A 235,975-nucleotide genomic window follows, 5' to 3' on the forward strand; every position below is an offset into this window, starting at 1 on the left:
TTACTCAGAGCCAGCACACTTCTTCTCATTTGTTTGATTCAGTGTCCTTTAAAAATACTTGTTTGCTAGTGGTAAATCCATCTCTTTGTCCTTCCTTTTCTCTGTCTGGTTACCCCCATACAGCATGGACTAATTACTGCATCATTATGCTGTGGTTGTTTAAATGTTGTTTGGGGGGACTATTTTTTATTTGTTTGCGGCTGGTGTTACATTGTGGGCATGTGTTCAGCTTCCCTCGTATTTTATTGTTACACAACTGCTCCCGGGTGTCCTGCATGAGTAGTTAAACACATTGTTAGTCGCTCTGACTTTAAAACCAGGCTGATATTCCTGTTTCCCTCAAGTTAAGTAGGTGCATGCGCACTGAGAAGTCGTCATTTGTTTGCATTCGCACTCTTCAGCTGCTTACAGTGTTCTCTCCCTTGAGCAGATGAAGCCCAGTTACAGTCCTTGTTCACGTTTTACAAGGGGCAAGGGTGGCCATAATTCCTCGACCTGAATTGTAAGTCCACAGAAAAGAGCAGTTTCTTCAAAACGGGGCTGGAACTCCCGTTCTCCTCAGTTTCCTGCTGATTGGCTTTAAATCAAATCATCACTGAGAAGTCATTGTTTGCACTTGCGCTCTTCAGCTACTTCCCCAGGCCCCGTTCTCCATATTAAGCAGCCGGTGAGACACAGTCAGGGCTTTAAGTGGGCTGAGTCTGTCCGGGTCTGAGCACCGGCAGTTAATTTCAGGGGTCCTCGAAACGGGTCTCTATCGGGCTCTATTTTCGGGCCTCACATAGGTAGTCTGTTCTTTTTTTTTCTTGCACCAAACTTATTTTGCTCTAGCTGGTATTGCCAGGCTAGATCCTGAGGCCACTGACCTTTGTGCACGCTGTAGATCCTTTCATGCAGATTTTTATCATATGATGCAAGACTGTGGGGAAGTATCACAGTTTAGGACAGAAAGTCCTCTCTTTAATTAATGACTTTTCAGGCACCTATCTCCGAGTCATTCTGAGTAAAACTTGTAATTTCATAGATTTAGCGGCTTATTTTTGGTAAGCGTAAGATTGCGATCCTGCAACCAGCCTCCAAACACACACAGCCGCACCGAGCACCCCTTTGTAGAGCCCCTGCAGCTCCACTCTGCCTATTGCTGGGAGAATTACCCCGCCAAAATGTTTTTTTAGCCACCCCTCCCCTTGAAATTTGACTCTACTTGCGCCTCTGGGGAGGGTGTATGGTGTTATCCATACATATCTTTATTTAGACCATGCCCCTACTTGGATAAACTACACCCCTTTGAGAGGTTTGCCCCGCCCCTTTTAGAGCACCCCCAGTTTTTTTCCCACTTAAAGCCCTGGGCACAGTTACAGTCCCTGTGCAAGTTTTTCTCGGGGCGAGGGCAGGGATGTCTTAAGGATTTCAGGGGCCCTGGGCCAAACCTATTTTTGAGTGTTTTGGGGTGTTTTAAGAATATTGTTAACAATATATAAATATTTTAAAATTTATAAATGTAGTTTTGAAATTAAAATTTAGAATTTAGGCATATAATTTTAGGACTCTCAAACAAACAAGGAGATAGTGGGCTTATAAATAATACTAATTATTATTTATTAAAGTCCAGCATACATGCCCAACAGACAGTGAAACAGACTGGGTATGCAGTTCCTAGTGGCGTCGCAGGGTGTGGTAAAGAAACAAAGGGGTGTCAAGGTGAAGGATTTGAAGTACGCAGGAGAGATGATCACTCCTTTTGGAAAGGAGACCCTCACACACCCAACAAGCGGGTGTCTTGCTTCATCATCGGGTCTTGCTCCTTATCGGGCCGGCTGTGCAATGCCTGATCAGGCACCCAAATGGGGCCTTCTTAACGGAGATCTTTTTTTCCAATGCCGATGGGTGAGGTGTGTAAGGGGTTCCTGCTACTAACTAGTGTAGGTGCGTGTGAGGTGTGAGATGAGTGAAATAAAACAGGAATAGATGATCCACTCAGAACTATTTTAATAAAGCGTGGTCACTATCCTGATTAAAACCAAAGTGAACCGCACATTCTCACCTTTAAGTGTATGAGTTAATGTGCTAAAAGGGTCAACATGTTTCTTGCCTGGTAATTCATTAGTTGGCAATTCTTCAGGACCGAAATTTGAGCTACCTACACTTTTTTGGTGGTGGTCACAGCCTCAAGGAGGTATCAATGGTGACCACGCGTACAGCACCCTAAAAATGTGTGGTACCAATAGTTATATATCACAACCTGCAAAATAAAAGAATAGGATTAAAAGTATTGCAATGGGAGATAACAATACAGTGACGACAACACAAGATATCAGGATTGCTCTACACAGTGGATTCAATTTAATAATATCAAACGTCAAACGTGACATGCATCAACTGTGAGCAAAACGTATAACGGACACACTTCAAACAAGCAGCAGTGAGAAGTACTCTGGACAAACCCAATGTAGGGAGAGCTCACTGTTAAGGAGCAGTGTAAGATAACTCACCCTCAATAGGCTGTGTTGAAGTTGAGACCAAAGTGGGAGAGCACTAGTATTATAGTGTCCTAAAAAGTAAAAAACAGATAAAACACATGAAAAAATATATATAATTTTAGGAGCAGAATGTTGGGTTGATAGGGGATAAGGGTGGGTAGTGTTTTAAAAATATTTATTAAAATATTTTTATAATAAAAAATTTATAAATGTAATTTAAAAATTTTAAATTAGAATTTAGAAAACTAATTTTAGGAGCAGGATGTTGGGTTTATAGGGGATAAAGGTGGGAAGTGTTTTAATAATATTTTTAAAAATATAACATTGAGACTTTAGATATGTAATTTTAGGAGCGGGATGTTGGGTTTCCAGGAGATAAGGGTGGGGAGTGTTAAAAAAAATTATGTAATATTAATATTTTGCTTAATTATAAAAAGTGGTTTTTAATTAAAATTTGTATTTACATTTTTTTAAATGAAATGATTTTTTAGAGCAATTTGATATTTATAGGGAATAAGAGTGGGGATTGATTAAAAAAAATGAAATGAAAAGAAATACATTATAATGTATACATAAAATATTAAAGTTATATATATATAAAGCTTGAATAAAGATTAGTTAGGAGTGTATTTTATAGTTGTTTAATGAGAGAAGTAATTTAATAATAAGTAATTTTCAAAAAGATATGGGTATTTTTATGCAAGTTTATTAATGTAATAGCGCTTGTAGTGTTATTATTCCAATCATTAAGTTTATCATTTAGTATTTATATTAATTATATATTTATTGTTGTGTGAATAGTAAGTTATTTAAATTTAGTTTACCACACCTTCCTACTTTTATACTGCATGGAGTGGGAATAGTAAATTAATTAAGTTCAGTGTGAAGCACCTACTCCAATTTAAAATTTACTGGAGTGGGAATTGTGAATTAATTAAGTTTAGGGTCCAGCACCTATCCCAATTTAATCCAGACTGGAGTGGGAATAGTAAATTAATTAAGTTTAGTGTCCAGCACCAGCCCCAATTTAGTCCTGACTGGAGTGGGAATAGTAAATTAATTATGTTTTGTGTCCAGCACCTACCCCATATTAGAGGTCTATTAGGATGGCAGTCGGAAAACCACCCCGACCGCCATAGTAGCGGAAATCAACCGTCCGCCGGTACCGTGACAAAACCAGCGGTCCGATTAGGATCAACTGCCCCAAAAATTCGACCGTGGCAGAAAGAGGCAACGAAAAACCGCCCATAGCTGGCGGAGCAGGTGAAAAACCGTCTGCGATGGTCGGTTTCGTGGCGGAAACACACCAAACCGCCACCAGGCCTGCGGAGTAACCGCCCATGAATTTAGGACTCCCTATGTGACCAAGGGACGTTCTGCTGTTTCCGACCGCTGCGGTCGCAAACAGTGATGAATGGGAGATCCAGTGGAAGGGCTGTAGAATAGCCACCGCTGCGGACGCTCCGTGACATATATGGCGGTTGACAAAAAAAACTCACAACAAGGCCACCAAGTGCACACAGTAAACTAGCTCTGCCCACAAAATCAATTAACACACCCCAATGACACACCCCCATGGCAACTTTACAAATACAAATCGCAGGACAACCCACACAACACACCTGATAGCAATACCCCATTTTGACATACCCACATAGCTGAGTATAAAACCAGCCCCTTCCCTGGCCACAATCATTTGCAATACTCCAGAAGTGAAGGGCCAAACAGCACAGCTGAAAGGAGAGGCAAATCATCACAACACACATACACCACACACATCACCACCACCGCTTCATCACCTGCACCCCTAACCCCTTTGCACATCACACACCATGGCACCACAGAAAATGCCTAAATTCACAGAGAGTGAGTTGAAAATCATGGTAGATGAGATAATAAGAGTAGAGCCACAATTGTTTGGTGACCTGGTCCAACAGACACCATTAGCCACCAGAAATCAAATGTGGACAAGGATAGTTGACAAGGTCAATGCAGTAGGGACCACCCCGCGCAACAAGCAGGAAATCATGAAGCGGTGAAATGACCTGAAGAGTGTTGTGAAAAAGAAGAGGAACAAGAACCGTGAGCTGGCTCAGAGGACTGGCAGTGGCCCTCCCATTCCACCAAGAACATTCACTGCATGGTAGGAGAAGATGCTTGCCATACTGCATCCAGAGAGTCTCACAGGAATAGCCGGGGAAGTGCAGGCTGGTGAGTACCAACAAATGAATACCATTACACTGCTATGTACTGTCTTGCACAGCTACAAAGCTGCTTCTCCGATGCCAAAGTCCATTCATCTACACCACAATACCCAACACAGGTCTCACAGATGTAACATTCAGTCCATCAGACTCACCCTAAAGGTAGCAAATATTTACAGGGTTGAATGTGTCCAGGCAACCAGCACTACAACTCCCACCAGGCCCCCGTCCCACCCCTGAGCAGGATGTAGCACTCCACACCCACCCAGAAGCAGTTGGCAGCCATTGTATCACTACAAACAAACTAACATGTAGGTAGCCATCTTCCCAGGGAGGGCTGTATACCCCATGGGGCTATATATGTGTGGGAGAGAGCCTCACTTTTCCACTGCTTCCAGAGTCTGCTGCCTGCCACCCCTCACCACCAACTGCTGCTGCTCCTGTCTCCAGAGCCAGGACTTCTCACCACCAACTACTGCTGCTCCTGTCTCCTAAACTCAGTCATGGCGAGGACTGAGAAGATCAGGGCCAGTCCCTTCCCCACTGAGGAGCTGGAGGTCCTGGTGGACGAGGTGCTCACACAGTATGGGAGGCAATATGGTGCTCCAATTGTCATGGTAAGTGTTTCAGAGTAGAAGTGAGAGTGCAGGGAGTGCACACAACGTTGATCTGCTGCAGTATGTGCCTGAGAGTGGGGGGTTGTGCATGCACGGCCTAGCATGCTGTCCCCAGGGGAAAGAGGTGTGTAGCCAATTTCACATGTTTCCCTGCCTGCACATCAAAATTGGAGGGACAGTGTTAGAAATGAGGGGGCTCTGGTTGAGGCAGGTGTGAACCCACAACAAGCAGGGACCCTTTACTTCTTGTCAGGGCGAAGGATGACTCCCCAGAATAACCCCTGCTCACCCTCTAGGTGCGTGGCGCGAGCAGTCTAGGCTAAGTCTCAGGCGTACACGGTTAAGCAAATGCAATTACACATACAGTAAACCCCTTGCATGCACCACAAACGGACACCAATCAGGAAGTATATAAAAATAAGCTTTTATGTAGTTTCAGCAGAGTCAAATACAAGGCCCAGTAATGTTGAACTGATGGGGCCACAATTCTTGGAAATACGGTCAAGTTCTCTTGGTTTTACGGAAAGTTCTTTAGGCGGGCACAAGGTAACTGTAGGCCTCAGCGCACTTCGTGCTGAGGCAGCGCCCGGGGAGCACACAGCAGATGACAGGGAAATAAGAACGTTGCGGACCATGGATCCGATGCGAGCTCGCGGTCGAGTTCGTAAGTACAGTACCTTGTTTCTTGACGCAAAGGCGGGTGCGGGATTTCAGCGGCTCTTTGACAGAAGAGCGAGGCGGCGTCCGGGGCTCCCACACTCTACGAGGGTGTCTGATCTTCAGGCTCACGACAAGAGCGGGGTGTTGTAGGTGGCGGGTGAACAAAGCGGGGCAGCCGGGCACGCCGATGCGTCCGGACCGTCCGAGGCTTGGAGATGCTCACAAACGCCGATTCCGGCGGGAGGGTGAAGGTGCACAGCGAGCCTCCAACGAGCGAGGTGACGGGGCAGCACAGCACAGCGTAGGGGGAGCGGCTCCGATCGAGCGAGGCTCTTCCCAAGGCGGGGGCGGCTAAGCAGTCCTGGTCACGGCTCAAGGAGGGACTGGGGCACGAGGGTCACAGCTCCGGCGGGGGAAAGGACACCACAGTCCAGCAGCAGGCGAGTGAAGATCAGGTAGAGCCCAATGGTCCTGGGGCTCAGTTCAGGGGGCAAGCTCAGTTCCAAGCCCTTGGAGATCGTTTTGGAAAAGCACAAGTCTTGAAAGTAAAAGTAAAGTAAAAGTCTTCAGCAACAGTTTCTCTTCTCTCCTTTGGCAGCAAGGTCACCACTGCAGGCCAATCCCCCAGGATAGGGACAGTCTTCCTCCTACAGCTTTCCCGGTGCCTCCTCCTCAGGCAGAGATTCTTCTTGGTCAAAAGCGGATCTAGTTTCTTAGGAGCAGGGCTCCTCCATTTATACCACAAATCTTTTGTTCTCCCAGGCCAGGGGGGCCCTTGCCTAGTTCAGTCCGGTTTCTGAGCACTTTGTTTACGTGATGCAGGCTTCTCCTTTCAGAGTGCAGGGCAGAGTCATCAGACGCTCCACAGGGGGTGGAGCCGGCATCGAGGTAGCGGAGCACTGTCCTATTCAGAACCTAGGAGCACTCCTCCCACCCATCTACCTGTCGATCGTCCTATTCATACCAGGCTACCTAGCCCTGCCCATCTGGGTTCCCCCAGCCCTGTCACTCACACCAGCCAGACATCAGATACACAACACGCAGAGGCGGCTGAAAGGTTTAGGCAAGCAAAGGCCAACTTTCTAAAAGCGGCATTTGCAAACCCGGAATATTAAAATAAACCTTGCGAAAAGATGTACCTTATTATTCCGAGTTCAGGCATACTAAACTCGATCTCCTACCATGTTCCCTGGGTCGGTTAGGATCATAGGGTGTAATAATCCAGGCCGCCCATACTGGCCTATGAGAACAGGGTAGCCTTGCAGTAGTGAACAACAAGATGGCGGTAATTCACTACTAGGACATGCCACGCATCCAGGCTTGTCCTACCTTAGGCGTACAATGCACCCTGCCCGTGGGCCTACCAGAGGGGTGACTAACATGCAGCTAAGGGAAGGGTTTAGGGACTGGCAAGTGTGGTCACTTGCCGGTCAGCATGTCAGTACCAGACTGCACGCAGGTTCTGCGATGGCAGACCTCAGATATATTTTACCGGCCGCTTCTGTGGGTGGCACAACCCGTGCTGCAAGCCCACCAGCGGTGTTCGTATTTACATGCCCTGGCGCCCCCGGCGCACTTTACTGGGGTCTGACAGTAAATCAAACAATCCAATCATGGAATCCAACCAACATATACAATTTACATAGGGAGCACTCGCACCGCGACACTGGTTGGCAGTGGCACAGCGCGCTGAGCGGCCAACACCATAAAAACACATGAGGCACAGCGACAAAAAGAGGAAGGGAGACTCACGCCAAGGTGCCAGGTCTAACACGTGTCCCCTCCAGCTGAAAAGTGGGGAGAACTACCCTACCCCAGGGAGTTCCTCATCACTAAGGAGGAAAAATCTGGACAGACCGTCAGCATTGGCGTGATCTGTACCAGGGCGATGTTCCACCGTGAAATCCATACCCTGTAGGGAAATGGACCACCTCAACAGCTTTGGATTCTCACCCCTCATATGCATCAACCATCTGAGGGGCCTGTGGTCCGTCTGAACCCGGAAGTGAGACCCAAACAAGTAGGGTCTTAGCTTCTTCAGCGCCCAGACCACAGCAAATGCCTCACGCTCAATAGCACTCCACCTTTGTTCCCGTGGAAGTAACCTCCTGCTAAGAAAGGCTACGGGTTGATCTAGGCCCTCCTCATTAATCTGTGAAAGAACAGCCCCCACACCATGCTCTGAAGCGTCTGTCTGAACGATAAACTCTTTGGAGAAGTTGGGAGCCAAGAGCACGGGCGCCGTGCACATAGCAGTTTTCAAGGCCTCAAAAGCTTTCTGACAGGTGTCAGTCCAGATCACTTTCCTGGGCTGCTTCTTCGAAGTCAGCGCTGTCAAGGGGGCAACCATGTTGCCATACCCCTTGACAAACCTCCTGTAGTACCCGGTGAGACCTAGGAAGGCTCTCACCTCCGTCTGGGTTTTGGGCGCCTCCCAATTCAGGATGGTTTCTATCTTGGGCTGAAGGGGTGCCACCTGGCCACTCCCAACTTGGTGTCCCAAGTACACCACGGAACCCTGCCCGATCTGGCACTTACTCGCCTTGATCGTGAGGCCTGCCTTGCGCAGCGCCATCAACACTTCCCAGAGGTGACGCAAGTGTTCCTCCCAAGTGGAGCTGAACACTGCGATGTCATCCAGGTAGGCTGCACTGAACGAATCCAGCCCAGCCAGCACCTGGTTGACCAATCTCTGGAAGGTGGCAGGGGCATTCTTCATCCCAAATGGCATAACCCGGAACTGGTAGTGCCCATCTGGGGTGGAAAATGCTGACCTCTCTTTGGCCCCCTCGGTCAAGGCGATCTGCCAATACCCAGACGTTAAATCAAACGTGCTGAGGTAGTTGGCAGCCCCTAGCCGATCGATGAGCTCATCAGCTCTGGGGATGGGGTGTGCGTCGGTCCTAGTGACCGAATTGAGTCCTCTGTAGTCCACACAGAACCGGAGTTCGGGTGTGGCTCCCGGCGCTGCAGCCTTTGGGACCAAGACCACGGGGCTGGCCCAAGGACTGCTAGAAGACTCAATTACCCCGAGGGCAAACATCTTGGAGACCTCCTCCTTGATGCATGTCCTCACCCTGTCAGTCACCCTGTAGGCCTTGTGCCGCACAGGTGGACTATCCCCAGTGTCCACATCATGGACGCACCAATCAGTGACACCAGGGACCAGGGAAAACAGGTCAGAAAACTGTCCCAGCAACTGGCGACAATCATTCTGTTGCTCAGGGGTCAGGGTGGAAGAGAGGATGATACCATCCACTGACCCATCTTGCTCCTTGGCTGAAAGGAGGTCCGGAAGAGGTTCTGTCTCCTCCTCCATTCCAGCATCTGTTGCCAAGAGCATGCCCACTTGGGACCTCTCCAAGTGGGGCTTGAGGCGGTTGACGTGTAGGACCCTTAAGGGGTTCCTAGGAGACTTCAGGTCCACCACGTAGGTAACAGGACTCTTGCGCTCCACCACCTCAAAGGGACCGGTCCACTTATCCTGGAGCGCACACGGCTCCACGTGGGGCCAAGACCCATACTTTCTGTCCAGGCTGAAGCTCTACCAGAGTGGCATTCTGGTCGTACCACCGCTTCATCTCCTCCTGGCTGGCTTCCAGATTTGCCTCAGCAAGTTGCCTGAATCGCCTAGTCTGATTCCTGAAGGCCAGCATGTAACTATATACATTCTGGGGAGGTTTCCTGGGAGATTGCTCCCAGCCTTCTTTGACCAAACTTAGAGGTCCTCTGACCGGGTGACCATACAGAAGCTCGAAGGGACTGAACCCCAGAGACTTCTGTGGCACCTCACGGTAAGCGAAGAGAAGGCATGGTAAGAGGACGTCCCACTTACGCCTCATGGCTCCTTCTAGGCCCATTATCATGCCTTTGAGGGTTCGGTTGAATCTCTCAACCAACCCGTTTCCTTGGGGGTGGTAAGGGGTGGTGAACTTGTAGGTTACACCACACTCTTGCCAAAGAGATTTCATGTATTTGGACATGAAATTGGTACCTCGGTCAGACACCACTTCTAGAGGGAATCCCACTCGGGAGAAAATTCCCATCAGTGCCCGTCCCACCACGGGGGCCGTCACTGTCCTTAGAGGAATGGCTTCCGGGTACCGGGTGGCATGGTCCACCAGGACCAGGATGAACCTATTGCCCATCGCTGTCCTGGGGTCCAGTGGCCCTACAATGTCAATCCCCACTCGCTGGAATGGGGTACCGACCACAGGGAATGGCTGGAGTGGAGCCTTCTGCTTCCTTCCACTCTTTCCACTTGCCTGGCAAGTCTGGCATGTCCTTCAGTGAGTATCTGAACTCCTGCGCATTTGAGGCCAATAAAAGTGGGTGACAAGCCTTTCAAAGGTCTTGTCCTGCCCCAAATGCCCTGCCAATGGCACATCGTGAGCCAGCCCCAGTAGGAAGGCTCTGAAGTCCTGGGGTACCACCAGCGCACGGGCTGACCCAGGCTCAGCACCCTTAGGCTCTGTATATAGGAGGTCGTTCTCCCAGTAAACGAAATGTGATCCTGACTGATCACCTGCGGCCTGGTCTGCAGCCTGCTGCCGCATACCCACGAGAGAAGGGCACTCCTTCTGTGCCTTGCAAAAGTCCTCCCTGGTGGGACCCCCTTCCTGCTGCCAATGGGTCAGCTCCGGCAGGTCTCCCAGTTCAGCTATCTGCTCCCCTGTAGGCTCCAGGGCATCCCCCTCAAGGTCTGCTTCCTCCTGGACCGTGGGAACTTCAGGGGCCGGCTTCCCGCGCCCCTTGCTCCTTCTCTCTGAGGCCGGTTCCTGGGCCTCCCTCTCAGGCTCCAGGACCTCTTGAGTACCTCTACTGGCTGCCATGGACCGTGTGGTGACACACGCCCAATCCGGCATACCCAACATCTCCAGGTGAGCACTCCGCTCCACCTTAGCCCAAGGTGAGCTCTCCAAATCGTTCCCTAACAAACAGTCTACAGGCATGGCGGGCCTCACAGCTACCTGAAGAGTACCAGAGACCCCCCCACACTCAAAGGGAACCTGAGCCACCTTGCAGTGCCTCTCTGTGTTGTCAGCGGCAACAACGGGATAGAATGCATTGGGGACCACCTGCTCCTGAGACACCAGGTGACACCTGACAGCTGTCACACTGGCTCCTGTATCTCTAAGAGCTTCCACTCTATGGCCATTTATGGTCACCCACTGCCTGTACTTCTTAGTGTTCTCAGGCAGCTGGGTTGGAGGGACCACTTCACGGTCTCCTAGCGAGACCAGGGACATCTCTGCGGGACCCCACCCACCTTGTACATCCCTCTCCTCCCCCAAGGCTACACTAGTCACCTGCCGGGGTGGAGCACCAGTGGGTGCTGGTTTACCAAACAATGGACACTTTACATCAGAGGCAAAATGCCCCAAATTGTTACACCTGTAACATCTTATGGGCCCCTTTTGAACAGGAGGACCTGTCGGGGCCCCGGTCGGTTTCTGGGGTGGGGGAGGCTGAGAACCCTTCCCTTGGTTCCCTTGGGGGCTATTTTGGGGCCCTTTTTGGAACTGCTTCTGTTTACCCCTGTCCCCCCCACTCTTCTGCTGGGGACCCTGCCCACCTTTGGCGGAATCTCCCACGGTACCCTTGTGGACCCTGGTACTGACCCAGCGGTCCGCCTCCTCAGCAAGCTTCCTCGGGTTAGTCAGCTTACTATCTATCAGGTGCTGGCGTAGCTCAGGAAAACAATTACTGGACAAGTGCTCCCATGCCATCAGATCAAGAAGCCCTTGATAATCATTCACCTTACTACCCTTTACCCAACCATCCAGCGCTCTGCAAAAGAACGTCACATACTCCACATACGTACTATTGGGAATCTTAGTGCAACCCCTGAACCTCTGTCTATATAACTCAGGGGTCAACCCATACCTAGCCATCAATGCTTCCTTCATATGGGCATAAGAATTACGAACATCAACAGGTAAATCTAACAGTGTGTCCCGCCCCTCACTCGGGAACCTTCCCCACAACCCCGCTCCCCAATCTTTCTCAGGGACCCGGTGGGAAGACATGGCTACCTCGTAGGCTCTGAACCACTGCCCGATGTCGTCATTCCTGAAGAACTCCTTCACTACATCCTTGGGAATATAAACTCTTGGTTCCGCCGGTACTGGCGGTGTGCTGCCACCAGAGGGATTAAGCTCCAAACTTTTTGCTTTCAGCTCCAGCTCCCTCAGCTTCATGTCATGCTCTAATTGTAGTTTCTTTTCTTCCATGGCTAATCTTTGTTTTTCCATATCCATCTGCCCATGAAGTTTTGCCATTTCCACCTCGTGTGCCCGGGTTGCGGCCCTGTCTGCCAACTCTTCTGGCGACAGGCACCTGCCAAACTCATGGACACTTTCTGGTGGAACCACTTCCACCTGATTCTCTGGTGCCTTTGACTCATACCAGGCCCTCAGCGCCTTCACAAATTGGGTCTTGTTTTTCAATCCAGTTTGGGCAATCCTGAACTTGGAGCAAAGACCTTTCAAGTCTTCATTGGTACGATTCTGAAGTGCGTCTTCCTCCCAATCTACGTCTTCAAATCCAGAGATTATGGAAGCCGCCCTTCCGGCTGAAAGTGAACCAGGCATGGCTCTAGCAACGGAGTCTCTTGGCAAAACAAAAACAAATGCTAGCCTTGTGGCTGTGTTACTGGTCTGTTCTCACTACGTGGTGATCAGTGATTCACTATACGCAAACCACAAATGCAAATCCGTAAATCCTCACCGCTGCCACCAATGTTAGAAATGAGGGGGCTCTGGTTGAGGCAGGTGTGAACCCACAACAAGCAGGGACCCTTTACTTCTTGTCAGGGCGAAGGATGACTCCCCAGAATAACCCCTGCTCACCCTCTAGGTGCGTGGCGCGAGCAGTCTAGGCTAAGTCTCAGGCGTACACGGTTAAGCAAATGCAATTACACATACAGTAAACCCCTTGCATGCACCACAAACGGACACCAATCAGGAAGTATATAAAAATAAGCTTTTATGTAGTTTCAGCAGAGTCAAATACAAGGCCCAGTAATGTTGAACTGATGGGGCCACAATTCTTGGAAATACGGTCAAGTTCTCTTGGTTTTACGGAAAGTTCTTTAGGCGGGCACAAGGTAACTGTAGGCCTCAGCGCACTTCGTGCTGAGGCAGCGCCCGGGGAGCACACAGCAGATGACAGGGAAATAAGAACGTTGCGGACCCTGGATCCGATGCGAGCTCGCGGTCGAGTTCGTAAGTACAGTACCTTGTTTCTTGACGCAAAGGCGGGTGCGGGATTTCAGCGGCTCTTTGACAGAAGAGCGAGGCGGCGTCCGGGGCTCCCACACTCTACGAGGGTGTCTGATCTTCAGGCTCACGACAAGAGCGGGGTGTTGTAGGTGGCGGGTGAACAAAGCGGGGCAGCCGGGCACGCCGATGCGTCCGGACCGTCCGAGGCTTGGAGATGCTCACAAACGCCGATTCCGGCGGGAGGGTGAAGGTGCACAGCGAGCCTCCAACGAGCGAGGTGACGGGGCAGCACAGCACAGCGTAGGGGGAGCAGCTTCGATCGAGCGAGGCTCTTCCCAAGGCGGGGGCGGCTAAGCAGTCCTGGTCACGGCTCAACGAGGGACTGGGGCACGAGGGTCACAGCTCCGGCGGGGGAAAGGACACCACAGTCCAGCAGCAGGCGAGTGAAGATCAGGTAGAGCCCAATGGTCCTGGGGCTCAGTTCAGGGGGCAAGCTCAGTTCCAAGCCCTTGGAGATCGTTTTGGAAAAGCACAAGTCTTGAAAGTAAAAGTAAAGTAAAAGTCTTCAGCAACAGTTTCTCTTCTCTCCTTTGGCAGCAAGGTCACCACTGCAGGCCAATCCCCCAGGATAGGGACAGTCTTCCTCCTACAGCTTTCCCGGTGCCTCCTCCTCAGGCAGAGATTCTTCTTGGTCAAAAGCGGATCTAGTTTCTTAGGAGCAGGGCTCCTCCATTTATACCACAAATCTTTTGTTCTCCCAGGCCAGGGGGGCCCTTGCCTAGTTCAGTCCGGTTTCTGAGCACTTTGTTTACGTGATGCAGGCTTCTCCTTTCAGAGTGCAGGGCAGAGTCATCAGACGCTCCACAGGGGGTGGAGCCGGCATCGAGGTAGCGGAGCACTGTCCTATTCAGAACCTAGGAGCACTCCTCCCACCCATCTACCTGTCGATCGTCCTATTCATACCAGGCTACCTAGCCCTGCCCATCTGGGTTCCCCCAGCCCTGCCACTCACACCAGCCAGACATCAGATACACAACACGCAGAGGCGGCTGAAAGGTTTAGGCAAGCAAAGGCCAACTTTCTAAAAGCGGCATTTGCAAACCCGGAATATTAAAATAAACCTTGCGAAAAGATGTACCTTATTATTCCGAGTTCAGGCATACTAAACTCGATCTCCTACCATGTTCCCTGGGTCGGTTAGGATCATAGGGTGTAATAATCCAGGCCGCCCATACTGGCCGATGAGAACAGGGTAGCCTTGCAGTAGTGAACAACAAGATGGCGGTAATTCACTACTAGGACATGCCACGCATCCAGGCTTGTCCTACCTTAGGCGTACAATGCACCCTGCCCGTGGGCCTACCAGAGGGGTGACTAACATGCAGCTAAGGGAAGGGTTTAGGGACTGGCAAGTGTGGGCACTTGCCGGTCAGCATGTCAGTACCAGACTGCACGCAGGTTCTGCGATGGCAGACCTCAGATATATTTTACCGGCCGCTTCTGTGGGTGGCACAACCCGTGCTGCAAGCCCACCAGCGGTGTTCGTATTTACATGCCCTGGCGCCCCCGGCGCACTTTACTGGGGTCTGACAGTAAATCAAACAATCCAATCATGGAATCCAACCAACATATACAATTTACATAGGGAGCACTCGCACCGCGACACTGGTTGGCAGTGGCACAGCGCGCTGAGCGGCCAACACCATAAAAACACATGAGGCACAGCGACAAAAAGAGGAAGGGAGACTCACGCCAAGGTGCCAGGTCTAACAGACAGGTATTGTTTTGTCAGCCATACAGTGACTCACCAAGTTGGTTATGTAGGAGTCAGGACAGATATTGCCTGTGTGAATGGATGTGTGGGTCCCTGATGTTCTTCACAGGCTCATCTGTGGCCTTACCAAGGGTTTATGTCCAGAGGGTACTGATGGAAGTGTCAGTCTCAAAATTCACATCATGTATAGTTCAGCACTATGCTCAGGACTTAAATGCCAGAGGGTGACACTTTTGGTAGGAATTCACCTAGAACACAAGAGATTGTGGTACTTTTTTACAGAGCCCCTTCCATTTCCACCAGCATGTGTACTGACTCGCATGGGTAGGCACTGTATATGCTCTCAATTTGTCCCTTCATGTGAAATTTCTGATGCCCCACGTTGGACCTCAATGTGAGCCTACCTAGCCTGCACAGTCACTGCCCAATCTGACAGGGACACATCACTGTATGTACAGAGTAAAAAATATGGTTTGTCTGCTACACTATCCATCAAAGAGTCATCTCAGACCTGTATATTGCACACAACAGGCCTTGTGAGAAGGGTGTGAGATTGTGAGATCATGTCCCTAAATGTGAGTCCATGACACAGTGAGCCATTCACAGAGCAAGGACATTGGGGGCTGCGCTGTGTTGGACACAGTGAGCCTTCCCCAAAACATAATTACCAATGTGATGTATATCTTGCCCACCCACAAACTGGATAGTAGATGTGGGCACCCTACACATAGTTTTCTGTGCTGGCATCTTGCATGTGTATGAGATGGGCAGGTACTGGGTCCACACCCTTACCTGCATGCATTTTTGTCTGATTCTCCCATGCAAATGTACTATGTGAGATGCGGTATTGTCTCTGCTAGACATATCTGTAAAGTTGTGCTGAGTTAGTATCATGCTCCTGTACTGAGTGGTATTCGTACATAACCCTGTGTCACTGGTTTTTCCCCCTCTTGTTTCCCATGCCTGCAGCTCAAAGTCCACCCGCGTAAGGCTGTGTGGAGGGCCATTGCATACAAGGTACAAGCTCTGGGTGTCTCCAACCGACGGCGCACACACTGTCACGAGAGTTGGGATGACATCTGCCAGCTGATTAAAAACGTGGCAGAGATGACGCTGGGCTGCTCCCTCGGACTGGCAGGTTGGCACACAGGAGCATGACACCACTGATGGCCCGCATCTTGGCTGTGATACAGCCTGGGCTGGATGCACGTTTGAAGGACCATCAGCAGCAAGCTGGGGGTGAGTATTCTGAGAAGGGTGACTTTGGTTGTGAGTGGCTGCATTAGTTCCAAGCCTGGGCCAGTGCTGGGCTCTGTGATGTTGATAGTGTGGTGCAATGGCTTGTAAGTGGCCTTTGTGTTGGGTGCAGCTGTAATGCATTTTCCCTACCTGTACTTTCTCATGTCATTGGAGTAATGCCCCTTGACATTGCATTCTGAGTTGTGGCCTTCTGGCATCATCTGCATTGGGGTAGTCAGGGACATCCCATGGAAGGGAATGGATGTGTGCATCATCTGAGTGTGAGAGTTACTGCACAGGGTGGTGTGCGACATGGGGATATCATCATCTTGTTTTGTGCTTTGCTTGCATCTGATGGTTGTGTTAATGCCACCGAACTGACCCCACATCTCTATTTATTGCAGCCTCTTCCATAGCCACAGAAGGACAGGAGACTGACACCAGTGGTGATGCATCAAGCACGACTGCTACACACGAGCACACTGACGTGACCAGCGCCTCCGAGGGGGACAGGAGTCTGCTTGAGGAATCACAGCCAGAGACACCAACCTCTACGTCATTTGACACCATCGGTGACACATCTATGATGACGGGCACAGGGAGCGGGAACTCTGCCTCCTCTTCCACCACACAGTGTCCAGTGCCCACCCTCCCAGGTACTACCACTAGTGCTGTGCGTATTCGCACCAGTAAGAAGGGAAGAGTGTCTTTCACCCCAAGCATCACTGCCCCTGCCCCTGTCTCCCCTGCTGCCATCATTGTTGAAGCTGTGGACCTTTTGTGCCAGCTGTGTATGGGCCAGACAACTCTCATCAATGCCTACCTAGACCACAAGAAAAAATTAGCACAGGTAGTTGCTTTCATGGAGGGCATGCATTCAGACGTGACTGGGCTACACCGGACTGGCCAGTCTTTGTCGTCCACAGTGATGGCACCCATTCAGCTGACACAGGCTCAGAGTCCAGCTCCAGTCCCTTTGGCCACCCCCCTGCCAGTGGCTACACCGGACGATGGTGACCACACACCACAGGCTCACGATACAGCACACGCAGCACCCAACAGCAGCAGCCCAAGCGGGCCAGAGCGCAGACAACATCCCCCAAAAAAACCAAAGCCACCCCAGAGCGCAAAGGCAAAAGCCCTTCAGGCATAAACAACAGTTGATGGACAGAATGCAGAACAATGTCATACATTCACCCCAGTACAGAGATCAGGGCATAAATCAATTTGTTTTGCTCACCATGACATTCCAGTTTGAGCCCAGCCATATGCAAATCAGTCTTGACCCTCTGCCTCATGGGAACAGACCAGCCCGAACTGCCAAGCCAGGTCCTCCCTGGACTGGAAACAAGCATCCTAGGACCGGTTTCAGGGTTTCACTCTTCTTCAGCCAGGATAGCTTGATTCCAGTGGCATGGAGAGCACAGTACCCACATCTGGGCATACCCGTCCCACTCGGGGTGACAAATGCAAAACCAACAGTTGATGGACAGAATGCAGAGCAATGTCATACATTCACCCCAGTACAGAGATCTGGGTCTAAATCCATCGTTTTTTGCTCACCATGACATTCCAGTTTGAGCACAGCCATATGCAACTCAGTCTTGACCCTGTGCCTCATGGGAACAGTCCAGCCCAAACTGCCAAGCCAGGTCCTTTCTGGACTGGAAACAAGCATCCTAGGACCGGTTTCGGGGTTTCACTCTTCTTCAGCCAGGATAGCTTGATTCCAGTGGCATGGAGAGCACGGTACCCACATCTGGGCATTCCCGTCTCACTCGGGGTGACAAATGCAAAAACAACAGTTGATGGACAGAATGCACAACAATGTCATACATTTACCCCAGTACAGAGATCTGGACCTAAATCAGGCGACACTCAGGGGCATAAAGCCAAAAAGCAGGCCTCAGACTCACATGCCTCAGAGGCATCCCCAGCCAAGGACTCTCCTGTCCCCAAAGCGTCCCCCAAAGAAAAGCAGTCAGTTTCGCTTCCTGCTGTGAAGCTGGTGCAACCTAAGGGTCCACAGAAAAAGGCCACTAAGGCAGATTCACCCACAACCTCAACTCCCATCCAGAGCCCTGTGAAGCAGGTGAAGGTGATCAGTGTAGGAGGTTCAGTTGTTCAACAGGTTTGGGATGAGCTACTGTTATCCTAATCAATGTATGGTGATGTTAGCTAACGTGTACATATGGCATGTTTGGATGCACTCCCAGCACAGAGTGCATAGTATTGCAGGCAGGCTGGCCAGGGTCCATCATGTCTGTGTGATCTTTCTTGATGTGTGAGCAACAGTGTTGGTGTATGGTCATCTTGTGATAGCCTGTCTTCCTAGTCACATGGGTACATTTGGATGTGTGCACTTGAGTCATCATGAAGTGTGAAGGGGGGGGCTTGGTCAGTAGTGTTGATGTGTGTGTGCCCCTGCAATGCCAACTGCACACAAGTATCACCCAGGAGTGGAGTGCCTGTTTGTTTGATTTGTCAGCCCTGTATTGTGTGCACATGTAGGAGTAGTAGGTTGTGCACTGTGCAGTGTGTTGGTGTGTCCTTGCCCTCCTGGGAGCCACTTACTTGTTGATGCTGCCAGTTGTGAGTATGCAGAGTGTGTGACAGGCAAGTTTGTGTTGTGTTTTATTGAACAGCCATGTGTCTTTTTACTGTGTGTGATCACTGTGCAGACCTGCTCAGCCACACTGACATTGTGGGTGAGTTTTCTCATGCATTGCTGTGACTTGAGCCATTTTGGGCTCCAGTATTGTATGTGGGATGTGGAGTCATACCATCCCCTAGCTTTGCTTCTGATGCCTACCCATTGTGAGTGACTCCTCCATGTATTTGTGTATTGTACACTCATGACCTGTCCACTACTGACGTACACACCACTTCACTCTCATGTCACCCATCCCCTTGGGTTGTCAGTGTGTAAGCCTCCCCACCACTTCATTTGTTACACTATGCATTGTGGTGCTGATCTGTGCACAGGACCAATTTGCCACTCAGGACAGTTTCCCAATTAGTTATGTGTGATTTTCTTGTCCTGGTTTGCAGTCATGGTTGCTCATGTGCAGAGCAACTGTTTGTGCTGCACAGTTCTCTGTTCATGTTGTTTGCACCTGGGTGTCCTTGAGTTGTGCATCTGTGATTGTTGGGTTAGCTTTATGTGTGTTTGCTGAGGTACTGCTACCCTTCCTGAGTGTGTTGCTGTCGGAGTGCTGTGCTGATCTGTGTTGTGGGAGTACATGTTGTGGAACAGAGATGTGTGTCGCTAATTTAGTTTGTGTGCACACACTGCTTGGCCTGCATGCAGTGCTGCCAGTGTATGTTGCTTTGTAATTGCCTGGTGTGCATTCCCTGATGTCCAGCTGAGTTTGCAATGTGATGGACTGGCATGAGCATCTGTTGTGTTTATGTTGTGGATGTATGCAGTGTTTGTTCTTTCTCCTGACAGATGCTCTGCATGTGATGTTCTATTTGCATTACATTGTGTGTGAGTAGTTTTTGCATTGTGATACATTCAGATGTGTGTTGCAAGTGTAGTGTAAATTACTTGTGTGTGTGTTACATGCAGTTATATTCTGGTTGCTGGTCTTGTTTTGAGTGCACACTAGTGATATGTCCTCCTATCTTTGAGCTGTGACTTGTCAGGATTGTGCATGTGCATGCATGTGGTACACTGTGACACCATCTTGACTTGATGGGTGGTGTGGTATGTCTGTCTGTGTTAGCTTATTGTCCCTTTGATCCCCGTTTCTGTCCATGATTGTTTTGAGATTATGCACTTCTTGTTTGTGTTGGGGTATGATGGCTTTTTATTTGTCCAGAGTTAGATTGTTGTGTACTCCTGGTCTGTCTGGGGTCCCATTGCCTTTCCACAGTTTGGCTGGTCATATGTGGGCTTGTTGGACTTCTGTGTATGTTGTTTGAGAGGTTTGTGCTTGGCTATAGTTCTTGTGCCAGCATTGGTTCAGGCATCCCTGAGTGTGTGTGTGTGTGTGTGATGTTTTTGTATGCACCACCAGGGAGTGTGATTGGTTGTCAGTGTACTCACAGTACATTATTTGCACCATTCTGTGTGTTTAACACTGGTGTTGAGTGGTGCAGGTGTGATGTGGGTAGAGGAGGGGTATGTGTGAAGGTCCTACTTGTGGTTGACAGTCATGGAGTGTGACATTGATCCATGTGTGTTGTGCAGATGACATACAGTTATCAAGTAAGTTGAGACAGATGTGTGTCTGATCACTATTTGACTTCAGAGACTCCCTATAATTCCCGTGCCTATGCATGGCTTGCCTTGCTATCTCCCTGAGTTGTTGCACAGAGGTGGCTGTAATTTAATTTCACTCACTGTGCCAGCCATGTGAGATATGATGGGCTTAGGGTGTTGTTATATGTTCCTTCTCTTGCATGTGATGCACACATGCTTTGTGGCTGGCTCTTTGGCTTTCCATTAGTGTCCACCTCACTTTAGCTTTGCCCATTTCTTGTCCTCCATTGCTGATGACATCTAGTCTGTGTATGTGGCTGTGTCTCAGTGTGGGGTGTGTCTAGTTGAGTGATTGTTGATAATCATTGCGAGTGTTCATTTTGTGATTGGACTGAGGTTGCTTGACTTGAGTGTAGTGTGGGTGTGTTGTGAGGGTTGCCCTGGCCCTGAGCTTCTGTGCTGTGTGTTCCTTTGCAGCCCCACCTGCTGAGCATGTCTCCCTGGTTGTTTGGTGTGTGGTGCAGGGTGTGGGTTCACCTGGCTGGTTGTTGTGCAGGGGGAGCACAGGAGGGGCACATGGCATGGGGTGTGGGGAGCTGTTAGACTTGGCATCTTTTAGCGTGTTTCCCCTTAGTTTTTGTTTTCTGACCTTCCGGTTCTGATGCTGTTTTTGCTGGCTTAGCGTTTCTGTGCACTTTTCGCACTGCTGATCACTGGTAAAGTGCAGGTGCTCCTGAAGTAAAATGTGTATGGATTGGCGTTTCCATGATTGGACTGCTTGATTTGTGTGTTAGTCCCTAGTAGAGTGCACTGCATGTGCCAGGGCCTACGACTCAAGCGCCGTCGGTGGGCTGCAGCACTGGATTGTGCCACCCACCTGAATGGCCCATGAAAAGGTAACTCGGGCCTGCCATCGCAGAGCCTGTGTGCGGTCCGGGACCGCCATGACAACCTGGTCAGTGCACACACTGCAAGTTCCCCACCTTCCCTTTTCTTACACGTCAGGCACCCCTCAGGTTGGCCCAAGGTACCCCTGTGGGCAGGGTGCAGTGTATGTGAAAGGTGGGACATGCGGTTCCCCATAGGAGAGAATGGGAGGTTCGTTTATAACATCTTATAAACATAAATGACCCACGGAATTAGGTAAGAAAATTAAGTTTCATATGCCTGAACTCAGAATCTAAAGATGCATCTTTTAGTGAAGGTGATTTTTTCATTCTGTGTTTGAAAATACTACTTTTAGAAAGTTGGTATTTTCTTGCTCAGTCATCCTATGTGCCTCTGCTGGAATGTGGATTGCCTGTCTGGGTTTTGGACGACAGATGGCTAAGAAGTAGGAGTGGCTCCCGATAGTCTAGGTAGGTCAGGAAAGGGCTGAATAGACCTGGGCTGCAAAGAGGGAGGAGATTTCCTTGCACCTCAACGGGCCTGGTCTGCCTCTGACAAGGCCGTCTCCACCTCCTGCCAGGAATTCACACCAGAGAATGCAGAACTGGTTCTGGCCAGGCACATGCCCTCTCTGCCTAAGAGATCAAATGATTTTTGTACATAAATATTGGGTCCCAGACCCCTAAACTTTAGAACTCATCTGGATCAAGAAGACTGACAAGAAGAAGAGCCAGAGAAGCTGCAAAAAGGAACGACCGCTTTGCTGGGTGCTTTGTTGGGCTGCCCTGCAGTGGCTGCTTCTGTCTTGGGCGGTGAAAGGCCTGGACTGGATTTTCTGCAACCCGATTTGTGAGTCTCTCAGAGGGCTTGAGGTAGAGCCTGCCCCCTGTTCATGAAGTCTCAGGAACAGCAAAGACTTCAAGTTCTTCTGCCTGCAGCACGGGGGACTGTGTGTTTTGTGCTGTAACAAAAGAAAAGCAACTCAACGACATCTATGATGCCGCTGCCGACTCCGTGTCTGATGGCACTGCAGAGGGCACCGCCGCAACACCGCACCGCATCCTTGGTCTCACCGGCGACACCTGTTAATGCCGCCACCGAGCCGCTACTTGCACCGTGACCTGTGGGCACCGCACTCCGCACCGCCTCACTTCACGTCGAAGCTTTGGCCCTGCAGAGAGCACCTCCTCAATGCCGCACAGCGACCTTAGTCTCCGGGACGACGCCTGTTGATGCCGCTACCGAGCCGCTGCTCGTACCGCGACCTGTGGGTACCGCATTCCGTACCGCCGTGCTTCACGAGGATGCCTTGGCCTCCCTGACGCCGCCGCTCCACGCCGAAATTGACACTGCTGCTTGCACCATGGATCGAGGGCACCGTCCTCATCCTGCACCGCAGCCTTGGCTCACCGACGCAGCACCATCGACTCCCGCTCGTCAGCCGATGACAGCGCTTCAGCAACGACGATGCTGCTGCTTGCAACTTGACCTGCTAGCACCGTGACGAGCACCGGCTTCATCTCGCACCGTGACCCTGGTCTCACTGACGACACTATCTGATGCCGCCACCGAGCCACTGCTCGCACCGCGACCTGGGGGCACCGCACCGCTGCACTTCACACCGCAGCATCCGACGCCTACCAACGCCAGCGCTCCTGATTCCATCAGAGAGGAGCTCGACCTGCAACCCGAGTGACTTCAAGGGCCCCATCGCCCTGCACTTATCACAGGTACTGTTTGCGGGTATTCCCCACACTGTAGATTGCCCGCGACCCCGCGACTAACCAGAACTGTTGGATTTGTTGTTAACAACGCCGTGATAGCCCCGGACGGAGGTATCAACATCGAGGAACTTTGTGTGAAACTTATTTGGATAATTGCAGATTTTTAAATACAGTATTGTGGATTTTTGTCGTACTTGGTCTTGCCTTAACGTATATAAAAATATTAGCTATTTTTTTTTAAACTGGTGTGGTGTCCTTTTGTACTGCTTGCACTGTATTACAGTTGGTTATGTGCAAACGCTTTACACACTCCCTCTAAGATAAGCTTGGCTGCTCATGCCAAGCTACCCAGGGGGTGAGCAGGGGTTATTTTAGGAGTGTAACTCCCTTATCCTGACTAGGAAGATGGGTACCTACTTGGACGAAGGCGCAAGCCCTTGCCAACTAGAGACCCCCATTTCTAACATTGGTTGTCAGCGATGAGGATAGGACTTGCGTTTGCACTTGACTTATGGTGATTGGTGTGTACTACTACCATACCGCAGACCTTTACGTGCCACATACTAGTCCGTTTTCTTTTTGGCCAGTTTTTGTTGATCTCGCCAGTTGAACTTTCTACTTCATCATTGTGAGAAGTTGGCCTGATATATGCTGTCCACTAGTTAGAGTGGGCACCTTGTATCAGTCCAAACAACCCCTTATTGGTTATAGGTTAAAGACAACCTTTATTGAAAGCTATCCTAGTGGTAGCTATGGAGAGCAGCCTTCAGGGTAAGTCTTGAAGGAATGTAAAGCAGCTTGTTTTACCAGTCTATAATCTCGAGTCACTAAATGAAAGATATCGACACCAGGTATATATATAAAATATATGTATTTATTACTAAACACACCATCCTAGTCTCTTTATGAGACTAGAGGTCAAAACATATAAGTTACACTTCAATAATCACAGTAACATAGCACAAATACACGTCAGGCCCTAGGGGCGTGCCAACTCATACTAAAATAGTGGTATAAGAACCACGACTTAACTAGACACAAGGCCTAGAGCCTGTAGAATTGCTGGGACCCCAAGGAACCACCCAAGGTAGTGACACACGGGACCCACGGGGGCCGTGTGCAGTGTGTGAACACAGCCGTGAGCTCCCATTAGCTTCTATGGGGAAAGTCGCGGTTAGATTTTTAAAGGTTAAGGACACTTGGAAATGAGTCAGGACCAAACCCTTTTGGACTTAGGAAGTTCTGGGACTAGCACCCACAGGAGCACCGGAGTACTCGTGTTACCTCACCCAGGGAAGCCGGGTGCATAGGTGTCTTTTGGTGTCGGGTTGCGTTGTCAATTTCAATGGGAGCTGGCGAAGAAGTGCTGCTGCCGTGAAGATGCAAAGTGTCCGAATGAGATCCAAGCCTGGATTGAGGGTGAGAAGAACCTGAAATCAGAGGGGACAGAGCCTGGGTCACTAGCCAGTGACCAGGAAGGAGATGAACAGATGCCCACCGATGTCGGGTGATTTCAGGTGAAAGAGGTGAAGCTTGACTCTTCAACCACGAGGACCAGGAGGCGTTGAGGACAACCAGGAGCTGGATTCGAGCTGTCCCACAAAGGATGTCGAGCGCTGCAGTGTTGGTGCCCGGATTGGACACAACAAGCCTTGGCAACAGCAACCCACGCAGAAACGAGAAAGATGCTTCGGTGCAGACCAGCAAGGTCTGTGGGACTCACCACTTGGTTGGAAGTCAGGCCACGTCTGAAGCAACCAGGGAAGCCCAAGGAATACAAAGTTACACCCTCAGGGACCCACCAGTCCAAGACCAGGGATCGCGAAGGGACCTTGAGACGAAACACAAAATGGCGGCCCATGGGTCACTCGGAATGACCAGGCCAACAATCTTCAGTGGATTCAGTGCTCGAGGTGGGGGCTACAAGTCAGCCCATGCACAACTTCAAGAGACGTCGAGAAGTCAATGCACTTGCAGAAATGCATGGTGACCAGGAGTTCCGGTTCCACGCTACTCACGAGGGCTGCGGGTCTCAGCTTTGCTGGGGACTCGGGTCGGCCTCTGAGATGTCTGGAAATCCTCTTCCTGGGCTGCAAATACTTCGGAGTCCGGAGGAAGCTTCGATAATGTAGACCGGCAAATTGCTTCATTGGTGCCTGCCAAGCAAGGGAGTCACTCCTTGACCCCAAGGAGATTTCTTCAGTCCTCTGGTCTTGAGCAGAGCTACGAAGGTCCAGGAATCAGCTTCAGAGTTTTGTCCAGGGTAATCTAAAGTCCTCAGGACTGGGATCCCATACTTATACTTAGGTAGGGGATTGGACAAACTCTGGGGACCCACCTATGGGAGGGTTTGGAAAGAGGGGTGGCTACACCCATTTCCTTAGTCCACTTTCGCGCCCCTGAACCGGTTTGAGCTTGACTATGCACAGGGACACCAAATGGGCCCCCAGTGCAGGACTTCAAAGCACTCAGAGAGTGCTCCCCCCCAGCCCCAATACACATAAGCCTGTCTGGGATGTGGTTACACCTCCCTGTGACAGGAAACCTATTGTCCAGGCTTCCCGTGCCGGAGTTTCAGTCAGCAGCAGGATGCCAGACACGTGTCTTTGGCTGCAGCATCCATTTTGTGATGCCAGGGCTCTATTAAGTTTCTACCGGGTATACCAGTGCTGTCATGTCTCTCCCTCTAGAAGGGTGGGATAATACTCCAAGGTGTTTGACACCAAACACAACATGTTTCCGTGCAGCCAGTCCAAAGTTAGCATTTACTGTTTGGTTATAATGCACTTAAGAGTACATGGTCAGGCTGCACTACTGACAACCCCTGAGAAGAGATTCTGAAGGCTGCAGAGGGGATCAGCTCATGCCTGGGCACCCCCTCACATATAACCAAGCACCCTGCCTTCAGGATTGATAAGGCATGCCATAGGGGTGACTGTTTTTATGTGCAGTATATGGTGAGATATAGTGAACCTATATCTCAGTAAGGGGCGCATGCACCACCTTACCCAGGCTGCAGTAGCAAACCTGTGGTGTCATTTTGGGTGGCTTTCCAGGGGTGGCATAATACATGCTTCAGCCCCTGGTAGGCCTCTGGGGTACCTATGCCCTGGGTACATAGTATACCATATGTTAGGGACTTATAAGGGCACCTCTGATCCAATCTGAACTGTACCTAAAGTACATGGAATCATTTTAGAGAGGAAGCAGCTAGGCTGGGGCCCTGAATAGCAGGGTCCCATCTAGACTAAAGTCGAAAAACAGTGAAACACCAGCAAAAAGTGAGGGTAAACATGTGAAGCAGATCCTACTCTCCTACAATCATGGCGAAATCAATAGCATCACCCGTTGCATCCATGGAAATTGCCTTTGAGGAGGATAGGTTGGAGCTCTACACTGTTAGGGAATTGAAATCCATTTGCAAAAACTAAAAGTCCAAGTCAGAGGCCTCGCTCGGAAGGATGAGCTACAAAAGGCGCTGAGGGCCTGGGAAGCAGCTAGAGATGCCAGCGGGCAATCTGGAGATCTTAGTGGAGAAGTGAGGAGCTTAGTCCTAGGGTGGATGTGCTTTTGGGAGGGGGGTACCTCCCCGGCTAGGCAGCAGTAGCCTGTCCCCAGAAGAGCTGGAGGACAGGCGGGAAGCAAGGAAAGTAGCAGCAAAACTGGAGAAGCTTAAGTTGGAAGAAAAGAGAATGATGTTAGATTACAAAATCAGGATAAAGGAGCTGGATCAAAGGAGAAGAGCCAGCTCAGATGGTGGCAGCAACTTGTCAAGACATGCAGACAGAATCGTGCACATCCCCAAGTATGTAGGCAAGGAGTTCAGGAAGGGGGATGACATACAAAGGTGGTTTACGGGGTACCAGGCAGCAATCCACATGAATGGGGTCCCTGAGGAGAATTGGGGTGCAGGATTGTGGCCTCTCTTCTCAGAAGAAGCCAGGCATACTTTAGTAGCTTTTGGTAAGGGGTATCACCTCACCTATCCAGACATGAAGGACCCCCTTCTCACCAAATACGGTCTTACTCCGGAAAAGTACAGGGATCAGTTCAGGTCCCGTAAGGTGTTTGATGCCAACATGTGGATGGAATGTGTGGATGTGTTTTGCCGGTCACTGGGTGGCTGGGTGAAGGGCAGTAATGTGTCAGATTTCACGGGGCTACAATGTGATTGCATGGTAGCACCTGTTCAGTCTATGTTTTGCAGATCTGCGCCAGCACCTAATTGATGGTAAGCTGACTGACCCCAGGAAGCTTGCTATGGAGGCGGACCGCTGGGTGAGTACCAGGGTCCACAAGAAAGCGTTTGGGGGAGACTCAGCCAAAGGTGGGTAGGGTCCCCAGCAGAAAAGTGGGGGGACAAGGGTATGGCGCCGGAGTTTTTTAATGGGCCCCAAACTAACACCCAGGGTAAAGATTCCCAGCCCCCTGGAGATAAAAAGCAAGGGGTCTCATCAGTAAAGCCTGCTGAGACCGGCCCCACAAATGTTTTGCATGTGACCAGGTGGGACACATAAGAGGGGACCCCAGGTGCTCCAAGGGGGCACAGCCATCCACCGGTGGGCAGTCAAAGGTGTTGGCTAGTGTAGCGCTTGGAGAGGAGGAGGAGTACCCACCGGAGGGTGGGGACCATGCAGAAATGACCCTCGTCTCACTAGGGGACAGTGATGTGGTCCCAGGGACCCAGGAGCCCCCTAACACAAAGAAATATAGCACCTGGGTGACCATTAACGGGAGAAGGGAAGAGGCCCTCAGAGATACTGGAGCCAGTGTGACACCAGTCCGGTGCCACCTGGTCTCCGAGGAGCAGGTAGTCCCCAGGGCATTCCACCAAGTAATTGCAGTTGACAATTCAGAGCGCCAGTGTCCAGTGGCGCAGGTTCCCTTCGAGTGAGGGGGCAGTCTCAGGTCCCTTGAGGGTGGTTGTGAGCCCTTCCATGCCTGTAGATTGTTTGCTTGCTAATGACCTGGAGTAGTCCTTGTGGAAGGATGTTGAGCTCAGGTCTCACTTGGAGATGCTTGGGTTGCCAGAGTGGGCATGCGTGTCCACTCGGTCAATGGTGGCCTGAGAGGGTTATCAGAGGGACCCGGACCCTTAAACAGTGGCCCAGGTCCCTGCCAAGAGACAGGGCAAGGGGCCCAGGAAACCGGCCCCTAATGTTCCCATGGCCCGGGAGGAGGCGGACCTTGAGGGGAATATCCCGGTGCCTACCGGGGAACAAGTGGCTGAACTGGGGGACATCTCTGAGCTGACCCATTAGCAGCAAGAGGGGGTCCCACCAGGGAGGAGTTCTGCCGAGAGCAGAAAAAGTGCCCTTCTCTAGAGGGACTGCGGTGGCAGGCCACAACCTAGGCGACTGGTGATCAGTCCGGATCACATTGGATCTACTGGAAGAATGATCTCCTGGATAGCGAGCCTAGGGTCGCTGAGCCTGGGTCAGCCCGTGTGGGTACCCCTGTGTTTCAGGACCTTCCTACTGGGTCTGGCTCACGACGTGCCTTTGGCAGGACATCTGGAGCAGGACAAGACCTTGGACAGGCTTGTCACCCACTTCTTCTGGTCCCAGATGCGAAAACAGTCAGATGTACATTGCCAGTCATGCCAAACTTGCCAGGCAAGTGGTAAGAGTGGGAGGAAGCTCAAAGCTCCTCTCCAACCATTCCCCGTTGTTGGGACACCCTTTGAAAGGGTAGGGATGGACATTGTGGGGCCGCTGGATCCCAAGACAGCCATGGGCAACAGGTACATCCTGGTCTTGGTGGACCATGCCATCCGGTACCCGGAGGCAATCCCTCTCAGGACAACGACGGCGCCAGTGGTGGGCCAGGCGTTAATGGTGATCTTTTCACGCGTGGGGTTCCCCAGAGAGGTGGTTTCCGACAGGGGGACCAATTTTATATCGAAATATATGACACCCCTGTGGAAGGAGTGTGGTGTCACTTACAAGTTCACCACTCCTTACCACCCACAAGGTAACAATCTGGTAGAAAGATTCAACCAGATCTTGAAGGGCATGATCAAGGGTCTCACCGAACCCCTGAGGCGTAAGTGGGACGTCCTCTTACCGTGCCTTCTCTTTGCCTACAGGGAGGTACCCCAGAAGTCTCTCTGGTTCAGTCCTTTTGAGCTTCTGTATGGTCACCCAGTGCGAGGACCTCTAAGTTTGGTGAACGAAGGCTGGGAGGCAGCTCCCAGGAAGACACCCCAGGATGTGTTCAGTTACATGCTGGCCTTCCGGAACCAAACTACCCATGAGGCCAGCCAGGAAGAAATGAAGAAGTGGTATGACCAGAATGCCACTCTGGTTGAGTTTCAACCTGGACAAAAAGTGTGGGTCATGGCGCCAGTAGAACAAGTGCACTGGGCCATTTGAGGTGGTGGAGCGCAAATGTGAGGTCACCTACCTGGTGGATTTGCAGGCTCCGAGGAACCCTTTAAGGGTCCTCCACGTGAACCACCTCAAGCCCCACTTCGAGAGGTCCGAAGTGAGCATGCTTTTGGTGACGGATGATGGGGCAGAAGAGGAGAGTGAGCCTCTCTGGACCTCCTGTCGGCCCATTAAGGTGATGGACCGGTGGATGGTGAGATCCTCTCCCCGACACTGACCGCTGAGCAGCAAAGCAACTGTCACCAGCTGCTGGGGCAGTTTGCCCCGCTGTTCTCCCTGACCCCAGGTGTTACTCACTGGTGTATCCACGACGTAGACACTGGTGACAGCCCCCCTGTGAAACATAAGATTTACAGGTTGGCTGACTGGGTCAAGGCCAGCATCAAGGAGGAGGTCTCGAAGATGTTGGCATTAGGGGTGGTTGAGCCATCGAGCAGTCCTTGGGACAGGCCCGTGGTCTTGGTCTCGAAGGCTACTGCACCCGGTGCCATGCCAGAACTGCGGTTCTGTGTGGACTACCGGGGGCTCAGTGCCATCACTCGAACTGACGCACACCCCATCCCATGAGCTGATGAGCTCATCCAGCTGTTGGAGCCGCCAAGTTCCTTAGCACATTTGATTTAACGTCAGGGTACTGGCAGATTGCTCTAATCGAGAGGGCCAAGGAGAGTCCGCATTCTCGACCCCAGAACGACATTATCAGTTCTGTGTGATGCCCTTTGGGTTGAAGAATGCCCCGCCACCTTCCAGAGGTTGGTCAACCATGTGTTGGCTGGGCTGGAGGAATTCAGCACCGCCAAACTGGACGACATTGCGGTGTTTAGTTCCAGTTGGGGAGAACACCTGCAACACCTCGGAGAAGTGTTGAAGGCGCTGTTGAAAGCAGGCCTAGCGATTATGGCCAGTAAGTGCCAGATCGGGCAGGGGTCTGTGGTGTACTTGGGGAACCAGGTAGGAAGCGACCAGGTGGCACCCCTACAGCCCACGATCAACACCATCCTGGCTTGGGGCCCCCCAAGACCCAGACGGAGTTGAAGGCCTTCTTCGGCCTCACCGGGTACTACAGGAGATTCGTTAAGGGGTATGGCACCATTGTGGCCCTCTTAAAAAAGCTGACTTCCCAGAGGCAGCCCATGAAGGTGATCTGGACTGAGTCCTGACAGAAGGCTTTTGATGCCCTGAAGGCCGCCATGTGCATGGCGCCCGTGCTCAAGGCACCAGACTTCTCCAAGGAATTTGTTGTGCTGACCGACGCTTCAGAGCATGGAGTGGGAGTGGTGCTCTCACAACTGAATGAAGAGGGCCTAGACCAGCCGGTAGTCTTCATTAGCCGGAGACTACTCCCCAGGGAACAGAGTTGGAGTGCCATGGTAAGGGAAGCTTTCGCTGTGGTCTGGGCACTGAAGAAGCTGAGACCATACCTGCTTGAGACTCACTTCCGGGTTCAGAGCGACCAAAGGCCCCTCAGAGGGTTGATGCAAATGAGGGGAGAGAATCCAAAACTGCTGAGGTGGTCCATCTCTCTACAGGAAATGGGCTTTATGGTGGAACACCGTCCTAGCACAGAACACGGCATTGCAGATGGTCTGTCCAGGTTCTTCCGCCTTAGTGAAGAGAACTCCCAGGAGGGTGTGTAGTACTCCCTACTTTCAGTTGGAGGGGACATGTGTTAGACTTGGCATCTTTTAGCGTGTTCCACCTGAGTTTCTGCTTTCTGACCTCCCGGTTCTGACGCTGTTTTTGCTGGCTTAGCGTTTCTGCTCACTTTTCGCTCTGCTCATCAGTGGTAAAGTGCAAGTTCTCCTGTAGTAAAATGTGTATGGATTGGCGTTTCCATGATTGGCCTGCTTGATTCGTGTGTCAGTCCCTAGTAGAGTGCACTGCGTGTACCAGGGCCAACGATTCAAGCGCCGTCGATGGGCTGCAGCACTGGATTGTGCCACCCACCTGAACGGCCCATGAATAGGTAACTCGGGCCTGCCATCGTAGAGCCTGTGTGCGGTCCGGGACCGCCATGACAACCTGGTTAGTGCACACACTGCCAGTTCCCACCTTCCCTTGTCTTACATGTCAGGAACCCCTCAGGTTGGCCCAAGGTACCCCTGTGGGCAGGGTGCAGTGCTTGTGAAAGGTGGGACATGTCCGGATGTGTGTGGCTTGTGCCGATAGTGAATTTCAGCCAATTTTGTTTTTCACTATTGCAAGGCTACCAGTTTCCTATGGGAGAGAATGGGAGGTTTGTTTAGAACATCTTATAAACATAACTGGCCCAGGGAATTAGGTAAGAAAATAAATGAAGTTTCATATGCCTGAACTCAGAATCTGAAGATGCATCTTTTAGTGAAGGTGATTTTTACATTCTGTGTTTGAAAATACCACAGACATCCCGTGTGCCTCTGCTGGAATGTGGATTGCCTGTCTGGGTTTTGGACGACAGATTGCTAGGAAGCAGGAGTGGCTCCCGATAGTCTGGGTAGGTCAGGAAAGAGCTGAATAGACCTGGGCTGAGATGGGGGAAGAGGGAGGAGATTTCCTTGCATCTCAAAGGGCCTGGTCTGCCTCTGACAAGGCCGTCTCCACCTCCTACCAGGAATTCACACCAGAGAAGGCAGAGCTGGTTCTGGCCAGGCACAGGCCCTCTCTGCCTAATAGATCAAAGGATTTTTGTACATAAATATTGGGTCTTTAGAAACTTTAGAACTCATCTGGATCAAGAAGACTGCCAAGAAGAAGAGCCAGAGAAGCTGTGGAAAGGAACCACTGCTTTGCTGGGTGCTTTGCTGGGCTGACCTGCAGTGGCTGCTTCTGTCTTGGGCAGTGAAAGGCCTGGACTGGATTTTCTGCAACCTGATTTGTGAGTCTCTCCAAGGGCTTGAGGTAGAGCTTGCCCCCTGTTCACGAAGTCTCAGGAACAGCAAAGACGTCAAGCTCTTCTGCCCGCAGCACTGCGGACTGTGTGTTTTGTGCTGTAGCAGAGGAAAAGCAACTCGATGACGTCTACGACGCCGCTGCCGACTCCGTGTCCTGAAGGCACTGCAGAGGGCACCGCCGCACCGCAACCTTGCTCTCACAGTCGACGCCTGTTGATGCCACCACCGAGCTGCTGCTTGTACCGCGACCTGTGGGGACCGCACTCCACACCGCCTTGCTTCACGCCAAAGCTTTGGCACTGCAGAGAGCACCGCCGCAACGCTGCACCATGACCTTGGTCTCCCCGACGACGCCTGTTGACACCGTCACCGAGCCGCTGCTCGCACCGCGACCTGTGGGCACTGCACTCCACACCGCCGTGCTACACGAGGATGCCTTGGCCTCCATGACGCCGCCACTCCACGCCGAAATTGATGCCGCTGCTTGCACTGTGGTTCTAGGGCACAGCTCATAAGTCACACAAAGCACAGCCCTCATCCTACACCGCAGCCTTGGCCCACCGACACATCACCATCGACTCCCGCTCGTCAGCCGACGACAGCGCTTCAGCAATGACGACACCGCTGCTTGCACTGTGACCGGCTAGCACCGCAACGAGCACCGCCTTCATCTCGCACCGCGACCCTGGCCTTACCGACCACGCCATCTGATGCTGCCACTGAGCCGCTGCTCACACCGCGACCTGGGGGCACAGCACGACGCACCGCAGCACCCAATTCCTGCCGACACCAGCGCTCCTGATTCTATCAGAGAGGATCTCGACCTGCAATGCGAGTGACTTCAAGGGCCCCATCACCCTGTACTTCACACAGGTACTGTTTGCGGGTCTTCCTGACACCGTAGATTGCCCGCGACCAGCCAGAGCTGTAGGATTTGTTGTTCACGGCGCCGTGATAGCCCCGGACGGAGCTATCGACATCGAGGAACTTTGTGTGAAACTTAATTGGATAAAGGCAGATTTTTAAATATAGTATTGTGGATTTTTGTCGTATTTGGTCTTGCCTTAACGTATATAAAAATATTGGCTATTTTTCTAAACTGGTGTTGTGTCCTTTTGTACTGCTTACACTGTATTACTGTTGGTTATGTGCAAACGCTTTACACACTGCCTCTAAGATAAGCCTGGCTGCTTGTGCCAAGCTACCCAGGGGGTGAGCAGGGGTTATTTTAGGAGTGTAACTCCCTTATCCTGACTAGGAAGATGGGTACCTACGTGGACGAAGGCACAAGCCCTTGCCAACTAGAGACCCCCATTTCTAACAGGGGCATAGTGTGTGGAGGGAGGAGGTGTGGCCCTATGGTCTTTGTGGACTGCCCATGCCTGGCGCTGGCCCTGCCTTCGTCATTGTGTGCATGTTTTCCCGCGTCTGCACTGCTGCCGTGACATGACCAGGACATTGCATTGATGTCGTAGTCGATGGGTGACCTGGATGCGGAGGGGTGATTTAGTGAAAGGCAGGACATGTATGGGTGCACTTGTGGATCTGTTCCTCTCCCCACAAGGGATTCTGGTGTGGACAGCAACCTTAGATCAGCCCTGGAGTTGTGTTTGTGTGCAGAGTTGTGTGATTGCGTACCTGCGGCGGCGTCCGCGACGGTCCATAACTTGCTGGTAGTGTATCAGGTACAGCACCGGGAAGACATGTAGTGCCGGATCCATTGCGGTTGGGACAGGGTGGAGGGGGCCGGGAATCTGGTTTTGCGCTCCGCTGTGGTGCTTCCGCCATCTTTAGTTGGGTGTGAAGGGCTGTTTGGGGCATCCTGATGTGTACGGTGGGCGGGACGTCATTGCGCACGGTGGTAGGTCTCTATTGGCTCACACCGCTGCGCTGGCGGGTGCATTTTGATGGAGGTTCGCATCGCACCACGGTGGACGGAAAATGGGCTATGTTTGCCCATACTAATATGGCGGGCGTGAGGACCAATGCTTGCGTGCGGAAAATGGAATTTCCCGCCAATGCCCGCCATCCTAATAGACCCCTTAATTCTGACTGGAGTGGAAATAGCAAATTCATTAAGTTTAGTGTCCAGCATCTACCTCAATTTAGGGGTCTATTAGGAAGGCGGTCGGAAAATAAACCCGACCGCCATGGACGCAAGAAAAGACCGCCCGCAAGGACTGCGGCATAACCGCCGGTCCAATTAGTATGCTCTGCAGTCGAAATCCGACCATGGCGGTACGATCGTGGCCATTAACATTGCGGCGGTTGCTGCTGCCTGCAGCACCGCCGCGATGTCAAATGGAGCATGTCCTGCATTTCCCTGCACTGCGTCGCAGGCACTGCATAGTGCCCGCCACTTGGTACAGGGACATGTAAGGGGGTACTGGACCCACACACCCCGAAACATTGGGGGCCCACAATGGGCCCCCGGAACCTGCCTCCACCAGCCTTTCAATGGTGGTTCCAACGCAGCAGAAAGGCTGGCTTCCGCCGGCATGATAATCTTGCCTGCGGAGCCTGGCCCAGCACCGGCCCGCCAGGCAAGCGTGAGGACTGCTACCGGCGGAAAAGTGGCGGATGGGATTTCACACCGCTGCGGTCATCACTGCCATGCTAATGTGACTGGCAGTTTTACAGATTTCGATCGCGGACGGATGGCCGCCGCTGACACAGTGGTTTGCCACCGCCGGACCGGCAGCTGCCATCCGGCTGCCATCCTAATGAACCCCCTTAATTCGGACTGGAATGGGAATAGTAAATTAATTAAGTTTAGTGTCCAACACCTACCCTAATTTAATAATCCTGACTGCAGTGGAAATAGTAAATTAATTAAGTTTAGTATCCAGTACCTACCACAATATAAACCTGATTGGAGTGAGAATAGTAAATTATTTAAGTTTAGTGTCCAGCACCTACCCCAATTTAATCCTGACTGGAGTGGGAATAGAAAATGAATAAACATGGAGGTGCCGATTACGATCCTGTAAAAAAAATCCCTGTACGACTCGTATCCGGTCTTTTTACCGTACGAATCGTACAAGTGCCGTACAAACTGCCAAGTACGATACGCATGGGAAAAAGTCCATACGAATCGCATTGGGAATAAATCCCCACACGTCCTCGGGTCGGAAAATGTGTCCGACACGTCCCCGGACGATTTACTGCACAAATGTGAAAACTGAAGGCAGGAGTGTGGGCCCCAAAAATCACATAGTGCAACTCAGAAGCAGACAACAATGCCCTCTGCCCATATGGCCTAGGTCACAGCCAGACAAACAGTGTGTCCCCACACAGTAAAGACTTGCCAGCAAATGGCGGACGCCTTGCATCAAGACATGGGGGTGACGGCACGTTTGTGCACATGACAGCAGCTAATGAACAGCCAACACTGTGAAAGAGTGGCAGCACACACCACCACAGCAGCAGCGCAGACACAGACACTACACCCAATGGGTGCCTGGAGATCAGAAACAAACTCACACATCAACAAGCCAAGGGCCATTCAAAGATCTGCAAAAAGAGTGTGCCTAGGAAGCTGGGCTGAGGTGACAGAGGCTGACACACAGAGGGAGGGAGAGGGGGAGAGAGAGGGAGGGAGACACAGGGAGACGGACAGAGGGAGGAGGCTGACACAGGGAGGGAGGGAGAGGGGGAGAGAGAGGGAGTGAGATAGGGACACACAGGTGTGTGGGAATGTCTGCTCGTCAGCAGGTGGACTGCGTGCATGTAGACAAGGGTGGCCAGTGTGATGAGTACAGGCCCCAGCTAGGCCCGCAGAATACAAGGGTTCGCCCTTCTGTAACAAAAGCTAGAAGGAAGTTGGCACGGAAACTGCAAATACAAAGACAGAGTTTATTAACCCTTAAGGGTGGTCCTACAACCTACACAACACTCTTCAGCATTGCATAGAGTAGCACAAAGAACTTGCGTACGTGGTCCCCTTTTATACACAACAGAGGGGTTCATAAGTGGGTGGATACAACATAGAGCAGAACTCATTACCATTTATGGACATTTTCGATGCAGGATCAATATGTGGGCGGAGTTAACAAACTCCTGAGCCCGCGAAAACATGGTCAAACAAGGACTAACTGATAACAGATGTGGTCAAGCCTGGACATGCGCCAGATGGACAAAGGAGCTATTTATAGACTGTTACTAGGCAGATTACAAGAGCAACTAGCGAAAAGGTAGGACTCTTCTCGTGCAAAGCACGTGGAGACATGACAATACAAAATGGAGTCCGGACATTAGTCAACAAAAGACAGAAACACACTTTAACTAGAGAGAATTCATGTCTTTAGTGAATGCTTAATCATATCGCTGTTTCAGTTTTCAACATACGACCCTTTCAGCATTCACTGAAGACATTCGGTTTGTTGAGATAATCATCATATATGTCAATTTTCATCATCTCTTCCACCTCTTTGTTTAAATGTTTCTGATAGGTGACATTGGCAATAGCTTTCTTATCAGGAATACAGAATGACACACATAAGGAACAGAGTAAAGGACCACACTGAACACAGATGCAACAGGAAAACAGAACTGCTATAATAATACAGAGACCAGTTAAAACTTTCCATCCCCATGTAGTGATCAATGTCCAAAACCATCCAGAAAAGGTCCAACTGCCATTTTCTGTATGGATCCCAGCTGCGATTTTATGCAATTTATTAATAGCGTTATAGACTGATGGCGTGTGGTCAGGAATAAATACACAACAACTACTTCTGATATTTCTACATGCTCCACCTCTGTCTGCTAACATAACATCTAATACCATACGGTTCTGTAACGCAATAATTCCAGTGATTTGTAATTCTTCCGTAAGATTCCCAAGGGCCGCAGCAGCTTGATTCGTAACAGCCTCTACAACTCTTGTTAATCGTCGAACTTTCCTACTATTTAGGGCAGCTCCAACAAAGAAAAACAATCCTAAGTTAAAATCAACATACTGCTGTAAGCTAGTGTCAGTTTGGTCAACATCATCAATAGATAGAGTACGTTTATACCTATTTACAGTTACATTGTTCAATAACTTTAAGTCTTTATGATAGGATGCAGGCGCTAAGAATACAGGGGGTAATAAGAATGCTACATAACATACTCCGGACCAGCCGGCTGGTAAGCGATAATAACCCTTATTCCCACATACGAAATACGTATTATGGGAAGCTAAGAAAGTACTATTGTTTAATCCATCTATATTCAAAACAATAATACAGTCACTAACACCAACAGGAATATGACCCACACTCTGGACACACAGGTCCGCTTGAGCTTGTGCCACTTGAATCACAAATTGTTCATTCCCAGCAGTGTCTCTGGTGTTCGTGAAGATATAGGGAATTGATTCATTGTCTGGTCAATATTCTTCCCACTCCCATATTGTCCCATTCGCTTGTGGATAGCCTTCTTTATCTTGATGACATTCCCTATTAAGTCTAAAAAGTATTCGTCCCACTGTAGGTTTCCGTGTGGCAAAAAGCAAAGTGTACCATGCTCTACAAGAGCCATTATGAGAGAAAGGAAGAGGTATAAACGGCATTCCTCCTTTCTTTTGATGAGCTAGCATCATACCGCATATCCAACAGTTCGTAGCATTTGTAGCAACATGGGTATGATGCAACATCTGGATAAAAGTATTATTCAAATAAGACTGACGATGCTTCAGTTCTTGATACGGAAGGGTGTAAAAGTAGTGCTCCTCAGGCACTGGAGTAGTCAAAACAAGTAACTCACGGGCAGGAGTCACATCCTCAACAAACCACGTGGTTATACCAACAATAGCTACAATGATCATAAAGCTTGTCGCACAAAAAATCTTCTTCTTCTCCATTTTATGGTAAAAAGTCAATATCTTCCTGAAACTAAAAGGTTGTCAGAACTCTTCCCCTTAGGCAGCCGTTGATGCCAAGACGGGTGTCACTACACTAATGCAGGGCTGATCCCCCCCCTTGCCTCATTGGCTCTCCGTTTCACTAACCTAAGGGCCGTTCTGACAACGTGTCCTGACAGAAAAAGAAATCACTTCCTCGGTCTGAGATGGTATCTTCTACTTCCAGGAATCGCTTGGTCCGGGAAGAGCTCCTCAGTGTCGTTCGGTTCCACAGCACGGCCTTTCTCTGCAGTCAGGATTTCTCGATGGTCGGTCAATACAGCAGGCTCCACTAATCCAGGCGGCACTTTACGACAGTGCAAGGAGTGGATCCAGTTCTTCCGATTGGAGACTCGCACAGCTGTCCTCGTTGCGAGCAAGACTTGCTCAGGACCATCTCGGCTCCAAACTGTTCGTCCTTTCAAATACCTTAATCATAACATGATCTCCAGGCCGGAGGTTATGTCCTTCACCTGTGGACCGATCAGGGAGCGCTTCTCGAACCTGTTGATGAATAGAAACCAAGTTATCCGTTAGCTGTGCCAGATAATCATTCATCATCACACAAGGTACATCATACACTGACTTCGGTTTCGGTGGACCCCAAATATTCATTGGACGTCCAAACACGATCTCATATGGCGTGAGACCGGTCCGAGAATGCGGTATCGATCTACTTGACAATAATGCCAGCGGTAAAGCGTCTGGCCAAGTCAAAGAAGTCGAAGCTTGGATCTTAGCGATCTTAAACTTCAGAGTACCGTTATATTTCTCAACTAATCCCGCAGACTGAGGGTGAAACACTGCATGAAACTTCTGGGTAATTCCTAATCATTTCAGGACATACTTGATAACGTCTGCTACAAAATGAGGTCCGTTATCACTCCACAACAATCTACAAACACCATATCGAGGGAAAAACTCCTTCAATAGCATCTTGGCTGTAGTCATTGCAGTATTGTCTTTCGTAGGGTATGCCTCAACCCATTTGCTGAAGGCACAAACCACTACTAGAACATACTTCAGATTGTTACAGCGCTCAAGCTGAATGTAATCCATCTGCAAAACTTCAAAGGGTGCAGTAGGTGTTGCAAATCCTCCTGCTGGAGTTCGTGCACCCTTTCCTGGGTTATACCTCAGGCAAATCATGCAGGTCTGCACTACCCTCTTTGCCGTACTAGCGATCTCCGGATGCTCCCAAACTCGTGTGAGTAATTTTACAATTGCGGAAGCTCCGACATGCGCTAGTCCATGTGCCATTTGAACCATAGGTTGTAGGAAAGCTGTGGGTAACTTCCATTTATCCATCTGCTTACTTCTCCAACACCCTTCATCATTTAATTCTCCATCATTGGACCATTGCTCCCGTTCTTTATCAGAAGCGGTCCTCTGTATCTCCATTACTTCTCTCCTAGCATCGTGCCATCTTTCTGCCTGTGACTTCACAACATACATTGCAGTAGAGCCAGGCTGCATCGCAGTCTCTCGTGCCACCCGGTCTACAAAAGCATTCCCTTCTCCAATTTTATCAATCACCTTTTTATGGGCACTACATTTAACTATAGCAATCTTCTTTGGATATGTTAATGCAGTCAAAAGGTTGTGAACTAACTCTCCATACATTATCTGTGCTCCATGTGACGTTAGAAACCCTCTCTCCTTCCAGAGTAGACCAAAGTCGTGCGCTACTCCGAAGGCATAACGGCTATCTGTATAAACATTCACACACAATCCTGTACTGAGCTCACATGCTCGTGTCAATGCTATTAGTTCCGCTGCTTGAGCTGATTTCTGCGGTATGCGTGCTGTCTCCACTATTGTTTGTAATGTGGTAATTGCATACGCTGCTGAAGTCGTACCATCTGGTAGCTTCAGGCATGATCCGTCCACCCACAGTTCTACATCTACATCTGTAAAGGGCGTATCCTGGAGATCAATACGACCCTTTGTCTGTTCCTCAGTCACAAGAATACAGTCGTGTGCTTTTCGTGCTTCAGACTGAGTTTCCGGAAACGGCAACAATGTGGCTGGATTTAACGTTGCACACCTCTTTAACGTAATATGAGGAGCCAAAAGTGTCAACTCATATCCCGTTAAACGAGCACTGGTCAAATGCTGCGTCTTTGTCTGATTAAGCAGAGCATCAACAGCATGGGGGACTAATACCAACAGCTTATGAGATAACACAATTCCCTCGCTTTGGCGTATTGACACAGCTGTCGCCGCAACCGAGCGAAAACAACCAGGCAATGCTCGGGCAACAGGATCAAGTACAGCCGAAAAATATGCACAGGGGCGCTGCTTGTCGCCGTGCATCTGTACTAAAACTGATAATGCACATCCATCTCTCTCATGTACATACAATGTAAAGAGCTTCGTATAATCAGGGGTACCTAACACTGGTGCTGAACAAAGGGCTTGTCGCAATTTCTGAAAGCCAATTTCACACTCATTTGGCCAAGGAAGAGGAATTGGGGTATCTTTTGTCAAAGGTGCTAACAATGGCTTAGCTATGTATGAGAACCCCAATATCCATTGCCTACAGAAAGAAGCAAGACCCAAAAATGCACACACATCCTTCTGTGTGGAAGGTACTGGCGTGTCCAAAATTGCTTGAATACGATCTGGTGTGAGTGCACGCCCCTCCTTAGACAAAAGGTGACCCAAATAAGTCACCTTTGGTCTACAGAATTGCAATTTCTTCCTCGACACTTTGTGATTGTGAGACGCCAAAAAGGAAAGCAAGGATAAAGTACACTTCTCACACAACTCAGGAGTGTCGGCCGCCAACAAGATGTCGTCGACATATTGTATAAGGGCGACACCATCAGGCAGGACAAAAGAATCCAATTGTCTTTTCAATGCTTGGCTGTAAATACTAGGACTCTCTGTATAACCCTGAGGGACTCTACAAAATCTATAAGACCTATTATTCAAAGTAAAGCCGAAGAGGTATCGGCTATCAGGATGAATAGGAATCGAGAAGAAAGCATTTTTCAAATCGATAACCGAAAATGTGGTCGCCGTGGGCGGGACCAGAGTAAGTAACGTCGTGATATCATAAACCACTGGATCACTTCCCTTAAGTCAATGATAAAACGGTAAACCCTAGTATCGGTATCTTTCTTCAAAATGGGTAAAATAGGACTGTTGCAGACGTTGTAGGGAACTTCCTCCACTACTCCCACCTTAATCAAATCCTGCACAATCTGTATGAGTGCCTCCTCCCCCTCCTGGGAAATACGATACTGGGGGAGGCGCGGTAACACCGCACCCTCCTGGACACTAATGTGGACAGGCGGAATCACCATCTGTCCCACATCAGTATCCGAAGTGGCCCACAAAGTACGAGGGAGGGAAGCTAATACAGTATCCTCTGCAACCACACACATCCGGTCTGACATAGGGTGATTGTCATTCAATATCACACGTACTCCAGTAGGGGAGCAGCGGATCGTAGCTCTGAAGTGCTTAAGCATATCAAGACCCATAATATTGTCAGGAGTGTTCGGGGCAAGCAAAAATGGACAGTGTGCAGAAAGCTGGTCAACATGAAATACAAGGGGTTGGGATAGAGGGCTTCGAGAGAGTGTACCATCAAACCCTACCGATGTAACCATTAAGCCAGATGGGGGAGCCCTCGGAACCAATTGCACTGCGAGTAGCTCCTGTATCAACTAGGAACCGATCAGTAGAACCCAGAACATTTGCTGAAACATAAGGACCCCTCTGATCAACCGGCACTTCAACTGATTCCAACCCCCATCCAACGCAATCCTACGCATGCTGTGAATCATGGTACCCAGAACGGTCATTCCCAGACAATTGATACTGATTTTGCCGATCAAACACATTAGGTCTATCTCGTTGCTGCACGTTAGGCTCAAAGCGAGCACGATCATTAGAGTTCCCTCTAAAATTCGAAAAGCCCCCTCTACCTCTCGGCGGACCTTGACCACGTCCCTGACGGGGTGCATATAATACCGGACAATCCCTGGCCCAATGACCCAACTGTTTACAATATGCACATTGATTTCTATGAACATCAGACCGACCCGAAGGGGGACCATAGAATCCTCCTCTACCTCTTTCGACACCCCGACGAGGCGGACCATACACTTGTGCTAACATCACCTTAGTTTTCAAATCTTTCGATTTCTTCTCCTCATTCCCCTTCGCTTCTTGTTCCTGACGCTCATAATACTGAGCCATAGTCAGGAGGGATGCCGGAGACGAGGTAGACCAAGAACTTTCATTCGCTTTTAAATCGAGCTGCTATTCCCGGTAATAAATTCGCCACATATTTATCAACAAAAAGATGTCGACCCGTATCATCCGTAAGTGACTGACCACTAAAATCATGAAATGTTTCCTCAAAGCGCGTAAAGAAGTCAAACTGATTCATCAGCCTTCTGTTACAGGAGGCTAACATATTCCAGTCAATCTTTTTAGGGGGAATAATCGTTTTCAACTTAGTCAAGATAGCAGCAGGAAGATCTAAAATAAGCTGGGGCGGTTTTTGCGCGGGCTTTCTCTCCCTATCCTCATCCTCAATCTCAGACCACTTGGCCTTGAAAGCGGCTTGATCATCCACCTTCCGCACAGATCGCCACATATCCGGTGGTAAAATGAGCCCAAAGAACAAATCTATATCTGCTAAAGTCATAGTACAAGAATTCAAGGCTCCTTCGACCTCTTCATAAAAGGCCGCTGGATTCTTGCGGGGGTCAGGCAATGCATTCTTTAATGCCATAACATCAGTCCTATGCCAGGGAGTATAAACCCAATTATACACAAAATATCCTCTAGCATCGGGTGAAGACATGTGTGGACTAGTTCCTGCTCCTTTAGGAGGAACATACAAAGGTGCCGCCTCTCGCATCGGTTTAGCATGCACTAGTTCGCTCTTATCTGAATGGGAGGTAGACGATTGTTCCCGCCGGCGTGTGAGTCCGATTTCTCCTTCTCCCCTGTCTGTAGGCGCGCTTTCTCTTTGAGTTCAAACGCCACGTCCCGCAATGCAAACAGCCGGCGGACCGCATTGGATACCTTAGAGGGAGAAAAGACACCGTTACATAACGATGTAGAATCCAATACTACACCATCAGGCTCAAAAACATCAGAATATTTCCGAAAGGCAGTAATCACTTCCTCAGAAAAAGTTTCAACAAAATACAGCTTCTCTCTATCCCGCCAATTTTCCAAAAGTCCAATAATTCAGATAGCTTGCCCTTAAGCGCACGAAGAGAAATTTTCCGAAGCTCACCCATACGCTCAGTTGATAACATGGACCGCGTGTCTACCTTATCCGAAACCGATCCAGAATCCTGTGACCTCGGGGCAGACGCGCCAACATAGGGGGGCGGATAGCGATCTAATAAATGAAAATCATCTTCGAGATTAGTAAGGACAGGATAAAGTGGCTGGCGGACAGCATATTGACCCGAGACTTGCAACCTACGCTCTTTCTCTTGTCTCTCCGCCAGTTCTCTTTCCTCCTGACGCTTCGCTTCCTGCGCTCGCACAGGATCATTTTTCCGTTGCTCTTTATCAATCAGCGCTTTCTCACGTTTCTCCCGTTCACGCACTTCTTTCACCCATAACCGTACACATTCAAACATGTCTTGCCGAGCACGCCGTTTACACATACACTGTTCCACATACTCAATCTTACGCATATCAAACGATCCATACAAAGGCCATCGTAACTCAGGATCCTTTTTGGTGTATTTCCTCCATACTGTGCTGTACATTATAGAGGAAAGACCATGCTTCACATACATATCCCTGTTAGGAGTCCCCTCTGGGGGGGCTGGAGCAGATTCCTCAAGATTTAACCGGTTTCCAAAACAGCAGCACCACTTGCGGAGTGCGCTAAAAGCAGGCATGCTCAAAAATAATGCAAAATATGCAGTATTATCAAAAATGGCACTTAAACGTTGCGCCGTTCAGATTTAAACAACTCCGGAGAAATATCTCCACATTACCTGCCTATATGTGTTGCAACGCATATATTCTCCCAGTAGTCAATACAAAATATGACCGGTCATCACATATCAAACTCAAATAGCCAACCCAGGCTTCAAATACTCGGAGCAAGTACAGTACAACGGTTCTTACCAATCAAGAGTGTCCAGATTCCAACTGCCAAGTTCAAAAATTCGCCCAAACGGCTATCACGGGGCAAACCGACAGAAGAGATCTCAGTCGGGGACCGGCGCCACCCAGATGGTCAGCTCGGAAGGGAAGGAAGAAACCTCGGGATGCCAGGACTAAAAGACGCCGCTGGCAGTGATCACGTCCCTGGTCTAATTCCTCACCTTCGTCGCGACCAGTCCTTCGAGCATCCGAGTCGCCGATGAGCCCCACGTGACGGGCGCCAATTGATGAGTACATGCCCCAGCTAGGCCCGCAGAATACAAGGGTTCGCCCTTCTGTAACAAAAGCTAGAAGGAAGTTGGCACGGAAACTGCAAATACAAAGACAGAGTTTATTAACCCTTAAGGGTGGTCCTACAACCTACACAACACTCTTCAGCATTGCATAGAGTAGCACAAAGAACTTGCGTACGTGGTCCCCTTTTATACACAACAGAGGGGCTCATAAGTGGGTGGATACAACATAGAGCAGAACTCATTACCATTTATGGGCATTTTCGATGCAGGATCAATATGTGGGCGGAGTTAACAAACTCCTGAGCCCGCGAAAACATGGTCAAACAAGGACTAACTGATAACAGATGTGGTCAAGCCTGGACATGCGCCAGACGGACAAAGGAGCTATTTATAGACTGTTACTAGGCAGATTACAAGAGCAACTAGCGAAAAGGTAGGACTCTTCTCGTGCAAAGCATGTGGAGACATGACAATACAAAATGGAGTCCGGACATTAGTCAACAAAAGACAGAAACACACTTTAACTAGAGAGAATTCATGTCTTTAGTGAATGCTTAATCATATCGCTGTTTCAGTTTTCAACAAGTGCCTGAATCCCCCTCTCTTCTCCATGACAAAACACTGGGCCATGTCTCAACCTGTGCACGAGCACAACGACAGCTACCTGCATCATATAAGTGTGTGGAACAACTCCATGGCCTGCTTCTGAGGGTCCCCGCAGGAGGGCGGGTCGTCTACGGAAAAGACCGTGAGGGTCAGCGCAACAGCACCATCTCCCAGGACACCTGGCCTGGCACCTGGCCCACTGGACCAACAGCAGCACAGCAGCAAAAGACATACTCTGCCACATGGACTTGCTGGTCACTGTCTGACCAATGTTGACAAAGACTGTGGCATGGACTCTGAGGATTTCCAATGGCAAGGACACCAACTCCCCTAGTGAACTTTGGATTCTACACACCCGGAAAGCCCCTCATGTCATGTCATAACATGATCTCCAGGCCGGAGGTTATGTCCTTCACCTGTGGACCGATCAGGGAGCGCTTCTCGAACCTGTTGATGAATAGAAACCAAGTTATCCGTTAGCTGTGCCAGATAATCATTCATCATCACACAAGGTACATCATACACTGACTTCGGTTTCGGTGGACCCCAAATATTCATTGGACGTCCAAACACGATCTCATATGGCGTGAGACCGGTCCGAGAATGCGGTATCGATCTACTTGACAATAATGCCAGCGGTAAAGCGTCTGGCCAAGTCAAAGAAGTCGAAGCTTGGATCTTAGCGATCTTAAACTTCAGAGTACCGTTATATTTCTCAACTAATCCCGCAGACTGAGGGTGAAACACTGCATGAAACTTCTGGGTAATTCCTAATCCTTTCAGGACATACTTGATAACGTCTGCTACAAAATGAGGTCCGTTATCACTCCACAACAATCTACAAACACCATATCGAGGGAAAAACTCCTTCAATAGCATCTTGGCTGTAGTCATTGCAGTATTGTCTTTCGTAGGGTATGCCTCAACCCATTTGCTGAAGGCACAAACCACTACTAGAACATACTTCAGATTGTTACAGCGCTCAAGCTGAATGTAATCCATCTGCAAAACTTCAAAGGGTGCAGTAGGTGTTGCAAATCCTCCTGCTAGAGTTCGTGCACCCTTTCCTGGGTTATACCTCAGGCAAATCATGCAGGTCTGCACTACCCTCTTTGCCGTACTAGCGATCTCCGGATGCTCCCAAACTCGTGTGAGTAATTTTACAATTGCGGAAGCTCCGACATGCGCTAGTCCATGTGCCATTTGAACCATAGGTTGTAGGAAAGCTGTGGGTAACTTCCATTTATCCATCTGCTTACTTCTCCAACACCCTTCATCATCTAATTCTCCATCATTGGACCATTGCTCCCGTTCTTTATCAGAAGCGGTCCTCTGTATCTCCATTACTTCTCTCCTAGCATCGTGCCATCTTTCTGCCTGTGACTTCACAACATACATTGCAGTAGAGCCAGGCTGCATCGCAGTCTCTCGTGCCACCCGGTCTACAAAAGCATTCCCTTCTCCAATTTTATCAATCACCTTTTTATGGGCACTACATTTAACTATAGCAATCTTCTTTGGATATGTTAATGCAGTCAAAAGGTTGTGAACTAACTCTCCATACATTATCTGTGCTCCATGTGACGTTAGAAACCCTCTCTCCTTCCAGAGTAGACCAAAGTCGTGCGCTACTCCGAAGGCATAACGGCTATCTGTATAAACATTCACACACAATCCTGTACTGAGCTCACATGCTCGTGTCAATGCTATTAGTTCCGCTGCTTGAGCTGATTTCTGCGGTATGCGTGCTGTCTCCACTATTGTTTGTAATGTGGTAATTGCATACGCTGCTGAAGTCGTACCATCTGGTAGCTTCAGGCATGATCCGTCCACCCACAGTTCTACATCTACATCTGTAAAGGGCGTATCCTGGAGATCAATACGACCCTTTGTCTGTTCCTCAGTCACAAGAATACAGTCGTGTGCTTTTCGTGCTTCAGACTGAGTTTCCGGAAACGGCAACAATGTGGCTGGATTTAACGTTGCACACCTCTTTAACGTAATATGAGGAGCCAAAAGTGTCAACTCATATCCCGTTAAACGAGCACTGGTCAAATGCTGCGTCTTTGTCTGATTAAGCAGAGCATCAACAGCATGGGGGACTAATACCAACAGCTTATGAGATAACACAATTCCCTCGCTTTGGCGTATTGACACAGCTGTCGCCGCAACCGAGCGAAAACAACCAGGCAATGCTCGGGCAACAGGATCAAGTACAGCCGAAAAATATGCACAGGGGCGCTGCTTGTCACCGTGCATCTGTACTAAAACTGATAATGCACATCCATCTCTCTCATGTACATACAATGTAAAGAGCTTCGTATAATCAGGGGTACCTAACACTGGTGCTGAACAAAGGGCTTGTCGCAATTTCTGAAAGCCAATTTCACACTCATTTGGCCAAGGAAGAGGAATTGGGGTATCTTTTGTCAAAGGTGCTAACAATGGCTTAGCTATGTACGAGAACCCCAATATCCATTGCCTACAGAAAGAAGCAAGACCCAAAAATGCACACACATCCTTCTGTGTGGAAGGTACTGGCGTGTCCAAAATTGCTTGAATACGATCTGGTGTGAGTGCACGCCCCTCCTTAGACAAAAGGTGACCCAAATAAGTCACCTTTGGTCTACAGAATTGCAATTTCTTCCTCGACACTTTGTGATTGTGAGACGCCAAAAAGGAAAGCAAGGATAAAGTACACTTCTCACACAACTCAGGAGTGTCGGCCGCCAACAAGATGTCGTCGACATATTGTATAAGGGCGACACCATCAGGCAGGACAAAAGAATCCAATTGTCTTTTCAATGCTTGGCTGTAAATACTAGGACTCTCTGTATAACCCTGAGGGACTCTACAAAATCTATAAGACCTATTATTCAAAGTAAAGCCGAAGAGGTATCGGCTATCAGGATGAATAGGAATCGAGAAGAAAGCATTTTTCAAATCGATAACCGAAAATGTGGTCGCCGTGGGCGGGACCAGAGTAAGTAACGTCGTGATATCATAAACCACTGGATCACTTCCCTTAAGTCAATGATAAAACGGTAAACCCTAGTATCGGTATCTTTCTTCAAAATGGGTAAAATAGGACTGTTGCAGACGTTGTAGGGAACTTCCTCCACTACTCCCACCTTAATCAAATCCTGCACAATCTGTATGAGTGCCTCCTCCCCCTCCTGGGAAATACGATACTGGGGGAGGCGCGGTAACACCGCACCCTCCTGGACACTAATGTGGACAGGCGGAATCACCATCTGTCCCACATCAGTATCCGAAGTGGCCCACAAAGTACGAGGGAGGGAAGCTAATACAGTATCCTCTGCAACCACACACATCCGGTCTGACATAGGGTGATTGTCATTCAATATCACACGTACTCCAGTAGGGGAGCAGCGGATCGTAGCTCTGAAGTGCTTAAGCATATCAAGACCCATAATATTGTCAGGAGTGTTCGGGGCAAGCAAAAACGGACAGTGTGCAGAAAGCTGGTCAACATGAAATACAAGGGGTTGGGATAGAGGGCTTCGAGAGAGTGTACCATCAAACCCTACCGATGTAACCATTAAGCCAGATGGGGGAGCCCTCGGAACCAATTGCACTGCGAGTAGCTCCTGTATCAACTAGGAACCGATCAGTAGAACCCAGAACATTTGCTGAAACATAAGGACCCCTCTGATCAACCGGCACTTCAACTGATTCCAACCCCCATCCAACGCAATCCTACGCATGCTGTGAATCATGGTACCCAGAACGGTCATTCCCAGACAAATGATACTGATTTTGCCGATCAAACACATTAGGTCTATCTCGTTGCTGCACGTTAGGCTCAAAGCGAGCACGATCATTAGAGTTCCCTCTAAAATTCGAAAAGCCCCCTCTACCTCTCGGCGGACCTTGACCACGTCCCTGACGGGGTGCATATAATACCGGACAATCCCTGGCCCAATGACCCAACTGTTTACAATATGCACATTGATTTCTATGAACATCAGACCGACCCGAAGGGGGACCATAGAATCCTCCTCTACCTCTTTCGACACCCCGACGAGGCGGACCATACACTTGTGCTAACATCACCTTAGTTTTCAAATCTTTCGATTTCTTCTCCTCATTCCCCTTCGCTTCTTGTTCCTGACGCTCATAATACTGAGCCATAGTCAGGAGGGATGCCGGAGACGAGGTAGACCAAGAACTTTCATTCGCTTTTAAATCGAGCTGCTATTCCCGGTAATAAATTCGCCACATATTTATCAACAAAAAGATGTCGACCCGTATCATCCGTAAGTGACTGACCACTAAAATCATGAAATGTTTCCTCAAAGCGCGTAAAGAAGTCAAACTGATTCATCAGCCTTCTGTTTACAGGAGGCTAACATATTCCAGTCAATCTTTTTAGGGGGAATAATCGTTTTCAACTTAGTCAAGATAGCAGCAGGAAGATCTAAAATAAGCTGGGGCGGTTTTTGCGCGGGCTTTCTCTCCCTATCCTCATCCTCAATCTCAGACCACTTGGCCTTGAAAGCGGCTTGATCATCCACCTTCCGCACAGATCGCCACATATCCGGTGGTAAAATGAGCCCAAAGAACAAATCTATATCTGCTAAAGTCATAGTACAAGAATTCAAGGCTCCTTCGACCTCTTCATAAAAGGCCGCTGGATTCTTGCGGGGGTCAGGCAATGCATTCTTTAATGCCATAACATCAGTCCTATGCCAGGGAGTATAAACCCAATTATACACAAAATATCCTCTAGCATCGGGTGAAGACATGTGTGGACTAGTTCCTGCTCCTTTAGGAGGAACATACAAAGGTGCCGCCTCTCGCATCGGTTTAGCATGCACTAGTTCGCTCTTATCTGAATGGGAGGTAGACGATTGTTCCCGCCGGCGTGTGAGTCCGATTTCTCCTTCTCCCCTGTCTGTAGGCGCGCTTTCTCTTTGAGTTCAAACGCCACGTCCCGCAATGCAAACAGCCGGCGGACCGCATTGGATACCTTAGAGGGAGAAAAGACACCGTTACATAACGATGTAGAATCCAATACTACACCATCAGGCTCAAAAACATCAGAATATTTCCGAAAGGCAGTAATCACTTCCTCAGAAAAAGTTTCAACAAAATACAGCTTCTCTCTATCCCGCCAATTTTCCAAAAGTCCAATAATTCAGATAGCTTGCCCTTAAGCGCACGAAGAGAAATTTTCCGAAGCTCACCCATACGCTCAGTTGATAACATGGACCGCGTGTCTACCTTATCCGAAACCGATCCAGAATCCTGTGACCTCGGGGCAGACGCGCCAACATAGGGGGGCGGATAGCGATCTAATAAATGAAAATCATCTTCGAGATTAGTAAGGACAGGATAAAGTGGCTGGCGGACAGCATATTGACCCGAGACTTGCAACCTACGCTCTTTCTCTTGTCTCTCCGCCAGTTCTCTTTCCTCCTGACGCTTCGCTTCCTGCGCTCGCACATGATCATTTTTCCGTTGCTCTTTATCAATCAGCGCTTTCTCACGTTTCTCCCGTTCACGCACTTCTTTCACCCATAACCGTACACATTCAAACATGTCTTGCCGAGCACGCCGTTTACACATACACTGTTCCACATACTCAATCTTACGCATATCAAACGATCCATACAAAGGCCATCGTAACTCAGGATCCTTTTTGGTGTATTTTCTCCATACTGTGCTGTACATTATAGAGGAAAGACCATGCTTCACATACATATCCCTGTTAGGAGTCCCCTCTGGGGGGGCTGGAGCAGATTCCTCAAGATTTAACCGGTTTCCAAAACAGCAGCACCACTTGCGGAGTGCGCTAAAAGCAGGCATGCTCAAAAATAATGCAAAATATGCAGTATTATCAAAAATGGCACTTAAACGTTGCGCCGTTCAGATTTAAACAACTCCGGAGAAATATCTCCACATTACCTGCCTATATGTGTTGCAACGCATATATTCTCCCAGTAGTCAATACAAAATATGACCGGTCATCACATATCAAACTCAAATAGCCAACCCAGGCTTCAAATACTCGGAGCAAGTACAGTACAACGGTTCTTACCAATCAAGAGTGTCCAGATTCCAACTGCCAAGTTCAAAAATTCGCCCAAACGGCTATCACGGGGCAAACCGACAGAAGAGATCTCAGTCGGGGACCGGCGCCACCCAGATGGTCAGCTCGGAAGGGAAGGAAGAAACCTCGGGATGCCAGGACTAAAAGACGCCGCTGGCAGTGATCACGTCCCTGGTCTAATTCCTCACCTTCGTCGCGACCAGTCCTTCGAGCATCCGAGTCGCCGATGAGCCCCACGTGACGGGCGCCAATTGATGAGTACATGCCCCAGCTAGGCCCGCAGAATACAAGGGTTCGCCCTTCTGTAACAAAAGCTAGAAGGAAGTTGGCACGGAAACTGCAAATACAAAGACAGAGTTTATTAACCCTTAAGGGTGGTCCTACAACCTACACAACACTCTTCAGCATTGCATAGAGTAGCACAAAGAACTTGCGTACGTGGTCCCCTTTTATACACAACAGAGGGGCTCATAAGTGGGTGGATACAACATAGAGCAGAACTCATTACCATTTATGGGCATTTTCGATGCAGGATCAATATGTGGGCGGAGTGAACAAACTCCTGAGCCCGCGAAAACATGGTCAAACAAGGACTAACTGATAACAGATGTGGTCAAGCCTGGACATGCGCCAGACGGACAAAGGAGCTATTTATAGACTGTTACTAGGCAGATTACAAGAGCAACTAGCGAAAAGGTAGGACTCTTCTCGTGCAAAGCATGTGGAGACATGACAATACAAAATGGAGTCCGGACATTAGTCAACAAAAGACAGAAACACACTTTAACTAGAGAGAATTCATGTCTTTAGTGAATGCTTAATCATATCGCTGTTTCAGTTTTCAACAAGTGCCTGAATCCCCCTCTCTTCTCCATGACAAAACACTGGGCCATGTCTCAACCTGTGCACGAGCACAACGACAGCTACCTGCATCATATAAGTGTGTGGAACAACTCCATGTGCCCACGTACAGTGCAACACGGAAGGCGCCAATGCATGGCTCGCCACACCTGCCCACTCCACTGCTGACTGCAGTCACAATTGACGCAGCAAGTAAGACTGTGCCACACATAGGTGAAGTCGTAAAAGCTGTGGCCAATGGACATACCCATGCACAAGTGCACTGTGAGTGGAATGCAAGACATATCCAAATTCCCAGAGGAAATGTGCCAACTTAACAACGAATGAAACATGGATGTTGCATGGAACAAAATTAACATTGTCTCTCTCACACACAGGTCAACGTCGTGGATCACCCCCCAACACTAGGGGGGAAGACTCACAGGACCCGGCTCTGCAGGATGACGGAGCCACCGGCAGCGACGACTCACCACTCTGTGGACGACCCCGACCAACCTGGCCCCTCTGGTGTCCAACCACCTGCAGCACCTGCGTCAGGTACAACTGGGCCAACCACCACCCCCACTCCTGCCACATCCCAGGAGACACCCAGGATCCCTGCCCCACCACCACAATGCAGCCAGGCTGGCCAGTAGGGACACGGTGTACCGGGCACCCAGGAGGAGGCAGGCGACAACGCCAATGCCACCCCTCAGGGGTCCCGGAGACCCGATGTGCTCACAAGGGCAGGCCAGGTGCAAGTGGGCAGGGGTGGTGAGAGTGGAGGACAGCGGAGGCGCGAGCCTGACCAGTTGGCTGCGAAACCGGTATATACCCATGTCAGAAACATCCTGGACACATACCGGCAGGACACCACGGGCATGGCCCAGGTTGTGTCCATCCTCGAGGAGATCAAGGCCCAGCAGGCCCAGCAACATGCGGAGCAACATGCCTGTCTACTGCGACACCAAGGGCCGATGGAGGACAGACAGGCTGAGCTCGTGACGGTGTTCACGGGAATTCACAGTACACTCCGTCGGATGGCCGACAACATGGGCAACCCTCCCTGTGCCACCAGGCGTAGAACATCACCACCCACAGGGAGGGATCAGGAGGAGGAGGAGTCATCCGACGGAGCATCCCAAACATCGTCACGGCCTGCTTCTGAGGGTCCCCGCAGGAGGGCGGGTCGTCTACGGAAAAGACCGTGAGGGTCAGCGCAACAGCACCATCTCCCAGGACACCTGGCCTGGCACCTGGCCCACTGGACCAACAGCAGCACAGCAGCAAAAGACATACTCTGCCACATGGACTTGCTGGTCACTGTCTGACCAATGTTGACAAAGACTGTGGCATGGACTCTGAGGATTTCCAATGGCAAGGACACCAACTCCCCTAGTGAACTTTGGATTCTACACACCCGGAAAGCCCCTCATGTCATACGCCCCCCCCCACGTACCCCAACAAAAATAAAAAGTTACACGATTAAGAGATGATGCCTACATTTTGCATTATTACCTTACATGTGTCTTGTAAAGTCGAACCATGCCTGAGTTCTCATTTGACTTCAACCATCCACACCCTTGGGCCTGAGTCTGGCACAGGACACACATGGGTCACAATGTATTAGGCAACACAGACATGGAGCACCATACACACCCGTGATGGGCCCAACCAGCTGAGGGGGTGGCCGCACAACCGTGCCGACAGACATAATCAGTACAGCGACAGCCATGCGCAGAGGTCAGGGATCATGTGGAGTGTCCTGGGGGGCACCCAGGTATGTGTGGACAGGTGGCAGAACCATGTCCTGCAAGCTTGAGTCAGGTGGATGCAGAGAATGGCGGCCTGCCCAACGTTGGATGCATGGGGATGGCACATGTCACAATACCCACACAGTCATGGACATCATGCACAATACACAGTCTAATCCCACACAAACAGCTTGCATCTTGCTACTCGACACAGACACATAGCCACTATCAGGGAAAACCATGCCAGACATGCCGTATGCACCGTGGCAACACACCAGCATTGACTGAGAAGAGGCACCTAGGAGGCATAGGGACACCTTTATTAGTCATGTATTCGGGAATGCAGAGGCAACTCTGAGTACACATAAACAGGTCATGTGGAGTGACATGTGGGTCCAACACTGGAACCCCCCTTCTGCAGCACAAATGCGTGATAGCCATGGAACTGGCACACAAGTGTCGGATAACAGCTAAACACCCCCTGCTGCTCACGGAGAGGCTGCCATACACCATTGATCCTCTGATGTGGAAGTCCCACACCATGTCAAGCAAATGCAAACCGTATGTGTCCGAGGACAGTGTTACACACATTGATGCCATCATCACAATCCACTATCCCATCACAGATGACTGGCAACAAGTCTGACCATCTATTCAGGTGTACCCAGCTACATTTCATGTGTCCCATGGTGATGCGACCTGTCTGCAGAGGAACCAAACATTGACAGGGGCAGTGTGCACACATCGTAAACAACTGCCACACCCAATACACCCCTGATGCATCCCTTACCCTAAGGAGACTTCCAAACTTGTCCGTGCGTGTAACGCTGAGTCAGCACACGATGACGTGTCCATGAGGAATAGCAGTGCCACAACAATGCAACCAGCAGACGGCATGCGCAAGTACCTGGGGATGAGAGAGACACAAGAAGTCAGCCACAAAAAGCACAGCCACTTGCATGTGCATGTACTCGACACATGTAAGGATGACAACATGCTAGGTCACAATTATGACTGGGGTAATACACTCATTCCTGGCACCATCACTCCAGTGACACATCCACACACACCTCTGACTCACGTGGCATACATGCAGATGGACAAACACATCGCAACACATGCCACACGGGGACCAATGCGTGCACACACAGACACTGGTACTCACCACTAAGCAAAGAAGTCGCGTATGAGCCGACTCCGGATGTCCTCTTGCGGAACCACATCCTCCACATCACTAGCCCCATTGCCAAGCCCTTCGTCCTCCACGGGTGGATGGTCCTGATCATCTTGATCCAGGATGAGTGGCACAGCTTTCTCTACCATGTTGTGCAGCATGCAGCAGACCATGAAGATTTTTCAGACCTTCGCCGGGGCATATGGAAGGGCGCTGCCGGTCTTGTGGAGGCATCTGAATCGGCTCTTCAGGAGGCCAAATGTCCTCTCTATCACTCGCCTTGTCCGGCCATGGGCGGTGTTGTAGCGGAGCTGGGCCGGCGTGATGGGGTTGCGGAGAGGTGTGATCAGCCATGGCATGTTGGGATAGCCAGCGTCCCCTACATGGAAACCACATGGACATAAGTAGGACAGGAGAAGCGGTCGTGCTGGAAGTCTACGCAAAATACAGGACAGACAGAGTGTACCCACCAACAACACATGCTCGTTCGTTGCGCAGCTGCGTCATCATTTCAGGCACCCTGCTACGCCTCATGATGTAGGCATCGTGTGCTGATCCTGGAAAACGAGCACAGACATGTGAAATCACCATGTTGGACAGACACACCACAAGGGCATTGATGGAGTGGTAGTGCTTGCGATTCCTGTACGCTACCTCCTGTGCCTGTGGTGGTACCAAAGCCACATGTGTCCCATCTATGGACCCAATGACATGGGGCATCCCTCCCAGGGCATAGAATCCCCCAGTCAACAGTTCAGGAGTAGGGAAATGGATGAACTCATCCAGGTGAAGCAACATGGCCTCTAAGAAATCATGCAGCACACGGCTGAACATGCTCTGGGACATGCCACCAACATGAGCTATGGTATGTTGAAAGGTACCCGTGGCAAGAAAATGTAGGGCTGCCATTACCTTCAGCTTGGGTGTCAGTGCCGTAGGATACCTGTGCAGCGGTTGCAGGTGTGGTGCCAGCCTTGCTGTCAACTCCTCAATCAACGGTTGGGGGAAGCGGTAGAAGCGGATACAGTCATTCTCCCGCATGTCAGCCAAGTCCGGAATTGGTCGGGGAAGAGGCGGCGCTCTGCATTAATTTCGAAGTGACAAGGAAGAGTGAGTGCACTACAACAAGTATTTATTTGTACTGAGCACATGTTAATCTGACAATACACATATGCTACATACGGAGTCAGGTATGTGCCACATGCCCTGGACACGTATGGCTGCCAGGTGACACTCCTACCAAGACCCAGCTACACACGGAGATTGTGAACCTCCACATGCCATGGCATGGGATTAGCTGTGTCCCAGTGTAAGTGAACAGCCAGACGCAACACAGGAGTGACATACATCAACACATCAGCAGAAGTAGGATGTCGATTTCAGAGACAGGTAGTGGAACACTAGAGCCACAGGTCACATGACATTACACTAGGACAGCCCACACACCTTGCCAATAAGGTGTACATGTAATGACTTACCACACATTCATTGAGAGTATGCAGACATGTCCTTGTTACGCTACTCCGTATCCCATGCATACATACGCACCTCACATCCGATACCACATGTGGCCTGGTGTGCGTAACAGTGTGCCATGTCCATCTACACACAGACACATGTTGGTTGCTGCAACAGCTGATGCTCTTGAGGGAACACCAACATCAAGCTAATGGGAACACACCACACATACATGACAAAGACACATCGTGCACCGTGGGTAGTCACATGTCTGGTGTGGTAACCCCTGTAGCGGCCATCAGGGGACACTTGCGTGTGTTGTTGACTGTGCCATGCCAGTGACGCTCATCCCAAGTGTGCAGTACGACATGAACACATGTCAAAGGAGTTAAGGGAATGCCTGGCACACATTGCACCGTCACACATAACATCTGCACACATCTCATCATACATCTGGTGCCTTCTCGACTCAGGAGTAATGTGCCACATCACAGCCTTTCACACCTGTGCCCCACACATGTAGTACTGCCCAGACAATGCCTTGATGTCCATCCATGGACAAGTATGTCAGCTCTATTCCTTCCTGTGTGCTGCCTGTCACCACTGTGATGTGTGAAAGGCACCGTACATTCGCTCAGAGGGCCTGTGTACGTTCCCTATCACCATGGGAGTGCTGCCGTATGCGTACCCATAGTGATAGTGAGCGTACAGGCGTGAGTACGGTCCATACCACTATGGGTAGGCATACGCGAGAACACCCATAGTGATAGTGAGCATACAGGCGTGAGTACGGTCCGTATCACTATGGGTACGCATACGCGAGCACACCTGTTGGAAACCGGGCAACCGGGTTAGCAGTCACCAGGTTCCCAGCACAATGGTAGCTTGGCTCGAGCAGTTGGGGGTCAGGCACCGTGTTAAGCGTACGTCACACCCTCACAATAACCATGCGTTCATCCGTTCCAAAAACGACACTACACCGTAAAAATTATGAAAGAAAGTAGTTTGTCTTTATCTTATTTTCTCTTAGTTGCAGGGTTCATAAAATAAAACACAGTACCATAAGATTCTCCTTTAAAAGGGCAGGTCAAATAAATAATACCACAGTGGGGTTTCAATAAATAGGATCAGGTCATAAATAAGCAAGGAATAAATAGGGGTGCAATAAATACAAATGGCTAATAAATACTGTCAGACAATAAATACAATGCAGGAATACATACAGTCAGACAATAAATACAGTCAATGCTGCGTTTTTTTCAGTGAATTTCTAAGGTTTTCTAAATGTTAATTTCTAACTATAACGTCCCTAAAACCTATGGTCTTTTCAGTGAATATATATATATATATATATATATATATATATATATATATATATATATATTTTATCTACTGGCGGTCACCAGTAGATAGTTATAGTTAGGACCTATTTTCCATAGGAAATCCGCAACATTCTATTGGGAATATCTTTGGCGCCGGTTGACGAATCTTCGTGAAATTCTCCAAACTTTTGTCCAGCTCCGCTCCTACCCTGAAAGTTTTGTGGCGATTCGTCAAGCGGGGGCCGAGAAAAAAGGGGGGTCCCAAAACACGTTTTCCCCATGCAACTTCCCATAGGATCTGTTGTCGCAGCTACAGCCCGAACCGCTGAACAGAATGACACCAAATTTGGCGAAGAGGTAGTCCTCAGTTCAGACTCGTGCCTTTTGCACAAATGGTGTGAATCTGTTTAGTAGTTCCTGAGAAAATTAGAGTTAAAAGTACATATATATCTATGGTCGGGGAGGATCCGCGCACCCTACCCGCACCGTAAGCGCACCCTCCCCGAACAGAGCGCGGACCCTCCCGATTGCGCGCTGAATGCTAATTGGCTGTTGAGCGTCTCTCTACATTCGAAACCAGGAACTGTTGGCGGCCATTTTCTGCCTCGGTAGAAGCGAGGCTGAAGAAGCAAGGGGAATAAGTGTGTAAAACATATAAAGGGGGCAGAGTGGAAATACTCTGACCATCTAGAGGTGCTTAGGGGGTCCCAGAAGGACCCCCTGGGGCCCCTTTTAAAAAAAAATGGCGAAATGCGCACACGGTGTGCGCATCCTAACGCGTTGGATGCACGGATTCTCTCACGTTGGGTGCGCGGATCCACTGAAGTTTTTATTTGAAAAAAGACAAGTAATCATTGGTTGTATGACTACTTTCTACACTGAAAGGTAGGGTGTATATTTCTGTTTTTTAAAGGTATGATTCTTATTGGTTGTCAAAAATAGATTGTAAGGAACATTATATATGATAAGCTGATATGTTGAAAAGTCAAGCACACTTCCTGTCTTGTTTAGCAACATTGTGTGCTGAACTTGTGACCTGTGTGCTCAGTGCAGTGTTCCATGACCTGTTTCTATGGTAATACGTAGAAGGCAGATTGGGGGAAGGGTTGAATATATTTCAGTTGGAAAGGGTTGAAATGTTTAACCAATAGAAATGTGTGTTTGCTTTTGAGTTTATGTGTGAAGGATTGTGATTTGATGTTTACATGTATATGTGTGGAAAATGAAAGGGAAACTTACATTCATTGTTTTTGCTGAGAGGTGCACAGTGCAGAGATTCTGTAAAAGAAAATATGGTGAGTGACTGATATACATCTTAATCTATAAAACCAATGTGTTTTTTCAGTGAATATATATATATATATATATATATATATATTCTGCTCCAAGGTTGTCCACCTGTAAGTAGCACGTCCCTACCTACACATAAATCAAGCTGCTGGTCGAGTGCTACTTACAGGTGGACAACTTTGGAGCAGAATATAACACGCGGCCGTCCAGCCGCGGAGTATGCACCACCCCGGAAGTCTTGGGGGCCACGAAAGTGGAACAGCAGCCGTACATAGGATCGAGGACGGGCCCACTTGCAGGGTCTATACAGGACTTGATTATGTGCTTTCCGCACTACACTTCCCATAATGCACAGTCTCATTTGAGCCTCCCATTGGTGGGTGTGTCATATGTTAAATGGCGAAGTGGGTTAGCGGTTGTGCACACCGTTTCCGTTAAAGCCTCTGAAGAGAAGCATATGGAGCTTCGAAACGCGTCAGGCAAATCCACTACGGAGCGGCTCCTACAAGCGGATCCCCGTCCCTACCTACACATAAATCAAGCTGCTGGTCGAGTGCTACTTACAGGTGGACAACTTTGGAGCAGAATATATATATATATATATATATATATACACTGTGAGTCTGTGTGCATTTGGGAACCACTGTGAGAGAAGTATTTGGTAACATCGTGTATTTGGTGGCAGATAACGGTTTAAAAACCTGTCATGTTGTCAAGTTTTAGTAGCATTAGAAGCCAGTCTTTGTTTATGCATTGATAAAATGAGTTAGGCTTTGACACAAAAGTGCAGTCCTGAAATATGTAGATTGTGTGCAGTTCCCTTACCACTTCCACAGTAGTGAATGAGTTTTGGTAAACTTCTAGGGATAGTGGTTGTTGTCTAGAATCACACAGTGAGTCTGTGTGCATTTGGGAACCACTGTGAGAGAAGGATTGGGTAACATTGTGTATTTTGTGACAGATAACTTTTAAAACCTGTCATGTTGTCAAGTTTTAGTAGCACTAGAAGACAGTGTTTGCTTATGCGTTGAATAAATGAGTCATACTTTGACACTTATGTGCTGTACTTAAATATGTAGATTGTGTGCAGTACAATTACCTCTTCTAGACTAGGGAATGAGTTTTGTTAAACTGCTAGGGATAGTGTTGCTTGTCTAAAATCACACTGAGTCTGTGTACATTTGGGTGAGGATTGTGAGAGAAGCATTTGGTAACACTGTATTTGATGACAGATAACTGTTTTAAAATCGGTCATGTTGTCAAGTTTTAGAAGCTTTAGAAGCTATTCTTTGCATATGCATTGATAAAATGAGTCAGGGTTTGACACTAAAGTGCAGTACCATGTACTATTCTCTTCACTGTGCCAGATCTGAAAATTTAAAAGTTTTACCAAGGCACTAACCTAACAGTAGTCTGATGATTTAGTCAGTTTCCAATTACTCATGTTGTGAACCATACATTACCACATAGATTGTTTCAAATGTCTATGCAGTATGCATGCAGTCTTCTAACATACTATACACTTGTCTTTCACATTTTCAATTCGCTAGTCAGTATCCATACACTTCCAGGAAACCCCTTGTAACTCCCTTTGCAGTCCTCTAGTGACCCATTCAGCATCATGTACTAATTCATTCACTGTGCCAAAACTCAAACACTTCTAAATTCACCAAGATACTATCTTTGGAGTACTCTAATCATTCAGTCAGTACCTAAGTATTCATGCACTGAGCCAGGCCTTAGCACATGGACTGCTTCAAACCCCTATCCACTATGTATGTAGTCTTCTAACCACCTAGACACTTGTCTTTCACACTTTCAATTCCCTAGTCGGTATCCATACAGTCCAGCAAACATCCTGTCACTCTCTTTGCACTCCTCTAGTGACCCATTCAGTACCAAGTATTAATCCATTCCCTGTGCGAAAAGCCTACCACTTATAAATTCACCTAGGCACTCTCCTTGCTGTACTCTAATCATTCAGTCAGTACCCAAGTAGTCATGCAGTGAGCCAGGCCTTAGCACATGGACTGCTTTAAATGCCTATGCAGTATGGATGCAGTCCTCTAATCACCTACAGAGTTGTGTTTCACACCTTCAATTCCCTAGTTAGTATTCATACACTTCTAGCAAACACCCTGTGACTCACCCAGTGTGTCTCCTTATAGTACTGTAATTTTTCAGTCAGTTAGCAAGTAGTCTTTTAGTGAGGTCGGCTTTAGGGCATGAACTGCTTTAAAGTTGTATACACTAAGCATGTAGTGTTTTAACCATCGTCACACTTGTGGTTCAGGGTTATAGTTTCTTAGTCAGTTTTTATATAAAATGTGTTTGTACATTAATGAAATATTATAAATTTGAAAGTTATTAATATACATTTATTTGTGATTCTTTTTTACAGATACAGAACAGGAGTGTTTCTCATCTGTTTGCACTCTTCTCGTGGAAGATTGTTTGGATGAAGGGTCCTTAGGTGTTTCATCATTAGAGGCCACAAAACTCCTGAGGCGGAAAGCCGGGAGTACGCTCGTCTGTTTTAAAATAGTGTATTTTAGAACTCTTGTGTTCATCTGTTGGGCACTTCCCCCTGAGCACTCCCCCCACCTACCTGCATCAGAAATCCCCACGCAGCCGATCTAAGCTCTGCCGCGGGTCGGAGTTCTTTTGCTGCCATTTCGTCAAACCCACAGGCCACGCCCACGGCGGGAGGCCACGCCCTCTCCCCTTCATTCAAAAACAATGTGCCTTCCCCGGACGCGCAGCGGACGCGCGCAGCGGGCGCGCTGTCAGCGCGCCGAAGGCGCGCCAGGGGCAAGCCCGTCTGCGCCCGTCCGCGCCAGGCCGGGACCAGGGGCCAGCCTCGTCGGCCACCCCATCTCATATCCATCTAACGCCCTCAGAGAATTGCAACTCCCTTACCCACTGCCTTCCCCTGCCACCATCAGACGAATTTCCACATCCGGCCTCGCACGCACAGACCCACCCTTCCCTAGCAGGAGCACACCCCTCACTAAACCAGTTAGGAGCGACACTTCTATCCGGGTGCTGTACCTAAACACCCGCTCCCTGGTAAAACACCAATCTGCCATCTACATCCTCCTGTCCATCGAGAAACCAGATGTACTTCTGCTCACTGAAACCTGGCTAACCTCAGACTCTCTCCCTGACATCCTGGCGGCCCTCCCCCCTGACTACTACATTCTCCACGCTGACCGTACTGGACTCCGTCCAGGGGGTGGGGTGGCAGCCATAATATCTAAACATCTTAACTTCATCTCTACATCTTCCCTTACCCTCCCGGAAGTAGATAACCTAGTTATCAGTTTGAAAACTGACGTAGGAGCCGTGACACTCCTTCTCATATATCGGCCCCCACACTCTATGCCATACTTCGCCACTTCCCTGACCGAACAGCTGTCCGACTTATTGACACAGAACACTAGATTAGCTCTCTTCGGCGATTTCAATCACTGGTTTAATGACGCCAACGCCGGCCCCCGCGCCACAGAACTCTTTGAAGCCCTTAATAGCCTCAACCTGACCCAACTAATCTCTTCGCCCACCCACATCAAAGGCCACATCTTGGACCAGATTTGGACCCACAATCTAGCACTTACCCAGCCTTCCGTCTCCCCCTGCGTGTGGTCGGACCACCACCTAGTCGACACCATCCTCACCATCACCGGTAATATCCCCGCTCCTCTAATGGCCGGCGGCTTTTCACGGAAATGGAACTCCCATGACTCTCTAGGTTTCCTCTCGACCTTAGCCGACACCCGCCTAGCCATTCACACTCCAGTTAATATCGATGTGCTGGAAAGTGATATTGCCACCTGGCTAAAGTCAGCTAGCGACCAATTCGCACTAGACACCACAACTCTCACAGGTGGTTCTCCGGCGACCTTAAGCAACTTAAACTGAAGGTCCGCCAGCTGGAACGGACGTGGAGACGTAACTACTCCCAGCCAGACTCCAATTCACCATAGCACGCAGAGAATACAAAAATGCAATTTCCCTAGCAAAATCAGAACACTTCTCAAACAGAATATCGTCTGCATATAATAAATCTAAGGAGGTCTTTAAAATCATGAATGAACTCACCACAGACGATAGAACCCTCCCTACCCAGACCCCCACCCAAGAGACCTGCGATGCTCTCAATCTCTTCTTTATTGAGAAAATCAACAAAATCAAGGACTCAATCACCCCCCTCCCACAGGCATCTCCGCCAGACACCCCCCCCAATAATTCATCGACCTTCACTCACTTTCCCTCCCCCAATCCCCTCTCACTAGCTGAACTTGCGACTCGAGTAAAATCGGGCTCGCCGAACGACTGCTGCCCCCCCTCGGTCCTAAGGGACGTCTGCCTTAAATTACCCGACTGCATCTTACCTCTGCTGAATGGTTGCCTCGGCACCGGTATTGTCCCCAGCTCCTTCAAGGAGGCCATCTTAGTGCCTCTCCTGAAGAAACCTGGTGCGGACCCAGCGGAACCATCTAACTACCGCCCCATATCTCTCTTGCCCTACTTCTCCAAATTGATGGAGGCCTACGTCACCCGGCATCTCTTCAACTTTATTGAGTCTTCTGGCCACTTGGAGCCTAACCAGGCTGGCTTCAGGCCGGCTCACTCCACCGAGGCTGTTATCCTAGCAGTTTTGGACACACTTAGGAGGAACGCAGACACAGGGACTCCCCAGGCCCTTGTACTTCTGGACCTGTTGGCTGCGTTCGACATGGTGGACCACAACATCCTTCTTCACCGTGTCGAGCGAGCAGGCATCCAGGGACCTGCCCTCAAATGGATTCAGTCCTTCCTGACTGGCAGAACACAAGCTGTCCCCTATACAGCAGCCAAAACCCCCACGACTTGTGGAGTCCCTCAAGGTTCTTCCCTGTCGCCTCTACTATTCAACCTCTACCTCCAACCCTTGATTCATTTACTTCAGAGATGGGACATCACAATATACAACTACGCTGAGGACCTGCAGATCATTTTTCCACTCAATTCTCCGGATGCCGTCAACAGCTTCCAGTCCGTATTGTTACACATCCAGCAGTGGATGAACCACAACCAACTAAAACTGAATCCGGGAAAAACTAAGCTCCTCCTCCCCGGCTCCAGCCCTTCCTACTGGGGCCCGCGGTTCTGGCTTAACGAATTAGGCCCCCTCCCGGTTCCTGCGAAATCAGTAAAGAGTCTTGGGGTGACTATCGACGCTGAACTCTCCCTCAGATCGCAAGTGGGCGCGGTGATCTCCTCATGCACGTTCCAGCTTCGTAAAATCCGTAAAGTCAGTCAGCTTTTACCTCCAGCTGCCCTGGTTCAGGTTATCTCCCTGGTACTCTCCTGCCTGGACTTCTCCAACTCCCTGTACTACGGACTTCCACAGTCACTGTTGCGTCGCCTCAAGGTTATGCAGAACCAGGCAGCCCGTCTCATTTACAAAACTCCCATATGTCAGTCGGCCAAACCCTTGCTACACAAATTGCACTGGCTACCCATAGAACAAAGGGCGGCTTTCAAGTTGGGCTGCCTCACGTTCAAATCCCTCCATGGCACCAGCCCAGCGTTCTTGAAAACACTCATCACCCCACACCACCCCACCCGCAATCTCCGCTCAGCTCACCGACATCTGCTTGTTGCCCCTAAAACTAAAACCAACAAATTTGGCGGCCGCCGGTTTGCCCACCTAGCTCCCAAACTCTGGAACCCTCTCCCCCTGCCCATCAAATCCAGTAGTTCCCTCCTTCTCTTCAGAAAACTGTTAAAAACCTTCCTCTTTCCCCCCTTGGGCTAATCCCCGCCTCTTCATACTCCACACTCACCTCTGCCTCTAGCGCCAGGAAACCCATGGTGTCAGTGCGCTTTACAAATCTCTATTAACATAACATAACATCATACTTGCTGTGCCGCACAAGTATTTTTTGTTAGGATCCCCTCGTAACAGAACTCTTTTGCAAATCTTGTGCGGACGAAGGTGGCATTGGTCTTGGTTTGCCCCTCGAGAAAAGTTGAAAATTTCCACACCACTGAAGGAAAACGTTGTGGGCATGGTGCATCCTCCAAAAATTCATTCTTAGATTAGGTGAATATTTTAAAGCGACAACATTTACAGTTTTTGTAAGTTAAACTTATAAAATGTTGTTAGCTGTCTGCATTCTATATATCTGTGATTTGTATCTTGTTTTTTTTTTAGAATAGCATGTTGGGTTTTTTAAAAAATCTTTAAGATTGTTTTTTTTTTCCCGCTGTTAAGTGATGAGTACGATTGAAATCACCATTTTTAGTGAAATTTAATATATTCTGAGAACAGCAAAAAAGGCAGAAAAATTACTTTGTGGAAATTATGCTGTGTTGTAAAAAATGTATTACATGTTATAATTTATTTTTCCTTTTCTTTCACAGATCCAAATTTTAAAATAAACAATTTTTATGAATTTAGAGTGGAATGAAAATGTGAAAAAAATGTGAACCATTTTTTATTCCTATTACTGTGAAGGTAAGTTTAACTAAGTCTCAATATGCAGAATGAGGAGGTCTGCAAGAAGCTACAAAGTTGAAACATGTTTCTAAAAACACTCTGTTTATACTTATGCAGTTTTGAAATCTGACCATAATCAGATATCATGTGACCTGCAAAAAAAGAGATTTGAGGGGTTCATAATATTTCCTATTTTAGCTATTTAAGGACCGCAATTATTTCAATCATTCTTCTTTGAACATCTTTGCAGACAAAACTCTGTGCTTACCTTTTATCATTCGCAAGGAATTTTAAAAACGGAAATATGTCACTTTTTGTAACATAGTTATTGTGCAAGATACTCTTTCATATTTTCAAAGAGAGGAAAAGGCACTCATTGCACTTTTTATACTCCATGTAAATACAACCTCGTCATGCAGATCACTTTGTGATGAAAGGGTGTTCTATAAGTGTTGTTGTGCATGATTGAAATCCTAAATCTCGATGTGTGTAAATTGTGCACCATTCTAAAATTGGTGTAGGAAAGCACAACAAGGAGAATTGTTTTAATTTCTCCACATTTTTATATCTTCAATGCATGCTGAAATGTTCAGCATACATTGAAGGTGAAAAATGCGTTTTCTCATTGTTTTTGTGCAGGAAGGTGTGTCTTCCTGTAGAAAATCAAACAGCACATGACACAGATATCCTTGCACTATGGTGCAAGGGTGCCTGTGTCACCACATGACTGCAGTTTAAGCAGCCGTGCAGAGAGAAGCATAGATTTGCAACATATTTATGTACATATGTTGCATCCCTGTGCTTCGGAAGTACTACAGCACACTGCAGTTAAAGAGGTTACTGTGTGATGCTGCAGCACTTCCTCATAGTTCTGCACTTATACATTCACCATATGCTACCAATGCATTCATTCAGTCAATTACGTACTACACATACATTCTTCTAAACTTTCACACACTAACAAAGAAATGTAGCTCTTTTTTTAAACCAGGAAAGTTAGTTCTTACAAGAACTTTTGTTTTTTCTTCTCTTAAATTTTTTGGGGGGGTTTTCTAACAATTTTGTGATGTTTTTGGTTTTTCTGAAGAAGAAAAACCAAAAACATCACAAAAACCAGGAGAAACCAAACAATGAACTTCAGGGAACAATAAAAAACAAAACAAACAAAAAAAAAAGACTAGCAAATGTGACTTTCTTGCCGGCGGCAGATCAGATCGATCGACTGCTCACCATAGCACAAAGTCTTATTGCACTTAGTGCAGAGCACTTTTAAAAATTTAAATTGAGGACAGATGTCCAAGGTTTGGGCTGATGGATGCACTCTTGATGTGCTCGGCTGCGATGAGGTGGAAGGCGCAGGAGTGTTTCTCATCCGTTTGCACTCTTGTCGTGCAAGATTGTTTGGATGAAGGCTCCTCAGGTGCTTCATCATACTTGCCGTGCCGCACGAGTATTGCTTGTTAGGATCCCCTCTTGACAGCACTCTTTTGCAAATCTTGCACATGACCAAGGTGGCATTGGTCTTATTCTGCCCCTCGGGAAAAGTAAAACATTTCCACACCACTGAAGAAAAACGTTCTTTGGGTGGTGTCTCCTCCAAAAATTCATCCTCAGAAGTATGAGGCGATGCAGGTGATGCCTGCTGCCCTAAGCCATTTTTGGTTGAAAAAAGTTAGAGGCAAGTGTAAACTTTGTCTAAAAAACTTCTTCTCTCCAAAGAGATGGTGCTCTAACGAAGGTCAAAGAAGAATGATTGAAATGGGTGGGGTCTTTCAATAGTTAGAAGAGGAAGTGTAATGAACCAATCAAATCTCTTTTTTTGCAGGTCACATAGGCTCCGCGAACCGTGCGCTTACGCAGCACGCACCCAGCGCGCATCCTCGAAATTGAATTAAAAAACATTATAGGATTAGATGTAAAAATATATTAGTTTTAAGACTAGTTTAGAGTTTGTCTTCAATTAATGTTCACATGAAATACATATATATGTTTTTTTAAATGTTAAATATTTCGCGGGATCCGCGCACGTACCACGTCATAGACGCAGATGACGCATCGCGGAAGCGCGTAAACGTCATGTTAGGTACATCGAACGTGTCGCGTACCGGTCGCTTTGAGATCGCGCACTAAACACGTACCCAACGCATACCGTGAGCGGATGCTAACGCGTAGGGATCGAGAACGGTGCGCATAGAGTGAGCGGATCCAAAAACATGGAAAAAAAATATAAATAAAGTTTTGAACATATAGTTTAAAAAAGATTTTGAAAAATATAAAGAAATAGGTTTGAAAAACCTATTCAATTCAAATAATGTTTTTTAATTTTTAAAAGAATTAATTGAAAAAATAAGTTTAAAAAATGGTGATAAAAACATGATATCTTCAGAGAGAAGTTAAAGATAGGAATTAGCATTTAAAAAACCTTTGAAATTCACTGAAAAAACCATAGGTTTCATGCACGTTATAGTTAGGAATTGGCATTTAAAACACCTTTGAAATTCATTGAAAAAACCATAGGTTTCAGGGGCGTTATAGTTAGCTGGACATTTCCCTCATACAAAACCCTAGAAATTCCCTCGTTATAGATAGTTCAGCTAACTATAACTCGCGCCCCCGCAATGCACTGCTGATGACGTCACATATTACATCACTCATGACAAGGTCAGTGACATCACTGATGACATCTGAAATGACATCACTGATGACGTCATCCATGTGATAAATTAGTGCACCTTCTCAAACCCTTTGATATAAAATTTCAGACGTCCATTCTCAAAACCATAGATACTCCGATACCAATAACTACATACCCAGTCATTGACTCTTAGATCTACACACACATCTACTCACTCACCTGTACAGTCACTCATACTTACAGTCACTCAGCACAGGACTATCATATGCATTTATACACCTACACAGACACTCACACACCACCAATCATCCATAGAGGTACTCTCACACTTAGTCAGTCATGCAAATAATTAATCACACTCCCACTTACTTACCTATGCTGTTATACACACACAAGTTCACTTACTAATAAAAATAGTACCACATTCTTACGCTCTTATACAATCACTGATACAAGCACACGCTCATCCATACAGCCACTCTCACAATCACACACTCACATATACCCACTTATATACTCTTACACACATATATACTGCCTTTCACATATGTAGTTACTCACACATGTACCACTGACACACCCATACATACACTCACCCAACCATACAGTCCATCACAGATGCACTCTTAAAACCATGCACCCATAGAATCACCCAATTACACATGTATGCACAGAGTCACACACACCCCACCCACACAAAAACTCAGGAACCCAAACAGATACTAAGACAACCAATCAATAACCCATAGAGACACTCATATAGCTATTCACAAAACCGTGCAGCTGCTTATACACCAACAGACAGACAGATACAGACATTCACACAGTTTAGTCACTAGTCTGCAGTAAGATACGTTTAATGACTCACTTATAGAGTCAGTCACGCACCTACTAAATCATCCATTCACACACTTAGACACCCACTCATTCTTCTATAGGTTCTCCCCTATATATATATTAAACATAATTAAAATTTACAGAAACACACACTCACTGGATGATGTCATCAGTGATGTCATTTCAGATGTCATCAGTGATATCAGTGATGTCATTGACCATGTCATGAGTGATGTAATATGTGACGTCATCAGCAGTGCATTGCGGGGGCGCGAGTTATAGTTAGCTGAACTAACTATAACGAGGGAATTTCTAGGGTTTTGTATGAGGGAAATGTCCAGCTAACTATAACGCCCCTGAAACCTATGTTTTTTTCTGTGAATTTCTAAGGTTTTTTAAATGCCAATTCCTAACTATAACGCCCCTGAAACCTTTGGTTTTTTCAGTGAATATATATATTATCTACTGGCGGTCGCCAGTAGATAGTTCTAGTTAGGACCGAGCTCCCATAGGAAATCTGAAAATTCTATTTTGAATAACTTTGGCGCCGGTTGACTTATCTTTGTGAAATTTCAAAACTAATGGGGCGCTCCGCTCAGCTCCTACCCTGAAAGTCTCGGGGTGATTCATCAAGCGGGGGCTGAGAAAAAAGGGGGGTCCCAAAACACGTTTTCCCCATGCATTTTCCCATAGGACCTTTAGTCGAAGGTACAGCCCGAATGGCTGAACAGAATTACTTGAAATTTGGCAAAGAGGTAGTCCTCAGGTCAGGCATGTGCCTTTTGCATATATGGTGTAAATCCGTTCAGTAGTTCCTGAGAAAATCAAAAGTAAAATCACATATATATCTGGGCGGAGCCTAACCACACATCTCATCGTGAGATCTGATTGGCTGTCAGCACTTCATCCAAGAAGTGTTGGCAGCCATCTTGGGAACAATATACAGGATAGCACCTCATTAAAAAGCCTTGCAGTTAATAGAAGGTTTTAAGACTTTAGTTACATTATAAATCATTTGTTGATGGTACCATACTCATTTTAGGAATTGTGGTGTGTTCTAAGGTGATTTTACCATGTGAAAAAGCCTTCTGCTGTGATATCATGAATCACGTTTGAGAGAAAACTATTTTCTCATGCTTTTCCCACAGAGGTCTGGAAGGTGATCTATAAGCTAAACTGAGAGCATATTTTCTGTAAATTCACATTATCTTTCTCAGTCATGGGAGAATGAAGTCTGACATTCTCAGTAAAACATGTACATCCAACAAGGGCAGAGACTGTCAGTTGATTCCTTTGTGTTCTACTGCAGCTTCCCAGAATGGTCTAAAGAACAACTAGAGCGCTAACAGTCCTACTTATGACAAAAGTATGGCTCACCTGAAGCCATCTTGGTTGGAATAAAGTGGTAACTCTTAAAACATTTAATTTAAAAAGGAACAAAATGAGGGGGTTCATTTTGCCATAGAGAGTATGATTAGTGCTGCAGAAAGAAAAATGAGGGCACATTTTGAGTGCCTTCTCAAATCCTCTTCTATTTCATTAAAAAAAAGTCTGACATGCAGACTGAAACATGCACTTTCAATACCAGCAGCAGACTTCCCTGGTGAGCAGTAGCTTTACTACAGTGATCTAATAAGCAACTAGAGTGCTAACATTCTGAATTTATGGCAAATGTGTGACACATCTGAATGCCTTCTTGAGGGAATCAAAGTAAAAAACTGAAAGTTTTTCCTACTGAGGAGACTGTAGTAAATGAGGAAATTAGGAAACATCATAACAAATAAGTCTCCCAAAATGGCCACCAGAGACAAAAGAGCCCAAATGTAGCCCAAATATCACCCAGATGTAGCCCAAGTATAGCCCAATGACAGAATGTCCCAGAGTGTTCTAACGAACAACTAGAGCGCTAACAGTCTTACTTATGACAAAAGTATGGCACACCTGAAGCCATCTTGATTGGAATAAAGTGGTAACAATTCAAACATTTAATTTACAATGGAACACAATGAGGGGGTTCATTTTCCCATAGAAATTATGAATAGTTCTGCAGAAAGAAAAATTAGGGCACATTTTGACTTCTCAAATTCTCTTCTATTTCATAAAAATATTCTGACATGCAGACTGAAACATACACTTTTAATACCAGCAGCAGACTTCCGTGGTGAGCAGTAGCTGTACTATAGTGATCTAATGAGCAACTGGAGTGCTAACATTCAGAATTTATGGCAAATATGTGACATATCTGAATACCTTCTTGATGGAATCAAAGTAAAAAACTGAAAGCATTTCCTACTGAAGAGACTGCAGTAAATGAGGAAATTAGGAAACTTCATAACAAATAAATCTCCCAAGATGGCCACCAGAGACAAAAGAGCCCAAATGCAGCACAAATATCACCCAGATGTAGCCCACATGTAGCCCAATGACAGAAGTGTGCAAAAGACTTATTTTTTGTGTATTTGCAGTTTTATATAGTGCAGACTTGTCAGGTATTGGAGTGCTTTACATGAGCATTGGTTACATCACTCAGGATCAAATTCATTTTGGTTGTAGACATGGGGAGATTAAGTGATTTGACCAGAATCACAGAATGTTGAGCTGAAGCAGAAACTCCAACCTGGTTCCCCAGTTGAAAAGTCTGCAGCTCTGGAAGTAACACCACATCCTCTCCCCTAGGTGCAACATTTAATCAAGTGGTCAACTGGATAAAAAAACAAAGATTACAAATAATTTAAAAGATCTTTATCGCTATTTGAAAACTCAGAAAATATGTCCTCATTTTAGTTTTTTAGAGCACTAACCATAATTTTGATTCAAATAAGACCCTCTCATATATGTAATTTCTAAAGGAAATACTCTAGGTATTACAGTTTTGATTACATCAAGATGACGTCAGGCGTTCCACACTTTTATAATAAATATAGAATGTTAGCAATCTAGTTGTTCATTGGGATACTGTTGAGAGGCAGAGGCCAGGGGCACGGACTCTGAAAATTGAAGGCAGGTAGGAGAGTGCAGAGGCAACAATTTGACCACACTGGGCAGGCAGGAACGGTAGTGGCAGCACAACAGACTATGGAGGGCAGTGGAAAGGGGGGCAGGGGCAACAAACCAACAATACAGGACTGGCAAGAGAGGCTGTGGCAATATAATAGACCATTGTGGGCAGAAGGAAGAGGCAGTGGTAGTACAACCATACATGCCAACAGACCCGTTTCAGCCAGGAAACGTCCAATGTTTTTAAGCTCAAATGGGCTTTACTTGATCTGTCTCCTGTCTACAATCTCCTCTTTTTTAATATAACTCAAAGGGGAAAATCAATACCCCAGTTTTTTTTCAAAATCTCCCTCTTACCAAGTTCAAAATGTTTGCAAGTATGTTACATTGGATCACGGTAGGCAGGAGGAATTGGGGTAGGGACATGGACTCGGATAACAGAGGACAGGAGGGACATGGAGAGGTGCACCAAACTGACCCTACAGGGCAGGCATCAGGGAGTGCAGCACAACAATCCATGGAAAGCAATAGGGAGGGGACAGGACCATGCACATGGACAAAAGAGAACAGAGGGGAAAGAGGCAATGGTAGCTAGCTGACCATAATGGACAGACAGGAGAGAAAGCTGCAGCATAACAGACCATAAAGGGCAGGAGGGACGGATCAGGGGCATTACAATGGAACAGGCAAGCCAGGAGGGAGGGAATAGGGGTCTGCACATGGAAACAGAGGGCTGGGGCCAAGGGGGCAGGGCAGGAGCAGCAAGATGACCATGGAGGTCAGGCAGGATGAGCACTGGAAACAAGACACACCATGGAGTGCAACAATGAGACTATGATGTCATACACACAGACCATGGAGGGAAGGTGGGAGGGGTCAGGGGCAGCAAGCTGACCTCACAGGGAAGGTGGGAGGGGCCATGGCAGCACAGAAGACCATGCATGGCAAGCAGGAGGGTTAGTGGCAGCACAATGGCTATGATGGGCAAGAAGGAGGGTGCAGGGGCATGCACAAAGGACCATGGAGGATAGAAGGGATGGTCAGGACCTGGGCACAGTCAAGGGAGTTCAGGGGAAGGGGCCTCACAACAGCCCGCACGGGGCAGGCAGGAGGAGCAGTTGCAGCACAACAGACCAGGGAGGGCAGAAGAGTGTGGCAGTAAAATGGACCATGGAGGACAGGAGGAAGGGGATAGGGGCATGGCATGTGGACAGGCAGGGTGGAGGTGGCAGGGACAGGTTACAGTCATCTGACAATGCTAGGCAGGTGGGAGGGAAGTGGCAGCTCAACAGAACACTCAGAGTAGATAGGAGTGGCAGGTCCATGGAACATGGTGGGCAAAAAGGATGGAGCAGGGGCATGCACAAAGACATCGGAGGGCAGGGGGAAGGAGAATAGGGGCAGCAAGCTAAGCACAGAGGCTAAGCAGGAGGTCAATGATGGGCCATAGAATTGGGCAATGGAGGGCAGGAGGAGTGGACTGGTACATCATGCTAAATAGAGGGCAGTGGCAGCACATCAGACCATGCATGGCAGGAGGGAAGAGGCTAGTCCATGGATTCAGACAACAGAGGATAGGGAGGAGGTGGATGGGGCAGCAAGCTAACTGTTCAGAGAAGGTGGGTATTAGGAACTTTATTGTTTTTAAAATGTGTGTCTGTGCGAACTACTTAAAATATGAACAAGTATGCAGCATAATCTCACTTTTATTCAGGAAGAAGAGGACGTTTGTGACTGTGACTCCGGGCTCACTTGGCAGAAACACCCCCTGACCCTCCACCCCCCATCGCAAAATGTAATGTTCGTGAAAAGGGTAGGTGGACGCAGTTATATAGAACATAGTCCTGAGAGCACGATTGAAAATGAAAACTAGATATAGTATATGGTATAAACTATGCCCCAAAAAGTGTGATATAAGATGAACCGGCGTGTGAAATATAATATGCAATACATTGTGCGCAATGACAGATTCATTGGAGAGCGCGAGATAGCACAGGCACTAGCTCGTGCTATGCGATATGCGCCTTGGAGTGTAATATGCACAGGGCAGTATTGTGTAACCTAACTAGTCTCTAAAGTTGTAATATAAAATATGTGCTGGGGAGTGTAACGTTGCATATGCACTATGACAAAGATATGGATCCCAGATTGTAATATGTATGGCATAGCGCTGTGCGTTATAACATAGGCATCGAGGAAGGCACGTTAGATGGGGCAATATAAGCCGTGCGAAGGCAAGTGTGGCACGACATATTCACGGGGTGGTGTTAAAGTGCACATGGACTAGAGAGTGTCATAGCATACGCACTAGCTGGTGGAATACAACACAGAGGTGTGAGGCACTCGGCGGGCACTGGTGGGTGTAACACAGCATTGGGCTCAACCAGGAGCACGCTGTGACTCTCAAGTGAGGTTCGTCTCCTTTCCAGAGAGTAAAATAAAAAGTATTACACATCCGGCGGTGGATGTGTGTTTTATTAACCGTGAGGGGGGTTTCTTGCATAGTTTGGTCGAATTTTTGTTGAATCCCCTTTGAATGGCTTGGTGTGAGTGTATATTAAATGTGCCCGTCAATAGCTACCCATGTTTGTATAAATAAACGACAAGGGTGTCTACTTGGAGAGTACCCACCGGCGTGGGCGCCGTGATTAGGTACGGTAGGGCGTCAGACACGTCAGAGCTTCACTAGCGGTGTAAATACATTCCATGTGGATTCATTCTATGCATAGTTGCCTTTTAATGATTATCACGCAAATCGTCATGGTGATAGGTACATACGGTTTGTCCTAAGCGTTTCTATAAATATATATTTTTTTTAAATAATAAAAAGCAAAGGCCGGCCCCGGGGGATGGGGTCCCCGGGGCCATAAGTGGCCCGAGGAGGGGGGCAACGCAGCCCCCTCCTAAAGAATAAAAAAAAAAAAGGCCATGACCCGGGGGTTGGGGTCCCCGGGGCCGATTAAGGCCTTGGGAGGGCCACATTTTTTTTTTTTTAAACAAAAAAATTAGGGTGCAGGCCCTGGGGGATGGGGTCCCCAGGGCCAGTAAATTAGAAAAAGAAGGGGGCCACACAGCCCTCCTTCTTAAAAAAATAAAATAAATACAAAACCGGCATCGCGCCCGAGGCCACGCGCCCTCCTAGCAGCACTCTGCAAACGCACCCCCTGGCCAGTTGTTAGTTGGGGAATTAATTCCCCTTCAATACTGAGGCTCCTTGAGGGCCAACTAGCCCAACAGGTATCTCCAGTATGCGCCAGGGAGCTGCGTTGCAGACAGGTGTTCTGAGGTCACGCCCCTTTTTACACCTCTATGCAACGCAGCTCTGTGGTGCTTACTGGAGGTAGCTAGTGGGTTAGTTTGACCCTAGGGACCCTTAGGATTCAAGGGGACTTAATCTCTCAACTTAGAACGGCCACAGGGCGCGTTTACACAGTGGTGAAGGGAGGGGACGGGGCCTGAGGTGACATGTGCAAACACGCCCAGTGGCACGTTTTAAGTTGGGGAAATAATTCCCTTTCAATCCTGAGGGACCCTGGGGGCCAACTAGCCCACCAGGGGCTTCCAGTAAGTGCCACTGCTCTGCGTCGCAGAGAGGTGGTGCAGGCCGTGCCCCTTTTTACACCTCTCCGCAATGGCGCTTACTGGACATACCTAGTGGGCTATTTTGCCCCTAGGGATCCTCAGGATTCAAGGGGACTTAATCTCCCAACTTAAAACGGCCACAGGGTGTGTTTACACAGTGGGGAAGTGAGTGGACGGGGCCTGAGGTGACGTGTGCAAACACGCCCTGTGGCGCGTTTTAAGAGGTAGTTTTAATCACCTGCCCTATTATATACTAGGGGCTTACAGAGGAGGACATGCTGATCACAGGGGGACCCCAACGCATAGTGTTGCCTAGTGTATGTAGGTGTTTTCACTGTATTCTGAGTATCTTTTAACATAGCACTGGCTCTAGGACTGGTTAGTCAGACTCAGTTAACACCAGTATCTGTCTGAAAAAGTTGAGGGTACAGGATGATTTTGCAACAAGGCTAATTTCTGTTCTTCTGTTTGTTCTTTCTGCACGTTATCCTTCTTCCTGCACTTTTCTTCGTCTTTGAGGACTTCTGTTGCTTCTTTGTGCATTTCTTTTTTTTCTTTCTGTGCCTTTTTTCTTCTTTCTTCACATGTCCTATCTCTGTAGCCATAGTTAGAAATTAGCATTTAAAAAACCTTAGAAATTCACTGAAAAAATCAAAGGTTTCAGGCACATTATAGTTAGGAATTAGCATTTAAAAAACCTTAGAAATTCACTGAAAAAACCATAGGTTTCAGGGGCGTTATAGTTAGCTGGACTTTTCACTCGTACAAAACCATTGAAATTCCCCCGTTATAGTTAGTTCAGCTAACTATAACTTGCGCCCGCAATGCACTGCTGATGACATCACATATTACATCACACATGACATGGTCAGTGACATCACTCATGACATCACTGATGACCTCTCAAATGACATCACTGATGACATCATCCAGTGAATGTGTGTTTTTCTGAAAATTACATATGTTTTATATATGTATATCTCAAGGTTGATGGAAGAATAAATGGGTATTTGTTTTTGAAAAATTGATTGTATAACTGACTGATTAAGTGTATCTTAGTGAATACATGGCTTAGTGAGTAATGTTTAAATATGTAAATATCTGTATCAGTCTCTCACTTTGTGTATAAGTGGCTGCATGGGTTGGTGAGTAGCTACATGAGTGTCTATATAGGTTATTAGTTGTTTTTTTGAGTATCAGTAGGAGTGTCTGAGTGTCTGTATGGTTCGGTGGGGGGTATTACGTAGTGCATAAGTGCATGAATGAGTGACTCACTATTTGTATGTGTTGAAGACAGCATGTGTGCAGGACTGCATGGGTGGATGAGTGTGTGTATGGGTGTGTTAGTGAGTGAATGACTGTCTCAATAGTGTCTTTATGAGTAACTACATATGTTTTAAACTAGTATATGTGACTATTGGTGTATATAAGTGAGTATATGTGAGAGTGAGAGATTGAAAGAGTTCCTATATGAATAAGTATGTGTTTCTATAAGTGATTGTTTAAAAGACTAAGTATGTGTAAGTTTCTGTAGAAGTGTGGTGGTGTATGTATAACTGTATATGCAAGTAAATAGATGTTTGATTCTTTATTAGCATGAGTGACTGTGTGTGAGTAACTCTATGGATGAGTGGCGTTGTGTAACAGGATGTATAGGTGTATGAGTACATATGATGAGTGAGTACATGTATGAGTGACTGTATAGGACTGTTGGCGAATGAGTGGATGTGTATGTGGATCTTAGAATTACTGAATAGGTTGTTGTAACGGATATTGGTATGTCCATTGTTTTGAAAAGGTTAGTTTCTATTTTTGAATGTGTGTATCAAAGGTTATATTAGGGGGAGAGGAGGTCTGCCACTCTATCACAAAGATGATGTCATCAGTGATGTCATTTGAGATGTCATGAGTGATGTCATGAGTGATGTCATGAGTGATGTCACTGACCATGTCATGAGTGATGTAATATGTGACGTCATCAGCAGTGCATTGCGGGCGCGCGAGTTATAGTTAGCTGAACTAACTATAACGGGGGAATTTCAATGGTTTTGTACGAGTGAAAAGTCCAGCTAACTATAACGCCCCTGAAACCTATGGTTTTTTCAGTTAATTTCTAAGATTTTTTAAATGCTAATTCCTAACTATAACGTGCCTAAAACCTATGGTTTTTTCAGTGAATATACATATATATATATATATATATATATATATATATATATATGTATATATATGTTAAAAAAGGGGGTGCTGAGGGTTATCCCCAAAAATAAAAAAATATATACATATAATAATAACTCATAATGGATTGTAAAAACCTATGCTGTAATAAAATGCACTGTAACGATCAACATGTTGGTAAAGAAATGAGTGGCAGCGTCGTACATCTGGGGAATCTACTATTTTATACGCCAATTTATACAGCCTTCTCTGTTTATTTCTCAAACATTTTGCCCTTGCCGCTTTCCTTTGTGAGGTTTTCTGTATTCCACCCACAACACTGTATAAATTTAACAAACCACACAAGATCCTGAGGAGTGGCGAGGAGGCTACAGATGGGACGGAAAGCCTGAGGGGTGATTGAGCAGGGGATTGTGCAAATTACCTGGTAAAATATTTTGTGAGTTTTGTTCGAGACAATGTAACACAAACATAACAATACCTAGCCAAAGTTAAGGGCCACCGTCCCCTCCAGTAACCAAGACGAGCACTACCCTGCTCTGTCCTAAAGAATTGCAATCACTGGCAGCAAATGCAACTCGGGCCACAAAGAGAAAGAAGTACGTTGGCCAAGAGCTTGTCCGAAGATGGCTCCCAAAAGCCATCACACATGATGACTGCTTGATGACAGATGAAATGAAAAATGTGATGTACTTTGAAATCTAAAATCAAAAAAATCAAAAATCAAAGAAAATTAAAGCAACAATTATTGCAAAAATAAGAATACTTTATTTGCTATGTACATTTTTGTTAAGTCACCACAGTGGCTAGCTCAATGAGCATGGGAACTCAGCTTCTAGAACTGAAGATGATCTCTGTTGAGGAAACATCACTGTCCTGGGTGTCCTCAGCCAGTGCACCGCAGGCCTCATCCTCATCCACTGGGCTCATGGTATTAGCAGCGCAATAGACATACTCCAAGGTGTCATCAAGGTTCTCAGGTCCAAGTATCAAGTGCTTCGTCTTCACAGTAGAGACCTGTAGGTACAGATGGACAGTGAAATTTTAGGAGCAACAAAGAGATGGAATTTACTCCAAGTATGGCCCCTCCATTCTGGCCCCAAATAAATGTAAATGAGGATACCGGGTCAAATCAATATTTTGCATTTTGGTAGGTGGCGGTCGCCACAAGAAAAGGTTGGTGTCAGTGTCGAGAATGGATGCAAATCTTGGATTCACAAATCACTGAGATGTAGTGAAATCTTCTACCGTAAGTAAGGGGCGTGAAATGGGGATCCTAGTAGCATATCTCAGTGGTTTCAGTAGTTGAAGGACTATTGACTTTGGGTCATCATAAGAAGTCTCAAGTGTGGGATAGGGATAGAAGTTTCAAGCTGGTGCTTTGAAGGGCAAAGCCAGATGAGCTGGTGCCATACTCATGAACAATGAATGCTGAACACTTACTTCTTTGGTAGCCTCTCACAGCTCAACCCATGCACCTAAATTCTGTACTGCATAGAGTCATCCTCAGTACTGCAGTGTGGGGGCGCACATATTGATTTTTGTATGAAAGAGGACTAGAATAGCATCAGACCCTCTAGTTCCAGTACTGGGAGCGTCACAGAGCATTGGTGAATGCACCTCAATCCAGTCCTGCAGCACCCAACTACCCTATGCAATTTCACTACTGAGTCACACACAGCTATGCCAAGGTACATTAATTCTGGTCTGCTCTGGGACCTCTATAGTTAACTGGTGTACCCCCTCCTTTACAGTTACCGTATTGAGAGCAAGGACTACGATGGAAGTGAAGGTCATGGACGTACCTCAATAGTCGTCGAGTCAGTAAAATTAGCTTTAATGTTTCTAGAACATTACAGGTATTGGAAGCAGTGTGGGACCTTGAGCAAAAGGCGTACTATCAATATCTAAAGCAAAAAGCCAGTTCAAGAGAAATTACTTCCAATTCTAACTTTAGCACCTATCGGGTCCTCCATTTATTTATCTTTTATATTTTAACTGCCATGACCACAACGCCCTTTATAATAACAAATTGCCATCTTTGCAAGCATGCTTGGAGCTCCCGGTAACAACTAGGATTCACCAACAGGGAGAGTGATGAAAGAGACCAGATGCAGAAGCAGCATCTTGGGGCATTTTTTTAAGGCAACATGGAATTAAACATGGTCAAACTAGCTTGGCCTGACTAGTTCAGAAACCAAGGGGGTTGCTACTATCAAGACTCAGAACATTCTGTCTCAATCTTTGACACCAAACTTTCACTGATGAGGCGTGCCCACCCTGAGAAAGCCTTGAATCTACCTCACTCCAAGAAGAGTATATTCTGCAACTTCAAATCGCAGATCTGCCTAGATCTTCTATGCTGCTTTCTATTCAGATGACCTGTAGATCCAAGGTGAATCTTTACTAAGCAATTGGCCCTTCAAGATCATTTTTGAACAGTCTTACATTGATTATGCAGTTGCTAGTGAACTAAAAAAAAAAAAACTCCGACCACAAATTCCCCCCAAAGTATTGTCACCTAGGTAGGTTTGAAGAGGTCTTCTTAAAGTTTATTAACGCCAACGCTAAGACAGTTGGAGATCCTGCTATTGATATTTCCTCATCTGAGCAAGATTCCATTAATTATTTAGATATTTTAATAGTGGCATTCTTAAATGAAGGTAACAAGTGGAAATTCCAAGTGAGGAGAACACTATCTCCTTCAAATGGAATTAGTGCACATAAATAACATTTTTAAAAAAGGGGTAAACTTGACCAAGACTGCTAAAAAGCCAGAAAAGGAAAACCTTATTGGTGTGACTTGAAATAATATCCATCTAGCACATGGAAGAGCAAACAAAAGTTTCACCTCCGAGGGGTAAAAAGAATAAGATTTTGCCGAAAAAAAACTAAGGAAACTGTTTTCCTCACAGATTGAAGATCTCCCACCCTTAGTAACGGTGGTTGAGGACATTTTGAAACCAGCCAGCAGATTGACCCGGAGGCCATTTCTTTTTTCAACAATCCTATAGTAAAAACACAGTTGATTTGGATATTTTAAGTGAAGGCGATAATAATGTACCTTTGAGTCCTATCATACATTCCTGCAAACAACCATGCTTCAATTAAATAAAGTTGAAGTAATAGTGGAGTGGTTTATTGGTACAAGGCATTAGCCTTTCACTGTGGTGGGAGATTAAGCGTACATGAGGCAATTTGTTTTGCACTGGTATTTAAACCTAGTAGGGGAGGGGTTAACTGTCTATTGAAGCAGAAAACGTTGCCTACCAGGAGTAAAGTGCAGGTTCCAAGAGTTGAAAATAGGTGCAGGCCACATCTTTAAAAATGTTAATTCAAAAGGATTGACAGAATCTTGAGGCTAGAAGGTGGTTCTCAATTCAACAGTCAATCACGAAAAAGCCTTGCTGGCTTTTGATCTATTGTTGCTGCAACTAAAAAGGAAGTGATCAAGAAACATGTCCCAAATAATGACAGTCTGGTATACCCATTTTCATTTGTTACATGGTAGACAGAATAGTATTTCACAGGTGAGTGAAACAAATCAGAAGTAGAACAAGCAGTGTTAAATGTATTAGGTTTCGCCTATGTGATTAATAATATGCAGTTTGTGCCAACGAAACCTAAAAACAAAGATATCGGACTCGATATCCGAGTTGACTACCGGTACTGGTTCAGTACCAGAGCAACATTGACCCTGAAGAGAAAGTGTATGCAAGAGCAACTTTTATATTTAAATAAAAAATAATCAGTAGATGGCAGTGTTGTCCAGTTCTTGCACACTAATATAACTGCCCAAAACAAAGTCATAAAATAGTGCTCAAGACCTTAAGCCCACATAAAATGTAGAGTGAGATCAAACGAATACTCCTCGGTGGCGGCACGATGAAAAGATCAGGAATGTAACACAGTTGCTTCAATGCGTGCAGCTAGGGGAAAGTAAACAAACAAGCATTTGCAATGCAATTGGTCTCGGCTTTGGGATCTTGTAAGTATTTAGCCATGCAGCACATTATACTGGGCACTGCAACATCTACTGTTCTTTAACATGGAATTCTTGTGAAAGTTAGGGGTTGCCTAAAACAATATATTTAAGGGGAGAATAAACAATGAAAAAGGTATTATTTGCTTTCACCTGTTCAAAATGTCGAGGGTCACCATTGATGGAATGTATCAGATAGGGCAAGCTAAGAGTGAGCGTGAAAGAGCTTAAGGGAGAGAGTGTGTCTGTGAAACTGTGTGAGAGAAGGGAGATGTGTCTGAAAGCATGTGCAAGAGAAATGTGTGTGAGTATACATTGGGTGTGTGCATTTGAGAGAAAATGTGTGCATGAGAATGTGTTTGATAATCAACTCAAGAAGCATTTCTTATAAAGGTCTGTTTGGGCAAGTGTGGTGTCTGAGAAAGACAGACAGACAGAGAGAGAGAGATATGAAATTGATAGTAGTGCAGCAAAAAATGAGGCAAAAGTAGGAGAGAGTAATGCAGCAACATGGGAGAGCTGGGCAATCCGAAACTTGACAGCTAGTGCAGATTCTGCAACGTTGGAGAGCGCGCACTGCAGCCTATCAGTGTTTGTTGTGCAGACAGCATAGCCTGGCAGTCTTACTCATGTATCTGCTAGCGACGGAAGGAGAAAAGTGGGCTATGGCCCCTTGGACCAACACTGACATCTGAGCTGCAGTGGGGGCCCACCAGGGACGCATTACGTGATTGAACTGCCTCAGCAGAGCCGTGCACGATACTCCAAACCCTCAGCCGATACTCTCCAAATGGCAACATAGATAGGCCCCAACTCTCTCGATGTCCAGACCTACATGTTCCCAGGGGGCAATAGCTCTAATCCCTGAAGCAATGCACACATGCAAGAAGGAGGCCAGGTGCACATCTGCTTGATGTGTGACAGAGCTAGAGGGCAATAGCTCTAATCCCTGAAGCAATGCACACATGCAAGAAGGAGGCCAAGTGCACAACTGCTTGATGTGTGACAGAGCTAGAGGGCAATAGCTCTAATCCCTGAAGCAGTGCACACATGCAAGAAGGAGGCCAGGTGCACATCTGCTTGATGTGTGACAGAGCTAGAGGGCAATAGCTCTAATCCCTGAAGCAGTGCACACATGCAAGAAGGAGGTCAGGTGCACATCTGCTTGATGTGTGACAGAGCTAGAGGGCAATAGCTCTAATTCCTGAAGCAGTGCACACATGCAAGAAGGAGGCCAGGTGCACATCTGCTTGATGTGTGACAGAGCTAGAGGGCAATAGCTCTAATCCCTGAAGCAGTGCACACATGCAAGAAGGAGGCTACGGACTGTTCTTTTAATGGCGCTGGGTGGGTACTCCGCTGCAGCCTACTTCTGGTTACCTCTACAGTGCTGACTAAGGGCTGCTTGCTGCCTGACTGAGGTGGCTTGCACTCAGATTTCCAAGATGGCACATTAGCGACAGCTCTAGAGAGGATTCTTAGCTATACGAAACAGCCCCAGGGTAGCACCTGGCATAGGACCTTGAACCACTGGACATTTGTGCATAAACTGCGGCTGACATCGATTCAACATGAAGCAGCACTACACATGAGGTCGGAGAGTGGCAGAGGGGTGAAGGCACCTGCCTCGACATTGGAGGTGTGAATTCAAACGTGCTTCTAGCTAGGTCAGCCATCTGAGCAGTGCAGACAATGAAAAGGCTGAGAGCCGTGCCCTCTTATTCCTGCTACATTCCCTTTCATCAGAGCACGAATGGACAAGCTTAACAGACACAGTAAAGTGTGTCCCAACATGATAAGTTCGAACCTTGTCCTTACCTCGGGGACCCCCAATTAATGCCTCCTTTACGTATAATGTACTGTGTGTCTGTGAGGTAGACACGTTTTGTAAATGGGTGTGTCTGGAGATTGGGTTCTATAGGGCTCGTAGCTCATTGTGCTACTCCCGGTCATGAACACAATCTAGGTATAGCTGATAAGCGGTCCCTTTTCATGTGTGACACCTTCAGCAGTCCTGCTACTTTCTGATATGATATGATATGAGATTGTACTTATAGAGCGCTGCTATCACTCCGCGAGGAGTATCTTGGCGCTATTGTCAAACGTCGATGGGGGAAACCAGAATGGTGAACTGTTGAGAATGGTTTTAAATCAGAGAAAGACAGCAGACCTCCGAGATGCCATAGATCCAGGTTTTAAGTTCCTTCCTGAATGTAAGTTCCGAGTTGCTAAGTTTGATCTGAGCTGGGAGTTTATTCCAGGCTCTGGCATCCAAGAAGGCCAGGGTTTTTGCTCCTTTTGACTTGTATTTAAAGTGCGGTACTTTAAGAAGGTTAGCTGAGGATGATCTGAGCACTCTGGAAGTGGTATATGGAGTAAAACGTGCAGACAGGAATTTAGGGACAATATTCATCTTTGCCCTATATGTGACCAGAAGAATTTTAAAAAGGATTCTTTTCGGAATCGGGAGCCAATGGAGAGCATTCAAAGCAGCCGAGGCTGAGGACTTTCTAGGGAGCTTGAGCACCAGGCGGGCTGCAGCATGCTGCACCACCTGGAGCTTCTTTAGAACTGATTTGTTGACTCCAGCCAAGAGGCCGTTGCAGTAATCGATACGAGAGAGTATCAAGGCCACTGCTACGGACTTTCTTGCGGACAGGGGAAGAAACTTAAACATTTTTTTTAAAGATTTAATTAGAGTAAAACATGTGCCTGCAACTGTTTTGACATGGGGAAGGAAACAGAGGGAATTGTCAAATTGAACTCCTAGGTTCCTGACAACCTTTGCAACCTCAGGAGGGGGGGCTGCTCACTCAGGCCACCATCTAGACGGCTGAAAAGAGACATCCGACCCTATCGGGAGAATCTCAGTCTTATCCGTGTTACACTTCAAATGATTATTTTGCATCCATTGGAGGACAGCAGTCAAACATAGTTTGAAATTTATTTCCGCCTGCATAGAGTCATTCTCCAAGGAGACAATCATTTGGGTGTCATCTGCATATGACATAACCTCAATCCCAAAAGAATTGATCAAGGTGATGAGGGTAGCCATATACACATTGAAGAGTAACGGGCTAAGGGAAGATCCCTGAGGGACTCCTGCCGTGATGGCGCGCTCTGCAGAAAGGAACGAGCCCAAGGTAACCACCTGTCTCCGAGAAACCAGGAAGGATGTAATCCACTTCAGTACAGTACCAGTAATGCCGCTGCATTCGAGACGCCTCAAAAGAATGTCATGGGAGATCGTGTCGAATGCAGCCGACAAATCCAACAGAATCAGGACCACTCTCCTGCCTCTATCTGTGATCATTTTCAAAGAGTCAGAGACTTCAATGAGAGCGGACTCTGTCGAGTGTTTGGGCCGAAATCCGGATTGACACGGATGAAGAGTATGATGCTCTTCAAGAAATTTAGTTAGCTCCTTTAGGACGAAAGTTTCCGTGATTTTACCCAAAAAAGGGAGAAGAGAGATAGGGCGAAGATTAGAGAGTACCGTAGCGTCAATATATTGTTTTGTTTTTTGTGGTTTAACTAGGGCCAGCTTCCACTCCACTGGCACCACCCCTGTCTTGAGAGAAGAGTTGATGATCTGCTTGATCATAGGGTTTGCTACCACTAACAACTTCTGTAGGACTGACGGGGGGCAGGCATCCAGTGGTGAACCAGATTTGCATTTTTGAATGGCTGAAAGAGTCATGTCCAATGAGACAGGTTCAAATGTAGAGATGGAAGCTGAACCGTCCTTCCAAGGAGGATCGGAAATGAGATTTCCTGCTGGAAAATCTACCTGAATCTTGAGGATCTTTTCCTGAAAGAACAGGGAGATCTGGTCACACAGTGACTGGGAGGCAGGAAGCCCCGCTTGTTCTGCCATGGGTTTAAGAAAGGACCTCACAATTTGAGAGATGGTTTTCTGATTATCCTGTGCCATGTTAATTTTATTAGTAAAGAATTCCTTTTTTGCCAACTGCACCTGACAAAAATATATTTTCCTGCCCTCCCTATACAGCTGTTTTTTGTCCTCTCTATATCCATTTCTCCACTGCCGCTCCAGTTGCCTGCAGTGTAGGTGAGCTTGGGCCAGTTTGGATGTGAACCAGGGAGTATTTAAGTTTTTTCATTTTAACGGTTTAATCTTAGAGTTTGAGGGCGAAAGAACCCTACCTACGGTGGCCAGCCAAGACTGAAAGAGACGAGAGTCCGTCTCTGTCTGGCCAGTCAGCGTTGGAGCAAGGTCTATGGCCGTCATCAGAAAGTTGGAGTGTTTCATGATCTGTGGCCAACTCGGTCCCTGTTGAGGATTATTAAAAAGTTTTGCAATCTGTGTCTTCAGAGGCACAGTAAGTCTAAAGGGAATAAACGAGTGATCAGACCAGATTACAGGGGAGGGAGAGTCAACTGCAAGCCAGGATAGGTTGGAGCAGACCCCATCCAAGGTGTGACCTGCCTGATGGGTGGGACCCTTAACTATTTGTTGTAATGAAAATACATCTAGAACTTGAAGGAAACTAGATGTCCATCAGGTGGAGATTAAAATCACCAAGGAGTGTAAAATTTCTATATTTAAGCATTAAATGACTTAAAGAATCATTAAGTGCATCGATGAACTTGGCACTTTGGCCAGGGGGCCGATAGATCAGAGCACCAGAGAAGCATGCGGTGGCAGTCAAGGAAAGACAAAAGCCAAGACATTCAGCATCATTAATGGTGTCTAAATCAAAGAAGGTACAAACAAGGGATCACGCAAGATAATAGCGAGTCCGCCCCCCCTCCCTACCAGTCGATCTTTCCTATGTATACGAAAGCCTGGTGGGATGGAGTTCGCTACATCCGGGCTGCTCCAGTCTTTGAGCCAAGTCTCGGTAACAAATAGAATGTCTAATTGGGAGTCCAATAAAAGATCTCTGATGTCCTGACTGTGTTTATACATAGAATGTGCATTGATTAGTCCTCCAGTAAGTAGACCCCTGTTCTTAATCTTCCCCGACCTAGAGTGTGTCTCCTGATTAGAAACACCCACCGGTATTACAAAGGGGAGGTCTAGCAGACCCCGTGAATGGAGTCGGGAGAGATGCTGAGTTGACACGGTGGTTTCCTGTTTAGGCTTTTAAGGGCATCCGCTTGATAGATTTTTGCATTACGTTGGGCAGCATGTCCCGTCATTGTCCCGTCCTTGGCGCGGACGGGCGCAGACGGGCTTGCCTTCGGTGCGCCGCCGGCGTGCCCGCTGCGCGCGTCCGCCTTGGCCTGGACTTAAATAGCTGCCCTGCTCGTGCAAGTCCATCTCCCTGCCCCTCCAGGACAGTCGACCAACAGAGGCGCTGATTGGAAGAGCGTGGGAGAGTGCGTTCGCTTCCCTCCAATCAAACGGCTCTAAAGCCGGCGTCGGACCGAGGAAGCGAAGGCCAAGGTGCAAGTAGAGGTAACGATAACGGGATCAAGAGTTTCTTTAAAATCACAGCATTACATTACAAAGGTTAAAAAAGGGGTTTCTGGTGAAAAGGTACAAGGAATATACCAAGTGCAAATTAACAAAAATCATGCTCTAACATGTGCCAATGATGCGCGAGCTAAATTCCTCGAGAGATAGTGTCACAAAATAAAAAAAACTGAGTACAAAGCAGCATTCAGTTTCCTATAAACAGGATGAGGGGTTTCCTCACCTCGTAAGACGCTGCGCGTCCGCCTTGGCCTGGACTTAAATAGCTGCCCTGCTTGTGAAAGTCCGTCTCCCCGCCCCTCCAGGACAGTCGACCAACAAAGGCGCTGATTGGAAGAGCGTGGGAGAGTGCGTTCGCTTCCCTCCAATCAAACGGCTCTAAAGCCGGCGTCGGACCGAGGAAGCGAAGGCCAAGGTGCAAGTAGAGGTAACGATAAAGGGATCAAGAGTTTCTTTAAAATCACAGCATTACATAACAAAGGTTAAAAAAGGGGTTTCTGGTGAAAAGGTACAAGGAATATACCAAGTGCAAATTAACAAAAATCATGCTCTAACATGTGCAAATGATGCACGAGCTAAATTCCTCGAGAGATAGTGTCACAAAATAAAAAAAACAGAGTACAAAGCAGCATTCAGTTTCCTATAAACAACAGGATGAGGGGTTTCCTCACCTCGTAAGACGCTGCGCGTCCGCCTGGGCCTGGACTTAAATAGCTGCCCTGCTCGTGAAAGTCCGTCTCCCTGACCCTCCAGGACAGTCGACCAACAGAGGCGCTGATTGGAAGAGCGTGGGAGAGTGCGTTCGCTTCCCTCCAATCAAACGGCTCTAAAGCCGGCGTCGGACCGAGGAAGCGAAGGCCAAGGTGCAAGTAGAGGTAACGATAACGGGATCAAGAGTTTCTTTAAAATCACAGCATTACATTACAAAGGTTAAACAAGCATTTGCAATGCAATAGGTCTCGCATTTATAAGAGTTTGAGCTATTGGCATTGTAAAATTACATTGCCTTTTATTTAGGTTTTGGTTTTAAAACAAATAAAAGGCATTGTCATTTACAATGTCAGTAGCATAAACTCGCATAAAAGCAGTGTGTGGAGTGCAGCAGTGTGCGGCATGCAGCACTGTGACGTGCAGCGGCGTGCAGCAGTGTGCGGCGTGCAGCAGTGTGTGGCGTGCAGCAGTGTTTCGTGTAGCAGTGTGAGGCGTGCAGCACTGTGGCGTGCAGGGGCGTGCAGCAGTGTGTGGCATGCAGCAGTGTGCTGCGTGCAGCAGTGTCGTGCAGCATGCAGCAGTGAGTAATGCAGCAGTGTGCAGCAGTGTGTGGCGTGCAGCAGTGTGCCGGTTGCATCAGTGTGTGCCGTGCAGCAGTGTGTGGCGTGCAGCAATGTGGCATGCAGCAGTGTGCGGCGTGCGGCAGTGTGCGGCGTGTGGCAGTGTGCGGCATGCAGCAGTGTGAGGCGTGCAGCAGTGTGAGGCGTGCAGCGGCATGCAGCAGTGTGTGGCGTGCAGCAGTGTGAGGCGTGCAGCAGTGTGAGGCGTGCAGCAGTGTGAGGCGTGCAGCAGTGTGAGGCGTGCAGCAGTGTGAGGCGTGCAGCAGTGTGAGGCGTGGAGGGTGTGGAGAGACACGTGGAGGGTGAGGAGAGACACGTGTGGAGGGTGAGGAGACACATGTGGAGGGTGAGGAGGAGACACATGTGGAGGGTGAGGAGGAGACACATGTGGAGGGTGAGGAGGAGACACCTGTGGAGGGTGAGGAGGAGACACCTGTGGAGGGTGAGGAGGAGACACCTGTGGAGGGTGAGGAGGAGACACATGTGGAGGGTGAGGAGGAGACACATGTGGAGGGTGAGGAGGAGACATGTGGAGGGTGAGGAGGAGACATGTGGAGGGTGAGGAGGAGACATGTGGAGGGTCAGGAGAGACGTGGAGGGTGAGGAGAGACACGTGTGGAGGGTGAGGAGAGACACGTGTGGAGGGTGAGGAGAGACACGTGTGGAGGGTGAGGAGAGACACGTGTGGAGGGTGAGGAGAGACACGTGTGGAGGGTGAGGAGAGACACGTGTGGAGGGTGAGGAGAGACACGTGTGGAGGGTGAGGAGAGACACGTGTGGAGGGTGAGGTGGAGGGTGAGGAGAGACACGTGGAGGGTGAGGAGAGACGTGTGGAGGGTGAGGAGAGACGTGTGGAGGGTGAGGAGAGACGTGTGGAGGGTGAGGAGAGACGTGTGGAGGGTGAGGACACACGTGTGGAGGGTGAGGACACACGTGTGGAGGGTGAGGACACACGTGTGGAGGGTGAGGACACACGTGTGGAGGGTGAGGAGACACACGTGTGGAGGGTGAGGAGACACACGTGTGGAGGGTGAGGAGACACACGTGTGGAGGGTGAGGAGACACACGTGTGGAGGGTGAGGAGACACGTGTGGAGGGTGAGGAGAGACGTGTGGAGGGTGAGGAGAGACGTGTGGAGGGTGAGGAGAGACGTGTGGAGGGTGAGGAGAGACACGTGTGGAGGGTGAGGAGAGACACGTGTGGAGGGTGAGGAGAGATGTGGAGGGTGAGGAGAGATGTGGAGGGTGAGGAGAGACGTGGAGGGTGAGGAGAGACGTGGAGGGTAAGGAGAGACACGTGGAGGGTGAGGAGAGACACGTGGAGGGTGAGGAGAGACACGTGGAGGGTGAGGAGAGACACGTGGAGGGTGAGGAGAGACACGTGGAGGGTGAGGAGAGACACGTGGAGGGTGAGGAGAGACACGTGGAGGGTGAGGAGAGACACGTGGAGGGTGAGGAGGGTGAGGTGAGACACGTGGAGGGTGAGGTGGAGGGTGAGGAGAGAGGGAGGTGGAGGTGGAGGGTGAGGAGAGAGGGAGGTGGAAGGTGAGGAGAGACGGAGGTGGAGGGTGAGGAGAGAAGGAGGTGGAGGATGAGGAGAGACGGAGGTGGAGGGTGAGGAGAGACCGAGGTGGAGGGTGAGGAGAGACCGAGGTGGAGGGTGAGGAGAGACCGAGGTGGAGGGTGAGGAGAGACCGAGGTGGAGGGTGAGGAGAGACCGAGGTGGAGGGTGAGGAGAGACCGAGGTGGAGGGTGAGGAGAGACCGAGGTGGAGGGTGAGGAGAGACGGAGGTGGAGGGTGAGGAGAGACCGAGGTGGAGGGTGAGGAGAGACGGAGGTGGAGGGTGAGGAGAGGTGGAGGGTGAGGAGAGACGGAGGTGGAGGGTGAGGATAGACTGAGGTGGAGGGTAAGGAGAGACCAAGGTGGAGGGTAAGGAGAGACCGAGGTGGAGGGTAAGGAGAGACCGAGGTGGAGGGTAAGGAGAGACCGAGGTGGAGGGTAAGGAGAGACCGAGGTGGAGGGTAAGGAGAGACCGAGGTGGAAGGGAATCAGAAGTGGAGGAGAGAGAGAGGTGGAGGGTGAGGAGAGACCGTGGTGGAGTGGGGGGAGGGGAGTATATCACTTTTACTTCCTCTCCTAGTGTAAGGTAATGCCCCCACCCCACAGGCCCTGCCGGGGCCGAGAGCAGATCACTGTTCGCATCAGCCGTCACCCGAGACCGCTCCGTACTTGTTGGTAAATAGAGGTTCACTATCTGTTGATAATGGGATTCACTTGGGGGGCTGACTTACCTCCTCCACCCCCAGGGCCAACACTGAGAAGGCATCAGAGACCTGGTGCTGCCTATGCTGCAGTACTGCGAGAGAGAGGGATGGGGGGGCGGGCTGAGGAAGAGGAGTGGGGTTAGAGAAGGGACAGGTGGGGAGAGAAAGAGGAGAGACGGGACAGAGACAGAAAAGGAGCAAAAAAAGAGTTAGAGAGAGTAAAGAGGAGAGTTGGGGAAAATGAAAACATTACAAGAGAACATGTAGCAAAGAGGTGGAGAGAGAAGATGGGAGAGAGTAAGGACGCAGCCAAGAGATAGGGCAGAGACAAAAAGAACCGAAACAATACAAAAGTATTTTCCAAACTCGTAAATAACCACGGGCCAAACAACTGATATGCAATGAAGCATCCGAATCCGGTATATCATGACGTTAACCATGCAATAAAAAATAAATTAAAAAAAAATAAAAAAAACACCAAAAAACACGTATACACCATGTTGACCCTTTTCCATGCAAAGTATTCTAAAACGCCATTCTCATTCATACATTCACAGCAAACCTGTTCACAAGAGTGACAGAAAATGTGGTATTAGTGTTACATTTTTGTTTACATCCATACCCGCTCACTTATGCAATTAAAGGATTCATGACCACACGGTTAAACAAAACGTACTGATTGGCCTTGCCGTGAAGGAGAAACACGTGTTGACACACACTCCCGATCTGTGAAACGTTCACCCCACTTTCTCGAAATTGAAACCAGTGCATGTGTCCGACGAACTTCCTGCCGCTTATCTGAATGCACCAGTGGCAGAAGATAGTCACCATCTTGCAACAACACAATTAAAGGGAGGCAGGTCTGTCTCTCCCCACCGCCACATGTCTCTGAGTCTTACTGTCTCATGCGAGATCTCCCTCTAGGAGACCGCTGACACCGACTCTTCCCCTGAGACAGTACGGGAGATGCGTGTGTGTGCATAGTGTGTGTGTCTATATGTATATATCTGTGTGTGTATGCATGTGTGTGTGTTTGTATGTGTATATGTTTGTGTATGCATGTGTGTGTTGGTGTGCAAGTATGGGTGTGTCATTGTGTTCATTTGTCTTCATGGATGTGTACACATATGTTTGTGTGTATACCTATGTCTGTGTATGCATGTTTGTGTGTATGTATATGTGTTTGAGTATGTTGGTGTGCGTGCTTGTTTATATGTGTATGTGGGGTTGGTGTGCATGTATATGCATATGTTTATGCATGTCTGTGTGTGTTTGTATATGTTCATATGTGTGTGTAAATGCATGTGTGTGTTTGTATGTGTGCATAGTTGTGTATGCATGTGATCAGAGGGAAGAGTGCACTTGAGGGCAAAGAGGGAAACATACAGGGAAGAGTATGTGAGGGCAGAGAGAAAAATACAGAGGGAAAAGCATGTGAGGGCAGAGAGAAAAATACAGAGGGAAGAGTCCATGTGAGGGAGGAGAGAAAAATAGAGAGGGAAGAGCTCATGTGAGAGCAAAGCGAAAAATACAGAGGGTAGGGCGCATGTTAGACCGGAGATAAAAACAGAGGGAACAGAGCATGTGAGAGCAGAGAGAAAAATATAGAGAGAAGAACACATGCGAGGGCAGAGAAAAAAAAACAGATCGAAGAGCACATGCGAGAGCATAGAGAAAAAATGCAGAGGGAAGAGTACATGTGAGGGCAGAGTGAAAATACAGAGGTAATAGCACATGTGAGACCAGAGAGAAAAACATTGAGCGAAGTGAGGACAAAGAGAACAAGTACAGGCTATGCCAAGCGGAAGTGATCGCGTTTGCGATCAAACATCAAAGCGGCGAAAGTGAAAGTAATCGAGCAGAGCATCAAAGGGCTGGGTGAGAAGGGAGGGGGGAATGCAAGGGTCAAAGCGGCTAAAGTGAAAGTAATCGAGCAGAGCATCAAAGGGCTGGGTGAGAAGGGAGGGGGGAATGCAAGGAGCAGAGGAGCAGCTGTGCACGTGCACGCCATCGTGCACTCAAGCCCTAGGCCAGCAAAACCATGTGGGTAGCACTTTTGAAAGCCCACTTACAAAATGTCTCAAAGAGACAGCTTTCGCTGTCTCAGCGAGACCTAAAAAGGCGTTTCTGGTGAAAAGGTACAAGGAATATACCAAGTGCAAATTAACAAAAATCACGCTCTAACATGTGCAAAATGATGCGCGAGCTAAATTCCTCGAGAGATATTGTCACAAAATAAAAAACAGAGTACAAAGCAGCATTCAGTTTCCTATAAACAACAGGATGAGGGGTTTCCTCACCTCGTAAGACTTTCTGAGACTCATTCCTTATCCTGTAACACTGTAGGCCTGCACTAAACATCTCTGTGTGAATGTGCTGTTGTGTAAAAGCCGGGTCCTGCTAGCTGACGGTATCACATGTAAGAAGGGCTACTATTTTGGCAGTTATGACCGCAAAACCCGTTGTAGAGTCTCTCTCTGTAACTGAGGCAGGGATGCTGATGGGGATGTAACGAGGAAAATAGCGATTAACATCTTACGGGGTTCTCCTGATCCAGGGCGTACAGGTTTGTCTCACTGAAGGGTTTGTTTGCGAGCTGGGAACAGAGGGTGATGCTGGGAAGGGACGCACAGCTGTTTCACGATAACCTACCTCCTGGGGTGCTGGCAGATCGAGCCCTGTCGCTCTATGCCTGGATCGAGGACACGTCCGTACAGAATATGCATGTGTGCACAAAGTGACCATCTCTCAGCTACTTACAACGCCAAATCCGTGAATTCAACCTAAGTCCGTTGCCGGCGATTGATCTTAAAAAATCAGACACTAAGAAGCAATTGTAGTACTTCCGGGTCGCAGGACAGCCAGTAGCAGTGCTTCAACCGTAAATACGCTTTAAACGTTATATTCAGTGAATGGATTTGACAGCACCAGATATGCAGAGGTAGAGGTGCTGTTGGCTCACAATGTATGCCCATATAGTACTGGTATTACAAGAAAAACAAACGCGTTTACCAGTCTTGTGTGTCCCGACAAAGGCAAGTGCCGGATAAAAAGTTTACACCGCGCGCCACATCCACAGCTGTTTGAGCTCTTCCAAGTCAAGGCGAGCTGGGTCGGGTGGATATAGGATCCGGCGCTAAAGTCTGTCGTGTAAGGGCGCTGCACGCCGAGCTTGATGCCCGAAGATCTTTATGTAGAAGCACATGATAACATGTAACAAATGCAGCCTCATGCAGCTGAGGAAATGGGCAGCCCCTTCGTAGCGCTTGGTGCCTCGGTCATGGCTTTCTACACAGCTACTCGATGCGTGTGGCTGAACTCGCAACAGCCGGGTGCCCTTACCCCCATGCAGCATCCTGCGCTGCACTGTCACAATCAGAGCAGCATCTGGATCCCCTCTCCAGCCTTGGAGCAATTGGGGAAGCTCTGTTTTCCTCTGGCCGGTGTGCGGGGCTCTCCTTGGTGCACGGGAGCCCCGCAGACACTCAGGCATGAGACGTCTCACTTCCGGTGTTTGCGCTTACTATTCGAGAGATGGGCGTGCTTGTGACTGCGAACTATTTTCAAACAAGCATTTGCAATGCAATACGACTCGCATTTACACGAGACGTATTGCATTACAAATGGCAGCCTCCAGGTTTAAAAAAGCACGGACAGGAGTGGGGTTTGAGGGGGGGCAAAAAACTGCAGGATGGAGCGGGGGGGACACACAGGGGACCAAATAGTGTTTGAGTAAAGGGGCTGATAGCCTCAGAAGGAGCAAAATGACGACATAGGCGTCAGGAGGCGGGACTAACAAGCCAAACACCAATCACAATGCAGAATTTATTAATAAAGTCAATCAAAAAGATGGGCAGAAAGTGGGTGGAGCTTCCCCACTATAGTGTATACAGCATCTCTCCACAAGACAGCGCATGCGCTGCCTAGCCGAGACCTTAAAAGAAGTTCCACACAACACTGGATGGACACAGTAATTCAGCTACGGGAACTGATAAGAGCCACCTTTTAAGGTAGATTAAATACAGGAGATTTCACAAGAGCAGCGCAAGCTCTATGCAGGCAAAACCTAAAAATGGCAAACTCTTGTGAAACTTTAGCCCATACCGTGGAGCGGATGACGGTTGCCCAGATAGTTGACTCAATAGGGTGGCAGTACCAGGTTATAAGGCAAATGCTATTCTCTGGGTTTGTGTTTTTCATGGCTCGTTTAATTATTGCACTGTGAAGGATTGTATTTCTGACATCTGGAATATGAGCCATATTGTGCAACTGTCTAAGAAGGGAGACCAGTTTAACACATTTACATATCTTCCCATTGTGTTTAGTGGAAGCTGCAGGAAAAATCTGGGCATCTATACATTACCTCATTTAGAAATCTTGGTAGAAGATATTAATTTGTTGCCATTTGAGCAAGTAGGGTTGTGTCTGGGTTTTGCCTGCACTTATGAAAATGTAGATCGTGATATGGTATGGAGTAAATTGCAAAAAATGAGCGTCCCTGGCTTTTTACTTAAAGACCATAGCACAATTATACTCTGAAAACTAGATTACAATACCTTAAGGCTCAAGAATAGAATTGACGAGGGAGTGTGGCCAACTGCCGGGAGAAATGGCTGTACACTAGCGCGGCTCAGGCTTCGACCGACCTAGCCCACTAACTAACCCGACATTGATCCGACACAGGATATCTCTCCCTGATGTGAGAAGGTGAGCGGTACCGGGCAAGCAGGCTGCAAAGTCTCGGAATAATCTGGGGCAGGCGATCAAGACCGGAGATAAGCGCGGCTGAGGCTGCCCGGCGCCCGCACAGCAGCAGCCTCAAGTACCCTGGTTGCTCTGCCCCAAGAGCTTGAGTACGGACGAGCGGAGACGGCGAGCCCGGGAGTGCTGTGCTCCGTGAGCACTGATGGACGGAGACCCCGCTGAGATAAGTGTGGGCATGGATGACTCCCTGCTGGGACGCTGCGTCGAGGAAACAGTAAGGGCAGAGTTGGGCACCACCGTGAGAATGAACTAGGACCGCTGCTGGTGACGCACTACTAATCCTTAATGGCGGCGCTCTAACAGTCCTCACAGGACACAGGGGGACAGCCATGGTGCATCAGTGACTGAGACACTTAACAGATTCACCTCCGTGGGACGCAATAACAAACTGGGTGGTGCATCTGGTGCTGACGAATCATTGGCAACACTCAAGGCTCACGGAGTATAGAAAGTTGCCCCTAGGAGAAGTTAAAGTGGCAGCTGGGACATTAAGCAGCCGGGATTGAGGGAGCGGAGTGCGCCGAGCACTGCACCATTGAAGGTGCCAGTGGAAATATTGACGACGCAGTGTGAAGCGAGACCTCATAGAATAGTGCGGACCGTACAAGCCAGGCATCGCGCTGCTAATGAGGGGTCACGCTACTTCAGGGGGCTAGTCCGGACTGCGTCGCGGTCCTGTCAATTGCACCCAATTTATACATACAGGACACGAAGTCAGGAATACAACGCGCCACACAGGTACCTCCAGTGCGGAAGAGTGTCCCGCATCTGGGTCATTAAGCTAACGCCACGGCTTGCGAACTTAATGCTCTGTGACGGTAAGGGAACCAAAGGCAAGACAAATAGCACAACGATACAGAACTCTACAACGGTGAGATTACACGGTCCTAAACAGTGATTGGAGCCATCATCGTGGAAGTACATACTCTGCAGTGCCTCACTGGCTTTGGTGCGGGAGGGAAAACCGACAGGCCACATGACTTAGTCCACTGTCGGTGGCGGTGAGTACCTTATACATCGAGTCGGGGGCTGTACCTGAAAATGGCGACAGCTAGAGGGAGCCGTGGCTCACAGCAACCAAAAATAGACAAATACACTTGCCACAAGTCTAATGAAGCAGATTCAGTCAGCGCAAGTCTTGAACAGGACAACAGAGCGGGCCCTAGGGAGCAAGACTTCCCTACACTACAGGATGTTATGACTGCCATAAACGGAGTCCGCACCTCCGTAGAAGAACGTATAGACTCAGTCGCCACTGATATCTCCTAGCTAAGAGCAGAGCTCAGAAAAATGGATGCTAGAGTGCTGGTAGTTGAAGACTGTATTAAGGGCCTGGTGTTGGATACAACAGCATTGAAACAACAAGTCTCGGAACTGCACAGTCATACCAAACTACTCAAACGGCAACTCGACTATTATGAGTGGGGCTCAAGACGAAACAATGTTCGTATTTTAGGTGTACAGGAATGGGCGAAAGGTCCATCAACAGACCTATTCATCTAAGAGCTAGTACTGTACCACCCACAGCCTAAATTCCTCTCAAACCACTTCACCATTGAGCGTGCCCACCGCATTCCGGGAGGGGGGGGGAGGGGGGGGGGGAGACCCTAACCAGGGGCACCACCCAGTCCAATTCATGCAAGGATGTTATCCTTCAGACCGCTCGAAGTGGACAACCGCTCAAATTCGAAAACAGCGTTATATCCTTTTTCCCCAGATTTTACCACTAAAGTACAGAAGCAGAGACGCTCCTTTCTAGAGATAAAAAAAGCACTCAGAACACAAGGGATTCAATATGCTATGCTGTTTCCAGCTAAATTGGACGTGGAGGCGCCGGGGAAAAGCTGGCTCTTTGTGGAGCCGGAAGAGGCCAGAGACTGGTTGGAAGGATGGCGACAAGTTGGCCCTAAAGGAACTATAGACCGACGAGAGCGACGAGAGACCAAGCAGCAACAGCGACAAGATCCACAACAGGCCGATGGAGCACATAACGCCGCGGGAGGGTCCTGATCGTCCCCAAAACCAGTAACAAAATTAAAGATGAAATCACTAAAAGACAAACAGGTCAGAGAATTGGTTACTCAAAGTTAAACTGTGTCACACTTCTCAAGAACAGGGGGATGAAAGAGGCATAAGAGAACTCAGGGTGCTGACTTTGGCCTCTGTGCTGAGCCCTGTACTAACTAACGGAGAGACACTACAGTAAGAATTGAGTGGGACTCCCAATGCCGCAACTGTAGATGAGTAGAGTACTAAGTTGTGAGATGATTTCTGTGCATATAGTCCGATCGTTTATGGACAGGTGGGGGAAAGTTGAGCCACGGCTCTACAACTAGGGATGGGAGGGCGACGGGCACTCTGCAAAGTTGGGGAAGCGGGTAAACTCATTCCATTAAGCAGGGAGGCAGGGTGGGGGGGAGTTGGGTGGGGAAAGGGTGTTATAAGTTTGTTCATAGTTTTAGGAGCGCACAGGAAACACGTAGTTACCCACTACGTAAGTGGAACAAAACATATAGCGGCACATTTGCAGTGAGTCAGCGTCTATTGAAAGAAGATGACTGCATACATAACTCAGAGGCAAGGGGAGCAGCGGAAAGGAGGGTGGGCAGTGATGTCCCTGTCCGGAATGATGAGGAAAATCACAACCACAACAAATTTGGGACGACAACAATGATGGATACGCAACAGTATGTTATAACACAAGCTGAACTCAGACAAGACGGAGGTCCTCATCCTCGGATCATCCCCCTCAGCCTGGGACGACTCCTGGTGGCCAGCCACACTGGGAACACCACCGACACCCACCGACCACGCACGCAACCTTGGATTCATCCTCGACTCCTCCCTCTCCATGTCAAAGCAGGTCAACGCCGTCTTCTCCTCCTGCTACAACACCCTCCGCATGCTTCGCAGGATCTACAAGTGGATCCCCACCGAAACAAGACGGACGGTGACACAGGCCCTCGTCAGCAGTGGGCTGGACTACGGCAACGCTCTCTTCACAGGCATCCCAGCCAAGCACCTGCAATGCCTACAACGTATCCAAAACGCCTCCGCCCGACTGATCCTTGATGTCCCCTGCCACAGCCATATCACTCCACACCTGAGGAACCTACACTGGCTCCCCATCGACAAGAGGATCACTTTCAAGCTGCTCACCCATGCACACAAGGCACTACACAACATCGGACCAGCCTACCTCAACAGCAGACTCAGCTTCTACACCCCCACCTGCCAGCTCCGCTCCGTCAGCCTCGCACTTGCTGCCATCCCCTGCATCCAGCGCACAACCACCAGCGGAAGATCCTTCTCTTTCCTCGCCGCCAAGACCTGGAACTCACTCCCCACCCACCTGCGGCAGACTCAAGACCTGCTCCCCTTCAGAAAACTCCTCAAGACCTGGCTCTTCGACCGGTAGCGGCGCTGCCCTTCCCCCCCCAGCACCTTGAAACCCTCACGGGTATGTAGTGCACTTTATTAATACCGTGATTGATTGATTGTTCCACTCAGACGACCATGACGAGTAAGACAGGCAGGGATTTGAAGTTTCTCACGTGGAATGTGAACGGTATGGAGGACAAACTTAAAAGAGTAGTGTTGCTCCAATATCTAAAACGACAATCACCTGAGATTGCCCTCATACAAGAAACGCACCTGATGGGTAATACTTGCAAGGCATTTAACAGATGGGGCTACCTCCTTGTAACGCATGCAGGATTTACAACTAGCTCCCGCGGGACGGGTATACTTCTCCGCAAGAAGTGCCCCTGATGGAGGAAGGACTTGTAGAAAAGAGACTTGCTCGGAAGCGATCCGCTTCTTTAACTTACTAGCAAGTTACTAAAAGTGTTCTTGTATAAAAAAACGAATGCACTCCACACAAATACGCGGGTTAGTGAAGCTTGCTTATGTGTTTACTAACGTTAACAACACGAACGAAGGACTAAACCCGCTTTAAACGGGGAATCTTTATTTCGCATGCATCAACTGCATCTACGCTGTATGACGAGCTAATGCTGGGAGGGAAATTCTTGCGCATGAGCAGAAGACACTAAAATGGAGTCTTGAAGACTCGCGTGCATGACATCTGCTTGGCTGAAATGAAAACGAGCCATTTTACTAATGCTAATGCGGTGAAAGTATTAATAAGTAAAAGGGAATAGAGTAGAGATAGGTGGTATACAGTGAAACCATTTTATTTGTGAAAGTAACATCTGTCTTTTGACTATCACTAGTGCGTATTTGGGCCTCTCCTGCATAACTGGACTGAATGAAGTGACACGATGCTTGCGCATGCTCACTGAGTGAAGCCATGAAGGCCATGACTAAGACGTTGAATGGTATCCAAATTAAAGTGCTACAAGACTGGGAACGGATGGTGAAGAATCCAGCAATGAGATCTTCTATTCATCGTAGTGTCATTAATGTTGCAAAATGGATACATGTGGGTGGGAATACATTTTTTAATAAAAAGTAAGGGGATGGGTTTGCGAACAATGTTTTCACTGAATTAAATGACATGTAAGCATGGTGTGATGATCTTCCCCTTTGCCTGACCAATTAGATCTTGTATTTTTGCAATATTGAAACTTTAGTGGGTGGTACATGAAGAACGAAAGGTATATTTAAGATAGCTTTAGTTAGTTATGCAGAGCTCGGCATGCTGTCTGTGTAGCGGGAGATGCTGATGCTGGGAGAGACGCTGAGAGATGCTAATGAAGAGCTGAATGCAGAACTTTCTACCCTAATTTAATTGGGTTAGATAAGATCGTGGACGAATCTCGAGGAGGAAGAGAGTGTCAGAGAGGGGTGCAGCGCAATCGTTGGAATTCTAGAGAGGTCAACTACTCTGTCCTGAAGTCTTCGTCTCCTGACCTATCCCGGGGGACCTTTACCAGCCCTTTGGCCAGGGCTTGGTTTTCACACCATTCTTGGTAATTATAACTTCGTGTTTGTTTGTAGGTGCTCTTTTCTCTCTATCCACTATTTTCCTTAGACATCGTTCATTGAGTAAGTACGCGTTATATTTTTTTGATGATTTAATTGAATTTTCTCTCCTAAGAATGATGGTGAATGCACTGTGTATTTGAGATGGTTCACATGAGATTGAAATTTAAATAAAGATTTAAAACTTACAGAGTCTGTGGTTATTTACTTTAAATGAAAAGAGAGAGTTAGTGTTAATTTTCGTCATCAACTAGTTCAACTAATGGTCCATCCACGATAGGAAAGAACTTTTTGATCAGTGAAAGGTTAGTTAGGAATAAGATATAACTGATCCTAAAATTGTGGAAATCATAAAGTTTGACTCCAGCGGTTTACTCAATAGCGTGTGTTTATGGGTCCAGGTAGTGGAGTAACTGTTGTTGGTACACCGCTGGATCACCCCTATAAGATTAATAATAAGTGGGAAGATGATCAGGGCCGATTTGAAGCAGTGACTGGAACATGGGAGGGGAGACCTCGGAGTGTGTTATCAGTCTATGCTCCTCCTGCATTGCAACAAACCACCTTGCAAGACCTTGGCAAGCTCATACTCTATCTGCCCGTGGGCATTGTATTAATCGGTGGAGACTTTAATTTGGCGGTCAATGGGTTGAAGGACCGATTGCCCCGACGCCAAGATCCAATTAACGGGTCTAGACTGACTACCTTTCTCTCGTCTCTGGGCCTAGTAGATATCTGGCGACAACTCAATCCCATTGCTAGTCAATTCAAATTCCACTCTGGTGCACATAACACTCCGTCCCGCATAGACTATATGTTCACACAAGCAGCCGACTGTCATGAATTTTCAGAGGCCTGTTGTCTCGCGAGAGTCATCTCGGACCACTCGCCAGTGTTAATCAAGATGCACGGGGGGTTCCAACCGCCACGACTCACCCTCACAATCAAACCTTGGGCGCTGCGAATTCCACATATAAAGTCTAAATTACAGCAAAATACAGAGTTATATTTCAGGGAAAACTCAGTCTCCGTGGCATCATCCCAAATCCTTTGGGGCGCATTTGGGGCAGTCATAAAAGGACAGGCGTTGGCATTAATGATGGGGCACAAAAAGGAACTGACAAAGCGAATAACACAAATCGAGAAGGAAATTCTGCAAGACGAGACTAATCTCACTTAAGCCACTGACGAGGCGGTGCAACAAGCACTGGCAGCCAAAACATCAGATTATAAACTCTTACTCACAGCCAGGTCCAGACAAAAGGTGATTTACCAGAAAATTTATGAGCTGGGTGATAGAACCAGCAAATTACTTGCATGGTGGGAAAGGAAAGAACAAGCGAGCAGATTGTTTCACCAAATTAAGGGGTCATCAGGGGAGGACATAACATATCCACAGGACATAGAGGAGACATTTGCCACTCATTTCGAAACAATTTACACCTCGCGTACAGATACAACTCCTGCAGACAGTCGAACCCTACTAACTACTATACAGGTCCAGGGTATTGCATTGGGTGACCGAGACTCACTGGAATGTGACCCATCAGTAGAAGATTTACTGCTAGCAATTTGAGATACAAGTTTGGGTAAGGCAATGGGACCGAATGGTCTCCCGATCTAGTTTTTTTAAGATGTCTGGGACCAAGCTGGCACCACACCTGCAGCACATGTATTTGGAGAGTTATGAAAAAGGACTATTGCATGACGAGATTCGACTCGCGTCCATTGTTGTAATACATAAGCAAGGCAAACCTGCAAACGTCTGTGGGGCTTACAGGCCGATCTCTCTTTTGATGATCGGAGCCAAAATACTCGCAAATGTCTTGACAAATTGAATTATTCCCCTGATCATTAAATTGGTGCATCCAGACAAAGCGGGCTTTATGCCAGGCCATAACACGGCCTTGAACTTAAGGCGTTTACATTGCACCCTTGGTTGGAAAAACATGATACGAGAGGAAGCGGCCCTGCCATCATTGGATGCAAAGATGGCCTTTGATACCATCGAATGGTCTTATCTTTTTGCAGTCTTGGAAAAAGTGGGGCTTGGCCCAAAATTTATACGATGGAGCAAGCTCTTGTATACTGACCCAATCACACAGGTGGTTGTCAATGGGCACACATCGCAAAAGTTCCACTGGGTAGAGGAACCAGACAAGGGTGGCCTCTGTCTCTGCTGATTTTTGATTTAGTATGGGTCAGGGGAGACCCTTTGATACGGGGCTTGAAATGGACTGACCAACATGAGGACAGAATATCTCTGTATGCAGATGATGTATTATTATATATGGCATCCCCTACGTTCTCCTCTCATCGTATCTTGTACATCTTTCGTATATTTGGAAATCACTCCGGCTACACGATCAATTGGTCAAAATCTCAATTGTTCCTGACACAGGGTCCCAGACCAAAATTGCAGAAAGACTATGACATCCCCATGGCGGAAGATGGCTTCCGCTATCTAGGGATATACATAACCACGGATCCCACAAAATTTTATGAAGCTAACCTACAAGGCCCCTTAACAAGTCTCCGAACAGATGTCAAACATTGGCTTGGCCTCCCACTGACTTTGTTGCCACGAGCAGCGCTATTCAAAAATGTTAGCATTGCCCCGCTTCCTATATGCACTACAAAATACCCTGTTTGAGATTCCTGATTCTTATTTCTCAGAGATTGACTGTGCGGTTTCCACTTTATTATGGAATGGGCGGGCACCACGTATCGCAATGCAGAAGTTGATCGTGAGGTGGTATGATGGCGGGATTGCTCTTGCCGACCTCCGGCGTTACTATTAGGCTTCACAAGTATATGCACTGACCTATGGTTGATGGGACAGGGGGATACCATAGAGCCCTATATACAAACCCCCAAAAATTGAACCTATCTGGACCAACGGCCAGAACAATTAAAACCTGGCACACAGTCAACAAGAAATTGGGTTGGGACAAAAGAATCACGCTGGCGACCCCTCACTGGGAGCCAGAATGGTTGGGCCGCTAAGCGCCTGTCCAAGGTTTGACAAATGGGACCTTATTGGTATTTCGTCAGTGAAGGACATGTGGTCCAAAAAAAGACTTCACACGTTTGCCGACCTCCAGAAAGACTATCAATTGGCACAATCTGAAACCTTCAGATATCTGCAGATTAGCAATGCACTGAAAGCCGTGCTACCCAGGGACGGACAAATTCCAGAATCATCTCCACTTGAAGACAGATTACTTTTAGACCCAATGCCCAGGAAAGCCATCTCACTTACTTACAAAAAATTGATTAATAATCGACCAGATCCGCAGATAAAACTTAGACAGCAAGGGGCGGAAAATGTGAGGGAGGTAGACGACGATGACTGGCGTGACGCCCTGGCCTCCCCGATTGAGACTAGTCCAACTTAAAATTTTACATCGTACATATTTGGCCGCAAGCGTCATAGTAAAGATGGTGAAACGAACAGACTCCCAGTGCCATCGGCGATGCGGTTTGGAGGGGACCTTTTTTCATACTATATGGGAATTCCCTGCTATTCAGGGGTACTGGAGGGCGGTCACACGCCGGCTAGAGGAAGTTAGGGGGGGAGAGAGCTACACCTTTCACCGAAACTGTGCTTACTAAATATATGGGAGGCAACGGACTTTACCCACACTGAACGATCATGGGTTTCACTGGGTTGGGCCCTGGTGAAAAGCAATATTGCCCAAAAATGGGGAGTCGGGGAGTCACCACTACTGGAGGGATGGATGGGGAAATGGACAGGGCCATGGTGGCAGAGAGGAACGTATTCAAAAACAGAGGATGCCCTAAAAAGTGGGATCAGAAATGGACTAATTGAAACACGTATAGAGGTGGAATATGCCTGTCTCCCACAACTGAGCTTAGTCGAGGGGCAGACGGGTTTCCGGATCACTTACTTGCCGAAGGATAGAGTAATATTAGTTAACAATATATACATATGTAATGTGCTAAAATGTGCATTATTATGGGTAACTGGCGAACTATTGTACTGTACTATTGCCGTTTCGTAAAATAAAAAGATAAAGAATTTTCTTTTTTTTAAAGAATAGAATTGACAGCCACAGTTCCTGTTGTGAATGGTCTTATACATGGCTGTACTTTACCCCAAGTTTTTTCTTTATGTTTCACTTTTCAACTTATTTAAAAAAAAAAAAAATTCTTCTGAAAATAGGTTAAATTTATCTGTGCATTTTAATGTGTGGAAATTGTCCGGTTTTATCAAAACTTACTATTTGGCTGCAACAGTAGTTCAAAGCTTTAGCTAAATATGCCATTGATCATAGTGTTGAAGTATATGAAAGCAAATCTTTCTAAATCCATGATCTTGGGAGCAAGAGATTTGCATTCTCCTTGCCAATGGACAATACACAGTAAACTATTTGAGATTGTCAAAAGTTACCAGTATCTAGGAGTAAAACTGACCAATAACATTAGTCAAGTCAAAAATTAGGGGATATCACACTTTTGCACTCATTCAAAAGTTTGTAGAATTAAAAAGTCTGTGATACTTTTCAGTGATTGTGTTGAAGGGCTAATTCTTCTTCTCTTTCAGAAGTAAATATACAAACTCATTTAATTTCCATGAGAAATGTCTCATCAATTTTTCAGACAAGTGATCCTTAGGGTTTTACGGACCACCATTATGCTGGCCTAGAGTTCTACATAGTTTCAGAGCCAACTCGTATTTCATGGAGAAGATCACTTTATGATCTGAACATCAATCAATAGCATAATAAATCATTTTTTTCAATAACCAAAAACTGCTCATCTTAAAAACAAACTGATTTCTACTATATACATGGTCAATTCAATTGCACATTTCTAGCATATCCTGTCCAATTTGAAATGATTGAGGAGGCATGCATATCTTAACTCACAGCTAAAATGGCATGTTAGTGTTGAGAACTTTAGAAAGTGAACATTCCATGCATCAGGTCCCTTGAGAGGCCACTGGTCAGAGTGGCCTGTTGGTCTGACATCGAATGTCATGATCCCGGGACATCAGCCACCCCTGTAAGTCCAGTACTGAAGCTTGACTTTAGACAACACAGAGGTCTTTGCACCAGCACAGTGCAAGGAGCTTGGCTGGCCCACCTATTAGTGCAGGGACGATAAGCCAGAACCATGGATGAAATGCCTGCTGTTGCTACTAACCGAGAAGACAAGGATAGATTCCCTTGTGAGATCCCATCCGCACTCACTGGAAGAACCCTTGGCTCAGCTGCAGTAACGGCTTGCTGCCTTAAGAAGAGCCCCTGAGACTCAAGTGCTATTGCCCTACAGGACCACTGAAGGGCACATTAGAAATAAAAGTATAATCCAAGTTCGGCACATCGCTCGTCCAGTTTGCCAGGTACCCTTGCTACCAGTAACACCCAGTTAGCAACTTTGTAATGAGAATTGCTTCCTACCGCAACATCTTGATTTGCGAACTTTGCCAGCCTGCTATTAAAGAATACGTTGATCACATCACTACCAAGAAGCTATGGAATTCCCTCCTTGCTTCCCACCCTTTATGGTGGTACCCACAAGTCTATTCAGAGTTCCCTTCAGCACAAGTACCTCTCAAATCTGATGCACAGACTGCCTGGCTCCAACTTACACACCTTGGGCACTGCATGTGCCCAGGAACATCAGAAGTCCTATTCTTGTTCTAAAAGAAATACAAATGCCGGGACAAATTAATTTCCTGAGTTTGATGCGTTGACTCCGCTCTCAACCATGAGAGTCAGCCTGAACTATTTAGCCTTTCCACCTTGTGAAAGTCAAACCTAAAAAGAGGTAAATTGACAACTTCGTTGGTGGCTTGTCCTAATACCGGCTTCTTCTGCTTTTCAAGACAATGTGTGTGGACTCTACCTTTTGCTGGCAACTGTGTGGACACATTTGAGCATCTAAGAATAAATTATTAACAGGCCTGCCAAGTTACTATGAAACCCTGAACTTCTTATCACATGTTTAACTGTTCAAATGTGTACCGTTACCCATCAAAGCAATAAAATCTACATGTTTCAAGGCCTGCTCTGGTGAGACACACAAAAATGTTACATAAATAAAGAAAACAGCTCTCCCGGCTCAAAAACTGATCATCTCACCTACATGAGTGGGGGTGTCCTGAAGGTGACTTCTGATTGCAGCACAGCCTCGCACATCCACCCAGGTGTAGAAGCTGCTACAAGAAGTGCTGAATCTCAGACCCTTCTTGCGCGTGCTGTATGCTGAACATTCTGCTCTTTAGAAGAAGCCTGTGAACTAATGGACATTTGGCCAGAGACCACAGGAGCTCTTTCTCCACTATGACCTTTGGTTCATTGCTTCCTCATTGGAATAAAAAAAGCATACCCTAGCAACTGTGCATGGTCTGTACTATATAATGCTAAACGGCTCACCGACTCCTGCAAATTTGTTGCTGTGACACACCTACATTGTGCTGCTAAAGTGATGGATGGTGGCATCTGGATGTAGGCATCTTCAAGGCACTTCACAATCCCCCTCTATTTTCTTGACAACGACAGCATAGTGTGGAGAGGAAATGACCCTGAAAATCCTTGCCTTGGCATCCATATCATGTGCGACTAACTGCTAGATGGTTGGGGGGGGGGGGGGGGTGATGTCTAATGCCATGGAGGTACTGGCCTTCCTACCCCACTGTCAAATCACTGGATGGTGGGCAGCACTGAGCAGACTATAAGTGCTTGCCCCAGAATCCAAATGCGTTCAGGCTAAGTATTCGATGATGGGGGTAGGACAAGTGTTATATGGACACCAACAAGCACTTCCTTGCAGCACTATCAATTCACATCTGCAATAGTTAGGGGTAGGACATAGTTACCTCCGATACCACATTTATAAACAATACAAACCACCCACAGTGGCACACAATGGTGGACCAGAGCTTGGGTTTCCATAAAAACCCATTTCTAATGGGCATGGACTTGCCATAAAAAGTCAGATGCAGTCAATGACTACTCGCAGACTAATAGGTATGGCGAGTCTTCTCCAATATAGCATTAGGCCGCCCTCCAGAAGGGATGTACGCATCCACCCGAAGGGATATGATCACCTGTCAATATATCAGTGATATATCTGATGGAAGTATACATCACGCTTACTCCTCTTCTTTTGAATCACCAGTCATGTTAGTGACAAATTATGGTAACGAATTCAGAGTACTCAACAATGTGAATCAGTCATAACCATAAAAGCATGGCATGTGCTAAGAACATGGAGGTCAGGATAAAAGTCATAGAAAATGACCTTGTCCACATGAGAACCCTACAAGTGTGCCGATATGGAAGAATCACCCACCTCGTCATCAGAGGGATCCGAGTCAAGGCTTGCACCATCCAGTGGTCTTGTGACAGCGGAGGGGGTCTCCTACAAAGAGACAGAGCAGGTACACAACACAGCTGTCACTTCAGGTTGTGCGCTGCTGGGTAGTAGCACAGACTATGAATGAAATGAGACAATAGAAAAATCCGGGCATGTCCTTCACCCTGTGTGCTATGCAAGGAGGGGATAGAAATTTCTGGAGAGGTCCTTTATTCCAGACAGTGATACATTGAAATAGGAGAGACATTCCATGCAGTGATGTGTGAGATCTAGACATTCTGGGAAATATTAAACATTCCATGTAGTGAGACAGGATAGACGTTCCAGGGGATGTTCTGTATTTCAAGCAGTGACACAGTGAAAGAGGTTAGAAGTGCCATCAGATGTTCCAGATTTCTTATAGAGATTAATTAGATAGGATTGACATGCCAGGAGATGTTCCTTGTTCCATGCAGTAATACAGTGAGACAGAATAAACATGTCCATGAGATAGGACAGAAATGTCTGGAGTGCAACTTCTTCCATGCACAAATACAGCTTGACAAAAGGATAGAAATGTTATGTTTCATGCAGTCATTCCATGAGATTTCAGAAAGAAAATCATATGTTCTGCTGTCCGAGTATTATGAAACAAACTCACCTTGACACTGAACTCCATAGCATTGAAGCGCTCCACGTTGATGCAACTCTCGCTCCCAACCATCAGTACTTCTGACCTTCTCTTAGGCTCCTTATCAATGGAACTTCTTTTATTGGCTCTGGGCTTATCAATCAAGCCAAACGTGCATATTATCAGTTCATTATCAAGGCAGATGTTTGTGCCGATCACAGACTCTTTACTAAAAGAAGAACCTGTGCTGATCATGGGATCGTCATCAAGAGAGTCTTCTGTGCTAACCATAGGCTCCTTATCAATGGATCCTTCGCTGGATGTGATGATGTTCTTTTCAATGAGGACACTGGTACTTATCATGGATTCTTTGTCAATTAAGATGTCACGGAGTATAGCAGATTTCTTATCGATTGAACTGCCTGTGTAGATAACGGGTTCCCCTGCGACTGAGTCTTCCGTGCTAACTATGGGTCCGTTATCAATAGAACCTTCCCTGTCAATAGTAACGTTCTTTTCAATGGAGACCCCCATGCTCATTATAGGATTAATAGGGCCATTTGTGCAGACCACCGGCATGTTGCCTTTGCTGACTGTAGATTCATGATCAATGGAGACACCTGTGCTGATCACAGATTCTTTATCAATGATTATGTCTGTGCTAATCACACATTTTGTGTCAATAGAAGCACCTGTACTTGTCCTGTTTTCCTCATCAATAGAGTCTTCTGTACTGACCATGGCCTCCTCATCAATGGAACAGGTCCTGCTGGGGTCGTGATGAGCTGAGGGACTGGTGCTGATCACAGATTCCAAATGAATGCAGATATTTGTGCCAGCTGCAGAGTTATTTTCGATAGAACCATCTGTGCTGGATAAGGGCGTAAAATCGGAGACGTCCGTTCTGATGGTGTGCTCATTTTCAATGGAGCCATCTGTACGGACCATGGAATCCTTATCAATGAAGACCTCCGTGCTGGTGGCTGGTGCCTTATCAAAGTAAATGTCTTTGCTGGTGGCAGATTCTTTCTTGATCGAGACCTCTGCTTCGATTATGGGCTCATTATCAATTGAGTCCTCGTTACGAACCATGGAATTATGCTGGAGTAAAACATTGCTTCTGATCATACTCTCCTCATCAATAGAAACATCAGATAGGATGGTGGTCCCCTCATCAAGAGAATCTTCTGTGCTGACCACTAGTTCATTATCAATGGCAACATTGGTGCCAATAACATATTCCTTATCAATGCAGATGTCTGAGCTGATTGTAGATTTCTGATCAATAGTTGTATCTGTTCTGATATTGACCTCATTATCAATAAAGACATCCGTTTGGATTGTCAGCTCTTTATCACCTGATTGGCTTGTGCTGACCACAGATTCCATGTCAATATGGCCAGCTGTGATCATCTTTGTCTCCTCAGAGTCCTCTGTGGTGACTGCAGCTTCCTCATCGATGGAGCAGGCAGTGCTCGCCATGGGCCCCTCAGCAGCAAAGATACCTGTGCTGATCAGGGGTTCCTTATCAATGCCTAAGTCTATACTGGTGGAAGATTCTTTATCTAAATAGCCAGCTGTGCTGGGAGAGGGCTCCTCATCAATAGAGACATCAGTGCTGACCATGGGCTCCTCATCAATACAGACATCTGTGCTGACCCTGGGCTCCTCATCAATAGAGACATCTGTGCTGACCATGGGAGGCTCCTCAACAGAGCCAACTGTGCTAACCATAGAAGGCACCTCACTAGAGGAGATTGTGCTAACCATTGAAGGCTCCTCAAGAGACCCAACTGTGCTAACCATAGCAGGCTCCTCAATAGATCCAACAGTGCTAACCATAGAAGGCACCTCAATAGAACCAACTGCGCTAACCATGGGAAGCTCCTCAATAGACACATCTGTGACAACAATGGAAGGTTCCTCAATAGACCCAACTGTGCTAACCATAGAAGGCTCCTCAATAGATCCAACTCTGCTAACCATAGAAGGCACCTCAATTGATCCAACTGTGCTAACCATAGAAGGCTCCTCAATAGATCCAACTGTGCTAACCATGGGAGGCTCCTCAATAGACACATCTGTGCCAACAGTGGAAGGTTCCTCAATAGACCCAACTGTGCGAACCATAGAAGGCTCCTCAATAGATCCAACTCTGCTAACCATAGAAGGCACCTCAATAGATCCAACTGTGCTAACCATAGAAGGCACCTCAATAGATCCAACTGTGCTAACCATGGGAGGCTCCTCAATAGATCCAACTGTGCTAACCATGGGAGGCTCCTCAATAGACCCAACTGTGCTAACAATGGGAGGCTCCTCAACAGAGCAGACTGTGCTAACAATGGGAGGCTCCTCAACAGAGCAGACTGTGCTAACCATAGGAGACTCAACAGATCCAGCTGTGCTGACCATGGGTTCCTCATCAATAGAGCCAACTGTGGTAACCATTGAAGGCTCCTCAATAGACACATCTGTGCCAACCATGGAAGGGTCCTCAATAGACCCAACTGTGCTAACCATAGAAGGCACCTCAATAGCTCCAACTTTGCTAACCATGGGAGGCTCCTCAAAAGACACATCTGTGCCAACCATGGAAGGTTCCTCAATAGACCCAACTGTGCTAACCATAGAAGGCTCCTCAATAGACCCAACTGTGCTGACCATGGGAGGCTGCTTAACAGATCCAAGTATGCTAACCATAGGAGACTCCTCAACAGATCCAGCTGTGCGGACCATGGGTTCCTCATCAATAAAGCCAACTGTGGTAACCAGGGGAGGCTCCACAACAGATCCAAGAGTGCTTACCATGGGAGGTTCCTCAATAGATCCAGCTGTGCTAACCATGGGAGGTTCCTCAACAGAGTAGACTGTGCTAACAACGGGAGGCTCCTCAACAGAGCAGACTGTGCTAACAATGGGAGGCTCCTCAATAGATTCAAGTATGCTAACCATGGGAGACTCCTCAACAGATCCGACTGTGCTAACCATGGTAGGCTCCTCATCAGATCCATCTGAGCGAACCATGAGAAGCTCCTCAACAGATCCAAGTATGCTAACCATAGGAGACTCCTCAACAGAGCCAACTGTGCTGACTATGGGTTCCCCATCAATAGAGCCAACTGTGGCAACAATGGGAGGCTCCTCAACAGAACTAAGAGTGCTAACCATGGGAGGTTCCTCAATAGATCCAACTGTGCTAACCATGGGGGGCTCCTCAACATAGCAGACTGTGCTAACCATGGGAGGCTCCTCAACAGGGCAGACTGTGCTAACCATGGGAGGCTCCTCAACAGATCCAACTGTGCTAACTATGGGAGGCTCCCCAACCGATCCATCTGTGCTAACCATGGGAGGCTCCTCAATAGATCCAAGTGTACTAACCATGAAAGGCTCCTCAACAGATCCAACTGTGCTAACCATGGGAGGCTCCTCAACAGAGCAGACTGTGCTAACAATGGGAGGCTCCTCAACAGAGCAGACTGTGCTAACAATGGGAGGCTCCTCAACAGAGCAGACTGTGCTAACAATGGGAGGCTCCTCAACAGAGCAGACTGTGCTAACAATGGGAGGCTCCTCAACAGATCCAGGTATGCTAACCATAGGAGACTCAACAGATCCAGCTGCCATAGAGCCAACTGTGGTAACCATGAGAGGTTCCTCAATAGATCCAACTGTGCTAAGAATGTGAGGCTCCTCAATAGAGCCAACTATGCTAACCGTGGTAGGCTCCTCAACATAGCAGACTGTGCTAACAATGGGAGGATCCTCAACAGACCCAACTGTGCTAACTATGGGAAGTTCCTCAATAGATCCAACTGTGCTAACCATGGGAGGTTCCCCAACAGATCCAACTGTGCTAACCATGCGAGGCTCCCCAACAGATCCAACTGTGCTTACAATGGGAGGCTCCTCAACAGATCCAACTGTGCTTACCATGGGAGGCCCCTCAATAGATCCAACAGTACTAACCATGAGAGGCTCCTCAATAGATCCAAGTGTACTAACCATGAGAGGATCCTCAACAGACCCAACTGTGCTAACCATGAGAGTCTCCTCAATAGATCCAAGTGTACTAACCATGAGAGGATCCTCAAAAGACCCAACTGTGCTAACCGTGAGAGGCACCTCAATAGATCCAAGTGTACTAACCATGAGAGGCTCCCCAACATATCCAACCGTGCTAACCATGGGAGGCTCCTCAATAGGGCATACTGTGCTAACCATGGGAGGCTCCTCAACAGATCCAACTGTGCTAACTATGGGAGGCTCCCCAACCGATCCATCTGTGCATACCATAGGAGGCTCCTCAACAGATCCAACAGTACTAACCATGAGAGGCTCCTCAATAGATCCAAGTGTACTAACCATGAGAGGATCCTCAACAGATCCAACTGTGCTAACCATGAGAGGCTCCTCAATAGATCCAAGTGTAATAACCATGAAAGGCTCCTCAACAGATCCAACTGTGCTAACCATGGGAGGCTCCTCAAAAGAGCAGACTGTGCTAACAATGGGAGGCTCCTCAACAGATCCAGGTATGCTAACCATAGGAGACTCAACAGATCCAGATGCCATAGAGCCAACTGTGGTAACCATGAGAGGTTCCTCAATAGATCCAACTGTGCTAAGAATGTGAGGCTCCTCAATAGATCCAACTATGCTAACCGTGGTAGGCTCCTCAACATAGCAGACTATGCTAACAATGGGAGGATCCTCAACAGACCCAACTGTGCTAACTATGGGAAGTTCCTCAATAGATCCAACTGTGCTAACCATGGGAGGTTCCCCAACAGATCCAACTGTGCTAACCATGGGAGGCTCCCCAACAGATCCAACTGTGCTTACAATGGGAGGCTCCTCAACAGATCCAACTGTGCTTACCATGAGAGGTCCTTCAATAGATCCAACAGTACTAACCATGAGAGGCTCCTCAATAGACCCAAGTGTACTAACCATGAGAGGATCCTCAACAGACCCAACTGTGCTAACCATGAGAGGCTCCTCAATAGATCCAAGTGTACTAACCATGAGAGGATCCTCAACAGACCCAACTGTGCTAACCGCGAGAGGCTCCTCAATAGATCCAAGTGTACTAACCATGAGAGGCTCCCCAACAGATCCAACCGTGCTAACCATGGGAGGCTCCTCAACAGAGCAGACTGTGCTAACAATGGGAGGCTCCTCAACAGATCCAAGTATGCTAACCATAGGAGACTCAACAGATCCAGCTGTGCTGACCATGGGTTCCCCATCAATAGAGCCAACTGTGGTAACCATGGGAGGCTTGTCAATAGAACGAAGTGTGCTAACCATGAGAGGTTCCTCAATAGATCCAACTGTGCTAAGAATGGGAGGCTCCTCAATAGATCCGACTATGCTAACCGTGGTAGGCTCCTCAACAGATCCAACTGTGCTAACCATGGGAGGCTCCCCAACAGATCCAACTGTGCTTACCATGGGAGGCTCCTCAACCGATCCAACTGTGCTTACCATGGGAGGTCCCTCAATAGATCCAACAGTACTAACCATGAGAGGTTCTTCAATAGATCCAAATGTACTAACCATGAGAGGCTCCTCAATAGATCCAACTATGCTAACCATGGGAGGCTCCTCAACAGATCCAAGTATACTAACTATGAGAGGCTCCTCAACAGATCCAAGTGTACTAACCGTGAGAGGCTCCTCAACAGATCCAAGTGTACTAACCATGAGAGGCTCCTCAATAGATCCAACTGTGCTAACCATGGGAGGCTCCTCAAAAGATCCAACTTTGGTAACCATGGGCTTCTCAATAGCTCCAAGTGTACTAACCATGAAAGGCTCCTCAATAGATCCAAGTATACTAACCATGAGAGGCTCCTCAATAGATCCAAGTGTACTAACCATGGGAGACTCCTCAAAAGATCCAACTGTGGTAACCATGGGCTTCTCAATAGAGCCGATTGTGCTGACCACTACTTCCTTCCCAGTGGAGACATCTGTGTTGATCACAGATTCCTTATCAATAGAACAGACTGTGTGAATCTGTACTTCTTTAGTCCTAGAGCAGACCGAGGTAATCATGCATTCCTGTTCAGTGTTCCCGTCTGTGTGTGGCGCGGATTCTGCATCAATCAAATGCTCGGTGGTGCTTGTCAATGGTTTGCCAGCAGTGCCGTTGTTGAATGCGGTGATTTCATCCATGCTTAGCTCCACCTTAGAAAGCAAATAATTTATTAAATGAGACGTAAGATACAATTAAAGGGCAGCAAACACTGTATGATGTGTGCTCAGTGCAGTGACAGAAGAAGCACACACCTGGGGACACTATTTGATATATGGACCGCGAGAGAAGATTTATCAATATTGAAATAAATGTGCGTTGTAAACTTAGATGGTATAAAATAAATTCATCCTTTCCACAAAGCATGCTCACTTTTCACAAAGTTATGTGTATTAGTTTGAGAGTAATCCCCCACCCCTAAAAAAGAAGAAAGAATCAATGCGAGATGCCAACAAGGGGACTAGATCAAGGAGCAAAACGTCTATAAGGACAAAAATGTGCATATTATATAGCAATTCTTGGTTTCCAATAACAAATCATTTTGAGGACCTTCGAGAAAGACTCCAAAGAGTAAACCACCTAGATTGCAGCAGGGGTCGAGTTGGGCACTGACTTCCCCATGAAACCGATTGCACCAGTCTGCAGGTTTACTTACTCATGAGAAATCACCAGGAACAGAAGGCACCAGAGCCAGCACCTGCTCTTAATTCAATGCAGAGGTGGAGTTAAATAGAAGGATAGAGAAATGTCTGAGAGGTTCTTGGTATCATGCATGAGAGAAGTATTGAAATGAGTGTGAATATTTTATATTACAAGCAGTGTTACAGTGAGAAGGAAGAGTAGAGTGTGCTCTTTGAGCACACGAGTGGCCTAAAAAAAGCCACAACAGAAAAACATACGTCTGGTGTGTCCTTTTTACGAGTAGAGATACAGTGGGAAGGACAGAAAAGTAAGGTGGCATGCGCACTTTGGCCTGCCCCAATTGACATTTTGCTGCCTGTACTACATGGCTTACTCAAACAGTGCTGCATTTATAGGTGGTGAAATGCCTGTGGGCACAGTAGAGAGGGCAACAGGGGTATGTACTTGTAAAAACATAACAAAAAGGCAATTACCGCTGGGCAAACACAGAGTATGTCGGTGATGTATATATTCCAGGGGTTGGTTCCTCCTAAAGGGCAGAGGACCATTGCCCCGCCTGCCTTAAGCACAGCAGACAAACACAAATAATTAAAATGGCATAGTAAAGCCATTTTATTTTGCCTCCGGTCCAGATCACGCGTGTGAAGGCGGGGCTGAATCCTGTGATAGCAGAAGGACTGCTGCCCCTACCAGTGCGCACGTCAGATTGGCCAGCTGTCTTGTGACGGGCAGGCCAACATGTGCAATGTAGTCCCAGGCATCCCAGTGAGGAAATATGGATTTTGTGATCAGTTATGTCCCCTATCGTAGACCCCAACGGCTCCATGTACATGCTATAAGTACATGTATGTTCCCTCCTGCTCCAGTTTTGAAGACGCAAATATATGTGCGTCCACCGTCAACATGTCCTCTTTCAGATCCGCCATGAATGGGTCAGATATTCCTTTTCTAAGTATGAAAGGCCACCGACTTTATGTGGTTCACTTTCCACATTTTACAGATTCAGGCGAGTAGGCCCGAATTCTGTCATCAAGCCTTTTCCTGCCTTCTGCCTCTGAAAGCTCCAGTCTGAGCCTGCATCTGTGTCCATGAACTTTGTCCTACTCCCTGCGCGGCTAACGGTGCCTGATCCAGCCCGTCGCCTGCCAAAAACTGTATTTCACCTTCAAGATTATCTCCTCCGCCCCTCATCTGATGCATTCCTGTCTAGCAGTTTAGGTAAACATTCCTTCAGCTACCGTGCATAGGGCCAGGCCTCGCTGTCCTCATGCAAGTAATTCATAGACCCGTTACCATGGAATATTCCTACCCCCTCGCATCTAGTGTAGACACTTAGATGCTTGTACACGCACTAACAGTCAGTATAGAATAAGATTCTATCCTAAGAGACCTCTCTTTTTGGATAACACAGTTCTTTAAACATAGGATATTAGATATGATTTGGGATTAGGTTGACATAACCCCAGACTTCTGTCTCCACATATAGAGCTAAATGTCAAGTCCCCTTCACCCTCTAGTTGCACGTCAATCACACGTCATGCGGCTGCGCGCGCATCTCTGCCAAATATTTCTGCTGACATTGCAGGATTCTCTTATGGATCCACCCATTTGTGACATCATGTATAATGACGTTTTCTAGTTACGCCTATTCTAGTTACGCATGCATATTTTATTTTGTCTTATCAGTTGTTACGCCTACTGCATCTGTTTCACTGTAATGGCTTTTCTATAAAAATGATTACCTGTCAATAATGTATTGCCCTTCCTTCCTGAACTTTCGTGGTGATGGAATAGAATGCCTACAATTCGAATTGTATTCCTTTGTATAGGAATAAAGCCTTTTAAAACCTCTAATACCACGGATTCTGCCTCTTATATTTACTGAGTTATTCTTGATAGACTTTACCGCATAAAAATAGTACCGGTAATGAAATATTTACCACATAAATTGGCGCCCGAACAGGGACACTTTCTCATCTCACGCGCCGGCGGTGCGTTGCAGGCCCGGTCTCCTGCCACAGCTGAACGGACAAAAACGCGTATCTACAGGATTTCCTGTATCTCCTTCCGGCCAAGCGGGGACGACTGAGGCTGCGATCAACACCCAGACGAGGCGGTGAGAAGTGCGAAGTATCCCGACCAGAGCCTAGCTGAGAGAGCAAGATCCGAGGTATACAGAGACCCGCCAGGTTCCGAAGTTCCGAGTCGAGTCCAGTCCGGTCCAGTTTTAGTTCCGTTCCGAGGCCTTCCGTTCCGAGCTACCCGGTGAGTACCATTACCGGGGAGGCATTTTACGTGCACATAGTCTGTGCCGGTCAAGACGGGTTTGGGTACACAAATCCGGTCTGCACTGTTTTAGCAGTGTATCTGTACTGTTTAGCAGTATATATAGTATGTTTTGCATATAAATAAGTATTATCTAGTGTCAGTATAATGTCAGTAACTAGTTTTCTATTATTTATCATTGTTCGTAAAACTGTTAAGTGTTAAATGTTTTAAAATACGTTCTATATACTGTGGGGTGAATGACTGTTCATTATTGTGTTTTTTTTGTATAAAATGTGTTCTAGTAATAAGGTCTAAAAATGCCGCTCTTTTCGAAACTAAGACAGATCAAAACTAGAAAAGGGGTACTCGAAGAAGCTGTTCCCATCCCACCGAGGGACACTCCAGGGTACTTTATGTATCATAAGCATGACCTAGATGCCGTATTATTTCTTGATTTATGGGTGGACTACACCAAAGAATTACCAGAGAGTCAGAGATGGCCCGAAGCGGGGACCTGGGATGCAGATTGCATCATGAGAGTAGAAGAAGAATTATGGAAAAGGAAAGCCAGACAGTCACAGAAAGATGCCATTGAATTATGGCGTAAAGAATCGTATAGACGTACAGAAAAAGCACTCAGACAGGAAGATAAGGGTAAGGAGACTTCAAATAAAGTCCGAGAAAATCTGTTAATTGAGGAAGGTACCCGAGTAAAATCAGAACAAGTAGATAGACAAAGAAACGCCCTTATGAATGGTATGTATCCACTTCTGGCCGAAGGGTTACCTAAGGCTACTCCGGAAATACCAAAAGACTTGCCACCTCCATTGTTTCCGATAAAAGCACATCCCAAGGGGCATCCCAGAACCGCAGAAGATGTTTTCCTTTCCTGCTATTTAGATGACGCAGCTCCCGAGTATGCTAATACCGCACCACATAGACCGCTTGCCGATGATGCTCATCGCCAAGATCCTCCGTCTGTACCTCCGCAACAACAAGCTCTGACACACATTCCGACAAGCACATCTGTTTCTACCGCTTTTCCCGCAACGACGGTTGCTGTCTCACCTTCAACAAATACTTTCACGTCCAGCACCCCAGACGGTGCTACAGGAGGTACGACAGACATTTTTTCTACGCCACCCAGAGGAAATAAATTTTCCCTTAGAGAATTAGCACACCAACGTACGCCCAAACTAGCAACTCCCGACATGCTCAAGGAACTTCTAGTAGATTGTAGATATGATCCTGTGCCCGGTAAACGGGACGAAATGCTGCTGTCATCATTACGTATTCGGCGAGCTGCAATATATTTAACGAAGCTACCAGGAATGACTACACATTTAGAAAATATATATCACTTTGTCCAGTCGGGGCGAGGTCCTGAAAGTATTAGCAGAGCCATGGAGTACCAGAAAGCGGAGGTACAGGGACAACTGTTACGTTTCCTCATAAACTGTGTAATCAGAAATCAAGACCGGCCTGGGGTAAATCCGGAAGAAATGCAAAAACTTGTCACTTGGGGCCAGAATATATCAGAAGGGAGACATGATAAACAGTTATGTATAGTAGCTATGTACCGAAAGATCCGCAAAGAAGTAGAACGAATACACGAAGAAAGATTAGAGGTAGACGCCGCTGACCTAAACAGAGAGGAGGAGGAGCAAGAATCAGAGCAATTAGACACAATAGCTTATGTAGGTAAAGGAAGATCCCATAATAATACCAGAGGTTTTAACGACCCAATACGTCCGGAATATAATAGACATTTTCCAAACACTATGCTAAATACAAAATCCCCCGAACACTTATTCCAAGCCGCTGATAAATTACTCCGAGATCGAAGGGGGTACCACGTGCTCGATTCCACGGACGAACAAGAATTAGCCAGGTCAGCAGTACAATGGGCTGACAGTCCCGGCGAATACAATGACGATGTACTTGCACACACGTTTCTGAATCTAGACCCATATGAACAGCGTTTAGCTAGTATATACATGATTCAACACCTCCTTATATTATATAAAAGCCAACACTCCGATCCAGGACCCTTACCTGACATATTGACAGAACTGCTCACGAATATATGGAGAGGGTCAGGTACTGATTTGATTAAGGAAATTCTAGAATCCCGAAACCAATATTTAAATTTCGTATGCCCAGAACACGTTCCAGTTCCCATCATGGGAAGAAAAATGTATCACATAGATAGACCGAACCCGTTACGCGAAGTACACCCAATTAGAGGTGCCGGTGATAACTTTACACGCGTGTTTGTGTATACGCCTATAACTAAATTGGAATTATTAGAAATGAAGAAAGTAGTACCCAGCCATGACAAGGACCCAGCAGGTTTCCACCGTGAGATAAAAGACATGTTACTCATGGGAGAGTATACCTACCCCGATATTATGAAAATATTAAAAGTCCTATTACCCGCCGGTGTTTATGAGAAACTCAAAGAAAAAGAATGGGAGGTGGGAGACCAAAAGATAGATTGGACAGCATTAGAAAACGAAGAAAAGGCCCGAGCTGCAGGAGCAGGGCTTGGGGAAAAGACTACAGCACTAGCAGGATTACTAATACAGGTACTGCCACGTTTATTAACTACGAAAAAGGAAGATTGGGGTGCAATCTCAGCCTGTAAACAAAAACCAGATGAAGACACTAGTGATTTCTATTCCCGATTTGAAAAATGTTTTAGTATAAATAGTGGCATAAAAGCCAGTAGTGAGTCATATCCACATCTGTTTGTGACAAAATTAGTTGAAAATTCTCTGCTACAAGTGAAGAATAGAGTATTGAAATTCGAAAGTACCTGGCAAGGTAATACCCCATCACAGATGCTACAGATGTTACAATATCACCACAATAGAATTAGAGAAGAACAAGAACACGAACAAAGACGTATGAAAGATACGAAAATGAAAATGCTTGTTGCACAGTCAGTTCCAGCCGATAGTCATCAAAAGGGTGATTCCGCAAGTCCTGCAAAAGGGACATGCAACTATTGTAAACAACCAGGTCATTATATACACGATTGTCCAGTCCTGAAACATAATATAGCCACAGGTAGAACACATGAGAGACCACGTCCACCCAGACAGGATCAGAATCAACAACAAATGCCTCAGCAGGCACAACCTAGGTTAGTTCCGCAACAACTAGCTCCGCAACAGGCAGCTCCACAACAGATCGTAGTACCACCACAAGCGCAGCCTATTGCTGCAACTCAAGCAACAACACAACAAATGTATCAGTATGCACAAACAGATTATCCCGATTATCAGCGATACTCATGAGATAGCCTAGAGAGGGAAGTTGGCTTACCCCTTATAGAGGTTCCTGTAGACCAAGAGGGACCTTATGTACATAGTGAACTATTAGGGGAAGACAGAAAGTTTTTACTTGATACAGGGGCAAGCAGAACAACTATAAGACGCAGTGAAGTTCCAGGGGCACCCCTCTCAGGCTCACAAAATATTTCCCTTGGATTCTCAGGAAAACCGATAATAAATGACGCAACACAACCTCTTCCACTTACAGTCGGTCCATTAACACGTACTACAGATTTATTGCTTACTAAATCATGTCCAGAAAACTTGTTAGGTATAAAAACATTGAAAGCTCTAGGAGCCATAATATGTTGCTCTCCGGAAGGAGTACGACTATTTTTACGTGACTTTAAAGGTCACTACGTATCCAGAGACATAGATTACCGACTGCAGAATTTACCTACACATTTATGGGCACAAGGCCCCACTGATGTTGGTTGCATGAACATTACACCATATCGAGTCACACTAAAGACAGGAGTGGTACTACCACGAATGCGACAATACAAGTTACCTCCAGATGCTGTAGTGGCTTTACTGCAAATCATTGACGAGCTTATTGCTCAAGGAGTGGTTGTGGAAACTGACTCCAATGTATGTAATTCCCCGATAATTCCGATCCTTAAAAGAACGGATCCAAAAGCACCACCAGTATATCGATTAGTTATTGATCTGCGCGAATTAAATAAATGTATTGTACCACAATACCCTGTGGTCCCAGATATCTCTTCATTACTCACAGCTATTGACTCAGAAGCAACGTTCTTCACTGTAATTGATCTCAAGAATGCTGTCTTTAGTGTCCCAATAGATCCGGAAAGTCAATATTTGTTCGGTTTTAGTTTAAATGGACGAAGCTTTAAATTCACACGCGCACCTCAAGGATTTACAGAAAGCCCCAGCATCTATAGCCAAGCACTGAAACGAGAACTTGACAGTATCCACATGCCAGTTAACACTGCCTTGCTTCAATATGTCGATGATCTGCTGATCACCGCCCGAAGCGAACATGAATGTGAGATAGCGTCACTGACGGTTTTGAAATTTCTGGCTGACAAGGGGCACAAGGTGTCCCCTTCTAAGCTGCAATTCTGTGTCCAGCGAGTTGTTTACCTTGGGCACTCGCTGTCCAAGGAGGGAAGGCAGCTTACATCCGACCGCATCCAGTTAATTGCTAACATGTCAGCACCCAAGACACAAAAGGAGGTGCGGGCTTTTATAGGCCTCACTTCATACTGTAGGCAGTGGATCCCTCAATATGCATTTCTAGCAAAACCACTCATCCAGTTGACAACACAGGAGGCAGCCACATCGACTGTCCTCCCTTGGACTCCAGAACATACACACGCTTTTGAAAGCTTAAAGAAAGCTTTATGCCAAGCACCTGTCCTAGCAACACCATGTTACAGTAAACAGTTTACACTCTTCGTTACAGAACGCGAAGGTACTGCTTTGTCAGTACTCACTCAGGAACAAGCAGGATCACACAAACCATGTGCTTATTTCTCTAGTACATTAGATCCAGTAGCTCAGGCACTTCCAGCGTGCCTGAAATCAGTGGCAGCAACAGCTTTAGCAATCAGACAAAGCGATGCCATAGTGTTAGGACATCAATTGGCAGTACAAGTACCACACGCAGTAGAGGTTCTCTTGAACCGCACACAAACACAACACTTGACTATAGCAAGACTCACCGGTTACGAATTAACATTGTTTCAGCCACATATAGAAATCAGACGTTGTAATACGTTAAATCCTGCCACACTGTTACCAGTAGGCGGAACAGATCCATTGGCACATGATTGTGTCGAAGTCATTACTATCACGACGAAACCCAGACAAGACTTGACAGATATCCCTTTGTCAGATCCAGACTTGACATTGTATGTAGATGGGTCATGTATGAGAACAAGTACAGGAGAGTTAGTGGCCGCTTACGCAGTCACAACAGACACTGAAGTCATTGAAACAAATTGTATTAACACTTTGTCAGCTCAAGCAGCAGAGCTCACCGCTCTGACACAAGCCTGTATTCAAGCCACAAATAAAAAAGTCAACATATACACAGATTCACTTTATGCATTCGGAGTCGTCCATGACTTCGGCGTACTGTGGCGAGAGAGAGGTTATTTAACTTCTCACGGTGCCCACATCCAACACGGACCCCTCATTCAAGCCCTATTAGACGCGATTCATCTACCTACTGCAATATCGATTATGAAATGCAAAGCCCACACAAAAGTTACCGATATCATTTCTCAGGGTAATGACCTAGCTGACAGAACAGCTAAACAGACTGCTCAGAATCAGACTCACACAACTGACATGACAAAGACAATAGTTCCGACACCAACACATTGCATGACAGTTAAGGATCCCGCCCTTGATGTAATTGACATACAGACACATGCTACACCAGAAGAAATAAAGAAATGGACTGAATTAGGAGGGATCCAAACAGATCAAGGATGGATGACGAAGGAAAAATCTATATGGTTTCTTCCCGACTCAATGGTCCAAGTCATCATTAACACTATACATAGTCCAGCGCACCTAGGAGAAAAAGCTATGCTAGACAGCATTCAACACATTTGGTTCAACAAACATTTACGAGCCGCAGCTAAACAAAAAGTTCGTACCTGTATGATATGTTGTCAGTTTAATCCAGGTAAAAGCATCCCCGTAGAACAGGGTGGATTCCAAACTCCCGATCATGCTTTTGAAGTCCTCCAGATGGATTATATCCAGATGGAACGATGTCGAGGATTCAAATATGTTCTCGTAGTTGTCTGTGCTCTTTCCCGTTGGACAGAAGCATACCCGGTTTCAGATTACACTGCCCCGACTACTGCCAAACAGTTAGTTCGAGAATTCTTCCCACGGTACGGTTTACCACGTGTTGTCTACTCAGATAACGGCCAGCCGTTCTCATCCGAACTAATGAAACACGTTTCCCTTCTATTAGGCTACCAATGGAAATTCCATTGTGTCCGACATCCTGAGGCGGCAGGTCTCGTGGAACGTCATAATCAAACTCTGAAAATTAGATTGTCCAAAATATGTAGAGAAAAAGGAGTTGATTGGATAGTAGCCTTACCAGTTGCGCTCTTTTACATGAGAATGGTAGCACATTCTCGAACAGGGCTATCCCCGTATGAGGTGATCTTCGGTAGACCACCAAATATGTGGGGGACGCCTATACCTCGTAAAATCACTGATGTTGACTGTAATATGCTGACAGATTACCTGGCTTCCTTGATGTCTGCACTACAATCTTGTCGTTCACAGGTATCCGCAGCTTTTCCCGACAACACTGAGGTGAAGCCCCATGACGTGGTTCCTGGGGACCTGGTGCTGGTCAGGAATTTTGACCGGAAGACCCAACTGGATCCTAGGTGGAAGTCACCGAAGTTGGTTCTACTCACCACAAGGACAGCCGTGAAAATCGAGGGACGGAAAGGGTGGTTGCACTCGAGTCATATCAAGAAATTTTATGGACTACCATCCAGTGTAGATACTCAACCCTGTATTCCCTCACAGACAGACTCAAAGCTCCCCTTGGTTGAGCAATCGAACTCAGAAATTTATAAACTAAAATTGAGGTCTAGTAAGTCAGACAATTTGATTGTTTAAGTCCTCTCCAAGGTGAATCGGTTGAATTTGTCCCTGACATGTATCCTCTAGACCGGAATAGAGAAAGAAATCATCAGATGCAGCTCAAGAAGCATGCGTATTGTAAATCATTTCGTAGTCACTGCACAGTAACATTATTAATTTTGTTTTTTTTAAGTCTTCTGATCATCATTGTCAGTATACTATTACACATGTATTACCCTATTCCTAAGCGTACTTATAATATAACTGCAGAACATTCTTTTAGTGAATTACCTCCACATGAATTGTCTTATAGATTTGCGCTGCGCAATAACACTTTCATTAGTATGTTACATCATTCCCATCAAACCAGCAATGCCACAAATTGTTGGATATGTGGCCGACTCCCTCCCTATCAGAACTATAAGGGAGTTTTGCCCCTCTTTCCCTATCCGTTTACACACAATGGCTCCGGTGGAGCATGGTTTAGTTTGATTAATTCCCTAGATTCAAATTCCGCAGTTTATCAAGACAACTGGGTATGGGGAAACCTGAACTTAGTTTTGCTTAAAGTCTGCTACCCTAACAAGGAGGGACTTCCCAAAAGAACAGGAACTGATCTAGAAAACGAAGTATATGGATTAGGTAATTTTACACTTAACCTTATGATCCTGAACGTTGAATCTGAAGCTACACCAATCTTGCCCGCCATGTCAGTATTCCCAGTAAAGGGGGAATTATGTATAAGAAAGAATGGCTCCATACACATGGGCCATAGTAAATGCACCACTGTAATAAAATTCAGTGATCAAGGCAAGTCTACATTTAGAGCTTCTCGTCATTCCTACTTTATATGTGGCCAGAACGCATATATACGTCTACCTTTGGATTGGGATGGTACCTGTTACATAGCATTCCTTCTGCCACCTGTTTTCCTAGCCCCTCCTGATTATCATAGAAATACCCATTTAGTACACAATAGACAGCAGAGAGATCTCCCAATTGTCGATTACACTGAAACAGCATGGGAAAAATACACCGATTTCAATAAAGGTTTCTTTCCCTATATAGGTACAGTCACTAATAGTAAGCTGATACGTAGATTAACCCGAACCCTTGAAGCAGTAGTGAACGAAACTATTTCCGCCTTAGGCAATTTAACAGAAGAGCAGTCTGCTATGCGGATTGTTGTGCTTCAAAATCGTCTTGTCCTTGACGTCATCCTGGCCGATAGGGGCGGAGCTTGTAGGGTCATCGGATCAAGTTGCTGCATTTTCATACCAGAAAATTCGCCGTCAGTATATAAAGCCATAACTCGCCTTCATAAGATTGTAAGCCAGATACACCAGAGTCCAGGCACCTGGACTTGGTCCGGTTGGTTCTGGGGCGTGTTGTCAGCCTGGGGATGGAGAATGCTCTCCTTCCTAGGTATCGGCTTTCTCATACTATTCAGTTGCTGCTTATGTCTACAATGTGGGCCAGCGATTTGTGGTCTGTGTGCCACCTCGTGTATCCCACATCCAAGTTTTCGCTCAAGATCCCGGAAGAAGAAAGAAGAACAAATGATGCTATATGAACAGATCGATGGATTGATGAAGATCGATATCTCCTGAGGGTCCGTAGGGGACAAGGAGGGAATGAGGAAATATGGATTTTGTGATCAGTTATGTCCCCTATCGTAGACCCCAACGGCTCCATGTACATGCTATAAGTACATGTATGTTCCCTCCTGCTCCAGTTTTGAAGACGCAAATATATGTGCGTCCACCGTCAACATGTCCTCTTTCAGATCCGCCATGAATGGGTCAGATATTCCTTTTCTAAGTATGAAAGGCCACCGACTTTATGTGGTTCACTTTCCACATTTTACAGATTCAGGCGAGTAGGCCCGAATTCTGTCATCAAGCCTTTTCCTGCCTTCTGCCTCTGAAAGCTCCAGTCTGAGCCTGCATCTGTGTCCATGAACTTTGTCCTACTCCCTGCGCGGCTAACGGTGCCTGATCCAGCCCGTCGCCTGCCAAAAACTGTATTTCACCTTCAAGATTATCTCCTCCGCCCCTCATCTGATGCATTCCTGTCTAGCAGTTTAGGTAAACATTCCTTCAGCTACCGTGCATAGGGCCAGGCCTCGCTGTCCTCATGCAAGTAATTCATAGACCCGTTACCATGGAATATTCCTACCCCCTCGCATCTAGTGTAGACACTTAGATGCTTGTACACGCACTAACAGTCAGTATAGAATAAGATTCTATCCTAAGAGACCTCTCTTTTTGGATAACACAGTTCTTTAAACATAGGATATTAGATATGATTTGGGATTAGGTTGACATAACCCCAGACTTCTGTCTCCACATATAGAGCTAAATGTCAAGTCCCCTTCACCCTCTAGTTGCACGTCAATCACACGTCATGCGGCTGCGCGCGCATCTCTGCCAAATATTTCTGCTGACATTGCAGGATTCTCTTATGGATCCACCCATTTGTGACATCATGTATAATGACGTTTTCTAGTTACGCCTATTCTAGTTACGCATGCATATTTTATTTTGTCTTATCAGTTGTTACGCCTACTGCATCTGTTTCACTGTAATGGCTTTTCTATAAAAATGATTACCTGTCAATAATGTATTGCCCTTCCTTCCTGAACTTTCGTGGTGATGGAATAGAATGCCTACAATTCGAATTGTATTCCTTTGTATAGGAATAAAGCCTTTTAAAACCTCTAATACCACGGATTCTGCCTCTTATATTTACTGAGTTATTCTTGATAGACTTTACCGCATAAAAATAGTACCGGTAATGAAATATTTACCACAGCCGGGAGATTGCCGACACGCCCCCAGCCTCAAAATGAGCGCTGGGTTAGCCTACACCAACCAATCCTGGAGCTGCTTGCATGCTGAAAACAGCATGAGAGAAGCTCCAGGATTGGTTGGATTTGCGTTCCAGCAGGCAGGAAGGGAAGTCTCACCCTTTCCTGCTCATGGACACCACCATCGCTGGGAGAGAAGTGCTGCACCGGGCGGGAGCTGCATCTATGGCGAGTTGTGTGCCGTTGCTATCTACCATATTTATGCATTGCTAGCCGCAATTGATATATTCCATGCAGTGACAGAGAGAGAAATAAATGGATACGTTTGTTTTACATGCAGGTAGAAGGTCATGTCTCTAGTGTGCTTTATTTCATGCAGTGACGCAGAAGGACAGAAGTCTTTAGTGAAGTCTATAATGTATACACGGATATATTGAGATGGATAGACGTGTTTGAGGCGTACTTAAATCTGTGTGTGACACAGTGAGATAGAAAGATTAAGTGTACGGCGATGTTCATATTCCATGCAGTGACACAGTGAGATAGAAGCGTATGGTATTGGTCATATTCCATGCAGTAACAGTGAAATTGAAGGTTAGAAGTGTATGGCAATGTTCATATTCCATGCAGTGACAGCGAGATAGAAGGATAGAAGGGTTTGGTAATGTTAATATTCCATGCAGTGACACAGTGAGATAGAAGCGTATGCTATTGTTCATATTCCATGCAGTGACAGCGAGATAGAAGGGTAGAAGTGTATGGTATTGGTCATATTCCATGCAGTGACAGCGAGATAGAAGGATGGAAGTGTATGGTGATGTTCATATTCCATGCAGTGACAGTGAGATAGAAGGATGGAAGTGTATGGTGATGTTCATATTCCATGCAGTGACAGTGAGATAGAAGGATAGAAGTGTATGGTGATGTTCATATTCCATGCAGTGCCACAGTGAGATAGAAGGGTGGAAGTGTATGGTGATGTTCATATTTCATGCAGTGACGCAGCGAGATAGGACAGAAGTATATGGTATTGGTCATATTCAATGCAGTGACCGTGAGAAGGAATGATAAAAGGGCATGGTAATGTTCATATTCCATGCAGTGACACCGTGAGATAGAAGCGTATGGTATAGTTCATACTCCATGCAGTGACAGTGAGATAGAAGGATAGAAGGGCATGGTAATGTTCAAATTCCATGCAGTGACACCGTGAGATAGAAGCGTATGGTATTGTACATATTCCATGCAGTGACAGTGAGATAGAAGGGTAGAAGTGTATGGTATTGGTCATATTCCATGCAGTGACAGCGAGATAGAAGGATAGAAGTGTATGGTAATGTTCATATTCCATGCAGTGACACCGTGAGATAGAAGCATATGGTATTGGTCATATTCCATGCAGTGACAGCGAGATAGAAGGATAGAAGTGTATGTTGATGTTCATATTCCATGCAGTGACACAGTGAGATAGAAGCGTATGGTACTGGTCATATTCCATGCAGTGACAGGGAGATAGAAGGATGGCAGTGTATGGTGATGTTCATATTCCATGCAGTGACAGCGAGATAGAAGGATAGAAGTGTATGGCGATGTTCATATTCCATGCAGTGACAGTGAGATGGAAGGACAGAAGGGCATGGTAATGTTCATATTCCATGCAGAGACAGTAAGATAGAAGGATGGAAGTGCATGGTGATGTTCGTATTCCATGCAGTGACACAGTGAGATAGAAGGATGAAGTATATGGTATTGGTCATATTCCATGCAGTGACACAGTGAGCTAGAAGGATGAAGTGTATGGTGATGTTCATACTCCATGCAATGACAGCGAGATAGAAGGATAGAAGGGCATGGTAATGTTCATATTCCATGCAGTGGCACCGTGAGATAGAAGCGTATGGTATTGGTCATATTCCATGCAGTGACAGCGAGATAGAAGGGTAGAAGTGTATGGTATTGGTCATATTCCATGCAGTGACAGCGAGATAGAAGGATAGAAGTGTATGGTAATGTTCATATTCCATGCAGTGACACCGTGAGATAGAAGCATATGGTATTGGTCATATTCCATGCAGTGACAGCGAGATAGAAGGATAGAAGTGTATGTTGATGTTCATATTCCATGCAGTGACACAGTGAGATAGAAGCGTATGGTACTGGTCATATTCCATGCAGTGACAGGGAGATAGAAGGATGGCAGTGTATGGTGATGTTCATATTCCATGCAGTGACAGCGAGATAGAAGGATAGAAGTGTATGGCGATGTTCATATTCCATGCAGTGACAGTGAGATGGAAGGACAGAAGGGCATGGTAATGTTCATATTCCATGCAGAGACAGTAAGATAGAAGGATGGAAGTGCATGGTGATGTTCGTATTCCATGCAGTGACACAGTGAGATAGAAGGATGAAGTATATGGTATTGGTCATATTCCATGCAGTGACACAGTGAGCTAGAAGGATGAAGTGTATGGTGATGTTCATACTCCATGCAATGACAGCGAGATAGAAGGATAGAAGGGCATGGTAATGTTCATATTCCATGCAGTGGCACCGTGAGATAGAAGCGTATGGTATTGGTCATATTCCATGCAGTGACAGCGAGATTGAAGGATAGAAGTGTATGGTATTGTTCATATTCCATTCAGTGACAGCAAGATAGAAGGGGAGAAAGGGTATGGTGATGTTTATATTACCTATAGTGGGAAAAAAAGGACGGACACATCACAGGTGTTCTTATTCCATGCAGTGAGATGGAAGGGGAGAAAGTGTGTGGCGATGATTATATTCGCTGCAGTGATGCAGTGGGATTAAAGGATCGACATCGCACGGGCATTCTTATTTCATGCAATGAGACATTGAGATGAAAGTGTGGGGTAATGTATATATTTGTTGCAGAGATGCAGTGAGGTAAAAGGATGAACATGTCCCAGGTGTTCTGTATTACATGCAGTAATGCAGTGAGATCGAGGGTTGTGGTGAGGTTTACATTCCATGCAGTGATACAGTGAAATAGAATTGAAGTGCATGGTGATGGTTATATTCCATGAAGTGACACAGTGAGATAGGAGTGAGAAGTCTCAGTTGTTCTTTATTTCATGCAGTGAAATAGAAGTATATGGCGATGCTTATATTACATGCAGAGATATATTAAGGTAGATGGTCACGTTCGAGGTGTCTTATTTCATACAGGGAGATGTAAATGTATGGTGATGATTATATATTTGTTTGTCACCCAGCCGCCAATAGTTTGTCAACAAACCGCTAAGCTTTCTATGTCTAGCATCGATTACTGCAGATCTAAATATCAGAACGTATTATATTAAGATGTGATGTTTTCAAGTCATATCATGTGCATCAATTCAAATTCAATGTAATGAAAATATCAGATTTATGTATTCTGCTTTGGTCTATGGATGTGACCAATTGTGGTTATTAATTCTGTTTCATGTATTTTTGTATATTTTTTATATATTAAAAAATTCAATCATGTGTATTTAAAAAAAAAGAAATAGAAATAAAATTCTAAATTGTATCTTCAATTTAGATGAATTACTCTTTCCTTGAGTTGACGTGTTTTACAGATCATATACACTGTGCCCGGTGTCCTTTCATTTTTTCCAAATGTGGTGATGATTATATTCCATGCAACGATATGTAAGGATGGATATGTCCAAGGTGTTCTTTATCCCATGCAGTGAGATTGAGGTGTGTGTGATATTTATATTCCATGCAGTGATATATCGAGATGACTGGGAATGTTCGAGGTGTTGTGTGTTCCACGCAGTGATGTAGTGAGATAGGACAGAAGTAAATGGTGATGTTTATATGCTGTGCAATGACATAGCGAGATGCAAGGATTCACATGTATAATGTGCCCTGTAGTCCAGGAAGTGATGCAGTGAAACAGGGTAAAAATGGATGGCATGTTTAGGTGCCATGTGTGGATGCAGTGTGGTAAGATGGATAAATGAGGGGATATTTCACGCTTAAACATGACATCAAGAAAATAAATTAAACTCCTACCTTGTTATTCATGGCTTCAGGCCCAGTCGACTCCACACTGACGCAGCTGCTTGTGTTCATCAATGATTCTTGATCGATGGAGCCATCTGGGCTGATAGAGTCATTATCAATAAAACAATCTGTGGGTAATGGTAAGAGCTGAATAGTGGAGTCTGTGCTGAGAGGCACTGCTTCCCCGGAGGAGACATCTGTGCTGAGGGGCGCTGCTCCATCAACAGATCGTACTGAGCTAATCTCCAGTTCATCAATGCAGCTTTCTGTATCAATTTTAGCTTTCTCATCAATAAAACTATGCGTGTTTATAGGAGCGGGCTCATCAGTTGGGCCGTCTGTGCTGAGAGGTGCTGCCTCATCCATGGAACTGTCTGTGCCGAGTGACACTGCCTCTTTCGTGAAACCGTATGTGCCGAGAGGCGCTACCTCATCCGTGCGGCCGTCTGTGCTGAGAGGGACTGCTTCATCAATGGATCGTACGGAGCTAATCTCCAGTTCCTTAATGCAGCTTTCTGTATCAATTGTAGTCTTCTCTTCAATAGGACTGTGTGTGTTTATAGGTGCTGCCTCATCGGTGGGGCCATCGGTGCTGAGAGGCGCCGCCTCATCGGTGGGGCCATCGGTGCTGAGAGGCGCCGCCTCATCCGTGGGGCCATCGGTGCTGAGAGGCGCCGCCTCATCCGTGGGGCCATCGGTGCTGAGAGGCGCCGCCTCATCCGTGGGGCAGTCGGTGCTGAGAGGCGCCGCCTCATCCGTGGGGCAGTCGGAGCTGAGAGGCGCCGCCTCATCCGTGGGGCCGTCGGAGCTGAGAGGCGCCGCCTCATCCGTGGGGCCGTCGGAGCTGAGAGGCGCCGCCTCATCCGTGGGGCCGTCGGAGCTGAGAGGCGCCGCCTCATCCGTGGGGCCGTCGGAGCTGAGAGGCGCCGCCTCATCCGTGGGGCCGTCGGTGCTGAGAGGCGCCGCCTCATCCGTGGGGCCGTCGGTGCTGAGAGGCGCCGCCTCATCCGTGGGGCCGTCGGTGCTGAGAGGCGCCGCCTCATCCGTGGGGCCGTCGGTGCTGAGAGGCGCCGCCTCATCCGTGGGGCCGTCGGTGCTGAGAGGCGCCGCCTCATCCATGGGGACGTCGGTGCTGAGAGGCACCGCCTCATCCATGGGGCCGTCTGTGCTGAGAGGCGCCGCCTCATCCGCGGAGCCGTCTGTGCTGAGAGGCGCCGCCTCATCCGCGGGGCCGTCTGTGCTGAGAGGCGCCGCCTCAGCCGCGGGGCCGTCTGTGCTGAGAGGCACCGCCTCAGCCGCGGGGCCGTCTGGGCTGAGAGGCGCCGCCTCAGCCGTGGGGCCGTCTGGGCTGAGAGGCGCCGCCTCAGCCGTGGGGCCGTCTGGGCTGAGAGGCGCCGCCTCATCCGTGGGGCCATCGGTGCTGAGAGGCGCCGCCTCATCCGTGGGGCCGTCGGTGCGGAGAGGCGCCGCCTCATCCGTGGGGCCGTCGGTGCTGAGAGGCGCCGCCTCATCCGTGGGGCCGTCGGTGCTGAGAGGCGCCGCCTCATCCGTGGGGCCGTCGGTGCTGAGAGGCGCCGCCTCATCCGTGGGGCCGTCGGTGCTGAGAGGCGCCGCCTCATCCGTGGGGCCGTCGGTGCTGAGAGGCGCCGCCTCATCCGTGGGGCCGTCGGTGCTGAGAGGCGCCGCCTCATCCGTGGGGCCGTCGGTGCTGAGAGGCGCCGCCTCATCCGTGGGGCCGTCGGTGCTGAGAGGCGCCGCCTCATCCGTGGGGCCGTCGGTGCTGAGAGGCGCCGCCTCATCCGTGGGGCCGTCGGTGCTGAGAGGCGCCGCCTCATCCGTGGGGCCGTCGGTGCTGAGAGGCGCCGCCTCATCCGTGGGGCCGTCGGTGCTGAGGGGCGCCGCCTCATCCATGGGGCCGTCGGTGCTGAGGGGCGCCGCCTCATCCATGGGGCCGTCGGTGCTGAGGGGCGCCGCCTCATCCATGGGGCCGTCGGTGCTGAGAGGCGCCGCCTCATCCGTGGGGCCGTCGGTGCTGAGAGGCGCCGCCTCATCCGTGGGGCCGTCGGTGCTGAGAGGCGCTGCCTCATCCGTGGGGCCGTCGGTGCTGAGAGGCGCTGCCTCTTCCATGGGGCCGTCGGTGCTGAGAGGCGCCGCCTCTTCAGTGGGGCCGTCTGTGCCGAGAGGTGCTGCTTCCCCAGCGGAGACGTCTGTGCTGAGAGGCGCTGCTCCATCAACGGATCGTACTGAGCTAATCTCCAGTTCATCAATGAAGCTTTCTGTATCAATTTTAACCTTCTGATCAATAAGACTGGGTGTGTTCATAGGCGCTACCTCATCTGTGGGGACATCTGTGCTGAGACACACTGCCTTAATGGAGACATTTGTGCTGAGAGGCACTGCGTTATCTATGAAGTAGTCTGTGCAGAGAGTCATTGGGTTATCAATGGAGCAGTTTGTGTTGAGAGACACTGGCTCATCAAGAGAACCATCAGTGCTGAGAGGCACTGCGTCAACTGAGAAGTCTGTGCTGAGAGGCATTGCCACAACAGAGCCATCTGTGCTGAGAGATATTGCCTCAATGGAGCTGCCTGTGCTGAGGTGCATTGCTTCAATGGGACCATCTGTACTTAAAGGCATTGCCTCAACTGAGTCCTCTGTGCTGAGAGACACTGCCTCTGTGGAGCAGTCTGTGCTGAGAGACATTGCCTCACGAATGGGGTCGACTGTAGTCATAGTTACTGCTTCAATTTTGTCGTCTGTGATTATAGGTACTGCTTCAATGGGGCACTCTATGCTGAGAGGCACTGCTTCAATAGAGTCATCAACACAGTGCTCTGTGTTGATGGACATTGCCTTGATTAACCAATCAGTGCCAATAGGGACTGCCTCATTACTGGAGCCATCTGTACCATTCGGTACTACCATATGAGTGAAGTTGTCAGAGCGGGCGGGCACTGCTTGATTCGAGGACTGGTCTGTACTCCTAGGGACTGATTCAAAGGAACTATCTGTGTTTATATGTAGAGCTTCATCAGTGGCATCCTCTGTGTCCTCTGTGCTGACAGGCACTGCCTCAAAAGAGCTGTCTGTGCTGATAGGTACTGCCTCAAAAGAGCTGTCCGTGCTGATAGGTGTTGATCCATCAATGGCGCGATCAGGAACAATGCACACCGCTTCATCAATGGAGCCATCTGTGTTGATAAGGACTGTTTCAAGGGAGCCATCTGTGTTGATGGACAATGCCTCATAAGTAGCATTGCCTGGGCTAATAGTTACAGTCTCAACTGTGTTGTTTGTGTTGAGAGGCACTGCCTTGTCAATGGATATGTCTGTACTAATAAGCACTGCCTCAGTGGAGCAATCTGTCTTGACATGCATTGCCTTATCATTGAAGACTTCTGTGCTGATGGGCATGACCTCGTCAATTGTGCAGTCTGTGCTGAGAGGCCCTGCTTCAATGGCTCCATCTGTGCAAAGAGGCCCTGCTTCAATGGCTCCATCTGTGCAAAGAGGCCCTGCTTCAATGGCTCCATCTGTGCAGAGAGGCGCTGCCTCAATGGCGCCGTCTGTGCAGAGAGGCGCTGCCTCAATGGCGCCGTCTGTGCAGAGAGGCGCTGCCTCAATGGCGCCGTCTGTGCAGAGAGGCGCTGCCTCAATGGCGCCGTCTGTGCAGAGAGGCGCTGCCTCAATGGCGCCGTCTGTGCAGAGAGGCGCTGCCTCAATGGCGCCGTCTGTGCAGAGAGGCGCTGCCTCAATGGTGCCGTCTGTGCAGAGAGGCGCTGCCTCAATGGTGCCGTCTGTGCAGAGGCGCGCTGCCTCAATGGCGCCGTCTGTTCCGAGGGGCGCTGCCTCAATGGCGCCGTCTGTTCCGAGGGGAGCTGCCTCAATGGCGCCGTCTGTTCCGAGGGGAGCTGCCTCAATGGCGCCGTCTGTTCCGAGGGGAGCTGCCTCAATGGCGCCGTCTGTTCCGAGGGGAGCCGCCTCAATGGCGCCGTCTGTTCCGAGGGGAGCCGCCTCAATGGCGCCGTCTGTTCCGAGGGGAGCCGCCTCAATGGCGCCGTCTGTTCCGAGGGGAGCCGCCTCAATGGCGCCGTCTGTTCCGAGGGGAGCCGCCTCAATGGCGCCGTCTGTTCCGAGGGGAGCTGCCTTGTCAATGGCGCCGTCTGTGCTGACAGGCGCTGCCTCGTCAATGGAGCCGTCTGTGCTGACAGGCGCTGCCTCGTCAATGGAGCCGTCTGTGCTTACAGGCGCTGCCTCGTCAATGGAGCCGTCTGTGCTTACAGGCGCTGCCTCGTCAATGGAGCCGTCTGTGCTTACAGGCGCTGCCTCGTCAATGGAGCCGTCTGTGCTTACAGGCGCTGCCTCGTCAATGGAGCCGTCTGTGCTTACAGGCGCTGCCTCGTCATTGGAGCCATCTGTGCTGACAGGCGCTGCCTCGTCATTGGAGCCGTCTGTGCTGACAGGCGCTGCCTCGTCATTGGAGCCGTCTGTGCTGACAGGCGCTGCCTTGTCATTGGAGCCGTCTGTGCTGACAGGCGCTGCCTCGTCATTGGAGCCGTCTGTGCTGACAGGCGCTGCCTCGTCATTGGAGCCGTCTGCGCTGACAGGCGCTGCCTCGTCATTGGAGCCGTCTGCGCTGACAGGCGCTGCCTCGTCATTGGAGCCGTCTGCGCTGACAGGCGCTGCCTCGTCATTGGAGCCGTCTGCGCTGACAGGCGCTGCCTCGTCATTGGAGCCGTCTGCGCTGACCGGCGCTGCCTCGTCAATGGAGCCGTCTGCGCTGACAGGCACTGCCTCTTCAATGGAGCCGTCTGTGCTGACAGGAACTGCCCCGTCAATGTAGCCATCTGTGCTGAGAGGTATTGGCTCGATGGAGCCATCTGTGTTAAGAGGGTCTGCCTCAATGGAGTCATCTGTGCTGAGGCACTCGACTTCATTAGTTGAACTGTCTGTGGTGATATGCACTGCCTCGTTATTGGAGTGATCTGCTCCGATTAGAGACTCCTGGTCAGAGTCTGGCACCATCTAAGGAGAAAGGAAGAAACAACAGACATGTTACCAAGATGCAGTGAACATTAGAGTAGTTTGTTGAATGCATTAGTAAGACCGATACACAGGCTGAGGGGTTGTTTGCACGTGTATAGCACCATAGGAGAATATAAATGTCTGGAGAGGAGCTTCATCTTGTGCATTGAATTACAAGCATTACAGGATGGTTGTTATTCTACAAGATAAAACACTATTTGTTAGAAATTGGGTTTCTGGTTGGCTGAGGTATGCACCCTGTCCCAAGTAGGAACCACAATTCTATTCAGGTGAAGTCAGATACACACAGTAAATTAACCTGTGCTCACCCTTTGGTAGCTTGGCACAGAGCAGTGAGGCTTAGCTTAAGAGGCAATGTGTAAAGAATTTGTGCAACACTTCAAACGGTAACAGTGAAAACACCACAAAAAGACTACATGGTTTAGAAAAATAAAGGTATAATTTTATACATAAAAAAAGACTAACATGACAAAAAACCAATAAGTGAAAGTCGAGATATGAATTTTTAAAGATAAAATGAAAAAATAGCACTTAGAAGCAGAAAGCGGTTAATGAGTTCATTGCTCACTCTAGACCGGGCAATAGTCAAGAGTTCAGGTGATCTAGATAGAGCATGGGCCGGATCCAGGACCCATGCAGGGTCCGCTTAGCAAATTACCTTAATCCTCTTCTCAAACAATGAGATGCGGGGTGAAGCAGAGTGATGTATGTGCCAATCCCGCAGTGGAGGATGCATTGATTTTATGTCAAGACAAGAGGCTAGCATTATGCTTTAATCTTTTATTTCCCACTTCTGAGCAGCACCATTGAAAAGCTCATGGAATCCTTAAACATCACAATCAAAAAAAAATCTTCAAGTCCATAAATATCATGTGACCACCATCTTCCTCCTCTTTTGTTTGCTGCTTCTGAGCGGATAAGTATTGGCTATTAAGTTGGTTTATTAGAAGTGCTTTTTGGTTGGACTGTTTTTAAATGAAGTTATTTTGAGTTGATACCCAATTTATGGGTGTATGTTTGAGTGCTGATTGTGTTTGTTTTAGAATATATGATATAATTCAAAATAACTTAATCTTAATCTTAAAATATACACGTATGATTAGGTATCTAGTTGTTTAGAGATTTACTTTTTAGCTTTAAGTATCCCTTTTGGAGGCCAAGCGGTAAGTTTTTAGAGTAAAAAAAAATAAAAAAAATAAAAAAAAGATAAATGTCAAGCGTGCGCACTTGTTTAGGACTTTAACGATCAAATTTTGCTTTGAAATACTGCTCGCGCTTACCGTGTCTTTGATTTCATGTTGGAGAGACACACACGAACAGTCTCGAGGCTCCCTAGCATCTGAATGCCTTGGGAGAGCGAACTTGCTGACGCGCGTGCTCTCCCATTGACTAACGCTGGGGCAGTTTTCTAAAGGATTGGAGCTTGCTTTGAAGAAGGCAGTTTTATTTCTAGTGCTTCGTTTCATGGGGACAACAGTTAAACAGCTCAGAGGAGCAGTCTTGATCTTTTTAAGAGGAGAATTAGCATAGGCTTTAAAATGAGTGTTAAAATGATATAGGAAAGGTATTGTGGAGTACTTTGGAATATATAAATAAATATTTTGAAATAAAAATGGAAAGTAGGAACGAAGGGCAACAGAAAATAATAAGAGATATTATAAATAAGGAGCTAAAAGAGGCAATTCAGTAGTCTGTTAAGCAGGCTCTAGGGAAAAGAAGAATTAATGAGGAAGAAGAGTATTTCTCGGTTTCTGAGGAACAGAATGAAAGAGGACCAGGAGGGAAATGTTTAACAAAAAGAAACATTTAAATGAGAAACAGGGTCAGAGTGGAGTCCCAAGCGGCTCAAATGGGAAAGGTATCCGACGCGATACACAAGGAAGCCAGTTTAACACTGGGAAGCAAGGGAGAGCATCAGGTGATGCATTTAACTACAGAGATGATGAGTTGGATGAGTACGTATTAGATATAGAGTACAAGGATGGCTTGGGAGAAGAGATTGAGATAGTGGAAGAGAGAAAAATAAGGATTCAGTTGTGGATCCTTTCGGGGAGTCTTTGTTCAGTCCCGAGGACATTAGACACCCTAGGGGTAAGAATTGGTGGGCACTTGATCATGTGGCAGACTAAATCAAGGCTAGAATTAGGAATCCTTTAGAGAAAGAGGAAAGACACGTTATGTGGGCAAAATGTTCAAGGCCTGTCATTGAGGAGAAAGTTACTACGACCCCCGATATTGACCCGGAGCTCATTATTTACCTAGTTAAAATGGGGAAGGATCCAAAGAAGGGCTTGGACAGGTCATTAAAGCAATGTCAGGACAAGGTGGTTGACATTTTGCGGCCTTTGGCTAAGATTTTTGATGCCATTGAGGAGGTTTACCTTAAAAATTTGGATCTGGATCTTTCTCTATTCCGTGGTTAGTGCCAGAGGGCAATCTTCTTTTGCTAATGCTGGCATCCTTTCTGAGAGAAGGAAGACTATCCTAATGAGGATTAACCCAAAGTTGGGTGACTTTGCCAATAAGGAGTCCAGCGATGAGGCACGCGGACTATTATTTGGCGAAGGTATGGTTAAGTCTTTAACTAAGTATGTGTGTACATTCACCAGTATGGATAAGGCACATTAATATAATGCGCAGGGTCTTGAACAGCAGTGGTTGTTATGGTCGGGCCGGTAGAAGAGGGCAAGGCACCCGCTGGGCAAATTTCAGAGCCCAATACCATAACCAAGGAAGTGGTTATGGGAGAGGACAAGGAAGTTCTAATTTTTTCCCTCAAAGAGGTTGAAGTCAGGCTCTCAGCATCCAAGGAAGAGGACAAAGTCAGAACCAGGGTGAGAATGAGGACTGGTACTTTTTCTATCCTGAAAGTGTAGGAGGAAGATTGAAATATTTCATGGACAAATGGAAGGAGATTACCCAGGATGCATGGGTTCTAGAAACTATAGAAGGGTTTCGAATAGATTTTGATTCCATCTCAATTCAGGTAAAGGAACCCCATGAGCTGCTATTTCAAGAGGAATTATTAATAGTAGAAAACGAGTTCTGTATGATGTTAGAGAAGGATGCAATTTTGCGAGTGAGGGAGGAAGAAAAAGGTTTTGCAAGTACTCTGTTCCTTGTAGAAAAGAAGGACAAAGGACAGAGACCGGTAATAAATCTAAGGAATTTGAACCAGTTTGTAACTCGTCATTTCAAGATGGAGGGTATTGACCTTTTGAGAGAAGTTCTGCAAGAAGGAGATTGGATGGTGAAAATGGATCTGAAGGAAGCGTATTTCACCATTCCAATAGTGAAAGAAAGTCAAAAATACCTACAGTTCAGGTGGAAGGGTCAACTATTTCAGTTTCAGAGCCTTCCATTTGGTCTTTCCTTTGCCCCTGTTGCGGGGATTCTGCACATATACAGAACTATGCGCAAGAAAAAAGGACATCGGTGTATAAGGGTTGTACCAGCCTACCACCTAAGTGCCCAAATTCCCAAAAACGACTAGCTACAGGGTCTCTTTCGTTCTCCTACATAATCACGAAGCTACATATGATTAGACAACCCAGAACAAAACACTCCCGACTCTCTCAGGAATCGCGGTCACAAGACATTCCCTTTCGCTCACTCACTCGTACTTGTCCACAAAAAGGATCATCAGAGTCACTGTATAGTTCAAAATTTAATTTTAACTATTGTGCTCTATAATGCAGTATACGAGCTACTACCAGAAGCAAAATGCATAAACCTAAAACAGTTAGCATTGTTACAATACCATAGAATATAAAGGGGGATGTCATCATATGCAGACAGTGGAAAAGGACTATAAGGCCTAACCACCCTCCCATTGGTAGGTTGAGGTTTATTATATAAAGGAAGAATTCTGGGCTTTGTCAGCAGACACCATACCTTAGAGCCTAGATGGAAGGTTTACATCACAGAAACAGCATAGGTCTTCTCCAAGGAAAGGTCTCTGTCCAAGTGTGTGCGAACAACATGCATCCCCGTAATATCAAAGAACGAGCTTTCCAGCAGTGCAGCTGTGTTTAGCATGTTGTTTTATCTAGGTGCTAGGGACTGACCAGAACAGAATAACAAGGGGCATGTTTATCGACCTTACACATCGTATTTAGACTAAACTCTAGGAACAGCAGAACGCAGAAAGCAGACAGCTCTCATGTGAAAGGCACAAACAGAGACTTGCAAAATAAAGTCATGTAGTAACGAGCGCAAAAGCAGCATCATGGCAGCAGAGCTCATGCTAACTTAGCAATGTCGAGAATGACCCTAACAGCCATATAACACCCATTGGTGTTTCACCAAGGTTATGAGGTCTGTGGTAGGTTTTTTCAGAGAGAGAGGTATCAGGATGATAATTTACCTGGACGATATTTTGATTATGAATTGGGATATTGGGATTTTAAACGAACATTTGAATTTTGTTATGAGCATGTTGGAAAGTTTAGGCTTTGTGATAAATTTAGAGAAGTCAGTTTGGGAACCTGTAAGAAAGGTGGAATTTCTAGGTTTTGTGGTGGACACAGTTGCGTGTCAATTGGGTTTACCGGAAAAGAAGGTGAAGAAGATAAAACAAGAAATGCAGAAAGATTTAAACAGGGAGAGCGTATCTTTGAGAGATTTGGCATGAGTGATTGGTCTATTGCGTTGGTCAATTCAGGTGATTTTTCTGGGCCCACTACATTACAGCGTTTAAAAAAATCAGGGATGTCAAAAGGATTGTGGTATGGAGACTTGGTGGATGTGGAAGCCAAGGGAAGAATTGATTTGGTGGAGTTTCCCCAGAATTTGTTTTAGAGATGGATGCGAGCAGTCAGCGCATTAGGTCTGGGGGCGTGTGGTCACCGTGGGAAAAAGAGTCATATAAATTGTCTGGGGATGAGAGCAGGCTTGTTTGCTTTGAAGAGTTTCAAGAGAGGTTTGGTAGGCAAGACTGCTGCTCGGGATGGACAATGTGTCTGCAGTGGCTTGCATAAACAGACTGGGGGGAACTCAGTCAAAGGGTCTGACGGAGTTAGTGAAGGAAATTTGTGAGTTTTGTCTGGAGCACAAAATTGGACTGAAGGCAGAGTGTTTACCGGGTGTCAAGAATGTGCTGGCAGATTGAAACTCGAGGAATATGATAGATTACAACAATCGGAAGCAGAAAGAGGAGGTTTTCATGCGAGTGATGGAGAGTTTGGGTCCACTGGAAGTAGATCTCTTTGCATCAAGGTTAACCTACCAGTTGGAGAGACATGATTTGGAGGCCGGATCCAGGGGCCATGGCAGTGGATGCATTCCTGCAGGACTGAAGAGGGGTGAAGGGTTCTGCATTTCCCCCGTTTTCTATGATTCAGAGAGTTCTGGTTGAGGTGAGGAGGCAGGGATGCGAATAAGTTTTGGTAACTCCATTTTGGAAGAGTCAACCTTGATTCCCTTCTGTGACAGAGTGGGCAGTGACAGAGCCTCTTTTGATTTTGGCTTTCAGAGGACTTTTGAGGAATGTGGAAGGAGAGGAACACCCCTTGGAGTTAGGTTCTCTCAACCTTCTAGTTTTGAAGATATCAGGAGTTCAAGAGCTTTCAAGAAACTTTCTGGAACGGCTGCAGAGTTATTATTAGAGTCCTGGGCATCAGGGACACGGAAGAGATATAGAGGGGCCTAGAAGGTTAGGCTTCGGTGGTGCTTGGAAAGGGGTTTGGATACCTTGGAAGCAATTGATATACAAGAAGCAAATTCTCTGGCTGGTTTGTTTGAGAAGGGTTTGTAGTATAGAACGGTGAACTGTAATAGGTCGGCGGTTTCTGCTGGCCATTCTTTAAATTATGGTGTTCCTATTGGAAGGAGTCCTTTGGTTTGTAGAGGTATGAAAGGGATTCGGATTAAGAGGCCTGCGGAATCCAAGTGTAGGTCTTTATGGGATGTCGATTTAGTCCTAAAGAGGTTTGCAAGTTGGCCAAGTAATAAGTTCTTGGAGTCTTGGGAGTTGTCTTGGAAGTTAGTTACCTTATTGTGTTTTATTTCTTTCAGGAGGGTTTCGGATGACAAGGCTTTGGATATTTCTCATAGGTTTTATCATCCTAATGGTGTGCTTTTGAGTTATGTAGGAGGACTATGTCAAGTTCTCACCGTTCCCTTGGGTGTGGCATAATTCTAATAGGTTTAAGATTTATTTATTGAGTATTAGTTAAGTCTGGAGTTTTTGGTACAGGCATTGTGAGTTTTGTTTATGCTTGCTAAATGTTAATATGTTTTGTTGTAGAGAATTAAAAATGGTTATTTCAAAGTAATTGGTGTGACGAAGAGCTGGAAGAGGCAAACAAAAAGAGGAGGAAGATGGTGTTCACATGACATTTATGGACTTGAAGATTCTTTTTTGATTGTGATGCTTAAGGATTCAATGAGCTTTAAATGGTGCTGCTCAGAAGTGACAAAAAAAGTTTAAATCATAATGCCAGCCTCCTTGTCTTTAATGAAATCCTGATTCTATAATAAGTAAACCCATTAGAATCGCAATTTTTCTCCACGCAACGATGGCGATGGGCTGGTTTTGAGTACAAAGTGCTGGTTCCGAGATGCATTAGTTCCAGAGCTAATGCGCCAGTTTTCTCCAAGCAGGGAGGGGATGCGTTGATCGTCTCTCGATTTCGTGGTGACGATACAGCGGCTCGATAGCAATACAGGAGGTTTAGAGGGTGATGCACCAGTTCTGTTCACGCAACAGCAGCGATACCTCGATTCTGCTCTTGCAGCAGAGGAGGAGTCTGTTCCACTCGAGCAAGCACCTAGGAACACTTCCAATGAACCAGGCGCAGGGTGAAATACTTTGATGTCCTTGAGTTTTTGAAGAACAGGAGCCTAGGCAGCTATCACAATGGATATAGTGATTAAGGCCCTGTCAGAGAAAGCAGCAGGGAAGCATAGCAAGGCATTTGTCTTCCAGAGCAGCAGTCCAGCAGAGTGGTAGTCCTTAGCCCAGAAGTTCTTCTGGGCAATTTGGTTTCAGGTACAGAATGTAATGAGTTGGTAGAGTCAAAGGTCCAATACTTATACCCAGTTGTGTCTTTGAAGTGGAGGGGACTTCAAAGGGGGGTGGGGTCTTTGACATGCACAGAGGTTATTTCTTTCTGCCTTGGCTCCAGACTCACTACAGGGGTGTATGCAGCCATTTGTGTGTGGGCAAGGCCCAGCCTATTCAGGTGAAAGGGTGAGGCTGTGCCCAGCTCCTGCCTCTCTTCCTCCTAGGAATATGCGTGAAGTCATACCCGGACTTCCTTTGTGTGTGGCTGTCTGAAGAGAATACACAAAGTGAACTGTCACCCAGCCCAGTCAGTGGTAAAGAGACAGGCAGCATATACCAAAGGGCTAAGAGTACGAAAATGTCCAACTTTCTTAAAGTTGCATTTTCAGAATAGTAATGACAAATCTAACTTTACCATTAAAGAGGATTTGCTATGACCACTCCAGATGTTCTAGACATGACAACTTTTCCCTCTCTCGATTAGGAAGTACAGCTTATTAAATGTAATAAGGAATCCCCAATGTTAACCTATGAGAGGAGTAGGCTGCTCAGTAGCAAAAAACAAAGTTTGCGAGTTTTTCACTGCCAGGACGTATAAAATATAAAAGTACGTCCTTCCTTTTAGTTACTTAGCACCCCGCCCAGTGGGCTACCTAGGGCCTAACTTAGGGGTGACTGACATATAATTAAAGGAGCCTTTAAGGCTTGGCAATGAGTTTTAATGCCAAGTTGACATGGCTGTGTACACTGCACACACAGGCACTGCAGTGGCAGGCCCGAGCCATATTCAAGGGCTACGTGAGTGGGTAGCACAAGCAGTGCTTCAGTCCCACTAGTAGCATTTAATTTAGAGGCCCTGGGCACATGTAGTGCACTGTACTAGGGGCTTGCAGGTACATTAAATGTGCCAATTGTTGATAACTCAATCAAACCAAGTTTTAGGGGAGAAGCATATGTACTTTTGCACTGGTTAGCAATGGTAAAGTACTCAGAGTCCTACAGCCAACAAAAAGAATCACCAAAAATATGAGGCAAGAAGGCCAAAGGTTTGGGGAAGACCACCCTAAGGCTGTCCGGTTTAACACAAGTCTCTCGCAGCTGAAAGTGGGGAGAGATACACAACCTCTTGGGAGTTCTCATCACTAAGGTGAACAAACCTGGAAAGACCGTCAACATTGGCGCGGTCAGCCACAGGCCTGTGTTCCACTGTAGAAATCATTCCCTGTATGGAGATGGACCACCTCAAAAATTTGGGATTTTCACCCCTAAGTTGCATTAGCCACCTTAGGGTAACCCTGGGCGGACAACTGCGCTACGCTCGCAAAGTTTGCATAGTTTGTGCTACTTCGCTCTATGTGAATTGCATGTAGCACAGTGCAAAATCGCGTAGCGTAGTTGGCATTTTTGCTCGCGATCCTCAACGTCAACATGGGCGACCACGAGTGAGCAAAATGACATCCCGGCGAGACTTTTTCCTCGTTCGCGATCAGCAACATCAAGTTACCGATCGAGAGCGTGGTAATAAACCTCCCGGCGAGATTCTCAATGCCGGAAGGTCAGGTTTCTCATTGCGAGTGGTCACGTGCTTGCGACCACTCGCAATGAGAAACTATCAGTCCGTGTTGAGAAAGCTGCGTAAAACTCTACTCGAGCGGCAGAAAACGACAGCTCGCACTGTGCGCGATGCCATTTTCAATGATTGCACAGTGCGGACAAGCATCCGGCACTGTGCAATCATCGCGAACAGCACACTACGCAGTTCGCGTAGTGCTACGCGTATCTTGCGTAGTGCAAAGTGCACTTCGCGCAGCTACGCATAGCGCTACTAAGCGTACTACGCCCAGGGTTAAGAGGCCTGTGGTCTGTCTGAATAACGAAGTGGGTCCCAAACAGGTATGGTTTCAGCTTCTTCAGCTCACAGACCACAGCAAAGGCTTCCCTTTCAAAAGCACTCCACCTTTGTTTCCTCTGAAGTAACCTAGTAATGAAGCTACAGGTTGGTCTAGGCTTTCATCATTTAGCCAAGATAAAACTGCCCATATGCCATGTTCTGAGGCAGCTGTTTGTAAAATGAATTCCCTGGAAAAGTCAGGGGCCTTGAGCACAGGGGCTATGTACATGGCCTGCTTTAGGGAGTTAAATCCTTTTTGCCATGCCACTGTTTAAATCACATATCTGGGCTGCTTATTTGAAGTCAGCTCTGTCAAGGGGGCAACAATGGTGCCATGGCCCTTGACAAACCTCCTATAGAACCCTATTAGGATTAAGAAGGCCCTCACCTCAGTTTTTTTTTTTTTTTAGGGGCCCTCATGCCATGAAAGTCTCTAACTTGTCCTGGAGTAGTTGCACCTTACCCCTGCCCACCATGTATCCTAAGTAGGGGTGGGGGGACATCTCCGTTCTGCCCACGGAATGTGTGGAATTTTGCCTGTTCCGCGAAGTAGGCGGACCAGGCAAATCTCCACACACTCGCGGTGGAGTGGCATTGGCCTCCCACCCGCACTATTAAAAGGTTTAAAAAATCTATTTAAGACTCCTTACCTTATCGGCGGCGTCCCCGGGCTGCCTTCTTCCGCTATTGCGACTTCTTCATGAAAGCTCCGCACGCGCGGGTGCCCGCACAGTTTTCATGAAGAAGGCGCGATGGAGGAAGAGGGAAGCCCGGGGACGCCGCCGATAAGGTAAGGAGTGTTAAATATATATTTTTTAAACATTTAATAGCACGGGTGGGAGGTGCATAGCGGAGCTACGCGGAGCGTACGGAGATTGGTTCCGTCTCCATGGCACTCCAAGTAGCCTCACTATGCCCACTACGCCCAGGCCTGATCCTAAGTACACCATAGACCCTGCCCTATCTGGCACTTAAGGGTCTTGGTAGTCAGGCTGCCCATTGAAGGGAGTGAAGCACTTGCTGCAGGTGAAAAAGGCGGCCCTTCCAGCTACTACGGAAGACAGCTGTGTCATCCAAATAAGCAGCACTGAAGGCCTCCATTTCAGCTAAAACCTAGTTCACCACCTCTGGAAGGTGGCAGGGGCATTCTTTAATCCAAAGGGCATTACCCTGAATTGGTAGGGGCTCTCTGGAGTGGAGAAGGCGGACCTCTCCTTGACCCCATCAGCTGTTGATTTCCAGACTAGACTACTGTAATGTTTTGTATCTGGAGGCCACTCAAGGCAGTTTAAGGATGCTCCAAAGGGTACAGAATGCAGCAGCTTGTATGCTGCTGAATATTCAGAGATACTTTGATGGGCTCAGCCCTTGGTAAACTCCATTGGCTCCCAATTAGGAAGTGAGTTTCGTTTAAAGCTCTATGCTTTTGTCATAAAATCTTGAATATGAAAGCCCCTCGTTATCTTCATTCCTTAAAGAAGCCTTACCGACCTAGCAGATGTTTTAGATCTGCAGATGCCGTGCTCCCTGTGGTTCCAGGAGTAACAAGGGTACGTATGGGAGGCCGTTCTCTCACCTTCTTGGCTGCTAAACTATGGAACGCCCTCTCTTTTGATCTGAGGCAGGAACATTCAGAACTGGTTTTCTGAAAAAAGGCAAAGACCTGGTTCATCAGACAATCTTAAGTTAGATCTTGGTATTGGGTTCTGTATTCCTAGTGAGGGGACACTCCCAAGGGAGTAATCAGGTGTTTTGTAAATCTCTTCATTTTTATTATTTTTAGGGCAATCTGCCAGTACCCCGAAGGAAGGTCAAAAGTACTCAAGAACTGGGCAGCCCCTAACCAATCAATCAGCTCATTAGCCTGGGGGATGGTATGAGAATTAGTCTTGGTGACTGAATTGAGCCTCCTGTAGTGACCAGTGGGGCAGCTTTTGGTACCAGGACCTCAGAGCTGAACCAGGGGTACTGGGTACACAGGTGGGTAGTCTCAGGAGTGAGGGAAAAAGCAGAGAGGTTAACTGTCACGGCAACTGGAGACAGTCCCTCTGCTGTTCTGAAGTCAGGGTAGAGGAGAGGTTCACACCTTCTACATACCCATCATTCTCCTTGGAGGCTAGGAGATCAGGAAGAGGTTCACTCTCCTCTTCCTCCCCTCCATCTGTCACCAGCAACATGGTGACCTCAGACCTCTCAAAGTGTGGTTTGAAATGGTTGCTTTGGAGAACCCTCTGAAGGTATCTGGGGGAGGGGGGTGGGAGTCTTGAGGTCCACCAGGTAGGTGACCTCCCCTTCCTCTGAACAATCTCACAGGCCCAGTACAACAGTCTTGGAGGGCCCTGGGCTCCATCACTCACACTTTGTCCAGGTTGCAATTCCAAAGGAGTAGCCGTTTGGTTATATAACTTCTTCATCACCTCTTGGCAGTCCTCTAAGTTGTCAGAAGCTTGCTTCCACAACTTGGCCATCTGGCTCATGAAGGTCAGCATGTAGCTAACTATATGCGGGGGAGGTCCTAGGCGCTTGCTCCCACCCTTCTTTAACCAGACTGAGAGCTCCCCTTACAGGATGACCACACAGAAGCTCAAAGGGGCGGTGGTCTCTCTCAGTAAGCAAAGAGAAGGCAGAGCAAAAGGATGTCCCACTTATGCCTCAGGCAGACCCTTGATCATGCCTTTGAGGGTCTCGTTGAATCTCTACACAAGCCCAGTGGTTTGTGGATGGTAGGGGGTGGAGAACTTGTAAGTAACTCCACATTCCTGCCTCATTGACTGCATGCAAGCAGGCATCAAGTTAGTGCCCCTGTCAGACACTACTTCCTTGGGTAAACCCCACTTGGATAAAAATCCCCATTAGGCCTTTAGCCACTGCAGGTGCCGATGCATTCCTCAGATGTATGGCCTCTGGTATCTTGTGACAAGGTCCCCCAGTACCAGGATAAGCCTGTTGCCATAGGCTGTATGGGGATCCATTGGCCTTACAATGTCGATGCCCACCCATTCAAAGGGGTGCCAACAATAGGCAAGGGATCAAGGGGCATTTTCAGCCTGTGCCCTGGCTAGCCTGGCATGTAAAACAAGTCCTATAGAATGCATCTGAGAAAACTTTCATGAGGGGCCAGTAAAAGTAGGGGTCAAGCCTGCCCCAGATGTCCTGCCAGGGATATTTCATGATTGACCTCCAGCAGGAAGCCCCTGTAGCATTGGGGGACCACCAGGACCCTTGATGCTACCTGCACAGATGCCCAAGGCTCACTATAAAAGGCGTCTGTCCTCCCAGTAAATGTGGCGATTCCTATGTGGCATCACCTGCTGCCTTGTCTTCAGCCCATTACCTCATGCCCTCCTGGGTTGGCCACTCCTTCTGTGCCTTTCAGAACTCCTTCCTGGTGGGTCCCCCTTCTACTTGCCATTGAGCAAGTTCAGGCAGGTCACTAAGAGAGACAATATCCTCCTCAGTGGGCTCCTGGGGCAACCTCCTCTGGCACCACATGAACCTCAGCTGTGATACATTCAGAGGCTAAATTTCCAACACCCCTTCCCTCTTTTGTCAGCTATATGGCCCGTTCTTCCAGGCTACAGACCTCCTTGGCTTCCATCATGGGCAGCCATGGACATGATGATAGCACATTTCCCCTCAGGCAACTCTAACATCTCCAGGTGTGACTTGAGGGTCACTTCCTTCCCGGTAGTGTGCTTAAAGTCATTACCTAACAAACAGTCAACAGGCATGGCAGGATCACAGCAACTTTCAGAACACCCAAGACCTCCCCCCCTCAATTCAAACAAGGGCCACTGGGTAGTGACCCACCCTGTTGTAAGCCTCTAGAACCTGGTGGAATGCATTGGGTATATTTTGCTCTGGGACCACCATCTGACTCCTTGCCATAATCATACCAGCTCCTGGGTCCCTCTGAGCCTCAACATCTTGCCCACTGAAGGTAACCCATTTTCGAAACTTTTCAGTATTAGATGGTGTTGGAACCGGCACTTTCTGGTTGGCCGAAGGGATGCCCCCAGCTAAGCAGGACCTACCGCTCCCGTCTGGGGCGGGTGATTACACTCGCTGTATAAACTGTGCTCACCCTTGGGCATCTGGGCACTGAGCAGTCAGGCCCAATTCAGCGGCAATTAATAAAGCAAAGGCACAGCAGTCACTCATGATAAATACACCGAGCGTCACAAAAGAAAATTCACACAGGATGCATGTAAAAATGTTTATATTCAACACACATTCAATCATTTTAACAAATATTAGACACTTTTGGGCATAACACACATTTGGAAATATTACTAGCAGTGCTAGGGCCACTTAAATTATGATATCAATAGTATTCCCATTGGGGACAATTCCTTATCTGCCCCCCCTGACACACACACACAGAACCCTTATGCAGTGCAAAAAGCTGTCCACCCCAGGCTGAACCCTGACAATCCTGATGATACAGTTCCACACAGTTCTAAGTCACACCCCTGGTCACAATGATATCAAAAACAAGCATTTGCAATGCAAATTGGTCTCGCATTTTCTTGAGTTAGAGGTATTGGCATTGTAAGTGATAATGTCTTTTACACATGTTGTGAATATGTATGTGATGTGTAGTGGAATTATGTGGGTTGGAATTGAATTGTTAGTTGTGGGATAGTGTGGTGTGGATTTGTGTAGTGGAATTATGTGCCAAGGTGGGCAGTGGAATGCGTATAGTAATTATGTGGCATTGAGTGTACTGGGATCGTGTGGAGTTGGATTCTGTGTTATGGAATGCAATTTTGTGAAATAGTATTTTGTGTTGTGGAGTGGTATGTATTAGAATTTGGTGTGCTGTTAAATTTTGTGGCATGATGTGGAATTTTGTGGTGTGGATTGGATGTATGTTGTAGTTGTGAAATTTTGTGGTGAGGAGTGGATTTGTGTAGTGGAATTATATGGCATGGTGTGCAGTGGAATTTTGTGAATATTAATTATCTGGTATTGAGTGTACTGGGATTATATGGAATCGTATGGGTTGTATTATGTGGAGTGGTATGTAGTGGGAGTTTAATTATGTGGTGTGCTGTAGAATTTTGTGGCATGACGTAGAATTCTGTGGGGTGGAATGAATTTATGTGGTGTGTTGTGTAATTGTGTTGTTGAGTTGAATTATGGGGTTCGGTGTCTAATTATGTGGTGTGGATTGGAAATGTGTGGAGTTGAATTGTGTGGATAATTTTGGTATTTTGATGACGCAAAAAACAAATAGGTAGGAGCTAAGCTCCAGATCTGTGTCTTGGGCTGTTAAAAAAAAACCATCATAAAAAGCAGTATTCGCCTAGATGAAGAGGTGCCTAAACACAAGTTAGAAAATGAAAGCCAGAGCAGAAAGTGCCTATTGAAACCAAGGAAATGAAGATAATCTAGTATGCCAAAATCAACATTGAATTATCATTCAAGCATCCGCTTTATTTAAACAATTCAACCATTTTGTATAATGAGTATAATTATCCTTTAAGTATCAGCTAAATTTCAGAAATGCAACTATTTTATCCCCAAACAATAGCTTGCTGGTTTCTGACAATACATACTTGAAATGCTAACAAAGACCTATTTGGATACATTGGCTCAGTGCTCATAAACAAAACCTTTTCAAGATCAAAATACCTTTCTTGTCCTGAATACTAATTTCTTGTTTTTAGCAAAAGTATGTTGGCCTCCAAACATCAGCTTGTCATTGTGGTCAAGGTCCTTTTCTTACTACTCCCACACAGGTCTTAAGAAAAGGCCCAGCTTTTAGGTTTCCTGTGGCTCATAGACGCTGTGAAATAAATCTCCTGGCAGGAGAAAGATTTTGCGAAGTTCACCACAGCTTGGGCTCAGATATGGGACACTGTACATAAAGTAGACGATTAAAGTCACAATAACAATGTAAGTTTCTTTGAAAATAAGAACAATATTTAAAATTTTAGTTCTAAACGCATGCTCCTTTATTGCTGGAGGGATGTTCAGTTGAAACAAGAGTGAGATAACATCAAAGAGTTTTGTTATCTGCCCATTGGAAATTATTTTTTGGGAGGCGTTCTTTGGAGAACGTTCACCAACTTCAGTAGGTAATGTATTCAAATTCATGTGGCAAGCAGTTCGGGAGTGGATGGATCCTGGAATCCTTAGCTGTTTTACATATATATAAAAAAATATATATCAAAATCTACATGTATTCGATAATGTAGTGATGTCATCCTTTATTATTAGAGAAGATGCGAGAGTTCCTGATGAGTGTATTGGCAGAGAGAGGATTAACTCATCTTCTGAACATCTAGTGTTGATCAAAGGTTTTTGGATTTAAAGTAGAGCAAAATTACATTATAAATATTTTTATTTTTTTTTAAATATGGCTTATGCTTTTAAGTCAGTGCAAGATTATTAATCACTGTGGAAGTTCCATTAGGAAGCACAGGTGAAATCAGTTGCCATTTAAACTTTATTAACAAGGTGGCAACCAATCTTGAGGCTAATGGCTCATACATCAGTCACTATTATTCAGCACAAAATAATTACCGAAAGCCAATCTATTACTGACACATTGTTGGGAGAAGAAAATAATATCTAGGATGAAATCTCCATATTTTGTTCGGAACTAGGGAGCATAAAATATCTCACCCAGCGTGAAAATTCATGTTCGACACATACTTTTTCTGAAGGCAGCAACCTTTGGTGCTACATTGGGCAGTCCCAATTGCAAGATCGCTGACAACTGGCGCAATCCATTATATCCAATCAGCAATGCGCAAACATCCATTCAATAAACAAATGCCTAATTTCATTTAACTGCAAGTAAACACCTTGGATTCCATGGGGGCAGTGAGCAGACATCATTTGAGTTTCTGCTGGTAGTTTATGGCAGATTGGAGACCTATATGGGGGGTGGGGGGTTAGATTAATAATATTTGGCTGCCTTTTGAAACTCCTCCGAAATAAGCCTCAAAACAAACAAATATATGCTTGCTTTTTCAACCGATTCAGTGTTAATCGTTCCAACAAGAAGTGGATCAAAATGAACCCTGTTTTGGGTCCATTTACAGGCAGCCATCTTTAAAATGTCAAGGTCTAGTGTTTCCAGCCACCCCGGTTTCCTATCAAGCATGCTTTCTTGCACTTTAAAAGACCGGGCTCTGGCAAACCTCAGTCAGGCTCCGACGATCCACGAGAAGGTAATTCCTTTGGTGATCGCGCTCCTTTCAGCATTTAAGTAGGACAATGACATGTCCTTAAAAAAGCCAAAGAGACCACGCTTGTTTGTTTAAAAACAACCCTGGTGTTAAAACCTTGTTTTTCCTTCTGTTCTTTTAAAATACCCACAGTGTCTATTTGAAGGCGCCCTACACCGCTCCTGTGAGCTCATGGAGCGATAACGATTACATTCTAAAGTATGTATTATTATGGCACTTCCTTTTGAGAGCATGAATACCATTTTTTTTTTTAAAAAGACACACCATGAGATCACAATTTAAAAAGGATGAGTGCACAGACTTTTGCCAAACATCTCCCATTTTTCCCAAGGCTCATCATGGGAGTATGAATGCGACTGCTCGTTTGCTGTGAACATTAATCTGTAACCCTTTGGGGCACAATAGGAGTGTACAAATACTTTATTTATGTATGAATGTATTGCAACATAAGATGCATCTTGCCTGGAGATACATATGTATGAAAGAATGTTGAATAAATGTGATACTGGGCGCTAGAAATCACAAGGAGTGTTCTTTCAGATGATTTTACCAAATGGTACCATTACCTACAACAGAGTTGCACAAGAGAAATACATCACAAAAAAGCTTACAACTTTCCACGTGATGGTGATGTGAATAGATAAAGATAAATGATGAAAGCCATGATTTATCCAAAATATTTTTCTTTTCAGGTTCTTAAGATATACAAGTGTTATATTTTTCTACTCCAATAACAGGGAACAAAGGACAGTGTTTGTGACTATCAGGCATATGTACATTTATTCTATCACTCATTGAGGTTTAACAGGGATCGGCTTTTTGGTCCTGAGGAAGAAAGCAGAGGGGATAGCTTCTGAAATATGTCGACCTTGTAGGAGGTGACTCATTATAGTACACCATCTACACCTCCCCACTTTTACTATTCTCAGCCAGGGAAGATAATAAAGTATTTTCGTTCCACTAGCCAGAGAATTTTTAACCATCTCACATTTTCTTTTCACGATCCCACGCACTACACATACTCACCAATCATTGAATAAAGTGCTCCTGCATCTACGTAAGTCGTAGCATGCCCCATCCCGTAGAGGGGCGGGAAGATCCCAATGATGAAGCAGGACACTGAATCAGGTTTCAGTGTGTGAGGGGTATTTTACAATTTTTTGAAACATTGCCCTTCCCACAAATTAAGAGAAGGAGCTCTGATCCTTTTGCACCATTTTTCACGTATGACTAAACACTACAAATAAAAATAGCAGCACACACATGGGTGCATATATATTCACATAATACACGGTAGGATTCCTCTGTGGGATAACAGTATCAAGAGGAGGACGATTCTACAGTTTTCCTCTTCACTCCCTCCTTTGATTTTTCGACCTAAATATGTACATACACAAACAAAAACACTTCAGCAGCACCGTGTGGGAGAGCCATGCGGATAAACCCAATGTCAAATGTATTGTTCTTTTGGTATGAAATTAACGTATAGCGTAGCACTGCCGGCCAGTGTCGTGACTCACAGGCGGGCCGCACACTACCACTTCCACTCACACATTCCACACTGCTACAAGGTGTGACAGGTATCCAGCACAGTCTGTATGGAACACTCTTGCACACATATGCACTCAGCACACAAATGCTGTGCCACTGGTACCCAGCAGGTCAATGGATAACACTGCAGAGTTTGTGGCCCAAGCCTCCCTCCACCCGATAGTTCACCCCAATTTTTCCAATACCCCTGGATTGAAAATAACCAACCTATCCTCCTGGATACAAGGCTGAACTCGACCAAAGTCACTTAGTCTGGGTCCTCAGAAAGAAGGTGGGAATATGTAGTAAGTTTTAATAAAGGGTTCGACTTATACAGGGAGAGTTTAGCAGTCACTCTGGAAGTTCCCCAACAGGTCTCAAAACACAATTGAGTCACACAGTCTCTTGGCCTGCTTCCGAACTGTCTTGGAAGGATTCCTTCAACCCAGTCAATCTTTCTTGCTACTACTTGGTGCCAAGAGGTCTTCGATAGTGGCCAGGTGTGGAGAGGGCTGTTGGTCCACCCCGATGAGGGTCAAAGGGAACAACCGATGAATGGGGAGTAACACAGGAGAGCCTCTCGATAGGAGCACCGCAACAGGTACACAGTGACCAGCGTCATGCCTAGGCAATCCGAAATCAACATCTGGTGCACCTTGGTTTAACCCCTTCGATGCGTGTGATGGAGCGGTTCCGTCATGCGCGTCGGTTGCACTGTGCGCATGACGGAACCGCTCCGTCACGGCCCCACCCGCACACGGAACCTTCAGCACGGCGCGGTAATCCGCGCCGCGCTGAAGTGGTTAAGCTGCACCAGACACTTCAGGTATCAAACACGATGAGTTGGAAAATTCTGTACCTCCCTGGAAATGAGACACTAGGACCAGTGGACGTTGACATGGGTTGCACCAGGCAATTCTGCTCTCACACAACAAAGAATTGCAAATTCCGTACCTCCCTGGACAGTAGGCACTACATCTGGTGCACGAAGATCAGGTTGCACCAGACAAGTCCAGTCATACACCCAGACACAAGTTCAGCAGAGCCACATGAGGTGAAATGAGGCAGTGCTATGGGTACATCCCCACCTTCGAGGGTCGCACTGTGATTCGCACACCACACTCAATAAGCATACATTTGGTGTGTCGCACGAGAGAGATGCGGCATGATCGACGAAGCAGATCACCTTGGATCCAGCAACTGGTCAACCCACTAACCACCAACAAGATGCTTATGAGTGTCAGTGTTAATGCTTTAGATGCTAGCAAGATTTCTGGGGCTCCACACTAAATCCGGTCTCAAGGCACAAGTCTTAGTTCCACGCTCACACCGTGCTACCCGTTGGAATTTAGTAGCCAATGTGGGCACTTGAGAGGGCACTGCTCTCCAGATGCCAGGTAGATGGTGTAGGTTCCTTGCAGGAGATCTTTGATGTCCCTGAGATCTCCAGGTGAACAGGAGGCCTGCCGACGGACCTTTGGAGATTACACTTCAGGGAGCCACACTTCAGCTGGTCTTTCAACCCAGTTCAGCCACCATTCAGAAAGAGCACAGTGTCCCCTTCACTGGCAGTATTCCTACTTGTGCTCAAAAGAGTCCTCCGGCAGTGTGCACCACGCAGTCTGGGTTCTCCGGTTCCGCATCCCACAAGAGCATCTCACCCTGTACTGAAGGATCATACACATATTTAAACTATTGTGTGACTTTGAAGTTAAGAGTAGTTAAGTGGTTTCCCTTTGAATCACAGATGTCTCCCGTTAATTGTAGGCCTGTCTCCCATGGGGTAGTGGAATGTCGATCTTTAGTGGGGCCATGATCCAGCCTCAAGAGGTCCAGTGTCAAAACCTCTCTGTCCTATTGATTCCATTCGAACTTCAAATGGCAGAGGTCTGTTTCAATTTTATGTCCATGGTTTATGGCTGCTGTGGGGGAATGCACAGATGTGCTCCCCTGGTGTCCACTGTAGCCAGGCACCAATTCACGAGACTCGGAGCATAGAAATGCCCATATTCTGTAAGTGACAATTCTAAGCGAGTTATGCCAACATCACCTTTACCACTGGAAAGGGTTTGGCACAGTTAATCCATTGAAAGAAAACGTCCCGAGACTGCTCCACTGCAATCCACTATTGCCGTATCAAGTAATCTCAGCCACTTCCTCATGTTAACCTATGGGAAGAGCAAGCCTCATAGGTAGTGAAAACACATACAGGTATTCCTCACCATCTGGGTGCACGTGCGCTAGTGCGCACACTTACTGGCAATGGCAGGTTAGACCGAGTCCCCAGCACCACAGGCACAAGTGCACACTGACTGGACATAGGTTTAACTAATCGGGGGTAAGTGTGCACACACGGCCTGCGATGCCAGGCTGCACATGTAACCACAGGCACCCTAGGTGCTATTGTGCACACACAGCACCCTGCACTGGCATCTTCTGCTCATTAGCTGAATCATTATAGAGACAAGTGCACCCACAGAGACCTGCAACTCCAGGCCGGGCATATGGGCTTACTTAGGCACTAGCACCTTAGGTGCGAGTGTATGCACACAACCCTGCCTGGACTAGCCGGACACTGGCAGACTCCTTTCGGGGGTGACTGCGGACACCCAGGCCCACTATGGCGGACCAGGCACCTTGCCACCAGCAGCATAGGTGCAAGCACAAGGACACAGGCCTGAACAGCAGGCCTGACCCGGTTGTTGGAACACCGGGGATGCATGTATGCACTCACCGGCTTGTGGTGGCAGGCCGAGCACCAATCCAAAATGCCATAGGCGCATCCTCAAGCCCACAGGCCAGACTGGACATGTATTAAAAAATGGAATAAGGGCCGGCGCGCACTGTTAACACACCACAAGTGCATGTTGGCACACCAGCCCATGCTTCAGAACAGCATGTCAGCACCTCTTTCTAGCCTTTGTAGGAAGGCGCACGCACTTCCACACTGCCTGGACAGTGAGGATGTGCTTGGCGTCCTAAGGCTACATAAAAGAGTCTGGAACACTCATACCAGCCAATGCCTTACCTGCCACGGGTAAATGGTGCACTGGTTTACGGGTTGCACTGAGGTACGACATCTAATCCCATCATGTACGCACTAGTGTGGATCAGGCAGGCGTGCACGCACCATCCCTCTGCAGTACAGGGGGGAGGAGCCCAGATTCCTAAGGTAATGCTGAGAGAGTCGGAAAAGACTAGGAGGAAAAGGCTAAACATGTTGGGGTAAATTCCTCTAAGAAGGGCCATGTTCAGCAGATGGCATATGGGTTTTAGGAACCATCTCCTCTTCACCTAGGAACACTAAGATAACCTCATTGATCCTCCGCAACCCCAATTGACTGGGATAATCTCAAACACAGCACTACACTAGCCAACCCTGGTTTCTTTCCGCCAGTGGGGGGTTGTGCTCTTTTTAGGCACTTGGGATACCCCTAGTAGTGCCTATACTCAAAACACTCATAGAAGTTTGGAGTTTTTGTCTGACTCTTTTCACATAAGTTCTTGTTTTGGGGGCCAGATTGGGAATGGGGCCCTTTCCCCTGTTACCTATTTTGGAGGCTTTGAGAGAACTCAGTTGTATCTACCCCCTCTTTCTGCTGATTGGAGCCTCGTGCACCCTTAGAGCCACTTCATAGGCTGCAAACCATTTGTCTGTCATCCCCACCACATAACTGGGCACCAAATCTTTTGGTATTATTGCTGAACTCCACTTCCATGGCTTTAATGTCCAGCTCTCTGAGGCGTAGCTCATGGGCCATCTCTTTTTCCTCAATGGCTAGCCTCCTTTACTCTACAGCTTGCTCCTTCTCCAATTTACAAGCTCCAGCTTTAATTTCCTCTCCTCCTCCCCCCCCCGTCCTCCAGCTCCTCTCAGGACAGGTTCCTGGATGACACACTGCTCCCTGCACTTGGAGTCCCTCCCTCCCCAACAGGTCACCTGCTCAGATCCTCTGTTCTCATACCGATTCTCCCTCAAATCCTTATCCTTCCTCCTCATTATCTGCTTTGTTCTGGTGGGCTTTGACCCATGCTCTCAAAGCTTTCTGGAGCTCTGCTTTCTTAGAGCTCCTTTGGTAAACACCCTCTTGTCTTGGCAGAATCCTTTGATCAGGGCCACAGTGTAGCTCTCTAGGTTGTCCAGCTTTAACCGCATCCTGTCAGGTAAGGTCACACGCATAGCAGAAAAAAAAGGGAATTGGGAAAATTTTTGAAAAATATTAAAAAATTAAGGAGAATTGGTCTAGATATGGAGTATTAGTGCACACCTAGTCACTATATGGTACTGCACAAACACGTCCCAAGTTCACCGCTGACCACCAATGTTAGAAATCGGATTTCTAGTTGGCTGAGGTATGCACCCTGTCCAAGCAGGAGCCACAATCCTAGTCAGGGTAAGTCAGATCCCCACCTTAAATTAACTTTTGCTCACCTTCTGGTATCTTGGCACAGATCAGTCCGGTTTAACTTAAGAGGAAATATGTAAAGCATTTGTGCAACACGTCAAACACTAAGACAGGGAAAACACCACAAAAAGACTCCACACCAGTTTAGAAAAATAAAGTGTGTGATTAATGCTCGAGTGCACTCAAGCTGGTATGGGCCAGCCTATAGGGTTGACAGAGACACAATGCCAAGTAATAATTATGAAGTAATTCTATATACTCATAGGGGGCAGGAGGGCGTCCCCAGCCATAACGCTACAGTGGTAAAGTGTTGGACCGAGGCTGAGATTCATGTGGGAGACCATGAGGTACTGACGGCCATGACTCCCCTCTGGCACTGCGATAGACTGAAAGAGGTCTCCAACCGATCGGTTTCTCATGATGGGAAAGAATAGGAATAGAGCACCCTGGTGATATTTGGAGATCCGGAGCTGTTATTTCTTTTGATAGCCTAAACAGGAATTTAATTAGCAGACTCACAGACATTACACTATCGCCGACTGAGACACGCTCCAAGGGTATACATCCAAGAAGGAACAGGCCCACTGGACTTCTCTCTCCTGGAGGACCACCTGTTGGCTGACTCGATTCCTCAAAATGGCGTCTCAGTAATTTATAAAAAACGATTGAATAATTCTCCAGACCCGTTGGATCCCCTGCGAGCGGCTTGGGCAGATGATGTGGGCAACAATGCGGACAAGGACTGGGTGGAAGCACTTCAAGGCCCCAGGGGCATAGCAATAGGAGCGCGGTTTAGATTAATACAATTTAAGATTCTTCATAGGACATACTATTCCCACACCCTGCTTCACAAACTGGGTGCAGTGGGAGAGTCCTTATATGAAACAGAGTAGGGACAAATAAGGTTCCTTCTATCACATCCTATGGGAGTGCTCATTAATACGCCAATATTGGATTAAAATAGCGACGGTCATGTCTGAGGTGCTCTCGTCGTAGTCCCACTTGAGGGGAAATGGCTACTGTTGATAGAGGGGGAGATGGACTGGCCCATGCACGCTCTTTTATGGTTGGTGGTGGCGGCAAAACGTATCATTACTCGAAGAGGGGGGGGGGGGGAGGGGGAGATGCGCCTTCAGCCGTCAGTGCCAGAATGGGTAAAAGATATTGATTGGTTCCAGAGGGCGGAGGAAGTGGTGTATCGTGGCAGGGGTTTCCCCAAGAAATGGGAGAAAATATGGGGCCCTTGGAAAATATATCGGGGGAACGGATTGGACTAGATGACTGCCTTAGTGCAAGTGTTGGATTTCATGGTCAATGTGAAGGAGAGTGAATATAAGATGTTTCCATTGTACACTCTTGTATTCTGATTGTAGAATAACTGCAGGACCCAGTGTGTAAAGCGAATATTTATCTTTTTTTGTTACAGTATCCTGTGCCGTTTTCCTGCAACAGCTATATGTTGGTAATACTTGTACTAAGTGATGAGCAAGTTTAATAAAAGATTCCGCCCCCCTCAAAAAAACAGACAAATTTTATAGATAAAAAAAATTACAAAAGTCCAATTAATGGAAGTCGGTATATACGTTTTTCAAAGATTAAATACAAAAATAGTGCTTAGTTGCTGTAACCACTTAAAGAGTTGATTGGCGGCACTGGACAGGATCAGGCAGACTGCAATGGTGCCAGGTCCGATACAGGACCCACGCAGAGCCAGCTGAGGAAAAGTACCTTAATCCTGGTCCAGTCGATGAGATGTCGGGTGCATCCAAGTGATGCATTGGTAACGATCCTGCCTCGAGGAGATGTATTGGTTTTTACCCCGCAATGATGCGCTGGTTCAGAACACCAAGCAACTGTTTCAAGATGCTTTGGTTCCCGAAACCGATGTGCCAGGTTTCTCCAAGCAGTTGTGGGCATGCGACCATCTCTTGCTGGTGATGCAGCGGGTCCGATGGCGATGTGGCAGTTCAAAGTGTGATGCGCTGGTTCTGTTCCTGCAACAGCATTGATGCCTCGATTCTGCTCTCGCAGCAGAGGATGTGTCTGTTCCGCTGGAGCAAGCACCAGGGTTCACTTCCAATGAACTAGGCACAGGAGCAGGTTGAAAGATTTTGATGTCAGAGTCTTTGAAGAAGAACTGGAGGCTAGTTAAGTAGCCCTTGGTGTCACTCTGGGACAAGTGATGAAGGTCCAGTCAGAGAGCAGCAGGGCAGCATAGCAAGGCAGCAGTCTTCCAGAGCAGCATTCCAGCAGAGTGGCAGTCCTTAGCACAGCAGTTCTTCTCAGCAAGCTGGTTTCAGGTCCTGACATTTACTGAGTTGGTAGAGTCAGAGGTCCAGTACTTACACCCAGTTGTGCTTTGAAGTGGGTGTGACTTCACAGAAGGATTTCTGAAGAGCATAGAGTTCCTCCTTTCCTGCCCTGGCTCCAGATGCACTACGGGGGCTGGGGGAGAGGTATGCAGCCCTTTGTGTGTGGACAGGGCCAGCCTATTCAGGTGCAAGGGTGAGGCTGTGCCCAGCTCCCCCTCCCATCCTCCTAGGAAGATGCATGAAGTCACAACCAGGTTCCCTTTGTGTGTGGCTGTCCAGAGGGAATACACAAAGTCCAGCTGTCACCCAGCCCATCCAATGATCACAGACAGACAGCAGACACCAAACAGCCAAGAGCAGGAAAATGCCAAACTTTCTAAAAGTTATTATAACAAAAAACAAGGGTAACCCTACTCAATAAGAACCAGGGCATTAAACGCTATCAAAAGAACAGCGGTTCTTATTGAAGATGTGTGGATAAACAATAAAAAGACAGGCTCAATGTTAGAATACAACTTTACCGTTCTAGGATGCAAGTGAGGAAAAATTTGCCACAACAATCATGTTGAAAATTATTGTATTACCTTAGATGCAAAAACCTGATGTACCAAGCGTCCCACGTGAACAGCGGAACAAAAAAATAATATAGGACATTACATTTATACAGAAAGCACACAAAATAAATTCAGATGTTTCCAGAACTAAAGCAAACGATCACATAGAAAAATTAACTAAATGAAGACGAGCCCTTGTGCCAATTAAAGGGACCGAGTAGCTGTATCATTTGTCGACGATGTTTCAAACCCTTCTATTGTATGGGGTCTTACCAGGACTAATGGAATAATGGTATCTGGGATAATTACAACCAGTGTGCACACCAATGAAAAGCGACAAAAAGGGGAAGAGTACTCACATGGGGCAACCTGGACAGGAACCCCAAGGTAAGGATACAGTCTAAGGAGGACAATGCTTCTTGGACGGATGGCAGACTAGGACGCAATGGTAGGGGCCTAACCAGTGGACAGCCAGTTACAGGAGCTGCACATGCACCGGCCTGTCGGGAAGAACAATGTTAATCTGTGTACAATGTATTAATCAATTAATGTTAGGTGGCTGCATTTACACGTAGTAAGACCCAAATATATCTATATAAACTCACATATTATAAATCATTGTATTCTTTCATGCTAACTATATTTGTAGGTTGACTTTTTTTCTGGGTGGATGACGTGACTTGGGCCTTGACCTCAGTCACTTCAGTTTTTTTTAATTTTTTTTTTTTAATAAATGCATTGCAGTTTTCATATTAACTCTCATCTGCAGGTGCATTATCGAGAAGTGTTTGTTGGTAAGCACAAAGACATTGTTTATAGTAGAGAACAGTGAGAACTTCGGTCTCTCAGTGCCACTATTGTGCATAACTAAAGGACAATTATTTCAGATAACTAACACTACTACACATGGCTCTGGAGAAAAACAAAAAATTCTGAATGTTATGAGATAGAATCAGTGGAGCCCAAACAAGCAAGTGCATGGTAGGGCTGGAAGGAAGAAAAACAGAAGAAGTAAAATGCCTCCAAAGTCTCACACAGCCCACGTCCCTCAACTCTAACCAGGCCCTTCCATACCTGCCCTACAGTCTCTCCACTCCTGCCATGTGACCCGAATGCACCCACTGTCCATCATTGTCACATGTCGGATGGGGAGGTGTCATTTAGGAAAAAGCCAGGTTTCTCCTCCATCCATTTTGAAGAAAAAACTATTTTCAATAAAATTGTTTAAACAAAAAATAAAAAACCTCCGGTGATGTTAAAACACAACATAAATGTTGCTTGAACATGAAAACCTTGAAAAACAAGAGGCGTTTACCAAAACAGGAACAGTTTAATTAAACATAGTGACCAGGAGAACAGTGTCTGAGGACTGTCAATTTGCAATCGATCTGTGACTTTCTTATACAGATCATAGGCAATAAAAGGTTTATGGCAATCCTTGAATGGTGAGGAATGCAAGGTTCTGCCTTTGAAGTCATAAATTAGTTGCCCAATGGATGACACAAGTGGGCCTCGTCCTTGCTTGGACACAATGCGGCCAGTGGGTAACGTGTCCAGATGTCCAGCATAGGGAAAGCATGATCACTGCATGTGCAGTGTTCTGATTGGATACATGTTCCCAACTCATGTGGCATCTGACTTTATGGTGTTTTAGGAGCTTGTGTACCCCCTCCGGCCAGGTGTGCTTTATTGGGGCCAATCTTGCTTGATCATTGTAGTGTGGCTACACCTATCTGTAGGATTAAACTAAGGTTTCCTGCTGTGCGTTTTTCTGCCAGCTACATGCCACCGCGCCCGTGACCTATCAATCAATTACCTAAGGCCTAGGTCTCAGTGTTGGTCTGACTCTGGTTGTTGTGGCGTTCACAACGGGCGTATTAGTTATCATATCAGCCTAGACTTTTCCCACATTAACAATCCCCCATCTAGTTGATTTTTCAACTACACTTTAACCCAAACTTTGAGACAGGTACTTTTGTGGGGGCCTCTTTATGCACGCTTTCAACATCTACTACTTTCCTAGTTACTTGCATTTTTCCCAGTTTGAGGACTGCGTTTTAAAGAAGGAAATCCCCAATTGTACGGATCTGCACAAAAACAAAAACACAAAGGAAACTTGCAACGTGCACAGGCCAGAGATGAACCAGGAGAACCAAATCAAAAACTACTCCTGCTCATGTGCACCCCCCTCTCCATGCATGTCTCTTTGTAAATAGTGCAGTGTTTGGATGGCAAGTCAATGTTCCGTTGTCCACATCCCAAATAATTCCCATCCAGAAGAAACCTAATACCCCGTGGGAAGATCTGTCCAACTACCGCCCAATTTCTCTGTTACCTCTTCTGTGTAAACTCTTGGAAAAACACATCAATAAACATCTTTCAGAGTACATTGAAACAATGGATGCCTCTACTTCTCTCAGTTTGGGTTTCGACCTAAGTTTAGTGCAAAGTCAGCATTGATTGCCATTACTGACAACTTAAGACACTCCCTGGATAACTGACAAGCAACAATATTCGTGCTGCTGGATGTCTGCAGCGTTTGATACAATATCCCAGTCCATTCTACTTAACAGACAGAGATATTAGAATCCAGGCCTAGTCTTTCAGTGGTTATCATGTTTTCTAACTCACTGACCCAAACTATCAACCTCTGCGCCTTTCGATTAAGGGTGGGCGTAGTGGGTGTAGTGGGGCTACGTGAAGCAGCACGTAGTGTGCCCAAATCTACGCACACTACGTGCTTCGCGTAGCCCCACTACGCGCCACCCGCCACCCACCCACCCTACTTTTAAAAGATAAAATGAATTTGTAATAAAGCAAATTAAAGGCACTTACCTGACGCGCGGCGTCTCCCGGGGCTCCCTCTTCCTGTTTTTCAATTTTCCTGACAAATGCGCATGCGCGGACGCCCGCGCATGCGCATTTCTTGCGAGAAATGCGCATGCGCGGGCGTCCGCGCATGCGCATTTGTCAGGAAAATTGAAAAACAGGAAGAGGGAGCCCCGGGAGACGCCGCGCGTCAGGTAAGTGCCTTTAATTTGCTTTATTACAAATATATTTTACCTTATAAAAGTACGGCGGGCGTGAGGCGGGTGGTGGGCGGCAGGCAGCTACGCTTCGCCCACGTAGTGTACGTAGGCGCTGCCTGCTTCGCCTACTTCGAAAACTGCGAAGCAGGCAGCGCTACGTACACTACGTGGGCGAAGCGTAGTGTCGCGCCCAGGGTTACTTTCGATCTCAAACTTTGGAGTTGACCGAAGGAGTACCACAGGGATCTTGTCTCAGTCCTATACTGTTCAACATTATGTGGATCCTTTAGCGGACTTCCTCAGGGAAAGGGCTTCACTCTAAACTCATACACTGATGACACCCAGCTTTTAATGTCTTTTGATGAAAACTCTCCCAATACCCAGTCGACCTTCTCAGAAGGCATGACAGCAATTGCTGCTTGGATGAGAAACAACTTACTGCAGTTAAAAGCAGGGAAAACAGATTATGCTATTCGGAGAAGCTTCTCTGCTCTGGTCCCAAGAATGGTGGCCCACCGAACTGTGTGTTGCCCTGGTCCCTAAAGCTGTAGTAAAAAAACTTAGGAGTACATCTGGACCAAAAACTCACGATGAAGGAGCAAGTCACTACCACCGTAGGCTCATGCTTCCATTAGCTAAGCCTTTTACGGAGGGTTTCCCTTTTTCTCCCCCTGACTGTATGTAAATCACAAAATCAAGAAAGTAAACCTCTAGACTGTCCTATATTGCTTTACGATGCGATCTCAAAAGGTTTAAACCCACTGAAGAGAGACAGCGGCGGGATTAGCTCATATTCGTGAATGCTAAATCAGAGGACCTAAGGCCACCTCAAGTCACAACAAGAAGTAATTTTAAAATAAAGGAACAATAGACTAACTACTAACTATATTTGCTGTGGATTTGAATACATCACAGCTAGATAGCATCGTGGAAATGAAAATATATAAATATTCAACGGCATAGATGTTGCCTCATCCTTTGTTAAATTCCCTTAGACACCCTTCACTGATCCCTAATGGGATGCTTAGGAGTGTTGTTTTGGTCCTGAGGAAGGTGGTGCCATTGTGAATACCACCGAAACGCGTGTAGACCGTCACTATATGGACGGAGAGTCCCCACAGAGACGGGCACAACAATCATTTTGAGCGTGGAATAATATTCGCTCATATCTGTCCCTGCGAAATTGTTTAGGATCTCCTTATGAGAATGTTTTGAGTCTTTGTATGAGTGTCAGTTTGCATGGGTTTATTTGAGGAGAGAATGCAGTAGAGAGGTGTAGTGTGGGGTGTGTTCATTGTATTTATTTGTCTACAAAGGACTGTTGTTTTTTTATACCTTATGTGTTGTCCTTCTTATCACACAGCCACAGAGGAACAACAGATTATAATGCGAGATAATGCACTCGTTAGCTGTGTCCTAACATTTACTGATTGTTTAATAACATTATCTTATATCAACAATGTCAGATATTCAAATGTATGAATACATCCTTGTGCAATGTGATTATTAGGACAACTGTGTATGAAATGTACCTTATGATTAACTTGCGTCTTAAAGCTAATAATGAATAAAGATATTTAGATCATTTGTATACAAATTATTCCAAGTGATCCTTCTTTGAGCTGGTTGCTAAGTTTGAACCTTTTGATGTCGCATCGTAAAGCAATATAGGTCAGTCTAGAGGTTTACTTTCTTGATTGCTATATTCCCCCTCCTCTTGGACCTAAAAGCACTGGGGGGGGGCACCTTTTCCCTTGTGGACTGTACGTAAATCACTCCTCCAAGCATTAGTAATAAGCCTCCAAGACTACTGTAATGCTCTCCTGATTTCAGCCAACGGGTCTTCCCTCAATGGACTTCAGGTGCTTCAAAACACCACGGCCCGCCTTGTCTCCAACTATCCTGCCAGGACTGCCTCTCTCCCGCTACTACAAGGACTACACTGGCTACCAATCCGCAAGCGGATCAGATTTAAGATCTAATGCATTGTGTACAAGGCACTAAACGGCAATGGCCCTAGCTACTTAGCAGATAGACTCACCCATTATCAGCCTTCTAGAACACTCCATTCAGGCTCTAAGTTGCTACTTCTGGTGCCTCTTGTTAAGAAATCCCACATAGGTGGGAAAGGTTTCTATTACCTAGCGCCCTCCTATTGGAACCAACTCCCCAACCATCTCCGGAAATGCCCAGACTATTTACTATTCTGAAAGCTCCTTAAGACTGAGCTTTTTTGATAGCCTCTCTCCTCCCTTACTGCAGCACTTATGTAGCGGGTGATTCAGGAGCTTTACAAGTCGAAAATAATAATAAATTCCCAGGGATATAAGTGAAGCAGGATGCACAGATCTTGGCACTCGCCCCTCCCTCATCCATCCATCACGGTCATGAAGTATAACACATATCAGTGCTACATCACCATAAGGCAGGTTGCTCTCAGTTCTTCCTTGATCGAATTAAGGCAGATTTCAGTGCTGTTCATCATTTTAAGCATCTCCCACCCAGTTATCTGTAGCAACTGGGAATTCGCTTTTATCTTTACTGTAAAGTAGGTTATAGCCCCTCCTGCTGATATTTGTGTGTCCGAACAGTCTAAATTCATGTCTTTGTATTGAGCCCAGCCAAAATATTCCACAGTTCTCTTCTCATAAGCTTGAGGCAGCAAAGTTGCTTTCTTCCTTAACAGGTGCTGATACAGGCCCGACAGTTCTTCTCCAAGAGTGGCCAGGGTTGAGGTGTGTATAGTGACCAGGGTACAGGGTCCACACCATCCGTGGACGAGCGGTGTATAAGCAAACTCACTGCACTGCCAGAAGTAATCAATAAACGTGGAGATACCCCATTGCATATCCAGTCTACGCATAACTATGCCACGGTTGTTAACATTTGTGCCTAGTGGAAGCATTCCTTTACCTCTGAAATATAAAGAATACAGTGTAAGTTTCTGTAAAATTAGGGGTTGCCCCTACCCTTCTAGCCAAGGGTATCCACCCACTTCGGTATACCAGATTTTCTGACATGGAGTGGTCATGCTCTCACTTAACCCTCCCTCATGTGACTCATTCCACTTTTTAACCTTGAGCTGGACTTCCCTACACAGGAAGTCCATGTTGAAGGGCCACTTGCTGGTAAAGAAGACTGCCCCAGATACGCTAAGTGTCACCCTCGGTCCACAAATTGATGCAGGAGCGGAAATGTTTTGCATGGAGTCGGGATTTTGCTACCTTCTAGAATGTCTTCTCTGAGAAGTCTCAGGCCAAACAGTATCCTTCCAGATGGTGCCCTTACTACACAGCCTGTCCAGCTCGGTTTGGATATTACTAGGCTCAGTAAAGCAGTATAGAGCCATCGGGTTGGTCAAATTCACTACTACCCTGTGGGGTTCTACCTTGTTGAGTTGATTTTGGCCCTAATTCTGCATGGATACAAGTGAAGAAGGCATTAAGATTTTTCGATGGCTACATCTTGGGATAAGTAAAGTCAATCCAAGCCTACTGCATGCAGAAACAACAAACAGACGTAACATGACCTGGCTGATGTTTGGGAGCCCACTGCGTTCGTGTGCCGATACCATATATTGTGCAAAAGGGACCTGTGTAACGCATGAGGAATGCTCGTGTTTGGCTTAGCATTATTGTAGGTGTCATGGAGAGTTCCCTAAGCAAACGCTGTGAAACCCTTTGAATAGATGCCTTTCGACAGTAAATAAGTAGGGTATCACCCATTCTAGGCAGAGGGTACATAACAATACAATCACACGTAACTACTCAGTTGACATTGCAGATCTCCTTTATGGGTCCCCAAGGAGGTGTCTGTGGTTTCCCGTATCAGTTCAAAAAACATTTGAGTAATTGGTTAAAAGTCTTGACTTGTAAACTTCCTGTATGTGCTGGGGTGTTTGATATGGCAGCTGAATGGTGGTGCACTAGGAGATTCTGTGGTTGACCTGTTTGGATAAGAACCAGGTCCATTTGTTAACTCAAGCTTTTCATGTGCTTTGTAATCAATGGTCTTGGGGGGTTCCTCTATTTTCCTTGGGGGTGTTTACACCACTAGGCACGATTTTAGTGAGGCAATGGAAAAAGGCCCCTGTCGGGGTATCTTTGATAGTTTTTGGGGAAATTAAGGGTGGTTATTGGCAGATTTTTCACTTATAATCTATTGAGCCACCCTCCTACATACCAAACTAGACGCTTGAATTAGTGCAAAATATTTATGGGGGTGGTCTCATGAGCATAGGGATGAATGGTATCATGTTTCAGCAAGGGCTCCCTGGGCACCCCTAGCTTTCCAAGAATGTGTCTCGCCTGGTGTGTGCATGGAGGAGCAGTCGGTGAGAGTTGCATCAGCCTATATGTGCGCTGGAATGTGCGATGGGGCCCGTGTCGTTATTGAGTGTTGCTGGTGGTTGCACTGTGCCCCAACATCACATGTATATGCATCTCTTAGTTTCCGGCATGTGGTTTGCAACGTAACCCTCCCTTGTGGTGCCAGTTATCTAGACTTGTCACCTTTCTCTTGAAGCTTCTTTTTTAACTAACTTTGGGCTGTTTACATTATTTTTTGTAATTTTCCCTAAATCTTGTGTGATCTACTACCTCAATCGTTATCAGGCTGGGGGGAGGGGGGAGACAGACTACTCCGTGGTCCCCTTTTACCGCTATCTATGCCGTCTTGTGGAGTCCGAGGTTAAGGCCTATTGCTTTTCCTGGATGGTGCTTGCAAGACTTGATGTGTTTGTTAGTAGCTATGTCTTATATAGAGGTGAGCACATCCATTTTCCTTCCCTCATCGGAAGCTGCCATGGACATTGGGGATCTCCCTTCCCAGGTACCCCCTCTCGCTTGGACCACCTCCAGCTTCCTTTCAGAGCATTTGGGCCTGCTGTATCTGACTGGTGGCTGGGATCTCCTGATGAACTGGTATGCTTTTGTTGCTATTTTGGAGCGGTATGGCATTGTAGACAAAAGAAAAACAAAAAACATTGTTTGGGAGTGCAAAAACTTGAAAACCCGGTGCCTCACGCAAAACATTTTGCCAAGTCTGCTGGGTGATGATGAACCAGGACTGCCTCAGCAATTCTGGGATGCCTGGTCACCTTGGTGAATCCCCCCAACGGAAGGCTTGGACTCTAAATCATGCGGACGCTTTGCAGGTTATTTGTTCCTTGTGCGTGCACTGTAGAGTTTGTAGGATTTTTACTATTCCAAATGCATGAGAATTCTGATTACCAATACGGAGGATAGCTTCATTTTAGAACTGAAAGGGGGCCTCATATGGCTGGAGACTTCTAGGCTTTTTGAGGCACTGTTGAGACTACATGCCATGAAGGAAACAGTCTCAGGCCAGATGCCCAAAAATGGGAACAATGCGATTCGGTGATTGGAACCCATCCCTATTTACTTTTTGGATGTGGGGACCTTGGTATCTGTTTTTTAAAGATTTTCTCTGGGAGCTACTGTGCCCACTTGTCAGACTGCCCTCCCCCTGGTTTGTGGCCAGCCAACCTCAGTGGGATCAGCAGCAGAGTGTGGGCTTGGCTTCCGGAGGCGTCAAAGGTAACCTGGCTATTACACACTCCCGTAGTGTTGCTTATTGATGGCGAACTTTAGTGAGGATGCCTGGTCGACGGCACACATAAAGTGGCCCTCAGTCACTCTGAATCCCTGGACGCAAGTAAAAGTTTGAAATGTTATAGTTGTCTCATTTGTCCTTCTTTTGATTTGGTACAATTTTTGGGGAAGAGGGCGAGTGGGTGCTAATTATTCTTAATTATGCTGGGGGGGGGCTTTAACTTAAGGCGCTTTTTGGTTTTGTGATTGTGTGAAAGTGCTACCTCCACAGACGGTTACCTCTCCCTGCCAGGGTTGTGGCCCCAGTACCTGTTGGTTTGTTTGTCTAACTTCCTAATCTCTGCTGCAGGGGTGCGGCAGATGGCTGACCTCCCGGAGGCTGAGTATAGGGTGCACTCTGACTCCCCTGTGCTTGGTTTCGTGGATGAACATTCGTAGAGTTTTGTGGTGACTGGCCCATCGATCTCTGCTCATGGTATACCGTTAACTGGCATAAGTCTACCAGGTTGCCCAACCTGTGGCAATAGTAGCACTCTCTAGGATCTGGTTAATGCCAACCTCCCTGCCTCTACCACCATAGCTGAGCTGAAACCCTCTGGGGTTTTGCAGCAGAGCTCATTTGAGATGGGGGCCGACTTTGCACTTGCGGCCTAACCTGCCTTTTTTTCTATTTGTTTTGGACCAATTTAGTGTCTCTCTGGGCTTGCTCCAATTTCTTTGTTCTTTTCTTGCTTCTTTTTATGGCAATGCAATATATAGGGTTGTATCGCCCGCCAGAGAGTTTATTGACTAACCCTACCACAGTGTCCAGTCCGCTCTGTATCTCGGTGGATAACCAGTTCAAGAATATTGTAGAATAGTGAGACTTGTGCGCCCATATCGGTCCACGGCTGTCCTGTCTCTTGTCCCCATCAGTCCCCCATTCTATTCAAGAAATCGGTTATTCTTTCTCTTGGCTTCATAGTCTCTGCCAGTAGCCCTCCTACATCAGAGGGATCAGAGAACAGATCACTCAGGGCATTCCATATTCAGTGCCTGTATGAATTAAATGCACCCCATCATGCTCAGTGTCTTTTAGCGTATTTGCTGGGATTCAAGCTTGGGTGAACACCGTGCTAGTCTGCTGCTCTCCGATTGGCTACTTAGCAGACTTTTAATTTCACCTATTGCTAGGTTTACTCCTGCACTGTTATTTTCAAAGCATGAAATCCATTTCCCTGCTCCATTCAGCAACCACGGTAACTTTGTCCTTAACCCCTCTTTATCCATCTGAGCCCATGACACATCTATGATCCTGGCTGTGCCCCTCTGTAGTAGAGGGTACATTCTTATTTCAGGTTTCTCCCCACCATGGCATACCCATCTTTTTAGGCATTCCTGCATCTAGGGAAAGTTCAACTTGGGATCTCCTCCTCCATCTCGGATATAGTCTTCCGCTAGAGCAATGTCCACTGACTCAAATGATGCTTCCTCCGGCCAAGGTCTATCACATTGGTCTCCAAGTTCAGTAGGCCAATAGGTGTCAGAACGGCGCACAAAGATCTCACCTTCCTCTCTATTTTTCCCCAAGGGAGAACTTGTCTTGGTCATGCGCTCAGGTGAAGCAGCTCACCTCCTAGCCGCTGCTCCCCTTGTGTGCACGTAAGGGCGCCATTTTATTCTTCCCTGCATCTCGGTTTTGGTTAGTAACAGACTGCCTTGTTTTTTTTTATTTCCTGGTCGCCCCCTCTCCTTTGTCCCCAATTGGGGGAGGCTCTGATCCCTGCTAAAAGCCTAATCTATTTCTGCATCCGATTCTTCCCACAGTGATGCCATGTTCCGGTCCCTACTTCCCTCCTATGAAGAGCGCGCAGCTATGTGTTCTTGCTGCACTTCCTGGGTGCGTGCTCTCTCTAATTTTAGCTCACACCCATCTATCTTGCCCAGTCTAGTTTGTTTCATTCTCTCTAAGCTATGCGATGTTCTTTGTGACCGGACTTCACCTTCAAAGTCGCTCTCTGTGTTCTCCTCGGCTACCTGGAGAAATCTTGTAGTCCCCACCCTCATCACCAGTTCCCAGAGGAATGGAATTTCCTTCATTACCGACACTCAATGAATCCCTATCTAGAACAGCCACAAACCTCCCAGTCACTCGTGTATGCTCATCTGAACCAGTAGGGGTGCATGAGCAGTTTGAGGCCCTATGTTTTGGGCATGGTAGATGGAGTGGGGGCAGTGGGGGGGGGCAGGGGGGGTGCAAGCCATTGGGGACTTTACCAAGGGGCTCGGGCTGCCTGGATGCATCCGGGCTCGGTGGCTTTGTTGCAGAGATTCTGCTCAGGAACAGAACTATCCTTAGGACCACAGAACATCAGCAGGTAGGGACCGAGTCACCATACCACCTCAGTAACAATGAGCCAGTCTCTGACTAACTAACTATAGTGTCTCACTTGCTCCCCAAACCTTACCAGAGAAAGAAGTGAATTGGGACCTCAGAACACAATACAGCTGACCCGCTCAGGGATCGCAGTAACAGGACACACCCTTTCGCTCTCTCACTCATCCACAATAAAATAAGCAAAAGACACACAGAAAGTTTAGAATATTTATTTAAACTATCGCGTCCTGAAATGTAGCATTTGTGCCACAATTAGAAGACAAATGTAAAAATACTGTTAGCATTGCTATTGAAGCATATACAATAAAAAGACCTGTCATGTTTTCTACTGAAGCTACATAATTGTATATAAAAGAGGTCTGGGTTAGGCGCGGACACCGTACCTTCGCATATGCAGATAAACTTTCTACATTTCAGCTGATGTAGCAAACTCATCTCAGCATTCTCACTTAGTGTCCTTTCTCCAACTCCTGTGATCAGTTATATGACCAACTGTGTGCTCACAAACAGCAGCTGCGTTCTCGTGTTCCATCTAGGAACGATTGTCTAACCAGAGAGAATAACAAAGAGCATTGTTGTTTGACCTAATCTAGCATGTTCAGACTAAATCCCAGGAAAAGAACAGAACGCAAAAACAAATGCAGGTTCTTTGTGAAAGTATAATGTGGCACAAAGTAACGTGTGCAAAAATGTGGCCTATAACATGCACAATTAGGCTACCATAGGGAAAACTACAATGGGCAACGCAGGAAACACGACACCCTCCATTTGGTCAGGCTAATAGTACTAAAAATAAAATACTAAACATAATAAATGTAATCAGAAGGTAAACACACTCAAAGTATAGTTTAGATTTGAGGGTTACTGAGTATGAATAGAGGACAATGTCAATTTAGAAAAACAATAAATGTATGGTGCCTCGGACGAATCCATTACATCACTCGCCATTTCAAATGCTAAACACTCCATAAAGGAGTCTGATTCTGCACATGATGATTGTTCGACTGCCCAAGTCACAAGCTCCAAAGAACAGATATGATATTCGGTCTCAGCCGATGCAGAGACAGTTACTGAGCAACCTGCATCCGTGTTATCAAAGTCTATATTCAATGATCCATGGGCCGATGCACAAGTTTTCTCGTAGGCTAGTGGCTCAAACTTTGTAATATGAAGAAGCAGCAAAGCTAAAGAACAGTTCTAAAAACTAGTCACCAAGGGACTCAGCAGCAGCCCAATGTCAAAGGTAGCGGATGTCCGGGAAGCCAGGCAAATGTCCAGTGTCCATTCAAAGGGGCACCAGATACAGTGGAACATAGGTTGCACACAGGTAATCTAGGCAGGTTGAAATGTTAGGGTCTAATCACGTTCCAGTACCTAGAGCAATAATATTCCTAAGATCTGAAGCAAATAGTCACAGTAATGTTGGAGTGGAGCCAGTACCACAGCACCCACAAAAGGAGCATCTATTGTGAAGAAACAGAAACAGGAATAGGATGAGAATGCTGCACATGAGCAATAATAGCAACGGGAATCCTCCAAACACACTAGAACAAAAAAATGGAGTGGAGTGAATAAAAGCCAGTATTGAAAAGAACAAGGCCAGAGCCTACTACCTTATAAAAAAAAATTTTGAAAGAAGGACGGCAAGGCCAGCTGTATTAGAAGCATTAAAAATTGGATGCACTAACTCTCCGAAGTGCAGGGGAAGATTTGTATTTAACAATGACTGTATCTCACTAGAAGTTCTAGCCACCTGCATTTCGAAGGTCTTGCGAGCAGATGTGAAAGCTACCTCTTGTTGGAAAACTAATGCTTGGAGTCTACTTAGCTTGTTGAAATCTGCCTCCAAAGTTGGAATGGAAAGCCACAATGAGCTATGTACAATCCAATGCAGCGGGGTAAACTGGACGTTGTTGCAACAAGTGACTAACTGGGAAACAGACAAAGTATATGGGACTCCAGTCCGCAACAGTCTTGATCCATAAGCATGAGATAACTCCCATTAGAGAGTACCGTAATAAAAGGGAGAATTGCTGGGACTGGAATCCCTTTAAAAAAAAAAAAAAAAAAAAGCCATATTAGGTGCTGAGATATTACAGGCGCTGTGAATTTTAACCGGTTAACAAACAAGTGAAACTCTTTTTTTTACCAAGTATAGCATTGCCCGCTGCTACGGAGAGGGTGACAGACCGGGGCGGACATTGGCTCGTCTCTTGAAACCCCCATCAGGCCGTGCTTACGTAACTGAGATTCGTTCTTCGAGCACCCCGGACATCCGTGACACATTTTTGTCATACTACACCAATCTGTACACATCTCGGGGGGATTGTAACACTTCGGACCAAAAGGGATATTTATCAGATATTGCCTTAGTCTGGCTTGAAAAATTAATGCCAGAGTTCCTTGCGGAACCTTTTTCGGCGGAGGAGATTTTTAGAGCAATAGACGACATGAATGGATCCATGGCCTCTGTACTAGGCGGTTTCATGGGGGATTTCTACAAGGCATAAAAAGATCTGTTAGCTCCACGCTTACTGGAGGTTTATAACGAAGCCTTGGAGTGTGGAGAGTTGCCCCCTACATTACGTGAAGCAGTAATCATATTGCTTCCCAAACCTGGAAAGGACCCGATGTCTTGTGGGTCATATAAACCCCTTTCACTACTGAACCTGGATTATAAAATCTTGGCGAAAATGATAGCGATGCGTTTAGCCCTGCTCTTAGATCGGATAATCTCCCCTGCCCAATCGGGCTTTATCTCTCATAGGTCAACTGCCCTCAATTTGAGGACACCATTTGCGGTTCTACACAGAATATCGCCGAGGGTGCCGACAGCGGCAATTCTACTAGACACTGAAAAGGACTTCAATTTGTTGGAGTGGCCTTTCTTCTTGACAGTGATGTGCAGAATGGGCATGCCAAATGGATTTATTGCCCTCACCACATTATTATATCGTGGCCCCCCTGCCCGACTTCGACTGAATGGTACAATATCGCAGTACTTTTGCATTTTTTGTCGTACAAGACAGGGGTGTCCGCTTTCTCCGTTGCTCTTCAACCTAGCAATGGACCACCTGATTAGACTTTTTCAAGAGCGTCATTTGCATAGAGGACTTCAGTTTAGTACGGGCCCTTTACTCATCTCCCTTTACGCGGATGAAATTATCCTCTATGTGCGCTCTCCTGAAGAGAATCTAGAACCTCTTATCAGGGAGATTATTCATTTTGGGGGGTATTTCGGCCTGGGCATTAATTGGGGCAAATCAGTCATATTTCCCATCACTCCATGCACCAAGAAATGGGATTGCGAATTCCCTCTTGTTTGGTGCACCGACTCGACACGGTATTTGGGCATCCACATTCACATGGACACAGACCAAATTGTCTGATTGAACTATGGTCCCGCAATGCATAACCTCGTGTCACAAATAGACAGATGGCTATGCCTCCCCCTCTCCCTCGCAGGCCGAGTGGCATTGATAAAAATGATAGTCCTCCCGAGATTTTTGTATCTTTACATTAACATTCCGATCCCACTTGCTAGTAGTTTCTTTCTTACGCTCCGTTCTCACTTGATCCGACTAACATGGGTCGGTAAGAGGCCCAGGGTCAGTTGGGACGCCATGACTTTGCCTTATGATAGAGGGGGATTTGGGGTGCCTAACCTTCAAACGTATTACTTGGTAGCACAGTGCAGTTTTGCACATTCTTGGTATCATCCAGATGCTAGACTTCCCTATACCAGGCCTGAGGCAGATCACATGGGTACCCCCACTTTTTGCTGGTGTTGCACTGTTTTTCGACCTTAGTCTGGCTGTGGCCCTGCTAATCAGGACCCCAGCCTAGCTGCTTCCTCTCTAAAATGGTTTCCATGTACATTAGGTACATCTCTAATTGGATTCTGGAGGGCCTTATAAGTCCCTAGTATATGGTATACTATGTACCCAGGGCATAGGTACCTCAGAGGCCTACCAGGGGCTGAAGCATGTATTATGCCACCCCTGGGAAGCACTCCAAAATGACACCACAGGTCTGCTACTGCAGCCTGGGTAAGGTGGTGCATGCACCCCTTACTGTGGTTGGTTTTTATGTGAGGGTGCCCCTTCATGAGCAGAGCCTCTCTGCAGCGTTCGGAGTACCTCCTCTGATGCGGTTTGTGGTGCAGCCTGACCATATACTCTTAAGTGCATTATAATTTCGCTGTAAAAGCTAACTTTTGACTGGCTGCATGGAAACAGGTCGTGTTTGGTGTCAAACACTTTGGAATACTACCCCCGGCTCCCGCCAGTTCTGGCAGCGGGGGTAGTATTCCACCCTTCTAGAGGAAGAGACATGTACCCACTGGTCTAACCGGTAAAGACTTTCTAGAGCCCTGGCATCACAAAATGGATGCCACTGCCACAGACACGGGTCTGGCCTCCTGCTGCTGCCAGATACTCTGGCAGGGGAGGCGGGGACAATAGGTTTTCCATCACAGGGAGGTGTAACCACCTCCCCAGACAGGCAGATGTATATTGGGGCTGGGCGGGAGAACTCTCTGCTGCTTTGAAGTCCTGCACTGGGGGCACACTTGGTGTCCCTGTGCATAGTCCAGTTCAAACCGGTTGCAGGGGCTACCTGCCCCTGCTCTGGCGCGAAACTGGACAAAGGAAATGGGTGTAACCACCCCTCTTTCCAAACCCTCCCATAGGTGGGTCCCCCAGAGTATGTCCAACCCCCTATCTTAGTATAAGTATAGGAACCCAGTCCTTGGGACTTTAGATTTACCCTGGACGAAACTCTACAACATATATCCTGGACCTTCGACTTTCTATTTCGACTAGAAGACTGAAGAAATCTCCCTTGGGGTCAAGGAGTGACTCTACTGCTTGGGAGGCACCAAAGAAGCATCTGTCCGGTCTGCAACTCTGAAGCTCCCGCCGGACACCGAAATCGTTGCATCACCAGATGTGTATTTCCAGACTTCTCCAAGGCTACCCTGAGTCCACAGCTATACTGAGGCCCGTGGCTATCGTGGGTGACATGGAACTGTGACCCCTGGGCACCGTGAACTTTTGCCGGTACATCATCTTCCTGGTCTTCCTCGAAGTTGTGCTTTGGACTCCAAGTAGCCCCAGCCTTGGGCACCGACTGCACGGAAAGTCTCTGGCCTCCACTCTACGAGTGACCCGTGGGCCAGTTTCCAATGCGATTGCTCGAAGCTCCTTCACAAACGCTAGCCCGTTGGCTAGTGGGTCCCCACGAAGGCAACTCCTTTTCTGCTTGGGTTTTCCTGGTTGCTCCAGACGTGCCCTGACTTGCCTTCACTGGGTGAGTCCCCCAGACCTTGCTGGTCTGCACCAACGTCTTTCTTCTAATTCCACTTGACTTGCCGTTGCCAAGGCTTGTTGGGTCTATTCTGGTCGCAGACACCGCAGCACTCGACAGACTTCGTGGGACAGCTCGAATCCAGCTCCTGGTCATCGTAGACGCCTTCTGGACCTCGTGGATGAAGAGTCAAGTCACCCATCAACTCACCTGAAGCACCCGACATATGTGGGCATTGGACTATCGTGCCCCTGGTCACTGGTAAGTGACCCAGACTCTGTCCCCTCTGCTTTCAGGTTCCTTCCATCCTCGATCCAGGCTTGAATCTCTTCGGACACTTCTCCTCTTCACGGCAGCAGCACTTTGTAACCAGCTTCCATTGAAAACGACGCCACGACCTGACACCTAAAGACACCTATGCACCCGGCTTCCCTGGGTGAGATAACACGAGTACTCCGGTATTCCCCTGGGTGTTGGCCCTAGACACTTCTAAGTCCAAAAGGGTTTGCTTGTAGTCATCCTCCAAGTGTCCTTAACTTGTAAGTTTCCATCCTCGACTTTCCCCATAGAAGTTAACGGCGATTCGCGCCTGTGTTCTAAAACTGCATGTGTCCCCCGTGAGTCCCCTACGTCACTACCTGGGTGGTTCCTTGGGGCCCAAGCACTTCTAAAGGCTCTAGGCCTTGTGTCTAGTTCAGTCGTGGTTCTTATACCACTTTATTGGTATGTGGTTTGGTACGCCCCTAGGGCCCAAACGTGTATTTGTGCTTTTACTGTTGAATACTGACTTGTAACTTAAGTACTTCGAACTCCAGCCTCATAAAGAGACTAGAGGGGTGTGTTTTATCTTAAATACATATATTTTGAATATATACCTGGTGTTGTTGTCCTTTCATTTGGTCATTCAAGAGATTATAGACTGGTACTTTACATTCCTTCAAGACTTAGTCTGAAGGCTGCTCTCCATAGCTACCACTAAGATACCTTTCAATAAAGGTTGTCTTTAACCTATCACCATAAGGGGTTGTTTGGACTGGTACAGGGCGCCCACTTTAATTAGTGGACAGCATATACCAGGCCAACTTCTCACATGTTGCCTGAGACGCTTCACACAATATTACCTAGGTGATTCCCAAAAGACCCCTGTGACATTCAAACCGTATCAACCACGAGTTGGGCATGGCGGAAGCTGGTTCGAGTTACCACTACAGCTGCACTGCACTCTCCGGACATCCCGATATTAAATAACCCATGGATACCCATCATGCAAGAAAAGCTAGTGCAGCTCACGTTTACTAAATTCTCAATAAGTAAGATCGGGGACCTCTTTACCGAAGACCATGTTTTCTCAGTGACTGGAGAGGGTAGATTCAGGGAGGATACTTTCCTGGACCATTTCATTCTCCACCGGGTCTGATGTGCACTTAGGGAAACGTTTGCCGAGCTTCCCCTTGAACCTGCTGCTTTCGGCCCATTAACCACTGTGATTACAACCCCTGGAGGGGAACGGTTAGTTTCTAAAATACATCTAGCGTGTATGGCCATAGGTCCCAACAAAGATGCGAAGATTCGGGAGGCATGGGAGCGGGATTTGGGGCATCCAATGTCAGACTCACATTGGGAATTTTGCTGTGCACAAATCAAAGAAATTTCCTTAAACAGCCGAAACAGCTTACTGCATTTTGGAGAGTTGACATGCCCCCAGAAAGAATACACGACATGGACCTAGATAGCCCACACTTTGCAAAGAGTATGTAATTGTATACTCATTGGAGTTGATCCCTGCATGAGGTTGAGCAGAGATGGGTTCTTCTCAGTATATGGTTCCAATCATTGATGATACGTTTTGCTCACTGTGCATTGTGCAATACTAACGCCGCTACACATCAGAACATTCAAACCCACTCAATCAACAGCAATGGGCTATGCCCTAACTAATTTATAAGGGAGCCCAAACAGGGTGTAAACCTTTTAATATTCAAGTTTGAAAAACCAACAGAATCAGGTGGTTCCTAAAACTATGGAGGAGAACTCCCTAACGCCACGGATGTCTCCGGTACAAAGGTGCAAGGGTATTGTGGACAAGCACAAGCACTACTCAGGGTTCCCGTAAGTAAGTGCTTAACCAAAATGTTGGTGTTGCCATATTGCAGGGATTCTGCTCAGGAGCAAAACTATGCTTGGGACAATAGAACATCGGGAAATAGGGATAGAGTCACCATACCACCTCTGTACCTATGAGCCAGAGTCCGACTAGCTATAGCTATAGTGCCTCGTATGCCCTTCTAACATTACCAGAGAAACAAGTGAATTGGCACCCCAGAACACAACACCCTCAACCCTCTCAGGGATTGCAGTAACGGGACCCACCCCACACTCTCACTCTATTTATTCAAACTATTGTATCCTGAAATGCAGTATTTGTGCCACAATTAGAAGACAAATGCATATTAAAAATACTGTTTGCATGACTATTGAAGGATATACTATAAAAAAGCACTGTCATGTTATAAAACAGATTAGCCTAAGCCCCCCCGTTCTACTGAAGATAAATGCTTACCTATCAAAGATCTCTGGGATTAGTGGTGGACCCCATACCTTAGCATACACAGATAGACGTTCTACATCTCAGCTGACATAGCGAACTTGTCTCCGCATTCTCGCTTAGTGTCCTTTCTACAACTCTTGTGCTCAGTGATATGACAAAACGTGTATGCTCACAAACAGCAGCTACGTTCTTGTGTTATGCCTAGGTGCTAGTACCTGACAGAGAATACCAAAGGGTATTGTTGTTTGAAGTGTTCAGACTAAATCCCAGGAAAAAAACAGAATGCAAAAACATACACAGGTTCCATGTGAAAGTGCAATGTGGCACAAAGCAAATGTGGTCATATAGTAACGTATGCAAAAGAAAATGCGGCCTATAATGTGGACAATTAAGTTGACATATGGAATATTACAAACATGACAGCTTTTTGGTTCCTCGTGCTTCAGCCTAACTCTCAGTCTTTCGGTGGGAGGCCCACCGGCACCTACTATTGGCGGATTGGAATATCCTAAGGCAAGAGGAGCTGGTGTGAGCACCTCCATTCCTGAATATGTTAGGGGAGGTGCCGACGCCTTACTTGCTGTTGGTATTGTAGGGCCACTGCTCTGGGACTCTTCGAAGAGGACCGATAGTCCTAGTGATTCCTCCCTTTGCTCTCTTTTGGTCTGCATATTTTCCCTCCTTAGGACAGGGAAATAGGTCTGTCTTAGTGTGGGCGTTCCATTCTTGGTAAAAATTATGTTTCTTTAATTATATGAGGACCCGGGTTTCCATGTGGTTTAATGGGGAATCCATAACAACGCTGGTGGTTTTGTGGACAAACTACTACGTAACTATTTTGGGGGATTTAGTTTGTTCTCATCGTGGGGGAAAACATACGTGGTGCATTCTTATAATTTTATGTACTATAAGCTCAGCGAACTTCACAGATTCATCAAACAATTCAACTTTAACAATTCAATAAGCACAGATAATGCATATGAAGGGTTGCAACACAGGTAAACAAGCATTGGTAAATGCATTAGGATTTGCCTAAGTGATTAATAGTAAGCTGTTTTTTATTGTAAGTTGTAGTTTGCTGAGTAGTCGTACAATCGAAGTTACAGAAAGTGTGTTAAAGTATTATGACTTGTTTATGTAGAAAAGGGCAATATATTGTGTTACTAGTGGTATAGTGTGGGTAAGTAATAGCAAAACTTTGAAAAATGAAAGCGGGAAATAATAGAAATTGTTAATGTAATAGCAATATTATGTATCTGATAGAGACTTCTAGCTGTTGATTCCTTACCTTTGAATTTCCCAGGCGTCAGGCTGTGTCTCGAAACTTTTGCTGAGCGATACCCCTTGCGCACAACATCAGGTGGCTCAATTCGGCTGAACGTGACGTCGTCAGCGTTGGTTAGGACATCACGGTGCCTATATAGGTGCAACCAAGGTGTGCGGATGTCCGTTCTTTTCTTTCCGCGCCAGTTGAGGGCTGATCCCGGAAGAGCTACCCTCTGCCACTTTTTTTCGACTTTTGTTGACATTTTTGGATTTCCAACTTCATGGACAAGGGATGTCTTAGAGGTAGACAGATTTCAAGCCGAGCGGAACTTGTTTCCGCATGATGTCGGTCACCAATCCCAACTGCATATGTATGTTTGTGGTGTCTCGAGCGTCTTTAGACTGGTTGGGTGATGGCTCCTAAGACCTTGAGGGAGTGGGCGATGAAGTTACTCGCAACCCGGCAGTAGACACCGTCAAGCGAGACCGCGAGGTGCTGACGGTCCAGATCCAAGAAGAGGAGGTCGTGGGATCACTCACGGAGCCCTAAGTCCTCTTCCTACTATTCGAGGTCCTCGGGTCACTCAGGGAAGAGGCATAAGAAAAAGAAGAAGTAGTCTAAGTGGACGTCATCTTCACCTCAACTGGCATCAGTCATCGAGAGAGGTAAGGAGCACCAATGCTCTAGGTACGGTTCCGCAGAGCCAGGGCCAGAGTTGACTTTGCGTCTCCTCCCACCCCCTTTCCGGGAGCAGGAGCGACTCAAGCTCAAATAAAAGTGTTTAATGAGGCCGTGCGCCGCGTATTTGAGTGGAACAACCCCAATGGTAAGCCTTCGGGCCCCACAGAGTCGGAAGGGGAACCACCAGGTTCAATGCCGTCGGCTCTGGCCACTATGCAGGTGAGGCCCCATGGATCCGATGCTGGATCCAGTTCGACGTCGGTCGTGCCAACACAACCTTCCCCGGCTTCAATTGTGAAGTCGGTGCCTGCGACATCATCGATGCCCGTGGCTCTCCCAAGCTGTCAAGGATGAGAGAAAGGCAGAAAAATTTACCATTCGGTGTGGCGTAGATACGACTAATTCGTTGGGCAGATCGATGTCAACGAATGTGGCCTTGAGGCGCGGTGGCTGGCTTCATACAACTGACTTCTCAGGCGATGTTCAAGCCAATTTGATGCACATGCCCTTTGATGGAACCAGTCTTTTTGGGGAAAAGGCAGACTCGGCCCTGGTCAGGTTCAAGGACTCTCGAACTACGGTCAGAACCTTAGGCCTATCCTCTACCCCCCAGGGCCAGTCTTCCTTTCACCCCTTTTGTGGCAATGGAAGGGGTTTCCAGCCACATCAGCAATACCCCAGCCACTGCGATCTGCTGAACAATCTTTGGTCTGTGCTCCTCGAGTGCGGAGGGCCAGGGCAGGGGGGCGCTCGTTTCGATACCTGGCGGCCAAACTATGGAACTCACTTCCGACATCTATTAGAACGATTCCTAACCATTTGGCCTTCCGAAATTCCTTGAAGACCTGGCTTTTCCCCCCTTCTACCATTTAACCACTGTGATTTGCTATGGCTCTCGTTTCTGGCTCTTGCTCTTGCTGCTGCGCTGGGACGCCTCGTCGCTGTGGCAGCCATGCGCATTACAAATCTTTTAACCCCTTCAGCGCTGCGCGGATTCCCCCGCGGTGCTGAAGGGTTCTAGCGCGGGCGTGGTCATGACGGAACGGTTCCGTCATGAGCACAGCTCAACCGATGCTCATGACGGAACCGTTCCGTCATGAGCATCGAAGGGGTTAATAATAATAATAATACTAATAATAATACTAATAATAATAATACTGTTCCGCACAGACTACCCAAGCTATGCAAGAACAAGGACGCAGTGCATTCCGATCTTGGGATGGAGGCCAGAAGTCATCGACCACACTCCCCCAGTAGCCGCAGCCTCCAAGAAATCCTAGGCCACACTACTCCAGTTGGTGGGATAATTAGTCATCATCTTCCCCACTGAAGATCCATAACATCGGACAAGTGGGTCTTGCAGATAGTCCAGGAGGGCTATTCCCTACCTTTTCTTTCTTTTCCTCCTCCTATTCTGCCAAATCAAGAAAGGCTGACGGAGGATCATTTAAGGTTGCTCCAAGAGGAAGTTACGGCTCTCTTGGCCAAGGGAGCCACAGAAAGGGTCCCAGTTTCACAAATAGGCAGTGGCTGTTATTCCCGATACTTTCTGATTTTCGAAGAACAACAAGGGGCTAAGACCCATTTTAGCTCTTCGTACCGTGAATCTCTTCCTCAAAAAGTAGAAATTCATAATGCTCGCTCTGGCTCAGATTTTGTCTGCCCTAAACCAAGAAGACTGCATGGTAATGTTGGACCTGCAGGACACATTTTCATATTCCCATCCTGCCGGCCACAGGCATTACCTGCGGTTCAAGGTAGGCCGCGAGCACTTTCAGTTTACCGTGCACCCCTTCGGCCTTACCAGTGCCCCTCGGGTGTTCACCAAAGTGATGGCAGTGGTCGCAGCTCATCTGCACAGGTTAGGGGTGTCAGTCTTCCCCTACCTAGAGAACTGGCTGTTAAAGGCGTCCTCGCCCAGGGCTGTCGTCTCCCACCTTCAGACTACGGCAAATCTTCTGCATTTGCTGGAGTTCTCTATAAAAGTGCCAAAGTCACCCGCCTGTAACCAAGCCACCCCGAAGCGCACCCACGGACCCTTCACCTGCCGAGCCTGCAAACTCACCTGCTCCGAACCTACACCCCACCCACCGGACCTAACAATAGCCACCTCAAGTGCATCCTCCTCAACACCCGCTCCGTCCACAAGCACACCATCGAACTCTGGGACCTCCTCGACACAACATCACCAGATGTCACCTTCCTCACGGAAACTTGGATGAACGCCTCCTCAGCCCCCGACGTAGCCATCCCGGACGGCTACAAGATCACCCGGAAGGACCGCACCAACCGAACCGGAGGTGGAATCGCCATCATCTACAGGGACACCATCAGCATCACGTCCAACGCCGAAGACACACTCTCCTCCGCTGAACACCTACACTTCCAGATCCACACCGACCCCTAAACCACTCTCAGAGGAACCCTCATCTACAGACCCCCAGGCCCGCGCACACAATTCAGCGAAACCATTGCCGACTTCATCAGCCCGCACGCCCTAGCCTCACCTGAATACATCCTCCTAGGGGACCTGAACTTCCACCTGGAGAACAACAAAGACAGCAACACCACCACCCTGATAGACAACCTCGCCAACCTCTGACTCAAGCAACTGGTGAACACCCCCACCCACTACGCCGGCCACACGCTCGACCCAATCTTCTCCGCCAGCAACCACGTCTCCTTCAGCCACTCCACCGAACTACACTGGACAGACCACAGCTGCATCCACTTCACCTTCAAGAAGACTACATCCCACCACCACACGCAACAGACCCCCCGCAGATGCTGGAGCAAAGTCACCACAGACCAGCTAACCGCATCACTGAGCTAGAACCCACCAGTCGACACCCCTGACACCAACGATGCAGCCCAGAACCTCGCACAGTGGATCACCAACTGCGCCGACAACCTCGCTCCTCTTAAGAACCCCCCAGGCAAGACCAGCAACAGGAAAACCACATGGTTCACCGACGCCCTCAAAGACTCAAAAAAATCCTGCCGAACCCTCGAAAAAGCCTGGCGCCACGAACAGACGACAGAAAACATGACAGCCCTCAAAAACGCCACCCGCGAACACCACCAGCTGATCCGCACCACCAAAAAGATATCGTTCAAAGAACGGCTGGACAACAACACCCACAACAGCAAGGAACTCTTCAACATCGTAAAGGAGCTCTCCAACCCCAGCACCAGCAACAACGACATCGCACCATCACAAGACCTCTGCAACTCCCTCGCCACGTTCTTGTACCGCAAGATCGCAGACATACACGACAGCTTCAGCACCCAGACCCTGCCTCCAGCCACCGAACCAACAACCACACCCACCACCCTCAGCGCCTGGACCCCTGTCAGCACTGAAGACACCACCCACGTCATGAACTCCATCCACTCTGGATCCCCCTCGGACCCATGCCCTCACCACATCTTCAACAAAGCCGACGCCATCATTGCACCCCACCTCCGGAAAATCATAAACAACTCCTTCGCATCAGCCACCTTCCCAGAAAGTTGGAAGCACGCAGAGATAAACGCCCTTCTCAAGAAACCCACAGCTGACCCAAAAGACCTCAAGAACTTTCGCCCCATCTCTCTCCTTCCCTTCCCGGCTAAAGTCATCGAGAAGACCGTCAACAAACAACTGACTGCATTCCTCGAAGCAAACAACACACTCGACCCATCCCAATCTGGATTCCGAGCCAACCACAGCACCGAGACCGCCCTCATCGCAGCCACCGATGACATCAGAACCCTGATGGACAATGGGGAAATTGGGCTGGAAACATTGGATATGCCACCTGGTAATGATCTTAAGGGGAAACTGATGGCTAGGCTACTACTTCCCAGGTAGCGGGCGCAATCCCAGGGTGCCTTTTTCACTGTGACCTTGAGATGCTGGCGCAGACGCATTATACGCAAGGAGGAAATCCCTTTATATTCACCTAACCTCCCACTGGTTGGCTTACCACGAGGAGGAACCTCTTCATTCTTCCCTAAGAACCACTTGAGGGATTGGGGAAGGGTGGGTTTGGGGAGAGGGTTTGGTGAGAGTGGGAGACTACTATTTGGAGGGCGTAATGATCCCTTTGGGCGACGTAGTCTCTCAGTATGAGCTGCTATTGGGCAATTTTTTAATTATCATGGGCTGCAGAAATCGTTTGTGTTTATGGGGCGGTGGTACTCAAGAACCAAAAACACATGCACTTTTACAGGCCTTGATCTCATTGGGATTGGCAAGGAACCCCATAAAATGGTTATAGCGGGGCCGGAGTGAGATGCCGGAAAAATCTCTACCAATCCTGCTACACAAATGGGAAGCACTCGTAGAACGCAATTTGTCTAAAGCAGAATGGAAGACGGCATTGAGATCACCCAAGAAGATAAGCAGAAAGGCCACCTGTAAATACACCCGATTTAATATTCTCCATATGACCTACCTCACTCAACACAGACTTAACTTAATGCTGGGTAGTGGTAACCAGCAGTGCTCATGCTGTGCACACATAGATGCGGATTGTAAGCATATGTTGTGGGATTGCCAATCCCTGATGAAATACTGGCATTGTGTCCTGGCAGTATTACACAAGGTGCTCGCGCATACCATTCCTTGCACGATAGAAACCTGCTTGTTGAGGTTATTTCCCAGGCCAAAGACTAAAAAAGGTAGGAAACCGAAGAAGAATAGCGTTAAGATGGAAATCTCATTCCGGTCCCAACATTGCAATCTGGGAAAAAGGTGTCATGGCTTGGGTGGAGGAAAGAGCTATAATTGAGGAAGATAAAAGAGGGATGAGGTGCCGCCCCATAGCAGACTTATGGTCAGAAGTACTACGAGAATGGGAAGTGAGAGATGTTGAGGAAAGGAGTAGCTCTCCTGAACCCACACAGCCTGCCATATCACCATGATCAACAAAAATAAAAACACCTCCCATCCAGGATGACACCTCACTGCCTCTTTATGGGCTCTCTAATAGGCATAGCTTAGAACATTACAGGGTATTGAATATATATGTAATCTACATGTCCTGGGGATAATTATTCTGTTGCAAATGTAGCCAGGCTGGTTCTACTGGGTGCAATTGTTGTTTTAGGAGTAGCGGATAGGGATATATATATATATATATATATATATATATATATATATATATATATATATATATATATATATATATATATATATATATATATATATATATATATATATATATATATATATATATATATATATATATATTACCTACTGGCGGTCGCCAGTAGGTAGTTATAGTTAGGACCCCTTTTCCATAGGAAATCCGCAACATTCTATTTTGAATAACTTTGGCGCCGGTCGATGAATCCTCGCGAATTTCTCAAAATAGGTGGGGCGCTACGCTCCGCTCCTACCCTGAAAGTCTCGGGGGGATTCGTCAAGCGGGGGCTGAGATAAAAGGGGGGTCCCAAAACGCGTTTTTCCCATGCATTTTTCCATAGGACCTTTAGAACGAGCTACAGCCCGAACGGCTGAACAGAATTACTAGAAATTTGGCAGAGAGGTAGTCCCTATGTCAAGGAAGTGCCTTTTGTAGGTTTGGTGTAAATCTGTTCAGTAGATTCTGAGAAAATAGCCTTTAAATCAATATATATATCTGAGCCCGCTTACGGTACGCTTACCGTACGCTTACGGTAAGCTTACGGTACGCGTACGGTGGCGTGCGCGAGCGCGATTCTGATTGGCTGTTAGATCTTAGTAAACATTAGAATCGGCCGAAACCAGGAAGCGGCGGCCGCCATTTTGTGTGTTTCACTCAGAAAAAAAAGAGTGAAAACAAGAAAAGGGGGCAATGAGGAGAGTTACAGACCCCCTTACATTTGTGAGGGGGTCAAAGAAGGACAGAAAAGTACAAAGAAAACATTTATTGATTTTTAAAAAAATCACGGGGTACGCGTACGGTAAGCTTACGGTAAGCGTACGGTAGAAAAAAAAACCAAAAAAAAGATGAAATTCAGATTTAAGTGTTTAGATATTAGGGGGCTCTAAAAAGAGCCGTTGTGTTTATTAAGTGATTTTTTTGTGGTACCTACAAGTAAGTACCGATGCAGAGTCTAAGGTTCAAGAGGAAGACTCTGTTCCCTTCATCATTGAAGTGCACACCATCTCCTCTATAAATGTCTTGCATGTCGTAACGCAAGTTGTTGTGGTAAATGGCACCCATACCATAGTCACGGAGGAAAGCAGAAACAGATTTGTTGACGTGCTTTCTTGCTTTGTCAATCTGCGGACAGAAATGATTGGACCAGTTCCATTTTTGCCTTTGGCATATGTTGGAAAACACAAAGGCAGTTTTAGGGAAAAGTGAAAACAGTTGTGCAAAGGTGTCCTTCATAAGCATTTCCAGACCTACCCCAGTCAAAGTGCCTAGGTCAGTGCCACCACAGTGCACTATTATGAGGTCAGGGTGTTGGATTTGCATGAAGGATTTCACCAATGTCATCAATTGGTGCCACTTTAACCCTCTCTGACCAATCCATTTAATGTCTACATTTGGCAAAGCAAGGTCTCTCACCATATCTGTTTTCTCTGCAAACTTTTCACTCCAGAAGACATAGCTGTGCCCTACAATCCACACTGTGAACATCTTCAAAGGAGAACTGGATGCACTCAGGAGGTGTCTTTCAGTAGAATGGCAATATGAAAAGAAAGACAGTTTGGAAATGGAGGCATACATATTTTTTTCAAAACAAAAAGAACTGATTGGCTGTTTCATACCATTCTAGAATAAAAACTAGGCTGTATGTGTAAACTAATAGAAGCATGTTTTGTATTGGTACAAAAAAAATGTGTTACCAAAGAACAGTACTATGGATTTGCTGTTAGGTTTGAAAAGTCAAGCACTCTTGCTCTGTGGAATTGAAACATTGTGTGGCGAACTTCTGACCTAACTCCACACAGCAGTGTTCCATGAGCTGTTGCTATGGTAGCAGGCAGAAGTCAAGTTGGGGGAAGGGTACTAGGCAGAAGTCAAGTTGGGGGCAGGGTACTTTTGGAAAAGGGTTGGTTTTCAACCAATAGAAATGTGTGATTACATTTGAAAAAAAGGGGGAAGCACTGAGATTTGAAACTTACATGTATATGTGTGGAAAAATAGAGGGAAAGTTTGCCATTATCTGGTTCTGCTGAGAGGAGAGAGGTGAACACAACAGAGATCCTGGCTCTGATAATCTGCTGTTTGAGTGTCACATTTCTTTCACAACTAACTAATTTTAAAGGTGAGTTTAGAGTTTGAGAGGGGATGTATGTGGTAACTTAAGAAATGAATAATAGAAATGGAAATTCTTTTTGTTGTAGTTGCGTTTATCATTTTCTGTTTTGGGAGAAATTTAAATGTGAGGAACATGTAAAATAATATGGAGTATGTTTTCACAATAAATTAAGGTGTACTGGAAAAAAAAAGAATAGTTTAAGGGTTTGAGGTTGGACTCAGTAATGCAAATACATTCAGCATCACTAAGGCTGGTTGCCCTTGCTGGAGTGTAGGCAGCCACCCAGGTTACACATGGAGGTGGTCTGAAAAAGAAGTTTGGACATGTGCATTTAAGAAAATCGAAAAAAGTGGTTTCATAATGTGTCAGTCTGTAAAAGTGATTTTCACTTGCCCCAAAAAAAAAGAGCAGTAAGTGTGCTTTCAAATTGGCAAAGAAATTTCGTTTTGGGACTAATGTGAAAACATGACTCTGTGTGCAGAGAGGAATTATAGGCAGAGATTTATTGCGTATTGCTCTGGTGATTTCACAGTTGCATTAGATGGAAAGGGGGAGCGATTTTTGGGGGGAAGAAGCAGACTCTTAGCACACACCCATGTGCTTGCCATGTATAATCATGCACAGTATTTACAAGCGAGTGGGGTTTTCAGGTTTCAGTCTGTAATGCAAATACATTCAGCATCACTAAGGCTGGTTGCCCTTGCTGGAGTGTAGGCAGCCACCCAGGTTACACATGGAGGTGGTCTGAAAAAGAAGTTTGGACATGTGCATTTAAGAAAATCAAAAAAGTGGTTTCATAATGTGTCAGTCTGTAAAAGTGATTTTCACTTGCCCAAAAAAAAAAGAGCAGTAAGTGTGCTTTCAAATTGGCAAAGAAATTTCGTTTTGGGACGAATGTGAAAACATGACTCTGTGTGCAGAGAGGAATTATAGGCAGAGATTTATTGCGTATTGCTCTGGTGATTTCACAGTTGCATTAGATGGAAAGGGGGAGCGATTTTTTGGGGGAAGAAGCAGACTCTTAGCACACACCCATGTGCTTGCCATGTATAATCATGCACAGTATTTACAAGCGAGTGGGGTTTTCAGGTTTCAGTCTGTAATGCAAATACATTCAGCATCACTAAGGCTGGTTGCCCTTGCTGGAGTGTAGCAGTCTGGACATGGGCTTTTTAAAAAATCTGAAAAGTGGTTTCATAATGTGACAGTTTGTAAAAGTGATTTTCACTTGCCCAAAAAAAAGAGCAGTTAGTGTGCATTCAAATTGGCAAAGAAATTTCGTTTTGTGACTATTGTGAAAAGAAATGTAGTAATATATTTAAATAAAATAAAGGAATTTTTTTTTTAGTTTTTTTCAGGTATTGCTGAAGAGCAGTGAACAAAATTAAAGATGCCTACAAAATCCAGAGTTCAAAAAACGCAAAAAAAAAAACTATATTTGAAGACAACTAGAGGATCAAAGTTAGTAGAAGATGCTGATGTTGGAAGGAAGAAAAAATCTTCTGGTAAGCAAAAAAAAGATTTTCTAAGGAATATATTCAAAAAAAGGAAAAATGTACAAAATGTCTGTACAGGAAAGAATGATTTCAAAGAAAAAGGACAAGAAAAAATTGAGAATTTAGTTAATGCAAATATACCTTCTGCAACTAAAGAGTTAAACTTAAACAGAAAAACAGCGTTTAAAGAGATACGTAGAAAAATGTTTCAGAGAAGAGTTATGTCCAATTTGATAAAGGATGTGAAGAAATATAAGCAAAAGGCTAAGTTTTTTAAGAGAAAAAAAGAAATTGAAGCCATTGCAGCAAAGGCATTAGAATTAAAAAGGAAACTATTCATTTTAATTTTGAATAGGATGCGTACATTAGACAAAATGGTTAATGTACTGAAATCACATAGCAAAAGGAAAAGAGTAGTGAACAGAACAAACTTTTGTAAAGTGTTTTTAGGAAAGTGGATGCATAGTTCAAGTAGTGAACCTTTTTTTAATGAAGAGAGCTATTTTCAAAGTAATAGTTTGCTGCATGCAGTTGACACCAGAGGTCGTTCATACGAAGTAAAAAATGGTTGCATAATGGAGAAGGAGATAATGGTTCCAAGAGATGAGGTACAAGTGATGGCAGATGAGGCAATGGGGAGACGTCCTAAAGCCCCAGTGTACACTTGCAATTGTAGTAGTATTTGCACTGTGCGTTAGGAATCTATTGACAAATTTCGAGAGTTTCTAAGAGAATATAGTAAAAAAAGTGTAAAACAGAAGATTAAGGTGCTTCAAAGTCTGGATCCATGCAGAGTGAGAGAGAATACTGGTTTGCAGGGTCATTCTCTGGCTTGTCTATCTAGAAAAGTGTGCAATAGTGCTTTCCATCATTTTAGGATGCTGGCTGTTCATCATACTGAAATGAGAAAGTTTGTGAGACGGTTGTATTTTGCCAAAAGTCCAGCAATAAAGTTAAATGAATTGAATAGGGCTCTGTTCCGAGGAACGGTATCAGATGTAGAGAAGGTTGTTGATGAAATTCAGTTTTGTTACTTTGGTCCTGAACAAAACAGTGCAGAGAAGGACACAGTAAATGAGGAAGAAGTGGAAGAGAATGTAGAACCCTCTGTAAGTAACACATTTAATGATCACATAACAAAATTTGCAATAGTCTCTAATGAAAGACCAAATTTTACTTGTATTTGTTGCCGCAGAACTCATTATAGAAAACAAACTAGGAATGTTGATCTCTACAGAAAGAGTGAAAATGAAGATAATTATAAGTGGAAGGATTTTGCCACATATATATTTCTAGAAAATTGTTTTGAATTGGGTGAAGATCAGCGTATTTGTAAATACTGTTACAACAAGTTAGAGGAAAATAGAATGCCGACCAGAGCTGTACATAATAATTTAGAATTGGATGCTATTCCTGCTGAACTTTCTGAATTAAATACATATGAGTCTATACTCATTCAATGTGTTCATCCGTTCCAGACCATAGTACGTATGGAGCCGAAAACTGGTAAATTACCTCCTTCAGATTTACTGAGAGGTTTAAAAGGTAGAGTGGTGTATTTGCCCTTGGATTTGAAAAAAAATATGGAAACTATCGATGCGGATACTTTGGAAACTGAACCATTAATTATTCTGGTTAATGGTGTACCTACAAAGAATAAGAAGATTTGGCAGGAGCTGGTAGATGTGCGGAAAGTACAAAGAGCAAATTTGTATTTGAAAAAGAATAACAAATGGTATGAATCAATTTATATAGAAGAAGAAGAAGAAGAAGATTTACAAGAAGACACAGAAACACCAACTGGACAAATTGAAAAAGTGGACAAGTCAAAGGAAGAAGAAATTTATGAACATTTTAGCATACATCCTCTTCATTCGAAAGAAGTTATGGGAGACAATATTGATCTCTTTCAGATGAAGAAAGCAAAAGGAACTCCCGTGAGTGTATGGGAGGAGAGCTTGGAAGCTCGATGTTTTCCCCAGCTGTTTCCTAAAGGAAAAGGAGGACGATACGATGAACGTCCAGAACAGATTCCAGCTTCTGAGTATCGGACTACAAGACTATATGCTGAAGATCCCAGATTTCGACAAAGTATTCCTTATTTGTTCCATCTTTTATTTGAAAGCGACTTGTCTGCACTGTCTTATGCAGTAAATCACATTTTAAAAAGTGGAGTACATTTACAAAATATGTCTGCTAAGGATTTTATGGAGAAAGTGCAGCACCGAGATGATCATTTGGAAACACAACTGATCAATCTGATGGCTTGTCAGCGTGGGACAAATGAATATTGGTACAGACGCCATGGTGAACTAAAATGCATGTTACGGAATTTAGGAACACCAACATGGTTCCTTACCCTAAGCTGTGCCGAGTACGCTTGGGATGATTTACTGGATTTTCTACGAGAGGCCAATTCAAACATTAAAAACATCGAATACAAGACAGCAGGAGAACTGTGCTCATTGGATCCGGTTAATGTTTGCAGATATTTCAATCATAGATTTGAGGCTATGATGTCCTTCATCTGCAATAAAAAAAAATCCACCCCTTGGAGAAGTAGTGGATTTCTTTTGGAGAAAAGAGTACCAGGCAAGAGGTGCTCCTCATATTCATATGCTGTTGTGGATCAAGGATGCCCCAAAGTTTGGAACAGATACTGATGAAGCAGTGTTATCTTACATTGAAGAATATGCAACATGTGCTATACCAAAAAGCACAGAAGAGAACAAGTTAAAGGAGCAAGTTTTACGTTTCCAAAGTCATCGGTGTGGAAAATACTGTTGACGGAAATACAAGAGCAAAGAAAAATACTACACTAAATGTCGATTTGGATTTCCTAGACCTGTTCTTTCAAATGGAAGAGTAAACAGTTTTATGTCAGCTGTGAGACATACTATCACAAGAAAATCACCTAAGAATACCTACAACCTTAAAAGAAAAGAAGAATCAAAAAATATAAATGACTACAACCCAGTCATTTTATCCATGTGGAACGCTAACATGGATATACAGTATGTTGCTGACAATTCCATTGCTGTTGCTCGATATGTAACGTCTTACATTACAAAATCAGAAAAAACAGAATTGAAGGAAATGTGGGAAGAGATTTCTCACGAGAAGACTGTCAGTAAGAAGCTGTACAGTTTCAGTTTGAAGATGTTATCGCATCGAGAAATTGGATCCTATGAATGTTCAGATAGGTTATCTTCTGCAAGTCTCTACTCGAAGTCAAGAAGAATAATTTGGGCAAGTTTAGGCCTTGCAGCAATGAGAAATCGGGTACTGAAATCTGTAGGAGAAATTGAATATTTGGCCGAGAATGACCCAGAAAGTACAGATATTTTGAAATCAAACATGTTGGACACATATTATCCCAAGAGAAGTCATCATCTGGAGAACATGTGTCTCTATGAAGTGCTGCAGAACTACATTTATTCACGGAAAGCTGCAGAAGACATCAACAATGGAAAATATAAAGTCGTTGGTGAAGAAGGATGTTTGGTGAAGCAAACAAAAGGAAGTTTGATAAATCACCGGAAGCTGAGTTGCGACACTACTGACAAGAAGGAATTTTACTACTTGGCTCTTTTACAGTTGTTTAAACCATGGCGTACAGAGGATGAACTACTGGGAGAATTCCAGAGCTATGAAGATTCTTTTAATGCTTGCAAAGACAGCATACAATGCAGTACATTCTCAACTTATCTGCAAATGTTAAATGAAGAAATTGAACAGGAAACTACAATTGCAGCAGAAATAGCTAGAGACAGTTCTCAGGACAGCCAAAGTTCAGGAACACTCAGTCAAGATCCCCTAGGACAACCAATCGTTGAAAATGAAGCATCAATAGCCATGAATGAAGTGGAAACGGCTATGAATCAAGCTCAAGAAGAATTTATAGACTTAGAAAATTTGGAAAGACAACTGAATCAAGAGCAGCAACAAATTTATGAAGAGATCAAAAACAAAATTGATCACGGATTTCTACATGAAAAAAAAGAGTGCTCATGCACATCATTTCATCCAATCAGGATGTATGTAAGCGGACAAGCTGGAACTGGAAAAAGTTTCCTAATAAAAGTCATCAGAAGCTACCTAAAGCAAAAAACGGATTCTACTTTGTCTTGTGTGGTTACTGCTCCAACTGGGTTAGCAGCATATAACATAAAAGGAATCACTTTACATCGTTTGCTAATGTTACCAGTGGAGCATGAGAACAAAATACAATTCAACAAGCTAACTGGAGAAGCATCCTTGGAAGTTTCAAGAGTATTGAAGAAGATGCAAGTTCTCATTATTGATGAGGTGAGCATGGTATCAAACTTAATGCTTGCCTTTGTGCATTTAAGAATGCAGCAAATTTTGAAGACAGACTATGACATGTTATTTGGTGGAAAACACGTCATAGTTTTTGGAGATCTTTTGCAACTTACTCCAGTTAAAGGACAACCAGTGTTTAATACTGTCACACATGAAGACACGAAGAAGTCATTGGGAAGCATCGGAAATACAAATATTTGGTCCTTCTTTGAGTACAAGGAACTTACTACTAATATGAGGCAAGCAAACGATGAAGAATATGGAAGTATTCTGAAAGATATCAGGATTGGACTACTCACAGAAGTTGGCAAAAAAGCATTACAGAGTCGGCTGCTACATAATTTATTTCCAAAGGAAGAAATAGTTGCAGAGAAGATATACAAGAACATTGCAGAAAACAAAAGTGTCATCTGCTTAATGCCAACTCTACGTGAATGCTCAATATTCAATGAGGAGCTTTTGAAATTGGAAAAGGAAGAGATCAGGAAATTGGAAGCAGTGGACAAAATTGAGGATGGAAGAATTACTGTCACAGTAACAGGCAAAATGAAAAATAAATTGGACTCACTAGAGAAGAACATCTCCAAAACAGCTGGATTAGAAAAAAATCTATATGTTTGCATGAACTGTAGAGTATTTTTAAGAAGAAATTTGGATGTTGAAAAAGGTTTAGTTAATGGAGCGATGGGAAGAGTTGTGGGTTTTATTAATTATCAGAAAAAAGAAGGAGTTGAATGTTTAAAAATAAAATTTGATCAGTTAGAAGAAGTTAAAGATATTTGTCGTTGTACAGTTCGTTTCATGCTTGTGAAAGACTTATATGTACGTAGGAAGCAGTTTCCGTTTTCTCTAGCATATGCTGTAACTATTCACAAGTCTCAAGGATTGACTGTAGATTGTGCATTTGTGAACATTGGTTCAACTGTGTTCAAAGAGGGTATGGCATATGTTGCTTTGTCACGAGTGAAAACATTATCAGGTTTATTCATGATAGACTTTGATGACTCAAAAGTTAGTGCTGATACAAACTGTGTAAAGGAGTATAATAGATTAAGAAGAAGCTATGCTCCTCATTTAGGTCAGTATCCTGTGTTGGAGAAACGTGTAGTTTCTCGTAAAAGGAGAAATGAGAATATCTGTAATGAAGATGTAGAGAGGAGGAAAAAAAAGAGGAGTGATGTAATTGTAAGCAAAAAGAAAAAGGGAAATGAAGAACAGGTTGTAGGATGTCATTTTGAAAATAGCTCTGGTGTCAACTGCTACGCAAATGTAGTGCTGAATGTTGCATTTTATCTGGAAAGTTTGCAAGAGCAGATAATAGTAAACCAGGGAAAAAGATTCTGTTCAGAGCTGACTCTCCTTTTTCAAAAGCTAAGTAAAGATAAAACTCAAATAGAAAGTGCTACTGAAATTAGAAAACTTTTAGATGTATGTTCAGGACGAACACAGTTTTCTCAAAATGTACAGCAAGACGCACAGGAATTCTTGTTGTATTTTCTTCAGGTAGTGGAAGAAGGAGTTCCCATTGACATTTTTTTTGGCCTCTCTTATAAATGGGAACATAGTTGTGAAAATTGTTATAATATATGTGGCTCTAATGTTGATAATGAAAGGTTTATTTATTTGACATTGCCAGAGAGTAAAACAGTTACTTTTGCAAAATTAGTTAAAGATGCTAATCATAGCATGAAATGTGGTGAGTGTAAATCTGACATGTTTTCAACATTAATTTTAAAGGAATACGGACAGTATGTAATTTTAATGATGCAACGATGTAGAGCTGATGGTTCAAAATTGGATAGTTTAATAAAGAAGTTTACAGGACAGCAATTATCAATTTCAGGAAAAACTTTTGTAACTGTTGCAATAATTTTCCATGATGGACCTACTGTTACTTCTGGACATTACACAGTTTATCTTAAATGTGAAAAAGGCTGGACACTGTGTAATGATTCCCAATTGATTTTCAAGCAACGTTTGCCTTTTGATTTAGCAAATTCCTATCTAATCTTCCTGAAACCTAAATTTTAGACAGATTTGGCAAGATCTCGACAAAATAATTTTACCATTTTACTGGATTACCATTGCAATTTTATAGAAAAAAGATTTTTTAAATTATCATTTGGCCTAATGGAAAGATAACCAATTGTAATGTGGACTTTTTTTAATTTTAAATGAAACTTTGAAAAACCAATAATTTAGAGATAATCGGTAACATCTGCACAATTTAAATTTTGGAATGTTATTGGACTGCCATTGGAAATTTTTTCAAAAAAGATTTTAAAAATTACTATTTGGCCATGCGGAAAAGTAACCAATTCTATTGTGGACTTAATAAATTATTCAAAAAATTTTCGTGAACCAAAATGTTACAGAGAATCGGTGAGATCTGGACAAATTAAACTTTAGAATTTTATTGGATTACCGTTTGAAATTTATTCCCAAAAAAAATTTTAAATTACTATTTTGCCTAAAGGAAATGGAATCAGATGTATTTTGGAGTTATTTGAGATATAATATTGTGATTATACTTCTGAAACAAACATATCAGACGGTATTTTAAAGAAATAACTATTGGTATTAGATGATATTTTTTTTAGAATATTATGCATTTCTATAATGTTAAGTTTAAGTAAAAAGAGATTCTGGGCTTTTTTATTACAATCTTTGTGATTGTTATTTTTTTTTGCCCGCTGTAAAATGATGAATGCAATTGCTTTCACAATTTATAGTGAAATGCAATATATTCTGAAAACAGCAAAAATAAGGCAAAAATATTTTTTGGAAAAAAATGTAAATATGTGTACTGTATTATAAATTGTTTTAAAAATAAATACTTTTCTTTTTTTTCAGATTGATATAGAAAATTTTCGAAAACTAGAACCATTTTTAAAACTATTTTTTTAAAAAACAAATGAATAAATATTTTTTTGAGTGAGTATGGTAAGTCAATAATAATAATTGTAGTCTCTCAAGGACCTTGTAATGTGATAATTGATTTTTAGTGTTTTTTTTAAAAAATAAAAAAAAAGTACGCGCACCGTACGCGTACGGTGTAAAAAAAAAAAAAGTTTTTAAAAACATATGTAAAAAAAAGATGAAAGATAAGGTTGGCTCTTAAAAGAACCGTTGTGTTCATGCAGGGACAGAGGAAAGAAAGCATGGAAAAATTAGTCTCTGTGACAAGTGTGCTGATCTATTTTGTTGTTCACTAGGGAAACACTGGTCTCCCTATGACAAATTAGATCATGACAAGAGGCACATCGAATATCAACCCTCAGAAAACGAGGGTTAATTTCCAGAGGGCCAGCAGAAGGAGATGCTCCCCCCACAGATGAAGGGCTCACCTGACCTGCAGAAGAAGGAGTCAGCCCTGCAGATGATGGTCCAGGCTGAGCTGCTGTGGATGTACTTGCTTGTCTTTCTGAAGAGTTACCTCCAAAAAGATGACCATGTGTCCTTCTGTGTACATCCTGGAGGTGTCTCTTCATGGTGTGATTCCCAAAGGAATACTTCCTGTCAGGATTACCTCTAGAAAGTACACGCTGACACAGCCTGCAAGTTACTAAGGGTGCATTCACCTTTTGCTGGCCTTCAGGAAAAGTAAAATAATCCCATACATAAGAGGGCTTTTGTTTCCTCGATCTCTGCCTCAAGACAGTGCTGCTAGTGCTAGCCTCACTCTCAGAAGAGCTCTGCTGTTCTGCCATCGTATCCCAAAGACAAACCAGCTCCTTCTCCCAAGGGATCACAAGCAGAAATGAGGGGAATGGGTGTGGTGTAGGAGAGTTCTAGAACTGAAAGTAGTTTCAACCAATCAAAAGTTGTGTTTCATGATCACATGACCTACCGTACGCTTACGGTACGCTTACGGCAAAAGTGCGCATGCGCGTAAAAAAGACACGCGCTTGCGCGCATGCGCATAACAGTCACTACCCGACACTTCCGCGTAACGTGCGCGTGTAGCGTACACGCGTACGCGTCCCACGCGTAGGACGCGCGGCTACGCAAATTGCGTAACTATACGCAAACAGCGTAGATAAATTACGGACGTTGCGTAAACCGTACGCTTACCGTAAGCTTACGGTACGCGTACTAAAAAAAAATTTAAAAAAAAGGAAAAAATGTATTGCTAATAAATTTTACATGTTTATTTTATAAAATATATTAAAAAAAACATATTATAGAATTTTAAAAATTTAACCATAGTCTTTAAAAAAGGATAGAAAATTAAAATAAAAATATGTTTAAAAAAATAGAAGAAAAAAACCAAAATTAGCATTTAAAAAACCTTGCAAATTCACTGAAAAAACCATGGGTTTCACACACGTTATAGTTAGGAATTAGCAAAACCTTAGAAATTCAGTGAAAAAAACCATAGGTTTCACACATGTTATAGTTAACTGGACATTTTACTCGTAAAAAACCATTGAAATTGCCCCGTTATAGTTAGTTCAGCTAACTATAACTCGCGCGCCCGCAATGCACTGCTGATGACGTCACATATTACATCACTCATGACATGGTCAGTGACATCACTCATGACATCACTGATGACATCTCAAATGACATCACTGATGACATCACTGATGACATCATCCTTGTGATAGAGTGGCAGACCTCCTCTTCCCCTAATATAACCTTTGATACACACAATCAAAAATAGAAATTAAAATTTTAAAAACAATGGACATACCAATACCAGTTACAACAACCTATACAGTAATTCTAAGATCCAAATACACATCCACTCATTCACCAACAGTCCTATACAGTCACTCATACATGTACTCACTCATCATATGTACTCATACACGTATACATCCTGTTACACAATGCCACTCATCCATAGAGGTACTCACACACATAGTTAGTCATGCTAATAAAGAATCAAACATACATTTACTTGCATATACAGTTATACACACACCACCACACTTACTTCTACGGAAACTTACACATACTTAGTCTTTTAAACAATCACTTATAGAAACACATACTTATTCATACAGGAACTCTTTCAATCTCTCACTCTCACATATATACACCAATAGTCACATATACTAGTTTAAAACATATGTAGTTACACATAAAGACACTATTGAGACAGTCATTCACTCACTAACACACCCATACATACACTCATCCACGCATACAGTCCTGCACACATGCTGTCTTCAACACATACAAACAATGAGTCACTCATTCATGCACCCATGCACTACGTAATACCCCTCACCGAACCAGACACTCACACTCATACTGATACTCAAAAAACCAACTAATAACCTATTTAGACACTCATGTAGCTACACACCAACCCATGCAGCCACTTATACACAAAGTGAGAGACTGATACAGATATTTACATATTTAAACATTACTCACTAAGCCATGTATTCACTAAGATACACTTAATCAGTCAGTAATACAATCAATTTTTCAAAAACAATTCATCCATTTAGACACTTATATACCCATTTATTCTTCCATCGACCTTGAGATATACATATATAAAACATATTTAATTTTCAGAAAAACACACATTCACTGGATGATGTCATCAGTGATGTCATCAGTGATGTCATTTGAGATGTCATCAGTGATGTCATGAGTGATGTCATGAGTGATGTCACTGACCATGTCATGAGTGATGTAATATGTGACGTCATCAGCAGTGCATTGCGGGCGCGCGAGTTATAGTTAGCTGAACTAACTATAACGGGGCAATTTCAATGGTTTTTTACGAGTAAAATGTCCAGTTAACTATAACATGTGTGAAACCTATGGTTTTTTTCACTGAATTTCTAAGGTTTTTTAAATGCTAATTCCTAACTAAAACGTGTGTGAAACCTATGGTTTTTTCACTGAATATATATATATATATATATATATATATATATATATATATATATATATAGATATAGTTGGACATTGGACCTCGGCTCAAGACACTACGCAAATATCTGTCTATTATTTGCAATATTTGATGTCGAATCTCGATTGATGATGTTGTGCTAAAGTCAGCAGTAGTAATTATGTCTCCTCTCCTCTACATGATAAGTAATTTGATATAATTGAGGTTTAGTGACTAGCAGTAGCTTGTATGGTTATTTGTGCAAAGTAAATATGTAAACTCAATAAAAAAAAAAAAAAATTTTATTAAAAAGGTGGCGCAAGGTGTCTTTCAGCAGAGGGGAGAACCTTGGTTAGAGAACGTGCACTTAAGCAGTACTGCGCGCTGGAGTTTCCAATGCATCTATCGCTCAGCAATGCTTTTTGTTGAGAGTGGAGCTCAGGCATTTTGTATGCCTTTCTGCCCATATCACTCCTGCCCAGGGTTCTGAAGAAGATCAGGAGCGACTGGTGACCAAGTCATTCTTGTGGCGCCGGACTGGGTGAGGACAGTCTGGTATCCAGAGTTTCTGAGAATGAGTATTGCTCCTCTGATCAGGCTTCCCCTCGGGGGGTGGGGGGGGAGAGGGTCGGGGCGAAGGGAATCTTATGTCGCAACAGCAGGGGAGGGTTATCCGCCCAAACCCATCAACTCTGCGCTTCCATGCGTGGAGATTGGGTGGAGACAGTTGATAGCTTTTGACCTTCCTGCTGAAGTCTGTAACGATGTTCTGGCAGCCAGGTGGCCCTCCACTATGATGGTGTACGCGTCCTGTTAGCAAGAATTTGTATCATACTGTACAGAAAGGTCCATTGACCCTCTTTTTACTTCTCTTTTTACATTTCTTTTATTCATTCTAACCCTTGCCCAGCAGGGCTCTGCCTTGGGTACTCTCAAGGGTTACCTTTCTGCTCCGTCTGCTTTTTTGCGGCTGCCAGACCAGCCCTCTCGCTTTAATTCTCCTATTGTAAAAAGATTTCTAAAAGGGCTGGCTCACTTATTTCCACCCACACCAATGGGACCTTAATTTGGTCCTTACCTATCTAATGTGTGCTCCCTTTGAGCCCTTGTACAATTGCCCCCTCCGGTTCTTGACCATCAAACCAGCTTTCTTAGTGGAGATTACATCTGCCCGGGGGGTGAGTGAGTTTCAGGTGTTATCTTGCTCACCTAGGGTGGTTTCCCCTTTTCAGGGCCCTAGTTTTGCACACGACTACGTCAGTTACTTCGTGGCTCTACGCTTCTGGGATGTTAAAAAAGTACTGACGTCTTCGCGCCTGGGTGCCGCCTATATAGGCACCGTGAAGTCATACCCGACACCGACGACGTCACGTGGAGCTGAATGGAGCCACTGGACGTCTCACACAAGGGGTATTGCTCAGCAAAAGTTTCCGGATCCAGCCTGACGCCTAAGAAATTCAAAGGTAAGGAATCACAAGCTAGATAGAGTCTCTACCAGATAACGCGTTACCGAAGGTAAGTAACTTGTTCGTTTGGAGGAGTTCTGAAAACTTTTAGGCCCGGTACTACTGTACCTGCAGCACCATTGAAATCATGGTCCTAGTGCCTGCTAGATAACTGCAATTGTAACTGCCTGTTTAGTAGTGACATTTAGCAATATTCTGCTTTTAGTGAGGTCCCTAGAGCTTTTGGCCCCCATGCCAGTGCACTTGCTGCACCATTCAAATCATGGCCCTGTTGTCTGTAAAACTAAACTGCCTATTTAGTAGTAAAATATCAATACTAGGCATTTAGTGGGAAGCCTAGATGTTTTGGTCCTGGTGCTACTGCACCTGCTGTACTATTAAAATCATGACCTCATTGCCTAATAGATAAATGCACTTGTGACCGTCTTGTTTAGTCGCAAAATGTAGTAATCTGGGTTTAGTGGGGTCCCTTGAGCTTTGGCCCCAGTGCCACTGCACCTGCTGCACCATTCAAATCATCACCCTGTTGTCTGCAAGGTAACTGCACTTGTGGTTGCCTAGTTAGGAATAAAGGATAGCAATAATCAGTGTTTAATGGGGTGCCTAGAGATTTGGGGCCCGGTGCCACTGCATCTGCTGCACCATTTAAATAATGATCCTGTTGCCTGCAAGATAACTGCACTTGTGACTGACTGTTTAGTAGTAAAATATAGGAAAATTTGGTGTTCAGTGGAGTTATGACAACTTTTGGCCCCGGTACCATTGCACCTGCTGCAACATTCAAATCAAGTTCCTTTTTAACTGCAATTGTGCCTACCTATTTAGCAGTCAAATATAGCAATATTATGTGTTTAGAGGAGTTGTGACAACTTGTGGGCCTGGTGCTACTGCAGCTGCTGCAACATTCAAATCATGATCCTGTTGTCTGCAAGGTAACTACACTTGTGGCCGTCTGTTTAGTAGTAAAATATAGCATGGTTCTTGTATATTAACTTTATTAGGTCTCGCTGAGCCCAGCGCATGCGCTGGCTCGAAGAGACATTTTGTATGTGTGCATTTCAAAGTGCTGCTCGCTGGCCTAACGCTTGCGTTCACGCGATCGTGCACACGCGCAGCCGGCCGCCAGCAGCTTTTGAAAACTCGTGCGTCATCGCGATTGCGATCACTTTCAGAGCGATCGCGATCACGATGACGCACGCGCACACACAACTCCCGCTTCTCCCCCTCCCCCACCACATATTGCGTCTCCAGCCGCTCGCACGCGGCCAACGCTTGTTTTAACATTACTGCGGCCAATGCTGGTTTATTTTATCTTTGCGCACACACAACTCCCGGTCGCGGCCGCACAGAACATCTCATCCCCTTCCATTATGCTTGCATAGCCTGTTAAGTTCAGTCCGGCGGTGCCCATCCTCTCTATTCGAGTCTGCAGGGACATGATCACTCGCCGCTCTCTGGGCTATGCTTATGTCAACTTTCAGCAGCCGGCCGACGGTAAGTGCCACACGACTCTGAATTGTATCACAAATGTCTTGTACCTGTGCTGATGTACTGTTTGAAAACCCATGTACGATTCACGTGTTTACTGCAAGTGGGAGGGGCTCGCGTTTTTGCAGAAGGTGGGATACTTTTATTTATGTCTTGGTTGGTCATTGTCTAGGACGTTTAGATAACACACGAACGTGTTTTGATTGGCCACAGATGCTCCAATACATACACGAATAACATGCATAGTTGTTTGGCAGTATTGTGTTTTCCCAAGTGCTTTTATAACATTTATTTCACTGGTTAGATATGTGGGCACAGCGAGTCAAAGCAGCAATTGTGTGCCTTCATGACTAGCCGTTTGAATTGAGTATTGCAGTTACATGTGACTTATGTACGGGTCTTATGCCCTGTTGGGATTGCATTTCTGGCACAGTAAATATATGCATACCGTTAAACGATTTTGCCAAACTTTACGTTTTGTTTCTGAATTTGAATTCACATTATGCCCGAGCCGAGTAAAGTCTGCCCTTGCTGTACATGTTTTGTCGTTTTACTTCCACCGCTTCAGTTCCGAAAAGGGTGATATTTAAAGCCCGCAGTGATTAGCGTAAATTAAATGTTATTAGTTCCGACGTTAACGATTCAATACCACTTTAAGCAGAATGCCTTCCTGGCTGGTCTAATAATCTTGAAGGGACATGTCTTAAATCGAAGATGCACTACTTAGAGGAACCTCGATTATAGAACCATCTTTTCGAGATGGCTGTGCAATGTTGGTCGGTGCTGTTACAATGTTATGGACATTAGCGGTTAAAATGTCTCATTATGATTACATTTTATAGCACTTTCATTCTCTCCACTCTTTCGTTAATATCAAAGGTGCCGACATTTAAATGACAATGAATTCAGCTTCTGTACAGGTGTGAAAAACACTTAATTTCCAAATTAATGAACTCATAAGTGTCCCCAAGTTTTTCGACCCCATGGACCGTAAAACACGTGGTGTGTGCTATTTATCTTATCCAGTAAACTCATTATTTGGTATGACACCTCACACCCTCTCTGGACCACTCGTAATTATGTCCCCAGAATTGCTCCAGAATGAAAGTATTATTTCATAGATTTCAGAGAGAACTCATTTACGTGGCCCCTCTCTCACTTTCCATTTGTTTTATAGCGCTACTAAGACCAGCAGTATGGTATCGGAGCGCTTTATATCTCACACAGAGATCAAATGAATCATACGTGTATAAATCAGTGTACAGGAAAAATGTCATAAAACAATAAGGATTCCCAGGTGTAGGAGTCATGTGTCACCAATACTAGGAGGTAAGACGTTAGGCTAGTGAAACATGGCGGAAACATAATGTAACCTGTACTATGTAGTTTGCACGCAGCTCTTTGATAACTGTTGATAGCTCACTGTGCTTTATCAGTGTTATAAATTATGAACTACAAGTACCACAAGCATTTGCAATGCAATAGGTCTCAAAATTACGAGAGTTTAAGCTATTGGCATGGTAAGTGACAATGCCTTTTATTTATCTGTTTTAAAAACAACACATAAATAAAAGGCATTGCCATTTACAATGCCAATTGCTCAAACTCTTGTAAATGCGAGACCTATTGCATTGCAAATGCTCGTTTTTAACTTGCAATGTTTATCACAACATTTAGAATTTGATCAGATTGACCAAATAGATTAAGTTGAAAAACAAAACAATCTGATAATACCAACATAGCACAAAGAAGGTAATGAGGCATGAATAAGAAATACCACAATCTTTCCAAGTCTAATGCATAAGATTTACATTCCTAAGTAATAAAAAGCAAGCATTCCAGAATACTGTTAGAAGCGGTCTGCCTTTTCTGTGGGAAGAGAGCTTATCTGGACAGTGAGTGGGGCTTAAACAGTGTGAACAGCTTTAGTAGAAGTATCGTAAATGCGTGCAGTCAGGGGAATTTAACCATAAAAATAAAAAGTTCCACACAACGGCGAATGAGTACAGTAATTTGGCTTGGGGAACGGATAAGAGCCCCCTTTTAAGATGGATTAAATACAAGAGATTTCACAAGCATAGCTCAGGCAATGTGCAGGCGAAACCTAAACAGTGCAATTGTTAAAAACACTATCTGAACGATATTAACCTTTTGTGCCAAATACAGTATGCAAGAAATAACAGCACCCTTGTAGGAAGCTGGCTCTCTATATAGTGTACTAAAACAAAGTACACTGTGCAAAGAGTCCAGTGAGTCTCCAATTGATTTACGGAGGCTAAAGATGATAATACTAACTCTCTTTAGTGTTAGTGTGGGCGAGCAATTAGGCTTATCAGAGGGTAGTGCTAAGCATTTGTTGTACTCACAGAGCCAATAAATGGGACACAAACACTCGAAGAATAAATCAGAGACCAATTTTGAAAAATAACACTTCTTTTTATATATATATTTCAAACTCAAGAACTTCGTTTCAAGGGAAGTACAGTTTTTGATAAACATTCACAGGTAAGTGAACGCTTCAAACCTATGGGCTTTTATGCACAATGCAATCCTATGGGAGGAAAAGTCAAAAATGTGTAAAGGTAGGTACAGTCATTTTCAGGGGTTCACCTTCTGGAATCAGAGTAGAAGTGGGCCATGGTTCAAGGTAATACCAGCAGTTCGTCAGGAACCGCCCTGGTTCTACTGGGAGCAAGGCACTGGTGAGGTTGGTACCGGGCACGCTAAGGAGAAGGGAGGGGCACATGAAAAAAGGCCACACAGGGGGAACTTGTAGGCAAGTCTAAGGGATCCAAAATGGGAGCTCAGGTCACAAGGGATCGTGAAGAATGGGGACACAGTTGGTTCATCAGGACCCATGTCGGGGTGCTCGGGAGCACAGTGGTTTGGTCGATTGGGCTGAATCCACAAAGATGCAGCTCACGGTCAAGGACACAGCTGGCATGGCCAAAATCAAAGCACCTGGGCCCCTTTCGATGTGGGTTTCAGTGATGCTGACGTCCCTTGACGGCTGCTTGGCCCTGGTGCAGTGAGGATCCAGACTGGACACTCACGGTCGGTGTTCGATACCCAGAGGGTTGATACGGCACCGCTCCGGTTGGTCCTGGTATTTTCACACTTGGTGGGAAACAGGCCTATGCTTCCAGAGCAGGAGTACCTTCTCCTGGTTGTCTGTGGTGTTGGCCTGGCCAGAGAGCTCCAAGGCAGTGGACTGGTCTCTGCTCGTCAGTTCCTCCGGAGTGCAGGGGAGTAGCTCCTCTACTCCAATGGAGACTTTCGGTGTTTGTTGAAGTGCTGGCTGGCTACCCGAGGTTTTGGTAGTTGTCCAGCTTGCAGGACGAGTCACTCTGTTGTGACTGTCAAGCGATGGCAGAGGACGGCAGGGTTTCAAGCCAAAATGCTGCTCTAGTTCTCACCAGGCAGTGACTTTTCTTTCTGTTGATCTGTCAAAGTGGAGTTCAGGCGTGCCACCCAAATACTAAGATTGGGTGAAATCTTTTAGTCCGCCAGCAGAATCTGCAGAATTTAGTAATTCAGTGTTACTGTTGTAACACAGAATTACTAATAAATTCCACCACTCCGCTGGCAGAATCAATGAATCAGCACTGGACTTTCCACATGAGACAGGGCGATCAGGACGTCTGTGCTGAAATCTCAATGTTGCTTCCGCTAATTCTACTCACAACGTTGGCTCTCCTTTAGTTACGCTCACAGGCAGTCCATTTGAGCTCCTGGCGCTCTCTTGATCTCGTCTTCCTTGATTTTTTGTTGAATCACATCCAATTGCACACACTTTCATCTCACGCCCAATCATAGTTTTGGTTGCTCTGCTGTGTACTTGTAGGTGTCGAGCGGTCGGATCTTGAAATTAATAACAAAACACCAGCCCTCTGCTAATGCTGCAACCTGTCCTGTAGGGTAGGGAGGCAGGTAGCTGCTTTTAAAAGGTCTGGGAGCCTGGCATGGTCACCTGGGCTTGCATTCCTCGCCAGGTGCTCTGATGTCAAGAGGTTTGGGGCTTTGAGTGAGAGGCAGCCGCACAGGCACGGGAACTGCAAATAACCCTCCCTCGTAGCGTTCCACACTGGTACATACAGAAGGCAATGGGCATTTCACTGCAGGAATTCCTGATAGGCTGTGGTCGGAAAGCTAGCAAGGGCTTGGTGAATGCAGCATTTATTCCTTTAAGAAGTACACTGTTATAAGTCCTTTTAATACATAAATAATATTTCAATGGTTTGGTCATGGTTGGAACGTGACCTGAAGACTATCATAGCCTCCCAATTGCTTTGGGTTTAGACCACTACCTGTACCGATATCAACAATGCCACCAACGCAAACATCAACATTACCACCTCAAACATCAATGCCATCACCACCAACATCAACGCCTTGACCAACACCACCTCGACCAATTCCACTAACACCACCACCAATACCACCATTACCAACCCCAAAAGGTCTGGTTCCGACATGCTTTTGTTCTGAAACATCACTTTCGTGTTTAGATGCATCGTCACATTAAAGACAGACCTATTGGCTTTGCCACTGCTGGTTTATAATTGCAGAGAATTATAGAGTCCAAACTTATGAGGCTTTTATCATATTTTTTGAAAACATGACAGAAGAGAGAAGGTGTTCATTCAGAGAGAAAAACTCAAGTCCTAGGGCTGAGCCTCCCAGTTGTGCGATTAGTTCCATTTCTGCTAAATGAAGAAAAGGGGGAAAATACCCTTTTGTGTTTCTTGGTGTCATTTAAATACTTAAAGTGTTTCTGTTCTCTATCCCCTTTAATCCTTTTCATATGAATTATCTCAATAGGGTTTTTAATGTGCTTCTCATCGGGAGGTCCCTGGCCAGCCTCGAGTGAGATCAAAGCATCTCTGAATTTCAACCACTGTCAGTTCTGTAGCTGGTCACTTACCCCATTTCCTAAGGGCACAGCTGTCTTACACTTTGAAAATATGCAGCTCTCTGTGTTAATCAGAGGGTCCTGCACAAGGGAGACCAGAGGGAAAAAAACATTAGCAAATACAAGAACTTGTTATCGTTTAAACAGATTATATATGTTGCATAAAATAAAGGTCTACCGTTGTGGGAAATCCTGTTTGCCTTAAATTGATCCTCAGGTTTTTTCTCTTCACTTCTTTTTCCTGTATATTTTACAAAACGTGATCTGGTCCGAGACCAGTTGGCCAAAAGTCAGACACTCTATGGTCTATGTAAATGGAATTTCCCGTCACTTGCAGTTCGTTCAATTATATTAAAGGCCTGGACTGACGTGGAGTCTGGACACCAGGCTGAAGCTCGGAGGGTTTCAAATATTATAAACTATCCTAATGTAACAACAAGAACACAGCTACATATTGGAAGTTGGGTGTGAAATATGTCTCAATATACATAAACCAGAAATATGCCAGAGTTAGCAGTGCCCTCCCATATGCTAAAAATTAGATTACACCTTTAGAGGGTGGCAGCTATTAAAGAGATGGCTTAAGCATACAGATAGAATTGCCCAGTATACACATGCCCAGTATAGACACATTCTAAGATTACTTTTGGACATCTATTCTAATTTGTTATATACAAAAATGTAAATATTCAATAAAAAATGAAATAGAGAGAAATTGCTTTCCGATGCTGAAGGTAACTAGCTGGGTTCTAATTACAGGTCTAGTATACGCCTGGCTCTAGTAAAGGGTTGAAAGGCTAGCCAGGACGAGGAGGAGATAGAGGGGCTGAAATGTTAGAAAGTAATTGCTTCAGGGGAGGGGACTTCTGAATGGGACATGGGGTCAGCATTGTTTTCATTAGGAAAGCTCTCCCAGCCTCTCTGACCCCAGGGGTGTGTCAGAGGCCCACATCTTAGTTTTACAGGAATGGCAAAAATGACGTTCTTCACCAAAGGCTGATTCATGCCTATGGATGCAGCCAAGCTTGGAAGATTAGCCTTTCCTAGAAAGGACTCCCTGTGCCATTATATTAAAGGCTTGGGCCTGGTCAGTCACAGAACCAGGATCCTTCCAATAAGCGTGAAAGAAGCTGTGCAGAGCGTGGACCATGCATTGTAGCAGCTTCCTAGTGCAGGCCGGCCTGCACTCACACGGCTGCTCCTGACCAGGCACCACAGCGAACACAAAGCATCCTGGGGGTGCAGTGCACAGCTGCAGTTCCACGCTACTCACTTCTGCAGTGCCACATCGCTGCACCACGCTGGCCGGCACCGCATGGGAGAGGACCAGACGGCGAGCTAGATCGCTGCACCACGCTGGCCGGCACCGCATGGGAGAGGACCAGATGGCGAGCTGGATCGCTGCACCACGCTGGCCGGCACCGCATGGGAGAGGATCAGGCGGCGAGCTAGAGCCTGAGCCGTGAGCCAGGCGATCTTCTGTTTTTACTCACATGCTCATAGTGATAATAGAACAAAAAGATGGGCCGCGGGCGGTTCGTTTATAAGTGGCTCCTCCCTATTTAGATCTATGGTCGAAAGATTCACTAGATCAGGGCTGTGGAATTCCTATAGTCCGACTCCCAGGAAATATTGTTGTGGTCAAGGACAACAAGTTTTCATGCCTCTTTTGTCCAACCCCCGGCAGCACAAACCCTTTGGCTCCAGTTTGCAGTACCACATTATGGATAAGGGAAGGGCATGGTCTGCAGTTAAGGGAATACTTGTGTCCGGGTGTTAATGCGGTTTGAACTTGCATTTATGTGTCATTAATGCAGAGCCTTTATTACTAGGGCAAGCACTCTAAGGAAACATAAGCTCGGACTGCACTGCGACAGTGGTCACAGTATAAAAATGCATACACATGTTTACAAAGTTTAGCAACGTGAGGCTACATATAATGTTCCCAGATGTCTCTCTGATTAGATGCAAATATTTGCAGAAGCTTGAATGCAAGATTGATGTCTTTGGTTTCAAATGAAATTTTTACAAAAAAATGATTCTATGATGTATGCTAGTATTTCCCAAAAACATTCATAATGGAAAATCAGTGCAACCAGTTCCAACAAGATTAAGGGAAACCTGAAATAAACAATCATTGGTAAAGTCAACAGGTCTGATATTTCTGGTCAGCCGTTTGGTTTTGTCAATGCTTATCTTGTTTTGACATGGTATTGCAAAACTTTATTGTTGTGGGAGCTGCCAGGCCCTCACCATTGAAAAAAAATCATTGGCAAAAAGCAATAATATGATTTGGTCTCATAAAGCACGCATTGCCACAATAGCCTCTGGCACTGAAAAAGCTACTTTGTGTACCGATATGCTCCTTCTGGAAGAGCAGAGTGCTTTCACTCACAGTGAGGCTAGATAGATAGATAGATAGATAGATAGATAGATAGATAGATAGATAGATATTACTGTAATTTTAAAACACGGTCTTGGCAAACTCAAGACCTGATTTGGGGCCAAATTCTTAAATAAAGTCACAAAAGTGCACCCATGGTATATGCTCTTGCACTAGTGCAGATACACAGCTTGCATGAATTCACAATAAATTGACAGAAGTAGGCCAGAAAAATCACATTCCTAAAAAAACATTTGTAAACTGCATTTTAGCACAAGCAAACACGTATGTGTAGATTTCGCTCAGGCGAAAATCTGTTGAGCGTTTACAAGTTCACTTTCCCTCCAACCACTTATTTTCCGTGGAAGAATATTTCTTTCTACACTTGTCAGGAGTAAATTTCCATCCTCTCTCAGTATGGGAAAATATTAGAGAAGAGCTGGTGAAAACCCCTAAAACTTGCAAGTTAGTAGGTTTGCACAGACTCCAAAGCGCATTCCTACCCTGGAACAATTGCTTACCGCTACCTCTAGCCCCAATATGTAGATCTGTGGAAAGGTGGTAAAATGCAGGAATTGCAAGAATTCAAACCCCACTATTGTATGAGCCCTGGCATAATCAGGAGGCTATAATCAGAGCTCTTTATTAAGAAGATTCCTATTGCTGCACTACGTGGCACCAAAGGGACACGTGGATTTTTTTACGGGACACGTAGATTTATGAAGCAACCTGTCCCATGGACAAGTAGATATTATATTAAATTCCACACCCCTGGCCAGATGACACTCACAAGCGAGCTGCAGCTAGCTCGACGCCTTGAAAGAGAGTTAAAAAGCCCCGGTGCAGAAATCCTCAGTCATCCTGCTCCCGATTTCACCATTTCCAGCAGACTCCCATGTTTTCTTGTGCAGACGACTCAGGTCGCAAGTCTCCTTGCAAAATCTCTGCCTTGTTTTAAAAAATCACCTGCTCACCAGCATGACACGGAACTCCCATCCCAGGTAGGACCATGACACAACTGACAGGTAGTCGCAGGATGCACCCGTACCCCAAGCTGGGTCCCCATTGTATCAATGTCATGATTGGGCTTCCCTAGTAGGAGGAGAAGGGTGGCAGAGGGCAAGGATGACGAGCATGATGGTGATTGTGATCTCTGTAGCCCCATGTTTGTGAGTTGCCGGAGAGACACCTGACCTGCTGGTGGCCTCCTACCTCTCCTCTTCCCCCTACATTATTCATTTATTCAATGTTTTTACTAGAGCCCTTTTCATAGGACTCCATAACAAACGAGTTGTGGTCAACAAAAAGATGAAGTCTCTGGGCACCAGCAAGGCGCGAGCCTCGCGTTCTGTGCAGGCGAAGAGAGCAGAGCAAAGTGAAGGCTGACCCCTGCCTTAGGCTAGCTTGGTACTGTTCAGACACCCACACACTGCCAGGGCACCCGCACACACTGCCAGGGCACACACCGCCAGGGAACCCGCACACACACACACACTGCCAGGGCACCCGCACACACACACACTACTGCCAGGGCGCGTGCACCCCCCCCCCCTTCCCCCCTCTGGACTTCTCTATTGAAAGCCAGAAGCAAGAGCGACATGTTTCTGGAGCCCGCTGAGCGGGAAGATATCGCGATACCGCCCAGAGGTGCGACAGAATCTGTCAATGGCGCCGCCTCTCTTCAGCACCGCGGTCTCAAGGTATTCCAAGATTCTTTTTGCTATTAATGCTTTGTTGTTTATCCATAAAATATCCTACAGTTGGCTGTTCCAGGGTGCTCCAGGGACCTCCTCAAGCAGATGTTTACGGTCCAGAGAAGACTTCAAACAACAGGAAAACAGGACTGGGTGGACTTCTGCCAGAGCGGTGTGATAGCCCCTATGGGGTTTGGTTTCTATCACGATCACACATCCACATTGACTGCAAATACATTTACAGAAGGCATTGACACGAAAATAGATTGTACCCACTCCCCCCCATATCTAAAAAAGTTTCCAAGTCTGGATTACTTTCACACAACCTATAATTTCACCGGATGTGATGAACGGGACTCGCCGGGGATGCCCTCCACTGGGGCTTCTCCTCTTATGTAACTGACATCAGCTCGTCCAGCTGAGCCCTTTAAAACCCCAGAAGCCCCCCATTGCCTGTGGAGGTCTGGGGGACTCTATCCTCACCCCAGAGAACTCTCAAGTTTCCCAGATCCGTCCGTGAGGTTTTTTTTATATGCATTCTAGGACCTGAACTTTTGATTTTGTAATAAACTAAAAAACAGAACTACAAGTCCCAGAATGCAAGACCCAAACCCTGGACGCTCTAATCACTCATGGGCCTGGATAACGTGAGAGCTCTGCCCCAATTATCTCCGCTCTCGAAGAACATAACCAAGAAAAGGTATCAACGCGCTTTTCGATGAGTAGCAGGAATGAATACTGCAGCCATAAAAACTGCTGCTCCCCCGGCTCTGTAAATGGCCCTGGATGGCGGCCTTGGCTGGCTGGGCCGTGATTCATAAACACTCACTCACACAGGCTATTCCTTCGTCAGCACTGTGCATTACTATGACCTATAAGCCCCGTCCCTTACATACCCACCCAGGCAGACATTCCTGCATTGACCCAGTGAGGGAGGACAGAGTTATGACTTAACCTCCCTTTCATTCCGAGTGAAATATTCCGAGTTTCCTGGACGGCCCTCACCTGCTCCATGGCGCTGCTGAACCGAGGCCCGTCCTGTCCGCAGAGGGAGCGCCCCGCCCACCAGAGCCAGCTTAATGGGGCTGCTGGTGGAGGGCGAGAAATAACTGAGGGGGCGTGACCAGGCCACCCATCTCCCTCGAGGCGCTGAGCAAGCTACAGAGAGCCTTGGGGGCTGTAACAAACACATACACTCTGAAACCACAGCTGTGCCCTGCAGGAATCATTTCTACAAACAAGGAGACCAAGTATTACTTGTGATTCACTCCATCTTTACAGTCCTGGGATACACTTTAATACCTCAGTGGATTCTGGGAGTTGTAGTGTCGATTAACTACTCCCAGGTCCGTTGCTACAAAGCATCAGTTTAACATCAGTAGTAAGAGGGCATTTAGTTCCTGTATCCAACTCTCCTGTGAAAAGGTCAAGCTGTCAGATGTGAAGACCTTATCCAGACATGGCTTTTTCATTGCATTGTGGGACCTGTAGTCTTAGGTTTCAAATTATAAGTGGAGAAGTACAGGTTTCAGTAATATAAAGGGGGCCTTTGCAGTTTCCCACCCCTAGGGGGCATTCGTGGACGGCCGTATAGTTCAGCCCTATGCTGTGGTTTACTACCCCCCACCCTACCACTCCCCCGCCCGCCTCACTGCATCGCAGTACTCCCTCCAGGAGCCGCTCCTGTTTTGTTGGTAATAAAGTGCAGCAGGGCAGCCGTATCATTATTTCATGTGTCTGTAAAGCGCATCTTCACCCGCGGGTATCCTGGCGCAGACCTCCTCTGACTGCAAACTTAGGGGCAGATTTACCAGCCCCTTGCCACACTTTTACGCCGCCGTTGCATCACTTTTGTGACACAGCGGCGTCGTAAACATTGTGTCACATTGCGACACGTTTACAACGTGATGCATCTAGGGAGATGCATCACGTAGTAAATCCCTGCGTCACATTATACCTGCGTCAGGTATAATGTATGCAGGGTGGGCGTTCCCACGCAGAAAGGCCTCATAAAAGTGATGCAGTGAAATCTATAAGATTTCCCTGCACCACTTTTAGGACGCCACTGTGTCAAAACCTTAGGCCTGCTTGAAGCAGGCGTAAGGAGCGACGCAGTACAATGAGTATAGGCTTCAAAATGCATTGCTAGCGTTACGTCGTGCTTGCGGCACGACTCCAGCAATGCGTGACTTTTGGGCCAATTAATCAGACTGTTGATAACGATACCAGATGTCATGAAGTATTACAATCATGGAGCGTACAAGACCATTAAAGTGTGATGTTTATGTTCCATGTTTGTGAATAAACTGCGTCCGTTATGCACCAACAGTGATTCAACTAGCGTTTATTGAGATGGGGAAAAAAGGGGTGCACGAGGATGGCCAGGAGGGACTGGTGGTCACTCGCACATCTGGAAGGGGTTACATCCCTTAGACAAAGCTTCAGGTTTTAACTGTGTGAGAATGATTTTAGTTGGTTAATCAGAGAATTGCCCCTGTCCACTTTTGCAGACATAATTGGGCATGTTTACATGTTATTTTGTGTCACTTGCAAGAACTCAGTTATGCTTATCTGTCTGTATCTGTTGTTCTAATATTGCACAGGTTTGTGATTAACCATAAACAATAAAGTATTACATAAAGTAACACTTTTGCAGGGGCATCAATCTTGAGACCCAATGCACCTTTTATTTCTGCTCATAGACTTACATTTTAGTGCATTTCTCCTTTTCTTGATTGGAACCTTCATTTTGTTCGGCTTTCAATGCTTTATTTGTGACACGTGCTGCTTTAAAGAATTTCTCAGCTTACTCACAAACCTAGCTTATCTTTAGAGACTTTCCCTTAAGGGGAACAGAACTCCATCTCACTTTGCAAATGCCGACTTTAATAATGTGTGTTTGCATTTGCCAAACTGAATTGCCTGGATTATATTCATACAAGCCGTATTCAGGTGACAATTGATTTATTAATAAACATTTTGATTTAGATTGTAATTTCATCGCAACTTTAGTAATTTGTTAACAAATCTTCATAGTTGGCACAATTACTCTTCTCTGTCGCTTCTGTGAGGGTAAATCTGCGCTACTGTCATTGATGAATATATACCATTACATTACATGCGTTTACAACGCATGCGGTTACAATGCGGTTGTCACAATGACCGTGATGTTACATCGCAGTACCATTACAACGCAAGTCATTACAACAACTTGCTCTAGATGGCGTGCTGCACTTAGGAATAGTATAATTTACTATTCTAACTCCAGTGTGTGCAACAGCAGGGACGGTGTTGGAATAGTACATTATACTATTCCTTAGTTTAGAGCGCCATCTAGAGCAAGTCCATCGCACCCCACCTGCGCAACATCATCAACCTCTCCTTCGAGACCGCTACCTTCCCTGAGAGCTGGAAGCACGCCGAGATCAACGCCCTACTGAAGAAACCCAAGGCGGATCCGAGCGTCCTCAAATACTTCCGGCCCATCTCCCTGCTTCCGTTCCCAGCAAAGGTCATCGAGAAGATAGTTAACATCTAGTACACCCGTCACCTCGAAGACAACAGCATCCTGGACCCCTCCCAATCAGGATTCCGCAGCAACCAAAGCACCGAGACCGCCCTCATCGCCGCCACAGACGACATCAGGATCCTGCTAGACAACGGCGAGTTGGCGACCCTCATCCTCCTGTACCTCTCCTCCGCCTTCGACACCATCTGCCACCGCGCACTACGCACGCGCCTCCACGATGCAGGGATCCGAGACAAGGCCCTGGACTGGACCACCTCCTTCCTCTTCGGCAGAACTCAGAGAGTCCGCCTCCCCCTGTTCCGGTCCGAAGCCTCCGAGATCATCTGCGGCATTCCACAGGGATCCTCCCTCAGCCCAACGCTGTTCAACGTCTACATGGCACCACTCGCACGCATCGCCCGACAGCACGACCTCAACATAATCTCCTACAACAATGACACGCAGCTGATCCTCTCCCTCACCAAGGACCCCCTCACCACTAAATCCAACCTCCACCAGGTGGATGAAGGAAAGCCGACTTAAACTGAACTCAGACAAGACGGAGATTCTCATCCTCGGGCCCAACCCCTCAGCATGGGATGACTCCTGGTGGCCCACATCACTGGGGACACCCTCGGCTCCTACCAACCACACACGCACGCAACCTGGGAGTCATCCTGGACTCGAAACTCACTATGACCAAACAAGTCAACGCAGTCTCCTCCACCTGCTTCAACACCCTCCGTATGCTCCGCAAGATCTACAGATGGATCCCGACAGACACGAGGAAAACAGTCACCCAGGCCCTAGTCAGCATCAGACTCGACTATGGAAACGCCTCGTCCAAGCTCATCAATAGACTGCAAAGAATCCAGAACGCCTCTGCACGCCTAATCCTCGACGTCCCGCGCCGCGACCACATCACCCCCACCTGAGGAACCTGCACTGGCTCCCCGTCAACAGAAGAATCTCCTTCAAGCTCCTGGTCCACACACACAAGGCACTCTACAAAACCGGCCCAGCCTATCTCAACAGTCGACTCTCCTTCTACGTACCCAACTGGAAACTCCGCTCCGCTGACCACGCTCTGGCCACGGTCCCGCGCATCCATAGAACCACATCCGGAGGCAGATCCTTCTCCCACCGCGCCGCCAAGACCTGGAACACCCTCCCCCTCAACCTACGACAAACCGAAGACCTACTGACCTTCAGGAGACGACTCAAGACCTGGCTCTTCGACCAGTAGCAGCAGCACCCCCCCCCCCCCCCCGCCTCCCCTCAGTGCCTTGAAACCCTCACGGGTAAGTAGTGAGCTTTACAATTGAACTGATTGATTGATTGATTGAAGTCATTGTAACGACTTGTGTTGTAATTTACTGCGGAGTAACAACACCATCGCTATAACAACCGCGTTGTAAAGGAAACACGATGTATTGACTACGTTGTTAAGGTTGTTTCCCTCATTGAAATACTGTTTAATTTATGATATTAGCCTCAGTTCAAGACAAAGGTCCATCAAAGTGGACATAGCGTAAGTTCGAGTTTGTACGAGGTTTGCGCGGAGCAAACTCCATCCTTATCTCCTGCGCTTCCACAAGCAAGTGAAAGCTCATTGGTTGAAGATGCTGGTTTGCCACTTCTGTTGATGGAGTGTTCGGGAGATACTCGTCCAGGTAAGGATTCATACATCCATTAAAAATAAGTAGAAGTGAGAGGACAGTAGCAAAACAGACCAAAGGGCGTGTCATCCTGAACCTTATGATAATTACTGCTAGAACACCCTAGTCTCTATACTTTGTTCGAATCTTTAAAAACTGGTTTAGGTTATTAACCATGATCTATTTCCATATTAATATCCACTACCTCAACAATCTGAAATCCCCTTTTTAAGGGACCCTGAACTCTCACCCACATTTAGTGGCATGCTTCATTAATAAGCCAACTCTTAACTGGCAAATTACACAGGTCCACGGTTGTTAGGGAGATACTTTTAGGAGTGACGGTCGTGCTTCCCACCCCAGAGTGGGCAATCAGGAAAAAATGGTGTAAAATCAAGATGGGTGCGGTTTGCTTTACTCTAAAACTCCTATCACAAGATTTAAGGGGACATATGAGGGATTTTATGGATTCTATAATGTCTTGAGAAGTCCATAGTAAGGAGTTGACTAATGAGGCGGTGGGTTATACCTACACTGAAATATATCACAATACGTAACCTGAACCAGATTTAAAAGAATTGTTCAGAGTAAAGAGACAGCATTTTGTTCTCTTCTATTTTTAGGGGGAAACACCTGGTAGAACTTCAAAGGCCTTGGAGGAAAAGTATGGTTTGCACCCTATTTGGGGAAAAGGAGAACTGGCAGGTGTGTCTCCCTCCTCTCTCTAACACGCTATCGCTCTTTAAGATAGAGAGTGTTAGAGGTCAGACAACCCTATCAGAGGATATCTTATCTGCAGGGGTATATTGAATACAGAGCCCCAACCTCGTTCCCGTAAGCAGTAGACCCATATATTAGCTGGTATTTTACTATATATGGTCATCATGCATAGTGTCCCTACAAATCATGTGTATCAGAATGATGATAATTATTACGAAGATTTCAGCAGTCAGTACAAAAACCAGAATTGCTAGAAAAGCAAAAACATCTTGCATCATACATCCTTACTCTAATTGTCTGCAAAGACAGGAAGGGTTGCCTGCATAAACAGCAGAGCAGCATCCCGGTCCTTGCATTATAAAACAGAAAGCTTTTTTCAAAGCAGCCCTTAAATGAGCTAGCACTGCTGTAAAAAAAAAGTTTCCTATATTGGAAACGTCAATTAGAGCAGGTCCCTGAAGCTGCCACCCTGAATTCTAAAGAGGACCCCTTCCCCTATCAGTTACCACCTAAACATGGGAGTGTGTATCTGGTCAATGGCTTGCAGCCAGAATTGTGTTTGCAAATCAATGATATGTCGGTTACCGACTAGCAAATTGGAATGAATGACTCTTCCAAATTGTGATTTGGTAGGGGAGGATGCATTTGCACAAAACTAAGCAAAGGCACTTCCTTGAGTGAAGATCTACCTTCTTACTATATATGGTGTTATTCCATTTTGCCACTGTTATGTAGTGGGTTTTAAAGCATCCTATAGGAGTTAAAATGGGAAAATGCACTTTGTAGACCCTCCTCGTGTTTTTTTACCCCCTGCTTGGTGGATCCACATGAAACAAGTTATGCTGAATCAGCCAAATTTGTCAACAGGTGCTAAAAGGTATTAGCAGTGAAATGAAGTTAGAAATCATCGAGCAGGGCAAGGTTGCCGGCTGTATCCTCCAAGCTTCTCTTAAAGCAAGAAAGTCGTTGGACGAGGTCTCGCGGAATCCATCGGTTTCAGCAGGAAAAGGTCAGAGTGGGAGAAATTGAAACTTCCTGGTCGCCAAGGTCCGTGCGTGGGGCAGATATATTCTTTGCACCTTCGCCCAGTCAAGATTTCTACCTGTGGACTTAGGGCTGTGGTGGCCGTTACTGGTATTCCGTTGAGCTGACGGAGTCCTGACGGCCATATTTAGATGTGGGCTGGCTGATTTGCCATCAGCTCTAACAGACTGTTTTCCGTCAGATTAGTGGCTCACCAACTTTGACACAATGGACTCCTTTGCTGGCTAATGTTACTCCGTCGTTGTCAGGGTGGCGGAATTGCGCCAAACCAAATTAGATTTCACAGTTGTGCTGGCGTTGTCCTAGCAGTGGATTTGTGACAGAGTGAGTCCTTTATGAGACACGTTAAACATTGCACTATTCCTATGACTTTTGGATGGATGCTAGCATCAGACACCTGATGTGTTTGTGCTAATTGTTGTCACCTGCGTATCTCCAAGCATCACCTGAAGGCCCAGCGGACTACTGATGGTTCTCCCAGACCCCCTCTTGTCACTATGTCCCTGGGAGGGGAAGGTCTGGCAGATCCTACATCCTGAGAGCCTGATGAGAATCCCTGGTGGAATGGAGACTGGTAAGTAATACTTTTGAATGTGTCTCTAAACATACATGTAGTTTTTGCTTTTAACCCCTTCGGTGCTCATGAAGGAAGGGTTCCATCATGAGCACCAGTGCTCATGTGCTCATGACTGAACCATTCCGCTATGTGCACACTAGCACAAAATCCCTCTGCTGTTAGCAGCAGAGGGATTTCATTTGAGTTTTTTTGCTTCAGGAGATGGGGAAGAGCTTCCAAAACCTCCAGAGGGTTTTTTTTTGTTTTCACTGTAATGACGATCGCGCTCATGGCGTGCTGACGTCATTACATTGAAAATGATACTGAGACTTAGTTTCAGTTTCACTGTTTGGGTGCTCAGGGGGCTATCTCAGCCCCCAAGCACCGAAACACACGGGAGAGGTATCATTCATTGGGTGTCTAATGCAGAGTCAGCCTAAAAACAAATATAAAATAAAAAGCCCTTAGAGCTCGCAGTGCTATCCCCTCAATCCCTATGTTTTCAGCCCTTCCCAGTCACAGGCCCTTAGCCCACCCACACAAGTGAGGTATCATTTTACTCAGGAGACCGAGGGGAACGCTGGGTGGTAGGTATTTTGTGCCGGCACAGTAATCCTAGACAGAAATGTGAGGAAAATGTGATTCTTTAACTAAATTTGAGGGTTGCAGGGGATTCCGGGTAAGAAAACGTTAAGGGATCCACGCCGGGTTTGGTAGGAACCAAGGACCAAAAACTCAGTTGGCCCCCTTGCAAAACCAGGTCGTTTTGTGATAGATAATTTTGATGTCCCCAAAATAAGTTTTAGGCCCTTCCTTGCCGCGGGTAGTTGGCCCACCCACACAAGTAAGGTACCATTTTTATCAGGAGACCTCGGGGAACGTTGGGTGGTAGGAAATTTGATTCAGCCTGGTGATCCCACAACTTTCCTAAACAGAAATGTGAGAAAAATGTGATCTTTTCAGCTGAATTTGAGGTTTGCAGGGATAAGAAAAAGTTGGGTGATCCACACAAGACACATCCTCTCTGGACTCCGACGCATGTCTAGTTTTCAGAAATGTCTGGGTTTGGTAGGTTTCCCTAGATGGCCACCGAGGCAGTGACCAAAAAAGCAGATGCCCCCTATCTATCACAAAATAACCTGGTTTTGAAAGGTGGCACCTGAGTTTTAGGTACCTGGTCCAGCGGTCATCCCTGGACTCCCACACGCATATTTAGTATTTAGAAATGTCAGGGATTGGTAGGTTTCTCTAGATGGCTGCCAAACCCAGCACCTAAAACGCAGGTGCACCCTTGCAAAACCAGGTTGTTTTGTGACAGATAGGGGGCATCTGCATTTTTGGTCCCAGGCTCAGCGGGGACTGTGGCAACTCCTCTTAGTCACTTCGAAATCTCCCAGGACCCAGTGACAGCAATTAGAGGCCACCAACAGAGTGCACATGCAGGGTCCAGGCCAGGTCCTGTTGGTATTGGCCAGTTGAATATTTCATGGAAAAGACCGCTTGCAGCTTGTTATGGCCCTGTAGCTACACAAGGGGCCAGCCAACTGGCTCTTAGATTCTACATCTTAGTCCTGGGTGCACGGGGGAGCAGACCCAGTCTTACAGGGCCCCTCCCATGTCACAGACTGTAGGTCTTAGTTGGTGTCTAACTGGAGATAGCAGAATTCATATTTAATATCCCTTCTCTGTGTTTCTCTATGGGTCAGCCAGCCTTGCTACAGTGAAAACAGCTTTTGGGTGCTAGTCACTGTGAGGATATGTTAACTTTACATTTCTTCATGTCCTACTTTTAAATACTATCCACCCTGCCTTGAGAGCTAAGCGGCCTACATTGAGGTGACTTATTAATATTTAAAAGGAGGGGTTTCTCCTGCCAATAAGGGTAATGTGTTCAGTTTGGACTGCAGGGTTTAATCTGCAAAAGCCAGGCTAGAGTGGTAGGCCTGGAGCCATGTTTTCCTGGTCACACAAGTAGATGGCACAGTAGTGCTGTAGTCCATAGCTTTCCATGCCATGTGTGTATTTTGGGTACCATATCCTATGACCTTATAGGAAAGGTAAATATGCCAATTAGGAGTTAATCAATTTCAAAATACTTTATGGGTCAGAACACATGGACTGGTGAGTGTCTATCATTGTCCCAGTGCACAGATAAAAAAAAACATCAGTCTACAAAAAAATAGGAGTCACCACACAATAAAGGCACATTCTCCCAAATATATTGGAACTGTACTCCTTTGTAAGTAAAGAAATCATCTCTTTTATGAAAGTTTTTTTTTACAAAATGGACAAGTAAAATCATGTCTATCAGCCAATTTACTTTCCTTTAAGCTCTTTATTGAATCTTTCACTTATATTTTCATTTTTGGTGCTTCAAGATATTCTTTATCTACACTTGTTCTTCAATGTCATGATTGCTACTTTTTCATTGATTCACAGATTTTGCCAGTTTCATTTTTTTGAACTTGATAAGCCAGTAATTGTCCAAATTTCTCCCCTTGATCCCGATACTTCTCAGGTGAATTTTGTAGTTTTTGCAGCATGTTTTTTCACCTCTTTATTCAGTTTCTTCGTTAGTTCCTTACATGTTGAGTATTTTCACAATTTGTTTTTCAAATCACATTGTTTTGCTGTATTCTGTTTTGAGGTATACGCAGTAAATACATCTCACAAACACAATGAAATGATTGCCAGACAACATTTAGATCTGGAACTGAAAATTCAGTTCTGGCAATAAAGTCCTTCCTTTGAGACTTAAATTGGGTTACTAGGGTTTTGTCTCATAGCAAGAGTCATTCAATTTCCAGAAGTATGACTTGTGGTTACCTGGACTCCAGGTCTTTCTTCAAACTTTTAGAGTCAAAACTGGATTGGCAGCTTTGAGGAGAATACGTCAAGCCTGTTTTAGTGGTGTTCTGCAATCTCCAGATTTCCTTTAGGCCCATCGCACTCATATCATTCTTGACCGCATTTTTGTTTGGGTGATTGATGTCTTGCTTGGAACTACTTTTATTGAGAAGAGTCTGTAGTTGTGTGTTATAATATCCTGCAATTATCATCCTCTCATTTTTAAATTGTACAAGTGTACAAACATCTCCTATCAGATAGTTACTCTCCAGAGTTTTCATAACCATTTTATTTTAGCACTCTTGAGATGTCTTCCATTAGTTATTAAAAACAAAATAAGTCAATCACTTTCCTGTGAACTAACCCTCCACAAGGAGAAGAAAACTAAAGTGTTTTCTTATATAACGCTGACACACCAGCGGTGCCCCTTGGTGGCCCATCCTGTTCTGGAGCGAAACGGCGCGTGCTGCAACCTACAGATTACGTGGGAGCATTCATAGATGTATTTATATAGTGTCAAATGATGGCAAATTAGGAGTGGGGGCATCTTTATGTGGAAAGAAAACATTAAAAATACCTGCCTACTAGGAACATTATTATTTATTCTGACCTCTAGTCCATATTGTTAAAAATGGTTAAAAGAAAGAGTCGATAACTATGTATCTGCCTTTCTAGGGGGCAACATGTTTAAAGCCATCCCTATGGCTTTTCATCTGGACCAAGGATCTACCTACTTGATTTCACTCCTGCAGTTAGGTTGGCGCTAAATTGCCCTCAAGTACTCTGCATGCTACATATAGTAAAGTGACTATACCTACTTGGTATTCACTGCTTTGTAATCTGCAATATTTAATCATGAGAGGGTTATTCGTCCAAAGGTTGGCAGAAAACATATTCAGCGAACATGTTTTACTGTGTTACTAAAAATACGTGCTGTATGTATTAATTCTGCATACTTCGAATACCACCTCTTAGTGTCATAACTTGTGAGATACTACATGCCAATGATAGTGGTGAATATTTCTAATAAAAAGCAGTGTACCCTTTGACACACAAGATATAACACACCAAACATAGAAATAAATGTTATACACACTACATACACTAGTTAGGCAATTATTTTGCTTCATGGATCTGCCAGTGGTTAAAGGGAGCTTATAGGCACAGACCGTGGGATAAATAAATTATGCTCATCACTTCAAAATAATGTCCATTGGCTCAATCTGTATAAAAGAGTGATCCTCGTATTCACAACAGCTGTGCCGTACTCACAAAATCAAAGCATCTCCTCTGCCTTTCACCTATGGATAGATACGCACCGGGGTCCAGATATTAACCATCTCATCCCAGTGCATTTGCTTAATAGCCTGTATCTCTCCAGCGGTGCGTCCTCGCAGCACCATATTCGTCTCCCTAAGGAAGACTAGAGCACCTCCTAGCAAAGATGGCGGACGCGAATGGAACTGCTTCCTGGTTTCATTCACTTTTTGGGAAGTATCTCATGGGGCTATAGGACGTTCGATTGCAGTTATCATAGCTGTATGGAAAAGGTGTAGAGAGGAGACTGTATCTACAAATTTGTGTGTATATAGAGAAAAATTGTGAAGGATGTCAACATTAATATACAATTATTGAAAATTCCAGTGCTATGTGATATATCTGTAAAAACAGGTGGAGGAGGACAATGTATTCTATACATATGTATCCCCCAAATGTATTTCCCATATATATATATATATATATATATATATATATATATATATATATATATATATATATATATATATATATATATATATATATATATATATATATATATATATATATTACCTACTGGCGGTCGCCAGTAGGTAGTTATAGTTAGGACCCCTTTTCCATAGGAAATCCGCAACATTCTATTTTGAATAACTTTGGCGCCGGTCGACGAATCCTCGCGAATTTCTCAAAATAGGTGGGGCGCTACGCTCCGCTCCTACCCTGAAAGTCTCGGGGGGATTCGTCAAGCGGGGGCTGAGATAAAAGGGGGGTCCCAAAACGCGTTTTTCCCATGCATTTTTCCATAGGACCTTTAGACAGGGCTACAGCCCGAACGGCTGAACAGAATTACTAGAAATTTGGCAGAGAGGTAGTCCTCAGGTCAAGGAAGTGCCTTTTGTAGGTTTGGTGTAAATCTGTTCAGTAGATTCTGAGAAAATAGCCTTTAAATCAATATATATATCTGAGCCAGCTTACGGTACGCTTACCGTAAGCTTACCGTACGCGTACGGTGGCGTGCGCGAGCGCGATTCTGATTGGCTGTTACATCTAAGTAAACATTCGAATCGGTCGAAACCAGGAAGCGGCGGCCGCCATTTTCTCTCTCGCACTCTGAGGGGGGGCTGTAAATAAAGGCAAAAAACATATAAAGGGGCTGTTTAGACAGCGCCCATGCACATAGCCATGTTAGTTGAGTCCTCAAAGGCCAAAAACGGTAAATTTTAATTTTTTGAAAATTTCGCCGATTACGCTTACCGTACGCGTACGGTGCGCTTACGCTAAAAATTTTATTTAAAAAAAAAAAACTCTCTGTGCATGGCATATTATTGTCATCACTTACAAATTAAATTTAACAGATTACCTATCACAAGGAAGCGCATAATATGTCCTCCATGTGCGCACGGTGCGTAACGTGGGCACGCGGTGCGCGTAGCGCACTGCGTGCCCACCTTGCGTGTACGGCACTAACTGCGTAAAGTGGGCGCGCGGTGCGCGAAGCGCACCGTGCGCGCACGGAACGAACTGCGTTAAGTGGGCGTGCACGCCACGAATGGCGTAAAGTAACTTAGCATTTAAAAAACCGTACAAATTCACTGAAAAAACCATAGGTTTCACACACGTTATAGTTAGGAATTAGCATTTAAAAAACCTTGCAAATTCACTGAAAAAACCATAGGTTTCAGACATGTTATAGTTAGCAGAAATTTTACTGATAAAAAACCAATGAAATTCCCCCGTTATAGTTAGTGCAGGCAACTATAACTCACGCGACCGCAATCTTCTGCTGATGACATATGTGTCTTTATGAAAAAAAAATATTTCTAATATATGTATAGCTAAAAATTTATGGAAGAAGACATGGGCAAATAAGTGTCTAAATACAGTATTAGCATCAGCAGAGGATTGCGGTCGCGTGAGTTATAGTTGCCTGCACTAACTATAACGGGGGAATTTCATTGGTTTTTTATCAGTAAAATTTCTGCTAACTATAACATGTCTGAAACCTATGGTTTTTTCAGTGAATATATATATATATATATAGATTTCCCTCTATACATGTATAAATCATGAGGCCTGTATGTTTTTCTTGAAGGAGAGACACATATCACTCTGGGAACATATCCAAATGTTGAAAAAGATGATGCTTTAGTGCCTTGAAGAAAATATTTTTATCTTTGATAAAACGCTGTATCGCCAAAAGTCCGGGACAGCCATGGGAACATCTTTTGCCCCCAGCCTGGCTAATCTCTTCTTGGGCTGGTGGGAGGAACGTGTGGTATGGGTGGAAGCAAATGAGAGATTTACGCAGCACATCCCTATCTGGATCAGGTACATTGATGACCTGTTCCTGATATGGGATGGGCCTGTAGATATAGCACAGGAGTATGATCTTAATCTGACTTTCACACATTCCATTAGTCCCTCATACTGTGAATTCCTGGATGTAGCCATCAAGATAGAAGATAATCAAATAGTGACTACTCTTTTCCGGAAAGAAACCTCCGGAAATACTTTACTTCATGCGAACAGCAATCACCCCGCCCCACTACGTAACAGTATTCCTTTTGGAGAATTCCTTCGGGCGCAAAGGAATTGTAGTACTGAAGGCGGTTTTTCCAAAGAGAAACAAATTATGGAAACAAGATTCAAACAAAGAGGTTACACGCAAAAAGTGATTTCCATAGCTAGTAATGTAATGTAATGTAATGTAAAATAGCATTTGTACCGCGCTGCAGTCACTCCAGGGAGCATCAAGGCGCCAGATACTGATTTAGTGATGAAGGAAGCATGTAGGGAGTGGATGGAACTCACCCAACTGTTACACTAGTGCTCTAACGCGGGAGTCCTGTAGCTTGAAAATCCAGGTTTTCAGTCCCTTTCTGAAATCTTTTTCCTTGTCTAGGGCACGAAGGTCGGGGGGAAGAGTGTTCCATGCTTTTGCCCCAAGTACTGGAAGGGATTTGCCACCTCTTGTGCTGAGCTTGAACCTAGGTACTGACAGGAGATTAGAGCTAGATGAACGGAGATTGCGAGAGGGATGGTATCTGGCGAATCTCTGCTGTAGGTATTTTGGTCCCAGAGCATGGGTGGCTCTAAAGGTGATAATCAGTATTTTGAAGAGGACTCTCTTGTTAATTGGGAGCCAATGTAGAGTATTTAGTGCAGATGATGCAGAAGATTTCTTCGGCCATTTAAGGACTAACCTAGCTGCGGCATTCTGCACCATTTGAAGTTTATGTGTGGTGGTTTTTGTAGTACCTGCATATAGGCTATTACAATAGTCTATCCGCGACGTCACCAAAGCAACTGTTACCGTCTTCCTAGCCTCAAGAGGAAGGAGGTCGAAAAACTTCCTGAGTCCTTTAATAATGGCAAAGCAGTTACCTGCCACTTTCAAGGCTTGCTGCTTGAACGAGAGATTGCTGTCAAATGTAATCCCTAGGTTTCGTGCCGATTGGGTTGTGTTCGGTGGGATTTCTGCCTTTTCTGGCCACCAGGTTTTGGGCGTGAAGTTGTTATTTGGGCCCATTGGCACGATTTCTGTCTTGCCTGTGTTGCATTTTAGATGATTGACTTTCATCCAATCAAAGGTTGCCGTGAGGCAAGCAAGAAGAGAAAGCTAAAAGCATCTCACGAAATGAAGCACTCTTCTCATCAAGAAATAAAAAGAAGAAAGAAACAGGGATACCCATACTTATCACCACCTATAACAGCAGGTCAAATAATCTAAGATACATCATGAAAAAACATTGGGGACTGCTAGAATCTGACCCCATAATTGGCCAAGAAATAGGTAAGACACCTTCAATAACGTATAGAAAATCTAACTCCATAAAGGATCACCTTGTGCATAGTTATCAGAATACACCTGACAATACTACATGGTTGGGAACCGCCAAGGGTTTCAAAAAATGTAGCTCTTGTAAAGCGTGTAGGCACAGTAATAACCGTGACAGCTACTATGTGGGACAGATCAAAAAGATGAAAAAGACTTTCAGTAAATTTATAACGTGTTCTAGTGACTATACCATCTATGTCCTGGAATGCCCATGTGGTTTAAACTACGTGGGCAGTACTAAGTTACAGCTGAAGACCCGCATGTTACAACACATGAGGGCAGTGACCAATATAGACCTCAACTACCCTGTAGCGAGGCATTACCAAGAAAAACATCAAAGCAATGCTAATCTGATTAAATTTTTCGGAATTGACAGAATTCTGCCACACCCCAGGGGGGAGATCGGGAAAAACTCTTGAGAGCTACCGAATCTAAGTATATTATTGAGCTCAATACAATAATCCCTAATGGGATCAATTATGGAACTTGCTACCCATATAGGCTAGAAACATTATTATTGGAGCCTCACATTTCTATTAGCTCTCCATTTTTGAATGTAGAACGGCCATAATCATTTTAACTATTCACCCTTTTTTTATGTGATAGAAGGAGTGGGTAGATATTTTCCATACGGAAATAATTTTGTTATTATATAGACCAATTGTTTATTAGATTTATCAAATAAATTAGATCTCTCCTACAAGGCTAGGCTTAGCGTAGTGGATTCGATCTTCCTAGATATGGGTTCCAGTGACACCAACACATACTTCTATCAAATACATTTTCCGTTATTAGTATATTTGTCTATCTATTTTCTATATTCACTTTGTGTATTTATTATCTATTTTGTGTATATCTTTTCTTATTCACATATCATCAACAGTTATTGACTTATGCCCACGAATATATTCAGTAAAAAGGTACATTGTCAAACAAATGATGCATATCAATACATTTGAATAGATTCTTTGCTATGTATTATTGCAAAGAGGATTGAAAAGCAGTAATTGTGAAGTTGAAATACATTTTTTGCTTTATCTGGGAAATTGTGCAGTATGAAATGTTACAAAGTCGGATATATTGTCTCATATACGTAATATGTTATCATGCAATAACTTGGCACTTGCTCTCAATAGTCACAAGCATTGACGATTATGTCATGGTACATTACCTACAAAAGAATTGTCACTTTAAGTATAATCATTTTATCGTGTTAGGATAATTTTTCCTGAGTTGATAATAAGTGAAATGATTTCCTTAATGAATTGAAAAAAGGAAAAAAGATGAAAAGGAAACAAATGTTTTGTTGGCTAGAATTAAATATTGACATTGTTTACGACATGTACACACATATATATTTTTAAGTAATGAATTAATATATATTTTCCTAAGGTAAAAAACAATTGAATCCTGTCACGAAGCGAATATTGCTAGGTTTTCAATGTATGATTATTTTGTATCATTATAACGCGCGCAATGTTTCCTCACTTTCTATGAACACTGACCTCTATTTCTATGGAAAGTTGGGCACAGGTCGTCAACTTGATAAAGGCTTCGCCGAAACGCGTTGTTCTGTTTGTGTAATGCAATAAAATTCCTTTATTGTGCTGGTCCTTTGGTGTGCCGCTGGATTTTATCTGGGAATTCTCGGATTTCTTCTAAGTAGAAAACGTGATTAGCGGAGTTGCGACCGCTGCTGGCACCGGCGTCGAGAGGAGGTAGAGCGGTGATTTTGCAACTAGTTTCCTGAACACACACACACACATATATATATATATATATATATATATATATATATATATATATATATATATATATATATATATATATATATATATATTACCTACTGGCGGTCGCCAGTAGGTAGTTATAGTTAGGACCACGTTTCCATAGGAAAACCTCAACATTCTATTTTGAATAACTTTGGCGCCGGTCGACGAATCCTCGCGAATTTCTCAAAATAGGTGGGGCGCTACGCTCCGCTCCTACCCTGAAAGTCTCGGGGGGATTCGTCAAGCGGGGGCTGAGATAAAAGGGGGGTCCCAAAACGCGTTTTTCCCATGCATTTTTCCATAGGACCTTTAGAACGAGCTACAGCCCGAATGGCTGAACAGAATTACTCAAAATTTGGCAGAGAGGTAGTCCCTAGGTCAAGGAAGTGCCTTTTGTAGGTTTGGTGTAAATCTGTTCAGTAGATTCTGAGAAAATAGCCTTTAAATCAATATATATATCTGAGCCAGCTTACGGTACGCTTACCGTACGCTTACGGTAAGCGTACGGTGGCGTGCGCGAGCGCGATTCTGATTGGCTCTTAGATCTTAGTAAACATTCGAATCGGCCGAAACCAGGAAGCGGCGGCCGCCATTTTGTCTCTCGCACTGAGAGAGATTTTTAAAATCGGAAGCCCAAAAACATGTAAAGGGGCTGTTTTGACAACTCCCTCCCACATAGTCATGTGGAGGGAGTCCCCAAACATCCCCCAAGTGCAAAAACGGTTTTATTTTTTTTTCGGCAATTTCACGGGGTACGCTTACCGTACGCTTACGGTAAGCGTACGGTAAAAAAATAAAAATAAAAAAAACACTATTCACACTTACCCCACCCCCTGTGCTTTTGGTGGCCGAAGGCCACCAAATGTGCTGGGCTTATTACAATGGAAAAAAACACTATCCACACTTACCCCACCCCCTGTGCTTTTGGTGGCCGTAGGCCACCAAATGTACAGGGCTTATTATAAGGGAAAAAAACTTAGCATTTAAAAAACCGTACTAATTCACTGAAAAAACCATAGGTTTCACACACGTTATAGTTAGGAATTAGCATTTAAAAAACCTTGCAAATTCACTGAAAAAACCATAGGTTTCACACATGTTATAGTTAGTGGAAATTTTACTGATAAAAAACCAATGAAATTGCCCCGTTATAGTTAGCGCAGGCAACTATAACTCACGCGACCGCAATCCTCTGCTGATGACATATGTGTCTTTATGAAAAAAAAATATTTGTAATATATGTATAGCTAAAAATGTATGGAAGAAGACATGGGCAAATAAGTGTCTAAATACAGTATTAGCATCAGCAGAGGATTGCGGTCGCGTGAGTTATAGTTGCCTGCGCTAACTATAACGGGGCAATTTCATTGGTTTTTTATCAGTAAAATTTCCACTAACTATAACATGTGTGAAACCTATGGTTTTTTCAGTGAATATATATATATATATATATATATATATATATATTCACTTAAAAAACTATAGGTTTCACACATGTTATAGTTAGGTGGATATTTCACTCGTAAAAAACCAATGAAATTCCCCCGTTATAGTTAGTTCAGATAACTATAACTCGCGCGCCCGCAATCCACTGCTCATGACTTCACATATTACATCACTCATGACAAGGTCAGTGGCATCACTCATGACATCACTGATGACATCATCCTTGTGATAGAGTGGCGGTCGCGCGAGTTATAGTTATCTGAACTAACTATAACGGGGGAATTTCATTGGTTTTTTACGACTGAAATATCCACCTTACTATAACATGTGTGAAACCTATGGTTTTTAAAGTGAATTTGCAAGGTTTTTTAAATGCTAATTCCTAACTATAACGTGTGTGAAACCTATGGTTTTTTCAGTGAATTTGTACGGTTTTTTAAATGCTAATTTATTTATGTATTATTATTTTTTTATATATTTATTTTACAATTCTGATTGGTGGTTACATGTTACATGTTAATCAACGTTCGAATCGGTCGAAATCAGGAAGTGTCGGCCGCCATTTTGTTTGTTGTCAGTGCGAGAGTGAAAAAGGAAGGTGGCGAACGTGAAAAGGGGGCAGGGTAGAGAGTTCCTGACCCCCTAGCCTTTGTCAGAGGTCCCTTAAATCGCGGGGGTGCTCGCACGGTGCGCGCACAGTGAAAAAAACAAAAACAAAAATTACAAAAAAGAAAAAAAAAAATGTTAATACGTATGTATTACATTTTTTTTTTTTCTTTTTTGTAATTTTTGTTTTTGTTTTTTTCACTGTGCGCGCACCGTGCGAGCACCCCCGCGATTTAAGGGACCTCTGACAAAGGCTAGGGGGTCAGGAACTCTCTACCCTGCCCCCTTTTCACGTTCGCCACCTTCCTTTTTCACTCTCGCACTGACAACAAACAAAATGGCGGCCGACACTTCCTGATTTCGACCGATTCGAACGTTGATTAACATGTAACCACCAATCAGAATTACGCTCGCGCACGTTAGTGTGCTCGCTCGGTGCTCGCACGGTGCGCGCACGGTGCGCGCGTACAGATATATATATGCTTTTAAATGCTATTTTCTCAGGAAATACTGAACAGATTTACACCAGACCTGCAAAAGGCACTTCCTTGACCTTATGGCTACCTCTCTGCCAAATTTCACGTAATTCTGTTCAGCCGTTCGGGCTGTAGCTGCGACTATGGAAAAATCCATGGGGAAAACGCGTTTTGGGACCCCCCCTCTTTCTCGGCCCCCGCTTGACGAATCACCCCGAGACTTTCAGGGTAGGAGTGGAGTGGAGCGCCCCATTAGTTTTGAAAATTGCGCGAGGATTCGTCAATCGGCGCCAGAGTTATTCAAAATAGAATTTTGAGATTTCCTATGGAAACTCGGTCCCAACTATAACTATCTACTGGCGACCGCCAGTAGATTATATATATATATATATATATATATATATATATATATATATATATATATATTCACTTAAAAAACCATGGGTTTCAGGCATGTTATAGTTAGAAATTAGCATTTAAAAAACCTTAGAAATTCACTGAAAAAAGCCATAGGTTTCAGTGGCGTTATAATTAGTTGGACATTTCACTCGTACAAAACCATAGAAATTCCCCTGTTATAGTTAGTTCAGCTAATCACTCATGACATGGTCAGTGACATCACTCATGACATCACTGATGACATCTCACATGACATCACTGATGAAATCACTGACCCCATTCCCCAGGGCCTGGCCATTGGTTTTTTATTTATTTTTCGGAGCGGGCCGCCAGGCCCCCCTCCTCTGGCCAATTATGGCCCCGGGGACCCCATCCCCCAGGGCCGGCCTGTTTTAAAAAAAAATAAAAGAATTGTAGGGGAGGGGGGCAACGTGGCCCCCCTCCCGGGCCACCTCTAGCCCCGGGGACCCCATCCCCTGGGACTGGCCCTCTCTGTTGGGGACCGTGTGGGGAGCCCCAATGCCCCCACAGTCCCTGCCGGCACCCCACGTCCTGCGGGAGCCGGCATTGCTTTTCCACATGGGGAGCTGCTAACATGCAGCTCCCCATGTGGAAAAGCAATCTGCTTTGCTTCATTGAAGCAAAGCAGTTTGCAATGACAGGGCGGGAGCCTCGGGGCTCCCGCCCTGTCATTGCAAACAGCAGTGTCCCTGGGTGGGCACCCCGGGACACTGTAGGAGCCGGCCCTGGGGGGTGGCGGTCTCTAGTGCCATCAAGGGCTCTAGGAGGGGGGCCGCGTGTCCCCCTCCCACCTATTGCACAGCCCATGGGAGGTGGTGGTCCCCAGGGCCAGTTACGGACCCCCTAATTTGAATATTACTGCCCCAGGGAGGTGGCGGACCCCGGTGCCCACACAGGTGTATATTTTAAAAAATAGAAGCCCCGGGGGGTGGCGGTCCCTGCGGCAGCGGGGGGGCCGTGTGTCCCCGTGATTATAATTAATAAAAGCCCCGGGGTTTGGCCCCCCCACACTTTAAAAATAAGAAGCCCTGGGGGTGGCGGTCCCCGGGGCTGCGGGGGGGGGGGGCGTGTGCCCCCCGCAAATATTTATGGAATGCCCCGGGGGGTGGCAGTCCCTGGGGCTGCGGGGTCCTGCCTGGGCCCCCGCAATTTCAATTTTGCATACCCCCGGGACTTGGTCCACCCGGGGACTAAATAATAACGAAGCGCGGGAGCCCGCACTTCATTTTTCAGCCAAAATTCGCACTGGGTGCGCAAATCTCGCCGATATTTTTAAAAAAATGCTTTTTTTGGCCCTGGGGGTCCTTGTGGGTGTTTCTACCCTGCCCCTTTTCTTGTTTTTTGTGTTTCTTTTTCTCTTGTCTTGTGACTCGGTTCTACCAAGTCACAAGATGGCTGCCAATACTTCCTGGTTTGGAGTGTTGACAGCCAATTAGAATAAAGCTCATGATCGGGAGGGTGCGCTGATCCACTGTGCCTCTAAATATCGAAACTTTTATTTTTTGATTTTCTCAGCAACTACTGAATGGATTTACACCATTAAAAGAAAAGTCTCTTTCTGAACCAAGGCCTACCTTTTTGCCAAATATGGTGTAATTCTATTCAGCAGTTTCGGCTGTAACTGTGTCTAAAGTTTCCTATGGGAAATTGATTTTCCGACCTCTATTTTTTGAATTTCCTAGGAACTACAGAACAGATTTACACCATTTAAAAAAAGGTCTCTTTCTGAACCAAGGGCTACCTTTTTGCCAAACTTGGTGTAATTCCGTTCAGCAGTTCGGGCTGTAGACGTGTCTAAAGTTTCCTATGGGAATTAACATTGAGAAAACACGTTTTGGGAACCCCCTTTTTTCTCGGCCCCCGCTTCCTGAATCACCCAGAAACGTTCAAGATAGGAGCTGACCGGAGCGCCACACTAGTTTTAAAAATTTCGCTAAGATTCATCAACCGCCGCCAAAGTTATTGGGAAAAGAAAAAATGCTTTTTGAATAGAAATAAGGTCCTAATTATAACTACCTACTGGCGACTGCCAGTAGGTAATATATATATATATATTAGGGGGAGCTTTGCTATATATATGTGATGTTAATTTACAGCGTTTTATTTCATTTCATGATTTTAGTCTGATATTTTGGCACATATGTTTGAGCAATTGGCGGCCCAATCAACATACTTTCATTGTAACCGTCCATGCAGGAAACGTGAATGCTGTTAAATTATTATACGTTTATATGCACACAGAAGGGGAAAGTGGTATGACATTGCCAGTTACACAGACATAGTAAATTATAGATTTTTTGTTTTCTATTTTTTGCATTAGGCAAAGTTGGCAAAACTTCTGACTTGTCTTAATGGCATTAGTGACACTTTCCATGTGTTTAACCTACATCAACTCAGTTAAACTCTCTCAGATATTCCATACTGGTGCAATGTATTCAAACGCTAGTATTGTGTTTATGTCCATTGCATACCTGCAGGGGGTGGGCTATAATTGTTTGGTTGCCAATTTGATTGACAAAGGCTTCTTCGAAGCCGAAACGCGTCTCCTTAAGCCCGGGGTCGAGGGAGACCTGAAAAAATAAAGATGCCATATTCCTGCAGCTTTCGAGTACGTGCCTTCTTCTTTGGGAGCTGGATTGTTTGTTCATATATATGTATGGGAGATACATATGTATAGAATACATTTTCCTCCTCCACCTGTTTTTTCAGAAATATCACATAGTGCTGGAATTTTCAATAATTGGATATTAATGTTGACATCCTTCACAATATATATACATATATACACTTGCAATTTATCTTCTGTTTGAAGACACACTCTAAAACAGTTTAATTGAGGGAAACCGGCATTCTTTATTCAGGATTGTTTGTTGGGCCTCACAGGTGAGTACAACATGTGTTGCATGCTGGGATATGTAGTCTAAACTTGTTTCCCTCCAGTGGGTTTTATCGTGCCTTTCGAAATAATTATTATCTCTAATTTGAATATTGTATAAAGGAAGACCCTCAATCATAATGTGTTAGAATTATATACAAAATACCTTG

At 46.1% G+C, this 235,975-nt stretch overlaps 1 protein-coding gene across 1 annotated transcript; it reads right to left on the minus strand.

Annotated features, from left to right (window-relative positions):
* Positions 1–78,541: 78,541 nt before the first annotated feature.
* LOC146859315 (uncharacterized) lies at positions 78,542–213,917 on the minus strand. The gene is made up of 5 exons (XM_085647157.1): positions 213,788–213,917; positions 131,202–136,217; positions 108,509–114,676; positions 107,845–107,913; positions 78,542–78,807 (listed from the first exon to the last, which is right to left on the minus strand). The coding sequence occupies exons 1-5, from the start codon at positions 213,794–213,796 to the stop codon at positions 78,619–78,621; spliced, it is 11,451 nt and encodes a 3,816-aa protein (XP_085503283.1). The 5' UTR covers positions 213,797–213,917; the 3' UTR covers positions 78,542–78,618.
* Positions 213,918–235,975: the final 22,058 nt, after the last annotated feature.

This window comes from Triturus cristatus, chromosome 3_2 (assembly GCF_964204655.1).
Source record: "Triturus cristatus chromosome 3_2, aTriCri1.1, whole genome shotgun sequence".
NCBI classification, from domain to species: Eukaryota; Metazoa; Chordata; class Amphibia; order Caudata; family Salamandridae; genus Triturus; species Triturus cristatus.

Excerpts from the sequence above, each read along its gene's own strand:
- LOC146859315 (XM_085647157.1), bottom strand. Across the intron at positions 107,914-108,508 it reads CTATGGAGTTCAGTGTCAAG|GAGACCCCCTCCGCTGTCAC; the intron begins GTGAGTTTGTTT and ends GTCTCTTTGTAG. Across the intron at positions 78,808-107,844 it reads CGGATCCCTCTGATGACGAG|GTCTCTACTGTGAAGACGAA; the intron begins GTGGGTGATTCT and ends CTGTACCTACAG.